Source organism: Podarcis cretensis, assembly GCF_951804945.1.
Source record: "Podarcis cretensis genome assembly, chromosome: 1".
Taxonomy (NCBI): Eukaryota; Metazoa; Chordata; class Lepidosauria; order Squamata; family Lacertidae; genus Podarcis; species Podarcis cretensis.
In genome coordinates this window covers 137,269,120-137,500,406 of record NC_137170.1, presented here as the reverse complement: position 1 = coordinate 137,500,406, position 231,287 = coordinate 137,269,120, and the positions used below count along the sequence as shown (strand labels likewise).

General features: G+C 42.8%; 3 protein-coding genes and 3 long non-coding RNA genes across 27 annotated transcripts; 3 read left to right on the top strand and 3 right to left on the bottom strand.

Moving 5' to 3' along the window:
• Window positions 1-31,066: 31,066 nt before the first annotated feature.
• Window positions 31,067-161,741, top strand: LOC307220187. Its single transcript, XR_013840762.1, has 4 exons — window positions 31,067-31,250; window positions 31,641-31,689; window positions 32,206-33,097; window positions 161,720-161,741. It is a non-coding gene; the product is annotated as an uncharacterized lncRNA (long non-coding RNA).
• Window positions 34,839-68,772, bottom strand: RAMP1 (receptor activity modifying protein 1). Its single transcript, XM_079983571.1, has 3 exons — window positions 68,475-68,772; window positions 56,061-56,199; window positions 34,839-36,181 (listed from the first exon to the last, which is right to left on the bottom strand). The coding sequence occupies exons 1-3, from the start codon at window positions 68,524-68,526 to the stop codon at window positions 35,926-35,928; spliced, it is 447 nt and encodes a 148-aa protein (XP_079839697.1). The 5' UTR covers window positions 68,527-68,772; the 3' UTR covers window positions 34,839-35,925.
• LOC307220382 lies at window positions 53,104-64,224 on the top strand. Of its 4 annotated transcripts, none has more exons than XR_013840860.1 (4): window positions 53,104-53,292; window positions 55,054-55,163; window positions 60,823-61,458; window positions 63,040-64,224. It is a non-coding gene; the product is annotated as an uncharacterized lncRNA (long non-coding RNA). The 4 variants fall into 4 exon arrangements; XR_013840861.1 differs by having other exon boundaries at window positions 60,823-63,143; window positions 63,761-64,224; XR_013840862.1 differs by having other exon boundaries at window positions 60,823-64,224.
• RBM44 (RNA binding motif protein 44) lies at window positions 70,999-89,503 on the bottom strand. The gene is made up of 13 exons (XM_079983852.1): window positions 88,883-89,503; window positions 85,739-87,048; window positions 84,693-84,748; window positions 83,022-83,195; window positions 81,718-81,793; window positions 81,130-81,226; window positions 79,042-79,155; window positions 77,669-77,754; window positions 77,505-77,578; window positions 75,615-76,077; window positions 74,625-74,770; window positions 74,393-74,541; window positions 70,999-71,429 (listed from the first exon to the last, which is right to left on the bottom strand). The coding sequence occupies exons 1-12, from the start codon at window positions 89,199-89,201 to the stop codon at window positions 74,397-74,399; spliced, it is 3,060 nt and encodes a 1,019-aa protein (XP_079839978.1). The 5' UTR covers window positions 89,202-89,503; the 3' UTR covers window positions 70,999-71,429; window positions 74,393-74,396.
• On the bottom strand, window positions 97,219-202,160 carry LRRFIP1 (LRR binding FLII interacting protein 1). Of its 19 annotated transcripts, XM_079976393.1 has the most exons (24): window positions 201,973-202,150; window positions 164,670-164,756; window positions 159,660-159,677; window positions 154,971-155,018; window positions 153,754-153,798; window positions 152,029-152,079; window positions 150,447-150,491; window positions 146,956-147,012; window positions 144,320-144,400; window positions 138,163-138,228; window positions 133,437-133,514; window positions 127,206-127,238; window positions 125,371-125,496; window positions 125,074-125,145; window positions 121,562-121,732; window positions 120,223-120,315; window positions 118,535-118,627; window positions 116,889-116,981; window positions 115,073-115,214; window positions 104,750-104,799; window positions 103,011-103,125; window positions 102,056-102,135; window positions 99,405-99,509; window positions 97,219-98,156 (listed from the first exon to the last, which is right to left on the bottom strand). In XM_079976393.1, the coding sequence occupies exons 1-24, from the start codon at window positions 202,114-202,116 to the stop codon at window positions 98,046-98,048; spliced, it is 2,004 nt and encodes a 667-aa protein (XP_079832519.1). In that variant the 5' UTR covers window positions 202,117-202,150; the 3' UTR covers window positions 97,219-98,045. The 19 variants fall into 19 exon arrangements, with proteins under 19 accessions (XP_079832519.1, XP_079832509.1, XP_079832524.1 ...); XM_079976383.1 differs by lacking the exons at window positions 97,219-98,156; window positions 99,405-99,509; window positions 102,056-102,135; window positions 103,011-103,125; window positions 104,750-104,799 and adding an exon at window positions 110,842-114,210 and having other exon boundaries at window positions 201,973-202,157; XM_079976398.1 differs by lacking the exons at window positions 97,219-98,156; window positions 99,405-99,509; window positions 102,056-102,135; ... (1 more) ...; window positions 104,750-104,799; window positions 116,889-116,981 and adding an exon at window positions 110,842-114,210 and having other exon boundaries at window positions 201,973-202,159.
• A 23,266-nt stretch (window positions 202,161-225,426) lies between these two features.
• Window positions 225,427-228,141, top strand: LOC307224345. The gene is made up of 2 exons (XR_013842474.1): window positions 225,427-226,326; window positions 226,361-228,141. It is a non-coding gene; the product is annotated as an uncharacterized lncRNA (long non-coding RNA).
• Window positions 228,142-231,287: the final 3,146 nt, after the last annotated feature.

Below are 231,287 nucleotides of genomic sequence, written 5' to 3'. Positions count from 1 at the left end.
TCGCCCTCCACAGAGGTGGGGAACCTAGGAGGATGGGCCACCCCAAGAGGCTGGTGAATCCAATGGGTTTCTAGGTGGCTCTGGAGTGTTTTCCATCTGATATGATGCACTCCTGTCGAAGCCCTAGCTGACCTCTGGAATATCCAAATGATGTGGGCTGTTGACACGGTCACTCCAGAGCGCCCTCTTCCACTTCATGGAGTTCTTTTGGCTCCCTGGTATATCCCAGAGCTTAGGCCAAGGAAACAAGATGGGAGACTGCTGGAACGCAAGTCTAAGAAATCTCCAATGCAGTTGAAAACTGGTGAGGGCTCCACATCAAGCCTACCTAGTGGCAGCAAAGAAGGCTTACTTTGCTGCCTCATTGTGCCATCCAGCAGAGCTTTTCTGGGTAGTAGTGTGGGGCCTGTTACAGTCTGGCATAAAGGAAGTGACAGAACTGACAGTAGTTCGCTGTGACTTCTTTGCAAAGCATTTTGAGGATAAAATCACTTGCATCTGCCAGGACCTTGACTCAAGTGTTTCAGCAGATGAATCTTGAGAGGCGTTCAGCACACTCTCTAGTCGTGTTATCTTAGATGAGTTTAAGTTAGTAAGGACTGAGGATGTGGACAGGGTCCTTGGGTAAGCCAGCGTGACCACGTGCTCTGGACCCTTGCCCCTCTTGGCTGGTGGCAGCTGGCTGGGCCAGGAAGGTGATTATTGTCTCCCTAGGAGAGGGGATGGTCCCTGCCTTTTCGGAAAATCTTAAGTAATTACCAGCCAGTTGCTAATCTCCCCTTGGGCAAGGTTCTTGAGTGGGTGGTTCTGGACCAGATCCAGGTGCTCTTGGAGGAAACTGATTTTCTAGATCCATTTTAATTGAGTTTTGTGCTCAGTTTTGGCACAGGAACTGCTTTGGTTGCCCTGTAAAATGACCTCTGCCATCAACCATGGTATTCTTCTGGAGCTGCTATCCAAGTTCTGGGTGGGTGGGACTGTTCTCTGGTGGTTCCAGTCATACTTGGATGGTTGTCTCCAGTCCAGAGGGTGTTTCTTGGGGAGTACTCTTTGACTTCGTGGAGCCTTCAGTGTGTGATTCCTCAGGGTTCAGTTTTATCCCTCATGCTGCTTAACATTTACATGAAACCTCTGAGTGGGGTCTTGGGATATGTTGTCAGCAAATGGGCTTTGCCCCATATTGGATATTGAAATAACACTGTGATAAGTGTTTCAACAAGGCGATATACCATTGAACAAAAGGTGGAAACTTGACAGCTTCCCAGGGGGTAGCTCAGCTGAACTGATTCTTTACAGATACTTTGCACATAATTTGCAGGCACAGTGTCTCCTACTATGTTTGCTCTCTCCCTCCTAACCAATAAGAAAAGATCCAGCAGCAAAGTAAACAAGGCAAAGTAAATAAATAACTAGACAAAGAACTGGAAAGCATTTCCTTCTTCTCTCACACTCGCCCCCACCAGTGGAAAAAAGATGGGGAAGAATTTTTGTTTTTATTTTCTGGTGGTGTTTACATGGTTGGTTCCCCCTAGCTTTCCTCCATATCAAGGGATTGGTGTGATGAGGGCTTTTTGCATGTCTACTCACAAGCAAGCCCTGCTGAATTCAATGAGGCTTACTCCCAGGAAAGTAGAAATAAGCTTAGTTGAACTCAATGGGGCTTAAGCATGCACAGATTCCACTTAGACCTCTGAGTGGGGAAGCAGATACAACTTTACTAGTAAAGGCCCTCCACCGCAGATAGGTCGTGATATATTGAGGTATTGCGATACTTAGCTGGTGATATATTGTGATGTGGAAAACCAGACATCGCCCAGCCTTAGTCAGCAATATGCTGATGGAACAGCTCTACTCCTTTACATGGACAGATGTGGCAGTGGAAGTGCTGGACCGTTGTCTTGCCTTGGTAGTGGACTGGATGAGATCATGCAAGGATGTCACATAGAGGAAGGAGAAAGGTTGTTTTCTGCTGCTCCAGAGAAGCGGACACGGAGCAATGGTTCCAAACTACAAGAAAGAAGATTCCACCTAAACATTAGGAAGAACTTCCTGACAGTAAGAGCTGTTTGACAGTGGAATTTGTTGCCAAGGAGTGTGGTGGAGTCTCCTTCTTTGGAGGTCTTTAAGCAGAGGCTTGACAACCATATGTCAGGAGTGCTCTGATGGTGTTTCCTGCTTGGCAGGGGGTTGGACTCGATGGCCCTCGTGGTCTCTTCCAACTCTATGATTCTATGATTCTAGGTATGTAGCTTGGAGGCACGTCTGGATCCCCTGCTATTGCCTGAGGCTCAGGTGACCTCAATGACCTGCAGCTTCAGGAGGTGGCCTGTCTGTGCCACAATCTGAACAGGAGAGCCCTGACTTCTGTAGTCTGTGCTCTGGTAACCTCTAGGTTAGATTTCTGCAACATGTTAAACGTAGAGCTGCCTTTGAAGATGGTTCGGAAACTCCACACAATTATTATGTTTTCTGAGAAAAAAGCTGAGTGGTGGTGAAGCTCAGAATTCAAGAGGGGAGAGATGGGGATCTTTTATTATGGCAGACAGATCTAGTTTTTTTATCATAGTCAATTATTTTCTCACAGCAATTTGCAGGAAAAATTAACAACTTTCCCATGTGGATCTATGCCCTCCTGAATGCAAGAAATTGAGAGATCTCCGTTGTATCTCCAAAAATCCATGGGGCGGGGGGGGGGGGGACAAAGGCCGATCCCACACTGACAAAATGACCATTGGGATAACAAGAAAGGTCTTTCTGGGTGGGGGCTGCTCCCAAACTTTGAAACACCTTTTCTAGAGAAGTTAGACTGGCTCCCTCCTTGTTGCCTTTCAGTCAGCAAGTGAAGACTTTCTTGTTCCAATAGGCTTTTGGGAACCAACTGCTTTTAATGAAAGGGCTGGTCCCATGCTGCTTTTATTGCAATTATCTGTATGTTTTAAATAGATTTATACATACATACATACATACATACATACATACATACATACATATGGTGTGTGTGTGATTGTTTTTTAATTATTATTTTTCCATGTTTTTAACTGTTCTTAGTTTTTCTGTAAGCTGCCTGGAATCCCTGTCAGGAAAAAAGGCAGGCTCAAATAAATAAATAAATAATGGGGGACGGACGGCCTATTCTATTTCTCCTCCACCCCTTTCCCTATTCAAGTCAATGAGAAAAGAGGCTTTATCCCCAAAAACCTGTTGAATGCTGGCCCTTGTGGCAGATTAACACTAGTTCTTATTCCAAAATTTGTCATGCTTCTGTCCCTTAGAAGAGGCGACTACATGCCTACCAATTTCATTCAATTCTGTGAAAATGTGGATGGAGCTAGAGCCATTTTTAGATTCCCCATTACAGTCATACCTTGGAAGTCAAATGGAATCTGTTCCAGAGGTCCATTCAACTTCCAAAGCTTCTGATTGGCTGCAGGAAGTGCTTGACCTTCGGCTTCTGAAAATCGTTCGAAAAACAGAACACTCACTTCCAGGTTTTGATCGTTTGGGAGCCAAGGCATTTGAGATCCAAGGGATGACTGTACAGAAAATGGGAATAAGCTTTGTTTTTAATGGATCTAATCTGGTCCCAAATAACAAGCCAAACTGGAAAGAGACAGAACAGCTCTGAAGAAATTCGGCTGCTCTCTAAAGGTACAGATAAAAGTCTACTGTTGTGGCCAGTGCACCCCCCTACTAACCAGTATTTCTATCTTTACAAAATTTGGAATGGCTTTGTAGATATGCTCTCTGTAACATTTTGTCTTGCCCTGAGCAGAGAAGAACATAGCATGCATGTATGTATGTAAATGAAATGACATAGTTGTGGACTACAAAGACTGAAAACGTAAGTGCAAGGGAAATAACTGTGTAAACAGATGACCATCACCTTAGTAGTTATTAAGGAATGAAGATGAGTGGGATCTGATTTCAAAGAAGAGGAAATTACAAAGAAGATGGTCCTGAAGTGCTTTATAAAAGGTAAGATGCACTTAAAAGCCTGAGCCAAAGGGAGATTCAATCAGCCAACACAGAAAAACAGCAATAGTGTCCCAGAACAGAATTTCATATCCTGTAGAGTAGATACACAATCAAGTACAATTTTTTAAAAGTTTTCTATCACTTTGATTTATTTGACTAGTAAGTTGAATTTGCAGCCTGATTCTATGCATATTTGCTCAGAAATCAATTTCCACTGCATTCAGTGGACTTTCTGTCAAGCACATTGGTACAAAATTAAAGCCTTACTTTGTTTTAAAAAAACTATTGCAGTGCTTGTGAATCCTTGTAAGGTGTAATGGGCAGGTAGCATAAAATATCAGTGATTATAATCATGTCAATCTGTATAATTTGAAACCAATAAAATTAACTTCTTGTGATTATGGTTACGATTGGAACTTTAAAAAAATGAAAACTGACAGTTATGTACAAAACCACCACACTTCTTAGTCACCAGTTGTGCAACGCAGTGACAATTTTCAGAGATCTTGCATTTATTCTATAGGGGGAGATTCTGAACTGGTGAGAATCGGGGGGGGGGGGGATTGCAAAATATAGGGAGCAAGAAGTTTGAAATAATCATATTTCAATGCTGCTTTTCATTCGGTTATAAAGCTGCTTATGAACAATACATAACTAACATACTAGAACATTGCAATTAAAACATAAATCACTTAAAAGAATTAGAATATGGATTTGTAGAGTTGGAAGGCACCCCAAGAGTCATCTACACCAACCTCAGAATAACAATTAACAAATCATCAGTAAAACAACCACCTTCTATAAAATATTATTAACAAAATTCACAAGTTCCAGTAATGAACTGAATTTTTAAACTTCTTATTTTCCCCCAATATTTTCTCACTTGGTTTTAGCTTTTTAATATATTTTTCATAGTTTTCATAGTTTTAACATTTGAAAATATAGCTCTTACCCCTTCTGCTGACAAACAGCCATCCTCTTCCATTTCTGCCATATCTTTTTCTCCCTTTTTGACATGTATCAAAATAAAAACATATCAAAATAATTTTGCTGGTCAGTGGGCTTGAATCCATACTCTCAGACTCAGTGGGTAATATTTACTATGTCATAATTAGAATTGTAATCAGTGGACTTAAGTACCCATTAGGAAAAGAAAACAAAAGAGTAAGACTCTTAATTGTTTGTTTTTTGTTGTTTTTAAAAAAAGATCCAGTTGACAGAGCAAGATCAGTTGAAAGACAGAAAAGACATTTGAGGAGTAAAATAATTCATTCAAGCTCAACATACTTCACAAGCTCAGTTCAGCGGAATCAAAGTGACATGAAAACTCCTGACAATCTGTTAATCATTCATCCTAATTTACTCACACAAAAGCTTATGTGGTGGTTCTCAAACTTTTTTCTCTGAGCCACATTTTCAGAATAAACATTTCCTTGTGCCACATCAATTTTTTTACTGGTAAGAAATACATTGGAAAACAAAAAGTGACAACAACTAGCAATTCTTGGTTTATAGAAGAACACAACTACTTTATAATATGACCACTGGACATCCAGAAAGTATAAAGCAAGGCAGTGACAGAAGAACATGGATCATTCCCAAAATATATTGATTGCCCTTGAATCTCCCCACACTTGCCATCCTTCCCTGCCAAACCCTTTGAGAACAACTGGACTAGGCTATGCCCAGTCTTTACGGAGCATTTCTTCTGCTAAATTTCCAAGAACAATGAGCATTCATCTTGATTTGCTTTGGGCAGGGCTTACTGATTTTCCCATTAGCCATCCTGCACTTTTCAGCGCATTTACCCTCACTTTCTGAACTGCAAAAAATCTTAGGATTTTTTAAAAGTAGATTTGTTGCACTAGGGCGACTGAGTGCTTTCATCCACTTAAATGGCACACTCCCAGTATGTCTGTGAATCCCTCCCACACACAAAATGGCAGTCTGGAGGAGAGCACCTTGTCAAGACCACCATCACAGAGCAACAGCGCCAGGTCCACAGCAGCATGAAATTGGCAGCAAATACAGGATAGCAGAAGGCAGAATACAAGAGCAGGGTGGAATTAGCAGCAGCGGAGCCAGGTGAAGTTGTGCTAGGTGCAAACTATTAACAGCTAGAAATCAATTTAAAGAGAAAAGGTTAACCAAAAACGTCATGTTAAGCTCAGTAAGCATTATCTTGTGCCTAGAGAGTAGTATTGGAATTCAAATAGCTCCGTGTTGTCAAGAATGTATAACTTGCTGTTGAAACGGAATACACAGGATGAAACGGTTAAATCTGTTATGATTAAATGGGCACAAGATGTTGGACAGAACATTATGATGGCTGACTGGGAACAGTTATGGACCACAGGCATGAAGTTTACGGCATGTAATGCCTTAAGAGAGAATATAATGAAAATGATTTATAGGTGGTACTTGACACCAGTCAAGCTTGCAAAAATTTATCATCTGCCCGATAATAAATGTTGGAAATGTAAAGAGATTGAAGGTACATTCTTTCACCTTTGGTGGACATGCCCAAAGATTAAGACCTTTTGGGAGATGATCTATAATGAAATGAAAAAGGTATTTAAATATACCTTCCAGAAGAAACCAGAGGCCTTTCTCTTGGGCATGGTCGGCCAATTGGTGCTAAAGGAGGATAGAACTTTCTTTATGTACGCCACAACAGCAGCAAGAATACTTATCGCAAAGTATTGGAAAATACAAGATCTACCCACCCGGGAAGAATGGCAGATGAAGGTGATGGACTACATGGAACTGGCTGAGATGACTGGCAGAATCCGAGACCAAGGAGAAGAGTCGGTGGAAGAAGATTGGAAAAAAATTAAAGTTTATCTTCAGAAATATTGTAAAATTAAGGAATGTTAGAAAGATGTTGGAATAGAATTATGTGGTTTTAGCAGAAAAGATATAAAGGATTAAGTAAAAATGAATTGGTGAAAGAAGAGAATGCAAAATCACAATATATTAAGATAAAATTATTAAGATAAAAACAAAGCTGGAAAGGATTTGCTGAAATATCTAACTGAATTAGAATACAAAAATGGGAGGTGTGAGGAGGTCAAGGAAGTAAGTGAATGAAAGCAAGTGATGTAAAGGTTTGATCTGTTTTTTTTTTAATTGTATTTTTTCTGTCTTTTTTATTTTTATTTTTTATTTTTTCTGTTTGTAATCTTTAAAATTTGAATAAATATTATTTAAAAAATAATAATCAAATAGCTCCGTGTTAACAACCCTTTTTTTGATGCACTTCATAGAAACAGAGAATTGAAGATTTGGAAGTGATCTCCAAGGGCCATCTAGTCCAACCCTGGGCAGTACAGGCACCACAGTAAAATAATAAGAGCAGGTTGTTTCTCTGCTCACATGGGCTCTTTTCCCTCCTCTTCCGTTATCTGAGTCTGAGCCCCCACTCCTATTTTCACCTCTCTTACCCATCCCATGCTTGCTCTGCAACAGTGCTGGGCGGTGCGTCCCTGCACCTGAAGCGAAGGCGAGTTGCTCTTTGGGTGTGCATGTGGAAAGCAGCCATAGACACCCACCCATGAAACGGCACGGTCTGTTATTTCACGGTACATAAACCTTAGCCACGTGGCTGCAGGTCTTTATAAGTAGCCAAACGATTCATCACTAGCCTACTTGCACTCCTTGATGTCTCCCCCTTAAAAACGCTTCTTCCTGCCAGTTGGGGTATCAAGCCCTGATCCACCAGAACCCAAAAGATCAGCAACATGCAGGTACCAATAACAGCAGCACAATAATTGAAAGAGATGATGAAGGGGAGAAAGGAGGGGGGTTAAAATGTTTTTTAAAAAAACTTTGAAAAAGAACAACACCCTTCTGCCCAGGGTTGCCTTTTTTCAAAAAAAAAACAACCAAAGCAAAGCCACTTTTCTTCTTTTTGCAAACTGTAAAGGTAAAGGTACCCCTGACCACTAGGTCCAGTCGCGGACGAGACTGGGGTTGTGGCGCTCATTCTCGCTCTATAGGCCGAGGGAGCCGGCATACAGCTTCCGGGTCATTAGGCCAGCATGACTAAGCCACTTCTGGCGAACCAGCCCAGCCCATGGAAACGTCGTTTACCTTCCCGCCGGAGCAATACCTATTTATCTACTTGCACTTTGACGTGCTTTCGAACTGCTAGGTTGGCAGGAGCAGGGACCAAGCAACAGGAGCTCACCCCATCGTGGGGATTCAAACCGCCGACCTTCTGATCAGCAAGTCCTAGGCTCTGTGGTTTAGACCCCAACGCCACCCGCGTAAGCATTTACAATTGTTGAAAGGCCCACATACATTACCTGTGTTCTTAAACTCTCTCTGCACATGTTTATGAGCACTGTAGCTCTTTTGGGGTGGTAGAACGTCTGTACATGCTCAGAGGTCCTCTCTCGGCCAGACTGCTAAGTGTACTAGCAGCCTGATCCTCTCTTGCAAACTGTAGGACTTGTCAAATCCAGCCGCTGAGGGAGGCCTGAGCTCTCCCCGCAGAAGCAACAGGGTGTAGAAGCCACGCGGGGTCCTTTACACCTTGGGAAGAGGGAGACTTGTTCTAAACAGGCGGGGGAAGGATTTCCCACCACTCATCCTGAAGCGCTGCCTCCAAAACAGCTGCAGAATCTTTTCCTGCCCCAGATGCAACTCACAGGGAGACCTCCTGCCTTTCCTCTACCTTAAAATCATGCAATGGCCAAAAGGAGTGAAATGAAACCAGAAGGGGGGGGGGCTTTCCCCGACCTGGCAGGAAAGCCATTCACACCAGCTGATTTGCCCCATCCCAGCAGGCACCATGGGGGCACACCATAGAGAGAGGAAAGGGATCCTTGAGGGATCCTTGCATGCACACTTCCTGGCTCTGCTTGCAAAGCAAGTCTTTGTACAAAGCAGGTGCGTCCATAGAAAGGAAAGAGTGATACACACACACACACACTTCCTGGTTCTGTTTGCAAAACTTCAGACATTTTGCTGATTTTTAAAAAATTCCCCCAGATGGTGACTTCACCCTTTAAATCTCATACATGTCTGGGGAAAACAGGACATATGGCAACCCTGGATAGCACTCAACAGGCTGGCCATTGGCGACATACCCAGGCCATCTATCAATAGCCCGAGGAGTGGGGGAAGGAAACCTCCATCCTGAAATGAAGTTTAGGGAAGGGTTACCTTCCAATGGAAGCATTGCTGAACTTTATCCTTTCAACCTTTACCACGTCTTAAGAATTATTAGAATGCAAAGAGTTCGTTGCCAACTCCACACAATCACGGTTCCAATCTTGATCTTTTAACATACCCCTGTGCTTTAATGTCAGGGGAAGGGAACCTCAAAGGCCCACAGCTGACAGCACAGTCCAAGGAGGCAGAGATTCACATCTGGGATGCTGGAAGGACAGTTTTATTTCAGATCTGCTGCTTCACAGGCCCACTTCCACCCAGGCCCCAGGCTGTTTTCACCTATATGTAAGATCTTTCAGTGGGCTTCCCCTCCGGGGTGCCTGTCTCCTGTGCCCAGAACTGCTATGCCTACCCATAGGAGAAGGGGACTGATGCAGGGATTTTGCCCCCACCCTGTGGGGTTCATAGGCGGAACCTGAAGATAGCCTCTGGCAGGGGACTCCTTGCGGGGAGATAACATTTTCACCTGAAGCTTTTTTGTTTCCAAAAAATTGGAAAAAATTGACTATGCTGGAATCTTTCTTAGTCTTCCAACAGGATGCCCCCCCCCATCTCTTCTGTTCTCTGACATGCTCATACCACCTACCTCCCCCCCCCCCCTCGATTGATGTATCACCCAGCTGCCTCCCTCCTTCCTGTTGCTTAGCTACTATCTCAAAGCTGGGCAGTTCCTGTCTCAGCTGTGCATTCTCCGAATCTGCCTGTCTCTCTGCTTCGTGAGACTCTAAAAATGGGGTGGGGTGGGGGTGTTGAATATTCCCCCTCCTCTTCTGTTAGAAGCTGATCTTCCTGCGATTGCATCCCTCCATCTTCTGATTCAGACCAGCCCCTGACACAACCGGATTTCGTTGTATGAGTTTACAATGCGTTTAACTGAAATGCTTCTTTGTTGTGTCTAGATCCAGCCTAATAGTAAACAGTAAAATTAAATATCAGCAAATAATAATTGAACAGTTCACACTTATCAACCACAATAATTACCAATTCATAATCAATAAAAATAACAGCAAACCACAATGCATAAAATACCACAAAAGATACAAAACAATGTAAAAAGATCAAATTGAGAAACAAAGACACACAACTTATAAAACTGTTTTGAAAAAATATCCCTGATATTTTTTCTTCTCTTCTCTTCTCTTTCCAGCTGCTGTTCTCAAACAGCAGTACATGTGAAGAGGATCTAGGGGTCTTAGTAGACCACAAGCTGAACAGGAGTCAACAATGTGATGCAGCAGCAAAAAAAGCTAATGCTATTCTAGGCTGCATCAAGGCTAGCATCCTGATCAAGGGAAGTAATAGTCCTACTCTATTCTGCCTTGGTCAGAGACCACACCTAGAGTCCCGAGTACAGTTCTGGGCACCACAATTTAAGAAGGAGGTTGACAAGCTGAAATGTGTGCAAGATGATCAAGGGTTTGGAAGCCAAGCCCTATGAGGGAGTTGGGTATGTCTAGCCGGGATAAAAGGAGACTGATGAGCAATATCATAGCCGTCTTCCAATATCTCAAGGGCTGTAACATGGAAAATGGAGCAATCTTGTTTTTCCTGCTCTGGAGGCCAGGACCCGAACCAATGGCGTCAAGTTCCGAGAGAGGAGATTTTAATTAAACATCAAGAAAAATCATTCTGACAGTGAGAGCTGTTTGGCAGTGGATCAGACTCTCTCAGGAGATGATGGGCTTTCTTTTCTGGGAGATTCTTTTAGCAGAGGCTGGGTGGCCATCTGCATTGCAGAGGTTGGACTAGATGACCCTTGGGGTCCCTTCCAACTCTAGAATTCTATGATTCTATAAAGTAGCAAGATGAGGATCATCAACTGAAGTTCTTCTTACCACACAGCTGTTAAAGACACATTGGCAATCATATCCAAAATAACTCCATTTAAGCAAACTAAATTTATGCATATTTTCTTACAGGCCCGCCCAATCAGATTTACTTCCTAATAAGTGCACTTAGTTTTGCAGCCCTTTTCTCACTCCCACATCACACTTTGCTGGAGAGGTCAAGTAGACCCAAACCCTTGCTTACTGTTTTGTGACATCTTGATTGGTTTTGGTTGGTTTGAATTTTTCAAGTTAAGAGTCACTCTGGTACTTAGCCATGCTTAATTCCTCTGCTTAGCTTATTATTCTCTCTACTACAAAAGCTTATTTATTTGGCATTGCATATAGCAATGGCATATAGGATTGGCGAAGAGCAACACTGACCCTGCTGAGAAATAAGTGTCAGAACGTTCTCCCTGCTCCACCACATCCCTAGGTGTGAGATGACAAGGTCATTGAGAGCACTTGAGCACAGAGATTTCATCCAAGGACTGTAGCAGGAGAGGAAGGGGTTAAATTCATTTCCCATGCCTGATCTGATGCCATTAATTATCAAACATATCAAACATACACCCAGCTGTTGTTGGTAAGTTGTTGTGAGGTGAGGGGTATAAAGGTAAAGGTACCCCTGCCCGTACGGGCCAGTCTTGACAGACTCTGGGGTTGTGCGCCCATCTCACTTAAGAGGCCAGGGGCCAGCGCTGTCCGGAGACACTTCCGGGTCACGTGGCCAGCGTGACATTGCTGCTCTGGCGAGCCAGAGCCACACACGGAAACGCCGTTTACCTTCCCGCTGGTAAGCGGTCCCTATTTATCTACTTGCACCCAGAGGTGCTTTCGAACTGCTAGGTTGGCAGGCGCTGGGACGGAGCAGCGGGAGCGCACCCCGCCGCAGGGATTCGAACCGCCGACCTTTCGATCGGCAAGTCCTAGGCGCTGAGGCTTTAACCCACAGCGCCACCTGCGTCCCCGGTGAGGGGTATACAAGAGCCTATTCCCAGGTAAGCACATATACGATTGTAGCCTTAATATTATGCCTCTGTGTACCAGAGGCAGGAAATAAAACCTACCGTATCTTAGGCTATGTTTCCATGCAAGTCTTTCTTAAATCAGTTAAACAAACTGTAAATAGGATAATTAAAAAGGACAAGCAGTTCCTTTCCGGAGCTTTCTGACCTGTATCTGTCCTCTGTTATGCTAATTTCTCATTAACATTCCAGCTTCCCTGAATTCACAACTGTTCCATCCTTTGTTGCTAGAATTTGAAAGGTTCCATAAATAGAAGGTTCTGCAGTAAATTTTCTGTTGCCTGCACTTATTAAAAATCAGAATTTAATCGCTGTTGCCAGCTCTTCAGCTAACTAGGCTGCCTTCAGCATGTGGTCTGCCTTTAGCAGCTCTTTTACTGCAATAAAATCTGAAGCATGCATTTAGCTTCACAGTTTGCCTGTACCCAAACTGGTACTGTTTCTTTATTACTTCCCTCTCCTGATTGCTTGAAGACTGGAATCCTGTACACTCTTACCTGAAGGTAAGCCCCACTGAGGGGAGTGGGACTTTCACCTGAGTAAATAAATATACATAGAACTGCACCTGGAAAACATGCTCCAAATAAACAAAGGGAGGTGGAGTGACCCTTCCTAATTAGGAAACTCAGGAAGCTGCCTTCTACTAAGACAGTCTTTCTGTTAATCTGTCCCAGAGGTAGGCAGCCTAAGACCCATGGGCCGGACGCTTAACCAGCCCATGAGCCACCCCCGAACCAAGCTGCCCACTCGGTGAGTCCCCACGCACTGTGCTAAACCGGTGCAGTGCAGCACGGGGACTCTCTTCTGTAGCTCTGGAAATCACTTCTGCGCATGTTTGCGGCACCAGAAATCACTTCTGCACATGCCCAGATGCTGGAAATCGCTTCTGCGCAGGCGAGATTTTCAGTATCTGGGCATGCGCAGAAGCGATTTCCGGCACCGTGAACATGTGCAGATGCAATTTTTGGCATCGCGCTGCATCGGTCCGGCCCACAGAGGATCTCTGCGGGAGTGTTCCGGCCCATGCCCGTTAAGCCTTGCTGACCCCTGATCTAACCCTCTGTCATCAACACTGACTGGCAGAGGCTCTCTCCCACAGCAGGGAGCAATCCTTCCAGAGCATTTGGAAGTTATTCCCCGTTATCTCTGTTCCTCAGAGATAATATGATAGATGGTATCTATCGTTAATCACCACTCAATTATTTCTGTCAACCGAGATGACTAACTGGCCATGATGCCTCCCCAGAAGTCCCAGAACTTTTTGCTATGTGTCTCAAAATCCTTCTGTTAGTAGATCTTACATGAGATGTAGTCCATCCCCATTGTCTCTTTGGTTCCTCATTTTGTGAACTTTGTGTGCCTGCTTTTCTTCCTACTTTCCAGCCTCCTGCGCATGAATAGATTTAAATATTCTAAACAAAAGGTAAACAAGTTGAACATCCTCTTCCCATACTTGTTTACAGCATCTGGAGGTGAAACTTCAACTGTCTGCATATTTGGAGTCAAGGCAGCTGTTCCTTTGGTCACTCAGTCTTTTAGCATACATGAGCAGCTGCTGTTGTGTCTTGGGGTGTATCTTAGGAGGACATACCCAAAATAGAAATTCAGTCCACATTTGGCCTGGATGTTTTCATGATTAAAGTTTTGTTTCCATCTTTTATTTATTTTTATTTTATTTTATTGGGTTTTATAAACAAGAATAATGTTATACAAATAAGTATACCAAGTTTTTAATGTCACTTGTAAATCACAAAATAGCATAATAAATGTTGAAACATATCTACAACATATGTTTCATTATGAGTGGTCAATGTAAAAATTATTGGTTTATGAATTGGTTTAAACAATTAGGAAGAAGAGGAGGGGAAGGGGGTGTTTCCATCTTTTATGATTGTTTAAAATTATTTGTATGCCACTTACCATTTAGATAGTCTTGAAGCAGTTCATAATGATGAAAAATTAAATTGATTTTAAAAAGTGAAAATATCAGATGATCAAGAAATTGAGGACTTTAGAATTCATCATTAATGATCAGCAAATGCCGGAGCAAGAGGAAAGTTTGCAGTAAATGTCAGAAACACGTCACTCTTCATTGTGTGCAAATAACTTTTGCTCAGGAGGATTCAGTGTCTCTGAATTATGAACAGCACAATCCTCACCATGTCCACTCAGAAGTAAGTCCTACAGAGGTCAATGGCGCTTACTCCCAAGTAAGTGGGTTAGGATAGCAGACTTTTTTTCTTAGGGATGCCTCTTTGCTATGCCCTCTTCAAGCTGTTTGAAATGTAGTGGTTACTCAGGCATCGATATAACTGTAAGAAAACACCTAAGTCTGCCATTTGATGTAAACAGTCAGGATGGAGCACTGCTGACAAATTCTATTTGCATGTCCGTTCCACAGCCTGCCAGACTTCTTTAATTTTCATGATTTTTTGCTGAGAGCAACTGATGTATTTGTAACAGCAGCTCAGCCAATGACTATGTGGAACAAGCAGCCTAGCCTCTGACTGGCACTGGGATGGCACTGATTGGCACAGTGCCTGTCCTAATGGAACACGGAAAATTATAGTAGGGCAGTGGGAAGAGTTCAGCTCCCCTTACCAGCCTGCACTTTTTGTGGTAAATATTAGACTTTTGAACTCACACATAATGTGTGAATGGGGCAGACCCATAAGCAACAAACATGGCTGCCCTCACCATTTTTATTATTAATACTCCACCCATCTGGCTGGGCTTCCCCAGCCACTCTGGGCGCCTTTCAGCACATATAGAAACATTGTAAAATGTCAAACATTAAAAACTTCCTGAAATAATAATAACAATATGTTATCTGTAAAACGCTGTTCCCAAGATGGCTTTGGAGTCTGCACTGAGAGAGCTCATGAACTTGATAAAGGAGCCCTTGGGGGCTTCTGGTGTTCAGCAGCTGCCCAAACAGGGACCTTGCTATGGCCTACAGCCGCAGTAGGACTTCTAAAATCAACCTGTAATGAGGGTTCAGTCAGCCTGCTTATATAGAGCTCCAGTACAATGTAACTGTAACAATTTTCTAAAACTATCCAATCACTGAACGTCACTTTCGATTCCTTATTTGCATAACTATCTACAGTATCCCCCTGCTGGCCCAGGGTGAGAACTTCAGTACATAACAGTATCACTCTCTGCCCCAGCAGCAAGCCATCACCAGCAAAACACTATGTGTTGCAAAATATTGTGCTAAATCTTACTAGCTCAGGTAGGAGCTTTATTTACAGTATTTGTGGGCATCCTGCTCTTTATGGTGTTGACTTACACAAAGAAATCCTTCAGGGGCTCGGGATACCTGCATTGCTTACCTTCATATCAAATTAGGAATATAATATTGCTCTGAGCTATCCCAGCCCTGTATGAGCTTCATAAGACAGCTAGTTGCAGACTTTGTTGTAAATAACATACCCAGCCATTGCTTGACAAGGATGACAATGGCCTGAACTGTAATTCTCCCTTTTATAGGACAACTGACATGGGGCCTTAACTTCCTTCCCCACATTGCTAATGGGAGCAGGGAATGCATGCCATGACATCAGGGCATGTTTGGCAACCACCACACAATACACAATACCAAATGTGTTTTGCACTACAGGAGGCTGATAATGATCTAGTCTTTTAATCTGATGGTGCAGGTCTCAAGTGCTCACTGAGGAGGGAACTAATTCAGGCTGCAGGTGGGGGCTGACATAGAACTGTAGAGTGGGAAGACCCACAAGGATCATTTAGTCCAGCCCCCTGCAATACAGGAATCTGGTGCACAATGTGTGGCTCAAACCCATAACCCTGAGATGAAGCGTCTCATGCTCTGCCAACTGAGCTATGACTTCTACAGCTTCTATAGCTTTTCTTTATATAAAAAATATATTAAAAAAACCTCTGCACAAACATTCAAACAATTCTATACATGCAACACAATGATATGAGGATGTGGTGACAGAAGGAATACTAGCAGCGCAGGGGGTGGGATTGGCTAGAATATTTTCCCCTGGTGTGCTACCCTTCTACCTGCAGGGAGAATTGGGGAGTCTAAATCAAATTCCTTATGAATGCACAGTGGAAGTGAGGAACAGGTTTAAGGATTTAGATTTGGTGGACAGAGTGCCTGAAGAACTATGGATGGAGGCTTGCAACATTATACAGGAGGCAGCAACAAAAACCATCCCAATGAAAAGGAAATGCAAGAAAGCAAAGTGGCTGTCCAACGAGCCTTACAAATAGCGGGGCAGAGAAGGCAAGCTACAGGAAATTGAATCAAATTTCCAAAAAATAGCAAGGAGAGACAAGAAGGCCTTCTTAAATGAGCAATGCAAAGAAATAGAGGAAAACAATAGAATAGGAAAAACCAGAGATCTGTTCAAGAAAATTGGAGATATGAAAGGAACATTTCGTACAAAGATTACCATAATAAAGGACAAAAGTTGTAAGGACTTAACAGAAGCAGAAGACATCAAGAAGAGGTGGCAAGAATACACAGAGGAATTATACCAGAAAGATATGGATGTCTCGTACACCCCAGGTAGTGCGGTTGCTGACCTTGAGCCAGACATCCTGGAGAGTGAAGTCAAATGGGCCTTAGAAAGCACTGCTAATAACAAAGCCGGTGGAAGTGATGATATTCCAGCTGAACTATTTAAAATTTTAAAAGATGATGCTGTTGAGGTGCTACACTCAATATGCCAGCAAGTTTGGAAAACTCAGCATTAGCCAGAGGATTGGAGATCAGTCTACATCCCAAAGAAGGGCAGTGCCAAAAAATGCTCCAACTACCACACAATTGCACTCATTTCACATGCTAGCAAGGTTATGCTTAAAATTCTACAAGGCAGGCTAAAGCAGAGAACTCCCAGAAGTGCAAGCTGGATTTCGAAGGAGCAGAGGAACCAGAGACCAAATTGCAAAGATGCGCTGGATTATGGAGAAAGCTAGAGAGTTCCAGAAAGACATCTACTTCTGCTTCATTGACGATGCAAAAGACTTTGACTGTGTTGACCACAGCAAACTATGGCAAGTTCTTAAAGAAATGGGAGTGCATGATCACCTCATCTGTCTCCTGAGAAATCTCTATGTGGGAAAAGAAGCTACAGTTAGAACTGGATATGGAACAACTGATTGGTTCAAAATTGGGAAAGGAGTACGACAAGGCTGTATATTGTCTCTCTGCTTATTTAACATATGCAGAATTCATCATGTGAAAGGCTGGGCTGGATGAATCCCAAGCCAGAATTAAGATGGCCGGAAGAAATATCAACAACCTCAGATATGCAGATGACACAACCTTGATGGCAGAAAGTGAGGAGGAATTAAAGAACCTTTTAATGAGGGTGAAAGAGGAGAGCGCAAAATATGGTCTGAAGTTCAACATCAAAAAAACGAAGATCATGGCCACTGGTCCCATCACCTCCTGGCAAATAGAAGGGGAAGAAATGGAGGCAGTGAGAGATTTTACTTTCTTGGGCTCCATGATCGCTGCAGATGGTGACAGCAGTCACGAAATTAAATGACGCCTGCTTCTTGGGAGAAAAGCAATGACAAACCTAGGCAGCATCTTCGAAAGCAGAGACATCACCTTGCCAACAAAGGCCTGTATAGTTAAAGCCATGGTTTTCCCAGTAGTGATGTATGGAAGTGAGAGTTGGACCATAAAGAAGGCTGATCACCAAAGAATTGAAGTTTTTGAATTATGGTGCTGGAGGAGACTCTTGAGAGTCCCATGGACTGCAAGAAGATAAAACCTATCCATTCTTAAGGAAATCAGCCCTGAGTGCTCACTGGAATGACAGATCGTGAAGCTGAGGCTCCAATACTTTGGCCACCTCATGAGAAGACTCCCTGGAAAAGACCCTGATATTGGGAAAGATGGAGGGCACAAGGAGAAGGGGACGACAGAGGACAAGATGGTTGGACAGTGTTCTCAAAGCTACCAGCATGAGTTTGACCAAACTGCGGGAAGCAGTGAAAGACAGGAGTGCCTGGCGTGCTCTGGTCCAGGGGGTCACGAAGAGTCAGACACGACTAAACGACAACAACAAAAAAGAATACTATTTTCTACCTGCAGTCTGAGGTGATGCCGTTCATTCTACCACCTGACAGGAGTAGATCAGGCCTAAGTCACGTATCTAGAGGCTATAGCAAGGCCATCTGGGGCCACTGATGGTGCTTGAGTCTCTGCCACACAGGCAGTTTATGCTTCCACCATTGATCCTTCTTGGCAGCTGAGTTCCTTCCAGTATATAAAGAGCCTATCTGGAAAAAAGAAAAGGATTGAAAAGTTGGCAAAGGAGCAGAATCCCTTAAACTTCTCTGACTACAAGCCGCACCTCAAGTGAACTGCAAGCATGACTCAGTCTGATACTGTTCATTGTGTCCCTTGCAGGCAAGAATTATTCATCTGTGCAGTTTGAAAGCCATCAGTGCTTAATGGACCCAGAGACCTGACCTCAATTAGTTTGTAATGAGACAGCATTCCTGGGTGCACAGGATATTCCATGTGGATGAACATTCTTTAAACAGATGGAGGCTGAAAATGAACTTGACAAGACACAGCCTTGTGGCCAGCCCTGATGCAAGCCACTGCTCCAAAGGAGCTGCAACGGATTACATAACCAGCACATGTTGGCAAGAGATGCAGGAGCAGCTCCCATAGGAAAAATCGAAAGCTACAGATAAGTGATGAAGCAATCTCTGTATAGTGCTCAAATGATCTGTGAATAGGGTTACAGCTGATATACCTGCCAAAGCTGGTGAAACATGCTTCTGCCTGCCCCTGCCAAGACGTCCCAAGTTAGTGCAGAGCCTAGACCTGCCCCACACGGTGAACTTTGGGGTGGGAGAGTGGGAGGTACCATCATAGATCCCCACAAACCCGCTTCTGAAGCAAGTGATCTCACAGAACTTCCATCTTGCCTCAATTTAACCTTATGCGCCATTCTAATGATTGCACTCAGACACTTCTTTTATTTAAGCACTGTGGTTATATTGTTTTGTTTTTTTTAAAGAAATGCAGGCAATACAACATTTAGCTTAAATAAAAAGACTGATTTGAACACATGTTTGTGTGCATGCTCACGTGTGTGTTCACACACACACACTGCTAAACAAAGTAGGGGCACCTGAGTATAGTCAACATGACACATTTTATAAGTTGCAGGACTCCAATTTCCATGGTCAAGGATGAGGAAAGCTCTAGGCTAGCAACATTTGGAGGGTACCACACCCTGCTACAGAAGCATGATGATATGTTCACCTAAGACAGGCATAGGCAAACTCAGCCCTCCAGATGTTTTGAGACTACAGTTCCCATCATCTCTGACCACTGTTCCTGTTAGCTAGGGATGATGGGAGTTGTAGTCCCAAAACATCTGGAGGGCCGAGTTTGCCTGTGCCTGACCTAAGATGTCACTGTATGCTTGAAGAAGCACTCTATGCTTCTTCAAAATGAGATGTGCAGTGAATGACATTTTAGGTGTGTGAACCTATCGCCATGCCTTTATTTCTGTGGAGGTTGTGCCTCAGAAGCAATAGCAGAACCACAAGGGGACACAGGACAAAAGCAACATGGTGCTGTTGTCATGTAGATGCAGGGTAAAAAAAGGAGTGGATGGCAAAAACTTAGCGATTTTTCTTTTGCCTAATTCCCTGATCTCTGTGACAGAGCTGGGGTAGACGGGTTCAGGTGATCCCTGAGATATCCAGGAAACCAAGTTGTTCAGAGCTTTGTAAATCAATCAAAGACCCTTGAACTTGGCTCAGTAGGAGATGGGCAGCCAGTGCAGCTGTTTCAACAGTGGTGTCACATGTTCCCAACCATAATCTCCCATCAGCAATGAGGCTGCAGCATTCTGTACCAGGTGGAGTTTCCAAACCAGTCCAAACACCAGCCCCAGACAGAGCGCATTGAGCAATCCAGCCTCAAGGTTACCAGCGCGTGGACTACAGTGGTTAGGCTGATCCTGCCCAGGAATGGCTACAACTATAACATATTTATTCTTGCAGGTTTTGAACCTGACATCTGTCTGGAAATTGCCATTGCCATCATCAGGGAAGGGAGGGAAGATGATCCTAAATACGACCTGGAATAAAACCACCCCAAAAAATTGTTGTGCTTTGCTGAAGCTAAGAACAGTTGTCTTCCACTGGTGCTGAAATCATAGCCTCCTTTATAGCTCTGAAAAGCAGGAGCCAAGTCTATTTGTGTACCGATGGATGTCCAGCCAGGGGCTGAAGTATTCTAAGAAGAGAAGATGAGCACCAATTGACAGATGCAAGCAGTTAAGTCTGGGAAAAAATAGCTGCAGTTAAGCAGAGGAGCAGCATGGTGTTGGATGGGCATCCCAGGAAGCAGCAGCAGGCAGTGAAACATGTTCATTTTTCCTCCAGCCAGGCTTTTAAAAAGCATGGATTTCTAGCCATTAGAAATGGGCTCATCATTTACTGCCAGCATTAAGTGGAAACCTATGCTAGTTCCAAGCAGGGGCGCCAACTATAGGGGGCTCTGGGTGCCTGAGCACCCATAAAAAATGGTTGTGTGTGCTCAGCACCCACACCGCAGGGCTCACAACACAACCTTCAAGGTCTCACAAGGCCTTGGACAGCATCTCCAAGGCCTGGAGAGACCTCGGAACCCAACTTCAGGTAACAATGGAAGTAAGGTTCCAAGGCTGGCTTCTCTGGTTCCAGGGAAGCAGTTATGTGGTTCAGAGAGTCTTTTAGAGCAGCCACCTCCTTGTGTATCAAGGTTATCAGTCAATCTCAAGCGTCTTCCACCTTGCATCAAATTTCAGAATTAAATTATGATGGTTTTAGCTCTCTTTCCTTTCCCCAGATTTTTGTGTGTTCTCAGTGCTTTATAACAAACATTCCTAGGAAGAAGTTGATGCTTAGTTATCCTTTTTTCCCCCATTCCATTGAGAAAATGGTAGCTCTGCTTAGCTAGTACATGAACTGTGCAGAGGAATCGACTCAGCACATAAAATCTGCAGTGCACTGGTCTTTCCATAAAAACAAAGCTATTCCCTTGATACATTAAGGTGGTGGTACTACATTTGTTTGTGCATATATACAGTACATAGATCTGTGTGCTATCAGTCAACTGAACTTATACCCTGCTCTGCTAAAAAAGACAGGATAGCAACATTTCTCTATATACAGTACAGTGGTACCTTGGTTTTCAAACAGCTTAGTTCACAAACAACTTGGAACATGAACACCGCAAAACCAGAAGTAGGTGTTCCTGTTTTTGAACTTTTATTTGGAAGCTGAACATGCTCCGTTTTGGGTCCTCCTGTGATTCCTGTTGCACTGCTCATTTACATCTCCCCGTTGTAATTCAAGCCTTCCGTTTCCGATTGCAGTGTTCTGAGATGATATTTGGAGCTTATATTTGGTGCTTTTGTTTTTGCTATTTATTTTGCGGTTTTTGTTTTGAGGCTTTTTCAGTTAATTTGTTTTTGTGACTGTGTGGATCCCAGTTCAGCTACAGATTGATTGATTGATTGATTGATTGTGTAACTACAGAAATGGATAAAAGCCCCCCCACCCAAACAATGACTATCATCAGTGCAGGTAAGAAAATTGTAACTTTTATCATCTACAATACTGTTTTATTTATTACATTGATTATTGCTTTCATTTTATGGATCAGTGGTTTTGTTAGATAGTAAAATTCATGTTAAATTGCTGTTTTAGGGGTTGTTTTTAAAAGTCTGGAACGGATTAATCCATTTTGCATTACTTTCTATGAGAAAGCCTGCCTTGGTTTTGGAATGCTTTGGTTTTGGAACAGACCTCTGCAATGGATTAAGTTTGAGAACCAAGGTACCACTGTACTCATTATGCAATCACCGAACAGAAGTTTTCTCACTGTCTCAACACCTTCCAATCTCTCCCAACTCATAGAATCAGAATCTTAGAGTTGGAAGGGACCCTGAGGGCCATCTAGTCCATCCCCCTGCAATGCAGAAATCTCAGGTAAAGCATCCATGTTAGATGCCCATCCAACCACTGCTTCAAAACCTCCAAGGAAGGAGAGTCCACCACCTCTCGTGGGAGTCTGTTCCACTGCTGAACAGCTTTTACTGTGAGAAAGTTTTTTCGAATGCGTAGTTGGAATCTCCTTTCTTGTGCCTTGAAGCCATTGCCTTGAGTCCTACCCTCAAGAACTTAAGAAAACAAGAATGTTCTCTCTTCTTTGTGGCAGCCCTTGAGATATTTGAAGATGGCGATCATATCGCCTCTCCGTCTCTTCTTTTCCAGGCTAAACATACCCAGCTCCTTCATAAGGCTTGGCTTCCAGACCCTTGATCATCTAGGTTGCCCTCCTCTGCACATGTTCCAGCTTGCCAACATCCTTCTTAAATTATGGTACCCAAAATTGGACACAGTATTCCAGGTGGGGACTATTACTTCCCTTGATCTACTTTTGTTGATGCAACCTAGAATAGCGTTAGCTTTTTTTGCTGCTGCATTACACTGTTGACTCATGTTAAATTTGTGGTCCACCAAGATCCCTAGGTCCTTTTCACATGTACTGCTAGTAAGCCAGGTGTCCCCCATCCTATATTTGTGCATCTGCTTCTTCCTGCCTAAGTGCAGAACCTTACATTTGTCCCTATTGAAATTCATTTTGTTAGCTTGGGCCCAGTTCTCCAATCTGTTAAGGTCATATTGAATCTTTATTCTGTCTTCTGTGGCATTAGCTCCCCCTCCCAGTTTGGTGTCATCTGCAGATTTGATGAGCATCCCCTCATCAAAGTAATTTATAAAGTCATTGAACAAATACGGGGCCAGGACAGAACCCTGTGCCACCCCACTTGTCACCTTTTTTCCAGGATGTTGAGGAACCAGTAATGAGTACTCTTTGGGTTCGGTCCTCCAACCAGTTACAAATCCACCTAACAGTTACCTCATTCAGCCCACATTTTACCAGCTTCCTTGCAAGATTATCATGGAGGACTTTGTCAGATGCCTTACTGACATAAAGATGCACTATGTCCACAGCATTCCCCTGATCCACCATGTTTGTAATTCCATCAAAAAAAGAAATCAGATTGGTCTGGCATGACATATTTCTGAGAAACCCATGCTGGGTCTTAGTAATCACAGCATCCTTTTCTAAATGCTCACAAACTGACGTTGAATTATCTGTTCTAGGACCTGTCCTGGTATTGATGTCAAGCTCACTGGCTGGTAGTTAACTGGGTCTTCATTTTTCCCATTTTTGAAGATGGGGACAACATTTGCCTGCCTCCAGTATCTAGGGACCTCACCTGTTTCCAAGAATTCTCAAAGATCATAGACAAAGGCTCTGAAATTACATCCTCAAGCTCCTGTAGAACCCTTGGAGGCAGCTCATCAGGCCCTGGAGATTTGAGGCAACTGGAGTTAACTCCTCTGCCTCCAACTGAAAATTGTCATCTAGGCAGGGGTGTAGCTAGCTGCTCTGGCACCTGGACCAGCAGGGGCGGGGCAGTGAGCTGCTCATGGAATCCGCCTGGCAGACGCAAGCCCCACGCGGCCGTTTTTAGCAGTGCAGCGCCCCAAGCCACTGCGTCACTCCCAGGAGAGATGTGTGGCTCGGGTGTGCTGCAGGCCAGGCCCTGTGGTAAGTGCTGCCCCTCATGGTGTGCCATTTTGTCACCCCCTCAAGGATGACACCCGGGGCAGACCACACACCCCACACACCCCTTCCTACGCCCCTGCATCTGGGCTTTCGTAAAATGAAACGGTTACTTTAAAAAGGATACAAAAGCCAGAGGTTGTTAATAGGGTTTTACTTACTCCGCACAGGCATTAGTAATATATTTAATATATTGAGTCAACCCAGTGTTTCACCATAAATTTTCAGGGAGTATCTGGCACCCAGAAATTTAGTGGCACCCACAAACTTATAACCTATTTCTAAAAGAAAAATAAATTGAAATAATGTGGGAGAAGAAGGTGAAAGCAGCAAAATTGTAAACCAGATAGTGTTCCTGAGTGAAGATAGTTAAAATATGGCAAGATTACTGTTCCCATATTTGGCTCATTGCCTAAGAACTTTGAAGAAGAAGGAGGAGGAGAAGTCACAAAATGGAGGAGGCACTGGGGGTCAATTGTGTCACTAATGGCATCACGGGAACTAACAAATAGGTGCCGAATAGGTTTTTGACTAATCATATCATGCCAGTCAGCTGCAAAGGACTGCTGCAAATGACAGGCTAAATGAGGGGATAACATTTCATTTTCCTAGGCTTAAAGTACTGCAATTTGAGTTATGTGAAAATGTGCTGTCCTTCTGGCAGATTCATATTATTCACACAGGAAGCTGCCCGGATCCTTGGAAGCAATGAATAACAACTGCAAATGATTACACTTCTAAAAATAGAAAATCTTAAAAGGTGTCCTCAGTGCCGCTTGCAAAAATAACCTCACAGCAAAACTCCTTAATTAATCTTTATGTAGTTTATTCATCAGGAATTTAAAAATGTTTTAGCTGGAAAAAAATGTTATTTTGAGAAAGCATCAGGATCTAATTTATAACCCACAATTTGGCAGCCAAATGTTACTAATCAAGAGTTGACATGAAATGAGTGAACTGTGACCACCCAGTTGTCCAGAGAGAGTAGGGAACCCATAGCTCATTGCATGGGAAGGGAATGTCTTTGAGTTACAAAGGGGGGGGGGTCCTCAAGTTTTATTTTGAGAAAGGAAAGTAATTAAATCTCTGCTTTAGATTTCTTTAGATCTGGCTAACTTTAAGAAATACCACTGGGAATTTTCTCTGAACTGGTGCCACCACCACCTTCTCTGGTAATTCTTTTTGACACCCACCCCCATAAGCTTTGTCCCAAAGATTTAACATTAATGTTTTATGGTCATGAGCAAACAGCCAGAACTTGAGAGACGGCTTTCAAGAGGTGCCAGACCTAAACAGAAATGTCAAGTGCAGGGCATTTGCTTCACCCAGTTTGCAAAATTATGTGGCCTTTACATCCTTTCCAGTCCTATGTAGCTATGAACTATCCATGAACTATCAATCAATCCAGATCAAATCTGAGTCCTGAGTGCTGCCATCATAAATAATTTCATGCAAATTCTGTCCAGTGATTAAGCTTTTGCCAGGAGACTTTTTATGCACACGTTCCAGCTTGTCAACATCCTTCTTAAATTGTGGTGCCCAGAATTCCAGGTGTGGCCTGACCAAGGCAAAATAGAGCAGTACTGGATCTGGAGACTAAACTTCTGTCAATGCAGCCAAGAATAGCATTAGCGCCCCCCCCCCCCCTTTTCTCCCCTTTTTGCTGCAGCATCACATTGGTGACTCATATTGTGGTCTACTCATATTGTGGTCCTGCTGGTAAGCCAAGTGTCCCCCATTTTATATTGGTGCAGCTGGTTGTTTCAGGCTGAAAAGGGACTAGTGGGACTTAGAAGAACAGAAAGACAAATCCCTTCTGATGGGCTCCTGCATCACTTGCTACAATTCAGGGATTTTTTTAAACAGGGAATTTTGTGAAGCACTTAAACTTGGGGAAGTTTAAAATGGCAGCCCTCATCTGACCACACCACCCATTGGCGCCAACTCCTGATGAGGGAACCTCATCCCTCCAAATGGGATGAGGCTGAGCCCCCCCCCCAACCTTGAGGGGCCAGGTCTCGCTACAACGGGCTTCGCCAGACCTTCCTGTGCTTGGGCATTTCTGCACCTGCGGTGGGCTGCAACAAGAGCCAATGGGGCTTGTTGCAGGTGGGGGTGGCAGTGGCGGAGCATATGCCCACGTTGCCCAGGCCGGGCGCGCTCCCAAGGGAGGGGGAGGGGAGCAGAGGGTGCCCTCCCAGGTGCGGGATAGCTGCTCGGGTGTAGCTGGGGGAGGAGTGAGCTGCCCACAGGGGGGAGGGGGGAATGCTGCCGGCAAAGCAACGCAGCTCCCCCTTCCCCCGATGGCTCAGGGTAGACTTGGGAGTTGCAGGCGGGTGACCCACCAAATGTCACCCCCCCCCTCAGCAAAGACACCTGGAGCAGCCCGTCCCCACCGCACCCCCCTTCCTCTACTCCTGGGGGGTTGGCCCCAGCGCCTATGACTCTACCTAAATCAGGCAGAGGCAAACTCCGGCCCTCCAGATGTTTGGGACTACAATTCCCATCGTCCCTAGCTAACAGGACCAGTGGTCAGGAATAATGGGGATTATAGTCCCAAACATCTGGAGGGCCGGAGTTTGCCTCTGCCTGACCCAAATCCACCGTACTTGAGCAGCATTATGGCTTGAGTTCTGTCTGTGGTTGAAGCAAGGGAAACAAATTACATGATGAGGCATTAAATAGAGCGAAGAAGAGGTGGAATCTGAGGTGACACGAACTGAGTTCCTTCCCACCCCTTGGGAAGTGGGGGCTCCTGGATGAGGAACAGTGAGAGGGGCAGCAAACTCAGTGACTGCCCCAGGTGGCAAAAGCCCCCGAGCCTGAGGTTCCCCACCCCGCCTTTATCTTGCTTGCTTGATGGCATCTGACTGCATGGAGTGGTGGCTCGGCTGCTTCAGCTGTTTTCCTGGAAGCCTCATTCCCAGGGCAGTCTGCATCAGGAAGAGGGCAGCTTGTTTCCTTGCGCCCATTTGCACTACCAGAGCATAGGCTATGAAATCGTCAGGAAATTCCAAGTATGCAATTTAGAAGAGAGGCAAAATAATAGATTCTCTCACCATGCCAAGTACCCCCAGAGATCCCCTTATGCCATTCTATCCCTTTAAAGGGCCATGGTCATGCAGATTGCTTGTGTGAGCAATTATCCATGGGAATTAGGGGTTTTTGAAATTCTGTCTTGTACTTTAGGCAAGCACACAGTTGCTAACACCCGTCTCTTATCAACAATTTCAATCTGCTAATGTGCTCTTGCTGCAGCACTGCCAAACAGTGTTGACTTTGGCAAATATTTTGTCTGTGTATTGGCTTTATTGAGCTACTTCAGGGCAATAAGTTAGCAAAGCAATCACCTTGATCAGGAATAATTAAAACTTCACATCTTAACAGGGTATCCAGGCAATGAACAAGTTACTGCAATTTCCAAGTGTTCACCCAGCTGGCAATAAAAACCAGAATAAAAATTTAATTGGTGACTAATGTTGACTTTTCCACATGTATGGAAACCATTTAGAAAATAACTTGGTGACCATGAATGAACTTTATAATTTCTGCAGTAAGGAAATGGAAAATAGATGTGGCACTAGTGGTGTGGCCATATTTAAGGGTGTTATCTGCTCCACAAGAGCAGATAGGACATTCATTAGTTGCCTTCAATGAAAACTCTTGAGCCTTCTGTAACTGAGCTCAACCTGGGAATGTCTTTATTTTGTTCTCCAGTGACTTCACTTAGGTTTGTCGCTTCACTCTTTGGAGGTGGTTGAAGTAGCTTCCCTGTTGTTTTTAAAAAGGGGAAGGAGAATTGTTGTTGTTGTTTAGTCGTTTAGTCATGTCCAACTCTTTGTGACCCCCTGGACCAGAGTATGCCAGGCACTCCTTTCTTCCACTGCCTCCCGCAGTTTGGTCAAACTCATGCTGGTAGCTTCAAGAACACTGTCCAACCATCTTGTCCTCTGTCGTCCCCTTCTCCTTGTGCCCTCAATCTTTACCAACATCAGGGTCTTTTCCAGGGAGTCTTCTCTTCTCATGAGGTGGCCAAAGGCCTGGAGCCTCAGCTTCAGGATCTGTCCTTCCAGTGAGCACTCAGGGCTGATTTCCTTAAGAATGGAGAGGTTTAATCTTCTTGCAGTCCATGGGACTCTCAAGAGTCTCCTCCAGCACCATAATTCAAAAGCATCAATTCTTCAGCGACCAGCCTTCTTAATGGTCCAGCTCTCACTTCCATACATCACTACTGGGAAAATCATAGCTTTAACTATATACGGACCTTTGTTGGCAAGGTGATGTCTCTGCTTTTTAAGATGCTGTCTAGGTTTGTCATTGCTTTTCTCCCAAGAAGCAGGCGTCTTTTAATTTCGTGACTGCTGTCACCATCTGCAGCGATCATGGAGCCCAAGAAAGTAAAATCTCTCACTGCCTCCATTTCTTCCCCTTCTATTTGCCAGGAGGTGCATCTAATAACGACATTGTCTTTCAGATGATAAGATAGTGTGGTGTTTGGATGATGAGTTGATCAACTGGATTATGTGTAGCTACTTTGCTACAAAGTGTATTTGAATGGTCAGCTAGGAATGAATTGAGCACAGTATCTTAATTTCAATTGAGGGATTTATACTTTGCTTTTTGAGCAAATCCTCCACTAATCCGTTTTGTAGGTGCTATAGAAATGGGGGGGGGGATACCCCTAAACACAAGGAACAAATAAAGACTAGGATTTTGATTTGGATATGGATTTAAAAACCATAAACTTTGGTGCTGTTCCAGATGGGATTCCTGAGCTGCCTTATGCAAACCAGTCTGGCTGGCTGAGGAGCAGGGCTGTTTTATATTATTACCACATAAAGCCATGGAGGGTCCTCAACAAGACACCCCCCTCCCCAGGTGTGACCAGAGATTGGGAATGTTGCCAGGGTAGCTGCAGGGGGGCAAGGGGCTTCTGGGAAGAAGAAGGAGGGAGGAGGGGAGTTCTCCTGGAGGGGAAAATGGGGGTCCATGCTATGGGTTTGCCTCTGCCCATCTCACCCCTGGCAGGAGGGGGGGGTGAGCCCTCTGCTCCTCTTCCAGTTCCTGCCTTTGCCACTTGCCTGCTCTGGGCACAGCAAAAGGAAAAGGCAGGGATGCCATCTTGGAAGGGAGCTTTCTTTCCTTTGTTCTTCCTTTGTCTTCGTTTCTTGGATCCCCCTTTTCAGCTCCCTGCCGTTTCCATAAGAGGCTTTTGCTCTCTCTCTCTCTCTCTCTCTCTCTCTCGCTCTCGCTCTCGCTCTCCCTCCCTCCTCTCGGCTCTGATTTCCCCCCAGGCCTTTTTTGGCCTGCAGCCCTTTGGGCGCCTCTGGACTTGAGAGGGAAGCCTGGGAAAGGGGTTCTCCTTTCTGGGAGATGGAGCTTTCTCTGAACTCCTGGGGGGCCTGGAATCCCCCTGAATTTAGCAGCAGTCCAGGCTGAGGAGGTTTGGGGTGACCTGCAGAGGGGCCTGATCCTGCAGCTCCAGCTCTTCAGAAAGTGCTGGGAAGCTGACAAAGGGGGGTGGTCCCTGCCTCGCCCTCTCCCTGGGATGCCCGCCGTGACCCCTGGACAGAAATGCCTGGCTAGGTCAGGCTTTGGGCCTCCCCAGACCCACCAGGGCCCCTTCGGCCAAGGGCAGCAGCGAGGGGGGGCCTTCAGGAAAGCCCCCCTGGTTCAAGCAGGGCTGGGGACCAGCAGGATGGCAGGGAGGAGGAGGAGAGCTGCCCTCTCCTTCCCCCGCGGGAGACTCCTCTTCTTGGACGGAGACAAACCAACATCATGGATCCTAGTTCTCCCTACAGAGAAGGAACTTATCATGGTGAGGACCAACGTTTGCCTCCATCTTGGTGAGGGAGAAGGAAGGCCTGCCTGGAATGTTTCAGGCCATGCTGTGAGATGCGGACCCCCTCCAAACCCTATTTCTTCAAGCATGAGGGTCTCCATGTGTCTTCTGTTCTCCAAAGGGACACAGACCCTGTATGTGTGCCTGTGACCCCATGCGCTCTGGCCACTGCTTGGCAGAGAGTGGGGCAGGCACTGGGCTTTTGTAGTATTATTTAAAATTACAAATCTGTTTTGTAAAACCTTTTATAAAGCTTGTAACGATAAGTATATAATAATAACATTAACCTAATATGCTTGAAATCATTTGCATAAACTATGGCTGTAGTTAATTTCCCTCCTTAACACTGGAGGAAGAGCAAGAATGCCCAAGCCTTATTATGTCAAACGTCCTGAGTATCAGACTTGAGGAGAGCAAGGGCCAGCTGGATGTAGAATCATAGAGCTGGAAGGGAACCTGAGGGTCACCCAGCCCCCTGCAATGCATGCATAGGTAGCCGTCCCTTAGGGGGATCGAACCTGCGTCCTTGGAGTTAGAAGCACCATGCTCTAAGCAACTGAGCAGCCACATTTAATTATCACAGAACATTAAAGTATGGGATATAATGCAACATTAAGTAAATTGACTTTGGTGTAATATGTGTTTCATAATATGTGCTTCAGAATTATTTTGAATAAACGTTTTTCATACTGTATTGGAAGACAACATGACAATTGATGACACTTTTCAGCTGTTAATCATCAGGATATGGTCTATTTTATTACTCAGTTTCTACTGTGTGTCCCTTTCAGTTGTGTTCTCTATGTGTATTTGTTTTGTGTCCCTGTGTATTGAAATAACTGATTTCAGAGTTGGTGGAGCTGGACAGTGGAAACATCTTCAAGCATATAAAAAACAACTAGCTGCTGGTCCCTCTGTTCCTGGGAGGCAGGTATTTAGGTGTGGCCATATAAGACTACCTTTGAGCCGCTTCTTGACAATAGCATCAGCTCAAGCAATGCCTGTGCAGAGCTCTGTGAAGGCACCAATCTCCCTAACCTCACCAAAGGCTCAGAGGTAAGGGTGGCTTTGGGCACATACACAAGTACAGTTGTACCTTGGAAGTCAAACGGAATCCGTTCCAGAAGTCCGTTTGACTTCCAAAGCATTCAAAACCCAAAGTGCGGCTTCTGAATGGCTGCAGGAACCTCCTGCAGCCAATTGGAAGCCGCAGAAGCCCTGTAGGATGTTTGGCTTCCAAAAATAGTTCAAAAATCAGAACAGTCACTTCCATGTTTGCGACATTTGGGAACTAAGCTGTTTGACCTCCAAGGTACGACTGTACATTAAAAGCATGTACTCTGGGTACTGTAGTTTGATTAGGATGCTGGGAATGCTAGCTCTGTTAGGGGTAAAATACTGTTCCCAGGATTCCTCAGAGGAAGCCATGTGCTTTAGATGTGTGCTAGATGTGCTTTAAATGCATGTTGTGGATGTGGTCTTTATCTCATAGACAGCATTGTTAAGCATGCATCCTTCTGACTTCATTGAGGAGAAAGCCAATGAGGTCAGAATGATGCACACTTAACAGTGCTGTCTATGAGATACAGCCTTACACACGCCTCTTTGCTACAGATTGGATTTGCCCATTTGGTGAGGTCAGAAAAACTGGTAGCTTATGGAGATCAGTGGTTGTTAACAGTTAATACTAGTCATTTAGGTAGGGTATGCTACATTCAACTCTGCTAGTTCAATACACTGGCAAAGCCATTTACCAGGTAGGACACCAGGGAGAATTATTACTTTTAGCATCTTTGTATGGAAATACATTTTGGGGAAGGTATCTGTGGACATTAGAAAACTGAGTTTTCTTCATATCAAGAGATGCAGAAGTCAGGGAAGTCATTTGGTCTTTACCAAATTATTTTACTTCCACAAAAAGTTCCTGTTATGACAGTTCCCTTCTGTGAAGTTTGATGGCATATATTCCAAAATTCTGATTAGAGCTCTGAGACACCCTTAACAAGGAAGGTTTCACTTAGCTGGTATATCAGTTTATCTCCTACCCACACAAGAGCCTGGGGAGCCCTGACATCTGGTCACTAGAAAGAGATTCTGTATCTCCCCCTGCCCCTCAATGCCTTCCTCTTTTTAATTTTGTGTGTCAGGCATTTTCCACCAGGACACAAGAGCAAGAGAGCCTGGAGACATGGAGCTGTGAGTAACCAGATATTTTGCTTCCTCCTGCTTTGGGGTCTGTGGATTCTCTTAAATCCAGCCACTCAAGGTGAAGAGGGCTTCTGCGTGTTGAGCTGACCAGTGCTGAAGCAGCTCTGAGATCCTGCCCCAGGTGACTGTGCAGTGCAAGTGACAGGATCAGCCAGTCTTGTGCTGATCATATGGAGGCCCTCATGAAGCTGATTGGTGGGAGAGCCTAGATGGTGCCGAGTTAAGCTATGAATTGGCTGCTCCAAGATGTGGGGACGGCTTCACTGGTCTTTAAAGGGATTAAACAAATTCACAATGGGTCAGGCTATCAAATGGCCACTACTCATGATGGCTCTGATCTCCCTCCTGGTTCAGAAGTAATATGCCTCTGAATGTGAATGATCCCAGGGAGAGAGCTTGTGTCTCTTGTGTCCTGGGGACATCTGGTTGTCCACTGTTGTGCAAAACATGCTGCTGGACTAGATTGGGCTCTTATGTTCTTATGAGCGCTTTTCATCTTTTCAGGTCCAGAGTTTGCTCTTCTACATCCCCAGGAGCCTCTGTCCAGCACACCATCCCCTCCCACTGCTAGCAGCATGCAGAATACCAACCCCCTGAGGGTGAGAGCTAAGACCCCCGCCCTCCCTGCAGTGATGGCAGCAGTGGTGCAGGGAGCCACCAGTCCAGGAAGCCAACCACACCTTTCCTCTGGAGGGGATCGAACTGTGATTCCCAAGAAGGTGCTCCTTGACACACAGCCCGATGGAGTGGAAGATGAAGGCAAGGCAGTTGCTCTGTCCCATGTCATTCTTTGGAGGCAAGAAAGCCAGTGTCGTTTAGAAGAGGCAGATACTGTTTTGGTCTTATCCTGTTTTGTTTTTTGCTATGTTACTTTATTTCTTCTACAGATGATGATAGCATAAATCAGGCTAATTGAAAGCAGGCTCTACATCTTTGATACCATAGCAGTTGGTGTCACATAAAATTAATAAGAGACACCCAGTTTCAGTGTTGAGTTTCTGTGGTTTCTCCATAACACAATATATCACTTGCAATTTTTGCAGGGGCTCGTTTTTTGGGGTCCTGAGGGCAAGCCAGGATAATAAGCAATATCCAAAAATCCAACCTCACTCGCTAGTGTTTTATATGGAGTGCTGAAACTGGAGAGGGAAATCTGACTTCCCCTTTCTGCTGCCATGGATATGTCTCTGACCATTGCACTTTAGTCAGAGCTGCAATGTCCGCAGGGCCAAACAATTCCTTCCCTATTCCCTGACATTTCTCCAAACCAGGGAGCACACTACACCAGATCTGGCATAGTTTATTCCTTTCCCATTGTTCCTCCTGGTTAGATGTGCTCTGCATGGGGCCACACTTGAAGACAGTTTGGATGTTGCCATTAGTGCAAGTGTTTACTGTTTTAACTAAAGAATCACATATCACAGTGCTATTTTTCTAGAAAAAGAGGTGCTGGGGCTCGCCATGAATGCTTCCCTTGTTCTCTTATATTGGCAATGGTGCCCACCTGAGAGGTGCCGGAACTGAGTTCTGGCAAGTTTGGGCTGAAAAAAAGCCCTGCATAACACCAATACTTTCTGCATTGCCCTAATGCTAAAAAGAATGACTTTTGTTGTTGCCCTGCACTACTGAAAATTCAAAAGCACGTTGGAGAAATTCCCTAGAGAAAAGGACAGGGAAAGGGAAATTCAGGCATCTTTCTGGAAGAAATAGTCTGAAACGTAGAAAAAGTAAGTTAATGGGCATAATGGTTCTCATGGTCATTCTAGTGCATCAGCTTTGTTTTCATAATGGTGGCAAACAATGTTGAAGTTGGATTCATTTGTCACTGATTAACAAATCAGTAAGTAGGAAGCAATAGATAGGTTCATTCCAGTTTACCCTGGAAGCAAATGAATTTTCATAGGTAGGTATTTAGTGTCTGTGAATTGCACAGATTCTTAATTGCTTTGAGAATAAAGTTGACCTATGTTTGTTGAGTACATCTATAGTCAGTGTTGTGTAGAGATTCAGCTTACTTCTCATTAGCAAGTTTTATTGGTCAGAATCTATAACAATCATATTGCTTTAAGAAAAACGCTGTCAATGGGACTAAGTAATTGTTTTGAAGGGCTGCCAATTGCAGGCAATGGCGGTGGGGCCATGGCAAGCCTCCTGGCTTGCTTTTGGGCTTTTAATAGCATGGATCATATCCAATCCTGCTGTTAAAGGCACAGGATCTTTCCCCACTTCCCACCCCTCCCACCCTTTGGAAGTACTAGTGGAAGTTCCCACATTAATCAAATGTGTTTTAATACCAAATCACATGGAGACACAGTAGGGCACCTCCCTTGATGCTTCTACTTCAACTGCCAATGCAATCACCACCACAAACGCCTGTTCCCATGTTGCAAGTTACCCCCCCCCAAAGCGTCCTTGTGCTAGTACAGTACTTCCTTCTTAGTTCCCAGGCTCTGTTCCCACCTTATGTCCTCGGCAGGAATGGGAAACCTGAACTCCCACCTACCCTCTGTCCCGGCTACCCACCAGGGCACCATAGACTCTTCAAGGATGGACGGGGGTTGGGCAGAGCTTTTGAATGGGAGTTCAGCACTGCTCCAATCAGCCCTTAAGTCACAAATCCCTCTGGTTTGCTGAGAGCACGTGAATTTCTGTTGACAGTATCTGTTAATCTGGTTCACATATTACATTTCCCCAGGAGAGTCCACCGTCTGGAAAGCTTGAGACTTCGAGTGAAGGGGTGCGTGGGGTGTGCTAGTATATGAAATGTAAAGGAAAAGCAGTAATTGAAGAAACTTGGCTTTTTTTTTAGCAAACGTCTACATTTTGGTTGCATTTTATTTACTAACTTTAAAAGAATAAGTGATTTGTGTTGCTACAGCAGCAAGTCTTCCTCAGATACCAAAACAGAATCCTGTTATTTAAAATTACAAGGGATACGTGACATTGGATTCCATTCTCTCTCTCGCACATTCATGTCACATCAATGACATGAAAGTCCTGCAAATGGTAATTACTTGGTAGGGAATTCCTCCAATGTTAATAAACTGTTAGGGTTTTGCTGATGCTGTTTGCAAACAATGTTAGCAATAATTTGTTTACTAATTAATGACAGAAGTTCATAAAAATTCAAATCCAACTTTTCAAAGACCTAGGATACATTTTAATTGCTACAGAATGGTTCCTCACAGAATACATTATGTGGCTGATTATTGGCAAAACATATAAATAATAATTTGCTAGAGCTTCATCTCCTCCACTGTCAGCAGTCAAAATGAATTGAGGGCATGCCTGCACCAGCTGGATTTGTGTGTCATTTACTCCAGAATGCGCTACAATTACCTTCTGCGCTTTACAAGGCATCCTGACAGTGTCCTAATTGCTACACACCACAAAATTTGAAAGTTTAGGCTTCTTTAACGTGGTCTTGCTCTTCATATTATACACCTTATACTTGTTTGTACAAATCTCCTGCTCTCATTCTGGCCACTGCTCTGCTGTTCTCCTAGAGCTGGAACTTTGCTTTCTTTTGTTCTATTCCAATATTGCACAGCCCCGGTCACTTCTCGGTTCCACAAAGATGGAGGGTGCCTATCCAAGATGGTTCCCAGCTGCAAGTTACCTAACCCAAAGAACAGCCCACAGTCCTAAATACCGTGGACCCTCCGGATACGAACTTAATTCGTTCAGGGGGTCCTTACGTACCCTGAAAAGTCTGCAACATGAGGCGCCACTTCTGCGCACAGCGCGATAGAGCGCTTCTGCACATGCACTCGTGGCGAAACCCGCAACTATACACTTCCCGGTTTGCCTCGTTTGCAACCTGAAAGTTACGCTACCCAAAGGTAACGTAACCCGAGGGTCCGCTGTAAGTATGTGTGGCTGAAGGGCATGAAGAGAAAACCAGAAATAACCCAAAGGCAAAGGGAATCTGAAGGAGACGTTGGTGCAGGCATGCCCTTAGCATGATTAAATCATGAATACAGGAAAAGAATTTGGCTGTTGAAAAAAGTGGTTCAGTCCTTGACGCTTTTTCTTGGCTTCAGCAAAATTCTTGTTAGCTAGAGAATGTGGAGCTACAACATTTTTCTCTGGGTAGCATTGCCTAGAAATACTCTTTTTTGGGTGTTCACAAGAGGAGTAACAAAGCTGTTCCTCAGCACAGCTGGCTTGGGGTTCTGCTTCAGTCGCCTATCGGGGTCGGAGACTTTGGGGTGGTGAAGAACTTCAGACAATGCCTTCACTGCGTTTGCTCCGCCACACAACCAGTGCTGTCATGAGCAGCGTGACAAAAATGGGTACCAATATGAACGGGCACAATATGGTGTTAGGGGGGTCTCTCAAAGCCCTTCCCGAGACAGGGCAGTTTTTGAAGTAGTGCTTGTGAATCGCTATGAAGAATTCATCCACTAGCTGGTTTGGCCAGAAGCAATGCATTCTCCCAGCAATCTGGTAGGTACAATTGGTCAGCTCCCCATACCAGCTGAAAAAGAGAAAAGGAGACTTGTTAGTAGGCAGTCGCAATCAGGGCCCATTTCGCACATTACAGAGAGGCAAAGCAGGAATTGCCACCAAAGTGTACACTCAGCTGTGGGCAGAGGCATACAGTATATATAAGGCACATTCAACACACAGTTAAAGCATGTGGCTCCCCCCACCCAGGAATCCCGAGAACTGTTTCACCCTCAAAGAACTACAATTTTGAGCACCCTTAAAAAACTACAGTTCCCAGGATTCTTTGGTAAAGGCATGTGCTTTCAATGTATGGTGTTTGTCTGCCCAAAGTTGCAGCTACAGCTTCTTTATTAGTCTACCTGCATGATGCATAATTGCTCTGTGCCACACTACATTTAAAATGCATTGGGTATGCTCCTAAAATAATGACAAGTTAGAAAATCAAGAAGGGTAAATCAGCAACAAAACCTGCAGAATTCAATATTCTTTCAGGTGTCAACATTTCAGAGCTCCAAGCTAAATGACAACCAAAGCAGTTTGTTTTTAGTATTTATAAATGATTGTAATGACTACATATAACTGAGCATTTTTATTTTTATTTTTTGATCGGAAAGACAAAAGCCCTGTTCAGGTTTTCAATGAATGTTTGGGGGTGGGAGCTCCATTTCTTCACTTGCCCATTTCTTCATACGTTCATAGGCATATGAAATTAATGTGTGCATAAATTCCTACTGCATGGTCTGTATGCACATAGTTTCCTATGCAGATATTATGACCCACCTGTGGATTCCAAAGCACATACTGGGGTAGCGTATTCACTTTCCATACATTTCTTAAGCACAGCAAGACAAAAACAGATGGTTCAAACATCAAGCATTGGCAGGACTGACAGAACTTGGACGCATGTGTGTTGGACGCTGGGGGACTGGAAACTGACATGGGAGAGGGACCCATCAATTTAGAAGTGCAGTGACCCCCCAGGAGGCAGGAACCAGGGTCAGAAGAATAGTCAGAGCTCTCAGGGATGGAGGGCAGAACAATGGGCTTGGAGGAGCGAAATGGAGAGGCTGATCATGTAAGTGGAGGGATGAGTGGACTGAAGAGGGAAGACTGAAGAGGGAAGAGCAGCAGCAGCTGCTGTCATGTGTGGTGCCCTGTTGCTGAAAAGCAGACTGGGAACAGTTGCCTCAATGCTAGAACTTGAATGCTAGTGTACTCATAGAGTCCTGCAGAGAAGCTACTGTAAGTGATTGCTTTTGACAATAATCAACTACCTGCTGTGTGCATTGCTTTGGCTGGGACGTGTATGGAACAAGTGGGTCATTTTATCTGAAAATGAATGCCAGTGGCACAACTAATATTTTTATACCCAGAAGTGGCTGCTAATTTACAATGCTCCGTGACTTCAGAGTAATCCAAAAGCAAGAGGATATGGTTAAATAGGGTTGCCATATATCTGTGTTTTCCCAATCATTTCTTCTTTGGGGACTAACATTTTGGGACCAACATTTTACAGGAAATGTCCAGTTTCTTTCTTTCTTCTTGGCACATGCACACTTGGGAGGGTGATGACGTTGAACTGCTGTGCCCCGGAAGCGCTATGTGGAGCGGTCGCTTTGGCCGGAGGAGAGTGTGCAGAGGAGAGCCATTGGAAGATGAGGTGGGAGCTGGGTCCTGCCTCTGCTGCCAGGCCTGTGTGCCTCTTTCCCTGGCTCAGGCTGGCTGTAGCTGTGGCGGAGAGATGCTCTGAGCGCTGTGGCCACGGCAGCCCCAGCCAGGGAAAGAGGCGGGCGGGCCTGGGGGGGGGTGGCACATACCACCACCAGATATGTTCACATGTTATTCAGGAGACATATCACTTGGATTAATGATGCTGGGCCAGAAGTGTTTCAATGTGACAAAACAAATAAAAACCCTGCTGTTTCAGGGATCAAATGTGTGTTTATGGCCATCCCATAAGCGTTGGATGCAGAATGATGCAGTAAACAAGTGGCAACTCTGGGCTGATAATTATTAGTTAGTTAGTTAGTTAGTTACGTAATTGATTATTATTTAACTTTGGTGATTGATTAATTGTCTTCAAGATTTGGCAACCACAGTTAGCACATCCTAGTATTCTTGCATAAAACAAGAGCATTTGAGTCCTCCCATGAACCACGATGTTCTTCATCATTTAAAAGCAAGCTCACAGTATCAAAAGAAGCAAGGGGAAAAGCGAATGTGCCAGCAGGGACTCAATTTACATAGCAATTAAAGCAAATCCAAAATAATCATGAGCAAGAAGCACTGGCAATGGGAGCACTCAGTGAAATATCACACAGTGGGAAGCATCTATCACAGCTCATGTACAATCTAGGGGAGAGGAGGGAGCCATTACGCTTTCACAAAATGTACCCTGGTAAGTCAAGCACCCCCAGGAACAGAGAGAAATTCAGGTCTCATTCAGAGCAAATCTATCAAATCTGTCCTTTCTGAAACAACATGCAAATGAAACACAGCTGTCCTTCAAATTTGCACTTATCCAAATTTTGCTGTGCAGTTTACCAATCAATCACAATAACAGAGAAATATTAAGGGGAACTGCATATAAAAATGTGTTTATTAGGAGAAATATGCATGAAAATGATGAATGTAAACAAATAGTAAATTGCTGCAAAATGCTGAGAACTGAATTTAACTTTGGAAAAGTGCAAAACCAAGACGGCCAAAACTGACAGATCCTTCCACCCCTAGAGACTCCCACCTTTATCGTCTACCTGCTGTTCAGCACAAGACACAATGCCCCCCCCAAAAAAACCCCAACCCCAGAAAAAAGAGATACACCCCCCAGAGAAAGCTCTACGCCATAAGTGGTCGGCCTAAACATAGCTCATCATATTATGTAGAATTGCAGAAAAACAAACGTGACACTTCAGTCATTCCCACTCACTATTGTTCTGGAGTTCATAACGTTCTATTTTGTTATGACAAGTGTTCTTTACATGTTAAGCAATGCATTTTTGTATTTTCATTCTGTTACATGATTTGCCCTAAAAGATACCATACATTTCCCAACAACTTTGCTATTTCTATGAACACAAGTTAGAAAGAAACCAAATGGCAGACAGAAGCTTTCTGACACTCTTAAAAGAAGGAAGTGAGGAAGGTGGCTGAGTGTTTCTCCTTGGGGAAATCACTTCAGAATAACACTTGGCAGAGAATAATATTTCGTACAGAACAAGATTTTCATGCAGATAACTGCATTGTGCCACAGAGATATTAAAGAGGAAACAGAGGCAACTCCAGTCTTCCCCACAGTCTCAGAAAATGAAATATTCAATGCAAGCCGCAAATAAAATACTCCGTGGAGGGAGCTTATTATGACACAAGGAAATTGCTTCAGAATCTGTCTGAAGGAATCCTAAATATGTTTCACATTAGAGGATCCATAAAAGCTGTTATATTATACTCAGATCTTTTTAATGTGCCCCTTCTAACAAATGCTACAAATAACCAAGAGCATTTGATCCAACTTCCGTAGGCTAAGAGGCACCTGCCCAACTATTATGAGTGGCCTTCAAGGACGACAGCCTTTGGCTTCCTGCCTTCAGCATTTCACACAAGTGAAGTCACAGAGTTCCTGATGGACTCTGAAGACCTAGATGCGCTAATGAGGAAAACCAAGACCACTGGTTTGCCTAGAAAATGAAAATTAGAAAATGAAAAGAGAAGTGTTTGGGGTTTTTCTGCCTACGCTTCTTGTACAGAGTGGGGTGGCTCCTCACAAATAATATTTGTAATTTAAAATTATCTCTCTTTAGTTAACACTTTTAGTGTGGCTTTTGACTAAACAAGTATAACAATAAAATGGTAATTTTGTTCTTCCAGTTTATTGAGTAACGCAGAGTCGCTGCAGCATTTTGGGATAACTTTGTTTTATCCTTTGGCTCTTATGTTTCCAGAGGAAGTTACTGACAAGGCTGACAAAGTGGAGTTATAATAAATGGACTGTGAAAAGGCATGTTCTGAAGATAAATACTAAATGAAGAATTCATATTTATGTTGCTTTACTAATTTGTTACACTTCGGAACTGTATTTTACTGCACTTCTGACTCACTTCTAGAAAGAATAATCTTGAAATCACTCACCTGGCACTTTTGTTAACTATCCCTGAGGTATCACTCCAGAAGCAGGCAAAAAAATTGGTGCTGGATCTTATAATGGAAACAAGTGTCAACTGCTGTTGCTAAAAACCAAAGAGACAAAACATTCCAGTCTAAACTTTTAAAAATGGGTGTGGAACATCTGTGTATGAGTTCAACTAATAAATTAGTTTGGGTGAGGAGCAATTAAATAGACATTGCTGTGTATTTCTCCTGTAACAGTTGGCCCAGTTAGCACTGCCATCTAGACAGCTTTATCTCTTTGGAGGCGCCATGAAACCATTCTCTTTGCATTTGTTTATCACTCTTTCTTTTTTTCCTTATCTAGTAAAGTCTTTTATAATCAGTAGGTGCTCAAAATAGCATTATCTTCAGAGTACTTCCTATAAAAGAAGGATGAAGATCTTGGGTCTGCACCAAGGAAGCACTGCAGCCATTTGGCCTTCATTTGAGCCAGAGCTGCTTATCCTCAGAATCACTTCCTAAGAGTTTGGCTCTGCAAAGGAATTACATATCAATTGCCTACGCAACGAAAATAAGATACTAAGCTATAACCCAAACTACAAGGCTGTTTTTATTTTCCTCACCACTTAATGCAAGGACAGAGAGAGAGAGAGAAGACATGATCACTGGGGAAGGAAGGTGTTTTGAGGGTAGGTGCTTCACATATTTCAAAAAGTTGCTTCTCAGAAGCCATGTGGGTTCTGGCAGGATTATGTGGTGCCAAGGTATAAACAATGATTTCCAAAATGCTCTTTTTACCCAGAGTTGACCTTTTTCTGTTTGTCTCACTCATGATAGCAAAGAGCTCTTCACATTTGCTCTAACTGAGACATGATACTCTGTTGATAAGAAGATTTATGAGCAGGCACATTTCAGATTGAATGTCATTTTCTGCACGCGCACACACACCTGCTTTCACCCCAAATACCTTCAGAAATCACATGCACAAGCATTTTTTCTGTTTAAGGGAAAAAGACAGGCCCCTCCCTGTTGAATTACAGGCACTTGAGGACAGCAGGCACTGGATTCTTGGCAGAAAAAAATAGTTTGCAAGCCTTAATTAATTAAATTTCTCTACTACCCTTCATTCAAAGATCGGTTGGTTTACAATATAAACATACTAAAATACACACCACAGTAACAAATAAAAACAATAACTGACACACACACAATTTAAAAGGCCTGGGAGAAGAGGAATGGCCTAGTGTCTAAAGATATAATCAAGCAAGACTACTAATTTCAGGCTTTATATCAGACTGATTGAGGCATCACAGGTCTTTTAATATCAAAGTTAATATGGAAATGTGGCACAGGAATATAAATCCTGAGTATGTTGGCTCACATACTCCTCCTCCTCTACCTCCCGCCATGTGCCCCCTCCCCTCCCCTTTCCATGTTGGAAATAACCATAGTTTACCAAGACATCTGAATCAGAAAAACTGTAGCTTGCACTGGCCATAGTCTGCCCCTAAACCTGGAACTGAAATCACAATTTTAAGTGGGTTTCCTAATTTGGAAGCAGTTCAGCTGTAATCAATTTATCTGATTCAATTATTAAGAGAATACTAGGGTTATCTCACACCCAAAGAGGAAGAGGGTGCACAAGTCCAAGGCAGGAGGGAGGCAGAGTTTACAAACCCACAATGTTCAGCTCCATGACATCTGAACTGAGTCTTACCCAAACATGCCACCTTCCTCCTTCAGGAGATTAGAATGTCATCATCGCGGCTACATTTGGAATTCTGGCTTGATTTAAAATAAAAAAAATGGGTGGCTAATGGGCAGCTCTCCAGATGTCCTTGGACTGCAACTCCCATCATCTTTGACCATTGGGCTATTCTGGCTGGGAGTTATGGGAGTTGGAGTCCAACAACACCTGGCATGCTAAAGGTAAAGGTCAAGGGACCCCTGACCATTAGCTCCAGTCGTGGCTGACTCTGGGGTTACGGCGCTCATCTCGCTTTATTGGCCGAGGGAGCCAGCGTACAGCTTCCAGGTAATGTGGCTGTTAATGGAGAAATCCGAGGGCTCCCTTGGACAAAAAAACAAGGACACCAGCCAGGAATACCAGAGCAAAACAGCAGCCAGTAGGCTTGGTCTTTATTAAAGACTGTCGCGACATGACTCCCACCTGCCACCAGGTGAAACAAAATGGAAGCACAGAACAAAAGAAGACCCCAACTTTTATTAGTTACTAATCCCCCAAACTACACCCCTAGAATTACATCACGACTACATCATGACTACATCAATGACACATCACAAAAAGGAGGGGTTGAGGGAGGAGTTGTGGAGGTAACCTGAGTATCTTGTCACCTGCCTGGTTCCTCCTCTCCCCCTCCCCATGAGTCATTTCCAGAGGACAAAAGGGAGTTGGCAGTTTCCTGCCCCCAGAGGGAAGATCTGATCATTGTCCTTTGTTCCAGTCCGTGTTGAATCCACTCCCATATGCAAGTCCTTTGTGACCTTGATGGTCTTCTGTCTAGGACCATCAGGGTTGGCATAACAACTGGGCAGGGCTCCTGTGTATGTGCTGGTATGCTCAAGGAATTATGGCTGCCCTGTATCAAACCTTCCCCATTTTGTAGTCCTTCATGGAGTAAAATAAAAGTGGACCGGTGCAGATCCGATGTATGGTTGATTTTCTATGAATTTATAACAGAAGCGTAGCGTATGTCGTGTGTGAGTGTCGAGTTTGTACAAACTGAATGATTGGGGGGGGGGTCCTGAGATATGGCCAGCATGATTAAGCCGCTTCTGGTGAACCAGAGCAGCGCACGGAAGCGCCTTTTACCTTCCCGCCGGAGCGGTACCTATTTATCTACTTGCGCTTTGATGTGCTTTCGAACTGCTAGGTTGGCAGGAGCAGGGACCGAGAAACGGGAGCTCACCCTGTCACGGGGATTTGAACCACTGACCTTCTGATCAGCAAGTCCTCGGCTCTGTGGTTTAACCCGCAGCGCCACCCGCGTCCCACCTGGCATGCTACTCCTGCTTTAAAGTTGTTCTGTTTTTAAAGGTCGCACTATGGAACTGGGCTTTTAGGGTTTGTTTGTTTTTAATTTTTTTAAAACAACCCTTTCCCTTAAACGAGTGACAGCTGATTTCGGTTCCCATTAGATTATTAAATAGCAGCCCCAAGAAAAATTCCCTGAGTGCAATGACAGCCGAGTGATTTATATTAACATGGAGCTCCCTTTGCTTTACCAGTTTCACATGGAGCCGTCCCATACAGACACCTTAGATGGGCACATGAAAAACTTTTCCCACAGTATAAATTCTACTCTTTCCTCAAAAATGTTTTGGCTTTTTTGTTTCGTTTGTTATCATTCTTTTAACATAAGCCAATTCGGGGGGAAATAGTCCAAGCATTCTGATCAATTTACTTTTGGACAGACGTTACAAAACAACAGCACCAAGAAGAATCACATTTGGCATGTCCAAGAAAAGCACGTTTTGTTTGCCAGCTCTCAGACCAGCGAGTGAGGCTTTAATTCTAAACAGACTTATTAGGAAGGAAGTCCTCCACACGGTTAAGACTGCGCTGCCAGCCTAAACAGCTGACTGAGAGGCAACTCCAGGGACCTCAGTCAGACTTTCACACGTTCTGGTGTGAGCTTAAAGGGTTGCTTACTTTCATCCTTTCCCAAAGAGAAATTTCCCGTGATCCTATTTCTGTTCCCTCCTTTCTAGCTTCATCTTCCAGTGTGTCTCAATATATTCTTTCATCTTCCCCATAGAATTGCTAACTCTTGGTAAAACTCCTGAAATACTCTCAGCTTATCTTTCATCAAGTTGTGAATACTACCCATTTTATCTTTTATTAGGCTAATCTTTACTTTTTTGACTGTACAGCTTTGGCCAGCAATTTGGAATTTTTATTACTATGCTCAAAAAATTCTCTTTTCAAGAATATCAATTCTCTTTGCACTTTTTCCATATCTTTATTTTCTACATTTCCTGCTTAAAAAAGTTTATTTGCTTCATAATACTTGTACTTCAGAGTGAGAAATCCATCTTTTAAAGTATTTTCTCTGGGAGCTCTCAATTTCTGCTGCTGACTCTATGGCCAGCAGGGCCCACCCCACTGGCACCATTTTAACTAACAGTTTTTAACAGATCAATTGTTGCTGCTGCTGCTCTGGCAATTGTATCACTGAAGTCCCAAAGGGGAAAAAATGCATTTGTGCAAATACTTTGCAAGCAGCTTTTGGACTTTCAGAAAGGTCTGTGCCAAAAGTAAAATGTTATTAAGTTAAATTTCTATTTATAAACATAGCTAAGCGGTGATATTGCTTATTTTCCCTATGTATCCAACTCAGAAAAACAAATGTTTGGCAGTAACAAATCAAAATGTGGCTTTGCTTTAGAAACAGCAATGTGCTTTCCATATTTAGCATGATGGCATCGGCATAGAATGTGCTTAGCTTCTATATTGGGGGTGGGGAATAGCAATCTGCAGCAATAAGAACCTGTAGGAGGGACAATTCTGATAAGATGACAGTACTATTTGTGAGTGGTTCATCTGCCCAAGGAGGTGAGATTGACTCTAGATGGAGCTGCATTATCCCTAAACCTAAGCACCAGATTCTAGTAGGTAGCCGTGTTGGTCTGCTGTAGTCAAAATAAATTAAAACAATTCTTTAAAAAGACTTGATTCTTTTAAGGGAGTTTTTAGGTTTTTAAGAAGAGTCTTTTAAACTAGCTTTTTAAAGAATTGTTTTAACTTAAGCACCAGGTTCATGGTTTGAGAACACTCATACTTTGTCTCTGGAGACATTGAGGGGCAGTATTTCAATATGAGTAGGAAAATGAGAGTACCTTTAAACATTTATTTTTTTTATAGAAAAAAAGCACTGAGTAAAATACTTTTAGACCTTCTGGATCCTTGGACTGATTTACATCAATAAGAGAACCAATTTTTGATGTTGTGAAAGAGATGTGTTCATCACCAGTTACAATTTCAAATTCCTGCCAACCAACTCTGTCAGGAGGAGGTGATAATGCATCATCTTCTTTGTGTTTTCACTGTCCTCGATTATCCTCTAGCTCTTCCATCACACTTTTGTGTACGTAGGCTTCTTTTCTGATCATGACATTTTTATAATTGCTGTTGTTTGCATATCTCGGTTTCCCATCAGGGCGGAACTTGAACTTGAGAAACTCGTGGCCGAACTTGCCCTTCTGCCCAACATAACAACGCAAATAGAAATTGCTCACCATGGCCGCAGATGCTCACTGGCCTGACGGAAAACCAGCATGCCAGACTTTTCCTGAGTTGGGCAATAAGTGAGTAGAGGACACAATACAGAACTAGGACAGTGACTTTTACTATTTAAGTCAATAGATTAAAGTCAAGGCCACTGCAAGAAAGTGAACAGCTGCACAGAAACTTGTAGTGATCCTTCGTTGGAAGATCCAGTTTGACTAAATACTCAAGTGTAATACAAGCAACAAATGCATTAACAGCAGGAAATTATGACTCTATAGCACTGCTTCCGAGTCAAAAACTTGCCTTGGGCAGCAATTCTCTACTTGCTTATCTGGAAGGAAGTCTCATTGAACTCAATAGGATTTGCTTCAGGAGAAAGGGCAGCCTAATTGTCATCAGTGACCAAACCAGGCCTGCAGAGGGGGGGAACTTTCAGTAATGGAAGAGAATGGCTCACATCTCCATTGACGCAGCCACTTTCTACTAACTGCATCCATTTAAGTGCCAGATTTCTCAGCCTCCCCAGAACCACCACACTTACTCTTCCATACCAACCATATTGATCCATTTCAAGCCATCTAAACAGCTGTGCTATAATAACTACTCAGATAAGCTCCCTTTAGAAACAGCAGTCGGGCCACCACAACAACGAATAGCATAATGAATCAGCTCATTTAAAAGGCTTATGCTGCAAGTGAACATGTACATATGAAGAAGTACATTTGTAAATGCTGTCTCCCGAATAACCAAAAGCCCCCTTGGATTGCAAACTCAAGACAGTGAATAATTCAACATGGATTGTGCCAGGGCTTTTTTAAAAGAAAAATGGTGCTGGTACTATAATATAAAAATAATATTTTTTAATTTATACCCTGTCCATCTGGCTGGGTTGCCCCAGCCACTCTGGACTGCTTCCAACACATATAAAAACATAATAAAACATCAAACATTAATAGCAACAAGCTGATCCAATATAAAAAGTCAGAATAACTTTAAAATAAACAACTTATAACAAATAAAGCAATATTTAATGATTCATTACAATCTGACAGTAAACAGTAAAATTAAACATCAAATAATAATCAAACAGTTTACAGTTTACACGTATCAATTACAATAAAGAATTACTAATCTACAATCAATAAAAATAATAGCAAATCACAATGCATAAAATACCACAAAACACAAAACCATATAAAAGGATCAAACTGAGAAACAAGGACACACAAAGTATAAAATTATTTTTTCTCAAATATCCCTGAACTCCTCTCTTCCCAACGGCTTCTGCTGCTCTCAAAGTCATGGTCTGGGAAGCCTCCCAGGGCTGGAAGGTGGGAAAGCCATTGCCTGGTGACCAACAGAAAGTCCTTCTCCCCTCACAGTACTCACCATGAAGTGCCACACTTTTAACCTTTGAGGGGGAAAGGTGCTGGCACTGCAAACCCTTGAGTAGCCCCAGATTTGCAGGCGTGCAACCCCCCCCCTATGCTGCTCTACGGAGCATTTCCTGCAGCAGCATGGGGAGGGGTCTGTGTGGATCCCAGTTCCGCTACTGATTTGATTGATTGATTGATTGATTGATTGATTGACTGACTGACTGACTGACTGACTGACTGTGGAAATGGATAAAAGCCCCCCATCCAAGAAGAAGAAGAAGAAGAGGAGTTTGGATTTGATATCCCGCCTTTCACTCCCTTTAAGGAGTCTCAAAGCGGCTAACATTCTCCTTTCCCTTCCTCCCCCACAACAAACACTCTGTGAGGTGAGTGGGGCTGAGAGACTTCAGAGAAGTGTGACTGGCCCAAGGTCACCCAGCAGCTGCATGTGGAGGAGCGGAGACACGAACCCAGTTCCCCAGATTACTAGTCCACCGCTCTTAACCACTACACCACACTGGCTCCAAACAATGACTATCATCAGTGCAGGTAAGAAAATAATTTAATTCTAATTTTTATCATTTACAATACTGTTTTATTTATTTTGTAGTACAGTACATTTATTATTGCTTTTATTTTATGGATCAATGGTCTCATTAGATAGTAAAATTCATGTTGAATTGCTGTTTTAGGAGTTGTTTTTAAAAGTCTGGAATGGATTAATCCATTTTCCATTACTTTCTATGGGAAAGCGCGCCTTGGTTTAAGAACACTTTGGTTTAAGAACGGACTTCCGGAACGGATTAAGTTTGCAATCCGAGGTACCACTGTATATGTGAATTTAAATTGTAATTTGATATTGATAAAATGTGGTTTATATTGGATTTTAATAATTGGAAATTAATAAAAATATTTATAAAAAAATAAAGCTCCCCTGATCAGGTTTGCGAGACTCTTAGCAAACATATTTTTGCCACCCACTGTAAGCTGCAGCCCATCTCTTGCACACCTCCCTGACACCCTGTTTCCTCCACACCCTCCTGCCTCTGTCCCCCTCAGCGGGGAGTCACCTATCACCACCACTCATCTCTTCCTCCTCATTCTAAGCACTGTGCCTTCCAAAGCCAGCTTGGAGTGTTCGAAGGTCTGCAGCTGCCCTTCTTGACTCTTCCTCTCTCCTCTATTGGAGCTTATCTGGATTTTGCTGGGTTAGGTTACAGAGACAGAGGAACCTTTGGTTTCAGTACTTCCTGCTCCTTCCTCTCAGCTTGCCTTCTCCAGGCTGCAATTCCCTTTCTACAATATCCTTGGAAGGTAGAAAGTGGGTTGTCGGCATGCTCATCCTGAGATCTGAAGGGGTTGGGTCAATAATGGAAAAGGACTCCTGCAAGTCCAAGTCCTCCTGTCTCTGAGGGGTGGCAGGAATCATTCTGTGCTCTGCCGTACCTTTCACTGCCACCTTGGTGTTTTCTGAGGCCTGTAACTGCTCCTCTGGCCCAGAATCAGTGTCCGAGGTGAGAGCATGGAAGTGATTTTGCAGCTCCAAGGACACTGCATGGCTTGTGGCTGTCCTGTGCATCACATTCCTCCAGAGGTTAATGTTATGTACTGAAGTTCTCACCCTGGGCCAGCAGGGGGATACTGTAGATAGTTTTCACTCAGGTCCATGTCAGTTATTTTAGGCGGGAAACCCTGGGCTGTTGTTGCTACAATGTTGACAGCCGGCTGCCTATAAAAGCAGGCCGGCTGAGCCGTTTGCAGTCAGTTCTATTCCAGCTTACAAAATAAAGAGCTGCTTTGGAGAAATCGCTGTGTCGTCTGCTATGTCAACCCACAACTTAACAGTTAAGTCTCTTGCAATGGGCACCCCATCCGTCCTGCTGTTCAGTCACAATCAACTCAGCTCTGTCAAGAAACTCTGAACGTTGTCCTGTAGCTCAAAGTGTGACTAGACAGGTCTCAAGTTGCTGTACCTTCTCTTCCAGCAAGACATCCAACTGGCACTTGCTACAACTGTACTGTTGCATTTCCCCCAGCAGGAAGACAAATATACCACAGGTCACTGCAGTAGCTTCTTCACCCTCCATGTCTCTTGGTCCCATGCATACCATGAGACAGTACTCCCTAAACGCCCTTGCAAACACCCCTGTTTGCAAGGCCTCTTTGTGTGCTCTTGGTCAGGAGCTTCCAGAAGCTGCAATCAAGGGCTGGCATTGCTGGGCACCTGCCTGAGGCCCACACTCCCGAAGGGGGATCTAGGGCTGACTCCCGCAGCCCACTGGTCCTGCTCCATTAAGCTGTTGCTGCCTGTTCACTTGCCCCTCTGGGCATGCAGCAAAAAGGAGGAGATGGCACAACATGCTCCTGCTGCTTTTTGCTTTTCCTCTGGGTGGCTGTGAAGATTGTGCCCACGTGCAGCTGACCCAAAGGCTTTTTTCTGCCCAAGGCAAAGGACAAGATATTTATTGGTTATTTGGCTGAAAGATAATTCTTGCAGCCCGTAATACAAAATGGATATGGGATTATTGATCAGTACACTGGATATTTATGATATAAATCTTTCTTCAACATAAAGAAAATATCCAGTTTATTTTCTGGTTGCATCCTAATTACCATTTGCAAATACTTTGCAGCTGTTTCTTTGTCACTGCTGATCTTGCTGTTCCACAAACATACGGCATCTGCTTGAATCCATGAGAGAAAAAGTATGCTGGGTTCAAATAGGTGGAATCAGTCTCTTATTGTGGAATGAATGCTTAGAGGGCTTTCTTTCCCTTGGGGATGAGAATGTCTGATGTTTGGGGGAGGAGGAGGAGAACTGAAGGGACCAAGAAATGTTTGAAGCATCCTGGGTGTGGAGAGAGAAGCAAGAGTGTATTCAAAGGCCTTGAACCTCCTTAGGGATGTGCACTTCCACCTTAAGCGCCATAGTCATTTTGTGTTGCCATATCTCTCTGGAAGCCTCCTTGTTGCAGCTGCACAGTGGTACCTCGGTTTATGAACTAATCCATTCTGGAAGTCCGTTCTTAAACCGAGGCACGCTTTCCCTAATGAGGCCTCCCACCACCAGTGTCCTTCCACTGTTCGGATTCCGTTCTTAGACTGAGGTAAAGTTTGCAAACCAGGACACCACTTCTGGTTTTGTGGAGTTCGTAAACTGAATAGTTCGTAAACAGGGCTGTTTTTAAACCGAGGTACCTCTGTATCTGTATGAGAAAACAGGCTACACAAAAAACTTCTAAGGGGCAACTTAAAAAAAACAAAGTGAGGAGGGAAATGCAATAGAAACATTTCTCTTCTGCTAGTACTTTTGATTTTTCTGGATTTGGTGATCCTATCTGATACTGTGAGGCAGTTATTTTCTTTTTAACCAGATGTTGTTATTTTCAGCTGTAAGGGGAGAGTTCTCCACTTCATACATTTCCACCTTAAATATATGTTGTTCTTCATTGCTTGCACCGTGTGCCAGGCAAGATCTACTTGCTTTTCTGCCCATCAGTACTGAGAAGAAACAAACATCAACAAGAGCCTCTGCTTAATTACAATAATGAAAATATATGTGCTTATGCACCGTCCTCCTAGGCACACAGTGGATATTTTTACTCTTGCCCAACTGAAACAGCTGCACACCATGTTAGAGTAATGTGGGTTGAGAAGCATGATGCTGTCACCCAAGGCTATTCCAGCGCAGGCCACTTTGACCAATGCGCCACTCCATGTAATCTAGAATCCAATTAAAAGTAGCTCAATTGTCATCTGCTTCATATCTAAAGAGCGCGAGGCAGATTTCAGCTTCTCATGGAGAACGAAACCACAAAGGATTAGTCACAGTGGAAAAAGAAGGAAAATTGTCATCGAAAATGTATGAATGGTGCCTGTCATCTGCCAAAATTAGCACAATCCCATCAAAAATCAGCCTAAATATTTCCCTCTGGCAAAGGATGCTATCGCATAAACTTTTGTCTTGGTGCTCTATTTCCTGATCAGAGTAGCAATTTGAAAGAGCTACAGTTTTTGCATATTCACTGTTGGATCTGCAGTAAACCAGTTGTTACCCAAAGAGCTCAGAAGTGCATCTGTCACAAGAGACCAAAAATCAACAACGATTACTTTAGATTAAGGCAAGTCTTAGCTGTAGGCAAAGGATGGGAAACCTGTAGCTGGGCTACCTCTGTCCTGTTCCTTGACAAGTGCCACGTGGCTGGGGCTGATGGGAATTCAAGTCCAAAAACATTTTCCCACACCCTGCAACTGCATCTATTTATCGAAGCACCTATTTTCTCACTTTGCTTGCCAGCTGCCACTACGGAATTCACAGCTAAAACTGCAGAGTATCATCCCGTTCTTTATTTACAAAATAATTTCTTACAACATATTTTTAAAAAGGGGGCCAACAAGGCAGTTTACAGCAGCGAAACTTTAAAAATATAAAAGCTAAAAAACAATAAGCAGCAGTCAAAGCAAGTTTTAAAAAGTCCATATCCAGCAATATTAACATGCATTAAAAGCCTGGCTGATGAAATTTGTCATTGGCTGAAATCCAGTACCCTCTTATGTGAAAATAAGGCCCACTTCTGAGTTGGCATTTGTAGAAAGACTTTAAATAATTTGACGCAATGCATATATAAAACAGCCTATCTGACTGCATGTTGGATTGTCTCATTATTATAAAGCATACTAAACTGAGACCTGCATGGCACTGGGAAAACAGAGCTGCAGAACATGCTGCCTCCTCTGTACTTTTACGGCATGTGAATGTAAATTACTGCTGCTTATCACAAAGGGGCATCGCGGTGCTGGGAACCAGGATATGTGAATATCGACAGCTGCCTTGCGCTGACTCCCTTTACGCCATCGGGCTCTCCTGGTTATCGCCATGGCGATGCCAGAGGCGGAATCAGGGACTTAGGAGCTACTGAATCAGACGCTTCCCAGTGAGCTGCTTAGGAGAGCTGAAACAGATCTCGAACTCGTGGCATTGGCACCACGCCAGGGGGGGCACCTCCCATTACGCCACTTGAGGCGAAAGGGAAAGCGCTGTCTTGCCCGCTACCATGCTGCCCCCACCTCTGCCGGCATCACCTCTGGGCTGCCGCCGCCGCCGCTGGTGGAGAAGCTGTGCTGGCAGTGGTGCTGATTTATGGCAAGATGTCTCTGAAATCTCACGAGATCTCTCGCGCTCCATGAGCTTTCAGGAGATTTCAGGGAGATCCCACTGCTGCCGGGGCCAGTTCTCTGTTTGTGGTGGAGGCAGTGGCATGGGAGGGGCACCCCCGTGGCACAGTCTCTGGGCCTTTCACTGCCCAAGGCAGCTGCTTCACCCTGCTTCATGGCTGGGCAGCCTTGGCCAACGGTGTCCGCTTCCCATTTGGCTCCTTTTCACACATTGTGTATTTACTGCAGCAAACAGCCGTGTACCCAGAAAGCCATGCCAAGTTCTAAAGGAATGTTGATTACAGGGTGCGAAGGCAGCTGACTGCCAGCGTAGGTTGCCTGAAAGCAGGTGTAGGAATACCTGTCATTTCACTGTTCCTTGGCAGAATAGTCACATGGTGTTGGGTCTTTCATTATATCCATATTAATATGCACAGTGACTGTTTGCCAGGCACACTGATAATTGTCTAAAAAGAGCCAGAAATAACAGGTGTTGAATGTATTAATCTACACCTCCAAAAGATTTATCATTACTAAAGAGGACGCCCCACTTCATGAAAAAGTACAATCTGTGGCAGGCAGAGCTCAGCTTTAAATATTTTCCTCTGACTGGTATAAATGGGGTGCACTCTCTCTCTCAGCAAATTTTGTTGTAAGAAATCTAAGGGCTCTTCCAGACAACATTTTTTTTTTAATGTGCATTCAGGATTATTTGTGCTCATGATGGGACCAAGGTGGTTAGACTGTATACAACTCTGCCTTCAAAACTACTTGCACCTCCTGCACCAGTTTTGGGTTGGACATGCTGCTTCATTTCTGATTGGCGCGTGTCCCATAGCTTCCTGCTGAAACCACAGCCAAGAATGCAGGCCTGGGGCGGGCAGGGGGAGAGGCAGGCCATGGGTGTTGGCCGTACAATCAGGTCTGTGCCTGATGGCTGAGACAACCAATTTTCCTAGGGGGCTTCCCCCTCCCCATTGTGCACAACACAGCTTGGCACAGCTCGACCAATAAGTTGAAGGAGAAGAAAGAAAAACACACCAATCACATTGTCTCATAGGAAAAATTCTGCCCTGCCCTGAAAAGAAACACCCAGACCCAGGTGGAAATAATAACTGGAAAAGAAGAAGGCAGCAGCCACCCCTAGTCACTTGGGAAAAACCAAGGGCCAAGGAGAGACAGCTGGCTCTCTTGTAGTAACAGCGCCATCGCCACTCTAGGAAAAAGGGAGCTGTTGATGAGACTATGGAGGTGAGAGTGCCTGTCATTTGCTGCAGCATCTGACCATAGATTGTTTGCCTTTAGGTGGTTCTTTTTCCGTGTGCATTTGTTTGTTGTCATGTAAATCATATTTGAGGAAATAAGTCCAGGTCATTTTGTGTGGATCACTCATCCCCGAAAGGAGAGAGGGCAAGTGGAAAGAGGGCGATGGAGGAGATGAAAAACACTGAGCTTGGCTTTAGTATTCCTTGTTCACTTCTCTCCTTTTTCAAAACTGGGAGGCGCACAGTGGAAAGGGAAACAAAGGAGGAAGTCAGGAGTCCCCAGCTGTTTTCTTCATGACCTTGTGAATGAAAAGTGTAAACCCTTGAAGGTATAGTTGGTGGAGATGCAGCGTTGGGGAATCTGTGAAGCTGTCTTTGCTGGTTATTTGGAAAGCAAAGTCAGAATCAGCAAAGAAAAGAAAAGAAAAATCTTCTGAAACCCCCCAAGGCCTTTTCTGACTATCATTTTCTTTTCATCTTTCTGTATCTTTGCTACTAATTTAGGATTCCCTATGGCAGAGGTTTGTTGCTATAACCTGAAAGGAGCAATGGCAAGGAATCTTAAAAGGAAAAAATAAAGTGTATTATCAGGGGGGAGGTGCTTTTGTACGACATGAAACAATTAGAGCTCCTCGGTGCATTCAAGATTTGGACTTGCTGGTTGCCTACATTGGTAGGATAATTTCAAGCAAAGAGCAGAGAAGCAGTAACTGCAAAGAAGCAAGTTCTGTGCAATCCCCTCCTCACATAAAATACTCTGCCTGCCAGTCTTTCCTGAGTTTTATCCCCCTTTTTAGTAACAGATGCAGGGGGCAATCTTGCCTGGATACCAGAATTACTTTTGAACCTAGTTTAGTGTTTAGTTTAGTTTAGTTTAGTTTAGTTTAGTTTAGTTTAGATTAATTTGGGTGTGTAAAGACTGATGACCGGAGTGACTAAAAGAAAAGGATTGATTCTCACTGGGAAATTAACTGGGAGTGTAAATTAACAGAAGCGGAACTGATTTGGGTGAACTTAGTAGAATGCAAATGAACTAAATTATTTGTTTCAGGGCAAGCAGGTGAAAGGTAGTGTGTATCTTGTTTGGGGGTGATGCACAGAGTGGTTTGGCACACAGTTTTACCCTGTATCTTTTGGGGGCCAGGGCCAGCCCTCCCACAAGGCAGAATGAAGCAGCCCCCTTGCACAGGGGAATCCCCCAGCCCCTCCCCAGCTGCTGGGGTGGCACAGGGCAGGGGGCTTCTGGCAAGACCTTGCAGAGCTTGTGAGAGAGATCTTGCCAGAAGCCACTGCCACACACCTTTCCGGTGGTGAACCAGGATGGGCTGCCCCTGTTGGTGACTTTAGGCAACTGCCAACCTGGTGGGGGCTTGAAGCCAGAGCCAGTTTGTGAGGAGGAGCAGTTGCCGCCATGAATGAGGAAAGGCTGTTCTCAGGATCTGGCAGGGCTTGGCGATATCTCAAGGAAAGGCAGCATAGTGGCTCCTTTAAGTGGGCCTTCTCTTCCTCACCTCGCAGTGCTTCCTGCATCTGTCACCAGAGCCAGGGGATGTCAGTGATGAATTCTTGGCTTGTGAGGGTCAGTCTCAGGGCTCTTTAGAACCTCAGCCAGTAGGCAGGGTATAAATTCCTCTAAATAAAGAAATAAATTGCCTTGTGTGTTTGTTCTCACCACCTGGAATTCCAAAGTGGGGGCTTTTAGGTTGCAATCTCTCAGGTTTCTTTCTTTTTTACTGTTATTTTTCAGGACTCAGATGTGTCTTCCTGTCTTGTTCTAGCCAGTCACTGACGCGAAGAGCCCTCCATTGTTTGGAGCTGGCACCTTGGTGGCAACTTTCCCAGCCAGGACTGTATTAGGTGGGTCCTTTTGCCAATATGTCTCTCAGTTTCTGGTTTTACCTGTTGTTTCCATAATAACCTGGTCTGTGGATGATTAAGAAACCCTTCCTGTCAACCTGTCCTCATTAGCCCTCTCTTGTTCAAACTCCTAATCTTACAACATAACTATACTGGGAGGATATGTAATGGTTTGTATTGCATCCCATTTAGTTGGTTTTGGTCTTTTATTCCCTGCAAACGCATGCTGCCATTTTTATCTTTTTTCAATTTTCAGGGTTTTGGCTAAAGAGTTAAAGAGTTAAAATCCAAATATTTGTTTAAGTAAAATATTTCATTTCATTTCATGTTCAGCTCATGTAAGGATTTTCAATTTTTTGGCTTGCATCCACTAGATCAGATGAAATCATTGTGATAATATGTTCTAAAAATCAGTCTCCGTATTTTGCTCTGTCAAATGTTGGATGCTGTGCTAGATTATGAAGCAGAATGAGAAGAAAAACAGGGGCAGGGGATGTAGCAAATCATCATTTGCTATAAGGTTGCTCAAATTATCTGTCATTACCTTGAAAGTAGCCTAGTTGGTCAACTATGAAGATTGCATATGACCAGTTGGAACAAGGGTGGATGCACAGCCTTTCGTCTAGCAAGCAGAAAATGGTTCTTTACACCAGTGTTTCCCAACCTTGTGCCTCCAGCTGTTTTTGGACTACAATTCCCATCATCCCTTGCCACTAGTCTTGCTAGTCAGGGATGATGGGAGTTGTAGTTCAAAAACAGCTGGAGGCACAAGGTTGGGAAACACTGCTTTACACCAATGCAGGAGGCTATGAGATACACTCCAGAATCCTAGCATGCCATTTCTTAGATGTTTACATAGCTCTTTTCTTCCCACTGGACAAAACAATTTCAACTCACCCCAAAGTCATATCCCAGTCACACCACAGAGTCTTCCTGAGAGTTTCCATGTCAGATTGAAACTTGCTGAGACAATATTCCTGGATGTACTGCCCATAGGCGACTTCATGGCATGCCCTGACCACCATAAAGTGATGGGCTGAAATGGAAAGGCGGAAAGGGGAGGGAGGGAGAGACAAAAAGGGGGAAGAAAGGTAAAGGCCAGGACTGAGTTGATTGATTCATTCTAACACATTTCAAAGTTACCAGTGCAAGAGAGAGGCTAGAGTTCCTTCCCTCAGAAACATCTCCATGTGTCTCTCTTCACTCCTGGGATAAACAACCATTAGCAGGAAAAGAACACTAATGGGCAGTGATTCCTCTGCATCCCAATTTGAGGTAGATCTAATAAGTTGGACTAACTGTCAGTTGAATAAGCAATTGGATGGGATAATGGCCACCTTCCAGCTGATCCTCTGCTGAGGAGGTTTCTACCTCAGGAAGAAGGGGAAATTAATAAAAAACTACTATACTGCCCCCTCCCCCAATAAAAGGTATGTACTGTGGCCTGCTGGTTCATCCAAAGGAATGTCATTCAAAATTAGGAAGAAAAAACCCCTATAAGCTAGTGTTGTAAGATTCTGCTGACTCTTATTAAACTTTTGCTTAGGAAATATCTGTTGCAAAGGTGCCTACATATTTACAAATTTGTTTGTCCTGACCAAGCATTTCGATCACCTCCCATGACAATATGAGAATTCCCTGATAGAAAATCAATTGCCCCCAAACAGTCTCTGGGAACGCCCATACACCTTGAGAAGATGTAAAGAAGTCTCTGATGAGATTAGAGATGGGAAGGCCTGGAAAAAAACCCAGAGAAAAAACAAACCAGTCCCAACCCCCATTTCCCCCCAAAGCCATTTTTTCCCATTTGGAGAAAAAACAGGAAAAAACTGGGTTCCCCCCCCAATTTTTCCGTTTTTTTTCAGGCTTTCCCATCTCTAGATGGGATATAAACATTAATATAAATTAAAAAATGCCATTACTGAGATCAACCTGAAGTGTCAAGACACCATCGTGGGACTGTGCTTCCATAATTTTACAATCACCCTCCAATTCCATGGGAAGAAGAACTGTAGCAGCCAAAACCCTAAAACCATGGAGATGCAGGATAGAAACATCAATGTTTTTCCCAAAAAATATACTCTAGAAAACAGGTGTAAATAGTTGACAAACTATTTTATTGATTAGATAATAAATCAATAAATAAATTGATAAAAGATAAACCTCTGCTTGCATAGCCAGAGATATTCCATGACAGTATAATTCAGATTTAGAATTGTTTTTCCCTCTGTTTGGCTACTTTGTCAACAATTACAGGAATCAAATGGGAGCTAGAAAGCCTCTATCTGTTCTGTGTAGAACAGAAATTGCTTTACTAGACTCAGGATAATGATTGATGCCACTAAAGACAGCCCTTTCCTATTGTTCACTGCTTGCCTTAAAAAAAATAATCAGTTGTGCAAAGGCTAAAGACATGAATAACATCACATCTCATTTGGTCCACAGAAAGCAAAGAGACTCAATATAGTTCTTGGCTATCTTAATCATTTCCATTAGGGGATATGAGCCTGACATTCATGACAAAGTTCCGCATGTACAGACAATACTATTTGCTAGGCATTAACAGCCCAGAATGTTGGCAGCCCTCCGCTTCCTCCAGGGCCCTCCTGGATATAAAAAGAGCCTGTGAAGTCCATGAAGACACATGATAGTCCTTTGACCAAAATAGACCAACACTCTCTCTATGATGGTAAAATACACTAACTTACAGCTTTTACAAATGCAACCCACATATAATCCACTCCATCAAGTTCTTCAAATTTACAGCAATAGTACATATTTCTTTCCAAATCCAGTCCGAGTTCCCAAACTACTGTATTGATTATAACTAAGGTAAAGCAACAGAACTCGGGGCATCCAACAGTTTGAATTTGAATTTAAATATGCTTTGTTGTTGTTTAGTCATTTAATCATGTCCAACTCTTCGTGACCCCCTGGACCAGAGCAGGCCAGGCACTCCTGTCTTCCACTGCCTCCCACAGTTTGCTCAAACTCATGCTGGTAGCTTCGAGAACACTGTCCCACCATCTCGTTCTCTGTCGTCCCCTTCTCCTTGGGCCCTCCATCTTTCCCAACATCAGGGTCTTTTCCAGGGAGTCTTCTCTTCTCATGAGGTGGCCAAAGTATTGGAGCCTCAGCTTCAGGATCTGTCCTTCCAGGGCTGATTTCCTTAAGAATGGATAAATCCTGCTGAGGCCAGGCCCAGCTAATATTTTTCCCCAGGGATCAAAATAAGAGTGCTACACTCTTCATAAGACTAATTTTTTCAACAGCTCAGAGATTTTCCACTATCACGCTTAATGTTATTTACATGTCTGACACTTGAGTTCATTAAGAAATATTTTAAGCTGCTTATTAGTAGGGACACATGAGAAATTTGATCTTTGCCAGTTCTGATACACACTGAACTGATCTACACTAACTGGACTAATGTGTAGATCAAAATGAAGCTGTCCACCACTTATCCCGGCTTTTACATTTGTTTTAAAAATTATGTGCCTTATAAATGTTCATAAATACAGACATACTTACATACATACATAATGTGCTACAGTTATTGATTAAAAATGTACCAAAATGCATTCCTATTTTGAGAAATAATGTGCTCAGAAACATCAATTTAATGTGGATTTTTATAAAATATTGTCAAAATAAAGCAAACGTATGAGTAAACTAATCATTGTGGCATCCTGTTCCTCTTTAAAAAGGTAACACTACCCTTGACCATTAGGTCCAGTTGCGGACGACTGTGGGGTTGCGGCGCTCATCTCGCTTTACTGGCCGAGGGAGCCGGTGTACAGCTTCCGGGTCATGTGGCCAGCATGTCTAAGCTGCTTCTGGTGAACCAGAGCAGTGCACGGAAATGCTGTTTGCCCTCCTGCTGGAGTGGTACCTATTTATCTACTTGCACTTGACATGCTTTCGAACTGCTAGGTTGGCAGGAGCTGGGACAGAGCAACGGGAGCTCACCCAGTCGCAGGGATTCGAACCGCTGACCTTCTGATCGGCAAGCCCTAGGCTCTGTGGTTTAGACCATAGCACCACCTGCGTCCCTTTGCTCTGCTTTGGGCACTCCTAAAAAAGAAGCCAGCAGCTATTCTTCTAAGACTTCAACCTGATTAGTAGCAGTGGGTGGAAGGGTAGACCCATATGTATCACAGATCCATCCTTACTTCCCAGAATCATACAACTACAGAGTTGGTAAGGGACCCTGAGGGTCATCTAATCCAACTTCCTGCAAAGTAGACATCTCCACTAAACACTGCAGTACTACAGCCAGATTCTCAGAGAGTCACCATTGTCATTCTTGTGACAATGAACCTTGTGATGGGCACACCCCAAGTGCAGCTCAGGTGACAGAAATGATTGGATGGTGCTCTTCTGTCCACATAAGGAAGGCATCACTTCCTTCAAATTGCTCTCTCACCCTCAGCTCCAGGCACCCAGTTCCACACCATTCCCAAGAGTCTTCTAGTCACCAACGGCAGACTTTTTGTGGGGGGCGGGGAAGAAAGAAGAATGTGGGGCACTCCCATTCTGCGACTGTGAAGTCCATTTCATTCACACAAAAATCTTTGTTTTTAGAAACTGTAATAATAATAATAATAATAATAATAATAATAATAATAATAATAACAACCCGCCCATCTGGCTGGATTTCCCCAGCCACTCTGTATAAACATGGATCCAACACAGTAACAAACCAAGTCAGAATAACATATCATTTTATACACTTCAGCTCCTTATAACTTCCCAGCCTTGCCAACCTCTCCCCCTCCCCCAGTACAAAGGCAATGCATTCCCTGAATTAAAAGCATTCACAGCTTCAGGCTGATGACATATTAGCCCTCAGAGGCTTCTCCCTCAGCAGTCATAGGATTGCATGAAATGCTTGTGATGAAATCTAAAACCGAGAGCTGCTCCCCAGTTTTTCTACTTTATTGCGTGTCCTACAGGTGATTAATGATTCTCCAAAGCCTTGATGGAGTTTGACCAATCGTCTATCAATGTCAAGAGCTTCCCAGCTCTCTGCTGGGAGTGAGCCCAAAGCTAGCAGCTGGGCAGGTGGCTGGGGCTGCAGCTGCTGTCCATTTCTGTGGAGAGGCAGGCAATGACCCACTGATTAGCTTTTCTCCTTGGTCTTTTCTGACTACCAAAATGTAAAACATTTTGATCAAACTGTTCATCACCATCTCAAGTAGCATTCATAGAATCATAGAATCATAGAGTTGGAAGAGAACACAAGGGCCATCGAGTTCCATATGCTCCGGTGGATTTGCTTGGATTGCACTCATGGCTTTATGATATTAAAGAACTATGAAAATACTTTTTTAACCCTTTCCATTTTGAACTGGCTTGCATAAACATTCCAGTATTTGGAAGGGTATTGCATATGCCTGTGGGTATCAGAAGTGAATACCATGGGTCTCTATGTGGCCCACAGGACAGCATACAGGAATAAAAAACCTGTAAAACAAAAAAGACAACACAACCAAGTAATGTTTAGCTCTTCACCTGAAGGCATGGTCCCACAAAGTACATGCTTATTTCCGTGAAGGCAACTATAACATGCCTGCATTTTCCCCTACTGCACCCTCTGTACTTAAACACAAAACCTAAGCAGCTAAACCCTTTGCTGAACAACTTGTTTCCTTTGCAGAAGAGACACCCTGTTGCAGCAGAATGTTCAAAACATTCAATTGCAGCATGACTCCCTCCTCCTGCAGTGCGCACATTTCCCATGGTGAGCTGTAGTTTTCCTTTGTTCTGGGACTGAGCAGAATTCCATGTCTGTAGGGATTCTGGTTTCTTGGCAAGGAATCTCAAGGCCCATTTCCATGGAGATGAAAGAAAAGTGTCGGAAGAAAGTCTATCAGTGACAAATGGTGAAGTAGAGGAGGAGGAGTCTCCCTCTTTCTCTGTCTTGCTAGTTTCTTCCTCAACTGGTTCCCTGGCCAACTGACTCATGCCTTAGTCCAAGCTGTGGTTCTAAGGTCCGCTTGCTAGCCTTTAGCTAGATCAGCTTCGCTCAAGCCAGTGTCCTGAATGTCCATTTTCTGTCCATGATCCCAGGCTCTTCTACATGGCAGGTAGGTCCCACTCACAGACATTTGGAATTCTCCCATTTTTTGGCCTGTTTCTAGGGTACGCCAGTTGTTGGGTCCTGAGAATGAGTATGCAAAGGGCACAGAAATCTACTGCTTCTCTGCCTCCACCTGCAGGAAGGGTGAGACAGCACTGGATGGCCAGCAGCCGTGCAACAACACATTGGATCCATCAATCTTTACCTGTGGAGGTTGGTGCCAGCCATACCCAGCCCTCCACAGTTGCCTTAAAGCCCCGCCCTTGAGCTTTTTGAAGACATCTGGTTAGCAACTATGGGAAATTGGATGCTTGATCAGACAGTAATCCAAGATGGGCTTTTCTTACATTCTCAGCTATCTGCTGCTCATCTACCTCATGGGCCTCTTCAGCTACCCCTGAACATGGGCTTCTGGGTCAGCTTTGACTTTGTATAGCTTGTATAGTAATTGTGCTGGTGGTTTTGCAGCAAATAGTTTGATATCAGCTGGAATTTTATCTACTACTTCTGCCCCTTGGTGCTGATGTAGTTATGCATGTTATCATTATTATTTCTGTTGTCTGGTCTGTCTTTGACCATAAGAAAGACAGACTGACTTTTTCTAATCACTGAGGAAGCAAAGGCCTCATCTCCTCACAAAGCCTCCAAATTTATTCACAGCTGCTCTAAGTTTCTCTGAAATCCCCATTACAACTTCTCTGGCTATGCACACCTCATATCTTTAAAGCACCTTCTTGCCTTCAGAGTATTCTGAACACTGAGCTTTACACAACACCGAGTTACAATTCTTAGCAACCTTTAACAAACTGAATTCTTTGAGGTGGGGGTGTGTGCTCTGGATGTGCTTTACAGGGGCAGTGTGTACACAGTCTCCTGGAAGACTGCTCTAATTTACTTCAGAACTACTTTTATTTGCTCTACCTTGGCTCTGTGACACCAAGAAACACCTTCCGCTCCTGATAACAGAGGGCAAAGTTCTCTATGGAGTGTATTAAAAATCCTTAATTATTATTATTGTTTGTTTGTTTCCTGCCACTAAGAATTGGGGAAATTGAAAGTGAAGTACAATGGTACCTTGGTTATCAAACTTAACCCGTTCCGGAAGTCCGTCTGACTCCCGGAACTGTTTGAAAACCAAGGTGCGGCTTCCGATTAGCTGCAGGAAACTCCTGGAGCCAAAAAGTACAAGTACCAAGGCGCTCAAGAACCAAGGTACGACTGTAACTATAATTAGCTGTCAGAATGGAATCTACTTGGAGATAATACAGTCACAGCTGTGGAAGTCCAAGACTGATTTAAGGGGAAAACATTAAGGTGGACTGAATGGCTAATAGTATCTAGGACATTAAAAGCCTCCAGTAGGACAAAGGTACTTTTGGATTAATCAATGACCGTGGTATTGTTAAACAGTTGATGGCTGAACAATTAAAAATGATTGATCGATGTTTGATGATGAACAAGAAAATCAGTCAAAAGATAAGGAAAAATAAGCCAGAGGAATATGAGATGGAAAATGGAAATGGGTATATGCAGAGGCTTCAGTGTGGTCTAGTGGTTAACAGCGGTGGACTCGTAATCTGATGAACCGGGTTCGCATCCCCCCTCCTCCACCAGCAGCTGCTGGGTGACCTTGGGCCAGTCACACTTCTCTGAAGTCTCTCAGCCCCACTCACCTCACAGAGTGTTTGTTGTGGGGGAGGAAGGGAAAAGGAGATTGTTAGCCACTTTGAGACTCCTTAAAGGGAGTGAAAAGCGGGATATCAAATCCAAACTCTTCTTCTTCTTCTTCTTCAGATGAAATTGAGGGAAAGCTGGCAGGACTGGATCAAGAAATAACTAAATTGAAAGACGCAGGTGGTCATGTAGAAATGGAATGACTTCCATACAAGGATTTGGAGGTAAAGTAGAAGATAAAATAAAAAATGCTGATTTGGAGAATTATCTGGATATAGCACTGATGGAGTGGAGAGGGGGGAAAGCTTTGAGACTTCAGTCCTGGTATTCCTATAGTTCTAGCAGAGAGGGAGTACTCTGCCTACAACCTGGATCAAATTCAGAGAATCGTGCTATTAAAGTTATGGTATGAAAATGGAATGTGCTAGAGGAGGAGATTGGGATGCTATCGTAAACACAACAGGAAATGGAACTAAACATATGGAACTGGATATGAACTAGCTATAATGAGAAACAAAACTGGAATATTGACCCAATGTTTGTGTGTGCAGACTTTAATACGGACATGGATGAAAGAATTTATCATTATTCAATATAGAGTAATGGTGGTGGGAATCAATTTTATTCTGTGAACTGCGCTGAGACCCCCAGGTATAGGGCTGTATATAAATTCAATAACTAATAACAATAACAACAATAATAATAGAGGTAAAATTAAAATAAAGAGTATGGTTAACATTATTAATAATAATAACAATTAGGGAACCTATTTTGAACTTTTTGTAGGAAAAAAATGAATGATTCTGAGACACCTTGACTTACACAAAATATTGTTTTACAGAAAGTGGAGAAGATGGATGTTCACATGGACTGAAGGTTTTAAATAATCAAATTTTCTTTCTTCCTATTTTTCCTTTATTTCTATTGTCCCTTTCTTTCAATTCTCTGTTTCTTTTTTATTTTTTTGTAGTTGTAATTTTACTGTATTATGATAAAATTGTAATAAAAAATCTTATACAAAAGAAACATTTTCCCCAAACCATAATATGATCAATTTGCTATTTCTTAGACAATAAAAATAACTTTAAAACCAAAGAGGGTCTGAGTTGTACAGTCTTCTGTTTCCTAGTGAAGAGTTAAAAGCTAAACAGTAGTAAATAGTTAATTATGTTGTACAGATAAGTCCATTATATATAGCACAGCCCAATGTATTATTCACTAGTCTTTCCGCAAAGGTAAGTGCTCAGAAAGAAGCAAGAAGCAAAAGCAATGGACCTGACCTCAAAAATAATCCCACAATCTGTATGACAATTTCATTTTTCAGCATTGTAACTCAAGCATTGCCTCAAGAAGTCTGCAAGTGTACAAAAATATTTGATATTGTTTTCAATACTTGCCTCAAATTTTAAAGGGAAAAGGAATGGGCTGACAGGGAATCCCCTGGAGTAACAAGAGCCTTGGAAGTTTGTAATGTAATAAACAAACCAAATTGGAACCAATGTCTTTTTAAAAACAACAACACATATTGATGATTTTCATTGTTAGTTTTCCACATTCACCAAAAACATCAACCTCCCTCCGCCCCTCCACACTTCCATGGCACTTTCTATCCATTTCTGCTGCATAATTTAAGCACTCCATAACCTCTCTTTCTCATTTTATCTCAACATAATTTATACTGCTGATTTTACTCTAATTCTGCTAATGTTTTAATTTGTTTACAATGATTCTTCACATACCATATTAACTTGAATGTAAATGCACCATCAATCTAATGCACACCCTAATGTTTGGTATTCTACAAACATTTTCCAGTCTTCTTGATCTCTTATTCTGATGGTTAGGCTTGCTAGCTCTGCATATGGTAAAACATACCTTCTGTTTCTTGACATTAACAGCAGTTACCTGATTCTGATTTGTACATCTTTGCTAGCTTACTTGGTGTCAGGTACCACCTATATATCATTTTCATAATTCTCTTTCAGCACACAACAAGCTGTAAAATTTAAATCAGTTTTCCACAGTTTCTCCCACAAACAGAATTCAGTATTATTTCCTGCTTGGAACCAGCGTAAAGCAACTGAATAAAAGCATAAAAGCAACATAAAGCATCTTAGCTTAACCAAAGAGAATCACGTGAAGATGTGCTTCTAAAGTGACACCTGCCAGCCATCTAAAGACGTCTTCCCCTAAAGTGGTCCTCAGTGGTAAGACCACTCACCCAAAAGGCTGCAATTCATGCAGTTGTCCCACTGCCTGGTAGATCAAGCCTGAGAATCTGTGTGCTCTAGATCTGCTCTGAAACAGTGAATTTACTTTTTAATATGTGTCAGTGTCAGATGGTTCTACAGTCAAAATGTGATGGGGAAATGAGTGTTGTTTATTTATAACAAGCTCCTTGGTCATTTGTTGTTATCGTTCAATTCACATTGCATCTTGTTATTATGTTTAGAAGCCATTTTATTTTCTGAAATGTCTATTTTAAGGAGGCTGTCACAATATGCCCATGCAGTGATCTTCACTCTATGATTCGATGAGTCTCTCCTGCATTCCAGGGGACTAGATGAGCCCAACTCTGCAGTTCTATAGGTTTAAGTGCCCCGGCCCAAGACCCACCTCTGACCTCCACACTAGCCGCTTTCACAGATTCACATTTGATTTATACTTCATAGCACTAATAAGACACTTCACTTCTATTGAAATGGTAATTCACAAAGCAACATACATAGTGCTACTTCAGCATTAGTATGAAATGAAAACCAGTGATTTTCACCATTTCAACGAGACATCTGAGCAAATGTTATTTCAGATTTAATTCCGGGGGGGGGGGGGGGGGATACATGAAAAGCTACCTCACAGCTCACCTTGTACAACCAAATTGGGGTTTTGTTTTTGTTTTGAGGATCACCATTGTTGAGAAGCCTGCTCACAAAGACAGGTGCTACCAAATGGCAACAGGTGAATGTTTGCTTCACTTGCCAATTCTAAGTACACTTCACTAACTGATATCCAAAACTTTGGTAATATTAGTTGCTGAAATTGCACTTTTAAGGTTGTGCCACCACAGAAATCAAGGATTCTTTTCAGCAACTCCTTGTCTCAATTCCTGGCGGCTCTGTGTCCACAGTGGATGCTTGTCTTCACTAGATACCCTCCCACAAATTTGTTTTTTAGCTTGTGTTCTGGTGAGCTGCAAGGGAAGAATGTTGTGCTGAGTTCTAAGTGGTGGGCTAGATTTTAGCGTGTGGAGGAGGGAATTATTGCTGCTTCTCCTCCGAAGAACAGAAGACCGTTCCTCCTTCTACCCACTACAAAGCATATGTCTGCATTATAGTCCCAGCATACTTCCAGTTGTAGAAGAAGTCTAGAAAGCCAGAGAAACAGACCAGAAAGTGAACAGAGCATCCTTACTCCATAGAGAGCTATAGGAAGGTGGGGCATACGGTTGGCCAAAAAAGTCTTTCTCACTGAAAAATACTGAAAATTGCCTTTCTCCTGCCTCTCTGCAGCCAGCATTCATGGAAATTGTTGAAATGAGTGTCTCATCAAAACAATGTGTTCTAGCCCAGACACTGCATTTTGTGATCCTTTGGTCTGGTCAACCTTAGCTAGAGTCCAGCAGAGCAGCAACAGCTTTGCTACAACCCACCTGAGATGGCCTTGCTTGCTATCCATTTGTGGGTTTTGACCCACAGGCTGAAGACCTGTGCATGACTACAGTGATCCAGCTGTTTTACTTTGCTTCCTTTCCAATCCAAGGAAAGAGTTTCAACTTCATATTCACCAAACATAATTTGCATTACTGTCACCAATAAGGCAACACATAAACTTATAGCGCTGCAAGGGAGCAGAAAGGTCACTTACTTTTACCCTCCACTGCAAGGCAGGGTCATCTATTCCACTGGTATAACATTATTGCAATAGCAAATTGTGATACCAAAGGTGACCACGCTTGAGTGCAGTGCCACAGGCAACAGGCAAACACAGTGGTGCAAATCCTTGCCTCACAGCATAGCCTTCTCAGGACACCTGAGCAATACACTGAAGATAACCTGTGCAGTAAACATGCTCAGTGACATTGTGGGACAAAGCAAACACAAAGCAAGCCATGAGCATGTAAGAAGATGGCTATTAAGCTACTAGCCCCACTAGGCAACACCCACCTTCCTTTTCTGTACATCCCTTATAATTTAAGTGGCCATTTCTGTTAAGACCTTTGCTTGTTTTTGATACAATTTGTCATGGCTAAATATTTGTCCATTTTAAGCAACTCCCTGGAAAACTGACAACTTGAGCAGTGACACATCTGCACAAAGTTTAAGCTGAGGAATAAAAATGTACAGGAGAAATTATATGATGTCATTTTGATGTCAGGTGATTGACAGGTGGGCACACAGGGTGAGGGGAGATAAGGATCTAGCTGCCAGCCAGATGCAGATCCCCCACCCCAGACTAACGATGCATGTAAACATACTAGCAATGTTTCTGAATGCTTAGCTTCTTGAAAGCACAAGGCACCTTCCCGTCACTGTTGATTTCTATATGCTGCAAGAGAGGATTTGTAATACAATCAAATCCCGGAAAGGAAAAAGATGGACATAAAACAGCAACAAAGGTCTGCAGGCAAATGGTTTGAGCAGAGGAAGAGGGATTTACATGGGTGGCACAAACAAGTTTTATAATTTATAGAACATGGTCTGTTACATGCAGCCAATTCCTGGAAGCAAGTGGCTCAAGGATGCAAAGCAGCCACCACACTCAGTGTAGGCAAAAGCCTTGTCCCTTATTCCCAGGTGCACTTTAGGAATAGAAATGCATTCTATACATGTTCAGATTCTTGTACTGGCATTGAAGGGTTGCATTCATCTAAGAAATTTAAAGTGCTGGGGAAAAAACACATAGATGGGTACACGTCAAAGATTGGCTGTCAGGTCTGCAGCTGGTGGCCAACCTGGATTTGTTGTGTGTAATGTGTGAAAGGGTCTGCAGTGTTGGTGAGAGTTGGTGATCTGTTCAAATCCCTCCCTGTGACTGCCTCAAGCTTGTTTCCGACATCCTCTTTCTGACTACTCAAGGTTACTCTTCTAGCCAGCTTGCCTTGGGATGCAGCCTGCCTCAACTCTGCTGGCTGGAGGAGATTTACTGACTTCAGGGGTTAACAGAAGTCTCACATCTGCCCACTCGTGTGTGGGGAAAATAACGCAGAAGCTGGGTGCAAATTCAACAGAAGAGAGTAAATTTTGTGCAATCAAACCACTTAAAGGGGACAAAAGAAGCAACGCGCTCACATCACAGCCAAAGGGTTTGAGGAAGTAAAATGTCTCCAAGCCACTCCGCCCTCACTCGCCCACTCCCGGCTCGCTTGGGGGGGAATCTCCTAGACTGCATTACCGGCGGTGTCATTTGCCCTCAGGGTATTGCAGATCCTGTTCCTTGTTAGACGGAGACCGACTGACATGATCGCAGGAAGTCTTTACAGGTCTTCCTATATTACTACGGCATGTGAACGATCACCTTTGTCCCGCGCCTCCATTACGCAAAGTCCTTGCACTCACCCAGGAGCAGCCACACGAAGCGCTTCAGCCGGGCGACCATCCCCAAAGCCATGGCTGGCCGAGAGGAGAGAGCCTCGCCGACCTCACTGCAAAGGGGCCACGCGATCCATGCCGAGGAGCACGGCCAGAAGGTCTCTGGCGCGTCCAGAGGATCCCCGGAGCCGCGTCTGGCCAGAGCCCCTGCCCCTTCTCCCCAGGCAGAGCTCTCTCTTCGGAACGCGATCGGCTGCTGAAGGGGCCACGTGGGAGCGGGAGCTCTGATTGGATCGCCCCGTGGATCGCTCAGCTGAAAGAAATCCTCTCCGCCTTCCACGCCCCCCCCCACCCCGGCAAGGTCCTGGATGCTAAGGCGGGCGCGGAGCCTGGCGAAGGGGAGCCGGCCAGGCGCAAGCCCCGCGCGCCAAGGGAGCGCAGAGGAGGAGGAGGAGGAGGACCTGAAGTTGTTGCTTGGGAAAGGGACTCGCTCGCTCGGCGGGCGAGCAAAGAAATCCAAAGCTGCAGGAAGGTGGTTTAATTGTCAGGAAGCAGTGAGCAAGGTGTTGAGTTCTGCAGAACTCCTCGGCAGGCTGGATGTTGGAAGGGGAGTGAAGCCTGAAGGTTGCAACAAAAGTCGCCCTGAATCGAGATGACCTTCCCCGCCCCCTCTCAAACGTCGACCCCAAAAAGTTCTGAATATTGAAAAGACACTTCTGTGCATGAATGTATACTTTTGTGGTTGACAGCCATTTCTAATGTTTTGTGCCGATACTGAGCTTTTCTTCCAGAGTACCTATTTTATTCCTCTGAAGTTCAAAGACTTGACACTAAGAGGAATGATGATGTGCAGAGCATTTCAGCAACTGGGCACCTGCTATCGAGACAGAAACACTCATTCCCCAGTTCAAAGGAACAAAAGGTTAACCCGAATGACTTTCTAATATAACCAAACTTCATTTTTGTCAACAGTTGGCAACCCATTCCCAGTGGGAGTACACTGGATGCACTGTAAACAGAAGTGTGTATTTAGCCATACCATAAAGGCTCATCATTACAAATACATTATTCTACTAAGCACTTCCTGAGACCTAGAAGGGAATACAAGGGTTGTGCCCATACTGGGGAGTTTGTGCATATATGGGTTGCTGTTTCTGTGTGTTTGTCTTCATCCGAATATTAACACTTTTGACTTTATGCTTCCAAAATCTTTCTCCTGTCCATCCTAGTGGATGGTGCTCTATGGGATGTGTTTGCAGTGTTGTCATCTCACCTCAAGCAGTACTTTGTCACTCACTGCAAGTTCCAGAAACCTGGGGCATATGATAGGCATGCATTTAAGTGTGCATTTATTTGCACCTTCTATTTATTTTTTTACACTTTTTTTTTAAAAAAAAGATTTGAAATACAAGTTTCCTCAATATACTATATATGAAACATCAGTTTTAAAAATTTGAAAAAGGTGTGTGTTGCTCCCATGTACCAAATGAATGTCCCTTGACCAAATCCTTAGAAACGTTACCCAATAAATTTCTTTTTCTGTCATAAGCCAGTCCCACAGGTCAAGAGTACCTGGCAGAAAACTGCATTATCATATCTGAAGCTTAAAGCTCAAAAATAAAAGTTTAATTGGTGGTTGCAATCAGAAGTGTACTGATGGTTTTCTGCCCAGTTTTCATATCCCACTACTGACTTCTGGGAGAAAAAGGGTTAACTCAAACCTAGCAGCAGAAGAATTTAGAAGGCAAGGGGCCGGCCAAGTTTCCTTCACCTTTTTCTTTAAAAGGAATTAAAAGATGTTGCTTTGTGTGGAAAACCACCCAACATTTGAATGGAGAAAGGCCTTGGGGTAGCCCATGCAGTGCTGTCCAGCCAACTCCACCAACCTCAGCCAGCACAGTCCATGTCAGGGATGCTGGGAGTCGCTCCTGCTGCCTGAATGCACCTTTCAAACTCCTGTTCCCACAGCAGTCTGCCTATTCCTGGTAAGCTGCTGCTGAATATTCCATGAAGGTAGTTCCAGTGCTAGAGCCAGAAGGGTAAAGTGACATGGCTGCTTTGGGCTTATGGCTGGATTGTGCATTCCTAGAGTGTGATTGCCTCCTTACTGAAGATGACCAAGCTAAACTGAACTCAGCACAGACCCACTGGAATGAGCCTGATTCAGTCAGGCCCACTAATTCCAGTGGGTCCATTCTGAGTAGAACTTAGCTGAATGCCACCTTTGACCTGCTGGTTGGCAAGATCTCCCACTTGAACAGCATGTGAGCCATACATGAAGGAAGCCCTGAGAAAAGTCACTTTAAAATCTCACTGATTTCAATGGACGTTAGAATGCACGTCTCTCCCACTGGAACTCATGGTAGTTTAAAATGTTTAATTTTTGCTGGATTGTTCCCAGTGTGTAGAACTACAAAAAGTGATATGTCTGTGAAATATATTTGATTTTGTATGAACATTGTTTTTTTAAAAGGGGAAGCACTTATTTCCCCCCGTCAAATAAATGCAGTATGAGCCTTGTCAATTAAAATACAAACATCTTACACCTTACTACAACCAAACATGTTTATTGAAACTGCAGCTACAAACTTCAGCCACATCAGATTCTTAATTACGTATTATTTTCTAAAGTTGTTTCACATTACAGTAGCTGACAAACACAAAATATGGTTATCAAAACAAAAGATGAACCTTTTTGCTTAATAGTTACCTAAGGCAAAGATTTTTGTTCATTGCAGAGTAAAAGAGCAGAAGACGATCAGTTCCTTGCAAACGTGCATATCTTTGAAAGCTGGAACATTTTCCAAACAACTCAGTTTTCCATAAACTAACATTTCGTTCCTCTTTAAATTCACTTAGAGCTCCTCAGCCGAAAGTGCATTCTCTTTTCAGGCCTGCAATGATGGCTTTTCTTTTCATTCATGCCAGTGACAGACACACCCAGAAAAAATACGTTCAGATTCACAGACAGCTGCAGAGTCACTATATATAGAAAAAATATTGTAAAACTAGCAAGTTGTTGTCACTTGAAAAATTGAAGATGAATTTAAACATGCTATTTATTTTTTTAAAAAAGGAAATCTGCATTCTACTGTGAAGAAGCAATTGTTCAATAATACCCAAGAGATTATATGGAAATACGAACAAACCTTCGTTGCTAGGAACTCTTTTCTGATCTGAGGGAGCTGAGTAAAGCAGGGGGTTTGGCCGGTCACTGAGCAGCCTTGCACAATACAGCCTCCTGTCAACATTTGCTGGGAGCAGACCAGCTGATTCCAGTCTTGCCCCTTGTTTACACTGTCCTAGCTAAGGAAGGGTGTCAGGAGCAGGATTAGGGCTACAGAATGAGACTGTTCTCATTCAGTTAGCCCAACTCGTAGTAGGAGAGACACTGCTAAACACTGCCACCAGCTGGGGCAAAAGTTAAATATATGTTTTGCTGAAAAACATATGGCCAATTTTGCTTTAAGCAGCACATTACTAATTGGCCATGTTAGAAAAAATGACATAAAACAACGTAAATGCAGGTGGCCAAACTGCAAATTTCACAGGGCATAACTGGTTCAACAATAACTGTCCCATAATGGGAAATTATAGGCCTGTTTTCTTTACATTAAATTCTCAACTTTTCTGGAGGACAGTAATCTATGAAGCTCAGGCCGCTTTCCATGCAAACTACATGGAAGGTGGTACCTCGGGATGTGAATGGGATCCGTTCTGGAGCCCCGTTCGCATCCAGAAGCAAACGTAACTCGTGACGGCACGTCTGCGAATGCGCATGCCGCTTTTCACCGCTTCTGCGCATGACGTCATTTTGAGCGTCTGCACGAGCGGCGAAACCTGGAAGTAGCGCGCTCCGTTACTTCCCGGTTGCCACGGAGCGCAACTCAAAAGTGCTCAACATGAAGCGTATTCAACCCGAGGTATGACTGTACTCAACATCCGATCACTATTCTTGTGCTGTTACACCTAGCAGACAAATATATTAGACCACTCCAAGGCCATCTATATGTGGCCTTTGTGGACCTAAAATCTGCCATTGACTCCATCCCTAGATCCAAATTATGGTCAAAGTTGCATTTCATGATGGAGGACAATAGTCTCCTCTATCTTATAAAGCTTTACATATTGATAGTAATATGCAGGTAATATGGTCTGTTGGGGTTAACAAAATTATGATGTCAAGAGGGGTTCCCCTATTGCTTAATCTCTTTTTAATGACTTAGAGAAAGTCCTAATGGGCCCAGATGGACAGTGTCCCAAGCTGGGGGCAAGAAGCACCCCACTTCCACTGTATACGGACGACACTGCTTATCCTCTCGTGCGCCAAATCTGGCTTAAAACATCAACTGAGGAAGTTTTCGGATTAGTGTCTTGAAAGCGACCTTATAATCAATTGTGATAAATAAATAAAAACCATGGTTTTTGGAAATAGATTTTCCCCATATAGATGCATGCTCAATGGTCATGCACTTGAACAGACTAAAAGCTTTCAGTATTCAGGGCTTACTGTCCACCATACAGTCTTGGAACACTCATTGGCTATTTCCCAAATAGCAGAGGGGAGCAAACTTGCAATTCTCTGTTTTTTTCATACACAGGAAGGTCAGTATATTCCCTAAGCTTTAAAAGTGTTCAGTGCAAAATCTGTAATACAATTCCTTTATGCCTCAAATATTTGGTATAATGGTTCTTTCCCTAAACTTGATAGATTTCAATCAAAGTTTCTGAGGTCCCTGCTTCGGGTACCAAATTCAATACTTCTTTTGGAAACTGGTGAACGCCCACTTTCAATTAAGGCCTGGTGGAGTGCTCTGAAATATTGGCTAAGAGTCTGTGTATATAGTCTTGGAAATGGTCTAATCTGTATATGGTCTTGGAAATGGTCTACTCATTTGATAAATGAGTACATCAGTTCCTGGTCAAAACCCATGGTATGTAAGCCCTCTTCCATAGGTCTTTCACCATCTTTTCTTATCCACCTAGGGTGGGATACTGCCCTCAAAACTGTGAAACAGAGGTTATGGGATGGTGCCTTCAGTGACTTACGATCTCACATATATGTGCCCTGTCTGTGTTAGGAATCCAATATCTGCAGGGTTTCTTGTTATCTCCCTACCTTAAGAGTCTGACCATATCAAACTATTGCCGTTTTGTTTTCTAAAGCCAGATTAAATATTTTTCCATCTGAAGTGAAGGTACTGGGCCAAAACAAACAAAATGAATTTCAATAGGGACACAGGTGCAGTTACGCACTTAGGCAGGAAGAACCAGATGCACAAATATAAGATGGGGGACACCTGGCATGCCATCTAGGGGTCTTAGCAGACCACAGGTTAAACATGGTCATCTGTCATGGATGGTTTAGGAGCTGAGATTCCTGCACTGCAGGAGGTGGGACTAGATCACCCTCAAGGTTCCTGCCAACTCTACTATTCTATGACGATAATCTTCTACAAAGTGAAAAGTGCTACACCAAACTGTTTGTGTTGACATAACAAAGCAATTAATAAAGGCAATGGCTCAGCAGTAGAAATGGATCAGAAAAATTCAAGGCAGAATATAAAGAGGTTGTTCAAGTTTTCAAGTTCCTGATAAGCCCAATGGCTGAATTCCATCACAAGCAACTTTCTGGGAGCTACAGCCAGTGGAAGAGGGAATTGAGCAACATAAGCAACTGTTGTTTTTTTTCACAATAGGCTACATTCCAGCCACGCAAAAATCAATTTTCTACATGCAAATCTCCTCATCCGGTCAAGCAAGAGATTCCGGTCACAGTTGAGAAATACACATTGACCAAACAGAGGCACTTGAAGAGAGCTCTGGGGGTAAGATAGAGGTCTGGAGGGCCACATTCTATTTATGATAAAAGAAAATAGCCAGAAGATATCCACCAAGCTAAGATGTATGCAATATTAGAATTTGAAGGCAGTTTGGGTACTCACCTGCTTATTTCTTTTGCTTTCCCTCAGATTTACATCCAAATCTTTTTTCCAGAAGTGATGAAGTCATTTGCACAATAGAGCTAAGCGATAAGCCACTAAGCAAACCCTTATTTTCTTTTATCTCCACCAAAGCATCCAAAATTTTGTCTCTAAAAGAGAATAGGAGATGAGAGCCTCCAGAGAATTTCAGTAAAAAATTCTTCTGAATCCCACCATTAAAAAGTATACTTGCCTATGAATCTCTGGATACAGATCTTCCAGCTTCTTCACCACTTTACGGAAGCTTCTTAAGTTTAATGCGTTTGGTGGTATAAAGGTAGCAGATGGATTTGGAACAAACTGTACTGAACCCAACGGTAAGAGGCCCCCTGCAAGATCCTAGGCAAATATTACATGAGCTACTTAATGGACAAAATAAGGAAAAACTACATTTGTACTGAAGAACTAAGGAAAGCTAAAATTGAAACAAATATTCAATAAAGTGTTAGAAAATGCTTCCCACTACATCCGCAAAAAGAAGTGGGAGCCTCTACCCACAGAACACCTTGTGTGGATTTGCCTTTCAACCTGAGTGCGTGCTGTTCAAAAGCAACTGTGTCAACCACTTCGTCATGGTTAGGTGGAGGGTAGGCAGCTGTCCCATCCGAATTCCATGCCACTTGATGAGCAAACTATCTCCCGCCAGGTCTAAACACAGTAACTGTATAAATGTAATCCGTAATTGGAGCTTTCCCATTCCTTGCAATCCAACTCTGGTTCAGGTTTTCTGCCTCACTTTCCTTGCCCTGCAGCCTGCCTGTGCTTTGCAAATCCTTCACATTCCAGCTAGGACCTCTCTTGCCTTTTATGCAGACCCTGGGGAGTCTTCCAACACACTTGCTGTCTCATCGTTTCTCACCTGCCCACACCTTTATCTGGTCGGGCTGGGAGAAAAGTGACAAGGTGGCAGCAGCCCCTGCATCCCCCCCAACATCAACCTTAACAAGCATCCTGCTTTTACCCCAAAGTGTGATCAATGGTGGTGCTAGACTAAGTTAACCATGGCTTAGATTCAGTGGGGGTGGGGCAGTTTGCTCCACAATGGAGCACCCAATCCTATGGCCTGCACCCAATCACTTAAATAATGTGTTAAGCAGTCAGTATTATCCTTACAAAAGAAGAATGCATGCACTGTGATTTAAAAGATGTTTTGACATACATTCCAATAGGGAGAAAAAGTTACCTCTTGATCAATTTCAAGATGTGTATTTTCTGATGAAAGTTGAGAAGATTTGAGATCAGGCTTGGGTACTTTGTAAGGGGCTGAAGCACAAAGAGACCCTTTTGAAGAGTCCAAGAGAGGCCTGGGAGCACTTGCTGAAGGCAAAGGTAACTTTAAAGGACTGTTGGAGATACTGGGCCCTTTTGAAGAGATGGCAGACATTTTGCAAGCAGCGGAGGCAGAGGTGGGTGCATTAAACATCACATTACAGTTATTTCTATTTTCGTTATTCTTTTCACAGCTATAACGTGGTCCTTTGTTTCCATACTCTGGTTTCACATAACTCTGATAATCCGGGAGCCCATTTTCCTTTGCAGTCTTTACAAGATGAACCTTTACTGCTTGCCCCTTTATTTCTCTCTCATTCATTTCTGTCACTGCCAGCTTTGCATCACAGGCTGTTTTAAAACTAAGGAAAGCGTATCTAGAACGAAAAAAATGTGCCAAAATTAAGAAAAATGGAAAAATTAAGACCTATCCAATATGCCTCTTCAACTGTAAACCAAAACGTTAAGAGGTATAATCCTTTCTCCTATGCAAAAGAATCAACTAAGCCCATTTACTTTCTTGCTCCTCTCCATAGACAGACAACACTGCCTGCAGTGACAGAACTATGGCACACCTTCCCTTCTCAAGGCCAGGCACACACACGCCACGTGCGCGCACACAACCTATGCTCTGAGCAGGAGCAGCCTGTGTTCATGGCCCTGCCGTGGAACAGGATGGCTGGATTTCATACCCAAAAATGCTCCATAAATTTTATAACCAAGTTCATTTTCATGAGGTGTGCACATGAAGGGATTTACACAGTCTCTGTTTCAATGAGAAACTTACAGAGCTTTATTATGGCTTGGACAGCTCACTTGGTTAGGACGTGGCGCTGATAACACCAGGCTGCAGGTTTGATCCCTGTATGGGATGGCTGCAGGGGGTTGGACTAGATGATCCTCAGGGTCCCTCCCAACTCTACAATTCTATGGTTCTATGTCTTGCAGTATATAGCAAGTACATTTAATCTACGGCAATTTGTGTTAGTGTATAGTATGATTAGTTGAGGTTTTAAGGTTCATTCTATGCATGGTTTATTTCATGAACTGTCCTACTGCAATTAATGCCTACGTTTATAATTACCAGCATTATTTACTTATTTAGATCTGATTCTCAGAGTGTCCCTGAGAAAGGCCGCAACCAACCGAAAGCATCCAGCAGCCCACAAGACCAGGTAGTGGCTGTGTCTGTTGCGTGCCCACAGCAGACCAAAGGCAAGCGGGAAAAGAGGGAATGGGGGAAAGGCTTCCCAGAGCCATATGGTGATAGATCCCTAGGATCCTGCAAATCGTCCATTAACAGCGAAAGTACATTGGGCCTGCCACTTACGTGAGGGTTTGGTTCCGGGGATTCACAAGCAAAGGCAAAATAACACAGACTGCCCTTCTAAGAGGCAGAAGGCTGCTTACACCAGGGCCTGGGAAGGGACTTGCGTGACACGGGCCCCAAGAGCTTCCCAGGCCCCAGGAAGCGAAGCAGCACCTTTATGGCTGGCCTCTGGGATGCTCCCACGGCCCCCCCACCTCCTTCCCAGAAGGCAGCGCCAGGCTTACCTGGTTTGGGAAGGCAGTGCAAGGCTTGGGGACGCTGCCGCAGCTCACTCCCGACCCAAAGCCCAGTAACCAAGGAAAACACGCTGGGTGCACAAAAAACAAATAAATGGAGAGCAAAGGGTTTCCCCAACTCTCCACTTATTTATTTATTCCCCCCCCCCCGGCCCCCGTGTAAGATTGTGATCGCGTAGGTAAGTAAGTGCTGGCCTACTGTCTTTCACTGAATCATGCAAGCAAAAAATTACAGTACCTGCAATTGGCAGAATATTCACAAATGGAAATCTCAGAAACATTATACTTCTGGAAATGAAGCCACAGATCAACCTGAAATAGACAAAAAGACTTGCACTGGCACAGGTCAAAAAATAACATTCGGTGAAATAAACTATTATATTTAAATATATGTTGACTTACCTCTGATACTAAGGGACCTAAATCTGCAACATGAACACTATATATGTTCTTTAGCTCCTTTTTTGTGTCTTTTATAGTTTGTGTTTCTAAAAGGGTAGATTACAACAATAATGCATAACTCAGCATGTGTATTTTGAAAAGAAAAAGAAATTTAGCTGCATAAATAAAGCACCAATACTGAAGACAGAAAAGGCATTCAGAAATGGTTAAGAAGAAAAAACTCCCTTCTAGAATTATTTTTATGGTCATATATTAGGTCACAGTTTCCCAGAATGCAAAGAACTTATTACCAAGACTTTGATTAGAACTATAAAAATCGCCATTTGCTCTATTTTTAGTTTGTGTCTGAGCTCTTGCAATAAAAACTCACAAGTTCAGCTCAGGATCAGAATGTAAAAGAATAGTTAAACAGAGCTCTCATACAAGCCATTTTTTCTTTTTTTTAAAAAAAATGGTACATGTCCTGCAAAGATGTAGATTTGGGTACTAGAACCAGTTAGCAAAAGAAGTAGCCAACTCAAAATTTATTACAGGAATCAGTAATTGCGGGCTCCTCGTTACAAGGTATACTTATGATTACAATAAAATTAGCAATTAAGGTTTCTTTTCATCTCCAACATAAAAATGAAAAGTATTTTAAAAACCTCTGTTTAGCATCACTGTTTCAGAAATTTCAAAGGACCGGGAAAGCATGTCCTTTTCATGCTATGTGTGTCCCTGAAAAAAATATGACTTCACTTTGTTTGCCCTATCATTTTCCACAGGCATGAAACACCAACGTGATACACCAGAACAAAACAGTAATATTTACTGCAAAAGTGTGTTTTTTGTAGAGTGCAAGGAGATATCCAGGTAGGTTATAATCATCCTGCTGCTCCAAAGGCAAGAAGCAACAAACTTTAAAAGGAAGCTGATGTAATTCCTACTAGAGCCTGAGTTCCATCCTGTGGCAGAGCTGCTGAAGAATCCTTAGACAGGTAGAAGAATGAGAGACACTGGAGGCTGAGAAGAACACGCAGAGGAAACAAAAAGGACCAAGAAGATTCAAAATGCTGAGCCCAAACTGGCCCCTAGGAAGGCTGGGGAGAAACTACAAATCCACCTCACAGTTACCCTGTCCAGCCCATGTTTTACCAGCTTCTCTGCAAGAGTATCATGGGGGATATCACCCAGTTTCTTAGGGTATCTGCATACACTAGAGATGACGTCCCCTACCTTGAAGAGGAGATGTGAGCACCAGCTACCTAGCTAAACCTTTAGAACATTTCTAATATTCAATCTGTGCAGGGGTAGATATTTGTGTGGGAACAAAGGTAACCAATGCCCAGAAGTCGTATCAGTGCTATTCCCAAGCTAATACAGTCAACATGCACCTGATGCATCACTTGGCTTGAACTGATCTGTAAGCGGCAGTGAAGAATCAGTTACTGTCAGGTTCTCTGTAGCATCAAACCAGCCTTCACTGATTTCTTGAGTATTTGAAGAACCTTGAAACAGATGTAAATATTAAACACACAACACAGAGGTAAGCTCAGAACAGGTAGAAAAAAGGTCAGTAGTCCTGGGCTCATCCCCAGAGCCTTGTCTTTAAAGTTTGCCAAACACACAGAAAATTTGCTGAACAGGGTTCAGGAGAGCATATCTACACCAACTGAAGGGCCGATAAAAATAATTTTTTTAATTAAGATTTTAATTATGTCAAGTGTCTCTCTCTAAAAAAAAAAACAGCTTAAAATTAAATCTGAACTTAATGCAAGTGCCTACATTTACAATGTCTACAGACTAAATCTGTGAGATCCAAACACAGTGAGTTAAAGCTTGGGTTATCTTTTTTTAAGATAAAGAAGAACATCTGACATTTAAGATAAGCACTACAAATATGGCTCCATAAGCCATGTATTATTGTGGCAAACTATGACTATGAACCAAATAGCAAGGAAAAACACTGTTCTACTCAGTAATTACCAGTCTTTGTTCTGTATGGTGCTTGTATGTGACTGCCTGCTTAGATAGAATCATAGAATCATAGAACTGTAGAGTTGGAAGGGACCCTGATAATTGGGATGAGGTGCATGTGGGGCTGCCGCTCCAGCTGGCCGTGGCGATCAAAGATATCTCACTCCTCTGCAGCTTTCCCACAGCTCCTCCTTCGTCTGCTGTCCTCCTCCCCCTCTGCCTGCCCTACAGCTAGGGGTGAGGCTGCTGGTGGTCCGTTTGTGCCGCGAGGCATCTGCGCCCGGATACTCGTGAGTGGCGCTGCAGTTGTAGGGTGGGCTGAGTGGGATGATTTCTGCCACGCAATTGGCGATGTTGTCCGTGGCAATCAAAGATATCTCTCCCCTCCTCCCACTCAGCCCGCCCTACAACTGCAGCGCTGCTCATGAGTAGCCAGGCCCAGAAACAGACTGCCTTCAGCCTCCCTCCCAGCTGTAGGGCAGGCAGAGTGGGAGGAGGCAAGCAGACTAAGAATGCCCTGCAGGAAAGGCAAAAAGAGCTCAAAGTAATTTTTTTAAAAAGCTTCATCACTCTGCGCCCCCCCCCCAAAGCTCAGCAATTGCCAGCGAGGGAACAGCTGATACGTGGCATGTTAGACGCGTGCGGCTGTTAGCCTCTGGGAAATCCCCCCCCCCTCGCCAAAAGCTCAACAAGTCAGGACAATTTCCCCCCCAAAATAGGGGGCACCCTATATGTGGGTGCATCTTATACACGGAAAAATACGGTAAATTGGATTTTTAAAATAAAATGCTTTTGGAGGGGAAATCTTTCTAAAGATAGTTTTCTATTCAAGTTACATCATAGTCCAAAGGCTCTTCATCAAGAAATAAGGATTTGTTTTAAGTTTTTCATGTGTGTTAAAACTCAGTTGAAGTTATTATTATTTTTAATTGTTTAACCACATTGGTTAACAAACATGGATACATATACTATAATGTTATTATTTTAGTTAAATAAATTGTTTAAATTGTTATTAAGGAAATGATTATTTTTCTCCTTGCAATAAAGTACAGCAGAAAAGCTGCCCAAATATAAACAGTTAACTTATTAAACCTCACAATATTTTCATAATTATCTATGTATTTCTAATAGTATAACCAAATCAGTAATTTTTAATATAACTGTAAAAACTACTCTGAAAAATTATTATTCCAAAAATGAAACCTTCATCTGGTTGTAAATATTAAGATTATACCAGCAAGAATAAGTCTTTCTGAAAAAAATGATTTAAATCATATCCACCCTGATATACATTATGTTACTTTGGCACACGACTAGTGGTGCCCCTTCCTTGTGTCCCTTTGCCTGAAATCAAATCCACTCCCCAATTAGGAACATTCTGATTGGAACTTAAAATTGTGAATATTTAACTACTTGCATATCATATTTAATGCTTGGTATAGTTCAGAGGACAAACCAGTTACAATGTAATAATTTCACCCAGCATTTAAAAATGTTTAACTTACTATTTTCCAAAAGTTCATATTTCTGTTCTTCAGAGGTTTTGTTGGAAAGGGACAAATCAGGGCTACCGTTTTCACCATCCTTCTTTTGACATGTAACCTAAAGTTAAAAAACAAGAACAGTACTTCAAATTTTAATTTTTGCTCAACAGACAGCTTTTCAGTGCCAACTTCTTCAAACACAGGGCAGTTTTAGAACAAGTTATTTCCTGCTTCACAATTCAGAGAAGCACCATCCTGGAATACCCCTGTCTCTTAGGGTTTCTCTGAGATGCAACAAGAGCTTGTAATTTCCAAACACAAAAGTTACGCTTTTTGAAACAGAAATTTAACCAAAACAGTGAAAGTGTACGCACTCACTTAAAAGATACTAAGTCTTCAATGAGCAATCTGCCCTGTGGTATTTATTTCTGAGGCTGATATAATGGTTCTGCTTTATATTGACTATATTATACCCCATTGCTAGCACAGGTTTATATTAATGTTTAATAGAGAAGTTGTAATGTAGAATCAGCCTTCAAAATAAACCATTTTGAAAGTTCACAAAGAATTCTTAAGGTAGTGTTTTAATGAAGTATGCAGAAGACTTACTAAAGGGAGTGAAGAAACTTCCATATTCTGTGGCAGTGACACCTGAGACACAGATTTTCCTGTCCCAAGGGTAGAACTGAAAAAATAATCAAACGTATATTCATTGATTTGGCATTTGCTGAGGTATAGAAAGCACCTTTTAGCCACTGTCTATTTTTATCAAAACAGCCTCAATTCTCAATGTGTCAGAAGCAAGAATCTTGCCTTTAATATAATTTGGAAATACTTTGGGTACGATAATGAGTTATGACCGTTTCTGAAAGATAAAGTGAGCAGCAAATCTCAAAAACCTTCCATGTAGAGGTGCTAAAGGGCTGTGCAGATGTTCACTGGTGAGACCAAGGAATGAGAGAAAGTCACTGATGCACATTGCCTTTGTTACTGAAGTCAACATTTTCATATTGAATATGTGCAACGTACAAAAGGCTTGACATGTTTCAGATCCAAAAAGTTTGTGGACACTCCTGTAACTTCTCCCAGGCAAAATGTGCCTGGCTAATTTTGAGCACTGGACTAAACAAGAGATTTTGTAGCAGTTTATAGGGATTGCATTATCCTAGGTGAGGTAGGGAAAAGAGGAGCTGCATGAACTGTCTGCACAGCTCTTAGTCCTATGTCCCCACTTGTTCAAGGCCACCCATTTGTTGCCTAGAGACCTCCTGGATGACAAGGGAATTCCTCTTCTCATTTGTGCCCACCTACAGTTCAAAAGATGGTAAAGGGATTCTTCCTAGAGTCCTTGTAAAAACATCTGCCACTGCTGCAAAAACACCTATTTAAGTCCAATCCTTTGTTCTCTTCTGAGGGCCAAACTACAGTACATTACAATATTCACATTTTTAAAAAAGCACATGGAAACTAGCAATCTTTATTTGGTGATGCCTAGGCACTGCACATCAAATTTTCTCTTTCCAGGTAACCACATAAGGGGAAGGGGCTGTTTAGTTAGTGACTTCTCTTATGAAGTGACATCTCAGAATCCTTTTGTTTCTCTGGAATAGGAAGTTTTCTGCCAAAACGTAGGGAGCTTTTGAGAAGACTCTAACATGGCAGGAGTTGCATTTGAAAGAAAAAACTAAGGAAATACTAACATGAATATTGATGCCTTTAACTCAACTTTTCCCTCCTACCTTTCAGCTAGGTCCCACAGACACAGCAGCTCTTAGCCTTACAATGCAATGCTATGAATACAAGTAAATATGCATGGATTATACTGAAAATGTTTGTATTAGTAATCATATTTGGTGTTCTGCCCAAACCAGTTAACAGTCCACCTTCCACACCAGAAACTATTTCATACACACCCATTTACAGATTTCTTTTTGTCCATGGAATTAATGCAAGTCTGCCAGCAGTGCTGTTGATACATCTGATAGCGAATTTTTAAAAGCTGCACTTCCGCTTTTATAGCTCTCTCCAGTATTTCCTTACAGCAGCTTGGTAAATGGTTGTTTATTTCTTGAGAAAGCTGCATTATCCTTTTAAAAGAAATATTAAGTTTGAATACAAACAAAAGTGATTTAGGGAATTCTACTTAAGTGTACATTTAGAAAACAAAAAAGAAAAATTGAAAATTCATTCCCAACCAGAAAAATAAGGAATTTACAGTGTTACCTCAGGTTAAGTACTTAATTCGTTCCGGAGGTCCGTACTTAACCTGAAACTGTTCTTAACCTGAAGCACCACTTTAGCTAATGGGGCCTCCTACTGCCGCTGCGCCGCCGGAGCCCGATTTCTGTTCTCATCTTGAAGCAAAGTTCTTAACCTGAAGCACTATTTCTGGGTTAGCGGAGTCTGTAACCTGAAGCGTATGTAACCTGAAGCGTATGTAACCTGAGGTACTACTGTATAAAGGTAAAGTTAAAGCACCCCTGGACGGTTAAGTCCAGTCGAATTCGACTCTGGGGTGCGGCACTCATCTCTGCTTTCAGGCTGACAGCTTTCCGGGTCACCTGGCCAGAATGACTAAACCGCTTCTGGCACAACAGGATACTGTGACAGAAGCCAGAATGCATGGAAAAACCATTTACCTTTCCACTGCAGAGCTACTTGCACAGGTATGTTTTTGGACTGTTAGGTTGGCAGAAGCTGGGACAATAGAATAGGTGGTGGTGGGGAACTGCCCTGCTGGAAAAACTGACTAAGTTGAGAGTCCTTAGGGATCTTTGATAAAATGCCAACTTTGGACCTGTTTGGACTTACTTCATTTGTAAGCTAGGAAAAAAATGGCCATTCAGCCCACAAACCATTATGGCTGATCCAGTGACTCAGGATATTTGCATACTTTAAATACTTTCCCTTGGTATAACAGGGTCCATGTTTTATAACCACCTCTTGCTTAACAATTATGTCTATGCTATAAATAGTTCTAATCACTATCTCCCATGCATTCACATACCTGTGGTTTATTTATTTTGGTTATAATGTTTTTGTTTGACACTGATCTGTAATTGTATTTTTCGCTCTGTAAGACGCACCTAGTTTTTAGAGGTGCTATGATGCTCATGTACTGCTTGTGGGCTTCCCACAGGCATCAAGCGCCGCCCCTTCAGCGAAGCGGGAGGAGGAACAGAAGGGGCTCCGTTCCTCCTCTCGCTTCGCAGGAGAGGCGCTTCGCTGAAGGGGCGCTGCGCAGCTCTCCCTCTCTGCACAGCGCCTCTCCTGCGAAGCGCCATTCGCTCCATAAGACGCACTCACATTCCCCCTTACTTTTTCGGAGGAAAAAAGTGCGTCTTATGGAGCGAAAAATACGGTATGTATATTGTCATCAGTTCCTGTTTGTTAACACTGTTATTTGTAGAATCTTGAATCACCTTTCTTTGAAAATTAATAAAAAATATTTTGCAGGGGGGGTTGGCAACATTGCCTCCCTCCTCCCTCGTGTAACCACAGATTCCAGCTCGTGGAGCTTTAAGAACCTCAAAGGAAATTAAGTTTTAAGAAGTAGTAAAAATCACTTAAAAGGTGTATCATACCTGTTTGGAATTTCATTTAAGTCTCTGCTAGTGCTATTTTTCCATTCCAAAAGATCCTAGAAATAGCAATTTTAGTAAGTTTTATTGACAAACTAAAGTTGTAAATCAGATTTAACTAGCAAGTCCCTAAACCTTATGTAACACACACTGAGAATGCTCCTTGTTTCAATAAGAGAATCCAGAATTTTGCATGTCTAGCCATATTATATTGGCTTCCTAAGTTACGAATACAAACACAAGGACGACTGTCCTAGGGGAATCAGAAACATATACGAGCTGTACTTGGCTGCAGCTCTTCAGCATTTGTACTCTGTACACCAGCATGTATGCCCTGCACATGATGCTCCTGGATCTGATCTGGGAAGGAAAGAGTGCGGCAGGGGAGGTGCTGATCTTTATCAAGGGCAAGGCAGCCAGAACTGCTTTAAGAACTGGAACCATTAAGAACTTGTGCTTCAGCTCGGTTTTGCCTAATTTCTTTGCCTCCCTTTCCCTCCTGCCTCATTATCTCTTTACACTGTGAGCCTGAGGGCAGGGACTATCTCACAACTGATTTTTGTAAGCTGCTTTTTTGGCTAAAGGGGGGGGGCATTACAAATGCTGTAAACAAGTAAGTAAAAGATGTGGGCTGCACACTAATCCTTATGGAGAAATTTCAAAGGTGCCTTATGACTGCACCTTATGAACATCCAATGCTACCAATGTTGTGAACCAGCTATTCACATTTTGTCTGTCTCAGAGTCTAGAAGCATGATTAAGAGTGTGCCTGACTGGCAAAGATTTCTGGGGCTCTAGCCAACAGGTTTCTCAAAAACGTGAGTTAAACTCAAAGCCTAAGGATTCAGAGCTTTGGCTGTCCACTTGTACATGCAACTGCCTACCCAGATAAGAAGACAAACACATGCCCCCTAACTTGATAACGGTGGGCACATGACCTTGAAGTAGGAAGCAGATACAATTATGGTCTGCCTTACAGACTAGTTCGAAAAACATATAGTGGAATGCCTCAAATAATAACTAATTCCACAAGCTTCCCCATGTTTTACCTTGTCACTGTTGATACAGTTTTCCAACATTTCATCCATTGCTGCTTGTGCGGTAGTCATCTCCATGTTGTCAGATATGCATGACCAATCTGTATTGCAGGCAACACTTCTGACGGAATCCCTCAGCCACTGCTTGGGCCTTTCTTTGTTCATCATTGTTATAACTGTGTTTTGTCCTCTGGACACTACTGAAGCCTTGACATTAGTTGCTCTGCTTGTTGTAAAACAAGCTCTAAAATCAGAACTTGCATCAACAGCTTGGTTAATTGTACTCTGATTATTAAATGCTTTATAGGTGCAATTTGCCTCCTTAGAATCAACTACAGCTTCATAATCAGAGAAATCTGAAATTTCTGTATCACCGCTAGAGGTGTGTGCATGGGAACATTTTCTTTCCTGTTGCAATACATGTGTATTTCCAGTTTTCAGGGTTCTACCTAAAAGATAATCTGTTTTCATATTTTTATCAATTTTAGAGTTGCTCCCTGAGAATAATTTTGGATTATTAACCTTAGCACTAACTGAATGTTTATTGACAATACTACTGAGCAAACTAATAGTCTCATCTCCTGGTTGATCATCAAAATTGAAACCTTTGCCTTGTGTGTCACATTTGCTATCTTGCGAAGTCTGGGGGAATTCTGGTATTTTGCTGTATTTGTAGCAGTCACAATCAATACCACAACCTGAAGTAGGAGACTCATCTTTTTGTTTGTTCATGGGACACTGGGCATCTGCAAGCTGATTTTCATTTGACAGTTCCTTGTCCTGAAAAGCTTTTGGCCGATGACCAATGCAATCTTGTAGTCCAATGCAGTCTAGTGTGGAATCATCTAAGCCTCTGCATCTGTACTCCTCATTTTGATTGCTACTTAAGTAGGAAGAGTCTGCAGCAGTATCCAAGTTCATATCTGTCTCTCTCACATTAGGCAGTGCAATGGACATTCCCTCACCTTCCTTATGTGCAGATTCCAGTTCCTCATCAGGCAATGCACTAAAATAAGGCAAGCTTCCTTTTGATACGCTTAATTCTGAGGCACTTATGTAACATGACTGGCATGGAGAGGAGCAATTAGCAAGATTCAAGCAAAAGTCGGAGATATCATTAACTGTATTTTTTTCAGAATGTTCTGATCCATGGAGTGCACTCAGGACTGTTGATTTATGAGAATTGTTCTCAAATTCACTCTCTCTCTGCTCCATGGCTCCCACATCAGAATGATTTCCAGAAGCAACAAGCATTGCTTCATGGAGCTTACTTTTCTCAGAACCATCTGATGGTAGCTGATGGGGTTTAACAGCTTTTTCACCTGTTTGGACAAAATACCAAATGCATATTTCAATATTCTTTCTCTAACCGAAATTTATCCTACATAGTGAAAAAAAGGAGTGCTGGCAGTGACTGCTCAATTTGGAAAGAAGAAACAGGTACATAGGAAACAGAAGAAAGGCAGTGAACTAGGACAAAGGGTACATTGATTGGTACTGATTAGGAAAAAATTGTTAGCTTTTAATAGTTATCGCTTCTACTTTTAGAATTTTTTAGCAAAATGTTAAAATCCACCAGACTATTTGTTATTAGACAGTGTACCAGATAAAGATAATCTTGCCAGTGGCAAAATGCACCTGGTACCCAGGAAATTTTGAACACTGTTTGTCTCCATGGGATCCAGAGCACCCTTGATCCCTTGCAGGGCCCAGTCCCTCTCTGATTTGCCAGACCTGAAGCTGCAGGGCCTCTGATGTGGTGAAGCATTTTATTTTGCACTAACAAAGCAAATACAGGCTACCTACACTGTAGTAAGCAAATTTATCATATGCTCCTATCATATAAAACTGAAGCTGAAATACTGCATCTTTCTTGCTTGTCCCACCCACTCCATTTCTTAATGTTTTCCACCTTCTGCTTAACTCCAAGCCTGGCATCTACCAATTCACAACTGTATACATGAATCATCCCACACAGCTTGATACCAGGAATGGAAACTGAGTAAGTCACTTTCTAAAGGCACACACAGAAAAATACTACGGGAGCAAGCAGCATTTCTACCCAAATTAAACTGGAATGATGGGGAAGTGGGGGAGGAGTCAGATGATACTCAACACCTTTAAAGAGCACTTACCCCATGTTTATATCATACAAGAAAAGAGGAAGAAGGCTCTGCCTGTCTCAAAAAAGTAGTACCATACCCAGTTGGTGAACCACGGAAATATTAAATCATCATGTAACACATCCCAGAAACTCGCTAAAAAACTGCATTTGGTTAACCAATATCACAGACAAATCAAAGTTGTCCTACCCTATCAACACCCAATAAGCACGGTAAATATGTTAAGCACAGCAAAAGTGGATTCCAGTGGATCTTCCCTAAATCCAAAACTACTTCTCCTCGTAAGTCAACTAAGTGACACAAATGTAACAAAATGGGTTTTTAAAACTTGTGTGCAAACAAATTAGAATCATATAATTGTAGAGTTGGAAGGGATCTGAGGGTCATCTCATCCAATCCTCTGCAATGCAAGAATCTCAGCTAAAGTACCCATGGCAGATGGCCATGCGACCTCTACTTTAAAACCTCCAAGGAAGGAGTCCACCACCTGCCGAGGGAGACCATTCCGCTGTCAAACAGCTCTTACCATTCATCCTTTGTCTACTATTGGCTACTTCGGAATCTGCTGGATTGATCACTTCCATCGACAGGTGTCTTTTGTACAGGTACTGTAACAAGCTGCGATTACAGGTAAAACCTCTCCCTTACAGCAGGTGCTTCTAATCTCAGCTCATTACATACAGTGACGATACCAGGTAGCCTGACATCTGGCTGGTTGATAGGGGATCAAATATTTATTTCACTCATTATAATGCACATCCATCTCTGACTTTTGTCTTCTGGGTTTCTGGGGGTTTTCCCGTTGTTATTCTGTCTCTCACAGCTACAATGAACCTACCATTAAAATTATGGACTGGTCATTTCTTCATCAGAGGGCAAACAGGCAAATTTAGCAGGGGATCAAATACCAATACTTTTTTCGCTCACTGTAAGCTTTATTTTCTTATTAAGATTGCTCACAGTACAAATTATGGTATAGTCGCAAAACCCTAAGAAAAAAGTCACTAACTATTGAAAAGTAAAATTAACTCACCAGAAAAGCTATGAATAGTATTTGGCTTTTCTAAAACCTGAATTCCCCAGCCATTCATTTCAGCAGTAGCATATCTGTAGTAACTGTTTTCCAATTGTCCATATTTAAAGGTGACAGATGCGGAAGAAGGCGCTACCATATGTGGATATGATGCATCTACAGCCACAGGCATAGGCACATACACTCTTGGGTGAAACCAGAAGGGTGCCACTGAATATGGGACTTGACCATAAAGTGAACAATCTCTTGGGAAGCATGGCCTTGTACCAAACAGAGGTTGAATGTATGCTTTTTCATTAAACGGAAGGTGCCATGACATATTTTAGACATGACAGGGTGAGCGTATAATTCCTGGAAAGCAAGCAAAATAGACATGAATATAAAAAGGAATGGTTAAATAATCCAAAGTAGTACAATACATCTCTTATACATTCCAACTACATACTCATGGGTTAACTAAATCCTGGTGGTCAGTCAACTGAACCTCTTAACTAAAGCAACAACAGTGAAAGATATGCATATCTACTCAGTTCAATGGGACTAACTCCCTAGCAGAATGTTGAGTTTCCCCTCTTTAAACAGCAAGCCTCAGTTCCAGAACTGGCTTGCTAATGACATGTGAAGTGGCTCTTTGGGAAATCCCACCTAAAATTCTCTTGGGCAGGTACCATATTTTTCGTCCTATAGGGCGCACCGGCCCATAGGACGCACCTCGGTTTTTTGGGGGGAAATGAATAAAAAAAAATTATTTCCCCCCCCCCTAGCTGCGGCTGCTGCCCCAAGCCTTGCGCACACCTGCCCGAAGCACGGGGCACCCTCCGGAGGGCTCTGCGTTCTTCGGGCTGCCCCCCCCCAAGCCTCACGCGCAAGGCTTGCGGACACTCGCCCGAAGCACGGGGAGCCCTCCGTAGGGCTCTGCGTGCTTGGGGCAGCAGGCTGCCGCCCCAAGCCTCGCACGCCCGGCCGGGACCTCCCGCCGGGCTTGCAAGGCTTGCGGATAGCTACATGAAGCCTGGAGAGCGAGAGGGGTCGGTGCACACCGATGCCTCTCGCTCTCCAGGCTTCAGTGAAAGCCTGCATTTGCCCCATAGGAAGCACACACATTTCCCCTTCATTTTTGGAGGGGGGAAAGTGCGTCCTATGGGGCGAAAAATACGGTAGATGGTGGGCAGCTATTTAGGTCTTTACTACTGTCAATCAACATAAAAATACTTTAATGTCTAAGGCAAATTTCTTTTAATTCTTGGTAGCAGAGAATGCTCGCAGTTCTTTAGCAGGGCCGGGTGATGTATTGATAAAGGTAAAGGGACCCCTGACCATTAGGTCCAGTCGTGACCGACTCTGGGGTTGTGGCGCTCATCTCGCTTTATTGGCCGAGGGAGCCGGCGTACAGCTTCCGGGTCATGTGGCCAGCCTGACTAAGCCGCTTCTGGCGAACCAGAGGAGTGCACAGAAACACCGTTTACCTTCCCGCCAGAAGAAGAAGAGTTTGGATTTGATATCCCGCCTTTCACTCCCTTTAAGGAGTCTCAAAGCGGCTAACATTCTCCTTTCCCTTCCTCCCCCACAACAAACACTCTATGAGGTGAGTGGGGCTGAGAGACTTCAGAGAAGTGTGACTGGCCCAAGGTCACCCAGCAGCTGCAGGTGGAGGAGCGGAGACACGAACCCGGTTCCCCAGATTACGAGTCTATCGCTCTTTTTTTTTTTTATACATATTTATTGAGATTTTTTAGATACAAAATGCAAAAATAATAAACAATATGACATGTATCATAACATATTTTCAAAGCTTCTTTGGACTTCCTCACATCTCCTTTACCCTGCATTATTTATATTAAAAATATCAGCAAATTATTACCTTGTTTCATACCTTATTTTGTACTTTCCAAATATTATACTTCTAAATTTAAGATAATTTTTATCATTTACTCATACCTTAAATTTAAACATATTATTGCCTTAAATTTCAACCTTTTCTTACTTATAACTTAATTTTCTATTTTACAAAATCTATTTGCTGGAACTGAGATTTTCTAAATCGTGCAGATACTTAACATTCATACAACTTATATTGTTTTTGTAAATAGTCCTTAAACTTCTTCCAGTCCTCTTCCGTTGTTTCTTCTCCCAAGTCTCAGATTCTGCCAGTCATTTCAGCCAATTCCATATAATCCATCAATTGCGTCTGCCACTCTTCCAGTGTGGGCAAGTCTTGTGTCTTCCAATACTTTGCAATAAGTATTCTTGCTGCTGTTGTCGCATACATAAAGAAATTTCTGTCCTTCTTTGACACTTTCTGGCCGACAATGCCCAAGAGGAAGGCCTCCGGTTTCTTAACAAAGGTATATTTAAATACCTTTTTTAGTTCATTATAGATCATTTCCCAGAAGACCCTCACTTTTGGGCATGTCCACCAGAGGTGAAAGAATGTCCCCTCAGCCTCTCTACATTTCCAACATTTATTATCAGACAGGTGATATATTTTTGCAAGCTTGACTGGGGTCATGTACCACCTATATATCATTTTCATAATATTCTCCTTCAAGGCATTACATGCCGTGAATTTTATTCCGGTGGTCCATAACCTTTCCCAGTCCTCAAACATAATGTTATACCCAATATCCTGAGCCCATTTTATCATGGCTGATTTAACAGTCTCATCCTGTGTGTTCCATTTAAGCAGCAAGTTATACATTCTCGAAAGTACCTTAGTCTTTGGTTCCAACAGTTCTGTCTCTAATTTCGACTTCTCCACCTGGAATTCTATCTTTTTATCCAATATAAAAACCTCTTGAATTTGAGCGTAATGTAACCAATCTTGCACCTTATTCTTTAATTTCTCCATGCTCTGCAACCTCCATTTGTCTCCAATTTTTTCTATTATTTCCCAATATTTCGGCCAGCAGGCCTCCATATTGAGTCTTTTCCGGGCCTTAGCCTCCATTGGTGATAGCCATCTTGGGGTCTTATTTTCTAGTAAGTCTTTATATTTTGTCCAGACAATAAATATTGCTTTTCTGACAATATGGTTTTTGAACATTTTATAAATCTTTACCTTGTCGTACCACAAGTATGCATGCCAACCAAAAGCATTGTTAAACCCTTCCAGATCTAGGACATCAGTGTTCTCAAGAAGTAGCCAATCTTTCATCCAGCAGAAAGCTGCAGCTTCATAATATAACTTTAAATCTGGCAGGGCAAACCCCCCTCTTTCTTTTGCATCAGTTAATATTTTAAATTTTATTCGGGGCTTTTTGCCCTGCCAGATAAACCTAGAAATATCTTTCTGCCATTTTCCAAAACATTCCACTCTGTCCACAATCTGTAGAGTTTGAAACAAAAACAACATCTTTGGCAATACATTCATCTTTATAGCTGCAATTCGACCCAGCAAGGAAAGTTTCAATCTTGACCAAATTTCTAAATCCTTTTTAATTTCTGACCAACATTTTTCATAATTATCTTTAAATAAATTCAAATTTTTAGCAGTCAAATTAACCCCTAGGTACTTCACTTTTTTAGCCACATTTAATTCTGTCTCATTCTGAAACCTTTCTGCTTCCAAAGATGTCAAATTTTTTACCAAAACCTTAGTTTTTTGCTTATTCAATTTGAATCCCGCCACCCGACCAAACTCATATATCAGTTCCAAAACTCTTTTCGTACTAGATTCTGGCTCCTGTAATGTTATTACCAAGTCATCTGCAAAAGCTTTCAATTTATACTGTTTCACTCCGACCACGAGTCTATCGCTCTTAACCACTACACCACACTGAGAGGTAACTATTTATCTACTTGAACTTTGACGTGCTTTTGAACTGCTAGGTGGGCAGGAGCAGGGACCGAGCAACGGGAGCTCACCCCGTCGCGGGGATTTGAACTGCCAACCTTCTGATCGGCAAGTATTAGGCTCTGTGGTTAAACCCACAGCGCCACCCGCGTCACTTGATGTATTGATACATCTTCCAAAAACCGTTTGAAGACCACAGCACAGCAATGGTTTCATAACATTTGATGTGGCAATATGTATCACAAATCACGATGTGTATGTGTGCTATGTAAAAAAAACAATCACTATGTGCGAAAAACCGTGAAGCCCCTCACTTCTCGCTTCTCTCATGATTTCTGCCACACCATTGCTTGCTCTGCCACTTACAATTGCTGCAAGTGGTGGGGAATTCATTGAAGGGTCGACTGAGACCTTGGGCAGCAGTTCAGTTCTGCAGCCTTAAGAGGAGGGGCAGGCAAACTGAGGCCCGGGGCCGGATCTGGCCCAATCGCCTTCTGGCCTGGGAATCAGCGGGTTGTGCTTCTATTGAAAATGCACCTCTGGGTTACTTGTGGGGCGCAGGAATTCGCGCATTATTCCCCCCCCCAAAAAAATATAGTCCGGCCCCCCACCAGGTCTGAGGGAGGCTGGACCGGCCCCCTGTTTCAGAGCTCCCAGCCCCGAGAGGAAGGCAGTGCGGCTTTTCTCCCCCCCCCCCGCCCCCCTTTCTGCATTTCGCTTCCCCGCCCTCCGCGCCCCGGCCCGGCCTGAGCACGCGCTGCCGGCGGGGTTGGGCGAGGCGGAGGCGAGAAGGCGCGGGACTCACGAACCGGGAGGAAGAAGAAGCCGAAGCCGAAGCAGCAGCAGCAGCAGCAGAAGCCGCCTCCGCCCGCCCGCCCGGTGCCGAAGCCTCGGCCAACTGAAAGCGCCCGTGCCTCCCGCGCGCCCGCCCCTCCGCAAACCGCAAACCGCCATTGGCTGATCGCGGGACGCTCGTGGCCAGCGGATTGGCGCAGAGGCGGGGCTGGTGCGCGGGTCGGGGCCTCGCGCCCCCTGGCCCCGCCCCCTCCGCCCAGCTCCTCCTCCTCCTCCTCCTCCTCTTCTTCGCCTCAGTTGCGCTTCTGGCTGCGCAGGCGCCGCGCGGTCCGCCGAATGTGCCCGAAGCGCTTTCCCTTCAGCTCTTCAGCTCTGTCCCAGCCCGACTCCGCTTCTCCCTATAAGCGAGGCGGTCTTGGGACATTTCTCCTTACCCTGCCTTTTCCTCCTGACAGGACTGAAGGCGGCTTACAACGGAAAAACGGCTAAAAACACGCCCGAGATAGAAAGGAAAATAGAAGGGATCGTTTAAAAAGGAACAGTAGAATTGAAACACGCACACATTTGTCTGCCTAGCTAATCTGTACAAATAGTTTACAATAAAGAATGAGGGGGAAAACTAATTTTTTTTTAATGAAATAATAAAGCACGTTTCAGGCACCCTTTTGTTTGCCTACTAAAAATATTCCCATTTAGAGAAGCCTATTTTAACGTAATTTATTGGCACAGATTGTTGTAAGAGGTGCTGGATTTTTGTTGCATATTTTGTTGTTTCTTCAGCTTGTAAACCTTGTGCATAGCGATATAGAAAGGCGATATACAAATTCAAAAGTGAAATTAAACTTTGAAGACACAAAAATGTTAATCTAGTGGACATCAGGCAGATAACCAGATACCCAGCTGTGATCTTAAAATGCAATAAATACTGGGCCTCAGAGTCTCCAGCTCAAAGGTGGCTGCAATAGATGCGGAATGAACAGTAACAAAAACTGAATCTATTGCTATTATATATTATTCCAGCTCTATAACAATGGTTCTGCAATAAAAATACTGACGAGTCTCTTTTGCATCAATTTAGTTTGGGGCATAATATGGTGAGAAATCAGGATACTGCATTTAAGTTCAGATTTAAGAAATAAGCATAATTATGGGAGAAGCTATGCACCGGTGCAGTAACCTACATAGGTTCATGATACTGGATTTCCCCCCTGGAGATTATAGATTCCACAAACTTATACCATCGATTTATTTCATATTTAAAACAAACCAATATACTTACAAGTTTTCTGTTGTTGATCCCACTATTACAAGAATTTTGCTCATTTCCTGCATTTTTATTGAAGGTGTATTTCATAGCCATCTTCAAATATCTAAAGGGCTGTCACATGGAAGAGGGAGCAAGCTTGCTTTCTCCTGCTCCAGAGGGTAGGGCTTGTGCCAATGGCTTCAAGTTGCAAGAAAGGAGATTCCAGCTAAACATTAGGAATAACTTTCTGATGGGAAGAGCTGTTTGACAGTGGGACAGACTCCCACAAGAGGTGCTGGACTTTGCTTCCTTGAGGGTTTTTAAGCAGAAGCTGGGTGGCCATCTGTCAGGGATGCTTTAGTTGAGATTCCTGCATTGCAAGCGGTTTGACTAAATGACTCTTGGGTTCCCTTCCAATTCTACAATTCTGTGATTCATACCTTCCCCAGCTTGGTTTTCTTTTATGCTGGTTAGGACTGATGGGTGTTAGTTGTTGTCCCAAAAATCTAGAGGGCATCAGGTTGGGAATGCATTTGAAATACTGTAAGGAAAGGGAAGGCACTGTGGGAATTGGGAGCAGGGAAATGGGTGTGCAATGAACAAGTTAATTGCTATCCCACGGTGCTCCTCCATCTCTACTGGTCTCACCAGAAGCAGGTTAATAATAATAATAATAATAATAATAATAATAATAATAATAATAATAATAATAATTTATTTATACCCCACCCATCTGGCTGGGCTTCCCCAGCCACTCTGGGCGGCTTCCAAAAAATATTAAAATACTGTAATACATCAAACATTAAAAGCTTCCCTAAACAGGGCTGCTTTCAGATGTCTTCTAAAAGTCTGGTAGTTGTTGTTCTCTTTGACATCTGGTGGGAGGGCATTCCACAGGGAGGGCGCCACTACCGAGAAGGCCCTCTGCCTGGTTCCCTGTAACTTGGCTTTTCGCAGTGAGGGAACCGCCAGAAGGCCCTCGGTGCTGGACCTCAGTGTCCGGGCAGAACGATGGGGGTGGAGATGCTCCTTCAGGTATACTGGACCGAGGCCGTTTAGGGCTTTAAAGGTCAGCACCAACACTTTGAATTGTGCTCGGAAACGTATTGGAAATGTAGGTCTTTCAAGACCGGTGTTATATGGTCTCGGCGGCCACTCCCAGTCACCAATCTAGCTGCCATGCTCTGGATTAGTTGTAGTTTCCGGGTCACCTTCAAAGGTAGCCCCACATAGAGCGCATTGCAGTAGTCCAAGCGGGAGATAACCAGAGCATGCACCACTCTGGCGAGACAGTCCGCAGGCAAGGAGGGTCTCAGCCTGCGTACCAGATGGAGCTGGTAGACAGCTGCCCTGGGTTCATGCTACCTCATTTGCACTTACCATGTCATTTGCTCCTTAAAATTTAATACACTACATAGTGTATTAAACATACGTAGTGCTGAAAACTGTTTTAAAGTTTATTTCAATAAAATTGGGGGGAAATGTTACTGAATTTGGTCTGTTGTTTATAAACAGAAAATCAGTCTCCCACCTCCTCCCATATTACCCGTTCTGGGGAATACATTGTCTAACGTAGATTCTTGCTCCAACATAGAAAATTACCTCATTCCAGATAGTGGGTCCATTTATAGCTTGTCTTGTCTACTGTAGCCAGAGAATGGAATGTCAAGGCCAAATAAAGAGGAGTGTGATTAATACACCCACATATATGCAGATCAGCTCACTCGCCACACAGCTGAATGTACTCCAAGGACAATTCTGTAGCCAATTCTAACAATTCAGTCAATTTCAAGTGTGTATATAAAAATAATCTTTCAGGAAACACATCTATACAATTCAGGCTTATATATTTTAGCACAAAAGTTATTTAACATTTGAATTAAAAACAATGTTTTAAAGTCTCAAAATCATTAAAAAGAAAAAACCCACAGGCTCCCTATTTGGTGATGGACAAAAATGCAATTCATGAAATTCTTTTATACCAGGGGAGTAATTTCCTTCAAAAAGCCTAGATTTCTTACACTTTCTTCACTGATGTGGAATCAAATTCTTGTATACAGAACCTGTACTGTATTTATTACCTAATTGAATACATTAACCTCTCCTTTAACACTTCCTCCTGCCCCCTAACCAGCAGTAGTCAATCAATAATACTGAAAAGAAAGATTCCACAACCTATCTCTGAATTTAGACAGGTTCTAGTTAAGTTAAGAAGTTAATAAAAAAACAGCAGTGTGAGAGGAAGTTTCTGGTACCACTTATGGATGTTACTTTTTTTGGAGTCTCAGCCTGTTACTGGAGCCATTTCCTTGCCTCATTAGCTGCTGATTATTAGACCCTGAAAGACACAGTTTTTGCTATTCTACTTCCAAGGAGAATGAAATTCTGTTCAGAAAATGGCCAACAGTTCAGGCCTTTGCAGACAGGCTGACAATACATAACACACATTTGATTTCTATTTAGTACTGAGTGACTAGTGCATATAACAAAAGGAGATGCTGCTTTTTAAAACACGGGTTTGCAGTTTTATTTTTTTTGCAAGATTACATCCTTTAAAAGAAGTAATTTACTTAGATTCCAAATACTGAGATTAAATACAAATAAAAGCTGTAGCTTTTTTAAAGTGAAGCTATTGCCTATTGACCCTGAAATAAAATAGTCTTATGATTGAACAGGTGCAAAAATCCCTCCATAACCTCTATTTTTATTGGCAAAGTCATTTAAGGTCACTTTTGCTTCCAAGACCATCTTCTTTCATGATTTCCATTGAAGGAGTTTTGCTTTGTAATGGCTTGTGGTTCCACAGTGTTTTGTAAATGAAGACTGCTATGAAAACACTACCACTGTTGCTGTCGTTGCAGACATTGCCACAAAGGGAAGTGTGATCGTCTGTGCGAAAGTCTGTCATCTTCCCCATTGATTTTCAGAAATAAAGAAAATTCAAGTTGCCACTTAATCTTTCTCACGTTCCATATCATTTTCAAGATGCCAACAGCCAGCTGCTATGCCTTTCAGGCTGAACTGCTGGCAGGATGCCCAGTGTGCTTGTTAGATGGCATACAGGTCCTGTGCTGCATGCACTTCAAGAATATAGTGTAGAAGGGCACCTACAAAGACAGGCATTTGGAGCAGCTAATTTTATGCATATAATGCATCAGGTTTGAATCTGCGCAGGCGGAACCTCAGTATGGTGGCACATGGCAAATGGGTTCATGTGTTTGGATTTTTGTTGCTTTCAGAAGGCATGAATCAAAGCATCCCAAACAGTTATAGACACAAGCCTTTGCAGCACTGTCGTCAGTCAAGGCGTCTCCCACAAAAGCTGGCATCTATTGCTGGGAAAGTAAAGCACTTCGATTGGCTTTCATCTTCTCTAACCGTTTAACTAGATGACCATTGCTTACTTCAAGTTCTTCCATTTTGTCTAATGCTGAACGAAGCTGAAATAAAAAAGAAACCAGACTGAAAGCCAGGTAACAAGAAGTAGTATCATTCTCTCAATCATTCACTAACCACTATTTATTCAGATTTTAAAGATCAGTAAAGACAGATTGCTTACCTGTAAACTGATGTTCTTCGTGGGGTCTTCTCTGCGGTCACACACATGGGATCTGTGCCTGCAAGAGGAACATCTTGGAAACTTCTGGAGATGTCTTCTAAAGCTCTTACTTTTTGACAGCTTGCTTTGCACAGGCACAGATTCTGTATGTATGACCACAGAGACCAGAAACAACCACTACGTCTGAAGACACAGTGGATTTACTCAGCCTCTTTGGTAAATCCATGGTGAAGCCAATGTATTCTAGATCCTAGTTCAATGGGTTGTCTAGTGACCTACGCTAATCTCGTCATAAAAAGAAACAGGAAGTGAACAATAACTGAACATACATGAACACATGAAGCTCCCTTCTTTGGAGACCATGGATGCAAGCTGCTCAGCATTCCCTACTCTGGCAGCCAGCAGCTTTCCCATCACCTGCAACTTGACCCTTTTAAACTGGAGGTGCCAGAGATTGCATTTGGGACTACCTTCATGCAAAACAGGGGCTCTGACACTGACCTATGATTCCCCCCATGTACAGTAAGGGGGAAAAGTATTTGATCCCCTGCTAAATTTGCCCATTTGCCCTCTGACGAAAAAATGACCAGTCCATAATTTTAATGGTAGGTTTATTGTAGCTGTGAGAGACAAAATAACAACAGGAAAATCCCCAGAAACACAGAAGACAAAAGTCAGAGATGGATGTGCATTATAATAAGTGAAATAAGTATTTGATCCCCTATCAACCAGCCAGATGTCAGGCTACCTGGTATCTTCACTGTATGTAATGAGCTTAGATTAGAAGCACCTGATGTAAGGGAGAGGTCTTTTATAAGTTTATCACTGCTTTAAAATTCCCCCTGCAGGTGCAAATAATCTTCAGTAATCAAATGGTTAAGAATTATTTGAGTTGAGCAGTACCATAGCATAGTGCTGCACAACTCAAATCAGTCTTAAGCATTTGATTACTGAAGATTACTTGCATTTATTTTTTAGCTTAGAATACATGAAGTTTGGAGATTTTATCCCTACGTTAAAAATTTGTAAACTTGCTTTCATTCTAGTCAGGGACACTTCAATAAAAATTCCCAGTACAAACTTTTGGTGCCAAATATCTTACTTGAAGTGATTTAGTAGCAAGGATTACCTCTCTTTGGAGTTTACGTTTCTCCGCTTTCAATTCGTCCTCTGTTTTTTCAGCATTTTCTGCAGCTGTTTTATAGCGAACAACTTGACCTTCCAGCCGTATTACCTAATATGACAGAATCCCACTATTAAGATTATGTCAAACAAAATATTTCTGTCAATCATATTTTCCCTTTGGCAGTTCAATAGCTAACACCCAGTTGAGGAATCGCCAGAAGAGGAAATAAGTAAAAGATGTCCGATCAATCTTCTCCTCACCTGACTTGTCCAAACCCTTCGCCAGATGACCCTGGCTTTCCGTTTTTTAGTGCAAGTGAAAGTGCAGCAAGATGGTAGCTAAGATTACAGCCGTGATGAAAATGAAAGCCCTAAACAGCAGGGACTGAATGGGTAAAAACAGATTCCACCTGCTCCTCAGCCATAACGACTACAGTTGTTCCGTCTAGCTTGCCTGGAAATATTTTTTTATTTATAGCAATTAGATTAAATATTGGCTCCACAGCTTGTTTATAATGTCTTCATTTTTATTCACTGTTAAGATTTATATCCCACTCTTCCAAAATGCAGAGTTTTCTGGCACTATAATATTAAGAACCACAATAAAGTAAATAAAAATAAGCTGAAAGCAGCAAATGTATAGGAAAAGCATAAATATATTTCAGCACCAGTGGTGGGAATGGGGGGCGCAAGGGGCTCCAGTCCTCTGAATATACTGAATCAGGGGGCCCAGCCCTCCCACTATTGAGGGGGCCGGCATTGCTGGGTGCCCTCCACATACCCCAGACCCCACCCGGGAGCCGGGAGGGCGCTGGGACGAGCAAGAGCAAAGATCGCCCTCCATGCGTCCAGCACAGGCTGCGGGGAGGGGGCCAGGGCCAGACTTCACCGCCTCCCCCCCCCCGATGCCTGTGCCGCCCAGACGGGGCAGGACATGTCACATGATGTGCCCCTCTAATATAGGGGCCAAGTAAGCACCCCTGTATTCAAGCCATGTTGGGTTTCTTTTTAAGTTTAAAAGTTAAAAGGGAGTTGGGTGAGGATCATTTGGCAAAAACGGGAAATCAAGCCTTTAGGGTCCTTGACACACCCTACCAATTCAGTGGGTGCCTTCAGTGCTAACTTTTAAAAGCCTACTGAAAACTTTTTTATTCCACCAGGCTGACACAGGTGATTAACAGGACACCCCCACAACGGTCTACAGTGGTACCTCGGGTTAAGAACTTAATTCGTTTCGGAGGTCCGTTCTTAACCTGAAACTGTTCTTAACCTGAAGCACCACTTTAGCCAATGGGGCCTCCTGCTGCTGCTGGAGCACGATTTCTGTTCTCATCCTGAAGCAAAGATCTTAACCCGAGGTAATATTTCTGGGTTAGTGGAGTCTGTAACCTGAAGCGTATGTAACCTGAGGTATCACTGTAATGGTGTTTCTTTTTAATTTCTACTTGCTTTTAGCTTTTTATGATTTTACTGTTTGGCTTTATGTCTTATACTGTTGAAAACAACTGTGATGCATTTTTCTGATACAGTGGTATATAAATATTTTGATAAACAAATATAAATAATCACTAAAATAAGATGGCATTTGCCTGTGGCCAGAAAGACATCAGTGTAAGCCCCAAGTACTTTGGGGGGAAGGGGAGCACTGCTATGGAAAAGGCCCATTCCCCAGTCACCATCTGCTGTATTTCAGATGGTGTGGGAACCCAGGGAAGAGCATCAGATGATTATCTCAAAGTACACACAGGCATACGGGACGCGGGTGGCGCTGTGGGTAAAATCTCAGTGCCTAGGGCTTGCCGATCGCATGGTCGGCGGTTCGAATCCCCACGGCGGGGTGAGCTCCCATCGTTCGGTCCCAGCTCCTGCCCACCTAGCAGTTCAAAAGCACCCTTAAGGGCAAGTAGATAAATAGGTACCGCTTTATAGCGGGAAGGTAAACGGCGTTTCCGTGTGCTGCGCTGGTGCCGGTTCGCCAGAGCAGCTTTGTCACGCTGGCCACGTGACCCGGAAGTGTCTCCAGACAGCGCTGGCCCCGGCCTCTTAAGTGAGATGGGCACACAACCCTAGAGTCGGACACGACTGGCCCGTACGGGCAGGGGTACCTTTACCTTTTACACACAGGCACAGAGGCAGGTGCCCCAGGTACAAGCTGTTTAGAGGAATTGACTAAGAAGGGTCACATATTGCTAATTCTTTACAGAACTGGATATGTATGCATTAGCTTATAAACTGACTGGGGATGGAAATTTCTGAAAAGAAAATTACATGACAGTACTACTTAAAACAAACTGTTCAATACCAGCTATGTATCTGCATGAATGATACTCTGAACAAATTATTTCTACAGTGTTATTTCTGTAAGCAACTCAAGACCATTATGCTATCAAAAAGCCTTTTGACTCAAATGCCTTCTTGCCCTCTTAGTTCTTTATGCTCCACATAGTCATCGCCAGCAACATGGCAACCCACCACAAACAATTACTCATTTACATTCCAATATGTTTAGAACTGAAATATAAACAACTTCCACTTATTTCACAGGAATTTGCATTGAAGCACATGCACTCGGTATCACTGCCTGGGTATCCCTTCCCAACATTTTTAGATAAGAAAGTACACCTCAAGAGAGATATAAACATCTCACAAACTTACATTTTGTTCCAGTGCTGTAATTTCTTGTTCAGACTTTGCAAGCTTAAATTTGAGGTCACTGATTTGTCTATTTGCATCTCCTAAAGGCATTTAAAAAAAATGTGTCACCCATTAAAACAACTCTGAAAAATATTCCCACAGTATCTAGGGGCATTAAAATATACCGCAATTTATTTAGAGTGTTGTATAGGGCTGTTCAGATGCCATTTTTACAATGATAACCTCATGAACAATGCACCAAACTACCTTTATGTCCACGGGATCTCTGGTAATGTCCACTCATTATCCTAGAAGCAAAAACTTCTCAACTGTCATCTACCGCAGCCATTTGATCAAGCGACAGGGGAGAGAAATGGACTGTAGGGAATCTCTGCCAGCTCTGTTAGCAGACAATACATTTTTTTATTCCTTTATATCTCAGCTGGCCATTAGAAGGACTCTTTAACTAAGAAACAGTGGCTAAGTTTTGTTCCTTGCCACTTCATAATGACATTTGTAAGCCACCCCAAAAGTTTTTTGGGGGGGTTGCAGTTCAGTGCAGTACAGTGACTACTCATTGCTGGCAACTAAACAAAAACTCCTTCTTAATTTCTACAATCCTTCCAAGTTGGAAAGGACATATTGACCACCTTTGACCAGACCATGTGTAAACCTATTAGTCTACAGAACCTACTCTTGCCCACATCTGTTGAATGCATTCATTTCCACGCTACAGTCGGGGCCCCATCACTTGGCACAGCTTCCAACTGGTTTTCTCAGGAAATAAGTATTCAGGGGAGAAGCAGCTACACCTCTGCATGAAGCAAAGTGGGTAAACATGCAGGTGGGCAAGCTGCCACTAACCTTAATAATGAAACCTATTCAATTATATTTTGTATGATTATGTAAATGGATAAAATTAGTTTTGTCACTGAAGAGCTGAATACAGAATCTACAATGCGGGAATACATCTTACTTTGGAGCTCAATCGCATGCATCTCTGTGCCATTTTCTATGACTCCATCTTCTAAATGTAAATTCTCCACGTTACTGTTCTGCTTTTCTTCCAGTTGTACTTTTAATTTTTTAACCTGAAAACCACAAATAATTTAATCAACTTACTGGCACACAAACAATATGTGAACAGAATAATTAGAATTACAAATATCCTGCATTTCCCAACAAGTGTACTCGGATTGCATTATTTGAACCGATATTCGTGTTCCGTAGCATATGAAATTATTTTTGTAAGGAATGATGTGACAGCAAGAGGAGACGTTACAGACAAAGTCAGGGACAGAAGAGGCTTAAAAGTCATGCAGGAAACAGAAGCTGCCAGCGTTTTCTCAAACAACCATAACAGCTAAAAATCTTGCTCTTTTTAAAAAGTGAAAATTTTGGAGAAGCCAAAATATTATCACATTAGCTACCTGGATTGTATTATTATGATTACACAGAACACTTTTTAAAAAAAATGTACAACTCGATATGGCAGACAGCTTTGTACAAGGGGCCAGATATGGAAGGGTGCATAGCTGCAAACCACACACACACACACACCCTGCTTCTTCCAAACAGTGTACCAGTGAGGACACAGCTTTGTACTAATGTACTTAACATTATGAGGGACGCAGGTAGCGCTGTGGTCTAAACCACTGAGCCTAGGGCTTGCCGATCGGAAGGTTGGTGGTTTGAATCCCCGCAATGGGGTGAGCTCCTGTCGCTTGGTCCCTGCTCCTGCCAACCTAGCAGTTCGAAAGCACGTCAAAATGCAAGTAGACAAATAGGTACCGCTCTGGCAGAAAGGTAAACGGCGTTTCCGTGTGCTGCTCTGGTTCGCCAGAAGCGGCTTAGTCATGCTGGCCACATGACCTGGAAAAACTGTCTGCGGACAAACGTTGGCTCCCTTGGCCAGTAAAGCGAGATGAGCGCGCAACCCCAGAGTTCTCCGGGACTGGACTTAACTGTCAGGGGTCCTTTGACTTTACCTTTTTTTATTTAACATTACAGTGGTACCTCAGTTTACGAACTTAAACCGTTCCAGAAGTCCATTCTTAAACCAAAACCGTTCTTAAACTGAGGCGTGCTTTCCCTAATGAGGCCTCCCACCGCTGGTGCCCTTCCACCGTTCGGATTCCGTTCGTAGAACAAGGTAAAGTTTGCAAACCAGGGCACTACTTCCAGTTTTGCGGAGTACATAAACCGAATCATTCTTAAACAGGACTGTTCTTAAACCGAGGTACCACTGTACTGTTCTGCCCTGGAGCTAAAGAATGCAATGGAAAGTGAAAATACCAAGTGGTAAAATAGGGCGGGTTCATTTAGATATTTTTGTGCTCAGGTGTGAGTACACAGAATACCCAAGAACTATATGAGATGTGAAGCACACACACGTTTGAAGGGTTTCCCCCCTTATAGGGAGCCCAACCCCTACTCAATATCCAATTGCATTTCTTTTAAAAATCAACAAGCACCCCCCTCTCAACACACACATGTGCACGCGCACACACACGTGCACACTTAATTTGCACTCGATCACACTCAAGTTCAAAATTCTTTTCTGTGAAGTGGCCCAAAGTCTTGTTCTAATTTGGCTCAGGCAATGCAAATTATCACATGGAAACTTTGACTTTGTCAATCAGCTCTGACCTGTAGGGAAACAACTGGCAACATCCGAAGAGACTAATACAGAGGAATTATTAAACTTTTGATTACCTGTTCAAGTAAATATTCTCGCTCATCAACAAGTTTTTTCAATCTAATGTCTACGAGAAAAAAAGAGAAGTGAAGCACTCTGTTGATATTGTTAAGTGAAAGATGCAAAGTATGTATTAAATTTGAAAAAGAAAGAATGGTGATGAAGGTTAGTGGAACTAATGATAAAAGATAGTTATGCACGTACCACGGTAAATGAGGTCACAAACAGGACTGGGAAGGGGTTCAGCCAAGGGAGGTTATGCCAGTCTCACAAAGCATGCTTGTCACTTCAGTAGAAGCAGCCAGGTGCATGCAAAGCAGCTAATCTTCTACTGTAGGTTAGCATGCAAGGATTCTAGGGTCAAACCCTGGAATACAAAAATCTCACAAATCTTTACAGTGCAGCAGCATTAGGAAGACAGCAACACACTATCACAATGAGGTACACATATTTTCTTTTTTTAAAGCACTCCTCTTTATAATTTGTCATTGCTGGTGTGTGGTGTGTGGTGTGTGGTGTGTGGTGTGTGGTGTGTGGTGTGTGGTGTGTGTGTGTGTGTGTGTGTGTGTGTGTGTTGAATGGGGTGGCTTTGGATGTTTCCAGATTGAGAACTATTTCTGTGTGCATCTCTCAAATCCAGGAGAAGAGCCACTCATCCCAAACATTTTGCTTCTGCCACCTTCGCCATCTTGGTGCCCTGCTGGCTGGGGCTAACGGGGAACATCTATAGAGCACCAGGTTGGGGAAGGCTATGTAGTGTATTCTTGCAAAAATGATTAACAGTCGAAGATGCTGACACAAGCATGTGTTTTATTCTCCATATAAAACTGTAACATTCTCAAAAATAATTGAAGTGCTCCAAGAATCTTTATACTTTCTGTATTTGAAACCTGAATATATACAATAAGATAAAATGTAAGTTACAGATAGGTAGCCGTGTTGGTCTGCCATAGTCAAAACAAAATAAAAAATTTTTTTCCTTCCAGTAGCACCTTAAAGACCAACTAAGTTAGTTCTTGGTATGAGCTTTCGTGTGCATGCACACTTCTTCAGATACACTGAAACAGAAGTCACCAGACCCATGGTTTTTAAAACCATAGAGAGACCTGGTCTGAACAAAGACATTGGATTCTTATCTCATTATACATGACAAAGCCATTTTTCACCTTCTCACCCCTTGCTTTTTCCTGTAAGACCTATTGCAGTCGTTAAGAGTCGTCAACAGGCTCATCACAGCTATCTGCCAATCACCCAATCCCACCACCCCTCTGAGTAATACCCCTCCCCACCTTCTCACTATATAGAAGGGTCTGGTGACTTCTGTTTCAGTGTATCTGAAGAAGTGTGCATGCACACGAAAGCTCATACCAAGAACTAACTTAGTTGGTCTTTAAGGTGCTACTGGAAGGGAAAAATTTTTTTATTTTGTTTTGAATAAAATGTAAGATTACCTTTCCCATGCCACTTTGCACCACACTTCAAGTTACTTTTGAGAACTTTCAATTTATTGGGCATTGCATAGGAAGGTTGCTCTTCATAAAATAAGAGGTGCTGGGTGCACGGATCTTCCAACACATTTTCCTAGAAATCAGTGATTACACTCAGCACCAAAGGGATGTAGTTAAAAGCTCCATAGTACAATGAATTTCACTTTAGCAGAGCAACTCAGTCTGCATATTTATGTCTTTCACTCTGTACATCTTAACAAATACAGAGCATTCCTATTATGTTACGTATACAAGCTTTGAAGACTGAAGGCCTGAGCCCCTATCATTTTCATTCAGGACAAATTTCATTAGTAGGTGTGGAGTATAGAATAAAATTTGTAGCACAGAAAACTACAGCTTGAATGACTGTAGCTTCAGGTAAATGTCAATTTTATAAATGGGATACATTGCAAAGAAGGTAATTTCAGCACTAAAGCATTGCTGCAGGCTTCAGGCTGCTTTGCTGACCCAGGCATATAATGGTGGAACATCTATATGAACTGAAAAGCGATTAGGCACAACCAATAGCATCATTTCAATTAGATATTTATTGAATACAATACAGCTAGAACCATGTGGGAGTCACTTTTCTGTGATGTGATCCATTGCAGCTGGACACTTTGTCTGAAACACCTGGACAAGCTCAGTGGTGTGGCGTTTCCCCATGAAATCTGTCGCAGCTTTGGGTGTCTCAGCAGGTCTGAGCCCTGAGTCTTTTGTACTAGGCCCCTGGTTTCCTGCCCTTTCTCCCCATCTTTCTTATTTTGTTTTAGATTTTTTAAAACTTTGCTTATAAGGTTGCTGGGTTTGCTGCAGAGTATAGTGCTGGTGAGTTTCCAGGCACTGGTTTGCTCAGATAACTTAAATTGCCTTCAAATTTGTGTCATGGGCTGATGTTCTTCTAAGTACTTAGCATGTCCCGGGTCCCACCCACTTGGTTGCCACAGAGCATGCCGGTCAGTAAATCACACAGTTCAAAGTTGGAGCTAACTCTTTATTAGCAAAAACATGATTTCCACAGACTTGGCTGAGTGTCAGGCCTAATGCGCATGGGAGCTCTTTCCCTGTGGGTCTTACTCCGTGAAATCAGTTGCCAAGACTAAAGGTCACTGCCTCCCCACAGCTGTCTGTGTTTCCTCCTCTCCAGGGCTTTCCCCAAGCAATTGGAGACTGAGCCTGCGCAGCCAGTCTCTCCTCCGCCCTTTTCATGACTTTCTTGGTTCTGAGAGGCTGGGGGAGGGGAGCTGATCACAGCGCGAGGAGTTTTTGCAAACTGTGGGACCTGCCAAATCCAGCCGCTGAGGGAGGCCTGAGCTCTCCCCGCAACAGGGTGTAGAAGCCACGCCCTTCGCACTTTGGGAAGAGGAGTGAAAGGTGAAGAGCAGGCAGACTCTGCAGAACTTCACTGTGGTGGTGGTGGGGGGGTTCATTAAGGGGGGAAGAGGGAGACTTGTTCTAAACAGGCGGGGGAAGGATTTCCCACCACTCATCCTGAAGCGCTGCCTCCAAAACAGCTGCAGAATCTTTTCCTGCCCCAGATGCAACTCACAGGGAGACCTCCTGCCTTTCCTCTACCTTAAAATCATGCAATGTCCAAAAGGAGTGAAATGAAAGGGGGGGGGGCTTTCCCCGACCTGGCAGGAGAGCCATTCATCAGCTGATTTGCCCCATCCCAGCAGGCACCATGGGGGCACACCATAGAGAGAGGAAAGGGATCCTTGAGGGATCCTTGCATGCACACTTCCTGGCTCTGCTTGCAAAGCAAGTCTTTGTACAGAGCAGGTGCATCCATAGATATGAGAAAAAGGAAAGAGTGACACACACACACACACTTCCTGGTTCTGTTTGCAAAACCTCAGACATTTTGCTGATTTTTAAAAAATTCCCCTAGATGGTGATTTCGCCCTTTGAATTAAATACATGTCTTGGGGAAACCGGACATATGGCAACCCTACATTATGCTACTGTATGGCACATCTTAAGTAATCAGTAGGGATACTACCACCTTTCACCTCCCTCTACTCCTGCCCATATAGACCCCATTTACAATTGTTTAGAGATGATAAATCAAGACATAAGGGGGCTATTTTACAGAAAACAATCTCAGAGCAACAGTAGCAATAAACAATATTTCACAAAACCATTTCTTGAATATTGTTAATAAGCACAATTTTAGTTCATATATGACTGGTAGAAATTTGCATCAAATTTGCAGATGACATCAAACTGGAAGGGGAAGCAAAAGCCACAGAAGACAGAATCGGGATTCAAGGTGACCTTAACAGATTGGATAACTGGGCGCAAGATCACAAAATGAATTTTGATAGGGACAAATGTAAGGTTCTGCACTTAGGCAGGAAGAACCAGATGCGCAAATATAAGATGGGGGACACCTGGCTTACTAGCAGTAACATGAGTCAACAGTGTGATGCAGCAACAAAAACGCTAATGCTATTCTAGGCTGCATCAACAGAAGTCTAGTGTCCAGATCAAAGGGAAGTAATAGTCCCACTCTCTTCTGCCTTGGCCACACACCCACACCTGGAATACTGTGTCCAATTCTGGACACCACAATTTAAGGAGGATGTTGACAAGCTGCAACGTGTGCAGAGGAGGGCAACCAAGATGATCAAGGGTCTGGAAACCAAGCCTTATGAGGAACAATTGAAGGAGCTGGGTATGTTTAGCCTGGAAAAGAGGAGACTGAGAGGAGATATGATAGCCAGTCAAATATCTCAAGGAATGTGACATGGAAGAGGGAACAGGCTTGTTTTCTCCTGCTCTGGAGGGGAGGACTTGTGCCAGTGGCTTCAAGCTACAAGAAAGGAGATTCCAATTAAACATGATAGTAAGAGCTGTTCGACAGTGGAATGGACTCCCTTCGGAAGTGGTGGACACTCCTTCCTTGGAGGTTTGTAAGCAGAGGTTGGAAAGCCATCTGTCATGGGACTCAGCTAAATTGGTAAAGAAAAAGCGATTTATATGCGTTGTATATGCGACATAACATTGTGCTACCAGATGGTGCTGCAAAGCCCCACTTTTATCTCCCTGTTTTCTTTGTTTAAATTTACATTGCATTTAACTGAAACGCTTCTTTGTTGTGTCTAGATCCAGCCATGGACGCTTTAGCTGAGATTCCTGCATCCTGGACTAGATGACTAGATGACCCTTGGGTTCCCTTCCAACTCTACAATTCTATGAGGTATAGAATGAGGTATTTGGGGGGATAAAACAGCACTGAGCTTACCAACTGGCACTCCAAAGCAAATTCTCATATTAACAGTTGCAATTCCATTGATAATATGCCTCAACTCTAATTACGTAATAAATGATTGCAATTTTAGAGCCATTTGTCCATATGAAACTTGAACAGGAGCGGTGGGGGACCTTCAGCCGGAAGGCCTATTCAAACCCAGTCCAGGTCTCCAATTTGTCCAGTGAGGATGCACCTCACAAACCAGGCCGATAGGTGATGTCAGGTATGGATGAAGCTACAAAGGAGCCACTGGCCCTGACTGACAGGGAGCCCCACTGGGATCAGCTAACTAGGGACTTCCTTGTTGAAAACTGTGGGTTTTCTCTGTTTGGAGGAAGTGGACTCAACTCCCTTCCTCCAAAGAGACATTTGTCTCTCTGGAGAGGCAGTGGTTTGGATCCCATCCACCTGGCAATGTTAGATCTGGCTCCCTGGCTGATACCAGTTCTGCACCTTTGATTAGTAGCTCTGGCTTTGCCTGGTGCCCAAGTAGTCACCACTGTTTACCCCGGAATTCAGGCATCTTCTCAGCGCATGCCCTGGGGAGCAATGGGAAGAACAGAGAAGCTTCATTGCTAAACATAGCAGGAAAGGATATCATCTGGAAATGAGGCTACCAATGCACAATGATGTCCATTTTGCATATTGATTTTGAACTCGTCCTAGGCACCCAAATCTGTGGTCCAATATGTTTTCTAATACAGTAGTACCTCGGGTTACAAACGCTTCGGGTTACAAACACTTCAGGTTACAAACTCCGCTAAGCCGGAAGTAGTACCTCGGGTTGAGAACTTTGCCCCAGGATGAGAACGGAAATCACCTGTGGGCGACCCCATTAGCAAAAGCACACCTCAGGTTAAGAACGGTTTCGGGTTAAGAACGGACCTCCGGAACGAATTAAGTTCATAACCAGAGGGACCACTGTAGTGTTTCATTGGAAGCCTTATTTCAGAGGAACATAACTAATTTTGAAAGTTTGAAGTTACATGGTTGTAGCCAATGGTGTTGCCAGAAGAATGGGGAGAGAAACAATGTCCCGTATTCCCCTTCCTAAAACTGGTCTTGAGGGTCTCCAACCTTCCGAAGTAGATTCAGGGTGTGCACAGGTGTGAGGGCTGCACAGGGAATGGGGAAACTGCCAAAAATTGCTTATTACCCTGATCCACTTTACCATCAGCTGCGCAACACTGTTGGATACAACTCACTGCTTTTGCTAAGAACTGCCACATCTAAAATAAAAGCAACAAAATAGATAAAAGCAGCTAGGTACCATCTAGATAATTTAAAAAATAAATTTATATAACAAAAATTATGAGCAGTATCAGTTGAATTGTAAGCACTTTATAAACAGGAGACAAGAAACACCTTAGAGTATAAAAAGTTTATTTCAATCTATATACAACTCAGTGTGTGATATATGTTTTGTTTTTCCTTTTGTGCTTTAGTAGCTGAATACATTTATTATCTATTATGAGTGCTGCAGTGCTACAAACATTCAGACTTTGATCCTATCTTATTTGTAACAGTCTAATACAAAAAAAATTATTTCTGCATTAAAAATAGTCCAACTTGGAAATAAGATACATACTGAAAAATTAGAAATTATCCATTTTCATTTTAGCCATTATTTTAAAAAATATTTATTTTTTTCTAAAGCAGTGTGATAAGAGTTTTATGCATAAAACAACAGTTGCCTTTGGTTCTGTGGTTTTAAATAACATTTATTAAGGCATTCACAAAGTCATCCAAATTTGCCTACATTTCAGCAAAGAAGAAGGGGAAAGACTTTAAGATTTAGATTTAAGAAAATGTTAATTTGGGGTGGGAGGGAGGATAGAACATATGATGTAACTTGAAGAAAATGTTACTTGATAAAAAAGCTAAGCACAATATAAATGAAGCAGAAAAGAAACAAAACTTTCTTTAAAAGAATATATATAGATCATGTTAAACAAAGTGGTTTGAATTCAGAATCAGTCAACTTTATTTGGTTCTACTGAAATAAATGTAACTCAAACACCAATGATTTTAATGGAATCTAAGTGTGACTAACTTGCTCTGAATCCACTCTAGTGAAGGCTTGATTTGATATGAAATGACTAAAGTGTACACTTATTCCTATTAGCAAACCAATGATTCTTCACTTGCAACTTCTGTTCATTAATTCTATGTTATACAAAAGTCCTGTATTGACCTAACTATATTTTGGCAATAGCAGTGACCTTAATTTGGAATGTGTCCATATGCAGCCTGTATAAAGTGACATTTTATCACCCCCTGGCAAACTACCAGCATTTGAAAGCATGTTGAAGCTGATGTGCTTTGTAACAACTTGCTCCTAAAATAAAGGTGATGATAATTGTTAGCATATATTCAAGAGGTGGTCAGTTTCTAAGAACCTTCAAATCTTAGCTTTCATTAAAATACTGGGGGGGGGGAATCAAGTGCTCTATTATACTGTAGTTGAAAATATTAAAAGCACTTAATTCAGATTTAGTATGATTAATAGCTTTGTTTTACTATGATAAACAGTAATTAAAACCTGAGAGGTAAGAAAATGTTCATAATCATTCATTATTGATATAGATAACAAGTTGTATAAAATGTATTTAGAGCGTGTTCCACTGTTAAACTTTTCCTTTTGTCTTTTGTTTAAAACAGCACAATTACTCTGAAATCACCAGATGGCAGGTTTGTAACATGCAATAATGACCCAGCTTCTGAGGTTATGATATGACACAATCTTCCCGAGATTTACCTTTACCCTTTCTACCCACCTGGACTTCCTCTTCACTTTCACCCGCATCATTTTTTAGTTTTTCCAACTGCTCTGCAGTATATTCAGCAATGTGATCTATACTGATTTCATCTGACATCTTTTTGCTTGGGTCTTCCAAAATTGCACACTGTGCCTTTGAGGCCACGGAAGCAGAAGGATCTGTTTGAAGGAATGCAGCTTCTTCCAATTCTTTCCCTTTCTGCTGCTGGGTGTTTTCACTTTCAATCATGGTGGATTCATTTGTGGCCTCATCTGCTAAGGCTTGGAAGGTTTTACCTTTTTCATTTTCTTCAGCATCTCTATATTCCATTTCAGTGTCCTTTTTGATTATATTCTGTGCTGCATGTTCTGTAATCTCAACTTTCTCTTGCGTTTGGTGATTATTTGTCTCAAGCTCATTATTAAGATTATCATTCCTTTCAGTAGTTTCCTGTTGTCCAAATGGAGACTCTGCAAAATCAAATGCTTCATGATATTCTTCCACAGCTGCTTCTTCTTCTTCTTCATCATTGTCAAGCTTTCTCTCTTGATCACTCAATTCAGTCTTCTGTGAGGTGAGGCAAGGAGCCTTCTCAGTATCTGGCACAATGTCAAGAATCTTTTCTTCTGTTTTTTCGTGATTCTTGTCCTCTTCGTTTCCTTTGTTTACTTCAGTGCCCTGAATATTTACACATGCAGTTCCAGCAGATTCCTGAAAAGTTTCACCTTGTATATTTACACTTTGCTCTTCTGCTGGCTTATAGTCTTCTTCATTATTGTCACCAGCAACTTCTTCAGGTGCTATCTGGATGTCTGCCACAGTTTTGCCATCATCTATGAATTCTGATTTAATGTCCCCACATTTCTTAGAATCATCCTCATGGTCTAAGTTCCTTTCCCCAGGAATCTGACATTCACTGTGACTCACACCTTCTGCAGCAGTTTCTTCTGTATGAACCTCTTTCATGGTAAAATCTAAATGTACATCCAGTGCTTCTGCTAAAGCTGCTCCCTGATCAGTCTCCATAGCAGGATTTTCTTCATTCTTGTCACTGGCCCCAATCACTTGCATAGTTTGTTCCTCTTCAACAAATGTCTCATCTTTTGAAGATAAGGGCTGAGATTTTTCCATTCCAACTTGTTTTTGTTCTTCAGACGCATCTGATGCAGAAGATATTTCAGTTTGTTCTGCTGCTACTTCACACGCCTGCCGCTGCACGGCATGTTCCGCCTCATTCTCTTCATTAATTCCACCAGTTTCATTTTTATCCCCGTCTGCTTTATCAGTTAGTTTGATGCGTCCACCTTCAAGAAGGTGTCCCTCAACAATTTTGCTTTCCGGCTGTTCAATATAAGGATCAATACTTGGCACTTTGAGAAGCAAATCTTCTGCCAATTCTGGTGATTCTGATTTACTGGAAGTTGCCACATGGCTGTTATTCACAAAATCCAATGCTTCCTGAAATACTTCATTATTATCACCTTCTGCCTCATCACCTACAATATGTGTTTGCTTATCTTTATCTTGCTGTTGGGGAAGTATTTCTATATCTGTCTGTATCTGCTCGTTACCCTCCATACCTGAACATGCTACTTCAGTATCACTTTTATTTACAACATTTCCATCAGACTCTTTCACTTCTATGGTATCATCAGGGAACCCCCCCTCACCCTTTAATTCAACTATACCACTGTTTTCAAGGGAACAAACAATTCCTGGAACATGCTCTGAATGACTCTTAGCTGGTTCCTCAGGTCCACTATTTAATAACAATGTTGAAGCCACTTTGCCTTCAGTGATTTTCTCTGCCTCCGCATTTTCATCAGCATGCAACGTCTTTATCTCTGAACATTCCTGTACAATTTCCTGTTCCTTAGTCTCCTCTGTGTGTTCCTCATGCTCAGTATTCTGCAAGATTTCTTTTTTCCCCACATTCTCCAAAATCTCATTTTTCATTTCCACTTCCTTGGCTCTGCCTAAAAGATCATTAAGAAAGTTGAAGGGACCAAAATAGGGAGACTACTTAACTGTCTTACGTTAAACACTTACCTCCCCACTTAAAACCCAGAAGAGAGAATGAATCAGAAGAACTGGTTAAGAAAGATCAGCTTTTGCCAATTATGTGAAGGCAAAGCAGCAATTGAATTAGTTAGTGGCCTGATCAGCAGAAAGTGTCTTCTTCCCTGGTATCAACTGCACTGCATTTGTGAATGCCACTGAAGTCTGAAGGTTTGCAAAGGAAAATACCTTTTGATTTGTCTGACAGCTATCCATTATTTCTGATCTAAAATTGTGTTCTATCACCCTGAGAAATATTAGGGACCAAAATACAGCTCTCATAAATATCATCTTTTAAAAATTGTCACTACAGTACTAAAAATATATTTTTTTGCTCTCTCATTCACAAGTCAATGTAAAAAAGAGTAACTCTATGTAGCTTCCCCAGTCACTTCACATGCTCCTAATCCTATTTTAGTCTTCAAGTTTCCCCCATGTACTGCAGGGAACCAAAGCACCTTCAGAGTCACTCAGGACACTTAGGACTGCATGTTCAACATCTGTCTTAATAAAAGTGGCTGCACACCTTGTAGACATACATATAGAGCTTAGATGTTTTTAAAGCATTTGTTTCCCTAGACTTGGGGAATAAAAAGGAATTATTTTAACATCTCCTATTAAAGATAAATAAAAGAAATATAATATGCTTGAAGTGATTGTTGGCATTAAGCAGAAAATAAAATGTATAGAAGTGATTTTATAAGCAGCATGCTGGTGATTAGTTAGTTGTTCAGATTCTAGCAAAGGTGGTGATCAAAAATCTTGATAAAAGGAAATTACCTAATGTATCATCCCCAGCTACCTTAGGGGCATGAGTTGACCCTGGAGCAATACTGGAAGAACTTTGTAGTCCATCATTGTCTAGATCACCAGAGGTTTCTCCATTGGTAGCTACTTCTGAGTTGGGTATTATTCCATGTCGCTGTGAGTGAAATAATAAACGAACATTAGAACAACATTACAATACCATGCACATGAAATTTGCTTACAAAGTCACAATTCATACATGGTACAAAGCATGTGTGTACACTGTCTGAGGGTATAATGAACATCTGGAACATATAAGAAATGTCTTGATAAACAAAGCTATATGGTATTTAGATTAACCGATATCTTGATTTGTATAAATAAAATTTAAAAAATCCTTCTCCAAGAAGTTCAGAGCAGCATTTTATCATTATAGCAATCCCATGAAAGCAATTTGCCAGAGCTGACCAAAGCTATCTACAAACTGTAATTAAATAGTCAAGATTGTTTCCAAACCCAGTACATCAACAATTCTATCACACTAGCTTAAAAGGCAACTGCAACTCAGCCCACTATGTCTATTTCTTCACGACTTTAATTTGGTTTAATATGGTTCGAGTTCCTAACAAATTGTGCTACCAATATAAGTTTACAATACTGTTTTGCTTTATAGAGGCAGCATGGTCTCTGGCTTCTGTCAAAACAGCACTAAGTACATGCTTTGATCCAATGTTAATGTTTACTAAGTGCCAAAATGTAGCAGCAAGCATTGGACAGAACAGTACAGTGCACAGGCCCTCAATGCCTTTTTAGGTGGCCCTCAGCAACATTTGGCACCCCCCAGCCCCTGCACTGTCTTTCCAAAGTGGGTTAAGCAAGGCGCTGAGCTTTGACAGGGTCCGAGAGCCTTCCTGCCTCCTTCTCAAAACCTGGTTGACACTCTCCCAGCCCTGTGAATGGGTTGAGAGGGCTCTAGGGCACTGCCAGAACCTCGTGCCTCACTTAGCTGGCTTGGAGAAGGCAGTGTGAGGGCTGTGTGCGTGTGTCAAATTTTAGCCTCGCTCCCCAAGTGACCAGGCAGTGTTTGGTTCACAGGTTCTGTGTCAAAGTACTCTTGCAGCCCACTTTGTATGAAAAGTTGGACTGCTCTGAATTACATAAACAGGGCCATCTTAACCATAGGCGCCAGAGGTGCGGGGCACGCGGGTGTAGGGCTCCCAGAGGTGCCAGGCAGAGAGTCCAGGGCCCAAGTGTTGGAGTCTGGGGAAGGGCCTGCCCGTCAGTTGCAGCGCCATGGCGGGCTCATCTACTGCGGGCAGTTCTGCGCCGTGAGTTCAGGGGCAAGCGAGCCAGCGAGGTGCTGAAGCGGCCATCCGGCTCAGCCCTCCTGCGTGCCTGGGATTGGCATAAGGGCATGGAGAGGCCCGCCCAACGCACGCTGCTTACAGCACAAGGCGCCCGGATTTGCTCAGTCGCAGATGCCAATGCCTCGGGCTGGTTTGTTGCACTAGGCTCCTTATGTTCCCTGTTTTCTTTTCCTGAGCAGAGATAAGTGTGGTGCCAGCTCCCTAAAAGAAGGTTGACAACTCTGTGACCACTTTGATGTTCTGCCCCCCAAAAACACTGGGCAACTGGGGTGTGTGTGCACCAGGTGGATGTTTGCACCCCGGCGCCACATATACTTACGACAGCCCTGAGTATAAAACAGAGTAAGAAAGATTCACACACTTAGTCAACCCTTATTTAAACAGTTAGCTCACCACTGCTTCAAAGCCCAATCCATTTATTTTCTTGGCACACAGAAATGATTACTTAATCTTTTTACACTTCTTTTGTTGTTTCTGCATACCTTCAATTGTTCCTTCAGCACAATCACCTCCTCTCTAAGATCATCTCGCTCACTTCTTATGGAATCAAAGAACTCTTTCTGCCTCTCTAATGCCTGAGTTGCCAAAGAACAAGCAGAGGATAAGCAAATGGCAAGAGGAGAACAGGAAGGAGGAAAAATGTAGAAATAAAAAGGTAAGGAAAATTAGCAATAAGAATAAGCAAGTTTCAGATATGCAGAGAATTATTAAATTTCCATGCAAGCAGAAAAAGGAATTTTATTTTAGTATTTGTGGGAGTTATGAAAACTTCCTTGATAGATATCAGTAGCTCCTATTTGCAAGAATGTGCCATGCTTCAGCAACCCTGATTTGTACTTTAAAATGTCACTACTGCAGATGGATGTAAGATATCTAATGCAAACATGTTTGTTTTGTAAAATTGAGGTTGGCCCTTACAAACGTTGGTTTCATAAATGCTTTAAGTCAGAGCTTTCCAAACTTTTCATGTTGGTGACACAATTTTTAGACATGTATCATTTCATGTCTTTCCAGCCATGGGTGGAGTGTGGGAGCATTTGCGCAACACACCTACGCACTGCAGCCGACACACTAATGTGTTGAGACACAGTTTGGAAAGCTTTGCTCTAAGTCATTAGCTGATCACCACACATTATGGTTTTGTCCAAGTTTCCTGGTCTTCTCTTTTTTATGCTAATGACTTTATGGTAGGTTTCTCTTTGATTAACAGTGTCATGCAGGCAAAATTGCTGATCAGCAAATAGAGCAATGTACTGTAGTAGTTATGAAAAACGTTACTGTGTCTAAATATTGGCCACATTCAACAATCATCACTAAACTTATACGGAAATATAAGGCTTTGAATTTTGTTATGCGGGTAAGAATTAAAATTAAATTAATTAATATCAATTTGCTCCATTTCTGCAATATTCAAATGGTCATGGGTTCTGAATTCTGTTCTGTCCAAATTCTATCCTTGGTGCACACATAACCCCCAGCTCAGGGGTCTGCAACCTTTAAGACAAAAAGAGCCACTTGGACCCATTTCCTAAGAAAAAAAAAACTGGGAGCTGCAAAACTCGTCATTATAAAAATAACTTTTTTGTCACTTTTTTTATTAGTTCTTTGTTTGACCCCTCAGAATTACTCCTCCTCATAGAAATAAATGTTAAATTAACAAGTTACCTTTTTGTGTGTGTGTGTTCTTCACTCCCCTTCAAAACGGTGACCAGCGTATATGCCCCCTTTCAATGCAGTGACCAGCGTACATGCCCCTTACAATGTAGCGGGCAGGCGGGCGGGCGGGAAGGTGACGTCAGGACAGTGCGTGAATAACGCACGCACCGCCCCCATGCAACGTCACAGCCAGTACAGCGCCCGCCACAGTGGGGAGTGTCGGGGCGCAGAATGTGCCTCCTCCCCTCGCTAGTATCCGCCCCGGAGCCGCAGCAAAGGTGTAAAAGAGCCACATGCGGCTCCGGAGCCGCAGGTTGCAGACCCCTGCCCCAGCTCCAAAATTGCTTTGGTAGCTACTACTCTGTTTATAAAGGCTTTTTCACAGAAAGGAGCATTTTATAACACTGTGTGGAGTTTAATACTCTTGCTTAAAAGACAGCACTGACAATCTGGTCAAAGTTGTGACTCCTACCCCTATCTTTTTTTCTTTCCATTCTATTGTCTCCTGAAGATCAGACATTTCCCTGACATAGCCCTCCTGTTTCTGCTGTAGTTGTCGGATTTCCTAAAGTACAGGAGCAAACAAGAAGACAGAAGGCAGACAAGAGAGTTAATCAGAAGAAAAACCCAAGGCTACAGCATTTTAAAAGTACCATGAAAAAATGTTTAATCAACTAAATCCAAGAAACCTACCATTTACACAAATTTTATGGCTCTGCCTTGAAATCCCAGGACCTTTTCTCCTTAAGATAAAATACCTCTTTATGCTACGTTCTAACAGAGAACATAGTGGCCACCTCACAGTATGGACAGGAGCTGAAGTCAGGCCTACACTCCTCCTTGTCTTACCAGGACGGTGCAGCTGCTTCCTCCATATAAGCTAAACCACCCCAGCCAAGCTGTGTGCATGCAGGTGGGCAGAGGAAGAGATTAGTATACACATTCTAGTTGGCATTCATCAAATATGTCAACACTTGATGAGAGGGGCCACATTGTTCTTAGGACTTAGTATGTGACACAGTTGCTTAAGAAGTTAGTCACCACCATCCCACTTTGAACGTAAAAGTAAGGCAGAAGGAAGGAAGGAAAGGGCAATAAGTGGTAGATTCAGCCTGGTCAGACCCCTGGACACCACCTCCTCCACGAGGAAGGGGAGGAGCAGAGGAGCAAGGGCAAGGCTTGAGGCAACGCACTTCACTGCAGGGCGCTGGGCTAGATGACCTGTGGTCATCCCCTCCAACACTACAGTTCTGTCATTCTATGATTAATCTCATTCACAGCAAGCCATAAATGAGTAAGATAAGGGAGTGTGAGAGGTCCTGGGAGCATTATAAAGAAGGAGCTGAGTAAAAGGCAAATATAAATAATGTTACAAATACAGGTCTTAGGACAGAAAAGTGCTATAATATATGATGCTAATGCTTCGAGGTTCAAGGCAGGAACTTAAACTGATGCAGCTTCTGGGAACACCATAGAGGCTAAAAGCTCCCGTGAAGCAATTAAAGTTCCTGCCTTCAAGCCCTAGGCAGTGCTAATCCCATGTGGAGCCCGAAAAGCCAGCACAGAAGATCAGATCAGATACAGTTTCTCAAACTGAAGGTACCAGTGCGCAACCATTTGATTACAGGAGCAAACGCTTTCTTTGCATAGCTATTGCCACAATTCTCTTCAAACACTCCCAGTTCACCCACAAAAGAATCTGGTATCTCCAGATGGCATCCCAGCAGCAGGGAAGCAGTGTCCTCCCTGACTCCTGTCCCACATCACGGAAGTCAACACCAGCACTCCAAGAAGAAGTGAGCCACCTTGTTTCCTGTGATTTTGTAAGCAAGTAGCTCTTTAATTCAAAACCATTCACACTTGAATACAATTACAAGTTTCCCTTCAGATGCTTTACTCATCCAACAGTAATTTACAATGTTTTAAAAAGGGAGATAAAGCAAGATCACTTGCTTAGATAAACTTTACATAGTTGGTGTTTTCTCTAGACAGCATCTAATGAGAATTTAACCTAGAACAGTGTGATGAGATGTTCTTGGTAATTCCTAAAGAATCACTTTTTGTGGAAAATCTGAAGCTAGAGAAAGGAATATTTTGTGGTCCATTTGCTAGCACACAAGATATTAATGAAAGTATTGTTTAAACGAAGAATTCACTTACTGCAAGTAGTTCTTCTCTTTGTTTCAAAGTCTCTTTGACTTCCATGAACTGAAACTGCAATACAGTATGGGCGTGTTTTTCCCTCTCAAAATCCTACAACGAAAACACATTATATATTTATTATGTGAACCTGTTTAGGAAAAGAAAGCTATTTTTTGCCAAGGATACTGCAGCATTATACCTGTCTCAACATTCCAGATGTTCCTGCTTGCTGATGGGCATCTTCCTTTCTTTGGTAGTTATTATATATAAATTCTGGGGACGCAGGTGGCGCTGTGGGTTAAAGCCTCAGCACCTAGGACTTGCCGATTGAAAGGTCGGCGGTTCGAATCCCTGCGGCGGGGTGCGCTCCCGCTGCTCGGTCCCAGCGCCTGCCAACCTAGCAGTTCGAAAGCACCTCCGGGTGCAAGTAGATAAATAGGGACCGCTTACCAGCGGGAAGGTAAACGGCGTTTCCGTGTGCGGCTCTGGCTCGCCAGAGCAGCGATGTCACGCTGGCCACATGACCCAGAAGTGTCTCCGGACAGCGCTGGCCCCTGGCCTCTTGAGTGAGATGGGCGCACAACCCCAGAGTCTGTCAAGACTGGCCCGTATGGGCAGGGGTACCTTTACCTTTACCTTTTATATATAAATTCTAAATTAGATACCATTAGGCAAGTGGTAAGTCATGGAGAAAGCTTTGGGCTTAAGGCCTGTCTTTCACCATGCATAAAATCCTTAAATTCTAACCTAGACCTACGTGCATAAATGCTTATGTGAGCAAGCTCCACCCATGTGACTCACCCACTATTGAGGGGAAAAGAGGGATCTACTAATTCAGTCATTTACTCACACTGGCTCTGATATATGCGCAAGATTTGCTGCCAATTGGGGGACTGCATACAAAGCTAAGGCTCACTTTCGCAGCACGACACATATTTAATATACATACCATGTGTAAACCCATCATTAATTTAGTATCTGCTCAGAAAAAGGCACCTTTAAAAGGGGCCTCAGAAAAACTAGAGCCATCATAGGGACAATGCAAACAGCACAATCCTAAATATGCTGACTCAGAAGTAAGGGCCTTGGAGAGGTCATTTGGATGCTGCCAATGCAGCAAATACAAGACGGGAGGCAGCAGCCAGGAGCTACTGGTCTCTGCAGTCACAGCAGGTGCTGTGATTCTCTAGTGCTTTTATTTCCCCCAGAGCTGAACTCCATTGTCTCTTGAGACAGATGGAGGCCAACAACAGTTAAGTAAGTTCTAGTGAAGTCAATGGGGCTTTCTTCCAGGTAAGTAGGGTTAGGTTTATAGCCTAAGACTCCTTCTTAAGACTTCTGATGTATCACTACTTACTTTGTTTTTCTCTTCATATTGTCTCTTAGATTCTGCAAGCTGTTCTTCCAGTTCCAACAATGCATCCTTCAAGGTGTCTACTTGATACATGAAATTGGTTTTCTCATTATCTAACTGAGCATTTGATACCATAGCCTTCTTATATTTCTCTTCAACTTCAGCTAGAGAGTCCTAAAGAAAAGAAAAAAGCACAGTGATTAATAAATACTTTTAGTTTACCAACCAAGTCAAAATGCTAGGAAGACTACCTTGTCAATGACTGCATTGACAAGCACTTTATTCTATTTCCCCAACATTTTCTTACCTGTTAATTTTTGCATTTTATGTGCTATTTCATGCAACTTAAAAACTACTTCTGGAAATCTAATGGCATCTATTGTAAATTCCCTCAGATGGTGGTGGACTCTCATTCCTTGGAGGTTTTTAAGTGGAGGTTGGATGGCCAACTGTGATGTATGATCTAGTTGAGATTCCTACATTGCAGAGGGTTGGACTAGATGACCCTCAGGGTCCCTCCCAACTCTTCAAATGATTCTAAGTTTAGCACTCATTTCCCTTGGTGTCACAGTCTCATGCCTAAGCCTACTATAAAGAGATACCAGGAGGTTTAAAAAGCATTCTAAGGGAATAGGGTGGCAGTTGGGAAAGGTCACATTGAAGAACTCTTGAGTTATTGTTTCAGGAATTCCCATACACCCCAAATAGGGCTGTGCGATAAATCGCCACAATAACCCATGATAAGTGTTTCAACAAGGCAATATGCCAGTGAACAAAAGGTGGAGACATGAAGCTTCCCGAGGGTAGGTCAGCTGAACAGATACTTTACAGATACTTGGCAGATAATTTGCAGGCACCTTTGTTTGCTCTCTCCCTCCTCCTGGGCTTCCCAGGTATCTTTCCACTTAGAGCTCAGCTAATTATGCAGAGTCTGCTAACCAGAAAGAACTGGAAAGCACTTCTTTCTTCCCTCACATTCACCCCACCAGTGGAAAAAAGAGAGAGGAGTTCTTATTTTTATTTTCTGGTGGTGTTTACATTGTTAGTTCCCCCCTAAATAGCTTTCCTCCATATCTAAAAGGAAGGGTTTTAATTTTTTTTTTAAAGAAGACTATTTTTGCTTGCTTGCTTGCCTGCCTGCCTGCCTGCCCTACTAAAGGTAAAGGTAAAGGTACCCCTGCCCGTACGGGCCAGTCTTGACAGACTCTGGGGTTGTGCGCCCATCTCACTTAAGAGGCCAGGGGCCAGCGCTGTCCGGAGACACTTCCGGGTCACGTGGCCAGCGTGACATCGCTGCTCTGGCGAGCCAGAGCCGCACACGGAAACGCCGTTTACCTTCCCGCTGGTAAGCGGTCCCTATTTATCTACTTGCACCCGGAGGTGCTTTCGAACTGCTAGGTTGGCAGGTGCTGGGACCGAGCAGCGGGAGCGCACCCCGCCGCAGGGATTCGAACCCCCGACCTTTCGATCGGCAAGCCCTAGGCGCTGAGGCTTTAACCCACAGCGCCACCTGCGTCCCTACTACCCTTTGATAAAAAGGGAGAGGTTGGTGGGATGAGGGCTTTTGTGGGGGTCCTGAGGGGGGGCAGAATGGAGGGGAGAGGATTTAGTTGGTTGTGGTTTCTGGCTTGTGTCACAAGTCAATGGCAGCGAGTCAATGGCAGCCGTGGGCAGCGAGGAAGTTCAGGCAGGGGAAAGTCAGGATTTATGAGGCAAAAATCCCGGCATTGCTCCCCAGTGGAGTCTAGGGAGCTCCCTGCTGTGCTGCTCAAGCCCATGTCTGCCAACTTGAAAGGCGGAGCGGGTGCGACCTGCGACAGCCTCCGTCTCCAGCATGATTTGTGGTTGGTTTCTCCTTAATCTGGAATATTTTTTTGAAGCTTGAGAAACCTTACAACAACTGGGAAAGTCCATCTCCCCCCCCCCCCGTACTCTCTGAAAAGCAGCAACAAATCCTCCCAATTTTTTTGCAATTAATTACTCACCTTTCCTCCAAATGCACCAACCTCCCCTAACAATACTACAGAACTGGAAACTCCCAAAGCCAATTTTTTCTTTCTCCCCAGGGTTGCTAGAACAGAATAGGAAGGTGTGTGTAGTATTTAAATCCCCCCACCTCTCTCAATGAGTCCTGGGCCTCTCTAGGCAATAGAGTTTAACCCTTGGAGTGCCTCACCGGGGGGGGGGGGGGGAGGACAACCTATTTCTAGGTTTGCAGCAAGTAAAACCAAACAAAACACACAACCCTGTGCTTTATCCTTCCAGCACAAAAGCAAGCATTGAGGCTGCAATCCAAGTTGCAAGGGGCAGCGGTATGGGGATGTGGCAGCCATGTAATCCCAGGCTGCAATTGAGTGGCACATGGTTACGCCCTTCTCGCGCCACCCTCCCCGATCCGAGCCTTGCAAGACTGCTTGGGGAGGGTGTCATGGGGACGCAGCAGCCATGCGCCCTTCAATCGAGATGCATGGCTGTCGCGTCCCCACACTGTCCTCCCCAAGCAGCCTTGTAAGGGCTGGGATGCTGGGATGCTGACGCGAGGAGAGTGCAACAGCAATGCTGCTCAGGGCTGGTGTCCTGGCGCTAGGGCCTGGGTACACATGCACAGCCCAGGCAGCTGGCAGACACTCTCTGCTGCTGGAGAGTGTCTCCGGTTTGCTAGTAAACCTGAATTACTGTGTCATGAAACGATGCATGTCTAAAAAGCATGTCACCAAAATGAAAAGTTTGGAAAGCACAGCCTTAGCCGCTACACTGTATCATTATTCAGATTTCTGGGTCTTGTTGCAAATTTTAATGACTGTGGGAGAAATAAAAGTGGAAAGTTGAACAGCATTTCATAAAGAATGCCTGTGCCACAGAAAGACTATGCTGAACCTTAAAAGAACCCAGCCTTACTAAGAATGTAAAAGAATGTAAGTTTACTACCCACCCCTCCCCCACTATCTTCTCCCCCAACCTTAAACTGTATACAACATTAATGGCTCATATCAAATCTAACTGATCTGTAGAAAAGACTCTACAACCTGAAAACCGAGATAATGCTCGTACTTTTTTAAACCCAAGAAAATATTTAATAAAAACTATTTTTTAAAAACCACTCCCTTGAAATTCTGTGGCACAGAATTTCAAAATCAGCATACATGCTTGGGTCTGATTTTAAAATGATTCTCTAGTTCATATTGACCCCCTTTTCACTGAAACTGGCCAAATTCAAACTGTACAGCTCTTCAGAAATGCATGATTTTATGTGAAAGTGTATACCCTTGAAGTAGTAGTATAAAGCATGCAAAAGCTATTTTAAGTGAGTGTGCTGCTTGCTCAGTCTGTTAATGTGCTTTAAGTACCTACGCTGATATGAGCGGAATAATTAGAACTAGAACTTTGTAAGTTCAGGTTGCAATTTCACAACTCTGAAAGAAAACATGCTTGTTAAATCACACTCCATTCTTGTTCCCTCTCTGGATATTTATCCAAGGTTAATCCCACAAGCTCACTCCAGCATAAACTTGTACCTTCATTTCCTTTAGTCCCTGCATGTATTTTCCTTCTACATCCTGAATCTGGTCCTTTAAATCATTGATATCCTGAAGAAAATCGCAAAGCATGGTGTCAAAAAACCCCATTGAGTAATCACTGAAAACCACTGGGTAACCAATGACATTACAAAAATAGAATTTCCTAGTCATTCTTTTTACAAGTCATTCGTTGTGATGAAATATATATCCCTATACCAATTATTTTTGCACGGTAAGACATGAGGGACAGAAGCAAGTCCCTTTACCAGCTTTCACCTCCAACAAGCAGCGTACCTTAATTTCTCTAATAGATGCTTCAGTATCAACCGAGATGGAGGTATCTCCACTGCCTCGCCGGGAAGATGTTCCACCTAGAGAGGCCAGCGTAGCTGCTGACAAGCTTGACACAGTACGAACCCCCTGGAATACAATCAAGGAGTGTTTACAATAAAAGCAGTGTAAGTCTTTGTCATAGAATCTAAGATTTGGAAAGTACCTCAAGATGGGAAATATTCTTAGTTATAAATTTTAAAAAACTGTTGCTTAATTTCAGGATATTCTTTAATGTTTCCCACCTTTCATTATGGAAAACAACAGAGGAAGAGCCTGCTGGATCAGGCCAGTGGCTCATCTAGCCGAGCATCCTGTTCTCCCAGTGGGTGACCAGATGCCTCTAGGAAGCCTCACGGCAGGAGCTGAGCAGCCACTCAGGATTCTAAAGGGCTGTCCCAGGAGGACGGAGCCAGCTTGTTTTCTCCTGCTCTGGAGGGGAGGACCTGAACCAATGGCTTCAAGTTACAAGAAAGGAGATTCCGACTAAACTTCAGGAAGAACTTTCTGACATTAAGAGCTGTTAGACAGTGGAAGAGACTTCCTTGGAACATGGTGAACTCTCCTTCCTTGGAGGTTTTTAAGCAGAGGTTGGGTGGTCACCTGCCATGGATGCTTTGGGACCCCTTTCCAAATCTACAATTCTCTGGTATTCAGGTGAATAGTGCCTCTGACAGAGGAAGCTGAACATAACCTTTTGGCAAGAACTGTAGTCATTGATCGCCTCCTGTTCAGTAATATTTTACTAATCACAAAACTGTTCTTCATGTTTAAAGGCAAACAGAAAAGCTTTGATAAGTTCGTTTAAATTGCACCTGTGACCTGGTTTAGAAGTAACGCTGTCATTTCAGCAAACCATGGTTCATCAGAGTGGGGAAAAGCAATGAGGCGCAACACTCCCCTTCCTCCCTTCAAGCACCTGGCTGGAGAGAAAACTTCCTGGTTTTTTGTTTCCTAGGATGTCCTAACTGAGAATCTGTGGTTTACACATTTCCTACAAATCAGAATCAAGCTGTTCCTGGTTTGCCATTCTGTTCGACTTCAAACACATGCATATCTTCCTTCTTTATTCCTGGCCATGTATCACACCTGCACCTCTAAGCAACAAGTACATGTAATGAGATTAACTCTGAAAGCACAACCTCCAAACTATACTATTCAAACTTATTCTTACAGCAAAAAGTGGGTATATATCCTGAAATATAATAACACCTGGATTTCTGAATACAGCAAGAATAACTAACTATGAATATATCATTGCACATACATGAAGTCAAAAAAGAGTCAATGGCAGAAAATTTAAGAGCTGAAAACCATCAAAACATTTTCAATAGAAACTCCAAAATCCAGTGAATCTTATTTCTGTTCTTCATGATTAGGAGACATTTCTCAATCTATGCCTGTCATTTAATATTGTGCACAGGTACAGTGGTGCCTCGCAAGACGAAATTAATCCGTTCCATGAGGCTCCTTGTATAGTGGTTTTTTCGTCTTGCGAAGCAAGCCCATTGACAGCGTAGCGGATTAGCGCTATTAGCGGTTTAGCGGCTTTTAGCGGATCAGCTGATAAGCGGCTTATCAGCTTAGGAAAAGGGGGAAAAAGGGCGGGGGAACCCGCAGGAACTCGCAAGACATTTCGTCTTGCGAAGCAAGCCCATAGGGAAATTCGTTTTGCGAAGCGCCTCCAAAACGGAAAACCCTTTCGTCTAGCGGGTTTTCCATCTTGCGAGGCGTTCGTCTTGCCGGGCACCACTGTACCTTTCCTTCCACACACAACCATGCTACCCATTCACTCTTACCTTTTCAAAGTCTTTTTCAGGCCTTTCTTCAACCTACAGGTGAGAAAAGAAAGAAACCATAATTGAACCACAAGGACCCATTTTCCCATCATGAGAGTGTCTTCAAACCTTTTCAGCATGACATCACTGGCTGTATACAATCTTGGAGTAAAGGTGGTTATTTACTCCTAAGCAACTAAGCATGGAACTTTTGTTTTGTTTTGTTTACTTCAGAGACTAAAAGGTATCCCTTAAAATTCATCCTCTTTTAAAAGTTTGATTTGGTTTTAAACAGGCCCCGTTGCATCTGTCAGGCACTTGAATAGTGTTCAAATGCTTTAAGTGATGAAAGTACTGAAAGCTTAACATGTGAACAGAAAAGACTGTGTTTACACCACAATGTTCTCCTTTAGCTTTCATGAAAGTGCCAGTTTCCCTCCACACCCACCTGCTGAATATCTTGTTTAAATGTTAGGGTTCATTATTGTTCCACAGGATGTGTACCACTTTAAAAGCCAGGGTGCATATCCTGACATATTTTTTGCAGCTGTGTAGCAGGTGCTGATAAGTCTCTTTAATTAGCTGAATAAGGTGATTACAGTGTTTCTTTTTCCTTAGCATATATTAAACCTTGCAAAGCTCTCTTTGCATCTTTTCAGTGATTCCATCTGTGTGGTCTAATCTGCACGCACCCCAGACATCCGACTCCGAGATTGAGACGTGACTTTCAAGGGAAAGAAACTAATAGTGTGCATCTCACTCTTGGGAGACACACATGAAGTCAGAAGTGAAATACATGAAAGAGCCTGCAACCATCAGCCAGGGAATATCCTGTGTTGCCAGTGTGGCATTGCAAACCCACCAAATCCAGCCAACATGTGTGTAGCAGGTTTGTGGACATAACTGAAGGAATTCCTAAGCAAGTCATTGTTCCTTCTGCAAACAATGTGGAAGCGGCTGCCACTGCTGCTGCCCCCATGTCAGCCAAGGTGTGACTTAAGAAGCTGGAGCAGCTGCTGGTGGACAGACCTCAGTGCATCAAGAATGTCCTGAGCATGGAGGCACTGCTGGACCTCCTGGTCAACCTCAACACAGAGGGCCACTGCGACTTGCTACTCTAGAGGAACAGGTTTGCCTCCAAATTCCTCGCATGGGAATGGACCGTCTGACTATTGAGAGTGATGTGGGCGGACTCCTTATCAATTGTGCCTTGGAAGACTACCTGGAGTAAACATTCATTTTATCGCTGGTGGTAGGCCCAAGAGCTCCATCACCTCCACCTGTCAGGAGCCGGAGTTGGGTCAGGCATAGGTCAGCAACAAAAACATGGGTGTCACTGAAGTTAGTTCTTTATTCAAAGAAACCAAAACAGTACAGGCCTAGTGATCCCAGCAGCTCTTCCCGATAGGTCTTGCTCCAATGAGGCAGCTGGAAAGACTGAAGGCCCCTGCCTGCCCCCTGGCCCCTCCCCTCCGGGGTCTTTCCCAAGCAGCTGCAAACTGTGCCTGTGCAACCAATCTCTGCTCTGTTCACTTCTCTGCATATTCTACAAGGCCAGGGCGGAGAGGAGCTGGTCACAGCAGGAGGGGAAGACTCCCTGGATTCTTCAGCAGCCTCTTGGCCAACCTCCTCTCCAGCCTCTGATTCTGCCTCTGATGCTGGACTGCTCTCTGCCACAGCCTCTTCCTGTTCATGAAACCCTGTTGCCTCTTTTGCTTCTGACACATCCTCCTCTCGGTCTGCTCCTTCTTTTCCCTTTGGCCACTCCTCATCGTCCACCACCACTCCCCTGGCTCTGAGTTTTCTTCCCCTGGGGGTCCCCCCCCCACACCTCTGCATCCAGCCAGTCCATGACACCACCATGGCCTGAGGACCCCAAGCTGGCTCAGCACCTGGTTGAGCTGGCTTAACAACAGGCATGATGAGTCTTTTGTGTGTATTTTAATGAACTGAACAGACCAAAAGATTTTGAATCATGGGTGTGTGTTGTGAACTTAACAGTACTTATCTTACTTTAGTTACTTGCTATTTTGATAATTTTGTTTTATAGAGTCTAAATGTTGTATTGATTTGTTAACCATGTTATATGACTTTTACTGTAATTGTGATGTTCAGCTTATTTGTTAGTTGTTTTGTTTGCTGTTTGATGGGACTAACACAATGTGTTACACCTGGGCATAGGAGCCAACTCCTAGGGGCTGAGGGGTCTTCGCCACCTCCAATGAATATTTGAGGGGACTGGATGCCTGCAAAGTTGATGGGCATTGCTATTAAAATGGTATGTGTGCACCGCATCATGTGACTGATTATGGGGGGGGCAGGGTTTACCTGGGCCCCCTCAATATTTTATTCAGGTTGGCACCCCTGTACCTGGGGCTCACTCTGATGAGTCATTAGAAACTGTACTGTACTTGACAGTATAGGTGCCAGCTGCTAATTGGGACTAGTTGAATAAAGCACATGGCTCCAGGTCTCAAACGGCAGCACTGGCTGACTCTCCACTTCTGGCCACACTTCAAAGTGTTGGTGATAACCTTTAAATTACTGGGCAGCTTGTGACTCAGACACTTGAATATCTGTCGTCTTCCATAAAAGCATATTCAAAGCTACTTGGATTAGACTAATTGAAATAACAGGATTTAAGTTAGCTATCATGACTAACAAGTCCCACTGATATCCTTTGGTCTTTTCAAAACATAACTGCATCCAACCTATTATCACCACCAGAATATATGAACTGACCTGAGAGTGTTAGCATGCAAATTTAGGATGGTATTTGCTGCTAGTCCTATTCAGAGCACACCTGCTGAAGTTAATGGACATGACTAACTTAGCCTCAATAATTTCAGTGAGTCTACTCTGAGGAGAACTTAGCTGAATACCACTCTTAATAAATAAATTGACGTAGAAATGAAATTTTCTTTCAGAAATGTTATTTTCTTGAACATATAAAACTGAAATGGAGTAAACTGACTGCTTGTGAGAAGGCTTCTTGTTCCATTACTGTATTGCTATGCTGTCGATGCTTTTCCCAGCCAAATAACATTTGGTGTGATTTTCAGCATTGCAAGAAGACAAACGGCAATCTCTGCTCTTCCTTGCCTTTGCCTCATGGGCTTCCTATTCTTTCTTTCTTTCTTTCTTTCTTTCTTTCTTTCTTTCTTTCTTTCCAGAGCCCCCCAAAACCCAAATACTACTTTTGAGAAGCTGTTTTACACAGCACTTTCCAGCAGATGGAGCTCTTTGTAATTTAATTCAGCTCAACAGTAGAATTATATGGTACATTTAAGTCAAATCAGGCTGCTATCCTGTGCAGTTACTTTGAAAGACATCTCACTGAGCTCAATGGAAGTTATTTATGAGTAAAAGCCAGTATGATGATTAGAGTGCTGGACTAGGTCCAGGAATCAACACCCCGCCCCCCCCCCCCAGCCATGGAGCTCCCCTGCTGAGCGCAGGCCAGTCACTGTCTCTCACCCAGCCCATGCAGGGTTGTTAGGATAAAATGGGGAGCACACCTTGAGCTCCTTGGAGGAAAGGAGATATAAAAGTGACAAATACGGTAAAAGGAAATGTTCGTTTTAAATTAGATTTCATTGTAGTAAAGAATATGATCCACTTTGCTACACTGCAAGGTGACGTTTTATATTAACCTTTAAGAGTACAATTAGTAAGAATAGCAGGGGTATCATAAACTTCAAAGAATAAACATGAACTACTTGCATAACTATGCAAGGAGAATCTGAGCCGCTTAAGCTTTTATAATGATCATCATCATCATTATTATTTAGAGTGCAATGCAATGGGGAAATAACAGCAGAGATCAGAAGAGACCTGGACACTCTCAGCCTAACCTACATCTCAAGGTTGCTGTGAGGATAAAAGGGGGGCAATGGCATGCATCACTTTGAACTCCTCTCAGCTTCACCTTCCTTACAGGGTTGTTGTGATGATAAAATTGGGGAAAGGACCGTGTATATCAGCTTGAGCTTCTTGGGAGAAAAATAGTGGGGATTTAAAAAAAAAAGTTTTTTGGAATTTTAACTTTTAATTATTTATTTGTTTCTTTTTCTAAACAGTTTACAGTGGGTATAAATGAACAGATACTGTTTTCACCATAGTGGCAGTACCATTCTGGGAAGAACATCAGCCTTTCATGCTCCTCTCCATGTCCCTCTGTCTAGGTAGCTTTGCCTCTTCATTGTTCTGATTTCAGACATTGTGATAAATCGGTATATCACCATGTTTAGCTGCTGATATGTCACAATGCTGAAAACCAGACATTGCCCAGCCCTAGTATAGAGTGCCACTGGGTATTGATCACTTTTACTGCTAAAACAGTGACTACACTGTCTGAAGGTTATATATAAGGCCAGGATGGAGCAGCAGCTTCGTTTTTAAAACATCTGGATCTGCTTGATTCTGTAAGGTACAGCTCTGAGACAATCTTTACAATTCCAGTATTTCAGGATCTTTCAGAAAACATTAATTGCAAATTGCAAAATGTTTTCAAGACACATTCCAGCATCATTACAGACACAAAAAATAAAGACAGCATTATATTCAATTTATAACAAAATATGTAGTTGTGATTTTAAAAAGCCTTTACTACTACACTGTTGCTATTTTAATAGTCTAGGTATATTTTAACTTTCATTGTTTTATGATATGTAAGCTTGGACTGTGAAGTATTTTATCAAGTGACATGTAAGACACTCAGAATAGTTTCAAATGAAACTGTACCAAAGGACAGTCTATGGCTTTGGCTAAAGTGTCTGATGGACTTGATGTACCAGACAAGACTCAACACTGGCACGCACAGTGCCACCCGCATCCCTAAGGCTCATTAACGTATCTTTAATCATTAATTTGCTTGTTGTTGATAATATTAGAATATGGAAAATATTTTTTGAGACAACTGAAGTCTACAAGATAGGGCTGTGGTCTAAACCACAGAGCCTAGGGCTTGCCGATCAGAAGGTCGGTGGTTCGAATCCCCATGAAGGGGTGAGCTCCCGTTGCTTGGTCCCTGCTCCTGCCAACCTAGCAGTTCGAAAGCACGTCAAAGTGCAAGTAGATGAATAGGTACTGCTCCAGCGGGAAGGTAAACAGTGTTTCCGTGCGCTGCTCTGGTTCGCCAGAAGCAGCTTAGTCATGCTGGCCACATGACCCGGAAGCTGTACGCCGGCTCCCTCAGCCAATAAAGTGAGATGAGCACCGCAACCCCAGAGTCGTCTGTAATTGGACCTAACAGTCAGGAGTCCCTTTAAAGGTAAAGGTAAAGGTACCCCTGCCCGTACGGGCCAGTCTTGACAGACTCTGGGGTTGTGCGCCCATCTCACTTAAGAGGCCAGGGGCCAGCGCTGTCCGGAGACACTTCCGGGTCACGTGGCCAGCGTGACATCGCTGCTCTGGCCAGAGCCAGAGCCAGAGCCAGAGCCAGAGCCGCACACGGAAACGCCGTTTACCTTCCCGCTGGTAAGCGGTCCCTATTTATCTACTTGCACCCGGAGGTGCTTTCGAACTGCTAGGTTGGCAGGCGCTGGGACCGAGCAGCGGGAGCGCACCCCGCCGCAGGGATTCGAACCGCTGACCTTTCGATCGGCAAGCCCTAGGCGCTGAGGCTTTAACCCACAGCGCCACCTGCGTCAGTCAGGAGTCCCTTTACCTTTACCTAATTAAGTTTAAGCAATGCTGAACCTAGATCCTTTTCAGATGTTTTATAAAGATCAGTTTCATTTGTTGTGAGACACTAGTGTTGCATGCAGTATTAGGTTGGGGAGAAAAAAGGGGGAAAGAAGAGGAACCTAGGTATATTTTAAAATATACAAAAGCATAACTGTGGCTCCATTGTCTTAAGCAACCTGAAAACCAGTCCTTCCCTACATTGTGGTGTTCTTTTGCTTAAAGTGAAAAGCAGCTACTTATAACCAGAAAACCAAGGAAACATCTTCAACCTGAGTTACAAGCACAGGGCAGCCAACAACAGCAAACACCTATCTTAGCAGAATTTTCATAACATCTAATAAGATTTGGAGAAGAAATTAGAAATAAGAGCCCCAGTTACAGTACAAATGACCTGGTGGTTATTATACTAGTTCAAAAGATGGCCAGTCGCTTTTCAACAGTAAATGAATCAGAACTCATTAATTGCCCATATATTGCAGTGTTCTTGCTTCAGTAGAAATAGCCTTGGGAGACAGAAATAAAGCAATTCAATCAGGTAAAGAGGAAGCAGAAAAGCATGCTCACCACGGGACTTGCACGAGCAGAACTAGCTCTAGAAGAAGCTCGAGATCCTGAGCCGAGGTAGCAACTGTACTCCGAAGGCTGCCCACAAATACCCCAAAAGATTGCGTCAAACAGAGATGAGAAAAAAGAAGCATTAGGATAGTGGAAATCAGACAGATTTGCTAGCATTTCTCATAAGTTAAGAGCAGGATAGCATATGGCTACAGAAAGGCAGAGTAGATGTCCCCATGAAGGAAGTTAATAAACCAACGTAAAACAGATTCACTTAAAAAAACTGAAGCAAAATATTTCTGTAGAATTACATACTACCAGCCAAAATCTATGAGTCATCGCCCGTGTAGTCTAGCGGCAGGTAAGTTTGCAGATATGTGACAGTTGGTGCACTCACACCAGAGTTAAGATTAGATTCCAGTTTAGTCCAATAATTGTTGGAACATTTTGCATATTTTACCTAGAGAAGCAGGAACTTCAGAAACTACCTTTAAGATTGCGTACTCACATTAAATTGCTTCAAATAACCAAATTATGCTCTTGTTACCTCTCAGGTGGACAATAATGATACAAATTAGAGTGTGAAATTTATCAACACTTTTGCCACTAGCTCCAAAATTCAAGAGTTATTTCACATAAACTCAAGGCTTTCTATGTGCCCAGTGGGATTTCTCAACCTAAACAGTCTCCCTCCCCATAGCTTATTACAAACTGCTCCTGAAACTACTTTCAAAAATAATTTACTAACCGGCATCTGGGGAGTCAGAATCTGTGCTAACGTTGTCAATGAAATGTTACCTGGGGTATATTTATTTGTTAACATTTTTATCCTGCCCTTGCTTGCAAGAACTCCGGAAAATATACGTGTTCTCCTACTTTATCCTCTCAGCAACCTTGTGAGGTAGGGTAGGCTGAATTCACAATAATGAATACCAGTGCAACTGATGTGGTATCCACAACGTGGGCAGCAGAACAGAACTGTGTAAATCTACCCCCAAAACAATTATAATTTATGAGCTGGAGAATAAGAATGAGGGTCTTTGCAGATTCACTTCAAGTCTGAACCCAGTGCATAAGCATTAGCAGCACTGACTGGATTTATTCTAGTGGCTGATTAAACTATACTGAAAAATGGGAGTTTTAAAATAATATTCCCATAAAAACACTATTTTTCCATTAAGTAGAGATTGGTAATCAAGGTTACTTTAAAAGTGGGGTACTTTGTGGGATCATAATATCACTTGCCGTAAGATCAGTTGCCAAAAACATTAATGCACTGCACACACATTACATTCCCTATGTATCTTGTGTAATTTAAGAGGACATTTAATGTGAAATATCCCTCACCTTCTAAAATCCACTATGAATTTCATCTCACAGAATGAGACACACAGAGAGAAGATATATTGATGAAACCAATCCAGAACCTTGCTCATCTTTAAGAAGCATTTAATATGATCCAGTGATAATCAATGATAATCCAATCAGAAACTGCCTAAGCATTGATTGGTGCAAGTCCAATATCGTTCAGCTAGAAGCTGGTTGACCATACTGACATTCATTGAACAATATTCCACAGTTATGCATATCATGAGAAAATTAACTCAGAACATGAGAGAGATAATTTCAACAGTATTTCATTTTTAATTAGTATTTTTTAAAAAACAAAAACCAAACTGGTAAGTGAAAATTAGCAAGGGAAAATCCACATCTTCTGCTAATCATTAGTAGAAAGCGTGAGAAAAATAGGATTTAACATTCCACCAAGTGTAGTACTGCAAAATACGTCTGGTCATTTAAGCATTACAATAAAAAATGATTTGTACTTCCAGAGACACTGCATAGAAGGGAAGTATAGTAGGAGGAAGAGGCTCTCATCTGGGGTGTGATTCAAGGTTTCGCATCTTGCCTATGGAATGATCCCTTCTTCTCCCACTGTTTTCCTGAGCCCACAGAGAGCCAATTTCAAGGGGAGGAAGGAGGAAGGAAGAAAGCCCAGCTGCACACATGGAATTCCTTGTGCAGGGTTTCCACTGACTGGGCTTGTTAGCTGAATCCCACCTCTGGCCTTGATCTACATTTAAAACATTGTTTTTATTTAAAGATGATAAACTGCAATTCAGATTTAAATAAAATAGTTCACATTGCCTGTATTCCTGTGATTCTCCAAATCACACAATTGTTATCTATTCCTACTTCCATTAAACCAAAGTTTGTTATATCCATGCTGGCGAACTGTGGTTTAAGCGAGTTCCTCAAACCAATATTGCAAACTACAATTTGATCCTGGCTTGCAGTTCTAGTTTGGAGCACTTGCTCAAGCCACAGTTTCTAGTTTAGGAATAACAGCAACGTAACTTCATTCACTCTAGATGGAGTAAAACAGGAAGCAATGATTAAAGCCCCACATATGAGGGGAGCAAGGAGTGTCTAAAGCAGTTCAGCCAACTTTCACACAACCTGCAGGCTGCAGTACATTCTCCTGCACTCTTCTAACTGAATACCAAGGGGAACTGAACACTGTTGAACACTGCCGACTGATACCACTCTGACTTATTTTTCCTCTGTATAAATAAACAGGTTTAACAGCCTTGCTGCAAACCATAGTTTGGAGCAGTGGTGCCAAACAGTTTTGGGCACTGCCCCCTTGGTTCCATAAACTCAACCCCAGTGCCCTCTAGCTGACCGTATAAAAAGTATTATTCAGAATAGTGGTTTGCATAATCCACAAGGAAAGTTATGACACAACAGCATTCAAAACAGTAGCAATTAATTGCACACTTCAATTATGGTTGTCATATTTTAAAGAGCAATATGTCCTCTTTTCCCAGGAAACATCCTCTTTTTCATGGGTAGAGTTGTCATAGCGATCCAGTTAAAAGTAGAAGTCATCAAATGTGTCCTCTTTTTTGCTCTTCAAAATATGGCAACCCATCAAAATTCAGTTAAAACCATTTAGTTCAATTAATTCTACAAAACTGTTGAATGTGATCTGATGCCAGCTTTTCAAAATCTGATACTCATTTGCACCTCCAGTGCTTCCCTGCCACCCACTTGACTCTAAGCACTCCCCTAGGTAATCCCACTGATTTAAGGACTATCAATATACTTTGGGAATGATTTGTGTTCTTATGTACCGTATTGGCCCAAATATAAGTGGCACCTGCAAATAAGCCGCATCTTTAAAATTCAAGGGGGAAAAGGAAAAAGTACAATACCAGAATAGAAGCCTTAAAATTCCACAGGCACTCACACCCGTAAATGGCGAATGTAGAAGAAAATCCTATGGGTACTAGAGAGGACCCACAAGTGGGTGAAACACCTGTTCGTAGCACTGTAAATGCAAATAAAAAAATCAATACAGTGGGACCTCAGTTGTCAGTCTTAATGCATTTTGGAAGCCCATTCAGCTTCTGAAACATTCAACAACCAAGGCTCAGTGGGGCAGCCAAAGAGAAATGTGATCCAAGGGAAAAGGGAGAGAGGAGGGGAGGCTGAGGAGGGGTGGTCCCCCAAATCTCTCGTGGGGGGGGGAGTGGCTGAGATCCGGGTTCATCCCACCTCACCTCATGAAGGGGACGAGTCATCGAAGGCAGGGAGGGGAAGGAAGGGCGCACCTCCGTGCACCTCCATGGAAAGAGATGGGGCAGAGTCATGATTCTGCTTCCAAAAGCTGGGAGCCTCCCTCTTGAATTCCTGGCCAGGCTTTTGGGCTCCTGCTCTGCCCCTAAGGAGACAGAGGGAGGCAGGGATCCGGGATTGTGGAAACTCACGTCCAAAAAGAACCTGCGGGGGTGTGGAAGGAAGATTGAGAGGAGAGCCCATCTTACCCCCTGCCCCCACCCTGTCCTAAAAACAGAAATGGTTGGTGCGCAAAAGCGCATTTTGGTAAGGTTGTGAATTTAAGCTGCACTTTAACTTTTTACGGTTGGAATTTGGAAAAGAAGTGTGGCTTAAATTCGGGCCAATACGGTAGCTGCCTTGTTTGATGCTTTCTGGGTGTCCCATAATCATATTATAAAGTTGTTGTGTTCTAGGTTATAAATCAAGAACCACTAGGAGTTGTTTCTTTTTGTTTTCCAATGTGTTTCCTATTAATAATAATAATAAATGGTGTGGCACAAGCCATTTTTTATTCTGAAAGTGTGGCCCAGAGAAAAAAGTTTGAGAACCACTGCTTTAGACAAAAGGATCCTTGACAGAAATTATCACCAGGGTCAAGTCCTCCTTCCTCTACTCATCTCCTTTGTGTGCCTGTTTCAACATTTTAGTCCTGTTTTGTTTAAACCAGAGTTCTCTGTTATGAACAAAAAAAAGGGGGGGGGACTCTAGTTTTAAAAGACAAAGACTTGGGAAGCATCAAATGTCTTTTGGAAAACTGTTTATCTGTCTTAATTTTATTGTTGTACACTGCAATGGCATTTGTTAATGCTTATCAAAGTGTGGAAGTCAGGTATGGGGTAAGAGAGAAGTATGTGGGTCAAACACTCATTCTCAGCTTACTGAACCAGGCCTGTTATATCTGAAAGGGCTCATTGTATCTTATGAGCACCATTTGACACACAAGGAACAGCATTTAGATCTAAACAGGAAGTACCTATTATTTCAGGTAGTTACAGAAAGTGGTCTTTTTAGAAAACATTGCAGGCAACCAGTGCTACACAAGCTACTACAACAGAATATGTTTTAGTACAAAACAAACGAGGCCAGCACAAAAATGTGGAAACCATCTTACAGGACGTGAACTAGAGGCACTATACCGACGATTCCCACTGTTAAAGTTCTCATCATACAGAGATGCCTACAATTAAAAAACAGAGTCAGAACAGTATTGGTAGATTTGGGAGGTTCAAAATACAGCAAGGTGCAAAATAAAAGAGACAAGGAAATGGAAAGGAAGAAACAAAATAAATGTCAGTATCTCCTACAGTGCAGTGCAAGCCGCATGCAAGGGAAGGATGCTGAAAACCCCCTGCAAACTAGTCGGAACGCATGCAGAATTAAAGTGAGGGATCCCACTCTTCACATCAGGAATGTTGCTGGGCACCTTGTGCTCCAGCTGCGTCTCTTCTAAACTCAGTACCCTGTAGGTATTGAACAACAATTCCTAAATGAATGGAAATCCTTTTACACAATTTCAAGTTTGAAACAGTTTCAGAGGGAAAGAAACAAAGATTGCTTGGCTCACTGGTAGATTCCTGCATAAAACTGAATAGAAGGCAGAAGAGGTCAGGTTGGAGGCAGCATGAAGAGCAAATAAAGGTACCATGAGGGGATGGAAGCAGGAAGATGGTCTTGAATGCAACCTGAACTGAGGAGCCTAAGCTGAGTGGTAGCTAGGCCTATTGAGGTTGCCTTACCGCAATATTTGCAGACTGGCTCCTTTCAACTCATATATTCAAAACAGGATCATTGTCAGTGTTGATTATTTATTTTTACTGATTCAAAGCCTAAGGGCTTTGTGTGGGCAGCAACATGTTTAAATAGGCTTCTGTACCGAAAGACTTAAGGATACACATAAACGCACTCTCTCTCTCTCCTCCTTCAAGTAACTGCCTTCTCCGCTCCCAATTGTGGTGAGAATAAATTAAGAGTGTGGAAATTACAAACTCCATCCATAAAAAAAAAAAAACAGTGACAGGTAAGCATAATGCAGGAATGAATGAATGAACACAGTACTACGAGCAGCAACAATGCACTACAACTTAGAGAGTTCGGCTTTCCTTGCAGGGTACCCAGTGATCAGTTTCTGTGCCTATCAAACTTATTTAATAACATCAGGAGCAAGTTACTAGAAACATTATGGCTGCTGAATTAACCTTAAACACAGTGCTTCCCCCCCAAAGAAAAATAAGTGCCGGAACTCACCATGAAGTTGTCACAGTAAGTTGCTGGGTAACTTGGGGCAGATGCTGGTTTGGCAACAGCTGCATTCACTGCCCCGGGAGGTGCTAAAAACTAAGGCAAGCTGTTTCCCTAGCTGGTTCAAGGATCACATCTGGTTCTGGTGCAGGTCAAAGAAATGTGCCCTCAGTCTCTTAGATTTAGGCATCCACTAGACCAGCTTGGAAGGGCCCATGTGCAAACGGGTGTGCATGCAGGCAATGGCAGAGACCTGCTTGGAAAGCTTAAAGCCCACCGCCACTCCATGGGAGACATATTGAAGAAAAGGAAATACAAATTGGCCCCAGCTCATAGCATGGCTAGGAGCAGCTAGGAGCGAGGTGGAGTCATAGTCTTTTATAAAGTGTAGACTTGCATATGCTGGCCAGTTTCTGTCTTGACTTGAAATGTTCATTTGGGCTTCTCAGAAGTATGTAAAGGCAAGCAGCAGGCGGGCGGGGGGTACCGACCCACAATGGTGCACACCTGAGAGGTGCCAGAAATGTGCTCCAGCTGAAACACACACACCCCAGTGCTTAAACATTAAACTTTGTAGAAGCCTCATAGATCTGTAAAGTTTATAGATACCAGCCGTTTTATTTCAATGCCAGCTTTCAGAACCATTATCCTATTTTCAGCCTACAGTTTTTCCACTACTGCTCTATTTCACAAATGGGCAGAAGACCTAAACTACTTTGGACATGGCAGTATTGAAAGTAGTGAGTTGTTACAGGGCAGCCAATTCCATATGGATAAAAACAATAGTTCTGAAGCAAACGAAGAATGCTGCCTTTAAAAAAAAAAGTGTGTGAGAGTCCTAGCAGGCATTACCTGAGAAGAGTCGTGTGTGTGTGTGTGTGTGTGTGTGTGTGTGTGTGACCCCAAAATGACACCTGCCACAATCTTCTGCTCCATGAGTTGCAGGTATTGTTAGTAAATAAGAGGAGTTAGTCACTTAACCTAATCAATTAGATCTTATAGTACTAGTTAAGTATTATTTCTCTTTTGTGACTTGTAATTTAAATAGAGCAACTTCATTTAATTATTAAAATAGCCTGAATATTTCAGCCTGTTTGTAGTATATTTTGCTAAATTTGACTGCTTGGTTACATAATTTTAGTATTTGATTTGCCTTTAGGGTAAATTTACATACCACACTCAAAGAGTGAGCTAAGCTCTCTGCTGTCATCATTCCTTCACTGTTTGCTGATTTATTGCCAAGATTCCTTGGTATTATGCTGAACTGGTGCCCTTTTATGATGCATAAATGCAACAGGAGTTGTCTTGAGGCATTTGGAAGTATCAGGATATGCAAGGGGATAAAGCCATTGAAATGACTAGTATTTAATTGCTCAGAAATACTAGGTTCAAAACTGAATTACAGATGTTTCCCCATATTTGTTTTAAATGAATTCTTGCTCATGATCTGAGAAGCCAGTTTCTGGGCTTTTGTTCATGGCCCCCTCCTTCCTGCACCAGAGAAAAGGCTGCACTTTTCTAGGAGAAAATAAGTGATGGCAGAAGCTGCTTGATGAGGGCTGCTACAAATCTGGTCTGCACCCATTCATACATTATGGAAATAATCAAGTCTGCCCATTCAAATTAGCTATAAAAGTGACAACATAAAAACCTATCTTAAGCTTTAGCAAGGAAAATTAAAATGTTGTTTGTGCATGTTCAAATAAAATAGATAGATAGATAGATAGATAGATAGATAGATAGATAGATAGATAAATAAATAAATAAAATAAAATATGCTTCTGGCCACAACCTTCATAGTTAATATGAACACACAGAAGATTACTGTGTGGTAGATGGCACTTTAAATTCCAAATATTACACTCTTATGTAACTCTCTTAAAAACTTTCCCATTACAGTGGTACCTTGGGTTAAGTACTTAATTCGTTTCGGAGGTCCGTTCTTAACCTGAAACTGTTCTTAACCTGAAGCGTATGTAACCTGAGGTACCACTGTATACGTGAATATGTTTGACAATTAAGTTGTGTTTAAATTAGGGCTGCCATTGCTTGAAGAGGGAAAAAAGGGCATCCCCAGCTGTTGCCAGTCCAAGCTGGGGAAAGAGGCACATGGGCACACAGGGCTGTCGTCGCAACTGTGTGCCTCTTTCCCCAGCTCGGGCTGGCAGCAGCCGCGGCATACAGAGCAGCCCGTGCCCAAACCTGAGCTGCCAGCACCTGAGCCACCCACACCCAAACCTGCACCTGACTCCGAGCCTGCACCACCCAAGCCAAAAAGCCAACTAAATATATTTTAAAAACCCAGAAAACCCTGGAAATTTCCTTTAAAATGTAAAAATCTCCTTGGATGGGCACGTTGGCCCACCAAAGAGGACATATCTGGGATTTCCGGACGTATGGCAACCCTAGTTTAAATTGTAGCACAAAGGAACAGCAGAAGTGGCAGGGAAGTACCATTTTTGCGGAGAGGTGGTGGAAGTAGAAGCTAACATACTATGTGGAATATTGAGGGGGATCCGCACCCTCCTTGAAATTTTTTTGGGGAAGCCCTCAGCCCACTGTCCTCCCCCATGGCACCCCTGGTTAGGAACTAGGGGATTTTCCCCCAATGCATTTTCCAAAATTTAATACATACATTTTCCAAAATTTAATACATATATTTAATACATACATGCATCAATTCTCTTCATCTCATTTCTCCAGACTTCCCTATCCATCCCTCTATGGCTTTCAGCTTGGTCCTTGTTACACTTCATATCCTTTTGATTCTATCCTAAGTGTTATTTACTGCTGCTCATGTATCTATCCCTACTTGGATATTTTTTTCCTGGCTGTTGTACCTCTTTAAATATTCTCCAAACTATTTCCACTTTTTCCTCACCAATCTCTCATCATGATTCCTTATCATTAGGATTTAACATTCCACTGAGTGCAGTACTGCAAAAAAAGGTCTGGTCATAAAACATTACAGTCAAACATGATTTGAACTGCCACAGAGACACTGCATGGAAGGCACAAATATAGCAGGAGGAAGAGGGTCTAATCTGGGGTGTGCTTCAAGGTTTTACAGCTTGCCTATGAAATGACCCCCCTCCCACCCCCACCCCCCACTGTTATTTTGTTGGGACATCCCAACAATTTTAGCCTTTTTTTCTTTAAATGCAAAAGCTATGATGTTGTCTCTTTTTTCTTTTTTAACATTACATTGTAATGTACCACCCAGCAGCTGGAAAACAGGCACAATTAGCAGACAGAAGTATTGTTAGCAGTTTCACAAGCAGCAACCGCAGGATTCTAGTGGGAGGGAAAGGGAAGATGAGCAGAACAGAGCTGACAGACACACCAAAGGCAAATGTGCATTCCATTCATAGAGATCACATGCTCAATGCACAGCACAAGTGACATGAACTGCAACAAGAAGATGTTTCTAAGATGTAACAGAACATGGTCAACATATGTGACATATGAAACAGATTCTACACAAAGGGAGAGCAAGAACCAACCCTGTAGCTTCTGGCTTCACTGTACAACAAGGAGGGCTGAGAACGACAAGGAACACAATCTGTTTTTAACGCACTTAGAAAATGAAGGGAGAAGGGAAATCTACTGCTTGTTCACTGTGGAATTCCTTGTGCTGCTATCAGTTACTACAATATATATGCTGTAGTGCAAGGTAAATCAGAATATGGCAGAGGTTGCCATTTCTGCTTCAATGGTCAAAAAGTCAAAGCCAAGTAAGAGTTAGATGGCAAGGTGAGCAACCTTATGCATATTACATACAGGAAGGGAGGATACTATTGCAAAAGCACAACACAATAATTGGGATGCAGACATTAATCACAGAGCATGAATTAAAACATCTAGGTACAAGAGACAAAAACAGCTACGATACTCCGGCTTCCGTCTCAGCTACAATACTGTAATGGCAAAGGAAGCTACCTTGACAACAAACATAAGAGGTAAACACATCAACTTATTGGGACGCAGCTTTAAAAAATAATGGAACATTTGTAAGTAATGCAAATCTATATTTCTGGGGGGGAAACAACACACAAAAAAAAACACTGAACTATTAAGAAAGTAGATTGATAAAACTAGCTATAAACCACCATGCAAAAGTAGCTTAATTAGAAAATTGGAGGAGACATTTTCATAGAAGGCAAACATGTAGAAGTATCTCATAGAACATACAAAATTGTAGGGGCGGGGGGACACACACTCTCACACACTACATGCAGGAAGGAAAAAACCAGAACTCTGACCAGGAAAAATACATGTTAGTTTCTGCATGCAAATTAGGCAAATTCAACCCCAGTGAAGGCTGTAAGGCTTTTAAATCAGTGATTTCTTTTTTTTGGGGGGGGGAGGTATTGCAGGAATTTTTAAATCTATTCTATACACTGTACAATCAATTTTTTGCTGATAAAATGCAGGTACAATTAAAACATTTATCTCTTACTTCCCTCAGTGGCTTTCAGAATTGCTAAGGCAAATATGATGAGATCAAAAGGATGACTAAATGATTAAAAATGAATAAATGATTCAGGACAGAGGTAGGACAGAGTCGTATGCTGTCTGGAAACTAGCATTATATTTTACCTTTTTCAAGCAGAAGTGGAAATAAAGATTTAAAAGGAAAACCAAGACGGCAGAGGGCCTTCTTGGTAGTGGCACCCTCCCCTGTGAAATGCCCTCTTGTCAGATGTCAATGAGATAAAGAATTACACAACTTTTAGAAGACATCTGAAGGCAGTCCTGTATCGGGAGCTTTTTAATGCTTGATTTACCGTATTTTATTATGTTTTAGATATGCTGTAAGCCACCCAGAATGACTAGGGAAACCCAGCCAGATGGGCAGGGTATCAATATAATAATAATACAGTAAAACTAACCTTGAGAATATTGGAGGTAAACAAAAGTATATGGAATCACTCATTTATTATAGCCTCTTAAATTAACAGGCTGAGGTTATACTGCCCAGGGGTAACTCAAATGTTCAACAAAAATGGCAGGGAGGAAAACTGACAGACCCGGTTTCCATTTTGGGAAGAAGGTTGGGATTTGGAAGGAAAACCACTGCAAGGTAGACTAAGGTCAGAGTAGCAGGAAGCCTGAATAAATATAAAAAGTTTTAAAAACAAGAATGAAGAAGATGTCATTTATTCCAAATCAGAGTCCTCAGTGAATATACTATCTGCTGTACCCAGACTGTGGGATCAGAAAGCATTTCGAATACCATGTTGCCCAAAACAATATTCTTGTGGAGTAAATAACTATCATTCTGTTGGATAAGGCGGTGTCTATTTCAGAAAAGAAAGATGCCTGTGTTTTAAATGCTGTTCCATGTAAAAGAATAACAAAAGTTTTTATCTACTCTAGTTTTCAGTACAGGGAACACCTATAATTTACTTTATTATCTTCTCTCTTTGAGCTCTTTGAGCATCTAGTTCATTTCAAGATGCAATTCTGAAACATAAAGAATGCAGGACGATATATAAACTATTGCTTATTATCAAGTTATTTCTATTTAGACAAAAACCATGCAACCATGAGTTCAGTAATATAGGCATTATGGGTACTCACCAACTTTCCTCTAAAAAATAGTCTTGCCTTATCCAGGCATTGAGTCGTTCCTATCTTTCTAGCTATGAAACAGAACTAGACTGGTAAGAAAAGAGGCTTGCCTCCACTACCTGAACACTCCTTTAAGTAGGTAGGACAAACCAGAAAATTAGGATGAGCGACACACCCATTGCAGCTGAGAGAAGAAAAGTCATCCCAGCCTTGTTTGAAGAGTACACATCCACCTTTTCTTAGTTTTATTTTGGGAAGCAATATGCCAATGGCAGAATGGATCTCAAAAGGTTCAGTTGTCAGAATAAACACTGAATTAATTGGTAAACCTCCAAAGATAGAATATATTCACTATAAAGCATTCTTGTTTCTCCAATCATTCCATAGAAACAATGGTATTAACCCTTTATGTTTTATAGAAAGGATACCCTGCTCACACCCAGTGGTGGATTCATTGATATGCAAAGTTTGTACTTGCTTGACATAAGGCAGTCTTCCCCAAACTGGGGCCCTTCAGATGTTTTGGACTAAAGCTTCCACCAGCCCCAGTCAACATAACCAACGGTCAAGGATGACAGGAGGGGGAGACCTCCAGGTTGGGGAAGGTTGGTGCAAGAGGTGTAAGTCAATTAAGGGGTCATTGTTCAGAACTAACTTCCTGAAATACTATTTCCTATGCATTCCTTCAGAACAATCTTCCGAGAGTGGAAAGGGTACAAATTCATTTATTTAAACTAAACTTTCCCCCAAATTAGGTCTATTTCATTTTGAGATTCCTGCATTGCAGGGGCTTGAACTAGAAGGCCCTTAGGGCCCCTTCCAACTCTCTGATTCTGTGATTCACATAGCAACTTGGTTTCCCTTTTCTGATTCTTGGTTATATTATTATTCCATATTTGAATCAAATACAGCAATTCTAAGTTATTGCTACAACTATTATTATCTGTATCATGTATACGTATACTTGGCCTAGTTAGAGAAGCTTCAATAAACAGTCTTCTTCCACATCATATTACAGTAACTCTGGTAGGGCTAGTTGACAAAACTGGATGTGATCCATCACACATCTTAAAAGGCTTGATGATTTTATGGCAGAGAACAGTATTAAACATTCCACCATCGTTTATTTCAACTTTAAAGATGAAACAAATGTTATCTTTTCCCCCAGGAGCGTGTACCTGATCACTTGATGCCAACAGGTTTCTCGCCCATAAGTAGTAGTAGCAGTAGCAGTAGCAGTAGTAGTAGTAATAATAATAATAATAATAATAATAATAATAATAATAATAATAATAATTTATTATTTATACTCCACCCAATGAGTGGCTAACTTAAAGTATTTTTAATATACTGTGTTGGCAAGAAGGCTCTCATGAAGGACGGGGGGGGGGCGGGGGGGCGGGGAACCATCCAGTCTTCACGTGTGACTTCTCTGTATGGTACTTTTCTTCCACACTGTAGAATTGCTCCTCCTAAGCTAGAATAATTTTTATGCAATATTGCATGGTACCAGGCCAACAATGAGTGACGCAAGATTGTCAAAGCTTGTTTTGCTTCTACAAAACCAGCCCAACTACACTGCGCATTCCAGCTGAAGTATACACCTTCTTACAGTCAGAGTCATCACATTAACAATTTCAGTGCTTACTTAAATATTGTTGGTTGTGTGTAAAACAGATTTATAATTGTCTCCTCTTTGAACCAGCATCAAAGATTTATTACTTACTATTAATCACATCTTACATTTGTTTGGCTGGATTCTGAATTCATTTGCGCTCTTCGAAGTATTATGATTCCCCCATAGCTATTTTTTTGCTTTGTTTGATCTTACTTTTTCATTCTTTTTTGTCCTCGGGGTATATAGACCTACCCAACTTGGTTGACTGCTTCATGCAACTGACAAAGTGGGGTTTGACAAATGGAAGCTTTTGCCACCATACATCTGTTGTATCTTACAAGCTAACAAGACTTCGTTGTTTTTGCATATTCTTAGTACAAGTTATCACCAAAGAATAAGGATGGTACATTAAGAAGCCTGCCTAATTATTGCTTTCATAACAAACAAAATGTAAGAATTAAAAAATCTACTAACCCTACTAGATTTTCTACTCTGGGATGAACCATACATATCTTCTTCGTAACCATTTGTCTGTCGTAAGAGGGAAGGGGAGGGAGAGACAGAGAGAAAGGGGAGTAAAGAACTAGAACAGGCATATGAAATTCATTTAGAAGTAGCATGATAGAATTTGTCTATAAGAACACTAAACCAAACTTGAGAAGGAAGACAGATCCAGCCTAGGCTACCAGAAATTCAGAGTCATACCTCACAGGAAGATGCTAAAAACAACAACAGCTTCTCATAATTCCTGTAAATCGGATAATTTTTAGTTATGCATCTATTTTAACAAAGGCAATATAATATCAAAGAATACAGAAAATTTTTAATTTCATGTTGTTGTTTACTAGGGAGAATAGAAAAGAGTGAAGCAAGCAGAACACATGCATCTCTATTCACTGTTACCGACTTTGACATCATCTATTCAGTATCCCTCTAATAAACAAATTGTGTGACTATAATTCAATGTGCCCACCACAATTGTAGTAAAACCCTTTTTATTTGATCATAGTTATTACCATTGGTAATAAACCTCTATATGAACTATGAGTTTGTTACAAACTATGAACATTGCACAAAATGATTGGGTCATATACACTAATTAAATTTTATCTTGCCCTTCCTCCAAGGAGTTCCGGGTATTATACAAAGAGATAGTGACTGAATAAAAGTCATCAGAATAAAAAAAAAATCCTTCCAGTAGCACCTTAGAGACCAACTAAGTTTGTTATTTGTAATGGTTCTAGGGGGTTGCTCATGCGTAAGTTGCCGCCACTCTTGGCTTGGTTACCTGGTTGAACCCTTTCTGTCTAGACAGCCCTTCACTTCGTGGCTGTCTCAGTCGCTGGCAGAATCCGTCAGTGGGCGTTTCTTAAACTTCTTCCAGCAAAAAAGTTCTTTGACGCCAAGTCTCCTCCTACTCTCCCTGCACGGAAGTCTTCTGCGCAGGGAGGGTGTGGGCAGCGGAGTACCCGTGCTCTCCCCACTAGTCTCCGGTGAAGAGTCCTGGAGCCTTTTCTCCGATTCCCCCATCTGCCCCCCTTCTCTCCTGGTGTTACGTTGATTTCCTTCCCCAGCAGATGGGCTGCCTCTCTCCCTGCTGGGACCCTCTCCGGCATCGCTCTGGAGCCTTCCCTCCGCCTCTGGGTCTGATGGCAGTTCCCTGACATTATTGTTATTGGTATGAGCTTTCATGTGCGTGCACACTTCTTCAGATACACAAAAGCTCATACCAATAACAAACCTAGTTGGTCTCTAAGGTGCTACTGGAAGGAATTTTTTTATTTTGTTTTGACTACGGCAGACCAACACGGCTACCTATCTGTAACAAAAAGTCACCAAGTAAGCATTATAACTGAGTCGACATTTGAACACAGGTCTTCCTAATCTTAGGACAAGCACTTTAGTTACTACACAGCACTGACTGTATGGGGTCTTTGGAAGGGGACTTTCTCAAATTTAAACTACAATAGAGGCCCAAGGTATATATTGTTCTAACAGAAAGTGATGTTTTTGAAGGAAGTACATTTATCATTCATTTGGAATATATTAATATATATTAAATAATGATTCGATCAGATATACTGCTATACCATTTTCAGTATAAAATGTCAGTTTGCATTTCTTAGTACAGAAAGCATTGATCTGATATGTAGAGATCTTTCCTATTCTAATTAATTCAAGAGAGTTCTGGAAGCTTCTCTGCGTAAGAGGAACAAGCAGAAGGTTCCTGATGTTTGGTTCTTCCTTCAGAGAAGCTGAGTACAGATGGTTTAAACTGGGTCTCTTATCTCTTTCTGTCAAGGTCATGCTGACTATAATATTCAGGCCAGAAGGAGCCTGGGCTTCACTTTCTCTTTCTAGCTATCTCCCTTCTGGTGTTCTGTACACAGTATCCTTAGTGTTAAGGTTTAGACTTATTATAAGTTATTGTAAGTTTCAGTTAAGTCTGCTGCAACTGGATTTCTTATGGACAGTGCCAATCCTGAATGTACTGGATTTGTGACCATTATGTTAATTTGCATCAGCAGCAGTAAAGCTCTGCTGGATGAAATTCAATGCCCCTGGTCTATTCTTTGGGAATCCTGCAACGTGTTAAAGTTTTTACTTTGCTAACTATATGTTCGAATCTGCTCTGCTCAATATTGAGTAGAATTCAATGACATTAAAAAAATGATTATTAGTATAGTTTTATTTTCACTAGCTTCATATAGCGCCGTGACCATTTTCTGGGATTATCCATGTCAGAACTCTGGCAAATGTATTCACTTTTAAGTAGACAGTGATAATCTGCTATAAGCATAAAACAAAAATAAGTTTAATTGGTGTATGAAATGGAGAATTGACCAGGCTTTATTTGCAGAACTAAAGCCAACATGGCGGGGTGGGTAAGCGTTAAGTGTCATTCCTGGAGTAGGAAAGGCCACGTGCAAATCCCCACAGAGCTATTAGATTCATGGGGTGACCTTGAGCCAGTTAGTCTCTCCGCCTTGCTGCCTTCTCAGTGCTGTTGTGATGATAAAATACAGTGGGGAGGAAATCTATGTATACTGCCCAGAGCTCCTGGGGGGGGGGGAGGTGGAACAGAACTATAACAGAGATGGGAAAATACTTTCTGCAGTTAGCCTGCACTGGCTAAAATATTGCAAATGATTTCTCTGCCCTTCCACAGCAGGCTGCCTTTGCAGAGTACTGTACTCAGAAAACCTACAGAGGCCTGAAACAGAGAGAGAAAATGTGTCACATCAACTCTTCTCTGTGTCACAAAGGATACCCAGCATTTGAGCAATGCCTTACAGATCTTGCTCCTTCGATCAGAAGATGAAATGAGCATCACCACAAAGAAACAAGCCCTCCCCCACCCAATGAAGTGGCACTTCCAGTGGCTAATCAGAGAAGAATGTAAGTGACAGTACTTCTAATCGTATAATCATTACATAGCTAGGGCCCTGCTGTGCTGCAAGAAGGGAAGAAACTACTCAGCGGAGTGAGTGGGTGAAAAGCTATGCTTACTTCTCCATTCCTTAGCAGTTGCACTAAGGGGTAAGTAGTCACCCATGTTACTTGTGTTACCATTCTGCGAAACATGGGGACCTTTCAAAGCAAAATGCCAATAGATGACCACTTCTACTCAGGTATAAGTCCTATTAAATTCAAGGGGTCTTACACCCAGGTTTATGACAACAGCCTATTCTTCCTCCAAGCTGACAATAATATATTATAATGTGAGTTGCTCTTCTCTCTCCCCATCATCTAACAATATGGCGCCACATTTTTCCTCTCAGATTATTATGGAAATACATGTTTTGAAAATAATGCATTTCCCCAGAAACACAATGTTATTCACATATCTATAGCACATACATACTGCTAATATCACTTGTAAAATGCAGTCGTTTTTCAATCTCTCTTTTCACCTTCCATATGTTACTGTTCTCAGGGGGAAGATAGAACCTTTGAATACATACTGTTTTGAAGTTCATCCTTTTGGTCCTCTCTGTCTCTAATCCAGTCTGAAGCAAGAGGAAGAATGCAGAATGAAAAGGCTTTCAATTCCCACTTCTCTCATATCCACAAATGAAATAGAAATTTGGCTCTTAGTGAAATCTTAGCATTTATGAATGCATGTACATGCTCAAAGGATTCAGGAACAATGTCACTGAGAATATCTGCCCTTTTGCAAAACACAGGAATGCTCTCAAAAACCAGCTGATAAGAGTTCTATTATACTTGCCTACAAGGTTATTCAAACTATCTGACCAAACCACTGCAGCTAGGAAGTAAGCACAATGTCACAGTTCTCATGTTGCAACCACCGGCAGAGGAAGAGGAGTGCAGAGGGAGTGCACCGCCCCCGGCAGCGCAATCCTGGTGGGGTGCCATCGTGGCTGCCCCCCCCGCCCACGCTGGGCACCACGCCCCTGTGGACGGCACACCATGCCCCTGGGTCGTGCGCCAGCCCTGCCCCCACCTGCTCTCCGCGCCCCCCAGTGCTGGAGGATGAAGCTCCGCCACTGGCTGCAGCAGCACAATGAATCAAGTCTGGATTGACAACAGGAGACAGGAGGAAAGGAACCCCTGAGTGATGTATGTGGCCAAGTTGACTGCAAGTTACTAATCACTACTTCAGCATGATTGCAACTTTAAGCTCCAAAGATCTGAGCTACTTCAATCTCAGCTGAATGCAAAATTTGAAATCTGTCATTATACCAGCCATTAGAATCTCATCACATCTGATGACTCTCAAAATCAGGTTTTGATTCAAATTCAAACAACTGTTTGAGATTAATAATTTCAGAGAAGACTTGGGGGTTGAAACATCATTCATCTAATTTAATTACAAGCCATGCTATTTGGATAATTTTGTAAGGAAAATGAAAAAGTCTAACAACTTGATGCTGACAGTCTCTCTTGCTATGTAAAAGTTCCAGGCTAAAATACGGGTGGGGAATCACCCCCTATAATCACAAACGTTTGAAATTTAAATTAAAAGCTATGCATTTTTTATTCACTGTAACATCAGGCAGATACAAATAATAATAGAAAAGGTGTCAGGTTTCCTAATAACGTTATACAGTGGAACCTTGGGTTGCGAACGTAATCCATGATGGAGGCACGTCTGCAACCCACCGTGTTTGTAACCTTCAGCACAGCCTTTGTGCATGCGTGTGACGCGATTTAGCACTTCTGCGCATGCGCAAGCGGCGAAACCCGGAAGTAACCCGAGGTACCACTGTAATCAACCAGGGAAAAGGTTGATTGTACAATAAGAGTTGCTATATAAATGGTGCAAAATATAGGCTGTTACACATGCATAAGATCACATTGAGATATAATTCCCCGTCATACTTAGAGGCCTGTGTGAGTCTCACTGATGCTTACTTTAATACAGGCTCAAGCAGACAAAAAATTCACAGGTTAGAATAAGGAAAGCTGGGAGACAGTGGGAAAAAGGCAATTATCAAACATCTAGGAATGGAAGAACAGAACCACCCATCTTAAGCAAATGCAGGAGACAATTCTGGCAATGTTTAGTCACTTAGTACTAACCCTTAGGCTTCCACGGCTACCCACAGACATGCGCTCATCTTCATCTGAAGCCTACAGGGAAGCAAGTAAAGAGGATACCAGACAACCATTTAAAAAAGACGGAAATGCAACACTGAGTCAATAATCCAGGGAGAAGTTTTAATGATGAAATACAAGAAAAGGTACCAAAACACTACACAGCCTAACGTATATAGGAAACATTCAGCAGGGAGGGAAAAAACCCCAGCAAAATGAAATCCAAAAAAGGAGAAATATCTAAAGCCTTATTAGCTTTTTACGTTCCTTGTAGTTATCTGAAAACATTTCAGTTTATGTGCAGGAGATACATAAAAGTTAATCTATTTATTTACGGTATTTATTCATTCATTCATTCATTCATTAAATTTACATACTGCCCTTCATCTGAAGATCTCAGGGCAGTTTGCTTGATAAAAATACAGGATAAAAGAAGAAAATAAAGTTAGAACAAAAACCAATCAAAACAAAACAACCCCCCCCCCCAAAAAAAAACCACACATTTAAAATGCCATAGAATATTAATCAGGCAAAGGCTGGTTATAAAGAAATGTTTTTGCCTGCCGGCTAAAGATTTATAATGAAGGCCCAGACAAACCTCCCTGGGGGAGCATTCCACAATTAGGGAGCCACTGCAGAAAAGGCCCTGTTCTCATGTTGCCCCTCCAGACCTCTCATGGAGGAGGCACACGAAGAAGGGCCTCAGATGAGGATTTTAGCATCTGGGTCAGTTCATATGAAGAGCGATGGTCCTTATGGTATATCAGTACTAAGCCGTTTAATGCTTTATAGTTCAAAACCAACACTTTTAATTGGACCCAGAAACTAATTGGCTGCCAGTGTCGTCTGGCCTGGATCAGTGTAATATGCTCAAACCATCTTGCCCTGATGAGCAACCTGGTTGCTGAATTCTGCATCAGGTGAAGTTTCTAAACCATCTTCACTGAAGAATCTTCAGAGGCAGCCCTACGTATAACATGTTGCAGTAAGCTAACCTAGAGGCTACCAGACCAGACAACAGAAGTTAGGCTATCCCAGGTGCAGCTAGACCACCAGCTGAAGCCGATGGAAGGCACTCTGCACCACTGAGGCCACCTGAGCATAGGCGCCAACTCTGAGGGGACCTGGGTTCTGGGGCACCCACAAAATTGTTACTGTGAGTGCCCAGCCAGTCAACCCAATGTGGCGCACATGCATGACCTCACGCAGCATGCTGAGGCCCAACGTGGCCTGTTGCACCCTCCGAAAGCACATTGCAGCTGCTGGAGGGTCCAACGGGGCCTGTTGCACCATGTGACGTCATGCGTGTGATGTGTGTGATGGTGTGATGGTGTGTGCACTGGGCACCCACAATGTGGGGCGGAACCCAGTGTGCCTGCCCCTGATCCTCAAGCAACAGTAAAGGATCCAGAAGTACCTCCAAGCTACTGGTAGCATTAAGCACATTTAAGATCCATGCAGACATAACAGTGGTTAAAATGAAGAACAGAGGGAACATGTATATGAAAGAGGAATGGTGATCCCATGATCCCTGTGGATGATCCCATCTTGCTCCCAATTCATTCAATTAAAAAATAATCAATGTGGGGTTTTGTTTCAGCTAAATTTGCAGAGGTGCTCCATAAATCTCCACAGATAAGATTTAGTCATTAATTTTTATTCATTACTTTTAAAATGAAAGTTCTAGCACAAAGTGCAAACAATACTGACCGAGGCATTTCTTCTGGATTTACGGGTGTAACGCTCACTATCTTCCTACCAAGGCAGAAGGAAAGACAGAAGATAAAATGTAAGGGAGAAGCATGCATACAGAACTTTGAAAGAAAAATGTTAGGGTCAAGAACTCAGCAAGATTGCACCTGATGATGAAAGATGGTACTCAAAGATAATTCAGAGAAAATAGCAACAGGTATTTCACCATATCTGAAATCCATTGTTGTTCCAGACTCAGAAATCTATTGTGTATATGAAATCTCATGACATAATTATTCCTTTTGCAAATCCACTTCTATTCCTTAATATGCAAATGTGAGCTAAAGAATTCTATAAGCACACATTCTAATTGTTCTGAGTTCACAGACTGAGAAGCTCATTTCGGTACGTCTGTTTCCGATAGTCTACACATGTGGGGTACACTTTCACCTGTGCTGAGTTATAGTTATCTACATGGCCAGCAGTGATCAGCAGTGTTTAGGGGCCGGGCTAAAGCTCAGTGGCAGAGCATCCCTGGTCCCATCTCCAAGTGGGACGAAGAAAGATTCCCAGGAGACTTGCTGCCAGTCAGTGCAAATAACGCTGAGCAACATGGAGCAAAGGCAGCTTTCTATATAGCCTCCTCACATTAAGCACATAGATGTCCCAGGAAGAAATGTACGAGGATGCTTGGGCAAAGTATCAACAATATGTTAACATTTCTCATACACCTCTCTTATTAATGTTTATGTTCATTAAGATGTTTCCTCAAACTACCACCATGCAATTGTACCCATTATTCAATGGAGAGTAGTGGGAAACAGTGTGGAAGACTGATTATAGTGCTTGAGATTAAAGCACCTCCTGCTCCTGTGTGCCTGAACAATGCCTCATGCCTCTCCCCTTTCTCACATCTCTAACAGTGATTCCACTTCAGATAAATGGTTAGTGCATATAAGTCTGTACATGGAAACTAGAGGCTAATTGACAGGTGTCAGCAACATTCTTCAGCAATATGACATGACGTCCCAAAGAAATGCTTTGGATTTTAAAAATGGCAGGGTGGTTTCTGAGACTTAGTACACCTGATCAGTCTTCCAATTCTGAAAAATGTTTTAACAACTAGAGTTCAGGAATGAAAACACATCTTCAGATAGAGATAACAGTTATGCTACATAGTTTATTCAACATGATGTCCAGTTTTAGACAAATCTGGATTCTTAGACAAAGCCTACCATCCACTGCTCGATGTCGCCAAACTTTGTATCCAGACCATAATATTTCTATGAAAGAAAGAGGGTGGAAACTTAGATGAAAAAGTAAACTACACAAGTTTATAGGCATGCCTACACCAAAGATTTTGCTTTAGTCAATAAAATACATTGATTTGGTTTGACCAAACCATTACTATAGACTTGGAGCTCAACTTTGCTTGACATGGCAACAGTGTAGCTATACCAAGACTATGAAAGTCTCGAAAATTGGGCTTAATCTGCAAATAGTCACTGACATTAATACTCACTGCCTTCCAATTAAGGCAAGAGGGTGACATATTTCAAGGATCAAAAAACCTCAAACATAATCAGTGAAGTTCAGAGTAACATTGATCACACAAATCTAGCAACTAACCTAGAGGTCAAATAGCCACAGCCTCCTCTGTAGCATAGGCATGCCCTTTAAAAACACATCTGTACAGGGGTGAGCAACTTATTCAGCATCAAGAGTCTCAAAGGAAATGCAGCATGAGCTGAAGCTCCACAGTTAATATGCACACTGCATTCTCCACCCCCATAGGCCACTGTGGTACTCAATCTTAGCCAGAGCCTTTAAAAGTATGAAAATGCTTCAGGGACCCAGAAACTGAGAAACATGCAGTGAACCTGTTTCTTCTACCAAGGTAGGATCAGCTCAAAGTATTCATTTACTTCTCTGATTCAAGTGTGCAGAAAAAGTATACCATAAAGTGAGAACAACATCTGTGTGGTAAGTTTATCAAGCATGTAAAAGAATAGGCACTGTAGAAATATAATTGCAATACAGAAAAATCCACACCCACAGACTGACAATCTAAATAAGGTAAGATACAAGGATAATAGAAAATGGAGTCAGAGGAATTAAAGAAAGGAGGTGAGGCACCAAGTGCAAAGAAAAAGTCAGATGAGGGAGATGGGAACGTTTTGAGCAGTTTGAGAGGCAAAAAGAACATTCCAAATATCTATGAGGGCAAAATGTTAACAGCGGAGTGGTGCAGTTAAAAAAATGGATGCATGAGGAAAAAATGAAGACAACAGGGTTTGGGTCAGAACCTGTAAAGCAAAAGAGGAGGGGGAGGATTAGAGGAGGAGGATGGGAGCAGTGAAGCCACAACATGTATTGTGAGTACTTTGCTTTCCACATTAAAGGGGAGCTTTAAAAGGGACTTATGGCAGTCTGGAGAGGGACAAGTCAGAAACATAATGCATCCTTCTTTTTCTGCACATCTGAATCACCTCAGTCCAGAGGAAGACGATTTCAAGAAAGAGAGAAAGCAAATGAAGAGAAGACGACTGCCCAGTCTCCTGGATACTCCTCCCAGCACAAGAGAGCTCAGAAATTGCATGTCCCCCTCCCCTGCAAACAACACGTTGCCCACCCCTGCATGGCAAGGGATCTCTGCAGCACCACACAGACAAAGGATCAAGCAAACGTGCTCATGCAAGACTGCAAGCCAGAGCGTCTCTTCTGAAGGCACTGAAGCATAAATTGCTTTCCACAAGGCAGCTTCTCTGTTCAGAATGGCAGCACTGTTTAAAGTCAGTCCAGCAGTAATAGGTTGCTGAGCACTGTTAGCAGGGCATATTATTCCATAGAGAAAGAAGTGGAGAATGATGCAACAGGCCTGAATTTCTGACCCAGTTCAGTCAAGATTTATTATAAAGGAACATTTGAGCAAAAACAGTGGCTTCACACTTTGTTTGACTTAAGTTTCAGGGGCAGGAATGAAAGGTAAATTTATTCTATTGGGATTTTTACAAATCGAGGGAACCCTCTGCTAAAAAGTCCTCTCTCTTGAAGGTTGATGGGTGCCATGAATAACAACTGTCCTGTATTGTTAAGAGGAAGACAAGCATTTCCATGCTAGGCAGAGCGACAATGGTGCTCTAATATTTAATACACAGCTGCAAAGAAGAGACACTTCCTGACACACCAACTCCAGTAGAGATATTAAAACAGTTACTTATCTCTTAAGTAGATAAGTCACTCCTATTTCTTCCTGACACACTATTTAACAAGAAGCTCTGTTGGCTTACCGAAATGTGTTATTATATGCTTTCTATTTAGCTATTAGAATGTTGCAGACACCCTTAAAATGTATTTGTTTTTTTCAGCAACTGACCCCAATTACTAATTTTATGCTTCTTACAAGGGTGAAATTTTACCCATTAATTGAAGTTCAAATTATGTAAAAATACTGAGTGAGGGCCAATGTAACATTAGCACAAGAAGATTGAGATTTAGCATTATTTCACAAGCAGTTGCACTTGGGGCAGTAGTACACAAAGCTTAACTGTCACAGTGTATAAGAATAGCAGTTGCACTAGGAGTTATGCAACAACTTTCACAAATAGAAGACACCCACTGGATTTGGCTGTTACACTACACAAAATGGGTCCCACTAGCAGTATGGCTGCTGCACAAAATCAGTAAGCAGGGCCGACAGAACGCAGCCAATACTGAACAGCCCATACTAACAATGTGCAAAACTTTTTATCCTATTCCTTTTATAGCGCCAGCCACCCCGTCCCCCATTCAGGGTGGTAGTGCCAGGAGGCGGGCGTGCAGCACTCGGTTCCAAATAGAAGCCGCACTTCAACTTTTCAGTCAGAATTTGGGGGGGGGGAGTACAGCTTATATTCGGGCCAATACGGTAAATCCCAATTGCAAACATTTCCTATAGTTCCATCCACATCAAGCACGTAGTGAATCTGGTTAGCCCAGAAGGCAATAAGCCATACGTTTCTCTTGAATGTGAGGTATATGAGCTCAATGAAACCAATGTTCGAGACTCCTATTGTTCTAGGCGCATTTTGCGACTGGGAATTTCATTAGCGCAAGCAATTTCTGAGCTCTGGACACAGTACTGCATCTTAGATTTCAGATTAAAACTGCCACTGCTGGAGTGGGAGGAGAAATTCCTGCTTGTTCGACTTCCAAGAAATCACTTCAGGGTAAGGCAAGCTGATGGGTTCTGCCTCTCAGCTCCCCTTACAGAATAGCAGTGTTTTGAGCAACCCTCAAAACCCTAAGAAGTTTAAGGTTTAAGGCTGGGGAAGAAAGGCTTCATTTTTTGCAGTCTTCAAATGAAGACTAGACCATGTGAAAAATGGACATAATATTTTAGCTGCAGTTCATTCATTTTCGGCTTTGTATTCTTGTTGTTGCGCCCATGACCTAGGTTTAAGGTGCCATTTAGCTCCTAGCTTTCATATCTCAGTTTCTAACAGTGAATGAAACAAATTTATTTAAAAAGCAAGTGTTTCTGTGATGTCAGAGCAAGTGGTTTTGCACTAGTTTTCTTCTTTTTAAAACATTTACATGAACTCATAAGAGAATGTGCCACACATATTTCAACAACCCAATCAATTTTAAAGGAAACACTTTCAAAGTAACTCTGCACAGAGGGGAGTTGTTAGTGGGGAAGGATATGATTGGTGACCATGGCATGAGCACCATCAATATGCCCCAATGACAACTATGGACACCTCTTTTGCAGCAGTGCTCACTACTGTATATTGCTGGAAGGGACTTCAGCGTCCTCCCACCCCCAGGAACTGACTGAAGCCTTAGAGAAGTCTACAAACCTGGTTTGATAAGAGACAGAGCAATTAGCATACACAATGCAGGAAATAACAGCTCCAAGCCTCTGAAGAGGTATCTCCTTTAGTCCAAGACTAAAGCAGTCAAGCAACTTCAGCATTTTCAGAAGCTGCCTAATTTGCACTGCCATTCAAGAAGCATTAGTAAGTACAGTCACTGAAGTGAAAACATGCAAAGAAAGAACAGAAGGTTGCCCAAGCAAAAGGAGCCTGATTCTCAGAATCCTGGGAGACTCATTAGTAAATAGCAGCAGGTTTACCAATGAAGACAGTTTGTGATTTAGTCTTCTATGATAATAATTGCATATGCATATCTTGAAGTTTTATTGAAAACTTCAACATGGGCTGTCACAGAAATATACACTACTAAAACTGTTAGGATCCACAAAGAGTATTTTAATTTTACTATATATCAAAATCTGAAAGCTGTTTGTTGCCTGCAACAGCTATTCCAGTTTAACATTCTGCTGCTCTAGTCCAAGATTAAGTTATAACTCCAGCCATACACCATAGTTAAACACCCACTCCAATGTGGTAACTTTGAATTACCCACTATACGAGGCATCTTCCCATACGCAATTACTGGCTGAAAGCATGCCTTGTTTGGACTACATCAATCAGTTATGAGGGAATGCAAAGTAATTATGGCTCTAAAAACAAATCCACATGGACCGGTGTGCTGGTGTTGTGTGGTAGGTGCTATTTCAGCATTTGAAGTCACAGCCATGCCGTCATTTTAGAGCCTAGTAAAAAATCACAGTTAAGAAGAGAAATTATTGTGAACAAATCCTGTGATATTTCACCTGATTAGTACTATATCAGTAAATTAGCTGCGGGAGAAGCTGTTATTTGAGCAACTCACAACGAGATCAAGTTTACTTTTAGTTGATGTTAATATAGTAGCAGAATTTTACATGTAGAAGCAAGAGAGTCTTAAAGATAAATTTCCAAGTAAATCCTGCTGCATACCTGACATATTTAAGTGGGTTTAATTCTCAAGTGCCATCAGGTTCCCTGATGCAAAAGGAAAAGTGCATGCAATCACACAAGAGGCTAAGCAAACCCTACCTTTTGAATTTGATAGATCTACATTGGCAAAGGAAAGGAAAGAAAGGAGAAAAATAAGGGCAATAGCGTTCAGTAGGTACAGTTCACAAAGAACTCTTCTTCCACATACACCCATATATGAGAATGCAGAAATAAACCACAGTTCAAGGCCAACTTTTTTTTTTTTTATGTGCTTCAGCGGTGGAGGAAAATTTCACTGGATCCAATATTGTGGACAGAGATCCATATAAAACACAAAGAATGACTCTTGGATTGTTAAAACCCAGCAATGTGATAACTCTTCCAGTTCTTTAAACGCTGGCCTTGTAATTTAGGTAGGCACAGGACTCCAGAGTTGCATGGCTGTGCAGTTCTGGTAGACCAAGTAGAAGCTTCGGTAATAACATGAACACATAGTTTCCTACCCAACTTCCACTACAACTTATTAATGTAGCCATATCCTGAGAAGTATTATTAGATGGCTTCACATTATACTCAGACTTCAAGTTCACCAGAAAAGGCAATGAAAAATGTTGATTTTTAAAGCTTTACATACAGTGCTGGGGAGCAGAGGCACAGCATAAGCTCCCATAACAGAAGATAAACCACATATTTATACTGTAAAAAGTTCTTCACAATGAATATACATTGTTGATCCCCAACACAAATGTTAATCAAGACTTTTAGACAATAATAGGGCATTTTTCTTTAACACACACAATAGAAGTTTTACTTCTGCAGAAGTTTCTAGCACAAGGGGGGGGGGACCCCACACTTCCTGCTTATCCAATTAGAATTACACAAAAGGAATTTTGCCAGTCCAAGCAAGCTCCCCTAGTTTCAGCATAAAGTATATCAAAAGCATACCAACCTTACCTCTGTGTAAATCATACTGTTGACTATATACCATGTCATACATATGTTGCATAATCACACTTTAAGCAGCCTGACCTTTCTACTTTAAATAGCAAACAATGGATCCTGACATTTCAAGAGTATCTTTATGGAAAATTACTTCAAGCAAACATTTTAAGCACAGTGTTGTAGCCCAGAGCTTGCAAGCTATTCCATAACATTCAAAAGAGAATACAATAATCGCTCAGTCCTCTCTAAAAAGGCCTCTCTAGATTAATTACAGCAGTGAAGTTTGGACTTTTGGTGGCAGTTCTGTCCTGCAGGAGCTGATGGCACACAGCACTATTCTCTGTAACCCTCAATCAAAAGAAGCTGTGCATGATCTGGACAGTTGCCCACATGCCCACCCCCAGGTCTCTCCCGTGACCATCGCTGCTCAGTTCTTCCCTCCTCAATAGGTTGTGGAGTGGGAATTTGGGGGGAGCCCAGCCAAGTGCTCAGTGCTATTGCCAAGGAGTAAAGGCTGGATTCTCATATTTTGTGCAGCAGCCAGTAGGCTCCAAATTGAGAGATTGCTTTCATAATTTTTGACCTGGCAATATATCACAAATCAGGATGTGTGTTAGGGCTGGGCGATATATCATCCAAAACTAGTTTGAAGTCCATATCATGATGTCACTATCATAATTTTTGACCTGGCAATATATTGTGAATCATGATGTGTGTGTGCGTGGGCGCATGCTGTGCAAAAATCACGAGGCAGGAAAAGCCATGAAGCCAGCCAGTGCCTCTACATAGCTCCATCCCTATTTCAGACATTGTGATATAACAGTATATTGTGATGTTTATCTGGTGATATATCACAGTGTTGAAAACCAGATATCGTCCAGCCCTAGCAGCCAGCTGGGCCAGAAGCATGCTCTGCACTCAAATGCTACTTTTTGTCCTGCAAATGCTACTTTTTGTCCTACTTGATGAACACATAAAAGCTTTTTCAGTTTTAACCAGCTATTGGATATTTGTTGCTGTTGTTTCTTCAACTGCTGTGAAATCTTATCACAGGTGGAGGGGAGGGAATAAAAAGATCCTCCAAGGTTTTTCACAAAGGTAATTTCCTGGCAATTCTAGCCAATTAGACTGATGTTCTTCAATGTCTCCCCAATCTTGTACTGTAGATGACTGTTCTGTACACTTCCATAGCCAAGTCAGCATGTTATAGGGAAGAGCTTCCAGATGCTCAGAATCACAATTAACAAATTCAAAAAATGAGAAAAAGAAGGCTGTATTGAGAAGACTTTGACCTTTAAAACAAACTAAAAAATACCTTAATACAGCACCCTATTAACAAACAACAAAACCTAAGTGGGTGATATCACACTGGGTTGCGAAATGAAAACATATCAGGTGTATCAACAACTTGACATAGCTTATCTTTAAAACATGAACAAAACTTGTTGGGAAACAGGGAAGCATATAAACATGACCTGTTGCAATAAAATACACATTGCCCATCCCCCATAATTGGCTACTTTATCCCTCAACCTTACATGCAGGCATGTTAGATCTAATTTTAAATACTTCACACTGTATCCTTTAATATACAAGCACTATGTTATTTTTTATTAAGCACTTTCCCATTAACAGTAGGTTTCAGCTTTCTTAGCCTTCCAGCTAAGAAACAGACCCTCCACCTTGCCTGTGCCTGACATCCCTAGACAGACAGACTGGTGTTTGCCTTCTTACCCAAACCAACTTTGTTTTGATTGCCAGGTTGGGAAGGACTGCCCAGCGTGTCTGTGTCTGCTTTTTTTGTCTTTTCTTTCTTTTGGAGGAGTAGTGTTTTGTCAAGGATGTTGACAGGATGGTTGGCGGTTCCCTCACTGCGAGAAGTGAAGTTACATGGAAACAGGCAGAGGGTCTTCTCGGCAGTAGCGCCCTCACATCAGATGTCAAGGAGATAAAGAACTATACAACTTTAAGAAGACATCTGAAGGCAGCCCTGTATCAGGATGTTTTTAATGCTTGACGTTTTATTATGTGTGCTGGAAGCTGCCCAGAGTGGCTGGGGAAACCCAGCCAGATGGTCAGGGTATAAATATTCTTATTCTTATATGTTTGGGGGACATTCTGAGCACTGTCAAATTTTATTCTATAAAATTGGTATTTTGTGGTGCTCAAGACAGTTGCTTGGATTTTCATATAAGCACAGGGGTCCAACTAGCCTGGGAATAACTTTTCTGTCTTAAACATAGAAACTTATGAAACAAATTAAGTATATCATGCAAACTAACAATTAAAATTTCTGAAAACAATAAATAACCAACACACACAATTGTTTTTAGATAAAAAATAGTTTAGACAGCCAACAAGATTACTTTGAAATAAAAGAAGTTGTAGCTAGTTCTCTCTCTGTTATGAACTGAAAACCCACAACACCCCCATGTGATACCAGGGCTGTGCAAGGCCCAGGAACCTCTCTGTGTCACATCAGATGAGAGCTGTACGCCTTGTATCAAGAGTCAGAGATGCAGAACTGACATTTTTGCTTTATGCAGTTAATATAACACACACACAAGAAACTACTTGGTGATTTATAGACAAATACTCTGTATCCAGGCCACTTTTTAACCAGCCATTAATTAAAAGCAATACTGTGAACTCTGCTTAGAGGCATTTCCAGAATGCACAGTTTTAGTCACAAGTAACTATATTTCCTTGAATTTCTTTCTACCATGCACTGTCGATTGATTGTTGCCTCTGGCAGAAACTTAAGAATTGCTATACTGTACTTGGTTTCACCCAAAAATGTAAGATTAAATGGGCCAGTTGTGAGATAGCCAGTTGGATAATTGTCTGCTCAGAGGTTGGTCTGGTTCATACACAATGCTAAATCAATAAATTATAATTTAACACGAACAAGCATAATGCTGGTGCGCAGACTCATGCTGCACAAGGAAGAAACAAACCAGAGTCCTGGCTTAGTATTACATGTGAACCAGCACATGTTTTTTAAACTACCGTTTACTGTTGTATGTGAAACTGAACATTGTTAATCGTTGCAAGAACGACATCCGCTTGGAAGAAGATATAGTTTTAGTGTTAATCCATCTAAGTTCTCAACACATAACTGGATGTTTTACCAACACCCATAGAGAGGCAAGAGTAGTCCCATTTACTGGTCAGGATGCAGTTAGGAATTGACAAAAGCAAACACCAGATTTCAGGACAGGACTCCAAAGGGTGTGTGGAATCTAGAGGGACCTAGAGACAGCCACACTTTCAGTAACTGCTCACTTAGGTCCCTTAGGAAGGAGGACACAGATCACTTAGAAAGCACAAGTAGGAAGAATACTGCTGCCAGGGACTATGAGTTTGTTCTACTGCTGTTTAGGAAATCCTGTTACTCAGGACTAGCACAGCAGGTGGATATAAATACCCTTGACAGACGTGTAAATCTTCTGGTGGAGTTTACAAAGGAGAATTCCACTCAGATAGAAGCAACTGTTGTAGAGGAAAGGCTGTTTAGGCCAGTTACTATTACTATCTGAGACGGTAGTCTTAAAAGAGCATGCTTTCAAAATATTACCCATTGACTAAATACAAACTATGGACAGGACTATTGCGGGCACTGCCAGCATTGACCTAGAACGGTGTGCCAATTCTGTGCACGAGCCCAAGAGATGCTCCTCTTGCTTTTATTTCCCAAGTAAGCATGCACAAATTGATTCTGAATTCATCAAACACACAAAAGTAATAATAGCTCTCCAGCTGTCAAGCAGAAAGAGCTAGAACCATTCTACTTCGAGGTTGCAAATGCTACTTTTATTTCATTTCAGTTGAGTGATGTGTGAGAAGGAAACAATACTCAGACCAAAGAAGGTGCTTTCCTAGGTCCCTCCCCCATATCTTAAGGAACAGGAAATTCTGTATAGTTCAAAAGAAAAAATTGTGGCTCTTCTATTTTACATTATTACAAAAAGAACTGAGTAATGTATTTTATCTTTTGTGTAAGGGCTTTGGCTACACAAAATAAGTAAATAATATTCAAGAAGAACCATTAACACACATTTAATCTATTTTCCATTCATTAAACAAATTTATTACAATCACCACCAACTGTGGTTAAGAAGTAATTTTGGGGCTGCAGAGAAAGACAACTCAATATCTTTAACGTACCTCCTTTTGCTGCCTCTCCAGTTCCTTCATTCGGATTTCTCGTGCTTCAGCTCGTGCTGCACGCTTTGCTGCAAGCCTCGCTTCAGCCTACCATAAAGGAAAAAAAGAATAAAGCTATATTTCCACATAGTTTAAACTTGCAGAACATGCCTTAGCTGGAGGGGAAGTACATGTAGGCAAACAACAAGCTTTCACGCAAAATGCTCACCATTAGTCACTGGTAGTATTCAATACCTGCTTGTTCTGTCATCCAATAGAATACCTTTAGCCCCTCCAAGGCAGGGATAGGCAAGGTGGTGCTCTCCAGATCAGGCATGACAGGAACTGGAGTCCAGCATCATCTGGAGGACACCACACATTGACTATTACAGCTCCAAGGTTTGCATAAAAGTACGCCATATCATCAGTAACGCAAGGGCATTTCTAAAAGATGCAATGATTGGCCTTTAGCCTGACACGAGTCACTTGTAAATGTAAATACAAAATAGAAAGCAAAGGAGAACCATTTGGAAACTCAAATACATGCTCTAGCTAGCCGGTATAGGTTTTGCACTTTAATTACAGTACAGATATGAGAATAGTAACCACTCCCTACCTTCATCTTGTAAAAATAGCCAAAAGATGTTTTGTTTTGTGAACTCAAAATCTTGCTTATCATGTAGAGACAATTTAGTTGGTCCTAATAAAACAATACTGTTGCTGTTGGGTTTTTCTTTCTGATGAAACATTATGGTTATATATGAGTTTTGTCTATGAGGCATTTGACAAGATATTATTCCTTTGTACATAACTGGGGAATTCACAACTACAAAGCTAGTTTCACCTTTCCCTTACATAAAGTGCCTAAGTAATATGCAAGAAAAGGCTGACTTGAAAAACAGGTTTCCTTCAGCAACTACATCTATAAATAAATGCACTGATTCAACTCACTCAGCATCCATGTTTCAAAAATAGACCACATATAAATATGCTACATGTTTCCACTGAAAGCCTTTTAGCACACCATTGTAATTATTAACTATTTGGAATGCCTGCTTCAATTTTAATGGGCGTTATCTGCTTACATGCAAAATCAAGCGTTCATAAAACAGATATTTTGTTTTGAACATTAAGCCAGTCTTGATCATTCACAGAAGTTATTTCTACCTCTTTCCCCCAAGCAGCTTGATAAAATTAAACTTCAATATATTAAAAGTTTAACTTTTAATTTAAAAAGTTAACTTCAATGTCACATTAAGTGGCAAATACATTGACAATTCACCAATCCCTAGCACAAAAAGGAGATTAATCAGAGGCTGAAGTGAGGGGAAGCGGCTCTGGAAAATTAGAAGCCCTTGTTTCTAAGGGCAAATACAACAACTACACAGGATAAGCTGACTCATTTCTTAAATGCTGCTAAAAGTGCTATGGAAAAATCCAACTATGACAGATTATGTCCCACTTCCTTAGAAAGGTTTCCCCATCCTCCCCGAGATTTGCCATTACTGTGGCTTGGAAAATGTTCTACCTATTGCTACACTTTGCCACTATTTTCTAGTTCTGGGTTTATTGAATACATGGCTTATTATGTTCTTGCTATGCCATCATTCTGATTATATAGTTGTTTGCATTGGTTTCCAAATACATGTACAATGTTTTTAGTGAAACATTTTCCTGTTCAGGGAAGGGGTGGGGTCTTCTTAAAATATAGCTTTGAAAAAGCATCTAGGTTTTTAAAAGTTGTTCTGAAAATGCCTCAAAAATCTAAAGTATTTTAAATTGTTACAGAACATAAATAACTCTTAGAATTAATGACATCTGAAATTCATGGCAAAAAGGCAGTGAGATTGTACAACATATGTAGTAATTACAGATTACCAAGAAACAGCATGGTAGAAAACTATCCTATGGTAAGCTGCCCATCAGTATTTCCCCTGCATTGTCTTGAAACAGGATGTCCAAATCAACTCCAATATGTGATTTATCTCAAAAACTTGGCCAGTACTGGAGAAAACTGTAACTTGAGCATGACCAAGATGCTCAAGTTACAGTTGCTGGTTTTAACCTGTAAGACCTAAATGGCTCAGGACCGCAATACATCAAGGACCTCCGATTCCCATATGAACTGATCTGGACCTTGTGATGGTCATCTGAGGCCCTTCTTCATGTGCCTCCTCCACAAGAGCTCTGGAGGGGGCAACATGAGAACAGGTCTTTTCTGAAGTGGCTCCCCATCTGTGAAATGTTTTCCCATAGGGAGATTTGCCTGGCCCCTTCATTATACACCTTTAGGCACTAGGTGAAAACATTCCTTTTCAACCAGGAACTGGGCTGACTAACATCCTATGTTCTTTTAAATGTGTTTGCGGGAGGGGATGAAGAGGTTTTCGTATTATTTTTGTAATTGTTTTTATTATGTATTTTGTGAACCACCCTGAGATCTACAGATGAAGGGCGGTATACAGCAAACAAACTAACAAACAAACAAACAAACATATTTCCCTCCCAATTAGTGACAAGAAGGGAGGCTCCTGGATCCCATTAACAAACTATTCATTCAGATTTTAGCGGAGAGGATTGAACCCAAGCAAGCAAGTCACCAACGTTCAAAATGAGACCATGATCGGTTGAGAAAGAATCCTGGCAGCAGTAGACTCTCCTTGCAACCTCTCCACCAACACATGGCATGATCTGGAGTCACCAGACATTTTTGCATCTTCCACAAATCAAACCCTCCCTGCTCCAACCCCCAATGGGCATAATAGGATGACCTGAATGAACTATGGATCCATAAGCCTCTGTGAAGCCTTCAAACTTCATACCATGAACCAAGTTCTCCCAGCTATGTGGGAGAGGCATTTGCATTTCAGACATCCAATATACCAAATTAGTTAATCAGGTTGATATGTGCCATTCTAATTCAGGTCCAGAAAAGCAAGATGGCCACTTAATAAAGATTTCACACCTTTAAGAGATAATACTATAGGCTACTTATGTGAACCACGATGATACAGATAGGAGTAGAAACAAAACCAGTAACTTGTAGTCCCTGAATCTGAAAACCAAAATAGGTAATTTTTTAGTTACTGAAATTTTGCTTGCATTAATAAATTCTTTCCTGGCACTATGACTTATGCTGCCCAGACAAGCAACATGTTGCCAAGCAACCAACTGCCTGGAGTTCTTAATTGGTAGGGAAGCAGAAAAAACCAACGAAAACTTGAGGAGCTTTGGGATGACAACACCTAGCAACAGTATTCAGCTTTCCCATGAATTTTCCAAACTTCTGCCAGCTTCAACACAGTAATACAGCCTGGCAAACAAACTGTTATGTTACCATCATATCTTCCATAACTGACGATCTGCACTTATTTTTAAGCATATTGCAGAATTTTAGATTACAATGAGGGATTCCAGATGCTAGAATCCACATCTGATTCCCCTTTCATGTGTTGTCCTGTGCTTTCCCTGTTGGAAGAAAGCAATTGTATTTCCTTATCTGGAGTTTTAAGGAGCACTGTTTTATCTAGCAATCTAGCCAGCACTTGTTTGTAAGCCTCTATGCCTAAGTTAGTGGGATGTGGGGGGCGCTGTGGGTTAAACCACAGAGCCTAGGACTTGCCGATCACAAGGTCAGCAGTTCGAATCCCTGCGATGGGGAGAGCTCCCGTCGCTCGGTCCCTGCTCCTGCCGACCTAGCAGTTCGAAAGCACATCAAAGTGCAAGTAGATAAATAGGTACGGCTCCGGCGGGAAGGTAAACAGCGTTTCCGTGCGCTGCTCTGGTTCGCTAGAAGCGGCTTAGTCATGCTGGCCACATGACCTGGAAGCTGTACACCGGCTCCCTCACCCAATAAAGCGAAATGAGCACCACAACCCCAGAGTCGGCAACAACTGGACCTAATGGTCAGGGGTCCCTTTACCCTTTACCTTTTATGTCTAAGTCATCTAAAAGCTGAGCCATTTTCTTTGTTCTCCTCCAACTTGTTGAGACCAGATGCTTGCTGTTTTTCTCTCTCATCTCTACTCATCCTGTAAGTAGTTCTTACATGAATAAAGCCTTTGAAATGGTAAGTGATTATTCCAATCTAATTCTACCAAGCTGCAGGGTCTCCTGACAGTTTCAAAATATGATGCAATCCCATTCTGCAAGGATGCATTTGTGAATAATACAACCACCCGAGTAGGGCCTGTGTCAAGTGTATTTCTCACTTTCATTTCCAACAACAGTACAGTATGTCAAATACCTTACAGAGATCCAAACAATGGAAACATGTTCATATTATTCATGCACACATACCAGCATCTTTGGGTTGACCATATGAAAACTGTGGGAACCCAGGAAAATGGCTTTTTATGTACAGATATTGAACTACAATTTGGAGGTTCTGTACATTTTCAACCTGATGGTTTCTTCTTTAGCTACTGGTATCATCAGCAGTAAATGCAGTTTGTTCCTGCAGCAACTCACCTATTGCTTGAGCAACTGAGCCCATCTAAAGATTAGAACCTTGCTCAGGCCTTATAGCACTAACAAAAATATCTATCTCGCCTAAGAAAGCCCGCACATTTAGAGATTTGGCAGATTCCTACTTTGTTTCTGCTTCCTCTTCACTTTCTAGCCTGGCCAGTTCGGTGCCCATACCGATTTGCTGCCAGCAATTACAATGGCTCCTTGTGAGCTTTTAAACAAACAAAATGTACTCTCTTAAGATACACGGGCCTAATTATGGCATGGGAAACAAACATCCTATTGTCATCATTGCTAGTATTGACTGTTCATGTATTGTATGACAGATGGCAAGAACAAGAGGATTGCTGAAAGCCATGCAGTACTTCTCAGCTTCACCAAAATCAAGCAAGCTTCCCATTTCAGTTAAGTATTGTTTAGAAGTTGGAATATAGGGGACCCTACAAAAGTGAAAGCCTAAGGAGAAGAAGAGCTCTTCCCTCTGTCTGCCCTGGCAACTCTCTATGGGAATTTATGGAGAAAGGGTTGCTAGTGACAGGCTTGGCTCAAAATCAAACCAGCCTCTTATGATTAGGTTCTCAAGTGATTCCATGCAAACTAAACAAGCCACTCTTCATTGTGCATTGTCATCTGGTTGATTCACTTTTCCGGCACACATCCAAACAAAATAACCTAACTTGATCTGCTTGCTTGTTGATGGCATGAAGAAGGGGGTCCTTATTCTATTAGCTAAAATAAAAGGTAAAGGTAAAGGGACCCCTGACTATTAGGTCCACTTGTGACCGACTCTTGGGTTGCAGCGCTCATCTCACTTTATTGGCCGAGGGAGCCGGTGTACAGCTTCCAGGTCATGTGGCCAGTATGACTAAGCCGCTTCTGGCGAACCAGAGCAGCACATGGAAACGCCGTTTATCTTCCCATCAGAGAGGTTCCTATTTATCTACTTGCACTTCGTGCTTTCGAACTGCTAGGTTGGCAGGAGCAAGGACCGAGCAACGGGAGCTCACCCCGTCGAGGGGATTCAAACCACCGACCTTCTGATCGGCAAGCCCTAGGCTCTGTGGTTTAACCCACAGCGCCACCTGCACCCCAGCTAAAATAAAAACAATCACACAAATTGCTGATTTCAGAAATATTCAGAGCATTCTTACCTTTTTAAAAAATCACATTCAAACCAACTGCTAACAGATTTAATTAACTTCATACAATTTATATTTAAAAGCCACACACCCTTAACACTCATAGCAATATTTATATTTCCTCACTGTAATTCAATAAGCATCCCTTTGCAGACAGATAGGGAGAGACTGGCTGCCCCAGCTCCTGCCTTCCCTCTTCACCCACTGTTTCTGTAGTGTTCCAATGATTTCACACAGCACACTACCACCCAAAATGTAATGGCAGTAGCCATGCCATCAGGCTGCCTCAGTAGGAAAGTTGAGGAGCAGGGTCATTCCACTAGTTTTATTGAAATACCAGCTCCATCAGATGCCTTGTGCCCCTGAACTGTTTCTATCCCAGTTGAGTGATTAAAAGAGCTCCTACTTAAGAATTTGTGCCTGAGTTTGCTTTTTTAAACTGATTGTATGTAAGCCACTCTGGAAGCCTTTATGGATGAAGAGCATGGTATAAATGCTCTCAACAACAACAACAACAACAACAAACAACATCTCAAGCACTTTCTTCCAAGTGCTTCTGGTCATGAGAAATTTAACGGAGAAGGGGGATATGGCCTGCTCCTCCTGGCTGCGCAAAAAATCATCAGAATTTCTAAGGAGCTTTGGATTTTGCTCGAGATACACATTATGTATCTCTATGAAAATAGTTCATTGACTTCAGCAGATTATGAGAAAAACAAAACAAGTTATGGATTACTTAATATGGTAAGACTTCATAATGATAAATACCAACTCACAGCAAGTCAGTGTTGATTTATTTATTGATTGGTTGCATTTTAGCCAGGAAAAAATGGCTCTCAGGGGAGATTACAGTATCAAAACCGTGTTAAGAATAAAGTGAAATATTTAAATGATGATCTAAGACAATCTCTGACTTATTCAACTCATCAGTCACATACTCAGGGTGCTAAAATTGCAACAAACATTGACCAAATATTTAACTTGAAGCTAATGCAAACAGACTTAGTATAGTGCCCAATGTTCTCCACAACAGCCTATGAGTCATTAGGCATTTGGAGTTTAGTTGCTCACTGTGCTCATCTGATTCGCTGGGCAAATCACTGGCAAAACAGGACTAGTCTACTTGTAGCCTGGCCACTTAAATTGAGAAAGGCAGTCAGCCCCTCCATTTAAAGCCCCATTATAGTAGATTATCCCATCTCTCCCATCCCAGTGACATTCCATTCTGAAAAGTATAGATAAATCTATATCAATCTCACATTTCCTATCCAATTATTTCTAAAGGTGGACTTAAAAATTCAGTTTACATTGCTCCAGAGGTATATTGTCTAGAAAGCCAACAAAACAGCGATAATTAGCGCAGTGAGTAAGAGATTGAGTTGCAAACAAGCAAGCCCCCTGTTCAAATCTCATCTCTGTTATAAACTTACTAGTGGTCTTATGGAAAGCGTTCTCTCTCAACCTCAGCCCCTGCCACACCATTTGTGCTATGGGAGATAATAACATTGTCTTCCCATACAGAGTTTATGTTGTGATTGCAACTAGATAATGCAAGTATTCCAAGAGCTGCAAATGCAAGTGTTAAACAAATGCGAAGCATTTTTATTTAAGAGAATCAATATTTTAAAAATGAAACGTATTAGTTATTAAGGAGTTGTGTGCATTCTGTTTCCCATAACTTGCAATTACTTGGGTAATGAAGGGATAAAAAGAAGCAAAACTATGATGTTAACTTCATTTCACAATTCAGACAAAGAGTTAATATTGAACATTCAGTCCGACACTGATTTCACAACATGAATTATAGCCTGCACACAAACACACCCTTTTAAGGAGACTGTTTGCGTAATTACTAAACTACTTAAAGCAATGCCTGCCAAATACTTAACTATTTGGATTACTAAAAAAGATGTATTCCAAAAATTCATATACAGAAACATAGATGGATCTCAATATAGAGGTTACCTATAATTAGTGAAAGGAAAGCTGCTGGAGCAGTAATCTTCATTTAGCAAAGTAAACAACATTTAATCCTGAAATAAAATCTATGTCAAGTGTAAAGTCATGCAAATGCAGATGTTAAGCTAACTGGGTGATAACCCACTTTCAGAGTAGATGGTATTTCTGCTGCTGCTGCTCCCCATAGCCACTGTGCTTCTCCATAAATCTGTTCTAGAGGGTCCTTCCATCCCCCAGACCAGATTTTTGGGACAGGTGAAGGGAACCTGTTGTGCCAATGCTGCTCATTTCATTCCACTGCTGGGCAGACACCACTGGATTTTACTCACTGAAAGCAGAAGTATTTAATGCAGATGTCCCAGAACAGCAGGGATCCTGAATTTACTTCCACTTAGAAGCTTTACTATATTGTAGGCAAACCAAAATGCATCAAGTGTATGTTCTTCATATTGAAAGAGATGCCTACAAGTATCTGAACGCAAAACCATGCCTTAGTGCAAAAGTATGCATCTGAATTTAAACTTTAATCTGAAAATGCCTGGAGCTATCCAGCTACCACCTTCTCAAGCACCTTGCCCCCCTCCCCCCCACCAAACTATATTAAAAGCTAGACCTTGGATTTCTTTCTATTTGAAATGGGACTTCTAAAACCACATCCAGGGGATACACAACAAATTTTCATCCCACTAGCAAACTGGAACACAAGAATATCCTTGATTGTTATTTTTGGGTAGGCATAGAAGTTGTTAGATGCAAATATTGTAAACTACTATAACTCAATAAATCTTAAAAATCCTATTTTTCTGAAATTTAGCCTTTAAAAAATTACAACCTTTGCCTTTGTTATGCATTTTTTAATTTTTCTTTTGGAAACCACCTTGTGATCCTTGGATGAAGGGTGGTATAGAAATTCAATAACCAATAATATAATAGTATATAACAACAATAATAGTAATATAGAATCTCTGTGCTAAATATGAGAGATGGGAAAAACAATCTTGATAATATTTTTAGACTCTAGAGTGCTGAAAAATCCAGACACTTTAACTGCTCTCACAACTGGGTATATATAAATAAAATAGCTGACATGTGCATAGTCTCAGGAGTAGATTCTTTTAAACATGTGAAGTAAAGCTGCCATACGTCTGGAATTTCCTGGACATATCCAGAATACTGCAGTTGAAAGCAGTGTCCCTGAGAAAATCACTGAAATGTCTGGGAAAATCTCTGCTAATGTGCCAACCAGCTCAACAACTTTGGGCAAAAAAAAAAAGCTCAACAACTTTTCTGGATTTTCACTGTTTGAAATATGGCAACGCTAATGTGAAGCCTCACCTCAGCTGAATAACATTTCACTAGGACATTAGGAATTACTCTCACTCAGTTAGTTAGTTACTCTGAGATTTCTGTTCACACACTTACTAAACAATGAGCTAATGTCCACTTACAGCAAATAGTAAGCTTCCTATTTAAGTGAGAGAGAAACCCTTTCTTCAATCAGATTGTATTCTAAAAAGCCAATCAGTGCCAGAGCTGTCATTTTAATTTATTTATTAAAATACAGTAGCACCTTAAGGTAAAGGTAAAGGTACCCCTGCCCGTACGGGCCAGTCGTGTCCAACTCTAGGGTTGCGTGCTCATCTCGCTCAAGAGGCCGTGAGCCGGCGCTGTCCGAAGACACTTCCGGGTCACGTGGCCAGCGTGACGAAGCTGCAGCTGGCGAGCCAGCACCAGGGCAGCACACGGAAACGCCGTTTACCTTTCCGCTATAAAGCGGTACCTATTTATCTACTTGCACTTAAGGGTGCTTTCGAACTGTTAGGTGGGCAGGAGCTGGGACCGAATGACGGGAGCTCACCCCGCCGCGGGGATTCGAACCGCCGACCATGCGATCAGCAAATCCTAGGCACTGAGGTTTTACCCACAGCGCCACCCGCGTCCCACAGTAGCACCTTAGAGACCAACTAAGTATGTTCTGGGTATAAGCTTTCGTGTGCATGCACACTTCTTTCCTTCACCTGTCCCAAAAATCTGGTCTGGAGGATGGAAGGACCCTCTAGAACAGATTTATGGAGAAGCACACTGCAGGGCTTATCATATTGTCTGAACCCAGGCTTGTGGTTTTGCTTAAGGCTTCATCTGTACCTAGGATTTAGCTCTCTCCAAACTATGAGCTGTAACTAAGATTTTTCCTATGGTTTATGACTCTTGGTTTGTCTGGGAGAGCTAAAGCAAAAGCTGAAGGGTGGCTGAAGGAAAAAGCTAGAGCAAGGACTGGAATGATATACAGGAGTCTGAAGGAAAGTCAGCTAGAGAGATCAGAATTTGAAAAAAATGGTTGAGGGGAACTTGGACTAGGGAGTCAGAGGCGCAGAGCAGCACTTTCAGAGTCCAGAGCTGGCAATCTTATGTAGAGCTGCAGAGAAGGGAGCATTTTCTAGCCATCATGAAGTTCTCACCCTGGCCACCAGGAGTATCGTGTATGCAGTTTTCACTCAGGTCCACGTCAGTTACTTTAGGCGGGAAACCCTGGGTTGTTGTTTCTACAATGTTGACAGCCGACTGCCTATAAAAGCAGGCCGGCTGAGCTGTTTGCCGTTCAGTTAAGTTCTGTCCCAGCTTACAAATAAAGAGCTGATTTGAAGAATCGCTGTGTTGTCTGATATGTTCACCCACAACTTAACAATGGTGACGAGGATGGGATCGATGGACATCAGAGCACAGCCAGATGCAGCCACCCTCTGAGCTGAGCTGAATCACTGAGCTGAAACATCGAGCGAAACAGAACCAATTCAGAGCTGACCGTTCTGGCTAGAGCGCTGTGTTCCATCCATCGCCCTCCATGTCAGCATCGGAACCATGGCTTCACTCATGCCTCTACCACTGTTTGCCCCAGCCTCTGAATCATGGGACTCCTACCTCGCTCGGTTCGACTGCTACCTCCAAGCAAATGAGCTGACAAGAGGGCATATAGAGCAGAAGCGGGGCCTCTTCTTCAGCCTTTGTGGCCCCGAAGTGTTCGCAATGGCCCGAGCATTGTTTGCACCTCTAGCAGTCCAGGCAGAGTCGTGGGACACGATTCAAGAGAAGCTCCGCAACCACTACGCACCAAAGCTGTCCAAGATTGCTACCCGCCATACGTTCTACCACCGGAACCAGGCAGAGGCGGAGTCCCATGATTCAGAGGCTGGGGCAAACAGCGGTAGAGGCACGAGTGAAGCCATGGTCCCGATGCCAACACAGAGGGCAATGGATGGAACACAGTGCTCTAGCCAGAACGGTCAGCTCTGAATTGGTTCTGCTCTGTGATTTCGCTCAGTGTTTCAGCTCTGTGATTCAGCTCAGCTCAGAGGGTGGCCGCATCTTGCTGTGCTGGCTGCCTATAAAAGCAGGCCGGCTGAGCTGTTTGCTGTTCAGTTCAGTTCTGTCCCAGCTTACAAATAAAGAGCTGCTTTGAAGAATCGCTGTTTCATCTGATATGTTCACCCACAACTTAACCATTTCCACCAGCCTTGCAGCACTGGGGTGGGATACTGAATCAATCATTCATTGGAACCAACCAACCAATTCATTGGTTGCAGGCCTCTAGCTATTTTAGATATCATGCCTACTTAAAATTTAATCATAAAAATTTTCAGCTATAAAAAGGATGCCAAACAGAGCAGTATACATTCTGTAAAATGCACTGAAATGCATTTGCCAGGGTGCTATTCAAAATTAATTCAATGTGTTGGCTTTATTTCATTTGGGGTGAATTTCATATGCTCATACTGAAGCAAATAAGAGATTAGCCACCTCTGCTAATCCACAAACCAGAAATGCCAGTACTGTGAACTTCTCAACCCCTTTCATTCCTTTCCAGCCTGGCCCTCCCAGGAGGACAGCATATGCTTAACCCAGTTTTAAAATGCCTCCTTCCTCCTCACATGCCACAGATGCACATGGTTCTTCTTGTCTCATGCTCACCAAGGAGAATAGGAGAATATTTAAAACTTGTCAGGGTATCTATGCCTGGGCTGTTGTGGGAGGAGAGGGAGATAAACCTATTTACAAGCTATATAAAATATGTCAGTGTGTTAAATGGAGTCAGTCACCAGCACCTACTTTAGGAGCAGATAAGCGTCAGTAACTTTGAAGGAAAGCAGTTCAACATTGCAAAGCATAAGCCATACAGTCTAAGCTCTTTATGCATACTTTTTCATTTGACAACCACAGAGCTCTCAATCTAAGCTGTGCCTGTCAGGAAACGCGTATTAAGATTTCCCATGCACGTGACACAGTATAATGCAATGCTTTTAGAATAACGCTGATGTTAATGTTTACTGTTGCTGTTCCACAAGTGCACAAAAAACATTTTTTAAATGGGCATAAAAATCAGCAAAATTGGAGGCTTCTTCTTCTTTTGAACAGTGGACATTTTTCAAAACACTCCCAACACATCTACAAGTGTGCAGTTCTCATGTATTTTGTCCTGTTGCCATTGTTATCCTAGAGGAGGTTATCAACAAGAACAGAATGGGAGTCTCTCATTGTGCTATATGGCAATTTAAATTAAGTGATTTGAACAACACACACACAAAAATCAAACTTGATTAAGGCCCTTTAAAATGCCCTTCTGTATTTATTGTTATGATAATCCCACTCTCTCAAAGCCTGCTGAGGTGACAATTTCAATAGGCAATAGTGATTATAAGCACAGTGGTGATCAAAGAACATGAGTACAGAACAGCATGGACCAATCTTATGTATACAGAAGCATCATTCAGATCAGGTGCAGGGAATTCAATACAAAAGAGAGCTGGTATATAGTCCAGTCTCAAGTATTTACAGCAACCCCTCCAACATTTTTGCACATAATTAACAATAGCCTGTAAAGCTAGTTATAGGTCCCAATATACCCACTAAGTTGCCCACAGATCCTATTTATTTATTTTATAATGTTTAGATAAAGGTAAAGGGACCCCTGACCATTAGGTCCAGTCGCGGATGACTCTGGGGTTGCGGTGCTCATCTCTCTTACATACCACTAATTGTAAGAAAAACCTCAAAGTTGTTTATTAAAAAAACCAATAAAATTACCAGTAAAAACAATTTAAATCAATGATTTAAAACATTCAGAGAGTAATTAAATTTTAAAACAGATTATGAAAACAGATTAAGATACAAATCAACATCCTACATATCTGAGTAAGCTTGCCTAAATAGTGCTTTAAGCAGGTCCATAAAAGAGTACTATGAAGGCACCTGCCAGACAGGCAGGGAGCTCCAAAGCATGGATGCTGCCACTAAAAGACCCATTTCTTACACTTGCAGAATGGATATTGAGTGGCACCTGTAACAGTGCCAACCCCACAGATCAAAGAGGTTGAGTGCACATATATAGAGCAAGGCTATCTCACACGTATACTCTCTCTAAGTGAGATAACTGAGATAAAAGGGTTCAGATAAGATGTAGTGGGAGCCCGGATCAGGCGTTACTTTCATCTCATGTTTTGGGATGGGAAAGTGGTGCTCAAGCAAGGTTCCACCCTTACTAACAACATTGGAACAGGTCCAAAGCCTGTTTCCTTAAGTACAACTGGACATAATATACTACTAAATTAAAAGTACAATAGTAAAATGTAACATTCCTTCTAAAAACTTTTTAAGTACCACAGGAAGGAAGGTCTCATGCAACATGCATCAACTAGGGCTAAAGTTAATGGCTCACTAAGTCCATACCACACCTGCCAATTGTTATTGACCTAATGATAAATGAAATGTTTCAGACCAACCTTAAGTACAATTCATTCAGCTATAATTTATAAAGTTGGTGAATGGGCAAACATGCTTCAGTATAAACTAAAGTGATGCACATTGGGACAAAAAAAATATCTTAACTTCAGATATACACTAATGGAGTCTGAACTGGCAGTGACTGATCAGAGAAGTATATTGATGTCAGTGTGGCTCTCAGTGAAAATGTTGCTCTAGTGCTAGGCATCTGTGAAAAAGGCACTTAGCTGACACTCATGATGCAGAGTTTCTTTAAAGCCACAAAGACCATCTATGAGCCAATAAATCATGGCATATGCCCCCTACACTCAACAGATGGTACCACATTTTCTAAAATATAAAGAAGCTATTGCATTGCGCTGGAAGATCATTACCAGCATCTCCTTAACTGCATCTCCCCTGTAGCTGCCGAGGTCTTCTCACAAGTTCCGCAAAAACAAGTTAGAGATGAGCTTGCAATATCTCCAACTCTGGGAGAGTTGTGTACAGCTATTAACCAAATGAAAAACAGCAAAGCCAGTGGACCTGATGTGATACCTGCCGAAATCTTCAAAGTGGGCAGAATTGAACTTACACAACAACTTCACAAGCTCGTCGAAAAAATCTGGGAGAGAGAGAGGAGATCCCTGCAGACTTTAGGGATGCCAAAATTATCAACCTTTTTTAAAAAGGTTATAGTTTCCACAATCTGTTCTATCGGGGCATCTCTTTGCTAGCAAAATTATTGCAAGGATCTTTAGCAAACCATCTCCTCACTATCTGAGGCTACCATTCCTGAATCACAAAATGGTTTTCAACCTTCAAGGGGGACAGTGGACATGATTTTCACTGCTCAACCGTTTCAACGAAAGTGCAGAGAACAAAACCAACCCCTGTATACGACGTTTATCGACCTGACTACAGTCTTCGACACTGTGAAGCATAATGCCCTGTGGACTGTCCTTCTGAAAATTGTCTGCCCAGATAAATTTGTGAATATCCTTTAGCTCCTCCATGATAATATGACAGCAACAATCGCAGATAACAATGGCTCTCAAAGTGAACCATTCAGTGGGATCAGTGTTAAACAAGATTGTGTTATTGCCCCAACTCTGTTATTTTCATTGCCATTTATTACCATTTCATTGCCATTCATTGTTTTAATTTATTATTTTCATTTTCCCTTCAAGAGTGCTGAAGGGAAACTCCCCACCAGGGTAGAAATTATGTATCGAACAGATGGAAAGTTCTTTAACTTGAGTAGGCTGAAAACAAAGAATAAGGTTACCATAACTTCCATCATAGAGCTTCAATATGCTGATGACAACGTAGTGTGTACACACTCAGAGGATGACCTCCAAACCATCCTAAATATCTTCGCAGAAGCCTGTGAAAAGCTTGGTCTATCGTTCAGCATTCATAAAACCAAAGTGCTGCACCAACAAGCACAAAACAATCCCTCTGCAGCACCACAAATCCAACTCAATGGTGTAAAGTTGGAAAGTGTCGATCACTTTTCCTACCTGGGCAGTTATATTTCCACAAGGGCCGACATTGATGCCAAAATCCAGCATCGCCTGAGCTCAGCAAGTGAAGCTTTCTCCCAATTGAAGGGCAGGGTGTTTGAGGACATTCACAAAGAAACCAAAATGCTTGCTTACAAAGCTATTGTACTACCAACCTTACTGTAGGCTTGTGAAACATGGACCATTTATAAATGTCACCTCCAACTCCTCGAAAGATTCCATCAACGGCATCTCCGAAAAGCTCTACATATCACTTGGGAAAACAGGTGAACTAATGCCAGTGTACTGGAAGGAAAAAAGATCACCAGTGTCAAAGCAATGATTCTTCAACATCAACTTTGTTGAACTGGTCATGTTGTACAGATGCCTGATGATCGTCTTCCAAAGCAACTTAAAACTGTTCCGAACTTAAAAATGGAAAACCTAATGCTGGTGGTCAACAAAAGAGGTTTAAAGACTCTCTTCAAGGCAATTTTTTAAAAATGCAGTATAAGCACGGATAATTGGGAAACACTGGCCTGCAAGTGCTCCAACTGGATAACAGCCTCTACCAAAAGCATATTCGACTTTGAAGAAGCACAAACTCAGGACGAAAGGGAGAAACGTTTAGCAAACCCTCACCATGATCAACTCCCACCGGGAAAACTATGTCCCCACTGTGGAAGGGCATGTGGAAGGGCATGTGGCCTCCACAGTCACTTACGGACTCACTGTTAAGACCATATTCATGGAAGACAATCTTACTCAGCTACAAGTGACTGCCAAAGATGAAGAAGAAAGGCAAGCCATTTTGTTCACTTCTGGAGGAACTATGCCTTGAAATACCAGCTTCTGGGAATACAAGGGAGGAAATTGCTGTTGCATTTGGTTAGTCACTGTGAGGGCGGCACAAGTCTTTGGTCTGAACTAGCAGGGCTCGTCTTCCAGTCTTATGAGAAATGTAGCAATTAAGTTGACTTAGTATAAATCCAGTAATGTAACTCAATCTGCACACCGAGATCTAGATGCAACTAGTTTCTTCTTCTTCTTCTTTGAAAGATGTACTCTTTCTTTGAAAGGGGTAACCAATGCAGTGTCCTACAGATCTTTGGAGGCTATCACTTCTATTATCCCTGATGACTATCCCTGCTGGCCAGGGCTGATAGGATTTTGAGCCGATCAACATCTGGAGGGCACAATGTTGGCTCCCCATGCACTAGGCAATACAAACAACTTTGGAAGAAGTGTCTACAACCAAGCAATATATAAAGTCCAATAGGTCAGTGGGATAGATAAATATTTAATCCAGGTATGGGGAACCTGTAGCCCTCCTGGTGTTGCTAGACTACAACTCCCATCATTGGTCATACTGGCTGAGGCTGAGAGGAGTTCTAGTTCAACAACATGTGGCGGGCCACAGGTTCCCCAATCTTGATCTAATCAGATGACATAAAAGCAGGTGATGGGCATAATTGTCATTGAAGTCAAGATAAGTAGGGTAAATAAATACATAAATAATAAGAAATGGAATACCCCCATTTCATAACCCCTAGAAAACTAGGCATTGCATTACAACAGAAGACAATTCATCCCATTGTCTCTGGGGGTTGCAAAACTATCAATAAATTTAGTTTTATTTTCCTAGAGTCCTTGAAGAAACATTAGTTTTAAAACACAATTCACCCTGCAGCATGTAGACCAACACTGGGAAATTGAGATGTATAACAAAAACATTAATATCTTAGGTTAATTAAAGCAGTCAAGAATTTTTCAAACATTTCAAACATCAAACATTTCATTCCTTGCCCAATTTCCTCAGCTTTTAGTTAAAAATCAAGAGAATTCCATCATTGGAACTACTGTGGTACCTTGGTTCTCGAACGTAAGCCGTTCCAGATGATCGTTCGAGTTCCAAAACATTCAAAAACCGAGGCGCAAAGGACTGTCTGCAAATTCAATTGAGAAAATTGAAAAACACGCAGCGGAAGCCGCTCGACTTCCGAGGAGCGTTTGAAAACTGAAGCATTTACTTCCAGGTTTTCGGTATTCAGGTTCCGAAACATTCATCAACGGAGATGTTTGAGAACCAAGGTACCACTGTATACACTTACAGTGCCTGCAATTTAGAGGTACAGATTTATACTGGTTGCAGTTTATCAACACAAGAAAAGACACAAAGAAATGTAGCTGCTTTAGAAAAATGGGACAAATGTAACTGTTTTTGGGAAATGGGACAATCAGACCCCAAACCAGGTTGGGATCTATACAGATACCAACACAATTGCCACATCCAGTGTTTACCATTTAATCATGTTAAACTTTGTCTTTATGCCCAAACCAGATTTCCTAGGAAGCTTACAGAGCACCATACTATACCTAACACAACTAGAAGTACTAGCTGTGCTGGCTTTCGACTGTTATGTTAACCAGCACTATCTTCTAGCTCCTTCAGAAATTGTGTACAATTTCAGCTCAGCCTATCTTGTTACAATCATGGTACAGTCTTCCCCAGAGCTAAAAGAAATAAATGGTTTTCATAATATCAAACAAACCCTCATTCCAAATGTTAATACATAGTGCAGAACATTTATAGATAAATAATGCTACCCATTAAAAATTTCAGGCATGACTGTGTATCTTTTTCTTCCTAAAACCTCTAAATTACAGCTTAATCAACATAGATGAGCTATTGCTTGATGCCTGAGCCTTATAGCTCTATATTCTTAGCTATTTACTGTTAAAAAAAAGCCTACCTGCTTCACCTAACCACCACCTGAGATGGGCAGAACTCCACAACCCACTCTTATTGCTTCCCTGGCATTTTATTTAAATGAAGTCTTCTGTTATTCTGTCACCCAGCAGCCAGATCCATGAAAACTATAGTGCAGTCAAAATTCAAGAAATTGCAACTCTCATACGAGCTATACTGAATGATCCAGCCAATCAGGTTGCCAAATTCAAGAAACAGAAGAGACTAGACAGCTTGTGCGTGTGGGATGGGATTACAACATCTAACTGAGCAGGAGCTTCCATGGATTAATAGGTGTAATTTCTTTTAAGACTTTATGTTCTTTTAACTCTGTTATTCAGAGGTCCATGCACCAGAAAGCTCATTAAAAATGAATCCCATGATAAATTTATTTATTTTATTTTATTTTTTGCTTCAGGGAGACAGTCCTATTTGTATGCCTGTTCATAAAGCCCATTCATCAAAGTCCTGGCCGGATTTCACACTTAAAAAAATAATAATCTCATTTTGGACAGCCCTATTAAATATCCTAAGTCAGAAAATAAGATGGGCACCTAATAAGCAATGCAAAAGAGAACTCAGCAATAGTGGGAAACTTCATGCCAGGCCTCCTGTTTTACACTTGAGAAATAGAAGTAAATTATCTCTTATTCTCCTGTCTCAATTTGATTCCCCACGCAGACTGACCCCATTAAAGTTTGCTCCACAAAAGACTGCATGGCAATAATACAAGGGTTAAGGCAGACGGGGTGTTTAACTACTGAGTTTGCTGTTAGGCATATGGAACCAAGATACTGTCAGTACAGTGGTGCCCCGCAAGATGAATGCCTCGCAAGACGAAAAACCCGCTAGACGAAAGGGTTTTCCGTTTTGGAGGCGCTTCGCAAAACAAATTTCCCTATGGGCTTGCTTCGCAAGACGAAATGTCTTGCGAGTTTTTCCGACTTTTATTTCCTTTCCCCCCCTTTTTCTAAGCCGCTAAGCCGCTTATCTGCTTATCCGCTAAGCTGATAAGCCGCTAAAAGCCGCTAAGCCGCTAATAGCGCTAATCCGCTAATCTGTCAATGGGCTTGCTTCGCAAGACGAAAAAACCGCTAGACGAAGAGAATCACGGAACGGATTCTTTTCGTCTTGCGAGGCACCACTGTATATGGAAACATCACAGCTGCAGACACCCAGATTGTTGACATCACATGATGTGCCTATCTGTGGGAAAGAAGAATTTCTCAGGACGTTCACAGGCTGAATAAGTCTTTGTGAAGAGTGTAATTTGAAACCTTCCATTTGCGCATGCTCAGGAAGTTTGTCAGACGTGCTGGAAGAACTGAACTGAAAGGACATGTTTTTCTTTAGTGCTGTAATGTCAGAAATAAACATAATGTAAATAGATTTCTGACTTATTTTCTTTCCCCTGCGGAAGCAGGAGGAGGGGGTTGTGCATTTTACCCACGCTTGGGAAAATGTCGCCTATCAAAATCTCCCTGGTCTGTCCGAGATATCAGCCAGAGGAGGTTACCGGTAGGCAAGCTCCGAGGACAGTGAGAGGGGCCAGCCTCTATGGAGGGGGCTTGCAAACCAACAGATACATCGTGGTAAAGCAACCACTTTACATGGTATTCCTGCAGCATCTTCTTGAGTAGCCAGTTGAGAATGTGCCAGGAGTACTCTTCGTCTATCTAATTCAGTGGTTTCAACCAGGGTGTCTTCCCTCCCTCCTCTGAAGTACTCTCGTGTCTCTGCTCCCCAAAGGCTTGCACAGCTGTTTGCTGCCCCAGCCCTGGCTACAAGCTCCGCAGATGAATGGTGCTTCTGGGGCTGGCCAGGGAGTGTTGCTTGCCAGGAGCTGAGGTGGCTCAGAGTCCAGGGGTGGCTGCAGCGGCTGCCTGGAGGATTCCCAAGGAGAGGGGAGAGGAGGAGGCTGAGGGAACACTCCACAAGGGAGGGTGTTTGAAAAAGGGTGAGAGGCTGCCATCTCTGCAGGCAAGGGGGGACATAACTGGGCTCCTGAGCCCCACAGGGGTGCAGCAGAAAGAATGTAGTTGGTCAAGGGAGCCAAGGACTCAAAAAGGTTGAAAAGCTCTGATCTAATTTCATCTGTCTGGATCCTGTGGGCTCACTCTTACTGTTTGTGCACTGACACAGGGGGCTGTGGCCAAATAAGGCTATTTGGTGAGCCTGGACTGGTGCAAACAGAGAAGCAAATCAAGATGGCAAACCTTGCTGAGCCATGGGGCAGGAGAGAGTGAAGGAGAATAGGAGGGAGCCAAGAGGGTGGAAAGACTGCTTGCTGCCCCCCATCCCCATCAGAAGCAAAAGTCCTGTGGCTGGCTGGAAACTGATTCGTCCCCCTCTGTTTTGGGTACCTCCCCAGCTGTGCTCCTACCAACCCTCTGCTACCACATCCTTGCCTTTTCAAAGGTTGACCCTAGTTTTTTGTTTTTGTTTTTTTGTTAAATGGTAAAGGGACCCCATTAGGTCCAGTCGTGACCGACTCTGGGGTTGCGGCGCTCATCTCGCTTTATTGGCTGAGGGAGCCAGCGTACAGCTTCCGGATCATGTGGCCAGCATGACTAAGCTGCTTCTGGCGAACCAGAGCAGCACACGGAAACACCGTTTACCTTCCCGCCGGAGTGGTACCTATTTATCTACTTGCACTTTTGACATGCTTTTGAACTGCTGGGTTGGCAGGAGCAGGGACTGAGCAGCGGGAGCTCACCCCGTCACGGGGATTTGAACCGCCGACCTTCTGATCAGCAAGTCCTAGGCTCTGTGGTTTTTAACCCACAGTGCCACCAGCGTCCCTTGGTTGACCCTAGTTTTCATTTCTTTATCCTTCCTCCACTCATTTTTTGACAGAATTACAAGCCTGGTAGATGAAGGGAACGCAGTGGATGTAGCCTACCTTGATTTCAGCAAGGCATTTGACAAGGTGCCCCATGATATTCTTGTAAAGAAGCTGGTAAAATGCGGACTTGACTATGCTACCACTCCGTGGATTTGTAACTGGCTGACTGACCGAACCCAAAGGGTGCTCATCAATGGTTCCTCTTCATCCTGGAGAAGAGTGACTAGTGGGGTGCCACAGGGTTCTGTCTTGGGCCCGGTCTTATTCAACATCTTTATCAACGACTTGGATGATGGACTCAAGGGCATCCTGATCAAATCTGCAGATGACACCAAACTGGGAGGGGTGGCTAACACCCCAGAGGACAGGATCACACTTCAAAACAACCTTGACAGATTAGAGAACTGGGCCAAAACAAAGAAGATGAATTTTAACAGGGAGAAATGTAAAGTATTGCACTTGAGCAAAAAAAATGAGAGGCACAAATACAAGATGGGTGACACCTGGCTTGAGAGCAGTACATGTGAAAAGGATCTAGGAGTCTTGGTTGACCACAAACTTGACATGAGCCAACAGTGTGACGCGGCAGCTAAAAAAGCCAATGCAATTCTGGGCTGCATCAATAGGAGTATAGCATCTAGATCAAGGGAAGTAATAGTGCCACTGTATTCTGCTCTGGTCAGACCTCACCTGGAGTACTGTGTCCAGTTCTGGGCACCACAGTTCAAGGACACTGACAAACTGGAACGTGTCCAGAGGAGGGCAACCAAAATGGTCAAAGGCCTGGAAACGATGCCTTATGAGGAACGGCTAAGGGAGCTGGGCATGTTTAGCCTGGAGAAGAGGAGGTTAAGGGGTGATATGATAGCCATGTTCAAATATATAAAAGGATGTCACATAGAGGAGGGAGAAAGGTTGTTTTCTGCTGCTCCAAAGAAGCGGACACGGAGCAATGGATCCAAACTACAAGAAAGAAGATTCCACCTAAACATTAGGAAGAACTTCCTGACAGTAAGAGCTGTTCGACAGTGGAATTTGCTGCCAAGGAGTGTGGTGGAGTCTCCTTCTTTGGAGGTCTTTAAGCAGAGGCTTGACAACCATATGTCAGGAGTGCTCTGATGGTGTTTCCTGCTTGGCAGGGGGTTGGACTCGATGGCCCTTGTGGTCTCTTCCAAATCTATGATTCTATGATTCATTCAGAAAGAGAGAAAGGAGGGGTGGCTCTGGTCCCATTCACCTTTAGCTCTTCCCCCTGACAGAATTTTCTTGTGGATCAACAGCTGTTCACCCAGCTGCTGGGTTATCATTCGTGGACTACCAGCAGAAGCACTTTTAAAAAGCCCTTTTACTTCCAATATTAGATCACTCATGATTCTTGATCAATTTATATATAGAGAGTGTGCGTGTTTTAAGAGAATCCAGCTTCAGATATTTTCCTCCATCTCATTTCTGCTCTGCATTTGGCAGCTAAAAGGCCTCTCCAGTTGGTCACCTGAGAGTCACGGCATGCAGGCTGAGGCAAGCATGGAAGAATGTCTGTACTAAGCAGCGGCCTCCCAAGAGCTGAATGTGCACTCACTCATGGATCCATCTCAGGCAATCTTTCAGCCAAGCCAAAAGCCTACCTTCCGCTATGCAGTAAGTAGAGCCAGGGGAGAGGGAATTGAAAGAGATATTCCCTACATTGCTGAAAGTGGCATCTTCCCTTAATCAAACTCGGCAACAACTGTGCAGTGCAGGTAAGAGAAGAGTAAAGAAATACATCCCCTGCAGAACTGCTCTTCATTTGACAACATGTCCTACAGCATCAGTATCTTTCTTCACTAGACGTTTGAACTAGATCAGCATTCTGCTCATGTGCAAGACCCACATGCAAGCAGGGGCGGGACGGGGGGGGGGCGGGAATGTGTTGTGCTCCACCTCCTATATCACCCACTCAACTCATGGGTAGAAAATGGCTTGAAGCGGATGAGCCTTCTATGCATAGAGGCTTCCCATATGTTTTAAAAGCCTACACAACTGGGCCTCCCCATTTTAGACCTTTGCCTTGGGAGGCTGATGGGTCTGCGTGTAGCTCGATGCATTTATCACTGCTCTCCCTGCTTGCATGTAGGGCTTACACACAAGCAGAATGCCCAAACACGGCTCATGATATGGGACAATAATGTTTCTTTTTAATTTTAACTAGTTAAAGAGGTTGCAGGAGTTGTAGACTTGTTGGAATGATCTGCTCCAAGAAGCAGGTGGGTTCAGATGGTTTCCCAATAAGTCCCTAGTCAGGGAGCTGTGGGTTCTTCTTCCCTCCAGGCAACTTTAAATGCTACGTGAGCTTTTGGTGTGAGCCAAAGGGCAAGAGCTCAATGGCTCTTGTATTGTGGCTCTTTATCTGGGACTCATGTCCCTGCAAGGAAAGAATAAACCCATGTGGAATAAAGTTACGGTACCTTAAATAGGCCACATGGGGAAAACTCATCATAGTCCTCTAGAATCGGCTGCACACAGAAGTGATCAACTTCTTTGAGGATGAAAAAGAAGTTGAGACTAAAAACTATAAAATATATTGCTGCCAGCAGTATACTGCTGCACTGAGTAAAGAAGCCCATCCCATAGAGGCATAAGGTTGGTGCTCAGGAATTCTGATATTCTGAATCACTGGGAGTTTGCACTGAATTGCAGTAATTGTTTTGATGAATATGTGTTTGTTTGTTTGTTTGTTTGTTTGTTTGTTGCCTAATTTCTATACTCTTGTGCTTATGATATGATTACTGTATAGTGATTCTAATGCTTGCTCCCAATACGTTTCCAAGCACAATTCAAAGTGTTGGTGCTGACCTTTAAAGCCCTAAACGGCCTCGGTCCAGTATACCTGAAGGAGTGTCCCCACCCCATCGTTCAGCCCGGACACTGAGGTCCAGCGCCGAGGGCCTTCTGGTGGTTCCCTCATTATGAGAAGTGAGGTTACAGGGAACCAGATAGAGGGCCTTCTCGGTAGTGGCGCCCACCCTACCTTCAAATGTGAAGGAAATAAGCAGCTATCTTATCTTTAAAAGACAACTGAAGGAAGCCCTGTTTAGGGAAGTTTTAATATTTAATGCTGTACTGTTTTTAACATTTGATTGGGAGCCGCCTAAAGTGGCTGGGGAAACTCAGCCAGATGGGCGGGGTATAAACAATACATCATTATTATTATTATTATTATTATTATTATTATTATTATTATTATTGCTAATTTTTAATGTTCATGCAAGCCACTTTGAGCTCAACACTATTGGAGAGATAGGAAGCAAATACACAAGGTATGACCAGAAAGTTCAGTGAATGGTCAGAGAAAATGGACAGCGAGAAATATTTGAACATACAACCTTACAGGCCTTCAAAGTAGGCCCCCTCTGATATAATGCACCATTGACAACATTTGTAGAACTGTTGGAAACTTCTGGAGAAGTCTTCTTTTCATACTGCTTTAAGTTCCCTCATCACAGCAGCTTGGATGAGTGAAATGTTGGAAAAACTGTGCCCTTTCAGTGCAGATTTCGGTTTTGGAAAAAGAAAGAAATCCGGTGGGGCCTGATTGGGAGAATATGGAGGGTAGAACAACTCAGTAACGATTTCACACGGAATATGCATTTCTTCCGCCATCATTCGGACGGACAAACGCCAATCCCATATCAATAGCTCGTGAACTCTTTCAGCATTTGCCGCCATTCTGCTCATCAGCGGTTTGCCAGACTGAGGGCCATCTTCAATGGTTTGCGGCCCTTCACGGAAACACTTAAACCACTCAAACACTGTCTTTAGAGTTACAGCTTCATCTCTGTACACAATTGTGAGCATTTCGTGGGTTTCCGATGCCAATTTACCCAATTTGAAACAGAATTTCATATTGACTCTCTGCTCCATTTTCAATCACAACACACTGCACTATTAACAGCTACTAAACGCTACTGCATGAACGTAGGCCTGTCAACAAATGCCAAGACACGTGCACATATGTTAGCTGAGATATGGATGAATGCCTCCCACGTGTCTCTGCGAATCCGGCAGTTCCCATTATCACATACAGGGGTGATTCACTCTACTTTCCCGTCACACCTTCTATATATCAAATCAAGAGCCCTTGGGAAATTTCCCGCTGGCATGCGGACTCTCTTGGTGAAGTCCTGGTCACTCTGTGGGATGCACAGGTGTAATGTGTGGTAAACACAATCAGACCTAAGCTCCCTTTCCCATGGAAAAAAGTCCTTCTAGCCTCTTGGTTTACTAGGGAGCAGGGGGCAATGAAGCAGTTGAGATGACAAAGTCTAAACAAAAGTTGTGGAAGTTTTAAGAAGAAAAGGGGTGCAGATATAGTTTTATAAATAATACAGTATAATAGACTGGATTACATGCTTGATTCAAATAGTTTTAAAGGTGGGTCCAGACATGTTCATTTGTTTATTTAAACCATTTATATACTGCTTTACACTAGGGCTGGGCAATATCTAGTTTTCAACATCATGGTATATCAGCAGCTAAACACCACAATATGCTGATATATGCTGATGTCTGGTATGTATTTCAGCTGTTTCTTCCTCCACTTCTTAGGAGAAGCAGCAGCAGCTGATTGCTCAGCCTTACATGGTGACTGAGCCATGAGAGGGGCATTGGGGCTTTCTTGAACCACTCAGCTGAGGGTGGAGCCTGTGATGTCCCTCGTGCTTACACATGAGCTGGCCTGGACGCATGTGAGCTGAAGAGGCATCAGGGCTCCCTCAAAGGTGTCTGCCTGTCTTCGCCCAAACGAAGACACTCTGGGAATGTCACTCTGGGAGGAAAGACGCAGCCCCCCCCCCCGGTGAAGGCAGGCTGGTGGCAGCCAAGCACATGGAGTGTGGGAAGCATGTTCTCAAGCTCTGGGCATCTGTCTGCCTTTGCCTGAACGGGCCAGCTCCATCTTACCTCCTGGAGCGACCCACCATCCCAAGAGGAAAGGTGCAGCCCACCCACTTGGGCAAAGGCAATTTGAGTTGCCAATACATTGTGGTGGCTTGGGAGCTGCACTCTATCAGCAGCTCAAAATGTCTGAAACTTGTAGCGTGATGTGAACGCCATACCAGTTTATTTATTGGGACAATAAATAGAAGTATCATCCAGCCCCACTTGATGTCATAGACTCTAAGTGGTATATAGTAAGGTTAAAAAGATACACTTAAGATAAAATCATTTAAATCTAACCATACACTCAAAAAACTGTTTGCCTGTTTTTTAAGTTACTGGAAGATACAGCTATACATTTGGCTTGCAGCCAAACCACCTGTTAAGAGTTTTTTTCAACCAAAAACTCCTTTCTCTGGAGCACATTTCCTGCTACCAGGCACCTAATTAGCAGAGTAAACCCACACAGTCTTCAATGTGTAGGAGTTCCAAGTCAGGCATGGAGTAATAAATCACAGGAAACAATCCAGTACATACAGAAATTAATTTACTGTTGGTTTAAGCATAACAGTTACAGAACTATACAGGAAAAGAAGCTTCTATCAGTGCCCTGACTGATGTACACTTAAAAGGTTGGAGGCCTTGCCCTAGATATCTGCAAGGCCTCCCCTCTCCTGACCACATGCTTACATTTCAAGAGTTGAGTTCAGACTAAACAATCTCTCAGTCCAGTCTAGAAGCTGTGCATGTGTGGGAACAGTTCTCACAGTGTTGACTAGGCCTGTGTGATTTATCGCTATATCATTCATTCCCAGCATGAAGTCTACATCACGATAACGGGTTCATTAAATTTGACCTTGCAATATATCATTCAAAGCACCAGGGGGCAGTATAACTGCCAGCAATTTGAGCAGCCCAGTCCCTGTGCGCAGTTCCTCTCCCTGCTCTGGCTGCTTCGCTGCAATTTATCTCAGCTCAAGAAACATCCAAGACTGCTTGCTCCTCCTCCTGTATGCCCTAGGTGGGCTGTTGCTCATGGCGCACAAGGGGGGGGGAGGGCGAATCAGCCACCCCCCTGCAGAGATCCCTGCCTGGCTCCTGCGGCAAGGGCTGGGCGAGTGCAGAGGTTGAACAGCACTGGAAAGCCCCCATGCTGCGCTGGCAGCCCTAGTGCCCGTGGCTTCCTCCAGCTGGGCAGAGATGCTGGCCACTCTCCTCACATTCATGGCTGGTGGCGGCACTGGAGGCGCCTGGCACTTAACGGGCAGGCAGGTGAGCAGCGAACAGGCAGTCCCACGTGACTGGAGCCTCTGTGTGACTGTGAGAAGATGTCAGGACAGTGTCTCTATCTCAGCAACCCCCACCTTTTTGGGGGGTGGGGGGAGGGCAAGCGGCAGAAGAACTTGCGAGCGCACTTCCCTGCATGCAAAGACACACTGAGCACACACCCCTTCAGAGAGGTGGTGGCGCTACCCCTCTGAGGTGCTGCAGTTGCCTGGCATGCACCTGCCCCACCCTGGGCAGTAATTGGGGATGCAAAGCCCCTGCCTCCACCCCCCACCCATCCAGGACTGCCTGCTCCTTCTCCCAGATGCTCATGGCTGCTCCTTTTACCACCCACACGCAGAATCTTCATGCACACCATATATAGTTCAGTTTTTCAGACACTGTGATATATCAGTATATTGCGATGTTTAGCTGGTGATATATCATGATGTTGAAAGCCAGATATCGCCCAGCCCTAGTGTTGACCTTGTATCTGCAGTAAACAAACCAGTACTTCAGCAGCTTCTGGTAACTTCCAGTAACTTCTAATAGCATCTGGTAACTTGTTCAGTATTTCTGGGAATGAATGTCTCACCTCAACAAGGTTCAAAGGCTATACTATGGCCCAATGCACACAAACATTGGATTATCAGTAAAGCACATGAAATACTAAGAATGCAAAAATTAATTTGTAACTCCAAACATTATGTCAGGGTATCATAAGGAAACTACATTTTTAAAGTACCCAGGAATTTCAGAGTCTGATATTTCTAGCTGTGCTGAAGTCTGTTTAATGCTGTATTCTGTTTTTAATATCTGGTCGGGAGCTGCCCACAGTGGCTGGGGAAACCCAGCCAGATGGGAGGGGTATAAATAATAAAATTATTATTATTATTATTCCCCCCAATGTTTGAAAGTCCTCTTCAAATGGTGGGGAACTTAAAATAGAAAAGTTTTAAAATAAAATTATCCTTATATGTATACAAAGCACTTAAATTCCTCTTTAGCAAGAGGAAGAAACCCAATACATCCTTTTCTGGTTTACATCCCAATAGCTATAGTGTACAGCAGCAGTATCTTTATTGAAACTGTTGCCGGAATTTCAGTAGGAGAAACAAGAAAGGTTATTGAGAGCTAGCCTGTCAAAATATCTCAATCAGCATCCTAAGCGAGAACATTTGAGTGGGAAATGTATCCGAATTAGGGTTACTTTTGCACACACAATATGTTTTAGGAAAATTAATGAATGAATGAAAGCATAATAATCAAGTGGCCCAGAAACAAATCTGTGTGTAGCTGTCTATGTCCGATTATGCCATTACCAAAGCCAGATATTCATGCCAGAGGGACTTCTTTAGTCCATTTCAGTTTCACATGAAGCAACAACTATGAATGGCCCAAGTTAGAATGCCAACGGTATTCATTCTCTCTCTGACCCAGTTTTTAGCATTTGTGATAAAAAGGACTGAAGACTTAAGCATTATCTTTTAGGTAAATTCTCTTTAATGTCCTGTTGCCGGTAGCCACCATTCTCATAAAAGAAGTTTAAGACTTTAAGAGAAAACAGACAGCAGCTGCTATTTCAGAGAGCTATTTTAAGGTTCTGTTACCATGTCCATCTAGCACAGATTATATACTGTGCTTGTCAGACTGCTGCTCTACCTCTGGCAGAGACAAGCACTCTTTCTTTCTTTCTTTCTTTCTGACACTCTAGGAATAGTTTTGTGGAATTGAGGGCAAAAAGTTTAAGTTAGAGAATTCACATTACGAAACAGATGAAATTTGTGGAGCAAAAACAGTTCCTGCTGAAACTGAACCTCTGGACAGGTGTTGAATGTATCATCTTACACTCCAAAACTAATCTTGCTAAACATGGCATTCACCTATAATGTAATGTATTTGTTGCATGCCGCTTGGGGTATAGCACAGCTTTAATTAGCCAAGTATAATACAAAAAACTGCCACTTTAGTATAACATTGGAGATCATACAAGTCATATCAAAAAAAGAGCTGTTGCATGCCCCCCAGACATGGCCAGATGTCTGCATAAAGCATAGAGAGCATGAAAGACAAGGTTAATTGTGTATAACAAAGATGTTCAGACAGGACCTGAGGACAGTAGCTAAGAATACATTCTCAGAGTGGCACACTCTGGCACAGAGTGGTTGAACAAGAGACTCATAATCCTTACTGCAGAAGGATGCAAAGCCCAAGCTTTTAAGTACAGAATATTGAAACAGTAAGGTCAAGTCGACATATCGCAGCTAACAGATTGGATGGTGGCTAACAGATTGAGGTTGAATCCTGACAAGACAGAAGTACTGTTTTGGGGGGACAGGAGGCGGGCAGGTGTGGAGGATTCCCTGGTCCTGAATGGGGTAACTGTGCCTCTGAAGGACCAGGTGCATAGCCTGGGAGTCATTTTGGACTCACAGGTGTCCATGGAGGCACAGGTCAATTCTGTGTCCAGGGCAGCTGTCGACCAGCTCCATCTGGTACGCAGGCTGAGACCCTACCTGCCCGCAGACTGTCACGCCAGAGTGGTGCATGCTCTACTTATCTCCCACTTGAACTACTGTAATGCTCTCTACGTGGGACTACCTTTGAAGGTGACCAGGAAACTACAACTAATCCAGAATGCAACAGCTAGACTGGTGACTGGGAGCAGCCGCCAAGACCATATAACACCGGCCCTGAAAGACCTACATTGGCTCCCAGTACGTTTCCAAGCATAATTCAAAGTGTTGGTGCTGACCTTTAAAGCCCTAAATGGCCTTGGCCCAGTATACTTGAAGGAACATCTCCACCCCCATCGTTGAGCCCAGACACTGAGGTCCAGCTCCGAGGGTCTTCTGGTAGTTCCCTCACTGCAAGAAATGAGGTTACAGGGAACCAGGCAGAGGGCCTTCTCGGTAGTGGCGCCCGGCCTGTGGAATGCCCTCCCATCAAATGTCAAGGAAATAAGCAACTATCTGACTTTTAGAAGACATCTAAAAGCAACCCTATTTAGGGAAAGTTTCATGTTTTATCGTGTTTTTAATATTCTGTTGGCAGGAGCTGGGACCGAGCAAGCTCACCCCGTCGCGGGGTTTCAAACCACCGACCTTCTGATTGGCAAGTCCTAGGCTCTGTGGTTTAAGTGCAAGTAGATAAATAGGTACCGCTCTGGCGGGAAGGTAAACGGCATTTCCATGTGCTGCTCTGGTTCACCAGAAGCAGCTTAGTCATGCTGGCCACATGACCCGGAAGCTGTACGCCGGCTCCCTCGGCCAATAAAGCGAGATGAGCGCTGCAACCCGAGTCAGCCACGACTGGAGCTAATGGTCAGGGGTCCCTTTACCTTTACTAATATTCTGTTGGGAGCCGCCCAGAGTGGCTGGGGAGACCCGGCCAGATAGGTGGGGTATAAGTAATAAATTATTATTATTATTATTATTATTGGGATGAGATGGCAGAATGGACAATGCCACTTCAGCCTACAGGTAGAATACCACTGGTGAAAATATATGAACCACCAACGAAGAAAAATCACATCATGGAGAAAGTTTCTAGAATTGGGTTTCTGCCTACATTGTAGCTAGAAAATTTGCAAAGAATATTTAACTAGAGGAAGCATTCAAAATATGGCCCACCACCTGAAGGTAAAAAGGTAAAGGACCCCTGGATGGAGAAGTCCAGTCAAAGGCGACTATGGGGCTCATCTCCACTTTCAGGCTGAGGGAGTCGGCATTTGTCCACAGACAGCTTTCTGGGTCATGTGGCCAGCATGACTAAACCACTTCTGGCGCAACAGGACACTGTGATAGAAGCCAGAGTGCACAGATATGCCGTTTACCTTCCCGCCACAGCGGTACCTATTTATCTACTTGCACTGTCGTGCTTTTGAACTGCTAGGTTGGCAGAAGCTGGGACAAAGCAATGGGAGCTCACCCCACAGACTCGAACTGCCAACCTTCCGACTGACAAGCCCAAGAGGCTCAGCGCCACCTGCAGTCTCAGAAGTTGTGCGATCCATTCTACCAACTCATGCTTGGGTAAACCAGGCCTATCTGAGAGCTTTGGGAACATTATTTTATTATTTTATAAATTTACATACAGCCCTATACCAGCAGGTCTATAATTCAGCCCTAAATCCTATTATTCTGGATGTGTTTGCTGCCCTGAGCTTTTTCAGGAGGAAGAGCATTTTATAAACAGCAACAACAGCACCACCATCATTACCAGCATCCCAGGAGTAAATGATATTTGAAGACAAAGACAACAACTTTCACTTCTCCAGCACCTACGGCTTATTGTATCCATTCAATAGGCAGAATGTGGTCTTAAGTAAGCAAAGAAGAGAATGCTGAAAATGATATTACTTAACTGCACTGCACCCACACTTCCATGCAGAACAGATGTGTTTTGTGCATAGTAAGAGAATGAACCAAGCCTCAAAAAGTGTAACATATCCGCGATGGCGCATGATATTGTGGCAAGGGTGGGGATGAAGCGATTAGGCAACAATATAAATACATAACTGTATATATTACTAATAAAAGCCTTGGAGGAAGAGACAATAGCTCTGCCCAAAAGAAAAAGAAACTTATTTATTACTATTGCCCACAAGTCAATCACACACTCACTGCCTGTTAGTTCCAAACAACAGCTGGTAGTTTTTTTAATACTTCTTTTCCACACTTGGTCTTAGCCAAAAGGTTGAGAAGTATTTTTTCCTGTTATCAGCAGCCTGATTAACAATAGCATTTGAATCAATCTGGCTAACCTGATCCAAGCACACACACACACACCCCACTCACACATGAAAACAAGTTTCACTACAGCCAATCAAAGACAACCAACCACACCCTAGGCCAACCCCAACTTCTCTCACCACCAAAGGAATAGTAAAGAAAACCCACACAAGTGATGCTGACACAAAACCCCACACATAGAAGCATTGCCCCCCACCCCATTCACCATTCCCCCCTCCACCTCTTTCCCCCTTTTCTTCCTAATGTAATACTAATGTCTCAACAAATGAAACTGATCTGTAGAAAATGTAACTTAAAAAAAGAAACATTGAGTATACTTTTGTAAACCAGTAAATCTTTAATAAAAATGTATTTTTTAAAAAAGTATAATTCCCGCACTAAGTGCAATTTCTTAGTATTGTGTAGGAACTTGACTTTATGCAACATGAGTAATTTGTACAGTTTCCTTTTATTTGTTCACACTGATTTCCTTTTAAAAACTGCTCTCACATCCTGTAGAGGCAAGACATACCAAGCTCAAAAACAAATAAACTACCTGAAATTTATTGGCCTCCATCAAGCATTTAAAAAGTGGTATATAAACAACTGGAAGAATGGGAAATTGTTCACATAAACACTTCAGATGTTACAATGAAGTTATTTCTGGAGACAAACCTAGAAAGGGGGAGGGCCCTTCTGCAACCCCATGAGCCATATCACTTTAGTTAAAGAAAACAGTCAATTGCACATTTCAGTATAAAGGTAAAGTATGTACTGCTACAAACATCACACAATAGTAAATTAGATTAAAAATAGGACACTGGATCAAGATCTTCCAGTAATCATACTTATGGCCCTGTATATTATGTATGTACTAAAGATCTTGGTTAACCAAGGTCTATTAGAAATTATTCTTCATATTCATACAAAACCTTGGTTTCTTATGCTTCTACTCTGGCCTTTAAGTATGAGCAGTGGGGTATCCAGCATTTCTATAAAGCAAAGAAAATACTATTGATAGGCTCATGACCTTCCATGTTTCATTAGGAAGTCACAATATCAGTAAATAAGAATAGGTATATATGTATTGTATACCTACTTTTGGGGCACCCTGTACACTACTAAATTGTCAGTCCTGGCCAACCAGAAGAATAGGTGTTAAGCAACAACTTGCATATTTAGGATATAGAATTGAATGGGGGGTGTAGGGACACAGGCTAGAGGGGCTGTGTTTGGGAGACATTTTTGGATCATACTGTGCAACTGCATCTGTTGGCATCACATATCCTAACGTGAACTGATTGATTTAATGGCTACCTATCCTTACAGAGCCAGAGAGAAGGCTTGGAAAAACCTCAAGATTTGTAGAAATACAAAGAAACACACACAAAAACCCTGAAGGAGTAAAATAAAAATTCACCAAAAACAGCCCAGTGAGGACTGAGCAAGTAGTTATTTAACATATACCCATTGTGAGATATGGATAAGAGGGCAGACACTCCCTTTAATCTTTTTCCAAATGCCAGCCAAAATGGGTAAGGAAACCTTCTCACTGAGGAGGTGAGTGGGGATAGGAGTCTTTTGCAAGGCAAAGTGGGGCAGGCTTGAGGTCTGTGAAAGCATGACTAGTCCTTACCATGTGAGCTGTTTTGCTTTTGAGGTAATTTCCCCTCATGTCTCTGCAGTCAGGCAGGAAGTAAGAATTGAGCAATGGAGCACACTAGATTAAGTCAGGATGCCAAACCATAAAAAATAAACTACAGTTAGCTCAAGCAGATTCACAAGCCAAGTTCAAACAATGGTTTTAGATTATGGTTTGTTGACCAAACAAACCATAATTCAGTTCATGAACAAAACAAGAGTTGATCTAAACATACCATGGTTTAGCTTTATATCCGAATGCAGTCGTTTGTCTGCAGTCTATACAAACTGGCTTAACATACATAAGCTGCTATACAGCTCGGCTGTGGCCTGGTTCAGATGCAGCACCAAGCCACAATCCTGCCCCCTCCCTCCAGCCGCAAAGAAGAGTACAGAAAGCATCTACTTCTGTTTCCAACCAGCTGCAGAGCATTGTTTTAACTTTTAATCAATTTGATTAGTTTTAATTATAGTTTATCCTAACAAGCCAGGATCATAGAACATGGTTTGAACTCTGCTTGTTCAGACAAACAGTTGTTAAAACTAACTTCATTTCTTTCCAGTTTTGATTTAACAAACTCTATAGGTACTTGAAAATGCATGTTTCCACTTTCCTTCTCACAGCTGTGCCAGAGGAGAGATGAGAGCAGGGGCAATGCACAAATGCAAGGCCATTTCACATAGCACTAAGCCCCCACGGTACCCTCCGGATGCTGTGGACTACATCATCCTTCCCATCATCCTTAACCAATGGCCATGCTAGCTGAGGCTGATGGGAGGTGTATTCTAAAACATCTCATGTGCACAAAGTTGGGGAAGATTTAGCATTATCAGAATTGTACAGACAGCTTACGAGTTTGAGGAAGGGCCATCGCTCAGTGGTAGAACAGCTGCTTTGCATGCACAAGGTCAGATTCAACTCATGGCACCTTTGGGAAAGGCTGGGATAGAACCCTGCCAGAAACCCTGGGAAGCTACTGCCAGTTTGTGTAGGCAATACTGAGCCAGATGGGACAGTTGTCTAACTCAGCATAAAGCAGCATCCTATGTTCCTTACTTAAGTTTTTCAGGATAAGATTCATATGGGATGCTTACTAGGAAATAGTTCCTTTCAGTAGCAAGTTAAATCAGGCTTTTTTGGATGAGCATTTCAAGAGGGAGGCAATATAGAAAATCATTTAGATTACTATTTCATTGTTGTTTTATTTTGTATTTTAGTAAAAGTACTGTACTACTGCATTTTATTGTTTTGAGCTTTTTTGTTAGCTGTTCTGGATGCTATTTGTTAAAAGATGAGTTATAAATATTTTGGTCATTTTGAATGGTGAGAATTTTTAATTATTTGAGATCATGTCTACATGTTACACTGCCTTAGTACTATCTGAACTTTCACTTTCCGACAGACAGCAACTAAGCTTGGGAACAATGCATTCAGCTCATCCCTGCTTTGCTACAGCTACTATTACACTTGCTCAAGATAGACGGAAACTGGAAACTCTCTCAAGGGAGTACAGCCACAAGTGGTGGTGGGGAGAGATCTAACCGTGTGCCCTGAATCAATCACCTGTTACATGACATGCCAGGGTTTTTAAAGCACGTATTTTCACCTTTATGGAGCATTTGTACATTATCCAAACCTGCTCAGTATCATAGAAATAAGGCTTCACTGGCTGTAGTTAGAGAAGCCATTGTTGTTTATTTTATATTACAAGCAGCCTTTATACTCCCTTTTTCTCCACATATATGGAGCTTTCATTTGTGCCTTCTATCAAACAATAGACTGCTATTTTGTCCAAATCTAGAAAGCTATGCATTGAAGTATAGATTTTCTACAAACCAATATGCAAAATCAATGTTTGATCCAGGTTTGCAGGCAAACTGAAGCACACAATTCAACAATATAAAAATAGGAGCATACACAGGTTAAATCTGTAACCTAGCCATACGCCTTACCTTTAAATTCTCAAATATACAAATCAGATTAAATAATGAATAAACTATCTAGATCCATAAAAGCTGCTTTGTTTCCATAGTTTTCACTAACATACCCTCAACACATTTTACTAACAAAATCCATTGTAACTGGAAAATCTTTTGCCCTTCCTTAACAAAATTTCTATATCCTAAAACTACAGTCTGAACATAAACTCAAGTCTAAAGAACATAAAACCAAGAACATAAAAGTTACAGGCAATGGCACGCAACAGAGAAGAGTTACAAAGGATCGCTTTCCTGCCTGTATTGTTACATGTTGTAACAATGCATTTTGTAATGTTACAATGTTGCTCAAACGATGGAGACACACAAAAATCAAGCTGGCCAGTCAGTACGCTAGGGAAGTCTGTTAGAAGGATATGGGTTTAACCATCTTTGGGAACATGTCAGAAAAGGAAGTTCTCTCTCCTTTTGTCCTTCACACAGCAACAGTATGTGCAAAGGGAGGAGGGTAACCACCAGGGATCAGCAACCCAAGGCCCATGGGTCACAAGTGGCCCATGGGGGTCATTTAACCGGCCCATGGACCCCTGACGCCCACTTGGTCGGCTCCCGTGCGCCATGCCAAACCGGCGCGGGGCAGAGTGGGGACCGCCTTCCGTGACACTGGCCAGCTTCCCATTGGCTGCAGGAAGCTCCTGCAGCCAATGGAAAGCTGTGCACGCCTCCTCCGCGCCGGAAATAGCGTTTGCGCATGCGTGCGTGTGCGCGCACTCTGGCCCACTGCGGCATCTGCAGGACTGTGAACCGGCCCAAGCCACAAAAACTTTGCCAACCCCTGACCTAAACCATCTGGAGGGCTTGGTACTTGTGATTTTTTGAATTTAAAAAGGACAAGCATCTCACCAGTCAGTACAGATATCAACTTCCTCATCTTCCACTTCCCTCCTGAGGTTACTTAACTCACCAAAAAAGTTGTTGCTGCAGAAGAGTACAGAAAAGAGTGAGCAAAGCTCACAGTGCAGAACAAGAACACCTCCTAAAGATCAAACTTCTGTTAAAGAAGTAAAAGCCAAAACAATACTTCAGAAGCTCTCACCTCTTTCCTGATCTTTAGCAACATAAGTTAGAGGAACCAATATAAGCCCATGAGAGAAAGAATTTATAGGTATATGAAACATGTTTTAAAGACCAACATGTTTGCTGTGGTGTTTCTGGGCTACACCTTCCTTTATGAGAACTATGAAGCCTTATAACCAGTTGGCAGATCATATATTATAATACCAAGAGGTACAGAGAGAATGGTAAGGTAAAGGTACCCCTGCCCGTACGGGCCAGTCTTGACAGACTCTGGGGTTGTGCGCCCATCTCACTTAAGAGGCCAGGGGCCAGCGCTGTCCGGAGACACTTCCGGGTCACGTGGCCAGCGTGACATCGCTGTTCTGGCGAGCCAGAGCCGCACACGGAAACGCCGTTTACCTTCCCGCTGGTAAGCGGTCCCTATTTATCTACTTGCACCCGGAGGTGCTTTCGAACTGCTAGGTTGGCAGGCACAGAGAGAAAGAGGGAAAGGTAAATAAGTAGCAGGGTCCAGAGGCCATGGAACATAAGAAGCAACACACAGAACCCAAATACATAAAAAGTTAAGTCTTCCTTCAACTTTTTGGAGAAAATGTGAGATCTAATTGCAATAAATAGATAAACAAACTACAAGAACAATGGTTGGTGACTCTACTAATCAAATCAGAGAGGCAGTGTGGCGTAGTGGCTGGAGTGCAGGAGAAAGACCAGGGTTCAAATCCCCCCTTGGTCTTGGAGCCCCCTGGGTGACTGTGGGGCGAGGCGCTGCCTCCCAGGGCTGTTGTGGGGATTGCTGGAGCAGAGGGGAGCGAAGAGCCAGGCATGACCTCTTGAGCTGCCTGAAAGGGAAAAGGTGCAGGACAAAGGCAGCACTCAAAATAAAGCAAAATATACAAATGTTTGTGTGTACACCAGTCATGGATCCAGACAAGGGAGACTGCTGCCTTTCATTCAAACCCTGCCATTAAGATAAACCGTTTTGTCTTGGAAGACAATACTTTGTGTTTACAAAGTTTATTGAACATTTTAGGGGGGGGGGGCACATTAAGGGGATATGAGCGAGCTTATTAACCCTTCTTCTGCCGTGGTCGCAAATGGGCCGGACTCCCGCCCCGCCCCCCACGGCCTCCCGGAAGTTGACGGGAGGGAGGGAGGGGAGAAATGGGGGGGGCGGCGGCGGCACCTGACAGCTCCCACGTGAAGGGGGAGGGGCCGAGGTGACAGCCCCCGCCCCCCCCCGCCCGGGGAGGAGGAGGAGGAGGAGGAAGAAGAGCGGAAAGAGGCGCCTCCGGGAGGCCGTGTCCCCCCCGTGTCCCCCCCCCGCCGCCGCTCACCTCGCGGGCGATCTGGTTGAGGGCGTCGTCCTCGGCCGCGGCGGGCCTCTCGCGGTTGGGCTGCCTCTTCCTCCCGGCCAGGCCCGCCGCCGCCGCCTGCTGCTGCTGCTGCTGCTGCTGCTGCTGCGCCCCGACCAGCTCCATGGCGCTGCCTGCCTGCCTGCCTGCCTCCCTCAGGCGGCTCCCTCCTTCCCTCCCTCTCTCCCTCTCCACGCCGCTCCTCGCAGGCGCCTCCGGCGGCGGCAGGGGCAGCCCGCGCATGCGCGCACGGGAGGCCGGCGGGGGCGGGGCCGGGCCGACGGCTCTCCGCAGGGGGCGGGGCCGAGCGCGCGAGGGAGGGAGGGAGGGAGGGAGGAGCCCGGCGCCCAAGGCCGCCCCGCCTGGCGAAGCCCCTCAGACCAGGGCTCGGCTCTGGGGCAGCGGGAAAGCTGAGGCCGCCCCTCTTGGTCGAGGCGCCCCCCCCCCGCTCGCTCTCCCCCCTCAGGAACCGACCCCCGCCCGGGAAGGCCAGGAGAACAGAAAGGAAGACCCCTCGGGCGCCGCCGCCTCCCCCGCTGCCCCCCCTCTGTGAAAGAGAGACCAGAAAGAGCTCCCTCAGCAGGGACTGCATTCGAAAATTCCTAATAAATTACTAGAAGTGTGGACAGATAGAGTCCAGCTTGTGCCTAGTATGCTGAAATCTTTAGAATATGCTTCTTAGACATTTATTTCAGGCCATTGAATACTTCAAAATATCCTCCCCCCCCCCCACTTCTTAGTTTTGCCTCCATAAAAGGTTTGGAAGCTGAAACCCAAAAATATCTCTGATCACAGGCAAAATGTTTAACCTTGTTCTAAGAAAATATTTGCCTCTATCACAGAACCACTAAATAGTTTGGCACGGTCAGCCCAGGATCCGAATACAGTACTAGAGTCATGCCAGGTCATGAACAAAGTTTGTTGACCCAAGTGGGGTGTTAAATAAATCAATTCATTTTAGAAAGGGAAGCCACAAAGAAGATCAGGAAACTTTACTGCTGGAAACCTACTTTCATAAATAATATAGTGTACAATAGATTATAAGAGTAATGAATGCTTCTGGCCTTCTTTCAGCCCCAAGGCAACATGCACGGAAATCACAATATCCCTTGACAGTTGAGCTCAACACTTCTTTGCCCAGAAGCCTATTTATGGCAATTGCTGTATGCACTTGGCTGCTTCCATTAATTGTTTCTCAGTCCAGTTTTAAACCCAATTATTTGGAAGCCAGATTAATTTCAGTGGAACTTACATTTACATAAACATAAACCTGTTTCATCACACTATTTGTATGTACTTGCAAAAACAGCTGTCTGTTGTTCCATTTCTGTTAACTGTGAGTGATACAAAAAGAAGACATACCAAAAAATAACAACCATATATTTTGTGGCACCTACAAGACCCAGATTTAATGTAGACTCCACTGAATAAACATAAATCTCACTTCAGCAGATTCATGGAGCATTATCCCCAGCTAGTAAACAAGTCATCTTCCAAATATCTCAAGGCTGTCACATGGAAGATGGAGCAAGCTTGTTTTCTCCTGCTCTGCAGGAAAGGACTCAAACAAGTGGATTCAAGTTACAAGAAAGAAGATTTCAACTAAACACCAGAGAGAACTTTCTGACAGTAACTGCTGATCAACACTGGAATGATCTCCCTTGGGAGGTGTGGACTCTCCTTCCTTGGAGGTTTTTAAACAGAGGTTGGATGGCCATCTGTCATGAATACCGAGATTCCTGCATTGCAGGACGTTGGACTAGATAATCCTCGGGGTAGCTTCCAACTGATTCTCTCTGTGTGACATATATAAAATACATGGAGGGGACAATGTAAACAGGGGGGCCAAAAGGCCATGAAAGCAAGAAAAAGAAAAGATCTGTGATATTTTTCTGCAAAACTCAGGTGTATGCAAATAACCGTTCATAACAACAATAAGTGGTGATAATACAATCACCCTAACCTTGCTTACTATGTTTAAAGGGAAAAGAAACCATTGCATAGTTTGAGGTCTGAACAAACAGAATCAAAGTTACTCATAAGCTATCTGCTCCCCCCCCCAATTAACATTAGTTGATTCATCGTCCCTCCCCCAACAGGAAGAACGCCAAAATCCCGCCTTTCTTCTCCTTCCCTTCCGTTACTCTCTGAGCTTTTCCTGTCTCCTCATACAGGGACTGAACCGCTGGCCCGTCTCTTCCCCAGAAGACACAGCCTCAGACTCTGGCTTATCTGATGGTTGCCTGGCAATGCTTTGGCCAACTTCCAACTCTTCCTCTCCTTGAGAGCAAACAGCTTCTTCCCTGGAAAGGAGGGATCCGGGCTGTCCTCTCTAAACTCAGACAAACAGCTCCTATCTGCAGAGGCAGCCCCTTGCTCACTCAGCTCAATTTCTGAGGTTGACTCTTCCGCTGCGCTCTGGGGGGGCCATGTTCCTAACAACTGACATAGACTGTCTGACAGTAATGCTGATACTGGCTGAGTCTGCCCTCCTTTACTTCAAATCCTAATAATCTTCAAATCTTGAGTAATCTACTGGAGACCCTCATTCTAGACCTGAACACTAGTGTAGAGCACCCACCTCCACACTAGCCTGGCCTCTGCTTATGGTTTCAAATATTACCTTAATAAAATTACATAATTTGCACATCAACTAAGCACTAAAGATGTAATGCTGAAAGGCCTAGTTCAGATTACAGGTAGAGGTTTACTACCAGCAGACTCCAAGAACCAATCCCTGTTCACTAGCTTTACAAGATCTCAGATCCTTACTCACTAACATACAACTTTTGTCTATAATTGTGATTATGTAAATATTAGGGTTTATATCTAATCTATATTTATATGGGGGTATGCCTTGTTCAATAAGAGAGGCCTTTTGAATGAACATACATAGGATTGTACTGCACATGCCATTTATAAAGTAAAAGTAAAGGTAAAGGTACCCCTGCCCGTACGGGCCAGTCTTGACAGACTCTGGGGTTGTGCGCCCATCTCACTTAAGAGGCCAGGGGCCAGCGCTGTCCGGAGACACTTCCAGGTCACGTGGCCAGCGTGACATCGCTGCTCTGGCGAGCCAGAGCCGCACACGGAAACGCCGTTTACCTTCCCGCTGGTAAGCGGTCCCTATTTATCTACTTGCACCCGGGGGTGCTTTCGAACTGCTAGGTTGGTAGGCGCTGGGACCGAGCAGCGGGAGCGCACCCCGCCGCGGGGATTCGAACCGCCGACCTTTCGATCGGCAAGTCCTAGGCGCTGAGGCTTTTACCCACAGCGCCACCCGCGTCCCTAGATTTTTAAAGTAGCAGCCTGTAAAATCTTCATATTTTTGAAAAATGTGAACATCTCTGATAACTTTTATTATTTTTATTATTTATTGAATTTATATACCACCCTATACCTGCAGGTCTCTGGCGGTTTTAAGCACTGCTTTGACATCAGAATCCTCTGTAAAAGTTAGTGTGATGACTTTAAATAAAAAGAAAGGCATTAAATAAAAAGAAATGGTGATTAGCTGCCCTTAATGCATAATAATATATTAATAAGAAATGAATTGAGAGACTTCAAATAAGCCTTTATAGAATCTATTTTAAACTTAACCTGTGCTTTATTAATTAAAAAAACAAATTAACACAATATCTTGTGAGCTTTTAATTGGCTGTGTTAAGTCTCTCTGGATAATTCAGCATGTGAACTATTTGTTCTCCTTTATTGCCCTATTAGGTCAAGGTAAGCTTTTTTCAGAAGCAGCTATGTGGCATGAGTCAACAGGGTGTGAAGCACAGGAACACTTGAAATATTTCCACTTTCCTCTTATAGAAAATCAGAACCCAAGCAATTTCCAGTCCATGTTTAGAGAGCCTCGTGTCTGTAACAGGATTAGGGGCTGTTGTCTATTTCAGAGTGACGTAGGGGTTTCACCCTCAAACCTTACTGATAAAGTAAGACTCCTTACACAAGACTTGAAGGTGAATCTTTACTTGCCAGGATGGCAACAATTTAGCAAGCTGTATTATTTTTATATCAAGTTCAATACAATTTATTTCTCTTCCTTGAGACCAAGAGAGGGTCTCTAAAAACACATTCTTTCACAGCAATTATGGGCATAGCCAGGATTTTTGTTAGAGGTGCAGGCCTTTTATTGGCGGGGCAGAACCTCACTTAGCTATGTATTTTTATTGATTTTTATTGATGGGGGGCAGCTACCCCTCTCTGCCCCCTTTGCCCCCCCCCCCCAGTTATGCACATGACAGCAATGTGTAAATCATTAGTCCATAGCTTGCCTGTCTTTATAAGCTCTTCCGGAAAGAGTCCGCTTGAATTCTTCACACTCCCATGTTCCCAGTCAACAAAATAATGGCGATGCAACCAGCCAACCTCCAACTTTCACCCTCGCTTCTAAGACAGACAGACAGACAGACAGACAGACAGACGCTCTCTCTTTTACTTTTAAAGGCAGTTAACAAGTTAAAAGGGCAGTGATTCAGAGTTTCTGTGACCTTGATTGGACTCACCTGCTTTGCAGCCACTACATTACATATGTTTTCTTTTCCCCAGTACAATTTATTCTTTGTAAAAGACATTTTCTAACAAATACAGTACAAATAGCAACAGGGGGGATGTTCTGGAGTTGGAAGTACCAACGTTGTCCTCTTCCTTCCAAGGGCCAAACCAAACTCTTCTCCAAGGGCCAAACCAGAGCTGCATCTGTGATGAGCACCCTGCAGCTGGTCAGCTGGTATTTTAGACAGCTTTCTAGATGGCGGCCTGGCCCAGAAGGCAACATGGAATCCCAACTAGTCACTAGTTTAACTGGGAAAACAGGGAAAGCTGCCTTAGAGTTGGCAGCAAGCCCAAGTATTGTTAAAAGCTGCTAGCCAAACATTCATCTGTTAGACAGCCTGCCAGTCCATGGCCCAGAATGGCTGGCAGATGGGAGATGGGGAAAAGGAAATAATTGAGGTCTCTGTTGGAATGGTATATCCCTCAGTGCTGGGGAGAGGCAGCTAAGTCAAGACAACAGATTTGTAAGTGGGCAAAACAGCACCTTAACCTTTGGAAAAGGCAAAGCAGAGGGAGATATTTTTGTGTGTGAATTGGTCGAAGACATGGGAGAGGGCATCACCTCTTTGGTCTGATAAGGAAGTAGCAAATTTGTTGCCTTGGAAGAGCTGTCTCTCTCCCCCCCCCCCAATGTTCTGCTTCTATATTTGTAAATAAAGCAAACATTACAAGAAAGCCACGAGTGCTCAGTGCTCTCTCCTCCAAAGGAAACCCAACCCCAAACTGTGCTACCCCATAAATGCCTTATCATAGCCCCTCAAACATCCCCTCTCAGGAAGTACAGAGTATTTAACAGTTATTCTTCATATATTGATAAAATCAGAGTCTTTTGAAACTGTTTACAGAATTGCAGAGGAGGCTGAAACAAGCACAAGCCCGTGTGGTCAGTGGTGAAAGTAGTCCAGTGCCGAGTCTTCAATAAAACATTATCAGTAAATGATGATGATGTAAATAAGTTCAAATATTTGGAGATCTGAAGTAGGACTGGCTCCAAATTGGAAGGGCCCCTCAGTAAAATAGCCTCTGGGGGAACACCCTTCTCCATCATGGCAGGGTGGGCTTACCTGCTTATGAAGGATAACAGCATCTAGCTGCCATGTTGCTCTCTCACAAAGCTTTGGAATAATGCTTTGTCAGGGGCAGCCTGGGAAATTTTAATGGAGGCTAAACTAAAAGTGGGCGGGGCAGGCATCTTTCGTGGCCTCTGCTGGGTTCTGCTGCACCATCAACAGGGCCTGCTGGAGATTGGTCAGAGAAACTGAATTCCCCCACTCTCTCTCTTCGTATTCATAAACACTAACTATGGATGTATTGTTTTGACTGCTTAATGGATACTTTAATCCCAAACTCTGTTTTCCTGACTAAATTCCAGGGGCTCAGAAGCTTATTAGTCTCTAGGGAGTTGGCATGTTGAGATGGGACAAGGGTCCAGAGTCCACTTGTTTCTTGACTAAGCTTGCAATTCTGTGCACACCTACTTGGGAGTAAATTATATTTTATTGAATGGGGCTTACTTCTGAGTAGACATATTATTGGCTTGAAGGCCATTACATGAAGAATAAAACTGTATCAGATACAGCACCCATCACTGGAGGGTTTTTGCCACTGTTATTCCTCCCCCCCCCCCGCCTTTTTTGCATATTTATAAACACAGTAGCAGCCAAAAATCTTCCTATGATGAAACAGGCTCCAATACCTAAATAATGCTTACAACAACGCCTTTTGTAAGTGGCCACCTGCAGATAAGTGTTCTTTAGTGCTGCTGTTCTTGAACTGGCACAAGATTTAAAATGTTTAAAACAGAACTGAATGCTTCTCTTACCTTCTCACATGGAACATTTAATTCTTCACACCTTGTCCTGAATTTAAAAAACTTTACTTTCACAGATAGACATATATTATGTCAGATTTGGTGTAGATGGGTTTTGACTTCTCAAGCCCACACGTCAATTTATGCATTTATCTCCTGTACCTTCCTCCACATCTTATGTCACATCCAACTTCCACCGGACCTACATTGCCAAAGCAGAAAAGGCGCCGTTGAGTTTAAAGCTGTGAAGGATCGGTTGACTGTGCTGCTCTTTGGCAACGCGGCTGGGCATTGTTGTGCCCTCAAGGCAAGAACAAGAACCTGTTGCCTGTCTGCTGGCAGTCCAACAAGAAGGCCTGGGTGACTGCTGAAAACTTTCTGGACTGGTTCCACAAATGCTTTGTTCTAGAGATGAGGTGTCACCTGCTGGAGAAGGGGCTGGAGTTCAAAGTGCTTCTGCTAGTGGTTACCCACAGGGACTGCAATTTGAACATGAGCATGTCAGAGTTGCTTTTCTCCCCCCACTCGCTGTACGACCTCACTCATCCAGCCTTTGGATCAAGGGGCGGTTCACTACTTCAAGGCTCATTATACCAGCCTCACCCTTGCCTTGCTGACTTGATGTCCTGGACGCTGATCCAGATCTCGATCTCGTGGCATTCTGGAAGTTCTTCAGCATCGCCAGCTGTATCACTTAAAGCAGACAGTGGATGCCATCAAGCCTGAAACCGTGAGCTCCTGCTGGTGCAACCTATGAAAGGAATGCATTGACGATTTCAGTGGATTCCCAAGCATTGCCACTGAGATGGAAAACATTGTCCAGATTGTGAGGCAAGTTGGTGGCAATGCAGGTGCGCCAACACCAGAGTGTCTTTGGCCCCCTCAATATCTGTAGGCAGGTGACCTGGCCCCCTCAGTGTTAAGGGAGCCCTTGCACTGGCACGTCCCTTTGATGATCAGCAGGGCAGCTTCTGGAAAGGTGCTCTGGCAATCTCAAAGAAACACACCAAAGCGTCTCAGTGGGCCTCTTGGGGGGCGGGATGCATCGCTGAGGTGGTGAACAAAAGGTAAGATGGTGGACGGTTGGTGGATGGGGTGTGATGTGCTGAGTCGGCCTGGGTGGGTTGGGGGGGCGCACACATTGCATGTTGTGCATATGATGTCATACATGCATGACGGGATGCCCCAATGTTGGCCACAAGTTGGTGCCTATGTGGCAATGGCTTTGTGACCTCATCCAGGAGGAGGTGGAAGAAAAGATTTAGGGGCAACAGGCCTTGAGTCTGGAATCGCTGCAGGAAATGGTGAGACTGAGCTCCAGCTCTAAAAGTGGGAAAGAGGAGGAGCAGAATGACCAACCCACCTGGACCCTGGAGAGCTTTTCTGAACTCTTCGGTACACTCAAGCATGTGAATGATATCACTGCACACTGTGACCCCTCTGTAAAGATTAGGTGTGGGATCGTGAAGAGGGGCACCGGGCCAAGCTGCGTTGGGGGTGCCGGCATGGGGGGGCCTGCTTTGCACCCGCCATGCACCACGTCAGCTGGCTGCGTGGTTGTTGGGTCCTTCTTGCGCCAGCAATGCCCTCCCCAGATCTGAGCCTTGCAAGGCTGCTTGGAGAGGGCAATGTGGGGATGCGGCAACCATGCCCCAAATCTGGATCTTGGCATTCAGGGAATTCTCATTTTTTACCTATTTTTTCATGGCCACTAACAAAATGTACTGCCACTGGTTTCTGAATCTTGACCTTTCTGATGCCACATTTGTATCTATTTACTCTTTTATGACCAGACTGACCTGTTTGTTCTACAGAGAATGCAGAAAGGCATTACTGGCAAATGAAAGCACGTGCCATTTGGGAGGATGAACAAACAAATGAATTCTTGATGTTGGCATTATTAGGTCCTGTAGTAGTGTTGCCTAAGTCAATATGTCTCTGGGTTGCCATCTGGGTTTGAAGGGTCTCTATGTTTGTGCCTTTATGTGGCCTCTTGCTGATGTTTTATATTAGGGAAATGTCTGAATGATCCCTGCTTTATTTAATGCAATTGTCACAGTATTTTTGTATGTTATTTTCTTCTGCTCTCACTACTTACAGTATTCGTAAAATAGGAGTGTGTGTATTAATATATAGTGTATATATTATATATACATTATATATATAGTGTATTATATAAATTATATAAATAAAATGCCATGCATCTGAAGTAGAATCTACCCCATGAAAACATATGCAGGCATACATTCGGAGGGTAAAATAGTCATTGTGCTGTCATGTGGCTCAGTAACAGCAAGCTGGGGGTGCAGCACATCTTGCCTAGCTATGAGGCATAATGTGCCTGTGGGGGCAGCAGAAGGTGAGTTGCCAGAAGGAGGAGGAGGAGAAGCAGCCATCCTCCTGTCTTGGGGACTCCATTGCAGATTTGTGCAGGGTTTACTCCTTAGCCCTTTATTCTCCTAAAGATATATTGCAAGGTTACCTTCCCAGGTTGATGAGCCACACCTGCCCATCACTTCCCTCTGTAGCACATGCGGAAACTGCTTTCTTGAAAGTTGGACTCACTGCTAGCATTGTTCACTCCACCCGCTGGGGCCTGTCTCAGCATGCAGGGGAAGGCCAAAAGTCACTGAGGGTTCGAGACCCATTGGCTATCCTCACCTGCTTTAGCTGGTGCCCAAGCACTCTGCCTTGCCCCCGTGATTGAGGGGGCTGTGCCACAGAATGCCAGCACACCTCACAGTGTGCATGCATGACATCAGCATGCCCCATGGCATGCTTGCGCCATGTGTGCACGTCGCAGGGTGTGCTGACATGTCATGCGCACGCCCAGTGGCTTGTAAATGTGATGTGAGCATGCACTGCAGTGTGGGGGCACAGAAACCGGGAATTTTGAGGAGGCCTGGCCCCCCTCTTGAAAATTTGGGGGGCCTGGACCCCCAGCCCCCCCCCCAGTTGGTGCACTTGCTGGCCAGTCAAAGCCGTTTCCTGGGGTGTGGCCGCTGTTGCACGCTTACAGCTTCTAGAAGTCACAGGTGAGAGCTGAGTGCAGGGTGGGGACCAAAGGTGAACAAACTACCCCAAAAGGAGTTCAATGTGCCCCCCACCAACTACCCACCCCCTAACACCCCACACACAGCAGCAAGGCTGAGAGGGGGATCTTGTCAGCTGGGCAACCCAGGGCCTCCATATAAACTGCCCAGGCTCACCCCCAGGGAGGTCGCGGGTGTTGCTAATGCAGCAGTTTGACTTCATTCCTGAAGGCCCACTCCATGGTCTCTCAGGACAGATGGATGCCAAAAACAACATTAGAAGAGAGTGGCATCTGCTCTAGCGTCTGAAGATACAAACTTCCTGAGTCCCTACTGCCGTCAGAACTACATGTGGAAAGGTGCATATCATCTAATAGAATGCTCATTAAACCAAAGTAGCTTATTCCTCCTTGAGGTGGAAGAAATGATTTTTTTGGGGGAAATCCTCCTTATTCCTCCTTGAAGAAATGATGTTTCATGTCAAGACAGTGCACTTAACTAGCCAAAAGCATTTTGAAGGTTCTCCTCTTCCTCCCACCTCCCCAGCCATTGCTGTTAAGTACAACTCAGGATCTGACACGTGGTGGTCACTCAGACTTTGGCAGATGCATCAGTTAGGTTCAGTTGATGCCCTTCCAGCCCACAGTAGAGAGTCTAGAATGATATGGCTGGATTTCAGGAAGTAGAGGACGGTGGCCAGTGAAAACGATTGCTCTCTTCACAGGCTATAGCATTGCAGCTTGACAGACATGGGAAGAAGGTAACTGCCTATGTCTTGAGAGAGTGCTCCTCCCCGTGGCATAAAATGGAAATGTAGCAATATAATTATAATGGCAAAGCTTCATAGAATCAAAGAGTTGGAAGGAGCAAACTTATCTAGTCCACATCCAATCCATTTTTCTAAATGTGCCAGCATCTGCCCATTCTCCTAGTTTGTTAAGATTTATTTTCTCTCTCTCAGTGGCTATACCTACTCAGTTACTGTAGCTTAGATGCAAACGAAGATGGTATTTCATAGTGTGATGGAATAAAATACTGTAAAGCTGATGGCTCCTATCCAAAGGGAAGCAATGCACTTCATTTGGGTTGTGGATTGAACAAATCTGCAGTGGACCATTCAAACAATGGACAGATTGAAGTAGAATTTTTGGGAGATATTTCCCCAGCACTTTAGGCATGCTGATAATACTATGCGGGAGTTCCAGAAAACAACAAACCAACCTGTATCATTTGGAGAAAATGGTCTCCTGCTGAAAATATTGTACCCAAAGCAAATGATGATGTTCTGCATCATTTAAACATATGATATTCTTTCATACTGCTCCAAAAGTTGTTAAAAGTCCATGTTCCCTTTTACCTTTTGCTCCCTGGAATGACATAACTGGATTTGAGACTGTTCTAATATTTACTAGTAGTTGTAAGGATGGTTCCACCTCCACTTCTCTGTAACTAGAGCTCTGTCCCTGCATGATTCTATTTATCCCATTTATGCCAGTCCCTAACTAGAAGGGAAGGATGGTGGTGAGTGGGGCATGTAATAAATGCACTCCTCTGGGATGCTAGGACTACCCCTTTTAGAGGCTAAAGTTTAACTAGCCCATTGCACTACTGTGGATATACAGTGCTTGGCTTTTATTTGGAGATCCATCTAGGTTCTAATCCTTGCTTGGCTATAAAGGTACCTGGGTGGCCTCACTGTTCCTAAGAAGTAAGTCTTGAATCTAACCCTAAGATACCCCAAAGTGTTGACAGGAAGCTGAACTGCACAACTGAAATATTGCAGCCTGCTTTCTTTCTGTGGGATTATGGCACGGCAGAAATCTTCATTAGGGTTCTTGACCTTTGATGAACTGCATGTCCTCCTTCTGAGTGATCACATCTTCCCCCTGCCTGTGTAGGAGATTTAAGGCGTTGCAGTGGGGGGGGGCGCAGATGGGGGGGGGACTGCATGGCTGGATGCTCCCCTGAATACAAAACTCCCATAAACTAAAAAAAACTAGTGCAGCAGGGAATGGACTCAGCTGTAACCTTTTTCCTCAGTATGCTGACTTTTTTAAAAAAGTAATGAGTAAAAATGAAAAAGCATTTCAGAATTCTATCTCTGTAGTTTGAAGTGGAGTAGTTCACTGTACTGTACCAACTCAGTATTCTACTGCCTCATTCCACCGCATTTGCAAAAATATGTAATGGCTCATTTCTTTTTGCTAATTCTTTTCAGAGCAGTACTCCACTGAGGCCACTTCGAATTTTAATTCTACACAGTTCCCTTTGCAGTGTCACTTGATGGCAGCATTGCTCCACTTTGGTCCAGGAAATGTCACTTTCAAACTCCATACACTCTAAATTCCACGGAAGGCATTTCACCCACTTTGTGGCATTTGTATACTGTGAAGGGGTCTGCTCCAGGCTCCAGAGTGACTACTTCTACTTCCTATATACTGGGAGTTCCTGCTTTCCTGCCTGATGCTCCCTAGCTCATTTCTGCCTACATTCAAGTAAGAAGTCATTTGAGAAATAAGTACTAGCAAAATGTGCAATTCTAGCAACACAGAGTGCATATGTGTACATATGCAGAGTGATACCTATAAGAACAGAGTAGGGCCTATTAAACAGTTATGCAAAATTTGAAGTGTTGCAGCTCAGTGTGAGTTCAGAAGCTTGACATCATTTAAAGAGCCTCCCAGGAGTTCCCATACACCCCAGCTCCATAAAACACCTTGGAGTACTTATCCCCAATAACGTAAACTGTGTTAGGAGATTAAGTTACAAACCACTAGGTAGATGGTTCAAGCAGGAATTGTGGCAATGGTCTAAAGTTAATTTGTCATGGTTTGGCCAAATAGCTGCACTAAAAAATGCCCATATTCCCTCATCTTACCCATAGCACTACAACTTGAAAGTTGCTGAGCCTTGCACAAAATGCGAAGTTCTTTTCCACACAAAGGAAAGTGGTCAATGTTTAATAGACATCTTGCATACAAAATTGTGAATCAGGGACACCGGGGGTCCTGAACATAAAATTAAACTATTATACTTTCCAGCTGAGGCAGCTAGTGATATTAATGCAAAATGCATAAGAAAGATCATGGATTTTCTAAGAGTCAAATATCCTCCTTCTTACTGAAGTTTATAAGACATGGGTAACATGGGTAATCTTTCCTAAAAGTGCTTTAGAGGTTTGGAAATTATTTCACAGGTGGCTAACACCACATACATTCTTTTTAGTATTATTAATATAGGGATATAGAGGGGAATTAATTGAGATCCACTCAAACAGGCTGTCTAGTAATCAGCCAATGGGAACTTTCATTCCATTGCAAACGACTGGCTCAGAAAGTTAGAACAGGGCCACCATGGGAACAAAGTGTTAAGTACATAAGAACAGCTTTGCTGGATCAGGCCCACGTCCAGTCTTGTTTGGCATTCTGTTCTCACAGTGGACAACCAGACACACATGGGAAACCCAGAGACATGAGGGCAACGCGCTTCTCCACCCTCACCATAGTGAACAGCCATCCTAGGCCTTCTTCAGAGCAAAGAGAGATTACATGTATGGCTGACTCTAGAGATGAATACAGTCTAACTGGCTTACCACGCGGTTAATGTGTAGAATTGTGTCTACTTCTTAAAAGTGCACTGATATGTAGTGGTTGGCTTTGGCTTAAGGTGTGGTTGCAACCCCCAGTTGATCACCTGTTGTGTTGGTGTAGCTTGAATGCCTAATCCCTTCCTGGTTCTTTGTTCAGGGAAAAGTTTATTCATAGTGATTATGGTGTTTCAGAGAATTGAAACGTTGGAATGGGCCCAAGGATCATCTAGTCCAACCCCTGCAATCAGGGGCAGAGGAAGGGGGTGCTGTGGGGTGGATCACCCTGGGTGTCTTCGCTGAGGGGGGTGACATTTGGCAGTCGCGGGCGGGTGGCACACCAAATGTCCGCCATCGGCGGCTCACTCCACCCCTGGCTGCAGGGTTATGCACCCGAGTGGCTATCCTGCGCCTGGGAGGGCACCCCCTGCCCCCCTTGGGAGGGTGCCTGCCCTGGGCAGCGCGGGCATATGCTCTGCCACTGCCTGCAACGCAGGAATCTCAGCTAAAGCATCCGTGGCAGACGGCCGTCCAACCTCTTCTTAAAAACCTCCGAGGAAGGAGAGTCCACCACCTCTTCTGGGAGTCTGTTCCACTGTCAAACAGCCCTTACTGTCAGAAAACTTTTCTGTATGTTTAGTCAGAATCTTCTTTCTTGTAACTTGAAGCTATTGGTTCGAGTCCTACCCTCTAGAGCAGGAGAAAACAAGCACGGTCCCTCTTCTATGTGACAGCCCTTGATATATTTGAAGATGGCTATCATAGCTCCTCTCAGTCTCCTCTTTTCCAGGCTAAACATACCCAGCTCCTTCATAAGGCTTGATTTCCATACCCTTGATCATCTTGGTTGCCCTCCTCTGCACACGTTCAGCTTGTCTATATCATTCTTAAATTGTGGCACCCAGACATGAACACAATATTCCAGGTGTGGTCTAACCAAGGTAGAATAGAATGGTGATATTACTTCCCTTGATCTGGACACTATACTTTTCTTAATGCAGCCTAGGATAGCATTTGCCTTTTTTGCTGCTGTATCATACTACTGACTCATGATAAGCTTGTGGTCTACTAAAAACCCTGGATCTCTTCACATGTACTACTGGCAAGCCAGGTTTCTTATATTTGTGCAGTTGGTTCTTGCTGTCTATGCGTAGAACCTTACATTTTCTCCTATTGAAATTCATTTTGTTAGTGTGGGCCCAGTTCTCCAATCTGTTAAGGTAATTTTAAATTCTGCTTCTGCTTCTCCACCTTTAGCTACCCCTCCCACTTTAGCGTCATCTTAAAATTGGATGAGTATCCCCTCAACACCTTTATCCAACTTGTTTATAAAAGTGTTGAACTACCAAGGGCCCAGGACAGAACTCTGCAGCACCCCACTTCCCACTTTTTTCCAGGATGATGAGGAACCATTAGTGACTTTTTTGTTTCGGTCAGTCAACTAGCTACAAATCCACAGTAACCTCATTAAGCCCACATTTTCTTGCAATCATATCATGGGGGAGTTTATCAAAATCCTCACAGAAATCAAGATACACTACATCCACAGCCTCTCCCCCCAATCCACCAAGCTTGTAATTATCTGTTCAAGATCTTTCCTAGTATTGATGTAGGGATGGTGGAGGCACTGTGGTCTAAACCACTGAGCCTGTTGGGTTTGCTGATCAGAAGGTTGGCAGTTTGAATCCATGCGATGGAGTGAGCCCCTGTTGCTATGTCCCAACTTCTGCCAATCTAGCAGTTCAAAAGCATACCACTGTGGTGGGAAGGTAAACATCATTTCCATGCTTCTGGCTTTCATCACTGTGTTCCAGTTACAATGGCACCAGAAGTAGTTTTGTCATGCCGGACACATGACCCAGAAAGCTGTCTGTGGACAAACGCCAGCTCCCTTGGCCTGAAGCGAGATGAGCTCCATAGTTGAATTCAACTGGACTTAACCATCCAGGGGCCCCTTACCTTTACCTCAATACTAATGTAAAGCTCACTGGTTGGATCTCCTTTCCCCCCATTTTTGAAGATGGGGACAATATTTGCCTGCCTTCAGTCTGCAGGGACCTCACCTGTTCTCCAAGGTTGGACCCGGCTTTCCTTTTGGGTCAGACAGAGACAAAGTGGGTGTTGAGCAGTTCTGCTTTCTCTATGTCACCCAGTAGCATTTCTCTATCTTCTCTATGCAGAGGACCTACTATTTGCTTGTTCTTCTTGCTTTGAACATAGCTGAATAAATCTTTATTATTATTTTTAAGCCTTGCAATTCTGAGTTCGTTCTGAGGTTTGGCCAGCCTGACCTTCTTCCGGCAACTGTTGGTTCCTCGGGTTTACTCTTCCTTCAGTCATGAGTCTCATCCCACCAGGTTTCAGTGATGCAGCGAAGGCAGCATTTTCCTGTCTCTTTGGAGTAACTCCCCTTCCCCATTTGGAAAAAAAATGCTTCCATTTAAAGAGAAGATTAAGCCCATTTGATGGACTGTTTGCACACAGAGAATGGTGGGAGGAACCAGCTGGGGAAGCTCCAAGGGAAGAAGGCTCAGAGCCCAGGGAATAGTGATGGGACAACAATGAGTGGCCAAAGGGAGGAGGAGGAGGAGGAGGAGGAGGAGGAGGAGGAGGAGGAGAAGAAGAAGAAGAAGAAGAAGAAGAGGAGGAGGAGTTTGGATTTGATATCCCGCCTTTCACTCCCCTTCAGGAGTCTCAAAGCAGCTAACATTCTCCTTTCCCTTCCTCCCCCACAACAAACACTCTGTGAGGTGAGTGGGGCTGAGAGACTTCAGAGAAGTGGGACTGGCCCAAGGTCACCCAGCAGCTGCAGGTGGAGGAGCGGAGACGTGAACCCGGTTCCCCAGATTACGAGTCCACTGCTCTTAACCACTACACCACACTGGCTTAGTGAGCTGTGAGAGTCCATGGCTGAGAGAAGTCGAAAATCAGAGGCAGAAGCTGAAGCAGGGGACACCAAGAGGCCGAGATGATTCAGGCTGGTGAAGTCACGGGTGTCTCCCTCTCCTGCTGCAGCCTGCAGTGAGGAGGGGACTTGGGCAGCTGTGGGGCGTCAGGGACCTTCATTCTCAGCAACTGCTTCATGGAGGCAAGACCTACTGGGGATGAATTGTTGTGCTCATTAGGCCTGACATTCCCGTGTCCACCATCTTTTTGCTAATAAAGAGTTAACTCCAGCTTGCACAGTGTGATTTACTGCTGGGTCGCTCTTGACATTCACACATTATGAATTAATAATTAATTCATTAATTCATTAATTAATTGAACTTTTTGGCTTAGAGTGTAATAAAAAGAGAACACAATAAATACTTTTTTTAGGTTTGGGGTTGGGGGTTGGCTGCTTTTGTTTAGCCCAAAGCATCACATATGAAGGAAACAGTTGCCTTCTTTTTGTTTATGACCTATATTAATGTATTTATAGTGTGATCTTAAAATAATGTATTAAGTATTAATACTCACTTCAGTTGCAATAAAAAATGGCCACATTGAAAGTACTATGACACATTTATCCATATGTGCCCTGCAGCTTCATGGACAGAATTAAGTGAAATACAGGCTCCAAGTTCTCCCCTTTTTTGCCACGCTAGTTATCACACCACACTGACTCAGCTTCCAGAGTGGTAATCTCATTTGTCTGTTTATTAAGAACAACAAGCAGGAGTCTTGTGGCACTTTAAGGCTAACAGGTTTACCACAACTTTTGTTATACTGACTAGACTCTATCAGATAAATAAAATGTCTTTTCTTAGCTGGCAGGTATGGGGGGAAGAATTGGAAACAGTGGAGCCAAATGGCCTTGAAATGCAATCATACAGCCTGTGAAATTAATGTAATGTTAAATGTATCCCACAGTAACCAACGTAGCAGCCATAATTGGGGAATTATGAAATGAGAATTTTATGTCTGAGAAGAAATTTGAACTAGGACTTCACAGCTAATTTTCCTATGATAAATAAAGTCATAGCCAACTTGTTTTCAGTCATAGAGAAAATGAAATTTCCTCCCACGTAAGTTGCTTTAAAGATAGATGGTTAAGGTGCTAAGGTACTAAGGCCAAATTATGTTTGTAATTTGCCTTAAATTTCAATTTCCATGCCCCGCAGAATGTAAGTGAACTTGTAAGTAACTTAACTCTTCTCTTAACCTGAAGATTTAAAAATATGTATGCAGTGACTATTCATCATAAAGCTTTAACTGGAACAAGAGAGTCAGAAATTACTGCAGTTTATGAATCCATTTTGTGTTAACTTTAGGTATATTTCTGAGATAGCAGGGAAGTCAGTTGTTCATGTAAAAAATGTGGTTGAATATGAAACATCCCCTGGCCTTATTGGGACCTGGTTCTGACTTATTCAAGCTTTCCATAAAATGGAACCAGACTTTTATAGATTGTCTAGTTAAGATATGTAAACGACTGCTCTTAGGACAGTAAGAGTCACAGTTACAAGGGTGCCTTAGCAAGTGTTTCAGGGCCTTTGTGTTTTTAACACACATGATATAAAACATACTTGGTGTTTTACTGGTTTTGTTCCAAGTGAAATAAACATGGACTTCCGGTCGGCGCCAGCGCTTAATGGCGGTCCGAGCCTCGAGCTCCGAGGCAGGACTGCTCCGTTAGTTCGGGTCTCACCCGCTACGGCAAGCGGGGGACCCCTAAAATCACAGGCGCGGAGCCTGTGAACAAAGGAGATTCGGTGGGCACCTTCTGCGCCCCCCGGTACAGGCTCTACTTAAAATAAATCAATCCCTGGAAGCATTGACAAAACTTTCGACAGAGAACTCTAAAAAATTAACAGAGTTGACAACAAGGTTGGATGTGAATACGGCTAGTGTCGCATCGAACACAGATTCTATAAATAGATTAATTCAGGAAAATTCAGAAACACGAAAGATTGCAGAAAGTGCAAAAATAACAGCTGAAGAGACAAGGGAAAAATTTGGGCCTATTGTTAAAAAAGTGAATGAGCATGATGCAGCCCTCTCCTTACTGGAACTTCAACGTAAAGAGAAGAATTTAAAATTTAGATTGGTGCCTGAAGTGGAAGGGGACAACCTTGTGAAATTTCTCACAGAGAACATCATAACTTTTTGGCGGGAGGAATGGGAGGAAGATGAGGAACTTGAGATAATTTCAGCCTTTCGACTGGGTAGAAGGCAGGACAAAAAACCAAGGGATTGCTTAATTACATTGAGATCAAAAGAAGAAAGAGATAGAATATTGAATTTGCATTACCAAAAGGCACTGGTGATCCAAAATTGTCAGATACAGATTTTTAAGGACATTCCTAAATACATTTTAGAGGTGAGAACATATTACAAGAGTTTAGTAGACCTGCTGAAGAAAAACACCATACCATTCAGATGGGAATTTCCACAAGGATTGTCCTTTAACTTCAATGGAAGGAAGATTAAAATAAAAACAATTCAGGACAAAGAACTATTTCTAGAGAAGTATCTGGAGGATTTGCAGAAAGGAACCGTGGAGGAGAGGGAACCACCCGATATAGCAAATTTGTCATTTGGACTTTCACTACCACCATCGGAGGAAGAGCAGAAGCTTGGAGCAGTTGGAGGAACAGCTACCTAAATACAAAATGTCTCTGCAACTCCTTAGTTGGAACTGTAATGGTTTGAACCTTCCTCGGAAAAGAAGACAGGTTTTTCACATTTTGAAGAAAGAACAATTAGACATAATATGTTTGCAAGAAACCCATATTGCCAGGATACACAGGAAATTATTAATAAATAAGAGACTCGGTCAAGAATTCATCTCATCAGACAAAGTAAAGAAAAGAGGTGTGGTGATCTATGCAAAGGAAAAGTTGGCTCCAAAATTAATATTCAAAGATGAACAAGGAAGATACCTGGCAATTGAAATACAAATTCAAGGAGAAAAGATATTAATTGTGGGAGTTTATGCCCCAAATGAAGGGAAGGCCGAATTCTTTAGGAAGTTGCATGAGACATTAGTTGACTTTTTAGACTATAAAATCCTAATGATGGGAGACATGAATGGAGTTGTCTCAACAAACATGGATAAAGCACAGAGACAAGTGATTTCAAAAGAAGGGAGACTACCAAAGATCTTTTTCGAAATGACTGAAACTATGGACTTGATTGATATTTGGAGAATAAAGAATCCTCTAGAGAGAGAGGGAACCTTCTTCTCTGAAGCAAAAATGACATGGACAAGAATAGACCAAATTTGGATTTCTAGTAGTCTGGCGTCAAGAACAAAAAAAGTAGAAATCTGCCCAAAAACGTGCTCCGACCACAATGCGGTCAAGATGGAGATGAAACTAACAACAACTGGTTCCTTTAGATGGAGAATGAATGACACCCTATTCAAGGATGAAGAGATCCATAAGAAGGCCCTTAAAACATTAAAAGATTATTTTGAGATCAACAGGAGAACAGATGTGGAAAAAAGAATAATCTGGGACGCAAGCAAAGCCGTGATGCGAGGTTTCCTAATTCAACAAAATTCTATTAAGAGGAAGCAACAAAATGAAAAGAAGGAAAAAATTTTAGAAAAAATAAAAGAAGGAGAGAAGAAGTTGAGGTCCAAACCAAAGTCTCATGAGATTTTGAGAGAAATAAAGTTTCATCAGATGCAATACATGGAACTTATGAACCAACAAATAGAATGGAAGATAAAGCAAATGAGACAAAAAACTTTTGAATCAGCGGATAAATGTGGGAAACTTCTGTCATGGCAATTGAAAAAAAGGCAGAAAATGAACACGGTAACAAGTTTAGAAATGGATGGAAAGATTATCCACAAACCCAACGAGATCAACAATTGTTTTCAAAGCTTTTTTAAGAAATTGTACGCACAAGGGCCAACCAACGAGCAAGAAATAGAAGAATTCATTAGAAAATACGGTTTACCAAAAATCTCAGAACAAAGTAAAAGGATCTTAAACGAGGAAATAACAGAACAAGAAATAGAGGGTGCCATTCAAAATATGAAATTGGGAAAATCACCAGGACCAGATGGCCTGACGGCCAAATACTACAAAATGCTGAAAGAATGGCTGATACAACCATTGAAGGAAGTTTGCAATGAAATTTTAAAGGGGAAAAAGGCACCTGAATCGTGGAAAGAGGCTTTCATCTCACTTATACCGAAAACAGAGACTGAGAAGAACCAAGTTAAAAACTACCGCCCTATATCTTTACTCAATGTGGATTACAAAATTTTTGCAGACATTTTGGCAAAAAGATTGAAAAGAGTGTTGGCAGATGAGATTCATAAGGACCAAACAGGCTTTCTCCCAGGTAGACATATGTCAGACAATGTGAGGAACATTATAGACATTTTGGAGCTGCTGGACGTTGACATTAATAGGAAAGCAGTTTTGATTTTTGTGGACGCGGAGAAAGCCTTTGACAACATTTGTTGGACTTTTATGAAAAAGAATCTCCAAGGGATGGGGGTAGGACAAGGTTTTGAAAACGGTATAGGTGCAATATACTCTCAACAAAAGGCCAAATTAATTGTAAATAACGTGGTAACAGAAGAAATACCTATAGAAAAAGGTACACGACAGGGCTGCCCAATATCCCCTTTGCTTTTTATATCGGTCCTGGAGGTTTTGTTAAACATGATTAGAAAGGACCAGTTGGTTAAAGGAGTTCAGGTCGGAGTTAGACATTATAAATTAAGAGCATTTGCAGATGACCTAGTATTGACTTTGCAACAGCCAGACACTAGTACTAAAAGAGTATTAGAATTAATTGAAACATTTGGTCGAGTAGCAGGTTTTAAATTGAACAGACAAAAAACGAAAGTGTTGGAAAAAAATTTAACAATGGAAGAAAGAGAGAGTTTTCAGAATGAAACAGGTTTGGAAATTACAAAAAGGGTAAAATACCTGGGGGTAAACTTAACATCCAAGAATGTGAATTTATTTAAGGATAATTATGAAAAATGTTGGTCAGAAGTTAAAAAGGATTTGGAAATATGGTCAAGGCTGAAACTTTCCTTGTTAGGCCGAATTGCTACCATTAAGATGAATGTATTGCCTAGAATGCTGTTTTTATTCCAGACGTTGCAGATTGTGGACAAGATGGACTGTTTCAAGAAGTGGCAGAAAGACATATCAAAATTTGTCTGGCAGGGCAAAAAGCCCAGAATTAAATTTAAGATTTTAACTGATGCAAAGGATAGAGGGGGGTTTGCCCTGCCGGACTTAAGACTTTATTATGAATCAGCAGCTTTCTGCTGGTTGAAACACTGGCTACTTCTTGAGAATACTGACATTTTGGATCTGGAAGGGTATGACAATAGTTTTGGTTGGCATGCATATTTATGGTATGACAAGGTAAAGGTGTATAAAAGTTTTAAAAACCATATTGTAAGGAAAGCATTGTATAACGTTTGGATTAGATACAAAGACTTGTTGGAAAGTAAAACCCCTAGGTGGGTGTCACCAATGGAAGCTAGGGAAGTAAAAAAGCTTAATATGGATTCTAAATGGCCAAAATATCATGAGATCATAGATTATGATGGGGAAAGGGTGAAACTTCAGAGTTATGAGAAACTAAAACCTAAGGTTCGAGATTGGTTGCATTACTATCAGATAAATGAGACGTTTAAACAGGACAGGAAAATAGGATTTCAGAAAGAGAAGTCAAAATTAGAAACAGAATTGTTGGAACCCAATACTAAGAATTTATCAAGAATGTATAACTTGCTGTTAAAATGGAATACACAGGATGAAACGGTGAAATCTGCTATGATTAAATGGGCACAAGATATAGGTCATGATATTATGTTTGCTGACTGGGAACAGTTATGGACCACCGGTATTAAATTTACTGCATGTAATGCTTTAAAAGAAAATATTATGAAAATGATCTACCGGTGGTACATGACCCCAGTCAAGCTAGCAAAAATTTATCATTTGCCTAATAATAAGTGTTGGAAATGTAATGAGACTGAAGGCACTTTCTACCACCTTTGGTGGACCTGCCCAAAGGTTAAAGCTTTCTGGGAAATGATCTATAATGAAATTAAGAAGGTCCTTAAGTGGACTTTTCCTAAGAAACCAGAGGCTTTCCTCTTGGGTATGGTGGGCCAAGTGGTGTTAAGGAAGGATAGGACTTTCTTTATGTATGCCACTACAGCAGCAAGAATTCTACTGGCAAAGTATTGGAAGACGCAAGAACTACCTACTCTGGAAGAATGGCAAACAAAGGTGATTGACTTTATGGGACTGGCTGAGATGACGGGCAGAATCCGGGACCAGGGGAAAGAGACAGTGGAAGAGGACTGGAAGAATTTCAAAATATATCTTAAAAATAACTGTAAAATTGAGGAATGTTAAGATGTCAGGGGGTAAGAAGTAAAGAATTGCAGCAGTAAACAAAAAAAAAAAACTTAAGAAATATTTACGAAAAGGAACTAAGACAATGGACTTAAGGGTTGCTAAAGAATTTTTAAACAAGGATGCAGGGATGGGGAGGTATGGGGAAGTCAAAGAAAAAAGGCTATGAACCGATGAGTATGAAGTTATATTGTGTTACACTGTTCTTTATTTTATGTGTGGAAAATTAATAAAAATTATTATAAAAAAAAAAAAAAACCAAGTGAAATAAACATGCAGCTACTCTCTGCTTAGTTTTGCAGGAGCTCTGTCTGTGCAACCAGGAACAGGTTTCCTTGGCAATCCCAACCCTGCTAAGGCTCTTTCAAATCTTCCAATATTGTGAAACCAGTAATTACCTCCTCCTTTTTCTGATTCCTTTTCCTCAGCAGACACCCTGCGGTGCTTTAAAAAACAGAATGTAGTATCAGAGCAGCTTGGTTAACAAATATCCTTTATTTTTTTTACTATTTGAATGCCCCCTTATGCAGAATTGGCAGATTTTGCCCCCTTTCTGCCCTAGTACAATTCACACATGCCATTTTGCTGATCTTGAAGATATTTGGCCCTATCTGCTCTTCCTCCACACCTCTCTTCCTCTCTTCCTCTGTGCAAATTGACTTCATTATCTTGATAAAACTCTGAGAGCAAAGTTCATGTTATATCCTTTCCCACAAACAATATATTCCTCTGCTTCATGAAATGCAGTTGATAATTTTTTTAGAGAATTAGAAATATTAAGGAAGCAGACAGAGACCATCACCTTCCTTGTAAAATGACAATGAGCTTTGTGGATATTTTGATGCACAGTTTGAGAAGCTGGTGTATCCATCTCCACCAGTGAGCTTGGAGTGCTGTGTGGGTGAGGCTTCAGAACAGTCTTCAGAACAAGACTGATAAACTGCATGAGACAACTGGAAATCTATATAGAAAAGAGCAACCTCTCACCATGGCAGAATTACCAGGAGTGAAATCCCACATTATGTACTTTAGCTGCATTTGTTGTCAGATGTTGTCAGTGGAGCCTTCTTGCCTCTAGCCTAGCCCTCACCGCTTTTCCTATTCCTGCTGGAGCCGCCTTTGGCTTGCCAGGCCTGCGGGCTCTCTTCCGGCCAACGCTGCCAATGACCGATCTTAAAAACTTGGGGTCGGTGAGATTCGGCAATCGCGGCACCTTGCGCCTGCTGGACCTCCTGAGCGGAGCGGGTCGTGTCTTGCTCCTCGTGAAGTAGGGTGAAATGTGAGGAGTGTTGCAAGCCGGTCCAGAGACAGAAGGTCTGGCCGAGATGGTAGAGCACGGCTTCTCTGTCTGGGGCTTCTTCCTAATCCAGTGGAACACCATTATCATGCGCCTCTTAGATGGGTTGGACATGCTGAAGAAGGTGCTGGAGGCCCAAAGACCAGGGTGACTTCAAAGCGGAGGACGCAGCAGGCAGTTCCCTATCAATGGTGCCAAATCCAAGCAAATGTTAGCTCCAGTCCTGTTAAATCGATCCAGCAATTCTGAACATTAAATAAGGGATTAATTCCTCAGGCAGTACGAAAAGACTTTCTGTGGCTTTTTAATAGCTGGGAGCTACCAACTACTGCCACTGTTGACAGCCTGTTGCCCCTTATATCTGCTTGAATGGGTTATGTCACAATGGTTCCTTCATCAGGTGTTTGTGAGCACGAAAATGCTGTTGGGAGTTTCAGCAATGAAGCCTCAGGCATAACACACTGTTTGAAAGTCTGAACATTTCCTCTTTTTTTATTTAACAAAATTTGTATACCACTTTTATAATTTATATACAAATTATTAGGAGAGTAAGATAAAAATATACTGTAGTTTATTCACTTCTAGGCTTGTTTACATACTTTATTCCTTCATACACTTCTATCCCACCTTTCCTCCACAGAGCATACACACTTCAGCCTCCACCTTCTCCATTTTATCCTGACAGCAATCTTGTGAGCTAGGGCCATAGCTCAGTGGTAGAACAACTGCTTAGCATGCAGAAGGCATCAGTTCAGTCCCCAGCATCTCCTGGTGGGACTGGGAGAGATCCTGCCTGAAATCTTGGAGGGCTGCTGCCAATCAGCGCAAACCAAGTATCTTCAGCCTTTGAAGACCCAGGACCTCCTTTGAATCATACATGCATTTGGGGACCCATTTCTTAATCTTTCCCCATATATTGGCAGGGTGGTAGCTCTCTTGTTGCAACCCACCTTGGATGGGGCTGCAGCATGTTAGTGGGTGCCAACCCACCAGCTGAAGACCAGTGGTGTAGACAATATGGAACTGAATGGACCAGTTTCATGTGTTTCTGTGTGTTGGGCTGAGAGAAAGAGAGGAACTGGTCCAAGGTCACCCAGTGGACTTCATGGCTGAGTTGGGATTTGAACCCTGCTTTGGCAGGTCCTAGTCTAACACATCCAAAATATCTGGAGCATTGGGAAATTTCCCAAGAGTGTCTTCCTACATACATCCCTTCCTCATCCCCTTTAAAAATGAAATAAAATTCTTTAGCATACTGAGTTTTCAGAATGAAATTTAAAATGTGGTACGCCAGCCTAGTTAACTTGGGGGGGGGGGGGAGTTCCTGGTCATTGTGCCAAGTGGGGCCGGTTAAGTTGTGGGTGAACATATCAGACGACACAGCAATTCTTCAAACAGCTCTTGTTTATTCACAGGCCAGGACAGAACTGAACTGAAGGGTTCAGTCAGCCTGCTTATATAGAGCTCCAGTACAACGTAACTGTAACAACTTTCTAAAACTATCCAATCACTGAACGTCACTTTCGATCCCTTATTTGCATAACGATCTACAGTATCCCCCTGCTGGCCCAGGGTGAGAACTTCAGTACATAACACAAATGGCTGCAGAAAGTGAATGCATGATGCCTACTACTGACTCCACCAAACATTTTGTGACATGCAGATGCCTGTGCTGGCTGCCAACATTAGAGGAATTGTGGAATTTGAACCCTTGGTCTGCTTGGATGTAATCTGAGAGTGAAGAACTGACACAACTAAACTACTGAGTCACAATAGCTATTCAATCAAAGTTTTGGGTTGTGTTTGTATGCTTTAAAATACTTTATTGCCCTGAGCTGCGACAGGATAGATAATAAGTTAGTTAACATAGAGCCTAACAGAACAATTGTGTGTTTGTTTGTTTGTTTGTGTGTGTGTGTGTGTGTGTATACCCACTTACCTGGAAAGTATGTGTCACATACACACACACACACACTTTCCAGGTAAGTGAGTATAGGAGTGCAGCCTTCAAATCATTGCGTGGTATGAAACTACATTTTACTCAGAGTAGGCACAGTGAAATTAAAGGCCCTAACTGTTAGGAATGTGGCTCACCAGAGCGCAGGGGAAGAGTCAGACTTAGAAACTGAGCTAAGTGAAAGAGGGACTGACTCTGTAAATGAGAGCTGGCTGGCAGAGCTAAGAAAGGGCAGTTTGACCCCCCCCTTCCCAAAGAAGACACTGTTAGCTCTCAAGAAGCAGGAGAGTTAGAAGGCAACCAGAGAGTTGCTAGGCAATCAGTAGATAAGCAGAGGACTGAGACTGTGTCAAGTGAAAGTGAGGAGGGCGAAGGCCAGCCTCTCAGTCCCCGTTCTAGGAGACTGGATAAGATCAGAGGGCAACAGAAGGGCAAAAGGGGAAAGGTGGGAGTTTGGCGTCCTTCCTGCTGTGGGAGGGGTGACGATTCAGACTGACCAACTATCATCAATGCGAGGAGGCGAGAAGCCGTGCTCTGGATGTGTTTTGTTGAAAATAAACGTACACAAAACAGCTGGAGAGTCATTACTTCTTATCGGGGCTTACTTGCCTGCCAGAGATCATTACACTAACTTAGTCATGTTCATAAAAATCAGTGGGTCCACTCTGAGTAAGACTTAGTTAACTTCCACCCATTTGCAATTGTGAAAATGTGAGTGCAGGCTACCTGTTTTCTCCCCATTAAGCACTTGCTGTCAAATAGACAAGAGTGAACATTGTGCCGAGTCATAGGAGCTGCACATTGTAACTAGAAAAAGCACAAGTGCCAGTCAGTGCTATCAATCACAGAGGTGCCTCTGGCCAGCGAGACAGAGTAAAGAAAAAAAGAGAGAAATAATCTCTCAGCTGATTTATGGGGAAAGGAGCCGAATGAAGAGAGCTTTCCCATTCATTACTCAGATGTCCCGAGGGAAAGTTTTAACTTAATGTAAAGTCATGCATTTCTCTTGCATGCATTCAGAAGGTGATTCAAGGTGATTAAAAAAAGGAAGGAATTAAATGCATTTAGGAAGGTCGTCACACTGGGGCTTTGATTTGGCTTGTCCATATTATTAGCATTTTATATTTATTGTTATTTTAATAAAGCTGTTGAGGCTAATTGACTTTTAGGAGAAGTATCTTTCTGGACGAGAATTTGTATTCATGTTTTGCCTCCTTCCTCAGCTTGCAATGTCTCATTTCTCTCACAGTGTCTGTGACCACTTTGAATGTATTTGTTGGTATATAATTGTATGAACGCTACTCCAACCCCCAACTGGCAGGATGCTTTATCCAGTTCATCAGAAGAATCAAGTGACATGGCTTTCACTTAACTTTATTCACTTTAGATGTTAAATGCAGGATGGCTTCCTCTTGGGGGGATTCCCCCCCCCCCCAGCTACGGGAGGCTAGCCTGACATTCTATTACCTTTCTGTGTATCAGAAAGGTTGAGAGAAGCATCTCAAGATGTCGCCCCCCATCCCATCTGTAGATTGGAATGGTATAGCCCAGGAAAAGCTTTCCTGCTTAATTTCGGTGTTAAAGTGTGAAAAGGACAAAAAACTTGGGGTACACTACTTAAAGTGTTTGTCAACTTCGCTATAGTCTAGCCCTGAGGATTTTGGATCAGTCAGAAAACAAGAGGCTTCGGCCCAGTAATGAAGAAGCAAATCAGTGGCCAATAGGCCTGATCTTTATTTGTTGCACCAAATGTCCCAACCTCTAAGGCAAGCAAAGAAGCAGCAGCCCAGAACAAAGGTTACATGAAGTTTTATAAGTTCCCATAATTTCCCATAATACATTTCCAACAGTGTCATCAAAACCTCACAGATATGTCACAGAAGAGGAGTGGTGTCAGGAAGAAAATCCAGACATGCCCTTGTCAATCGCACGTCCCCACACCTGTCTCACACTGGCTAAGAAAGTATTTACATATCCCTTTGTCGTTAAAACACGGCTGGCACAGTTTACTTGTTCAGGCTGGGTTGCATTCCACTCTGGAGATGACTTTTCCTGCCTGGGGCTTTGTGATTCTGATAACACAGAGGTCGGCAACCTAAGGCCCATGGGCCACAAGCAGCCCATGGGGGTTGTTTAACCGACCCACGAGCCACCCACGAACCAAGCCGCCCGCTCAGTGAGTCCAGGAAATTAGGTCCTGCTATCCTTGGGGCTACACATGCTTGGAATAGTCAGCTGGTTCATAACAGAGTTGCTACTGGGTTGTTGGCAGGGGGTGACCATTCTGAGCAGAATGTAGCCGAGCTATATTCTGAAGGTATAGAAGCTATACCTTCTATACCTTCTCCGAAAGCCCTTCTCTGGAGGATCTCCCACCTGTCGCTATCAGGGAGAAGGCCTTCTTCTGTAGTTGCAACATGAGTGTGGAAAACCACCTTAAAGGAGATCTACTTAATGCCTTCTTCTTTTTTACTCTTTGGTGCTGGGCAAAATCTTCCTTGTTTCTCCAGGTTTTTGGAGCAAAATTAGATTGTCTATTTGTGTGTGTGTGTGATTGAACTGCTGCTTTAATTGCTTTGTTTTTATACTGTGACATGTTTTAGTCTGATTGCTGGAATTTTGCTATTTTTAGTATTTTTATTGCACTTTATTATTTGTTAGCTATCCTCACTGTTAGCTGCAAAACAATGGTGTACAAAAGAAGAATAAAATAAATAATCCAAGGGGAAATGGCAAGATTCCAGCTAATCTCTATGAAATTACGGCCTGGTATTCCTTGTCTTACATGCTTGACTCTTCTCTAAATTGGGGGTGGTCCTACCTTCTACAAACCCAAGCTCAAACCTTCATATGCTACTAGTTGTTTGGCAGTTTTTCTAACTGAAGTTTTTCTCTTTGTATGTCAACTGGTTTCAGTTTTTTTCAAAAAGCCATGCTTAAAACTGGACTTCATCACAATGACTTTCAAACACAAATTAAGAACAAATGGTAAACCAAACATAATGCGAGTCACAAAGGAAACAAGAGGTTCTCAAGGATTTTAACACATTTTTCTGGTCAAGGCCATGCTTTTGTAATTCTGGTCATGGTCACAGACTTCATTTTTTCAGTTTGTTTAAGTCTTTTGAAGTTCATTATCCCTGTTCAGCTAACTTCACTTTGCTGATCTCAATCAGTTCATGATCATTAATTTAAGCTTTCTTCTGCCACTATATAATTCTCAGCTATTTCCTGCTTGCTGGATAGAATGTGGTCTCAAATGCTCCATCTTTGAAACTTCTAATTTCTGAAAGAGAAATTATTTCCCTGTGCTGACTTTATATTCTAATGTTCTGACACCATAGGTGCCAACTCCCTATGGCCCTGGATGCCCAAAATTCCCCATGAAGGGGCTGGGCGCCCACAAATTTTGGTGCCAGGGCCATGCATGGCACCCACAGCCCCAGGCACCCACAGTCGCGGGATAAATTGGCATTTGTGTCTGATACATAGATTATTTAGTGACATTCTTGTTCCAAGCTAGAAAATGCCTTTCCCTTTGTTGTGGTCAACCATTTAGCAACTTTGATTCAAGTCTAGTGAGTCTGATATTTCCCTGAACATTCTAGCTGCTTATCCTCCAAAAGCAGTAGTTAAAACAGGGATACTGTCTCACTACATTTTCTGTAAACCACATTAAGAGATCAAGTCATACTGTATGTTAAACATACTCTTTGGGTT

Bases quoted from the DNA above. Each gene is read 5' to 3' on its own strand.
- RAMP1 (XM_079983571.1), bottom strand. From the start codon at position 68,526: ATGGCTTTGGGGATGGTCGCCCGGCTGAAGCGCTTCGTGTGGCTGCTC. The intron at 56,200-68,474 runs GTGAGTGCAAGG...TTTCCATTTCAG, and splicing joins CTTCGTGTGGCTGCTCCTGG to CCCATCACTTTATGGTGGTC. The intron at 36,182-56,060 runs GTGAGTTGAAAT...TCTCTTTTTCAG, and splicing joins GACTGGGATATGACTTTGGG to CTGGTATGGGGAGCTGACCA.
- LRRFIP1 (XM_079976383.1), bottom strand. From the start codon at position 202,116: ATGGAGCTGGTCGGGGCGCAGCAGCAGCAGCAGCAGCAGCAGCAGCAG. The intron at 138,229-144,319 runs GTCTGTCAGTTT...TTTTAATTGTAG, and splicing joins CTTCCCAAAATGGAAACCGG to GCATCTCTGTATGATGAGAA. The intron at 125,497-127,205 runs GTAAGAGTGAAT...ATTGTATTCCAG, and splicing joins CTGAAAAAGACTTTGAAAAG to GGGGTTCGTACTGTGTCAAG.
- RBM44 (XM_079983852.1), bottom strand. From the start codon at position 89,201: ATGTCATGGCACCTTCCGTTTAATGAAAAAGCATACATTCAACCTCTG. The intron at 84,749-85,738 runs GTAAAACATGGG...TGCTATTTCTAG, and splicing joins ACTGTATCAACAGTGACAAG to GATCTTTTGGAATGGAAAAA. The intron at 79,156-81,129 runs GTAAGTTAAACA...ATCTGTTTCAAG, and splicing joins ATATGAACTTTTGGAAAATA to GTTCTTCAAATACTCAAGAA.